A 283,144-nucleotide genomic window follows, 5' to 3' on the forward strand; every position below is an offset into this window, starting at 1 on the left:
AAGGACTAAGGAAGGACATGCGTTTTGTGCGTGTATGTACAGGTTTCAGACGTGATGTAAATTTCTATTGAATGCTGAATGGGCAGAAAAAATATTTTTAATGGTCTTTTGGCCAGCCAAAGCGATACAAAGGACTCCAACCAGGTCCAGGCCGCCGCCCCCTATAACCGTGGCTTTGATGGGGCGGATGGACCCCAAAACGATTCAACATATGCTTGTATTTTTGTGGAATAATAAGCAGAAAAGGTTACCCATAAAAACAACAACATTTTGGTATGTTAATGCAATTACATGAAAGGCCAATTGGAGGTATTGTTTTTGGTACCAACAAAATGTAAAAACTAAACAGAAGTTTATTTATTTCTTTGAAAAGAATGGATTGTTGTATGTGTGCATTGAAAGTCTAAGAAACTTATTGAAATTTACTTATAAAAATATATAAATATTGTAGGGAGATCGGTGGCAGGGTAGAATATCTTTTGAACCAAAGAAAATTAGGATCCATAGGATCCATCCACCATATTGAATGCAGTCCAAAAAAAATCCCATCCCCTCAGAGGCACACACACACACACACAAGGAAGCCAATCAATTGATACGATTTGCATACTCTTTCCATCATTCAAAAAACACTTTAAACCGTTTTACGTTTTGTCATAATTGCAAATGCCGTTATCAGATCATCACACACACACACACACACACACACACACACACTCGAACCAAATCATGACCTTTATCAAATCAAACTTAATTCCCATGAAATTCCCATCAACTGCGTGCAACAACGATGACCTTGTTCCCACTTTCAGCAACAAAAAAAAAAAAAAAACAAATACAAATTTCCAACAGCAAAAATAAATCAACAGAGAAAAAGAGAAAAGGAGAGGGTGAAGGGTGGTGGAGGAGCTGCAAAAACAGCGTGACATGTCATTATTGGTCTTTGACAGGCAAATTCCAAAATTCAAATATTCCAAATCGATTACAGTCGGTCGTAGAATGGCATCATGGCAGCGGCGTCGGCATCGGTGTATTTATGGATGGAACTCTGTTGAAAATATTTCAATATGTACGAGTTCGAGTGGTATTGTATTTTTGCATAATTTGGCATGTAAAACATTTACAACAATGCAAAGCCAAATGGAAAACGTGTTGTGTGGGTGTCGTGGGGTGTGGGTGGGGTTGCAGGAAAATTATGGAAATATTGCATCATGCCAGATGCCAGGGAAATTGTGCGGCTTTTCTATTTTGATTGCAGTTGATTGTTGTCCTTGTTGCTGTTACGTATACGCATACCCTGGCCGAGGGGTGTACTCGATTTCCAGGCGAACTAGAATTAGATTTGTGTGCCGTTTGTGATCCATTCAATTGGTCGTATCGAGCGAGGAAGAGAGAGCGTTTAATGTGATTTTGGAAACTAATTTATTTGTAATTCTGTGGCGGAAAAGGGTACCCTAATGGGTGCCAACCAAGTCTGGTCTCCTGCTCTGCGCCAGCCGCTGTAATCCATATGTTGTGTTATTCTAGAATGTCAGAGAAGCGAAAAGCTTTGCACGTACTTAGACACCTCCTGTTGACGGCTGTGGCTGCATTATAATTATGTACACATCCATATATGTATGCATGTAAAATCCGAAATATCAAATATAAATTGCACACCCACACGGGCACACAAGACCATTATATGTGGGGGGGGGGGGGGGGGAGTTATTTTTTACCTGGTGCCGCCGTTGGTGGAGCGTTGGTTGTTTATGTTTTGGTGTCAGGGAGCAAAGTGCAGTCGGTTCGTTATGCAAATAGCCGTATGCCAAGTTTAGAATGCGATTTCGTGGAGTTTACAGTGCAGCGCATAACTGTAAGCATTCATCAACCATCGAAGCATTCAAATCTCCCATCATACACCCATGAAACGCACTGCATTTGCCTTTACTTCTGGCCGTTTTTGTTGCCATTTATCTTTCGTTGTCATATTTATTTATCAACAGGCAACAGAATGCGAAAAACTTCTTTGGCGTCGCCTCAAAATGGCACAACAAAATAATTCTGTTGTTCCCAGAAATTTATGTTTTCTCCCTGGAATGGAATACACACAAAAACCCAAGTGGGATGCCCATGTAATCCCACTCCCCCCCAGTAGGTTGTCTTTTCAAGGTTAAAGTTATCTGCAGGCTTTTGTTTATTTCAATAAAAAAGCAATTTATAAAGCCAGCATCCTTCTGTTGGCCTACCTGCGCTGGAGTTATGCAAATATCTATGGAGTCTGTCATGTGGGCCATAAAAGAGCACTTTTTATTGCTCATTTGACAATATGGCTGGTGCGGAAAATCTAAATAATTTGGCAATTTCGTGCTGATTTTTATTACAAGCCACAAAACGGGACGCATTAAAAAATACAAAATAAAACACAGAGAACAAGACAGAGAGGAATTCCTCAGAGGCCTGAGTGTGTCGATAAGGTTTGATTAAAATTTCTCTGCCTGTCATACGTGGCGTATGTGCAACACAGAAAAGAAAACATTGTGGAAATTTGTTTAATTAAGCTCCAGTCTCTGTCAGGGGGCAAAAGAAGCGAAGATTAAGTGGGTGAATGTTCTTTGGAAACTTTTTTCCCCAGGCCAAATTTCTTTATACTCTGCCGGAAGAGTTGTGTCTCTCAAGGAGGACTTCTGTGAGGCAAAGGAGGCTCATTTTATCTTCTTCCAAAACCTACCTTGGTATTATTAATTTCCAACTAAATGTTGTAGAAAACCTGTGTATATTTAGGCCACCAATAGAGCATTCAAACTCTTAAATGGCCCGATTCCCAACGAATTCTTTTGCTTTAAAACTTCTTCTTGCTAGTCGGCTGATTAAACTTTCTTCCCAACTGCACTGCTCTGAGGTTGACGTCATTTTGCGTCATAAATTTGTGCTTTTGGTCTGGGAGGGGGAAAGTCAACTTCTTTTCCACCTGGAGCCCGGAGGACAAGTGTAATTGTAGTATTTCCCCACAGAAACTTTTCCCTTACTTGCCAACTATCTTTCTCTTACTGTCTCTCTTTTTTTAATTATAAAATAACTTTCGGTTGTGTGCTCTTTATTGTACCTTTTTTTGGCCAAAAGCCTGCCTGAATATGGCCAAAACATCGAGTGCAATTGTTAGCCTCTGGTCCCTCTGTCTGGTCACAATTGATGCCCCGGCAATGCCGTGTAATTAGCCACAAATTGTTTAGGCCTAGTTGAACGCACACGCAAAGAGAGGAAAAGCCAGATGGAGTGTTCGGCCGAGAGGGGTGAGGCGGGGAGGGGGGCGTAGAGGTGGACACACCATGAGTGGTCCGAAAAGCCAAAATTTGTGTGCACAAAACCAAAAGATGACACAATTTTGTGTTCCACTAAAGTGCTGTATCCTGTCTATGTATTTGAACTGGTTCCCCCCTCTGTCTGTACCCCTTATTTCCCCTCTATCTGTACCCCTCATTCCCCCCCCACCGCACTCATATAAGCCAGGTCTCTCTTCATACTCCCTCTACGAACCCAATTAAGTAGGCTGCTCATGTCCACGAAAATTAAAATAAAATTTCTCTTCCATTTGTATACCCTTGCAGGGGGTACTATGTGTTTGTTGACTCGGAGAATTTAATTCAATAGCATTCTCGAGGGTCGTGAAAGAACGATTTTCTTACTGGTGGATGTGGTAAACCTCACATTTTCACAACTAAGTTGGCTTTTAAGAGAGGCTTTGAGGAAAACTGGTATCGGGAATCAATCAAGAAATATTTCTTATGGCAGAAATAAGTAAAGGAAAACAGTACTTTAAAAATACTGAAAAAATACCGAAAAATACTAAGAAATGCCGAAAATTAAAAGAAACTTTGAGGAAAAACTGGTTTCAGGAATCAATCAAGAAATATTTCTGATATCAGATGTAAATAAAGGAAAAAAGTACTTTACTTTAAAAATACCGAAAAATATCGAAAAAAAAAAAAAAAAAAAAAAAAATTAAGAACACTGAGTAAAAACTAGTATCTGGCATCAATCAAGAAAGATTTCTTATAGCAGAAGTGAGTCAGAGAAAACAGTACAATAAAAACACAAAAAAATACCGAAAAAATACCGCAAAAAACGAAATTTTGCATATAAATATAAATTTTTCAAATCAAAGTTAATGAAATTATATTAATATTATATATACATATGTATACTATATTAACTGAGTTTCAATCAATTTAGAAAATAATATAGGGACAAAAGGACATGAAAATGTTTCTTCGGTTGACATTGCGACGGAAATACCCCTATATGACTCTTGATCAGTTTCAGGTCTCGAACTATAAGTCGAAAAAATGCCTACTCTGGCATCTGATTTTATCTCTTCAGATTTAACGAGGGGGAACGTTGTGAGTTGCAGCGGACACCGCAACTCTACAGTTATACCCGATACTAAGTCATAATGGCTCTCCTCCGGCAGACGCCGCTAATATTGAACGACACGACAAAGAGTGCGTGCGAGAGAGACAGAAAATCAGTCTGAGCGTGACGTCGGGGGCTGCGTAGCCAGTGCAAATTGATTTGTTCCTTTTGGCTATAAAAATGATCTGATCTGATCCAGATTCAGCAATCTGATAGATATGGTCATTATCTATGATTCTGCGTTTTTAGTTTTCTCGAATGTGCAATATTGTGGATGCAACAGATTTTCGTTCTTTGTGGGGGCGGAAGGGGGTGGGGCGAAATTCTGAGATATACGTTTTATAGTGAGATCTAACAGAAGTGCGGATACCAAATTTGGTTACTCTAGCCTTAATAGTCTCTGAGATTTGTGGATGCCCCAGTTTTTCGTCCTTTGCGGGGGTGGAAGGGGTGTGGCGAAATTTGGACACGAAACGGTCAAGGTCCGATATCACAGGAGTGTGGATACCAAATTTGGTTGCTCTGGCTCTTATAGGTTCTGAGATCCTTGAACTCATATTTTGCAATTGACAAAACCGACCATGAAACCTGTGTGTTAGAGAGAGACAGAGCGAGAAAGAATGAAATTGTTTTCTTGATTCTGGCTATAATCATTATACGCTCTGGTTCAGATTTTGCACTGTAGAAGATATGGTCATCCTCACCGATTCTGCGTTTTTGGTTTTATCGTATGTTTAAAATGTGGATGCCACAGATTTTCGTCCTTTGTGGGGCGGAAGTGGGCGGGGCGAAGTTTTGAAATATTTTTGTAGCAGTGACATATCACAGAAGTCTGGATCCAAAACATCGTTGCTCTAGCTCTTATAGTCTTTGAGCACTAGGCGCTGAAGGGACGACGACGGACAGACGGACAGACAGACAGGGCTCAATCGACTCGGCTATTGATGCTGATCAAGAATATATATACTTTATGGGGTCGGAAACGATTCCTTCTGGACGTTACACACATCCACTTTTACCACAATCGGTGAGGATGACCATATCTTCTACAGTGCAAAATCTGAACCAGATCGTATAATGATTATAGCCAGAATCAAGAAAACAATTTCATTCTTTCTCGCTCTGTCTCTCTCTAACACACAGGTTTCATGGTCGGTTTTGTCAATTGCAAAATATGAGTTCAAGGATCTCAGAACCTATAAGAGCCAGAGCAACCAAATTTGGTATCCACACTCCTGTGATATCGGACCTTGACCGTTTCGTGTCCAAATTTCGCCACACCCCTTCCACCCCCGCAAAGGACGAAAAACTGGGGCATCCACAAATCTCAGAGACTATTAAGGCTAGAGTAACCAAATTTGGTATCCGCACTTCTGTTAGATCTCACTATAAAACGTATATCTCAGAATTTCGCCCCACCCCCTTCCGCCCCCACAAAGAACGAAAATCTGTTGCATCCACAATATTGCACATTCGAGAAAACTAAAAACGCAGAATCATAGATAATGACCATATCTATCAGATTGCTGAATCTGGATCAGATCAGATAATTTTTATAGCCAAAAGGAACAAATCAATTTGCAGTGGCTACGCAGCGCCCGACGTCACGCTCAGACTGACTTTCTGTCTCTCTCGCACGCACTCTTTGTCGTGTCGTTCAATATTAGCGGCGTCTGCCGGAGGAGAGCCGTACTGACTTAGTATCGGGTATAACTGTAGAGTTGCGGTGTCCGCAGCAACTCACAACGTTCCCCCTCGTTTTTCTTTTCGGTCGGTTTTGGGTTGGTTTTCGGTTCTTTCTGGCTTAGTCAGGCCAACAAAATTATTTGTGTGGCTACGCTTGCAACTTGTCGCCGCAAAATGAATTGAACTTTTATGGCTAATGACGTTGTGTGCCTCACGTTGCATGCGGCATGCTGCTGCACGTGTCGTATACGCAATTACATAACATTTGCCGGGCCCTTTTCGAGCATGTTCAACTTGTAATGCAGCACTTGGCTAGAGAGGAGGCGGCGGAGGACTGGGAATGGAGTGGAATGGATAAAGTGGTAGCGATTCTCGGAGCTTGTAAAATTGTATTGATTTAGGCGGTGCGCGATGGCGAGACTGGAGTGGACCGTGTTATGCGGGAGGCTTGGTTAAATAAATAAATGCTCTGGTAAAGGATATTTCGTAGCAGCTATGGAAAGCAATTTTCAATACAGAAAGAGCAAAACAAAACGAAGTGGATAAAGTAAAGTATTATAAAGTAAATATGTACTATAATAAAATACATTTATACGGGCATTTCCGACTTGTCATAGCCTGAGAATGACACTAAGGACGAGTTCCTCTCTGCCAACTTGCAGAAGATTGCACAGCCGACAAGATCATGTACCAAAGTAGAAGAAAGAAATCAGAAATGGGTCGGAAAGGCTTCCTTCTGAATCTGAATCACTGTACTGTTTGAGTAAAAAGAACACGGATATGTGGATCCATGTCGACGCACTACAGAGCTTATCGAAGATACTCCCCTTGTACTACTATCAGTTCATTGAGCCATACATAGTCCAGGCTCTTTTCCAATCATTTTGGATGCCATGAAGCCGGTGATGGAGTGCGGAGTTGAACGTGTACAATAAGAAGATACAGCTGGCCATCAAGAGGCCATCAAGAAAGCCACGGATTTCCAGGACGATCGGGTAACGTAACTGTCGAGGGATGGGAGGCGTTGCTTCATTCCTCAACTGTTACCCGGTGACGCAGTGAAACCAGGCAGTTAGATCAGGCTGAGAGCCAGGTCCTCAATATGTAGCCTCTGTCAGTCCCTCCTCTGCCGAAGAAACATGAAACATGCAATTTGTATATTTTCGGACATAAATTTTAAAGTATAACGAGAACAAGTTTAGGTTGTTATCTAATTTAGTTATTATTCAATTTATTCTTTGTTTAATTCCGCACTATCTGGAATACTGCCCAGTCGCCCTGTCGGTGTGTAAATCACTCGTGTTTATGGCCAAATCTTCAGAAAGAAATATCATTTCGATGGCACATTTACTCAATTGGCGGGGAGAACAAGTACAATAAGACCAGCAAGGCTAAGATAAGTCCTCATAATAAAACTAGCTTTAATGCCCTTCAAGTCTAGATTACTAGTTGAATATTGCCTGGTTCCAGCGCTAAATAAAATGGGTTCTACTTTCCAAATTATATCCACAAAAATCCGCCTAAGGCACTCCTTTCTTATACCCCCTAATTTTCTCCCCTGGTCTCTATTATTTTATACCTTTTTCTACCATAGATAGATATTTCTCTGCCAAATTATGTTCCAAAAATATTTTAAAATATATATAGGCCTTGTTTACAGCCCTTTGGGAGGACGATGAAGAGCAAACAGGGTCGAGAAAGAGTGAAAGAGTGAGGACGGCGAAGCCAGAGGAAAACTACTAATAAATTGCATTGAAATGTTGCGCATACGCAACGTGAAACTAGTCGAAGACAACCAAAAAGGCAAACACAAGTTTTGTTACTATCTCCCTTTCTCTTTCTCTGTCTAGATGTTTTTGCTCTTTCTTTCTCGCTGCAAGTAACAGGTGCAGTGGCAGAAGGAGTTGCTCGTAGCTGCTGCTCGTAGCTGCTGCCACAACTCAATTTATTTCAACATGTACTTTTGCAACAATGAATTTCACTTTAGTTGCTAATGGATTTCGCATAGAAGGCAGTCAGGCAGCAGTGCAGCAGCAGTGGCAGCAGCATCAGGAGTGGTAGTACCAGTACCAGACCCGGCAGTGGCTGCAGAATCTCTGGGTGGTTTCAGTAGCAGTTTGTCTGCCTGTCTGTCTGTTTAAGGTTTGAGGTTTTTTTCGGGTCAACTCCTGCCAAGGAACTGCATCGAGTCCTTGTCCTGTCTGGTGTCTCCTTGGCCCTTTTGCCGTCTCGTGTCTCTGCGGTAATGCATTTTGTTTGCTTGGTTGAAACAACGCACCCACAATGACAAATGAAAGTTGACGCGTTGCCTTATTGAGACAAACGAGGGGGACGGGTAGAGGCAGTGTCGCCTCCTGGGCTTTTGGTTATAATCATGCAAATGACCTCTAGAACCGAGCACAGGACAGGACCGGCTCTCAGACCGATGCAATTAGAAATGCACTGAAAGGACTATACAAAAAAAAGAAAAAACAAGAAAGAAACTATTGCCAGGGGCTTTCAGCTTTCCTTTTTAGCCTCGGCCACTTTTCCCATCAAAGCTCCCCCCGCCCCAACTTCTGAACTTGCTCCTCCCCCAATCTCTGGGCTCTTCGGGATACTTAATTAATTTTCTTTTGAATTACATTTGCCTGGACACTTGTATCAACATTGTCCGCTCATTGTTCTCGTCCTCCGCTCGGCCGAGATGCTCATTTCGAATCTGCTCGTAGTCCGGCATTCAATTCCATTGTGGACTCAATAGAGCCGGTGCTTCTTCTACTGCTGCTGTTATTGCTGACTTGCTGCTTTCGGAACTCCTGTTCCATTCAATTTGCATGTCCACAGGACACTGCCCCTGAGTCCTTGTTTTTGGCAAGAGACTTTGGGCCATATTGTAAGTTATTTGACTCTGAATCGGTTAACAATTGTGTACTACAAGATTGTCCAATTCGATTGGAAGGGTCCTTTGAAATGGGGGGCGGGGGCGACAATGGGCTGCAGAAATGTTTCTTGAGAACCTGGACTCCCAGATGGTTGTTTTTTGCATGAATTCTTAGAGTATGTATTGCTTAATACGAGGTCCAATGGCCTGCCAAATAAGGCTTCTTTCCGCCTTAAATTATGCCCCCGACTGCCACTTTCCATGCTCCTTTTTCGCCATTTAAAGCTCCTATAGATTGCCATTCAATTTGCAGTTGGATCACTGGCAAAACCGGCATCTGCTAGTGCAGAGTGTAGTAGTATCTCTACAGGATATTCATCAGACCGCAGTTTCCGCTTGTTGCTCCACGGCTGCGCTTCCCCACCGCCCCACCGATTGCTCTGTTGCTCCGTTGTTGGTGGCGGGGCGACTCCTCTTAGTTACACATGACATGTGTCAGGTGCAATCAAATACGCTTTCAAAGCTTAAACGCTTTTGGCGCAATGCGTGAGAATTTCAAACGGTTCTGCTGTTGCCACAGCAGCAGAAACAGCAGCAGCAGCAACAGGAAGAACAACCTGCCATGCCATGCCATGCCTCACGTGGCACAGATTGTAGGCCCATGCCGGCAGCCTTCGGTTTGGAGCCTTTGCTTTTGTGGCATTGCTTACTAATTGAATTTATGTACAGAATTTTGAAACAAAAGTTTCTTCGAAGGCGCCAACATAGAGCAGGAGAGTGCCGAAAGGAGGGGCGACACATGTGTGTGATTGTAATCAGTTGTGGCAGACCCCTTTTGGCGTTCCTCTAAACCCTTCTCTGTCTTTGGGTACCCATTACTTTTGGAGAAGAGAGTGATATATGGTTTTGGGAAGCAGAAGAATCGATCTATGGCTGGAGGTTCCGCAAAGAAACGAAACGAAACCATTGTTGGCCTTGAAGAACAGTCGAAAAAGGATACTTAATCGGATATACTCCTCCTCCCTTTAGGGAGTATCCCATAGTCCACATATCCTCTACATCCCACACGCTTCCCCCTGTAGCTCTTTTCCTCGTGGCGGAAATTCGAAAACAATTTGTTCGCCTAATGCCGAAACATGTAAAGTTTTTTAATTGTCTACAAATTGGCAACATTTTCTCAGATGCCACTGCCGAACTGGCGGCAGGGTGGTGGGAGAGGAGACACTGAAAAGTCGACGCCAAAGTTGGAAAACGGCGCGGCCTGGCGTCACATGTTGCTGCTGCTGCTGCTGCACTTCTCGGGGCCCCCCAAGGACCATAATTACTTCTAATTGAAATGCGAAACCTGCTAGGAAATTGAACCGTAATGCCAGACTCTGCCGTACTGTGAAGTTTCCCATTTATTTTCGGGCATACTCGTACGTTTCGCCCTGAGAGTGTGTTAATGGGAATTTATGTGGGAGCTCAGCAACCGAAAGAAAGAAAAAAAAAAACTAATTTGAGAAATGGCAAGGCCAACCGCAGAGCTGTGGGGCCAGTGGGGACAGGTCCTTGACTGGAAATGGGATTTTTATGCAACACCAAGTTGACCGCAAGATGCAACAGAGGCCCAGACACAGACCATTATGCGGTTGCGACACTTGGGGACATTTTATTGCCTCAGTTTTTGGGGTTCATTACGGGATGGAGGAATTGGTCCTGGAAAACTGCAGCCCAACGCTTAATTAATGCTCGGCTTACAACATGCGTCATCAGGCATCAAAAACATTAGTTTTGCAGCTGACATTGTTATTGCCACTTGGGTCGTGTGCCACTCCCAGCCACGCCCAGTCACTCCTAGCCCTTCTGTTTGTTTTAAGCCATTACCAATTGCAAACACACACAGTCAAGAGTCAACTTCTGTGGCTTGACGGCACTCTCTCTCTCTCTGTGTGTGTGTGTGTGTGTGTGTGTGTGTGTGTGAAGATTAAGCAGCCGCACGGTTGGCTAAACCTGAGAAAAGAGCAAAACAAATGCGAAGCCTTGAGCAGCCTCTCGAATAGTTCCCAAGTTGCAAATAAATTAGCATTACCAAGAACAAGTCAATAAGGAGCACATATATACCTATACATATGTATCCCCAAAGCAAACAAAAGAACACGTGATGGAGGGATTAACCAAGGGAGAGTAGAAGCCACTTTCATCGAAAGAAAACTGCATTTGATATGTTGGAAATGTATAGAAATAATATACAAATAATCTGGCAACATATCTCCCACACTATCGCTTCAAGAACTATCGATAAGGCCCTGCCCAACAGCTAGGCCTGTCATCGGCAGAGGCCTTAAATTGATTGCTTACAGGGGGATTAGTCGCGTAATTAGTTACTCCAGGGGCGGCCATCACCTCATCGAATATTCGAATACAATTCCTAATCGTAATAACTAAACGTCCTGCCATCCAAGGAGACATGACCACACACAGCAGTGCACTCCAGCTCCTCGCTGGAGGAGCGGATGAGTGAGTGTGGCCTTGCAGTGGCCTGACGTTGACTTGGACTTGACTGCGGTGGCTCGATGGGCGCCTGGGCACACTTGCACTTAGTGGAGTCGTCTTGTGGCCTCGGCACGGAAACCCCTGGGGGCTGAAGGCCTGGCCCCCTCTGGTAAGTGTGTCATTGAGGCCAGGATGGGGTTAAGTTGTTGAGGCATGCCCTTGCCTTGACATCAACTTTTAATTTACAACTGCGTCAACTCTTCCTCTGTTTATGCCTCTTCATCTCTTTTACTCTCCCTCTCCCCCTCTCTGGCATTCTTTTTGTTGATTTAATTTATTATGCAAACGTGAGTGCAAGCAAGACAAAAACAGCTTCCACGTTGCCTTTTTTCCTCATATCATTATTTGAAGAAAAGCCAAGAAAACCGAGAAAGCAAGGGCTTTTCTTTGGCGAAGCTGGAAATACTCTTTGAAATTAATTTTAAATAAATTAACACACTAAGATTTATCCACAAAAAGCCATAAAAAACGAGAAAGCAAGGTTTTTCATTGTTGAAGCTTGAAATACTTTTTGAAATAAATTTTAAATAAATTAAAACAACAAGATTTGCCACAAAAATGGTTTTCCGATTTGTGGGAATTTTTTATGAATTTTCTGGGCTTATGTAAGCCCTTTTTTTCCAACCAAAGGACTAATTTTAAAGTCTCAAATTCTTTAGAGGAAACTAAAACACCCTCTGGTAAAGGGTATAGAGAGAGAGAGAGGGTTGGTGCCTAAGTGAGCGCCACAACAAATGACGGAAATGTCAAAATTTTCTCACCTCGATTTTTCATCTCATTTAGAGCCAGACACATCGTGTGTGTGTGTGTGTGTGTGTCTGTGTGTGTGTTTGCGTGTGGGCTTGGGGCTTATCAGTCACATAATGCCAGCATGCTGACATCATAACTTATAACTTGATAAATAACTATATGTGTTATCCCTTATCCTTATCCCTTATCCCTATCCTTTTGCCGGAGCAGACAAATGACTCGACTTGAAGCGGTACGGACGGACCCCCAAGTGAGGGGAGTGTAATGGGGCCTGTCCAGGGTTGGTGCCGTCTTTCGAGCGGCTTCAACACCCTCTGCCTTTGTCTGGCCTTGTCTTTTGTTGTCTGCACTTCAAGTCACGCTGTGCCAACATTTTTTACGCCCATTTGTTGCTTCGTTCAGCTTGATATCTGTCGGGGTCTTAATTTAATATATATACGAGTATGTTCCCTGATAATATTTACCGACTAACTGGCAAAAGTTTACCCTTCATGCACTCATCGATGCGTGGTCGCCAGTTCATACGGACTTCAGCAGACAACGTGACGTATGATCGTTGGCAGGAATGAACTCAGCCCCAGCACCATCCCCCCCCCCCCCCCCACCGTTCTCTGCACGGCTCTGTTGCACATGCCACGAATGTGAATAAAGTTTGCAAAAATATATTTTACACATCAGCTTTGGACACTGGCGGGCTGCTGAAAGCAGGTTGAACATGTAGTTAAAGCCTCTCATGCATCCTTCAAACAAAACGCACACACACACACACATAGACACGTACACATGGCTGCTTGCAGCTGTGTGAGTGGCAATCCTGTGCATGATGTGTGTTTAAGCCACAGCATGATATAGGGGAATAACCGTATTTGGAATACTAACTTGTTGGGGGGAAATTATCATTTGAAAGTTTTTTTTTATCAGGGAAAATTATATTTGAAAAATGCTGTAAATATATAAGAATTATGATATGATATACATATTTATTTTATTTATTTATTTAACTAACAATTATATGCTAATAATGGAAGGAAAGGAGGAAAGAAGAGAATTTAAAAGTTTGTTAAATTTAGGTGATTATAAATATTACATGCTGTATTAGCTTAAGGAGTATTTCAGGGGATAAGCTATGAGAGAAGGAGATATAGCTGTGGCATATAACCCTAAAAGGTTCATGTTGGGCATAATTATTATAATTTACATCTTAGATCTTTTTATTTGTACATTTTTTGTATGAAAATTAGAGAAAATCGAGCTCTCCTTGCTCATGCTGTAGAATCAGTGCAGAGTGGCATATACCTCCTTTTGGAACTGAATCAGGAACACCCTTAATGCAATCCAGCAGCAGTCGGTCCAGCGCTCATTGGATCTCCTCGGCAGCCGCCTTGTCACTCCCGTGGCTGTGGTGTCTAAATAAAATTACTAAAAATATTTGTTATTTAGAATCGCATCTGGAGTTGCAAATCCCACAGTTCATATGTGTCAAAAAAATAGTTTTATAGTTTGTGGGGACTCCACGCCCACATAAATATTGTCTCGACCTGCAGCCTGCATGCTCTGGCTTATATATCGCTCATCTGGGGACAAGTGAAAGTCCTGTTTGAGGTCTGGCAGGGAAGTTTTAATGAGGCAAGGGCCTGTCCGGAACCCTGACCTGACCAACTTTAAGTCCACCTAATGCGCTGCACCCGAGCAGAAAGTACTAAACAACACTGCACTGCACTGCACTACACAACACTGCACAGCTCTGAAAATGTTTTTTACTACTTTCGAGTGGGGGGGGGGGGGGGGCTGTGGCTGTCTGGATGCGGCGAAACTAATGAAATGAGTTAGTAATGTTCGGGGAGAATGCTTTTTCTGGCATTTTTCATAATTGCCGGGCTCAAAAGGCAATGGAAATGGCCAAACAACAGGAAAGTTTTCCGTTAACCCCATCTAAAATACTCTCTCTCTCTCTCTCGCCAGATATTGCGATACTTTCAATGGGAGTGGGGGGAGTGGCAGTGGGAGTGGGGGGGGGTGGCTAAATAAACAGTATTAAAAAGTTTCCTTTCTCTTTCACAGTGAAATCCACTTAAATGTGTTTTTCCAATTAAAAAACTTTTTTCCTACACTTGAAAATTTTCGAGCATGTGCGAAAATCTTTTATGCGAATTGCATTCAGCAAAAGGCAACAGTCACAGCACAGAGAAAGAGAGATATAGAAAGAGAGAGAGAGAGAGAGGGACAAGCAAGCATCGAGAGTGGGTACAGTCACCCACAGAAACCTAATGAAAAGTGATTACAAACATGATAGATAAATGCTGACTGCTGGCTGCCTCCCCCCCTCTGCACACAGACACTGCGGAACCCCCTAGTTTCCAGTGCCATCCTTGCTTCCTTTCTTGAGTAAAACATCTTTCGGTTTGACTCTCGAACGGACTGGAGCCCGAGCTCCAGTTCGACTTTGGGCATTTGCCCACTAAATGGTCAAATAAACTTTTTGGCACTGCTCTGCTATCGCCGTAATGAACTTCTTAAGAGCTTTTCCATTCTCCATTCTCCCCCCTATCATTGTGTGCACTCCTCTACACACTATCTTGCTTTAAACTTAATGAAAATCCATTAAAAAGTCCAACATTGTTGTGTGGTATAGGGCCCCCGGAATTATCTCACTTTCGTGACTTTACTCTTCCTGTCTCTCTCTCTCTGTGTTTTTGGCTTGTCGCGCACGTGTTCATCGTGATGTATGCGTAATGTGCTTCTGCCTGACTTAAGCTGCCTTGGAGCGGGCAATTTGCCAGACATCAACCGAAAAAATAGCAAGCCAAATATGCCAAATGGTTGAACAGGTTCAAGGGAAAAACCGAGTAAAATATACAAATTACATGTGGGATGATGTAACATGCACAAGATCAAGGAAGCCAATTCAATGGAGGAGACCAGAGGGGGGGGGGGGGGAAACGAAACCAAAACGAGACTCGAAGGTCACACAAAAAGATGTAAGAGAAAGCCATAGGGAAGGCAAGAACATCGTGTGTGGGAGCTCAGAGAACAAAGATTGGATCCCCAGATCTGAATAAATGGATTTCTGAAAGAAAGAATTAGAAGAACTACTTACTCTAGTACTTCCTTGAAGTACCTTCCTTCAATATGGAGAATCATTGTAGATGTCTTGCTTGATTAAAAGGAGTAGCACTTTGAGTAGCATTCTTCTTACGAGCCCCAGTGGTCCAAGAATCTATTACCACCTCTAGATCAAAGGAAAGCCAAGTACAAGAGAGCATTAAAGGATGAATATGAATGCTAGAATGAAGGTGACTCCAACTGCAGTCAGAGACAGAAAGACCGCAAGGAAGAACCCCTACCAATGCTCTAGACCCAGGGATTAATCGAGTTTTTAGTTTAGATTCCTTCAAGAAATGGTTTGAGATGCTGGTCAAATATTTGAATATTTATTGGAAAATTTAATAAAAAAATATTTGTTAAAAAAAACTGGGGTCCCCCTGTGCTGCAGAGCATTCTAAAAATATATTTTAATTCCCAGCTCTGTATGGACCAATTTTTTAGCATCTACCACTCTATTGCGCTCCCTTCTCATATAATATTGCCTACAAAAAATGTTAAGCAAACAGGAAACTCAAACAAAAGCCAAGCAAATTTATGTCCAAGTGCTTGAAAAACAATACGAACCGTTTTTTCACGCACCATATCTTGTGTAGAGCCTTCTCTCTCTCTCTCTCTCCCACAGAGGAGAACATTTTGCATACACCTTCTACAGGGGACAGGGGACAGGGCACAGGTTCAAGGATCAAAAACAAAAGCCAAGAAATTCTGTTTGAAGCTGCTGAAGGAGCCAGAAGTGTCCTTGTGCGCTGGCCATTTCGGGGGCTCAAAAGCATGTGCGAAGCCAACAAATCAATGGGACACACATAAAACCAATAAAAAAAGAAAACCTTAAAGACCTAAAAACGTCAAATACATTTGCTTTTTCACATTTGAAATATGAAATTGTTTTCACTGCCAGCAAAAAGAGCAAAACAAGGAAATCGTTAACTAAAAAAAGGGACAGGAAAAAGTTTTCCATCTCCCATTGATATTGGTCAAGGACTCATTTTGAACTTTCAAAGATACTCCAAATAAATATGAAATATTTGTAAGGTTAATATTGACCCTGAGATCTGTACAGTGCGCGCCAGCAGCGTTTTCCAACAGCGTTTTCGCTGAAGTCCTTTGAGTGCCCTACAAATTGAACAAGGACTTGAGTGGAGTGGAGTGGAAAACTTTTGTGTTCCTATTTTTGCTGTTGCTGTAGCGAAAACTGTCAAATCTGTATTTTAATAATTCAATTCATTATTTGAAAAGTTCGAATCGAAGCAGTCGAAGGTGCATCTATCAAAATCTGGCAAGCATTCGAAAGGGTAAGAATATTTGTAGCTCAACAAAAAAACCAACTTAAATTGTGCTATTTTCGGTGCGGTACAGACCTGAGCCATGGACGAAGAATATAGTTTCGAGGAGTGGCAGCAGGACGACCCCCCTTTGGCGGTCGCTGACGAGTGTGGGTTGTGCAAGCGTTCGATGAAGGATCCGGTGAGCGCCAACTGCGGCCACGTCTTCTGCTGGCAGTGCATCAACGACTACGTGAAGTCCCTTACTGCAGAGGCCATGATGTGCTGTCCCGTATGCTTCCTAGACATTGAAGAGTACACTCTGATGCTATAGTAAACCTAAGAACGAAACCCCATAGCTGCTGATATGACTAAAAACTGTTATCATAGGATAAACCCAAAGCCTTGGCGTATTTATTTATTCCCCTATAAATTCTTTGGAAATCGGAAATACCCAGGTACCCAAAAGCCCTCTGGTTGAGCGCCCAATCTCATTTCTCTGCCCTCTTTGTGTCAATATTGATGCTGATGCATTGCCAAATTCCTCTGAAGATGCCGCTAAACTGTTGCACCAACGGAGAGGGGGGAATCGAGTGGAATGCGACACAAGCGGAAATGACAAACAGGGCAGCACAACTGTACCGAGATGTCATCAAAGTAAACGTCTCACACATGCATACATGTGCCAGCAAGGATTTATCTTACATTTTCTCTAGGGTAGGGAAATACCTACGAATTTAAAGCAAACATAGCCTTCAGGCAAATCTGAAAACATATCAGGAATACCTTCAACGTTATTTTGTTTGACCCCCAGGGCACCCCTCCTCTATGCCTGAACCGCAGAGACTGTTCTTCTTTGGCTAACCCGATACGGGCACACCCACACAGAGAGAGAGTGGGAGAGTGGGAGCTGCGGCTGAAGAGTTTCAGGTAAATTTACTTTAATCACTGTTAAGTGCAGAGAGCGAGAGAGAGGCAGGGTGCGCTTTCGCTGCTGGGTGGTCGACAGCAAAGCGAGCAAGACACTTCAAAGAGCGGAACGCTTCTGACTTCTGCCTTCTGCCTCGTGCCTTTTGTGTTATGTTAATTACTGGTGTCACAGCAACAGCAGCTGCAAGTATGGGCTACAAAAAAAAAAAATGTAACAACTTTGAGTGCGCACTCATATATCCTTTGAGCAGCGGCTCTGCTGCCACCACCCGGTCCAGAACGGACCCCCCCCCCCCCCACGCCACCCTCCTGTGGCCACCACGGAACCACTTTAAGTTGAAATTAAAAACCAACAGTGGCCAAGGCCCAGCAGTCTCAGTGCCTGCTTAACCTACAATAACAAGCAAAGTCCTGTTGACATTTTCCCCATAATTACCCCGTGCCCAAAAGTGAAGCAAAATTGTTGATTTTATTTTGCATTATGCTAGACTTATTTCCACTCTCCTTTCTCCCTCTTTTGAATTATGAGCAACGAGAAGAAAACGAGCGAAAAAAAAAACCTCCGGCTTACTGCACTTCTTCGATAGCAAAAGATGTTAAGGTCTCATTTATTCTCTTTGCAGGGCACTGCCTTAACAGTTCGCTGTCCGGGCTAACAGAGACTGGAAGCTTGCCCCTGAAAAGCGTTCATTCTGTGGGAAGGCAAGTACCATAACAGAATATGTTAACTTTCGGCTGAAAGCTCTGTGTGGGTGGGTTTTAGCTGTGGTGTTAACAGCCGACTGTTAAATGGGACTGCTGCCCTTGACATTTAACGCGCACTGTAAACGCTGCCTTTTAAATGTCGAATGGTGCTGGCTCTGTTTATATTAAGGGGTGCTGTTACCCCATAGAGGTTTCTGTTAGACTTTTCAGAAATATGTTTGTGGAATTTTGACTTCTTTTAGAAGCTTAGGGTCTTTCTAATGTTTCGGTAGATCAACAGAAATTATTTAGGAACATAAATACATTACAAACAGAATCTTTTTCGTTCATTCTACATAAATATTTAAGCATCAATCTCCATTCTTGTGGCCTTTTTAATTAGAATTAAATAATGCTTTCTCTTCATGCTGTTGCTGTTACTACTACCCCTTGCCTGCTGTTGCCTGATCAAACATGTTAGCTGTTTGCTGTATTTTTCCTTTAAGGGACCCCCTGTTAACCTCCTGCCTGGCATCATATCCCCTGTTAAGCCTTCTTCATAGCTTATCTTTGTTTAAGCTAGAACTAAACTCTACACAGCCCCCCACTCGGTGTCCCCCCCACCATGCAGAAGCAACACTGATATAAGTTTATAAGCCAATTTCAGTTGCGGCCGACGACTCTTGACGCTTGCGGAAATGCATTTAAAAATTATGCGAAAACTCGGCAACAAATGAAAGTATGTGTAGCCCTCCCACACGCTACACGCCCCCACCCTCTTGGAATGGGCTCGAGCAGGAGGCAGGAAGCAGGAGGCAGTAGGCAGGAGGTAGACCAACTGCTGCCGTATGCATATTTGCATAATGGCTCCACTGTTTCAAAAACTTGCTAAACACTCTTGATAGACAAGATAAAACACTGTGCTCGGTATTTTTGCGCATAATTTATGTTTGAGACCCCCCCCCCCTAGGCAGGACACGGAGGGAGCCCCAACCAGAACGGGAGCCAGAGCCAAGCGCCAAGGCAGAGGAAACGCACCGCATTCATGGTGCGCATATTTTCACCTGCTCTGTGGTGGTATTTTTGCTTTGTGTGTGCTTTAGTCTTCCAACGGGCTGACACCTAATGATTTTAATTATTTTAATTAGTCATGCATTTTTCACGGTGAGATTTTAGCGGTTTACACTAAGAACCTGCTCTACTTGATGGAATGTTTAGCAATTTTGTAAAAGAGTTAGCGAGATAATTAAAATTCAGGGCATACAAAACGAGGATTCCACTGAGGCATGAATTTTGGCAGGGGATATAGGCAAATTTATTTAATTTAATATCTTTCAAAGGCTTTGAGATGCATTTAACTTTCCTTTTATTAGTTTTTATTGCCCGAAATATTCGATTTTCCATTGCCTTCAAGTTTATCTTGATTTTTCCTGCTTTTCCTATTTCTATTTCATGGCATTTTCGATTCATTTTCCTGCTTTTGTCAAGTTCACAGTCAAGTTTTCCCATTCGGCTGAAATGGGCGGGAAAAAACGGTGAACAAAAGGCGAGAAAATATTTATTTTGATTGAAAAATAAATTGAATTGATGAATTTATTATGAAAACATAAACGGGAAGGCGACACAATGGCCCGCCCACTGGCAGGAGTCCCCCCAATTTTTGTGCACTGAAAATGTACCATCCCCATTTTTGACACTTGCCCCAAAAGCAAACTTGAAATTTGATGATTTCTCTCCATTGTTGGTCCTTTGCTCTTTGCTATTCAGGCTTAAGCACTCGTAAGGCCAATGAATATTTACTTTAAGCCTCATGTAGGATCATTTTTATATGCAGATTTGTGTTTACTCCCCCTCCGCCCCGCCCTATGGGTGGCCCGCCCCATAAACTTCCGACTTGTACAACACGTGTAATGCCATCGAGTTTATTTGCCTAATCACAAATTCAATATGGCAAAGTGTATTGGAACAAATGTCGAGTACTTAACGTATTTTTTCAGCGACAATTTCTTCTTCTTAGCGGTTGAAATTTTATGATTATTATAGCCTTTTTTTCCTTTGTGTTTGGGCCAAATGGGCTCGAATTTTAGAGAATATTTTCTTTTGGCAGAGGTAGAGGTCCATACTTATTTCAAATTAAATTCAACGAGGTGGAACGTTGTGAGTTGCTGCGGACACCGCAACTCTACAGTTATACCCGATACTAAGTCAGTATTGCTCTCCTCCGGCAGAACCACACGACAAAGAGTGCGTGCGAGAGAGACAGAAAATCAGTCTGAGCGTGACGTCGGGCGCTGCGTAGCCACTGAAAATTGATTTGTTCCTTTTGGCTATAAAAATGATCTGATCTGGTCCAGATTCAGCAATCTGATAGATATGGTCATTATCTATGATTCTGCGTTTTTAGTTTTCTCGAATGTGCAATATTGTGGATGCAACAGAGTTTGGGGGCGGTGCGAAGTTTTGAAATATTTTTGTAGCAGTGACATATCACAGAAGTCTGGATCCAATACATCGTTGCTCTAGCTCTTATAGTCTTTGAGCACTAGGCGCTGAAGGGGACGGACGGACGGACAGACAGACAGGGCTCAATCGACTCGGCTATTGTTGCTGATCAAGAATATATATACTTTATGGGGTCGGAAACGATTCCTTCTGGACGTTACACACATCCACTTTTACCACAAATCTAATATACCCCAATACTCATTTTGAGTATCGGGACAAAGCTGCTGGATACTCTTCCACAGACATTGTTGCTCTGCGGGTAATACAAAAATTGTGGAAAAATTATATGATTATTGGGTTTTATTTTTATACGTTTACTTTGATGACATCTCGGTACAGTTGTGCTGACCTGTTTGTCATTTCCGCTTGTGTCGCATTCCACTCGATTCCCCCCTCTCCGTTGGTGCAACAGTTTAGCGGCATCTTCAGAGGAATTTGGCAATGCATCAGCATCAATATTGACACAAAGAGGGCAGAGAAATGAGGTTGGGCGCTCAACCAGAGGGCTTTTGGGTACCTGGGTATTTCCGATTTCCAAAGAATTTATAGGGGAATAAATAAATACGCCAAGGCTTTGGGTTTATCCTATGATAACAGTTTTTAGTCATATCAGCAGCTATGGGGTTTCGTTCTTAGGTTTACTATAGCATCAGAGTGTACTCTTCAATGTCTAGGAAGCATACGGGACAGCACATCATGGCCTCTGCAGTAAGGGACTTCACGTAGTCGTTGATGCACTGCCAGCAGAAGACGTGGCCGCAGTTGGCGCTCACCGGATCCTTCATCGAACGCTTGCACAACCCACACTCGTCAGCGACCGCCAAAGGGGGGTCGTCCTGCTGCCACTCCTCGAAACTATATTCTTCGTCCATGGCTCAGGTCTGTACCGTACCGAAAATAGCACAATTTAAGTTGGTTTTTTTGTTGAGCTACAAATATTCTTACCCTTTCGAATGCTTGCCAGATTTTAAAAGATGCACCTTCGACTGCTTCGATTCGAACTTTTCAAATAATGAATTGAATTATTGAAATACAGATTTGACAGTTTTCGCTACAGCAACAGCAAAAATTGGAACACAAAAGTTTTCCACTCCACTCAAGTCCTTGTTCAATTTGTAGGGCACTCAAAGGACTTCAGCGAAAACGCTGTTGGAAAACGCTGCTGGCGCGCACTGTACAGATCTCAGGGTCAATATTAACCTTACAAATATTTCATATTTATTTGGAGTATCTTTGAAAGTTCAAAATGAGTCCTTGACCAATATCAATGGGAGATGGAAAACTTTTTCCTGTCCCATTTTTTAGTTTACGATTTCTTTGTTTTGCTCTTTTTGCTGGCAGTGAAAACAATTTCATATTTTAAATGTGAAAAAGCAAATGTATTTGACGTTTTAAGGTCTTTAAGGTTTTCTTTTTTTATTGGTTTTATGTGTGTCCCATTGATTTGTTGGCTTCGCACATGCTTTTGAGCCCCCGAAATGGCCAGCGCACAAGGACACTTCTGGCTCCTTCAGCAGCTTCAAACAGAATTTCTTGGCTTTTGTTTTTGATCCTTGAACCTGTGCCCTGTCCCCTGTCCCCTGTAGAAGGTGTATGCAAAATGTTCTCCTCTGTGGGAGAGAGAGAGAGAGAAGGCTCTACACAAGAAATGGTGCGTGAAAAAACGGTTCGTATTGTTTTTCAAGCACTTGGACATAAATTTGCTTGGCTTTTGTTTGAGTTTCCTGTTTGCTTAACATATTTTGTAGGCAATATTATATGAGAAGGGAGCGCAATAGAGTGGTAGATGCTAAAAAATGTGTGTGTCCATACAGATCAGGGAATTAAAATATATTTATACCCGATACTCAAAATGAGTATTGGGGTATATTAGATTTGTGGTAAAAGTGGATGTGTGTAACGTCCAGAAGGAATCGTTTCCGACCCCATAAAGTATATATATTCTTGATCAGCATCAATAGCCGAGTCGATTGAGCCCTGTCTGTCTGTCCGTCTGTCCGTCCGTCCGTCCGTCCGTCCGTCCGTCCGTCCGTCCGTCCCCTTCAGCGCCTAGTGTTCAAAGACTATAAGAGCTAGAGCAACGATGTTTTGGATCCAGACTTCAGTGATATGTCACTGCTACAAAAATATTTCAAAACTTCGCCCCGCCCACATCCGCCCCCACAAAGGACGAAAATCTGTGGCATCCACATTTTTAAACATACGATAAAACCAAAAACGCAGAATCGGTGAGGATGACCATATCTTCTACAGTGCAAAATCTGAACCAGATCGTATAATGATTATAGCCAGAATCAAGAAAACAATTTCATTCTTTCTCGCTCTGTCTCTCTCTAACACACAGGTTTCATGGTCGGTTTTGTCAATTGCAAAATATGAGTTCAAGGATCTCAGAACCTATAAGAGCCAGAGCAACCAAATTTGGTATCCACACTCCTGTGATATCGGACCTTGACCACACCCCCTTCCGCCCCCGCAAAGGACGAAAATCTGGGGCATCCACAAATCTCAGAGACTATTAAGGCTAGAGTAACCAAATTTGGTATCCGCACTTCTGTTAGATCTCACTATAAATCGTATATCTCAGAATTTCGCCCTACCCCCTTCCGCCCCCACAAAAGACGAAAATCTGTTGCATCCACAATATTGCAGATTCGAGAAAACTAAAAACGCAGAATCATAGATAATGACCATATCTATCAGATTGCTGAATCTGGATCAGATTGGATCATTTTTGTAGCCAAAAGCAAAAAATCAATTTTCAGTGGCTACGCAGCGCCCGACGTCACGCTCAGACTGATTTTCTGTCTCTCTCGCACGCACTCTTTGTCGTGTGGTTCTGCCGGAGGAGAGCCATACTGACTTAGTATCGGGTATAACTGTAGAGTTGCGGTGTCCGCAGCAACTCACAACGTTCCACCTCGTTAATGTTGGATTTATTCCAACAAATGTTTTGGGCGTCGCCCTCTACTGAAATCTTGAATTATATTCATTCTCATTCCAAATAAATTGTACAAATTAGCTTCATTGTCTCCCATGGCAACAATAAACTTGCTTTGTTTTGATTTTACAGAATTTTCAACCTGATATTCTGCATTCCTGAACTTCTAAGTGGCCCTTCCATTGACCTGCAGCAAGAGAACAACAACAACTGCATCAAGTGCTGGAACAGAGCAAGAGCATGCTGTTGACATTCTATTTGGGACATATATAATAAACAAGAAGCAAAATGGCCCATACCCACACACACACACACACACACACACACACAGAGTACAGAAGAATAGATGAAATTGAATTGTAATTGTGGACCAAAAACTTCAATGAAAGGCCAAAAAATTTACCCAAGGGCACACAAAAGGCATAAATGCATTGTACTTGTACTTTTCATTTATTAGAGGAGCCTGAAAATATTTTGCAGCATCTAAAAAGGGCAATACGAGAGGAAGTTTCCAGCAATTTTTGGTGGTTTTTTATTTGCACTGCGGTTGGCTTATTGCTTTTCTCAGTACTTGCCTTATTGAGAAATTTGATGATATAGAAGTCACATTTGTGGCTTTAATTTTAGGTTAAAACATGGATATTTTTAGCTTAGTAGGCATTTAATTTTGTTTCAATTTGAAAGACGAAAAATATAGTCAGTTTTTGTCTAGAATTTGAAAAGGGTAAGCATATTTGTGCACAAACATTAAAAAGGAATGCAAAATCCTGTCTTTTTCGCAGTGGTTTAAAGAGCACTCTTCTATGGACGATCGAAAGGATCCAAAATCCGAGCCAAAGATGCGCCGAAAGAAACGCTATGGCTCAGGCGATGTTTGCACTATTTGCTTACTTCCCAAGAAGGAGGCAGTGGCCACCAAGTGCGGTCACTCGTTCTGCAAAAAATGCATCTCCCTGTACTTGCACTACATTAGCGACAAGGATGTGCTCTGCTGTCCAGTCTGCCGCACTGATGTTGAATCGTACAGCGATGAGGAGTAGAGGACACTGCACATCGGAGAGCTTCCCCTAAGCTTTCACAACTGAGCTTTCGCCAAAGAATTGTGTGTTTTATGTCATTTCAATACACCATAGTGTACATCATTTCCAGCACTTTTTTGAAACGAATGGTTCCTCGAATTCTTAGAGTCAAACGGGACATGGCTGTCCGAGGAATCCGGAATTGATTGATAGTCTAAAATAAGTATGTAAAATAGGTCGGTATCTCCACAGCGACATCCCTTGGAATGCCCCCAGCTGTGTTCTTTCTCCCATCGGCCTCTGTTTCATCTCTCCTGATGCGATCAGCCTCTGCCTTCTTTCTGGCTTCTCTCTCCGAATGCTTCCTCTTCAGCCTCTTGGACCTTGGCTCGATCTGCTGCAGCACAAAACCCTTCGGAGTCGCTGTCAATCTCTCGATTTTCCTCTAATAATCGCTGTAGCTCCCCCACTTTCTCATCTGCCTTTTGTAAAGCAAATAATTTGTTGAGGTTGAGTCAAATCCAAATGGCCAAGGCATTTATCCTGTTTACAGTTGCATCGAAATATTTGAAAAAGGTTTTTATTCTGGCTATGGCTATGGTTGGTTAACTTTCAGCCTTGAACTATGTGGAGTTACAATCAAAGAAATACTTTTTTGTTTTATTAACATTTGTTCTTCCTCTTTGGCGCCGTGGACAAAGCTGTGGCGACAGACAGACCAACAGACAGGCAGACAGAGAGACAGCTTTTCTTGTGGATTTTCTTGTTCCTTTTGTTGTTGTAGCCTTTTCTTGTTGCTGTTGAATTTTGCAAGCAAAATGCGCTTAAAATCTTTACTTATGGTTTCCCAACGCAAACACAGAGACGGGGGAGGGGATGGGCGTGGGAGAGGGAGTGAAAATCTCTGCCGGAACACTGAGGAGAAGGAAGAGGAGTAGGGGGTGCGGGTGCGGGTGTGGGTGGTAAGCAAACATATTGCGCATATGCCATGTTAACCAAAAGCTTGGCTCCTCCATTGTCAACAGCTGTTTGCTGTCTTAGTCCTGGTCATGGCTGGCCCCCTGATCCTCTGGCTGTCTCTTTCTGTCCAAGTTTTTAATGACAAATGACATGGGCTGCTGTCCTCCAGTCATCCTTCTTGCTAGTTCTATGTTTCTATTCCACTGCCTCCTGGCTTTGCTCTTTTCCTGGTTCCGTATGCATAGATGAATACCCCCAAGTCCCCCCCCTCCACCCCTCAAAAAAAGCGTAATGAAACATAAGAGACTGCAGCAACAAAAGTTTTGAAGATGCCTTGTCCTGCAGCCCGCATCCTGCATCCTGCATCCTGCGTCCTGCGTCTTGCATGTGTAATGCGTATCTGTGTGTCTGTGTCTGTGTTTGTGTGTGTGTCCTGTGGCCGTATGCATAAATTGTCTAGGGGCAGACAGATGAGATTGATTTGCAGGCGACAGTTGCTGGTTGTTGTTGCTGTTGCTAATGTTGATGTTGTCCTAAATGTTGCTGCTGTTACCGCAGTTGTTGCTGTGAATATACCCTGTAATGGTGGGGGAAAAAAAACGGGTAGAATGGGAGTAAAGTTTGAGACAAAGTTTACCTGAAGAAAGCCGAAGAAAGTCCTGTAAAGTCCTGCAATCAATCTGCAGCTCTCCTGGAATCCTTGGTATCTTGTAGGGTATCCAGTAGTCGTAATCCCCCCTTTTTGTAGGTTGATTCTGCTGTTGTTTCCATCTCTTTTTCAAGTCCTTTACTGATGCTGTTGTTCTTGACCAACAGAAATTAGAAAATTCAAATTCAAATATTTTTTGTGGCCCCCGTAAATGTTTTCATTTCATTTTATTCATTTTCCTCACAAGTTATTTTAAACAGCATGCAGCACAAAAATCCACAAAAAAAAGAAACGAAAATTTGCATTTGCCGAACAATTTGAATGGAATTTTACTCAGACAAGACACAGCAAAAAAATAGGGAATAAAATTGATTAAATTGTTTGCAGTTTTTCAAGTAAATTCAATAGACGCCTCAACCCAGCCCCGGCCATACCCGAGCCCCTTTAACTGCCGGGGAAATTATTAAAAAACGATTTTGCGGCCAGAACAGCGGAACGTAGACGGGGGGGGATGGAGGGAAATAGGGCTTTTGCCACATCGTTGGTTTTTATGGTTTCGCGCACGCACAAAACTTTGCCCAACAGCAGCAGCCCAAACAAGAGGCAGTAACAACAACAACAACAAGGTGCAACATCAGCAAAAGAGCTCCATCCGAAAATGTTCATTCTCATTTGGTTTTAGCCCCCGACTTGGGCTTGGTGTTCTTGCTGCACCTGCAACAGCAGCAACATTGGAACAACAGGAACCTCTGAAGCAACAGCAACATCATTAGAAGATGCAGAAACATTGCCAGCAAAGGATAGCTTCGAGCCCAGACAAACCTTTGGATGCCCTTGCAAGTACTGGAAGAACATGCTGCTGAAACTGATATTCAGATCTTCCAAAATGCCTAAATTCTTAATCCAAAAAAAACATAGTTTGTGTCCATAAAACTCCCTCGAACTTTGGATACGAAACCTCAGTATAATACCTCCATCTTTGTGCTGCACACAACACCCCTGAACAGACCCATAAATCCCTTTGCAAGAGTATCAAAACCGTTGCGGCAACAGTACACCGAAACAGTGCCTTTTTGTGGCTGCCCCAGTGTTTGAAACAGAAACCGAAAACTTTGGTACCAGCTCAAAAAGTGAGGCTTCCCCAATCAAATTGGTGGTTAAAGCTTGCATAATCAAAAACCAAAAGCCAAAATTTATGCAAGCCAAATCAGAAAATGAGAATGACTTCAATTACCAGAAAGAGGCAGAAACAGAGACCCAGGGCCGGCCAGGGCGAGTGCAACATTAAGTGGCACATAATTGCTTAATCTCTGCGGCTCTTACACGACATTGTAATAATTTATTTGACAGCCCCCCGGCCCCCCCAGAGCCGAACCAGCGCCCCACTCAAATCGGGTCCGGCCCGTTCCAGAGACATGAAAATTAAAACGAAAATTTTTCAGACAAGAGTCGGGAGACAAGAGACAACGACGACAACGTCAAGGCAAATTATGCAGTCAGCATGTCGCTGGGACAGGACAGGACAGGCCAGAAGGGGGTTAACAATACAGCCCCGTTTTCTGTTTTTGTGGGTCAGTAAAGGATTTATGGTTAGGCCAGGAGCCAGGACCCAGGAGCCGCTGCTAGTCCGAATGAATCAAAATGGTCCTGTGGGGCAGGTCTCCCGGCCGCCAAAGAGAACGGAGCTGTTTATTCACTTGGAGTAAAACTTTAAACGAAATAACAGGTTTCGAGTAACGTTGCTTAATTAAAATTATGGATAAAATAGATAAATGACTCAATGGCTCTGGTGGTGTCTCAATTTTAGGTAGTAGAACTTGTCCCAGTGCGAAACGCATAACATCTGAGTCATGTTTGAATTTGAGCGCATGAAAATGTACACATTCTTTGTCCATAGCACCAATCAGCACTTTCGGATGAGCGGGATATTCATTATCTGGCTCCTACTCGAATGCGAGGCGAAGGAACGAAGCGCAAGGGATGCAAGGGATTTCCTACAATCCATATTCGTATTAATAATAAACCATCCACAAATATTTCCAAAACGCTGTCTGTGCCAAATGCTACGTCCTTTTCAGCAAGACATCCAAATTGATAATTCATTTTCTGTATAAATTTCACATTTTCAGACAAATCAAGTTCTCAACCTCAAGTTGGGTGTCAATTCTTGTCACTTGCACTAATTATGCACACTCACACATGCACAAGGGTATACCCTTGAAACACCTATCCATATACACATCGCGATGCAACGGAGTGAATAAATTTACACCTAATCAATGCAATATGGAAATTAAGTTGACACATATCCAGGGAAGGGAAGGAAAGGGCCACATTCCTTCATCCGAAATATCTTCAGCCTTCAGTCTCTTGTACATACAATGTGTGTGCATGTGTGTGTATGTGTGTACCTCAAATATATATTGCCTGATTATGGGCGCATTCGTGAAGATTAATGGATTTTAATTAGAAACTGAGCAAATAGCCGAGCGGAATTTTCATTTCGGTATTTTCGTCTATAAATCCTCGGAGCTTAATGATTGATTGATATAGTAGTGTGCCCACATCATAAAGCCGAATTAATGGTATATGTGGTTTATGGGTGAAATGAGGGGAAATACTCCTACTTTAAATTTAAGTGGGTTCGGACTGGGCGTGGACTTCGATTGGGTTTGAGTTAAAGTTGCGTTGGGCGGCTGTCCTGTTTCGCCTCCGCATGTCCATCATTCTTGCTTTTTAACGGATTTTAATTACAAAATCAAAAGCTGTCAGCACTGAAACAATACACATACCTACTAGGTACAGTTGCGGTCAGAAAAATAGTGAAACCATAAACATAAATTTCCTCAGAAAAATGAACGTTTCTAAGACTAAGAAAAGACTCTAGAATGTTCCAATAAAAAGACAAAGAAATACCTATCTGAGCCTGCATACATTATGGGAGTGCCACTATTATTTTGACCGCAACTGTACACCCACACACACACACACAGTCTTCCAGGAGCCAACCCGCAATATCCTTTTAAACGCATTTTCCGGTGCTCTGCGTGTGACAGGCGACCGCCTAAGGCGTTTATCTGTGTAACATGATGATATCGCGCTTTTTTCCTCCGCCGTTTGCCTTTTATCGTGGGCGTGGCACCCACACACACACACACACACACTCAGCCACAGACACTCGCGGACAGGAGCATAAAATATGCAACCATCTCCATGGTTGCACTTTTGATATATCGGTTTACCTCCGTGTGTGTGTCAGAGTGTGTGTGCTGTCGTATTTATTTACCGAAACCGAACCCCCAACGGAGCCAGAACCAGAGCCAGAGCCCCCCCTCCCACTCACATTCTCACACCCAGCAAAAAACACGAGCAGGGAAAATGTAAAAAAAAAAGAGGAAAGACTTGTGTTCATATTTTCAATATGATGTCGTGTCAATAACAGTTATATTGCCCACTCTTTACAGTTTTCTTCCGCACTCCTTCCTCCTTCTGGTGGCTGCATGTGCATACCTGAGAGGTATCATCATCATCATCATCATCCTGTGTGGAGGAAGAGCATGGAGCATGGAGAATGGGCTCCCAGGAGTATTACCACAGCCTGTGTCTGCTGCAATGCGCTGCCAATTGACAGATTTTCAGCTGCTAACTAGCTGGATTTATACGTTTACCAGGTAGATTTTATGCTTATATATTTTATAGATTATGAGAAGATTCCATTAGAAGAAGGAGCCACATTGGGAGGTTCTAATCTCATACCTGAAAAGGCTAACATCTGTCTGGATAATTAGCATTCCCACACCCACGAAACCAACCATCTTCCTATAGAGTCTTTCCGCTGACAACGAGCAACAATCGCAGATGGTTTGGTTTCCGTGAGTACTTCCAGTACTATTTCCGCAATGTCAGAGATCCCTACCCCCCACAACCAGACAGGCTCTGGTTTTCCCCAAAGGAAAAAAACGCTGCCAGCGTCAAATATTTCATAGAAAATTACAAAAAACAAACAAGCACCGAGAATGAGGTGACGAAGGAGGCACTGTTCTTGGCCCGATAGTTGTATGTCTGTTTATTTGCAGCGTCTAAACAGTTTGCACCAGGAAAAAACCCAGCAAGAAGGCTTGCTTTTTTGGATACCAGCCAAAAGAAAGGCACAACACAAATACGGGGACGCATATCAAATTTCTCGCCAGCTCAAAGCAGACACAAGTGAGAGAGAAAGTGTACAAAAGCAGAGCAGAGCAACAAGCAACAAGGCAAGAAAGAATGAATAACTCCAGTGGCCGAAGCTTTAGATACCCTTGGAGAGTGAGCGAGAAAGATAAACGAAATTTTCGGATCTGACACACGATACCCTTACTGGATCGCAGATCCTTTAGTTCTCCTTGTGGCAACCACCATCTTGGAGCACCAATATCCTCTGAGAGTGTATTAAAATATACCAACGGTATTCAAATATCTGTGAGTGAGTGCGAGTGCGAGTGCGAGTGTGTGTGTGTCGCACTCAAAGAGACTTTTGACTTTGCGTGCAACTGAGCATATGAGCGTGATTTCTGCATTTGAGCTTTTGCCTGGGCATAAATGGAAGTCCAGGGACGAGTGGAGTGGAGTGGAGTGGAGGACTGGGCCCAGGGCTTGCGATTGTCCAGTTTGGATACACTTCACTCTCGCTCGCACTCACACTAGCCGTCTCCCTCTGTCGCCCTTCCAGAGACTGTACAAAAAGCCTGCTGAAATTTCAAGCACTTTTGACACTTTTACACACACACAGAGAGAGAGAAAGATAGCTCGTGGGCGGCATACACCTTCCCACAGAGGATGAGAGAAGGATAGCTGGAGGAGGGGGCTGGCGGGCTGGTGGGCTGGTGGGCTGGTGGGACGACCTCTCTGATCCCAGGGCCAGAGCGTTTGGCATAGTCTTACACAAAGATTTACGTACAAAATGTTGACATAAAGTGCGCAAAAGTGGAATTGCATTTCGTATGTAACTTGAGTATGCTCTTTTGTTAACACGATGATGACAACGACGACTGCCACTGCGACGACGATGATGATGTTGGGCCACGCCCAGGCATTTCAACTTGTCAGAGGCTACGAACCCAAAAAAAAAAAGGAAAACAAACTTCCCCATCCGCCCCACTCTCACACTCTTTGGGCATTTTTAACAAGGCATAACTGTGCACACTCTGCCACAGTCCACAGAAGTGGGTCGTCTGATACTCAAAATACTGTTGATTGTTGCATTGGTCCTCGTAAATATCAAAGGACATTTTTATACACGCTTAAAGTGCAAAATGATAAAATAAAATAAAAAATAAAATATATGAATTCCATTTGTACCGCTGCCAGGAGCAGCATACCCTTTCCTGGGCAGTAGAAAACTATGAAAGGAATTTTTAACTTGTCCTGAGGAATGCAGAAATCTATTTTCTGGCAAATATTTTAAAAGGGTTTGTCGGGCAAAGATATATTGGAATTTGCATCAGATATTTGTGGAAATTTTGTCTCTATTTACAATTGACAATCAATCAGGAAAAATGTATTTTCCTACATAGAGGAAATCATCATCAAAGGCAGAGCCTAAGTTTTGTAGCCTTCTTCGGCTTCTCGACCTCGTCTCTGCATCTGCGGCAGAAAACACGATATTAGTGAATGAATATAGTAGTAAATGTAGTCGGATAACAATTTATAATCCGTGACTAAACTTTATTGATTCACTGTACACCGTACGTTTTGCGAACACACGAAGAAGGAATTGTTCTTTGATTTTCTTTCTTTTCTTTTATTTTTACCTCTTCACCTTCATCGGCATCGAACTCTGCGCCGTGCGCCCCATCGCTGTCCACCAAATCTGCGCCGTGCACCCAATCTCCGTATCCTCGATATGCGCCGTATACTCTAACTGCGCCGGCAGTCACTTCCGCCACATCTCCGCCGTATCTATCTACTCCATCAGCTCCACCGCCAATATTCAAACGGGCGAAGACGGTGTCGATTGTTGGCTTGGTGGAGCTGATTATAAATGTAGACGGGATTTTATTGACCAAGTAGATTGAGGAGAAATGGTTTGCAGGGAATGGCTTTCCGGAGATTTACAACAACTTCAGTAAAAGGAAGCAGCGGAAGCGCAGACAGACTGTTTCCTCTACAATCCGACCTGCTAAACGGCTTTCTGAAAGCTGCGATGGGGAGATGAAGAAATGTGGTTGCTGCGATGCAGAATCTTGCGAGAAATGCGGCAAATTTTGCGCAAAGTGCAACACATTAACATGCTATAAATGCACGACCCATACCATCTTGTCGCGGTCAAGGTCTTCGTAATGGAACAGAGCAGCTCTATCTCCATCTCCTCCATCTCTTTCTAATCGACCTCCATCTCTACCCGAAATTAGACGAAACAGAGAAGTGCTTTATCTCCATCTCTTTCTTTCACCAATAAATAAATGCCTCTGGCCACATGGACCGATTAACGATACAATTAATAGCACCCGGTCACACTTACTTAGGCATCATGGATAAAATGAGCGAAGTCCATAAACCGAACAAACCGATCCCAAAGGAACCCGTGGCGGACCTGGACATTTGCCAGATTTGAAAGCGTGCCAAGATGAAAAAAGTGACATCAACATGTACTTGCTGACCGAATGCTCCAACAACATGCGCCGCTGTCCAGTGTGTGAATTTGACTTGGATCTTGATGATGCCGAATACGGAAAATCAGGGAAACTTCTGTGCGAGCTGCTGTTCTTTTTGCCAGAATCCAAATAAGGAAGTGGCCGCCAAACAATGCGTACCAACTTTCCACTAACGTAACGGAGGTTGAAAGACCGCGGTCACTCTCATGCAAATTATATATTCTATAAACGTGTCTATACAGGCTATGTCTTAACAGGCACTCCAGCAATCCTGGTTTTCGGCATTAACCCTTTGGTTCTCACATCAGCCACTCAAACAATATGTGTTTCAACAACAATGCTCGAGGATAGTCTAGAGTCTAGACTATCCTCTAAAACGTAAGCCCACTCACTCCACACTCTGCCCCTTCAGCAGCAGCAGACTTGTTTGTGCATTAACCCGTAGACTTAGCATACGACTCGCTTGGACACCTTGAAAGTTTTCTTCTCCCGGGCTGCTGCAAAGGCGACGTAATTACACCAAGCTGACAGCAGCAGGAGGCATCCTTCCACCCACATTTTTCAGCACTTAAGTGGCCTTTAACACCTGCTGATGCAGATGCTGCTGCTGCTGCGTGTTGCAGGTACAACCCTCGTGTTGCTTTCTGCTGTCGTGTTTGTTGCAGCCATTAGGGTAAAATCTAAAGAAAAACATAAACCTGCTACGTGACCATAAATAAAATTGACAAATGTGGTTTCAGTTTTTTCTCGGAATTTCCTTCGGGGCCAAATGGCAAATTAGGTTTGCTGAAGGAAAAAGAAACCTGTTATGCAAATGGCTCTACAAAATATTGGAGCAAATTATATATTCTACATATACAGCGATTTCCGTTGAGAACTGCCCTCAGGGCCAGTGAATTAGTTGAAATGCAAATCGAAAGAACGTGGTTTGGGAAGGGGCACCAGAGATTTTGCCATAATGATTGGCTTATCATTTTCATTATCGTTTAGAAAATGGGGGAGTGAGTGGAATTTTTGATTTTGGTGGCAGGCAAGTACATTCGGTAAGCGTATTACACACTTAACTACTCCATCGATTGGGTCTGGCTTTGTTATACCCTCGATTAGAGACCAGCCAAACAACCATCTGTCGATTCTATTGTTCTCCTCAATTAAAAGACAAATCTATTGTTTATCAACACAAAATTCGTCCGAATTCCAATAAAATCGAATTCTGCCAACAGGGTATCAAGATCTTCGCTCCCCAAACAGTCCTCTCTCTGTGCTGTTCTGAAGCTTATGTACATAACAGTTAATTTGATTGCTGCATACGCTCAGACGCTCAAATGGCCATGAAAACATATTGAGCAGGGCAGAGGCAGGACAAAGGCAGCGCAGCAGCAGCCCATAAAAGGCTGTTTTATTAACTTCAATACAAATACAGTTGAGAGTGGAAGTGGGAGTGGGACCTCAGGCAACACAACGAACGACAGCGATAGCTGCGGATACGGAAACAGAGAGTGGCCTAAAAGCACAAAAGAAAACACCAGTAAAGCTTGAAAGGAAGCAGCGACAGGCGACCAAAGTGTCAGCGTTGATTTGAGCATTAGAAAAAGAGCAATCCATGGCATTTGGCCCAGCATTCACATTTATTTATCTATGAGCCATCATTTCTTAATGGCAAAATCAGATTCAATACTGACGTGGCACTTGGGGCAGCGACGTATCTTGGTGTGTTTGTTGAAGAACAAGTACTCCTTGAGGCACTCCAAGCAAAAGGAGTGTCCGCAAAGTGTGTCCACCGGATCCTTCTTGGGAAGCACGCAAATGAAACAGTCGCCATTGATGTCATCCTCCATGGTATAATTACGGAGCACACGATCATCCGTCTTCAGTTTTTCTCCGTAACCGGCAACATGAGCCTCCATGTCGACGGCACACACTGGACAGCGGCGCTTGTGTTTGGAGCGAGTGGCCAGCAAATACTCGTTGATGCACACCCAGCAGAACGAGTGGCCGCAGTGAGCGGACACTGGATCAGTCTTGACAAGCTTGCAAATCGAGCATTTTTCATCGGGCTTGAGGGACATCTTCTTCTGTTTATATTCGGCCATTCGATTGTTAAGGGCCTGGTGTAGAGCAAAACTAAAAAATTAGTAACGAACAGCAGGTCGACTCGTTAATATCTCACCTTTTTTCCGCTTCTTTTTAGACGTAACTTTTTGTAGAAATTGTTTCCTGTATAAAGTTATATTTTTGGAAATATTCTTACTATTCGAATGTGTGACAACAATCTGATTGAGTGAATGATCTGTGATTATTTTTGTGTTGGGCTTGCCATACAATCTCGTCCAACTTGTGCACCTTTAATCCAAAAGAAAACCCTATTCCAACTTTTGTCGACTGTACAATTACCCAATCGAATGGACTCCAATGAGATACACACTCCAGCAGAGACAGCGATGGGTATAAGCACATACTCGTACAATTCAATTTCCTCAAAATGTTGTATTTATTATTTCCTCATTGCATTTGGCAATGCCGGCGCTGACGATGCTGCTGGAGTTAGTCCTTAAATCGGTACTGTTAAACCATCTGCAAGGGATGGGTGGGTGCGTGGGGTTAGGGGAGCCCACGCACAGACAAAGACAGAGGCACACACATGAAGTTTGACAATATTGTTGGCACACAAAAGGCAACATCCGCCCAGGTTGGGGAAGGGCAGAGTGAATGAGGGAGGGACACAGACAAAACAACGCACAGTGGGCTGAAACAGGGTCCTCAAAAATATTCCACTTTCGAGTTGGATATGGTATAAATTTTATTGAATATCTTTGAGCATATTTTGACGAATGAAATTGGTACTCAAAATTGCCGAGATATATTTAAGAAACAAATTCAGAACAATTCTTCCGAATATGGTAATACCACCAAGAGCGGATTATTTCAAGGCCGCAGATTTTTAAATGGCAGTAGTTTATAGAATTCGTTATGGTTATCCGTTTAACCAATTCAAGATTTACATTTCACGCTGGCTCAACGAGAACGTTTCCATACGGAGTGGGAACCTCGAGCAGTTGAGAAACAACGCTCGAGGCTTAATCATCATCCAAACAGTCGTCTCACCCATTGTCGGTTGTACCAAACAATGAATTGGGTATTGGTACTTCTGGTTTTATCTATTCTTGGAGGTGCAGCAGCGAACTGCTGCCGTGCGCACAACGGAAGATGCGGAGACGGACGGAAAGTCCATGGTCATGGTAATTGGTATTGCGGTGTCGGCCCATGCAACATAGCGGGTTGCAACTGCGATGGCGGGTGCAGGGGTTAAAGGTTTAAAGAACCGTTTTCACCTATAAAATGTTAATAAAACTTGGTTCGCAACGACAGAAATTGCGTTTATTTGGGAAAAATTCGGCAAAAACCCAATCGATTCTCTAGAGACAGTCCTACATATGAAAAGTATACATTTTTTTGAGACTTGTTTCGCTCCAAGGAGCCACTGTGCGGCGCGACAGCAGCAGGTAGCGAGGCAGAGCTGAGGTGGCATGCTGGAGGCTGCAGTGCTTTCATGCTTTAAACAATGCGATAAAACGGTATTAGTCACGTTAAATTGAATTTATTTAAGCGCGCGTTTAGGCCACATACCGTAGCAAGGCACTCTCTTAAGCTCTCTTCTTTGCCATGTTATGACATTAATGGTATCCTGGGAAGAGACTTGAAACTGAAAGAGTGTCGCGCAGTGTCCTACCATCTAGAGAAATTGCTGCTTATAAAATACAGGGTTTTTGTTAGATTTTGTGTGTTCAGCTTAATATTTATAATTATTTTAATATATATTAAAAGCACGGCTAAATCCTCTTCAGGAATACCTTTATTGTGTATGCGAGAATGTATTTTTGTTTGTGTGCGAGAGCTAAGTCTCGTTGTCAGCATATCCTTTGAGTGTTTTATGCCACAGTCGCAGCCGGGGCAGAGCTTTCTGGCTTCAATTGCTACCTGAGCAGCTAAGCCTCTGCCTTCTCGCTCATCTCTGCCCCGCCGCCACACTTTCCGCTTGCCATCTATTAAATAGGAAAATTATGCAAATCATGCGGTACTTATTAGATTTATTTGTGGCAGTCTGGAATATGTGTGTAGCATTATTTCTGGTTGTTTTGCGTACCCCTGGCAGTGGGTATAATGATTCTAGGCATTGCTTGGAAATCTTTTGACTCAAATGTATATGAGTAGCGGGTATCTTTTAGTCGGAATGTCCACCAAAGCGCTTTCAGATGGCTTTTAAGTAACTCCCACAGAGAGAGAGAGAGAGAGAGCGAGGAAGAGCTCTAAGGAGTGGGAAATGGTGAGTGTTTGTTGGGTATTGTATAGCCAGGGAATGATTTACGCGCTTTGACTGTGGCCAACATCGCTTATGAGACAGTGAATTATGGCTGCCGGTAGCGGTGACATTTGGACGGAGGCGTGGCAAGTATTGGGATGAGGCGAAACTCAGGGAAGGAGTGGCACAGGGTGGGGTTCATAAAGAAGTAGACAAAAGAGTGTGTCCCTTAAACCGATCTGGATCGGGGAAACACTAGCAATACTTACGAACATTGGGGCTAGTTCTGACACAGCTCCCTTTTTAGGCAACTCTCCCGATTTGGAGGACACCGCCGCTTTGGAGGCAAATAAGTGGACTTTGAATTAAAATATTGAATATGCCGCTCATCCGAAAGTGCTGATTGGTCCTACAGGCAAAGAATGTTCCATTTTTATGCGCTCAAATTTAAATAAAAGTCTATTGAGACACCAGCAGAACCATAATAGGGCTTACTCATCGGGATATATGCATACTGAAGAACCTTTGCTCTGTAGAACCACTCCTGGAGAATATTCCGCCTTAACGTGGCCTGCAATGCGTTGGAGTCCCACCCAAAGTGGGACCCATCTAACCCACACATCTAAAATCAAATATTCCAATGTTCGTCTTAAATGCTGTTTTTAGACGAGATGCAAATTTCACCACTCAAAGATATTCGTATGAAAATGGTACTGTTTTTGGGACGATGACATTTATTTAGTGCATAAAAAATATATTTTTCTAGAAGGCTGATCCAGATGCTTTAGAAAAGCATATCATTTCACACCCAAATCTAAAAACTCGACATACATTTCAGTATCCAAAAGTTGAGAGCTTGAAAGCACCAATCATACTCTAATCTATTCGCGGGCGACGGCTATGCTATAGAAGCTATCCTACGCAACGATAAAACATCAAGCTCACGGAGGATGTTTCGTCAAATCAATAGTGGCTGTATGTGCATGGCCATGCGTTCCTTGACTCGCAGTGAGTATTTCCATGTTAGTGGGTGAGAGTCCTGGCAATAATGGCGATGGGTTGCTGAAACCTAAAGGTGTGTCCGTGGGGCCACTCCGCTGGAACCAAAAGGATCCCAAGGAGAAGACCGACACCACAAAAGAGGCCTCAGCCCTCGTGGTCCTCAACGATGAGCAGAAGAAACGGAGGCTGAACCGCCGTGACCATTTGCGACTGATGTACACGGAGAGCCGGACAAACCCCAAAGTGAAGGAACAGGTCGTTCATATGCAAGGTTACTCAACAGATCAACAGATCAAGATCAACAGGAAGCCGCTTGATCCTGCACGATTGGAACTTGTGAATCTGAAGTGGAAGGAGAGCCAGCAAGAGATTGAAATCCGAATGCACAAGGCAGACAAAAAGAAGAAGTACGTCTCCCGATTCGAGATGCACGCGGGCCGGAAGGAGAAGATCAAATAATCGACCCCTCCCCCTAGCTAGATCTCTCCCACTGACTTGTGCATTCAACCGTTGAGTACCAGGCTCTTAAACACGTAATTGTTAATTATAAAAATTCTTGTTATCATCCAGCAAAGATCAAAAGTACACCAGTTGGCGCTTCTATTGTGGCTGTTTTCATCTTTTTTATGCATAAACATTGGATATTTTAGCTTAGAGTGCCTCCCATCTAGTCTTAATATATTGGACGTTGGTATGCAATGACTGCATCTTAAAAGTGGCAATGCAGTTACTGCACCATCAAGTGGCAAACGCAGCCCTCCTCCCGCCCCACGGACCGTGGAGAATAATACTTTCGGCAGGCCTTCTCTGGCTAATGTGACCGACTTGTCTTGTCTGATGTTTGACGGAAACGGAACGATTTCTGGCTATCGCTATTCATAAATCGGAGAACCGCTACCAACCGCTACGATCGTGGTCCCTTTGGGGCTGGTCTAACGTTGGCGGGCCACACCTCTACCAGGTTATGCCATGGGCCATTGTCATCAAATGCATAGCCAGTACGCATTCCTAGATAGCACGCTACTACATGGAGGGCCAGCAGAACCCTTGTAGGTTCTCCATTGGAGAACTTGTGCTCTGTAGAAAAACTCCTGCTTTTAGGTAATTCGCGGACCGATGGCCAACGAGAAGAACCTCAAGATACAAGTGGAAGTCAGGGGCAAGGACCTGGAAAGATATTTCAAGGTATTCCTCAAGGGCAAACCGCTTGGGAGACCCTGTCGAAGAGCAGAAAAGGACGAGCTCTTAGGCCGAGGATCAAGTTCTCATGTTTATTCCTCAGAAGCAACATAATATTACGACGGAAATTTTTGTTCTTGAAAAAAATATTGTGGGAATATTCCAAATTCAAAGTAGGGAGGATGTGATCTACTCATCGGGGCCTACGACCTAATTTTTGTCTGAGGCAAAGTACATTTAAAAGTTTTCTTTATTCATTAATCGTGTAGAACCTCTTTGTCAATACTTGTTGACGTAGCTCCTGGCTTGGCATGACATACAACTGACGAACTCCTCTATCTCCGACCAAGCAGGGTAGACATACATACATTTTTAAGGGAGTCCAAAGAGTAACGTTTATTGTACAATAATATAGAAATTTTACAGTTCAGATAAAAACTTTGTAATTTTATGCTCATCAGCTGCTTTTTAACGGATGGGAGATAACGGGCTTTCAAATCTGTCAAAAAATCCCACCGTTCTCCCGGGGTGTGCTCAGTGTGCAGAGCATATAACATCAAGGTTTCCTTAGACGAACCTTCTTAGATGTATAATTTGAAAGTTCTCCCTCCCGCAGACTTATGTACCCCGGAACAGGTTGTCATTGCTGCCGGAGAGCTCAAAATGTACTCATCCTTATAATCCTTAACCTTGCACTAAAACTCAAAAGATGAACTTATTACCTTTAAAGTAAATCTTATGGTTCCGTGTTTAAAAGTCTGACCAAAGCCTTCAAAAATTCGAATATAGATCTTTGCTCGGCTTTTCAAAAGGCAAATTTATGCAAGGCCATAAAATGAAAACTCCACAGAAGAAATGTTGATCAAGTGAAAATGCCCAGCACAGCCACTAAACCATGCCGGCGCATGCATATGTATGGGTGTGGAAAAGCGGAAAATGCAATTGAAATGGGCGAAAAACGGAAACAACAGTAAAAAAGGATTAAGCCATGTTGTAATTGTTTTGGTCTGGCCGGACTTTTGTCCCCCTCAACCGCCCTCTACGTATCCCTCGCTTGGGGTCTGTGTCTGTCGTTGCCGTTGCTGTTACTCTTGCATAAATATTTAAAATTTAATTGAAATTGCGTTTGTAGAGAGCTATCGAGTGGAGTGTCAGGTGGGGCATGGTTGAGGGAGGCTTGGATTCTGGGATGGGGAGTTCGGAGTTCCGGTTTCGTTGGAGATCAAAAGACAAGCGTTTGGCAGCTGTGGAAATCAACGCCCGAGAGCATGCAATACAATGAGGGGGGGTGAGGGGTTTCATGCCCCCTCTGTCCTGCGGGAGAACCGGACCAAGGGGATCAGGTCGCTCTATCGCTCACTTGGGGTCCGGCTCTAGCTAGCAGCGTTCCGTGCTTGTTTACTGTTGTCCGGCTTTGCCCAAACGATGGCGAACAAAATGAGCATGAGACTGGCGTACAGTAAATGCTCTCTTTGATGGAAAGTCTTGTCTATCCTTAACCCATGTATTGGCTGAACAGAACCTTGGGCGTTGCCTTTCACAGGGATATTGATAAGTGATTCTTGGGACCCCTCCCAAACACATAGGTACCCACCCGTAACGAGTGTCCGCTCAAGAGAGCTCTCACTGTCGGCGGAGAGTGGTGTTCGGATTCGGGGGCACGCCCAAATGCGCTTCCTTTTAGCACACGGCAAAGACAAACTGCTGCTGCGGCTCTGCCTCTACCTCTGCCTCTGCCTCTGCTGTTGCATGCTGCATGCTGCGTGCTGCATGCTGTTTTGCTCTATCCTCCTTCTCCTGTCGTATCTTGTCCCGGGCGACACACAGTGCGTATGCGTTATATGGCTTGTTATTTATCTTTAGCTCATTGCTCCCGGGGTCTGGCCATCGTTGCCCTCATCCTCATCCTCCTTGTCCCTGGCACTGGCACTGGCACTGGCACTGGCATGCCAATAAACTGAACCAAAGTAGACAGAGACAAGAGGCACAGAGAATGGATGCACCAGGAGCAAGAGCAGGTCGGATAGAGGCGTAGCAGGCGTTGCTGTGGCGGCACTCAAGGGCGTTTAATTGAATGTACGTGACACGACACGGGTCCGAGTCCGGGTCCGGGGCCCGGTCAGGTAAGGTCCGGCCCGGAATGGATCGGAATGCAGGCCCAGACCCACCTTGACATCGCTGCATTGTTGCACAGTTTCAGTTGCAGTTGCAGTTGCCGTGGCCGTGGCCGTGGCTGTTGCAAGTTGCTCTTCGCTGGCGGCTCCTCCTACCGGCCATAAATCAATGCAAATTACAGTCCATTCTGCCGCTTCCATCTCCGTTTGTGTCCTTTGCTATATCTGGGATTGTGACATCGCTTAAAGCTTAACACATGTTTCAGCAGGCAGCAGGTTGCACGAGGGAAACCGAGGGACCTGAACGATAGGGAAACTTGGTAAAGATCATGAGACTTAGTCGCTCCATTTTAAGAAGCTTAAGGAGGGCTCTTATGTGGCAGCTAGATTCTCCACACAATGATTGTTTATCTTTCTTTATTCGATGGTTAATAAATTGGAATACACCATCTTTTCTGTAGGAAAATCTCGTCGACTTTCTTGACAAAAAAATGAGAGAAAAGAAACTCTTAATAATGCTAAATACAATTATAATTGACTTCAACTTTGAATAATGATCCATGAGGGTATTCATCATACATTTAAATGCGCTGCTGCGAGGTCTGAAGACGCGGCTCGACCCGAAGAGACCCGAAGAGCTCTGGAAACTCTCGTGTCTACTGTACTTGAAAATTAATGTGAAATAAACTTATATTTGTTTGAATTCCCCTTGGATTCTGAATTAACTTTTAGAATTCTCCTTGAAAGTTTCTCCACATGCCCTCCCATCCAATGCCAAATGTAATTACAAAAAAAAAAAAAACGGGAAAATTTTGTTATTTTTCTCCATGCATTATGCGAGGAGCAAACATGCACTCGTTCAATCCGCAAATCCTCGGGGATCTACATAAGCAATCTATCTATCTATCTATCCATCAGGAAATTCGATATTTACTCAACTAAATTGCATTTTCCATTTGACTTGAGCACGGAACGGACTGGGGAGGGGGGGAAGATGCAGACAGTCGTAGAGAGCGGCGGCAGCAGCCATGACGATTAATTAGAAGATGAACTAATTGAATTAGAATAACTTAAATTAGGTAAACAGACAGAGTAGGTCGGTCGCTCCATGCGGTGACGAGAGGGGGCAGCGCTAGCAATGCTAATGTTGTTGACAAACTTCAATAAAAGGAAAAAGAAATATATGTATACCCTTATAGAGGGTTTGAAGACTTCCAAAGCCATAAAGGATATCCGTACATTTCTAAAAGACGGAATAATGCAATATAAATACTGCCAGAGTATATGAGGCTTCGGCTTCTGCAGCGAGTCTTTCTTTCTTGTTCAAATCCAATTTGAAAAAGCAAATGGCATCGCTCTCTGACTCTGTTACCCTTGCCCTCTCTCTCTCTCTCTCTCTATCTCTCTAACCAGACGCAGTGGGAATTAATTAAGTGCATTAAAACTTATTGAACTGCATAATGGTTGTGGGCAGAATGGGCGGGAGGGGTGGCATGCCACATGTTACCACACCACTCTTTCCTCACTTCCTTTAGACACTATCTATCACTCCTTCCAAGTTTTAGATGTATGTACATATAATATAGATATATCTCCCTATGTTGTATACATACATATATATATTTACCAGATTATGCAGTCCTCGTGCTGGTCACCAATTTACACATTTGTTTCTTTCTTTCAAGCATATATCCAAATGCATATATTATTGTGTTTACCAAAAAATTCTCGTACTCGTTTTTTCCCCTGACCTTCAGAATTTTTTTTGTCTGTGGAGCTGTTTGAATATCTCTGGTGCGAAATAAAAAGGCAGCGGAGTGGAAACAACTAAACCTACTGTACCTACTGGAAAAATCATGAATATATACATATGTATCTCTGAATGTTTACCCATTCGATAGTTTTTTTTTATCGATTTTCCTATTTACCGGTCCGTCGAGGCTCTGTTTCTATATATGGAAGGAGTGGAGAACACTTCCTCGCTTTTGTGAGACTCCACCGCGGTGCACCGGAGCCGTTTGTTGAGCATTTGTCTCTTGGGAACTAAAAGTCGGCCTATGAGTCATAGGAAATACTATGGAATAAGCCAAATCCTAGATTTCAAAGTTAGACGGCCAGTAACGACAACTACAAACGCGTTCTAGATGTATGTGCCCTACTTAAAAGATAAAATAAAATATTCTACGGAATGGTTACGCCTCCAGCAACGTCAGAAGACAATGATCTTGCCTTCAGCGAATGGCATAAGACAGAAAAAGAAGCAGAGAGAGTGTGAGAGAGAGAAAGCAGTGCCGATCAGCTGAGAATAAACGAGACAGTTGGTACCGGCATGGCTATTCCTTCGCATTAATTTCGTTTTGAAAAATACATTTGAATGCTGAAAACTATGATTACAACACACACTCGCACTGAAATTCATATAAACTAAATTCATTGTGTGCGTGGCACTCATTCAATTCATTTCAACTCGAATGCATTCTATTGGACTTATGTTTTGAATGGAGTCATGCAGATCTCTAATGTGTATGACCCGCTACTTCCTGATTGTGTGCTCGTCGTTTATTTCTGCTTTTGTGTTACTGTACTTCCAGGTCATGGAGGATAGATGGTAATGACAGCAGCGTGGATACCAACCGGCGGATGGTGGAGCAGAGCAATCATCATTAGATCAGTGCTGAAAATATAACTATCTACATGGGTACGTACAGGACTCCCGAGAGATCCTTTCATTTCATTTGATGTATGCTTCTAGAATGTATAATTATTTTGATGGATTTACCTTTACCAAATCCCCGCTAAATCCTGCAACATTTGCACTCTGCCCGGCACTCTTCTTCTACCACTCCTGCTGTTCTCTTGCACCTTCCTTCAAGCTATCTTTATCGTCCTTCAAATCATGCTCCGCTGATTCGCCTAGTCGCTGTCTCTCCCGTTTGCCACAGAGCAATCGAAGGGGAAGTTGTGGCCTCACCCCATAGTAATATACCTTTCCTATGCTTTTCTGCTGATTCCACTGCTCTTTCGCGCTTATTTCCGCTTCCTCTATGCGCCGCTTGTATCTCCCTCCGCATCGCCCTCTGTCATTGCTTGGATCACATCTCTCTCCCTCACGTATGCGGCGAATAACGGAACGTGCATGTCCACCAGAGACCCACACACACCCATACCCATACCCATATCCACACCGATACTGCCAATGCATGCCATGTGTGTCTGATTGTGTGTGTATGTGTGTGTGTGTGGTTGTGTGGAATGCCTGATGGAAGAAAAGTTGCTGCTGGCGCGTGATTCCAATCGAGTTATTACAGAAATTAATCATGTTGAACATGCATGGGAATTGCACTCATACATATGCACAGCCGCAGCATATTTGCATCAGCATCTGCACACACATGTGCAAGCACTCATGCCCACACAGGCACACACATGCATTCATATGCATACATTGATAAAGAGCAATACCCAATACGGTAAATGCAAGGAGCACCGGGACGGGACCCGGGACCCGGGCCCCAAAAGATTACATCATTGTGAGCATTCTTTGAGTGAGTGATTAAAATGCAAAATTGTGCGAGTCGTATTGATAAATTGTCGCAAAATGAGAGGGTGGACTGAGAACTTCAGGAGTTCTCTTACCCATAAATCACAACAGAGTTAGACTAAAACTGTGGATGATCTGTCTGCTATCTATCAGTCTCTATACCTACATATATTCATCTATCTTTATCGCCATAGGTATCTATAAATACCTGTACCTCTATAACAAAAGCTAATCTTAGTTTTTACTTTTACGGAAATGGAACTAATTCTTATATGGAATGAATAGAACCACTAAGCAAATTTTTAGTGAAAAAATGTTGCACTCGGTTTTATTTTTAAAGAATATAATTCTTTTATTTGGCGGAAAATATGGTCTTGCTATATGGGAGATCTATATTTTTCAGTGTAAATTAATACAATTTTTTGGCTTCGTGCCTGTTTTCTACGCATAAGCACAAATAAAGATTTTCAGGCAGAAGAAACAGCAAAAAGCCCAAAATATGTGTTTTTCTCTCGATCTCTCTCTCAGAAAATCACACCGAGAGTAAGCGAAAAAAAAACACGAAATTTTGGGATCCAATACATTAAAAATAACTTTAAATGGAAACATTTATGGAATAAAAAAGATGAGACGCAGAACGAATGAATCGAATACCGTATTCCACTGAATCGAGGCCATACAAAAAAGAAATTTTCAATATATGGAATAAATATGGAGAAGGTTAAATGCGGGAAAAATAATTGTTTAATTAATAGTACACCTCCCTCAGCTCTACGGGCACTCTTTATTAAAGGCAGCATAATTTCACATATTTTTAATACATTTTTTAAGGGATATTTTTAAAATATTCATATTCTTGGTTGGGTCGAACCGCTCATCACTCTATGTGTCCTTTCTCTGTACTATATTGGACTGTTTTGTTTACGGGATCGCCTGTGTCCGTTTCTGTTCCTGGGTAAAAGTACAATCATATAAATTAAGAATTTGTTAAAATGCAGTGCACATTTTGTCTATAAATGTCATGTATTAATGTCAACTTTGTTGTAAGATTCAAATTATGTTTACCAGTGAACATTTCATGGTAAATTGAGGTCCTTAACATGTTCTTGAATAGAAGAACCACTGTCAAAGGGATGATTATCCCTATGAGGAAAAAATATTGACTCTGCCTCGGAAAAGTATGACCATCGCTGTATAAGTCGACTGCACAGTCAAAAGCTAACCGTATCTGTATCTATTATTTAAATACATAACACTTTTGACACCTCAAACCATATGAATACCCGATAAAACGCTCAACATATACTCTTATTAATTGATGAACCCTTTCAACCATCTCCAAAGAAGGCTGCTCCATCAACTTGAAAACTTTCTGCCACTAAAGGTAGAAATTTAATATTTGCCTGTCGTTGCTTGTTTGATGGTGAGACAGGGACTAAAGACAGAGAAGCAGACAGATGCAGAGAGAGAGGGAGAGAGAGAATCGAAATCGCATCGCGCAATTCAATTCCCGAAGCGCTCGTCTCCGGCTTTGGTTAAATGAAAAGCAAAGTCAGTCTCAACTGAAAGTACAAATTGCAGGCGAAGCGCTTATTTGTCATAGGATTTGGCAGCAGCAGCAGCGGAGAGGCAGAGACTGAGCATCAGCCAAAGCAACAGTACAAACAATAAAGTACACAGAGGAGCGTCTGGGGCCGATGCCATGATACCACATCGGGTCCATTCAACACACCTTACAAAAACCAGCAAAACTTATAGAAAATTGATTCCTTGATTGGAGAAAATAATTTTTTGTTTAAAAAACCAACTGGAAAATCGCTTAAACTGAAGAGTTATTTCTGTGTATGGTAATAAAAGGAGACCAATTCTCTCTGTGTTTCAAAGCCATAATACCCGCTGCTAGGGTATAACAAGCACATTGACAGCCGCTCAGAAAGAAGACACGCAAAAAAAAAAACAGTGCAGTGGGCAGGGGGGGGCACTGGGAATGGGAGTGGCAATGGGTGGGAAAAGGATATGCTGCCCTGGCCACAGCGGTTAGCACTGGCGATGACTTAACGGATTTTCAATCTCAGTCTCTGGCCACTGCAGAACCTGCCCCACCAGTCCGACGGCTTCGGCGAGTGCAGCTGAGGGGGATAAGGGATAAGAGACTCTTTCGCTTGGATTGGAAAGAATTACTATTTCCGGAGGTGTAGATAGATGCATACATAGCTCTTTGTTCGGTAAAGGTAGGGACTTAATGTATCATCATCGTAGGGATGATATGTCTATGGATTAAAAGCCTTGAAAGGATTTGCCGGCATGTCATACACAACTGAAAGATCTTTGAAAAAATGGTCATCATTTGTAGGCCACAAATCCAGCATCGCATAGGTGCATATCTAAACTTCCAGCAGGTGAAAATACATAAAATAAAATTTTTTTTATTCAATTTTACTTTATTTTTTTAGAAATTTTCTTACTATATCCTCCCTCCTCTATTCTCTGCTCTACCTTTGCCTGAAATTTGTCCCGTTTTTTTCTCTAGGATATCACAAGGTTCCAGCCAAAATAAAAAGCTGGCAGAGAGCTCTCTTAGCCGCGCTGCTGCCGTAACGGTTACAGTTACAGGCCACTTTGCAGCCGATATTTATATTTATTTTATTTTCCATTTCCCTTTGCCCTACAGCTGCCCCGCCATACTCTTATCCTCCTCCATTTTTGTTGTTGTGGTTTTTTGTTCAATGGACAAGCGACTGTTTGTTTGTTTGTTTGTCTGCTCGTCTGTCGCTTTCTCTGTTTGCTGGCAACTTTAACTACAGATGGGGGCAGGGTCACCCAGTGAGAAAGAGCGGGAGAGAGAGAGAGAGAGACGGGTGTTACATCCGCAATGCATTTCCTTGCGGAGTTAAAATAAATTGCGAATAGTAAAAACCACCAATAAATTGTCATTTCCGTAAGAGGGATATTACATTTTTTAAATTTATGAGCTTGTGTGGACTTTTAACAGCAACAACAACAACAAAAAGAACCGAAAACCAAAAAAAAAAAAAATAACCGAATGCTGAACAAAAATGTGACCAGTGTCCAGAGCTTTCTGTGGCTCGAAAGTTAAATCGAAACGGATGTTGGGGGAAAAAAATATTGGTGCAATAATTTTGCACCGTTTTCCGACCAAACTTCAATCCCGAGGAAAAAGCGTCAATCCTCCCGAAAATTCTAATTAACTGATAAACAAAAAGTTGGTACCCACCCACTCGCACTCCTCCCCCTCCCCCCCAAAAATGAAATATTATTCAGATGCTTTGACATTGTGAAAATTGCCAAAAATTGCTGCAGCAGACAGGTCGGGGTCAGACGTTGAAAAAAGTTACCACCAGACAAAATGGCGTACGCGCTATACGGATACACACAAACACAGCCGAAAGTACCGAAAGCAAATGCAACCATAACAAATTATAATAAAGTTTATCGATTAATGTGTAAAACATGGCACAACCATCTCCCATTCCCCAGCATTCTCCCCCAATGGCCCATGGCCGATGGCCCATGGTCCATGGTCCTGTTTCATGTTTCAATATGCTACCTCGTCCAGCATTTCCCTTGCCCTGATTTAACACCTCCCTCAACTCACTTTTGGCTCGATCCGTTTTCATGGAATATTTATGTTCGACCAGCTATAATTTTTTTCCTGTTGGTTTCATACTTACAAAAGCTGTAAATGTTATTCGATTTTGGTGTTGGTTGAGGTCATTTCTTCTGGTGAAAATGCGAGTGCTCGTACACCTTGTGGCTTCTTAAACCCGTATCCAAAAGCAGCCCAAGAGGTATCATTCGTTCAAAGAAAAGAAAAAATATTTAAAAGTTTTTGAACATTTGCAAAAATCATGGAATTTTAAATTAACTTAAGGGAAAATATAAATATTTAAAGAGAAATATAGATAAATATTAGTGAAATTAATTCCCGAATCAAAGAATATTAAATAGAAGATGGAATAGATATTTATATACGATAGTAAGATTTTTTGTTGATCTAAAGGAACCGAGTATTCCTTGATATTGGATATTTTCAATATTACTAAAGCATAGGAATACATAGGAATATTCTTATTAATATAAGAAAAACCTATTTTCGCTACAATAGAGCTAAAAGATTTGACTTGTGTAATGTTTACTTTAAATCTACGATATACGAACTAAAGACTATTAAATCTTGTTAGAGATTATTTGGAATACTTGCATTCATTACACATTTACACAATTATACATGCCATTAATTTGTTTTCAATGTATTTTATTGAAATTATTTGTTAAAATGCATTTTAAATGTGGAATTACAGATTGTTCGATAGATTATAAAGTTAAAGATTATACATGTTTTACTGTGATCCCTATCGGAAGATTAACCAACCCTTGTGCCCCTAGATCATTTAGTTTACACAGTCCCTAGTCCTCTCACTTGACTGCATCGTTCTTCTGTAGTATTTTGTGCGGTTTCTACAGCAATTTTCGTTTTGACGTCTCTTTTGCTCGCCACCCTTTCACACCGTCTCCCTCTATCGGTGGAATTTTTTTGCCCTGGAATACTCGTAGATTATTATTTGTACATTTACCAATGCACTCGCCTGTTTGGGGGTGCGTGTGGGTGCGGGTGTGGGTGTGTGCAGAGGTTATTTGCATGCACTGTACTTGTTGTTGCGGGTTGGCAATTTGCATGTGGTTATGCGCAAATTTCATTGTTAAGCGCCGAAGCCAGAGAGCTATGCCAAAGGTAACTGCAGCGACAGCGACGGCAGCTCAGTGCAGGTGTCCGTTCGCCAAACAAACAAACAAACAACAACCATGAGAACTCACAACAACAACAACAACAACAGCACGACCAAATACGAGAAGAGACCAGAGGCAGACGGTTAGGAGACCGAAATTTAGAATACCCTTGGATCGTGTCCAATGCAGCAATTCCAATGAAGTAGGGGAAATATGTGTGGTATCAAGAGGTTAATAAAATATTGAAATATTTAAGTATTTAATAATAATAATAAATATATTTAAATATCAACCCTCAAACTTGTTTTGGGGGGTTTATCTCAGAAAATAGATATGTTCTTTAAGGAAAAATTGTTCCCAGTAAAACTAGGACTCTGCTAAAAACTTTCAGCTATATAGAAATTTTTAAAATTCTCTAACAAACCAATAATATTCTTTAACGTTCATGGGATCCAAAATCTTTGACAAAACTCTCATCAAAATCGTGTAACCCCTTACCAATGGGGGTGTAAACAAATGGGGGGGTTAAAAATTCTGCATGCAGATTTGTATTTTGTGCCAAACACCGGCAACAAAAAACCCAACGAAACCAACAAAAACTACAAAAACGAGCGAAAGGATATGGAAAATAATGAAAAACTACCGGCTTTCATTTGCAATAAGCTGCGGCGATGGCTGCGGCTTCAGCCATTCTACATAGATATATATACATATCTCCTGACCCCCTCCGCCGCCACCTGATCGGATGATGGTTATGAAGTTTCTGGCGTAGTATCAGCTCTGGGCCACTCGCTGGCCCCCGCACTCCATTCTCCACTCTAAATATGAATATTCATTCTGTAATTTGTGCATTAGTCCTTGTAATTGTTGAACAGTGAATGCTCCCTAATTGGAAATATACGATAAAAGAAATACATGGAAACTAAACAAATCTCGGGTCGAAAGTTAATAAAACATTCATTAAAAAATCTTACAATTTATGACCTTTTAAAACAGAGTTTTTCGGGAATTTCCTTAATCCCTTGCGCCCTTTTACCGACTGTTCACTGTACTTCATAATGCTGTTGTTATTATGGCTGCTGTGGTAATTAGGTGCGAATGTCTGTGTATCTGTTCGGGAGAGGGAGATACTCGCGAGCGGGTTGGAGGTTCGGTGGGGTGTGCATGTAATTGGATGCGTCAGATTGCAAGCTAATTATAGGCATTGCAAATACAAGCAAACCGCTAAAGCCATTCAGTCCCTGTCCTAGTCCTTCCCTGTCCGCTGCAGCTCTCATAGCTTGAAGGCTTTTTTGGATTTTTTAGAGGTGCTTCTTTCTCTTTCTTTGGATGTCTGAGTGTATGTGTGTATAAATATTTATATCCAAACTAATAGCCGGTTATAAATCTGGGGAGACATCCGCCTTAAGCCAACGAACAAAAGCATAAAAGTTTTCACGATAAATTTCACAAACAAACACCTGAGATACATCATTAGATTAAACACAAAAGATACAAAGATACTATGAAGACAAACAGTTGGTTGGGGGACAGAGAGGGAGTCCACATTTCACAGAACGCGTGCCAGGCGACGGGGGACGAGGAGCTCAAGGACCGTGGAACCAGAACAGGGTATAGAAAAATAATATGTTAATTGAGGAACTGGCAGAAAAAAATAAAGAAAAAGTGTTGTATAAAAAATTGTTAAATTAAAAAATAAAAAAAAATTGTTATAAGTCTAAAGAATGGCTTGCATTTGAGCTTGCTTAAGCAACAATAAAAAATACCATCGATGGACCGCGTTTTATCAAAAATTTTCGTACAGAAACCATTTGGCGGTCCGAAATGGTTCGACTTTTGAGTAAAATATTGGGCGAACTCGACATAAAAATATTTTATATAATAGAGAGATATGTCTTTAGAGATATTTGAGAGAAATTACATCACAAGTACTCCATATATCCGTTTTAAAAATTCCCCTTCGTGCTACATAGATGTTTGATATGTTCTTTGGGACTTTAAAGGACCTCCAATTGAAGAAAATCTACGCCACCCCTAAGATATCTTATCTCTTTTATTACCAGAGATACACTACCTCATTCTGCCCTCAAATAGTTCTCTACCAACCACTGTGGCCACAGTAATGTACCCATCCCCTTGCCTGTCTTCCCAGCCATTCGTTCCATATTCGTTCCACCTTCCACCGGCACCTGGGAAGCTCATTAGTGAAAAATTACTTTTGCGGTGACTTATGTCATTTTGCATGAATTTGTATTTCTGCTTTTGCTTTTGCTTTCGCCTTTGTTTCTCTTTCGTTGGCTTTTGCTCCTCTCCGCTCCGCTGTTGTTGCTTTTTACGGTGGCTTTAGCTGCTTTGAATTTTGTGGCTTGCGGTTGGTCTTACCTAAGAAATCGCTGGCCATGAATCATCATCTGCATCATTTGGCAAAATACACAGACACACAAAGGGACACAGGGACAAAGACAAAGACAAAGACACACAGATACAGCTACCGAGTGAGAGTAAGATGACAGTTGACAATGTTGATGGAAAAATCCTTTTTACCCGCTTTAAGTGAAGCCAATTTTCCCCTGCTGCCATTACGTGCTGCAATTGCGGACACGTCAAACCAAGTTTCCCGGGTTTCTGGCATGCAAATCATTAAACGGAATGTCAAGCACTCAAAGATTGCTCAACAATGCTGCTGCACACGCTCTCCAGCTGTACGTCCGCGCACTTTTGCACGCTGAGTAGCCCGCAAAATGCCCGTTTAATGAAGCCCGTTAAACACGCACAGACATGCTGGCTTCGTGCAGACACTGAATATATATACGAGTATATGTGGCTGCTATGGCACGTTGAGACATCCACCGATGCATTTCCTTCCATCTAAAATCGAATGAATATTCCATAGGGTTTTGCCATCGGATTTATTCCTCTATATTCTCTGAGATAATAGCGACACAGGATTGTGCTTCGGTGAAATACCTTTCGTGTAGCAGCAGCTTTATGCTGCTGTGCTCTCCCACTGCCTTTGCGGTTGGTAATTAAAAAATTGCTCATACGTCACGTGGGACGTTCGTTTTTTTTATGTTTTCGTTTTTCATAAATGTTACGCATACGCCGCGGGTGGCTGAAGTCAGCACTCAAATGTCAACAGTAAACGTTCAAATTTAATGCAAAAAAAAACAAAGAAAGACGGAGCAGCATGATAAATTAAAAATTAAAAAATACAACAGCAGCAGCAGGCAGAAATATTGTGCATTACTTTTATATTTCATCAGGTATTTAAGCTGGCTGGCTACTTACGCTTTATGGCGGGATCCTGTTAATGAACCGGGACTTTGGGGTAGTCTTCAAGAGGGATTAAAGTCTTAAGCACTAAGGGGAAAATGGTAAAGCACACATAAAGAAAAAAAAGCATATAGAATAGAATAGAATATAGAATATGCATTGAAAAATTTCGAGAAGAGCGATAGAAGATAGAATCAAAAGTTTTCAGACAAATATAGAAAATCAACGTTTCGAGTTGCTGCGGCGATCGCAACTCTACATTTATACCCGATACTTAGTCAGTATGGCTCTCCTCCACCAGACGGCGCTAACATTGCACGACACGACAAAAAATGCGTGCGAGAGAGACAGAAAATCAGTCTGAGCGTGTCGTCGGGCGCTGCGTAGCGACTGATTTCTTGATTTTTATTGTATAATTATTATTTTTGATTTTTATTGTATAATTATTTTTTTTTTTTTTTTTTTTTTTTTTTTTTTTTTTTTTTTTTTTTTTTTTTTTTTTTTTTTGATTTTTATTGTATAATTATTATTTTTGATTTTTATTGAATAATAATTATTTTTTTTTTTTTTTTTTTTTTTTTTTGATTTTTATTGAATAATATATTATTTTTGATTTTTATTGTATAATTATTATTTTTGATTTTTATTAATATTATTATAATTATTATTTTTGATTTTTATTGATAATTATTATTTTTGATTTTTTTTTTTTTTTTTTTTTTTTTTGATTTTTATTGAATAATTATTATCATAATTATTATTTTTGATTTTTATTGAATAATTATTATGATAATTATTATTTTTGATTTTTATGGTATAATTATTATTCTTGATTTTTATTGAATTATTATTATTTTTTGATCAAAACATTTATAATATAATTTTGTTTCTAAAAAATCTAATCTAATATACCCCTATACTCATTTTGAGTATCTGGTATAATTACATAAATACTGCCAAAAAGAGAGAGGGTCTGAGTGGAATAAAGCAAAAAGGAAGAAAAAAAACCTATGGAATTATGGTAAAATATAGGAGCGTATATCGAAAAAATGGAACATGCAGATACAGAAAGATACATTTAAAGAAGCCGCACCTATATATTGAATGATATATCAAGTACAATTGTACCCACTTACTCGTATATAGAAGAATCCATAATTCCCAGCCGTACCCATCACCACCTGCCCCGTTGATGGCCACATAAACCGAATTAAATTGTTAAATATTTTTCCCTAAAGCCAATTTCTGCACATGACATATTCACATTTGTGAACGGGTTAAATAAATTAAATTGTTACAAGATAATCGTCCAAAATAATACAGAGAGAGCGAAAGAGAGAGAGCGAGAGAAAATAACGATGGGCGAAGCAGAGTGTTCCATCAATGAAGAAGAATTTCTGTGTGCAAATTAAATTAAAATGCCAGCGCTCCAAAATGTTGGGAAAAGAAATACATTTTCTTTCTATTTTTGCTGTTATTTGTGTGATATTTTTGCGGCTGTGTGCGTGTGTCTGTGTGTGTGTGTGGTTAGAGCTTTGGCCAGAATCACCAGTAGAAAGAGCAGTAGAAGTACACTTGGAAAAATTATACGTTCTAAAAGGATTTTTTGATGAACTGCAGACCCGAAATAAAATGTATGTCGAAGTTGCAATTTTTTCTCTGAGTATAAAGGTGGGAAAATAATTTATCTTTTAAATTTCTTTAGTTTAAAAATATTCCACATTAAGATCCTTAAAGGAAAAAATATCATAAATCTAAGATGCCCAATTATGATTGTAAAACTTTTGTTTGATGCTGTTGAGTGAGACCTTCCATTCGTGAATTCTTCTAACAGAAAAGACTACGTACCTTTAGACATACACGTCCTGACTGTTAAAGATATATTGCTGTATTTTCTCTAAGTGTAGCGTGTAACTGTGGCAGTAACAGCAATAGAAGCCTCAGCACGCTTCATATTGCTCACGCGTTTCGCTTCTGTTCAAGCCGCATGCAAAGGACGAAGAATGTTTCTTTCCCTTCACCACTTTTACTCCGTCTCCCTCTCTCTCCCCCCCTCTCTCCCTGTGTATATGTGTGGGGCATTTTCATCAGCGTTGCCACACCGCGTTGTCATTTATCAAAAAAGCTAAAAGAATATATTTGCATTCTGAAATATGGCATTTTTATGCATTGGTGTGTTGCATTTTGCAAAACTGCAACAACATCCTCTCTACACCCGCCCCTCCCGTTTGCCCCCCTGTTATGGCAAAAAATTTCATATGAAATACGTATTCATAAGGCGAGAAATATGTTTCCATGTGTATGCTTGCGGTGTGCGTTGTGTATACGCCACGTTGGTCGCAATTTATGCAGACATTCACTTACATATAACCACATAAACACACACACACACAAGCACACACACACACACACCTTTGCATTTTTGCTTAATACCCGTCGAAAAGAAAGTTTTGTCGTAAGTGCATTGGCCAGTCCTCGTCAGACTGATGGATGGCATGACAGAGTGCCATTGAGGGAGAGAGATGGGCAATTACTGGGGAACTCTGACTGGAAACGGGTTTTAGTGGCCAGATGATGTACTCAATATCTGGTGGCACGGATCTACAGTGCATCCTCGTATCGTTATGTGCCCTAAAAACAGGGAAATGCTCCATTCAACTATGGAAACGAGCATTGAGAGCTCCTTTCCAAGCGGAATCCTTGAAATCCTTGAGTAGATAAATTTATAGTGTGATTAACTAATACAATATTTTTCCTGGAATTTTTGTGTTCTTCTATGGTCCCAAGACCCCAAAGGGATACCAATATACCACAAATTAACGTTTTCGTAAAACAACTATTTCAATATTAGTGTAGATGAAGTTCTGGCACCCCCCCGTCCTGTGCCCCAGTGGGAGAGAAAGAGAGAGCACAAATGGCTGGCATAAAATACAATGCTTAATGCTTTAATAAAATGCCTCCAGGGGAAGGCTCTTACGGACACACATGGATGTTATTCAATTGCCTCAAGGAGAGCGGAGACTGGGTCCCACACCAACAAATTAAGCATTGACTACAGTGTCCCTGCCAGGGCTGGCAAAAGTGGGAAGACTCAGAACTTGCCCCCTGGCCCAAGGAATGTGCACTGAAAACAAAGAGAACAACTGAAATAAAAGTTACAGTTTACAAAGGCATATTACTCGTAGTTTATTCTAAAAAAATGTGCAAGTGGTCAACAAATAATGCCTGTTATTTCCCAGTGTACAACAGCACTTTAAGCACTGTTCCAGCTTAACACCCGTCGTCTCTTCCGGGCTCCGCCTGGCCCTCAGCCCTCAGCCACCTGCCAATGTTACACTTTGCTTTGGCAACAGTTTCTGAAGCTGTACCCAGCAGCTGAAAGGTTGTTTAGGTGAAGAGTTGTTTGATAAATGCGTATAAGCAAAACAGTATGCTATACAATTTCTATAGATTTTACAGTTGACCTTTTAACTGGTTTTGAAACCATTGAAAAAGGTTTTAAGCCAGGAAAGTTTTTACTTTATTTCTAAGATTTATTTTTTAATACCAAGAATGTCTAGTTTCAAGTCGATAGTTTTAATGCTTATTCAAGCGGAAATCAAGCCGATAAAAGATACTAGTATGTAGATTTTATATTATTTTCAATATAATGGGTAATGGGTACCACGTAGATGCTATCATTCACTTACCTTTGATCGATAAAACCGATAGGAACCGAGGTATTAAAATATAAACATTTTAGTAGACACATCTGTGGATAAAATGAATGATAAATATTCAAATTTTGAATCAGTTTTTAGGTGCTTAAGCTTTTAGCACACCACAGCACATTGTTGCCGCACTGCTTGCCACTCGTAAGGGGTACTCCCACGTTGGAACTCCCGACTGCGATACAAGGGTTTCTATGTTGTGTTACTCCCCTTTTTGTATTTTATGCCTGTTCGTTTTGCTCTCTACTTTATTCCTCTCATCTGCTTTGTGCTCTCCGCCTGCTTTTTTTTGCGATGTTTACTAATTAACCGAAACATCATGGGCTTCTTGTAGTTACGCCTTACTTTGCCACTTCCCTTTGTTCTACACACACACACACGCGCGCACATGTCTTTGAGTATTAGTGCGTGAGGCGCACTATGTGTGTGCCTGGCATTGATAAAAGACCCAGACCCAGACCCAAAACTCTGACTCCGACTCTGGCTTTGTGTGTATTATTTTGCAATTAAGACTCTAGGCCTCAAAGCAACGCCCACACACTTTTGCTTCTACGAAAAAGGAAATCCCAAAACGTGTATTGGCTTTAACACTTTTTGCGTGGCATATGCATTTGGCGTCAGCATTTTTCACCCATTTTTCACGGCCACATTGCGCATACCGCCCTGTGTGTCCGCTGTTAATGAGCTGATAATGAATTTATTAAATTTACTACTCGTTTGCATTTTACAGTCCCCTCCCAGGGCCAGTTCATCCCATAGATAAATTAACTCTTCGCATATACCAGTGGTTTTTTTTGTTTACTATTATTTTTGTAATGAGCCAGCGAAATTATTTATTTATTATTTATGCAGAGACGAGCCATGTAAATTGATCAGAATGTTGTTGCACATCGGGCCACTCCTGTGCCGCTCCTCCTCCTCCTTTTTTTATGGTTAATTTATGCACTTTGTTTAATAACTTTAATGGCGGCCACCAAGGGGGCTGGGGACGAGTGGCTGGGCTGTAATAAATCAGCATTTACATGAACGAACTAACCGTCACAGTCGCTGCAAGAGAAACAGAAAACAAATTAAAAATTATATAAAAAAAAACAAAAACCGAAGCCGTAAATGCCCTTATTTTATACCAAATGGCACTCATTGGAACATCTAAGGCTAGGCCTTTATGTATTAGAAAACCAATTAGGCAGAACATTTGGCATAAACTTTAGCCCTAATATACCATAGACGAATGATTATTTCATTCTATTCAAGTTTTTATATTCGGATTTGGGCTACTTTTTTTTTAGCAAGTTGCTCGTAAATTAATTTGCGGTTCGATGTACATAAATAAAATGAAAACAAAGCGTTAAATAAAACACAAATTAGGTAAATTATGTGGATTTATATTGGCCCTCTGACCATCCGACCCTCTGGACTCCATTGATTGCCCTCTATTAGGCCACAATACAGTACATACATAAGCATTTAGGGCTAATTAAATTTAAATGCAATTAACTCGAGTGCTTGATTTGATATCCACTAAAACGTTGGACATTTTTTAGACTTAAATAAATAGAAATAAAAACATGTATCATTTAGCCGAACGTTTTGTTAGGCCAAACACACAACATTGTAATTATCTGTGTGATGTGCATAGGAATGCGTTTCCTGGTAATTGAGATGTCGATTTAATTAGTTCATTGAACTTTCGGATACATTTTGTGGTCAAATTTGTTGGTAATAGATTTAATAGAACTATTAGTAGAAGGGGAGTATAAAAAAAAGGCCCAAATGATGGATTACACTAGACGATTATAAAATATAATGTCTTTATATTTTATAGAGGCTTTGTAATGTTCTCTATGTATTAATGGTTTATTTTTAAGGTATAAAATGCCTTTAATTCTCCCTGGATTATATTTTATATTCCCCAAGACGAGACTAAAACAAAATTATATATTACAGCTCCGATGGATGGTTTATACATAGAATCTTGGTTGTTTAGGAGTCGGGAAAAATTAAAATAAACAGCAATTAGAAGGGCTCTGCCTTTGGCCCAAATAAAGTGCCTTTTAAACATACTAGTACTCGGAAAATTGTCTTTAATTTATGGTTTGCTGCCTGAAAATTCTATTGTAGTTTGCGTCATTGATTTGCGATTAGTTGTGGCCCTCACTCTCCAGGCCATACAATTGTTGAAGAGCCACGCCCACACCAGCCCCAGCTCCATTGTTTCGCGGCGAGAGCAGACAATGGGGAAATCCTCTTATTCGAGGTACATATCAGCATTTTCTACAGCATAATAAGCCGGGGAACTGTTCCCTTTGCTTTCCGTTTCATTCCCATGCCATTTCCTACCACGTTTATTATTTATTTATTTAAAAATTGCTGCCTACCCCCCACGCCCCGACTGTTGCTACGTTTCTGGCCCACTCTCTCGCGTTCAGTGGCTCTCTTTCTGTTGATTTCTTTTTCTGTGTTGGCCAACCTTTTTAGCCACTTTCGTTTTAATGTAATCAAATGAACGTGCTTCGCATTATACTGTTGCCAATAAATTTCATGAGGCAAATAGATGAGGATTGGATCTGGACCACCGCCCCCCCGGCTGTGGGCTACTACTTTCGGGACTCACCGCCTCCCAGCGGTGCCCTGCCCCCTACCCCCCACTCCAGTCACCCGTCCCCCGACACTCACGACTCCCTCTAACAATAGTAATGAGCTAACGCCACCTCGGTGGCTTCGATTCGGCGGTTCTTGTTCTGGTTGTTGCCAAGGCAGCGCCTTTTTCTTTTGGGCAACGTGTAAAATTGAAAAATTCACTCCATAAGGAAAAACAAGCGACAAAGAAGCCGAATATTGATACACTCTGGCAGAGGGATATTAAACCGATTTCAATTGGGTTTGGGAACTATGTGTAGAGCCATATTTAACAGAAGTTTGTGAAGCCTAGGATGTTGATTTTTGTTAAAGAATAATAACATTTTTACACAAAGATTTCATAGGATTATGTTGCGATTTGGTAGGAGTATTTAATCAAGGCCCTAAATGTTCTATGAGGCACCAAAATGCTTTCTCTCTTCACCTGTCATTTGTCTCTTCGTCAAAGCCTTCTGCAGCTGAGTCGGTCCCAACAATCCAACAACAATACACGCACTCTTTGGCAAAGGGCAGGTTTTATTGATAACATTTAAATATAACTTTCTAGAAATGTTTATTCTTTCAACTTTATAAAAATTGGGAACTGTTCCGGACAAAAATAAATAAATAAATGCTTTCTCCATGCATTTACAAAATTCCAGCCATAAAAGTAATGCCCACTGCAAAGGGAATAAAAACCGCAGAGTCCTTGAGGAAAATAGGGACTGGTGGGGGTGTGGGGGTGTGGGGTGGTGACCTCTCATATAATTGAAAGGGACAACACGTCGAGTCGAGGCTATTAGGTTCAGGGCTGCCTGGCTGCTCCCGCTGTTGCTCTGCTATCATTGCTCTTGAGACTCCCGCGAGCAGCAGCAGCTAATGGATTTCAGTTCGCCCAGCCACCCAATCCGCACAGCCACATAGATGCAGACATATAGATGTATGTATGTATATTTTGTAATATTTATGTATTTATTTTCACTTACAGTCCAAAGTACTTGAAAAGCAGAGTAAACAATGCAGAACAACATTTCACTTCACATATGTATCCCGAAAAGCGGTTCAACGGCTTCCCCCAACATCGGGGGCCTTCCCATCTCTCACCTATTCGAAAACTGAAGATGGAAGTGGCACTGGAACTGGACAGGGCACGGCCGTGGAGTATGCAAAATAGCTGTGAGTAAAATATTTTCTATTATTTATTTACTCACACTCTCTATTTGCATTCGTCTGTCCCCCAGCACAAAAGGCAGAAGGAGGGCGGGTTGGGCAAGGGCACAATGGAGCGTGCGGAATGTGTTTAGAGAGAGTTTTCCTTTTTCTTTTTCTTTTTTTTGTGTGTTTTTCAGTGATTTTTGTTGTTGCTGTTCAGTGTTGTATATTTTTCATATTTTACACTTGGAGTCCACAAGAGTCCAGAGACAGGATCAAGCTGTGTCCCTTTTGCGACCCACTCAATGCGCTGTAACCAGTTTGATGCAGCATATAGAACTTTAGAGGTCTCGATTGGGATACTACCGGGAGAAAATTTTGAAGAACAATCCCATAGCTTGGATATAGCACAAAAAAAGAAAAGCATTCTGCTTTCATTTGTACCTTTAAATAAATCCTAAGAAAATCCTTGCAAAATCTAAATTTGAAACGCAACAAAGTGTGGCACAGAAACTCAAATGCCTCTTAAAATGCCACACACAAAAGAGGAAGCCAACGAGGAGGCAACATTGTAGCGCAGCCTCCCATTTTTGTGTTTAGAACTCTCAATTGAATCTTGATGCACGTGCCCTGGCACAGAGCCCAAATATAATTCTGAAGCGGACATTGCGATGGCATCGCCAACCAAGGCATCCCCAGTTCCCAAAGGGTGCTGGGGCACTCCACACCACACCACTCCACACCACAATCACACCCTCCCCATGCTACGCATCTCAATTTATTGGGCGGAACCAGAGACCTCTATGGGGGGGGGGGGAGTGGCAGTAGCCCAATGGGTTTTTCTTGTTCTTGTATCATTCATAATAATTTTTATTATGGGTCATCGGCCATTTGTTTGACGCTATCCACACGCCCTCACCCTCGCCCTCACCCCCGCCCTCGCCCTTACATTCCGTAGATGCAAAGTGAGAGCAGAGCCTAGGGGTTTGGTCCCATTTCGTTCAGTCCATCTATTAGACCAAATGTATCCTGCTCCGGCTCCGGTCCCCAATCTTGATCCTTTTTCCAGCCTGTCCGTTTCTGGCCCTCCCTGCTCCTCGATACTCGTCCTTATTATTATATTCTTTATTTTGCATATTTTCGTATTATTTGTTTTATTTATGGTTCCATGACTCTGATAAATGGCCGCAACATCATCCTTCGCTCTGCCCACCTATCAACGTGTTGATGTGATTTCTTTTTCCCCCTAAATACCCATTGAAGTTTGCCAAGTGGATTGGACACTGGGGAAAGTTACGGAAAGAATTGTGAATGAAATTTGCAAAGCTATTACCCGCCATTTCCTCTGGCAATTATTCAGTGTTTCGGCTTACTGCCTGTAGTTCTTCTGTTCGTTTTCCTTTAGATAATTCTCTATCTACCAAGTATCTACTAGTCGTCCCTCTTGCAACGCGCATTCTCTTCACATTTTATCCATTTTTTCCAACAAATAATTTAAATTTCTTATGCAGGCTCTCGTTCAGTGGGTGATGCCATGGGCTGTGGGATGAGAGATATGTGGGTATGCAGCAAATTGATAGATGTCCTGTCCGTTCGAGGACCCAAAAGTGGCAGCTGCTCGTTGTCTACACAAGAATTATGATGCCTAATAACAGGTCTAAGTGGTTCCGCCCGGCACTTCGTGGGTGTTTCATCAAAAATCATATTCGGACAGCTGCTAACCAAAAAATGCAATTGATTCAACAGTCTGCGAAGGGGAATGGGAATGGTAAGGGGTAATGGGACTGGACTGCTTGGGTAGTACGTATACGGAATGATAAATCTATGGAAGGTTGGTGCTTTCGAATATAGAATGATGATTTATCATGTTCGAGTTTTTGACTATACACATTTTTGGCGTAGATTAGTTTTGGTAAAACACAATTAAATTGAGCTTGATGCTACATCAGCCTGTGGCTCTATTTGATGCTGATTGTTCTGTATGCAGATGTCATGGAATGGGATGCGATGAGATCTGACCCTGGCCCCATCTCTCAATCCTTGTCGTGGCGGTGCTCGCTCCCCTTCCATGCCTCATCACGCTCGGCTACGTTTTCATTTTGGTTCAGTGTGCAGCGAAAAAGTTTTCCCTATGACAAAGTTTGTATCTGTGGCTCGTGCTCCACGTCCTCGTCGTACATAGCAGGCAATCCCCAGCCCAATCCCCCGCTCGTTGGGAGTGTTTTATTTAATTTCCAGCACGCGGCCATTCGCAATTGCAATTCAAATTCGCATTGCAGAGGAATTTTCTCTGGGTTGGGGCAATGGGTCCGCTCTGGCTTACTTGCTCGCAGTCGGACTCCCTTGCTGGCCAGCAAAGCCATTTGTCGGATCTGGAATTGAATAACCGTCTTTAAAATACTCCCAGTTTTTGCCTAACCATAGACTACACTTCATCTATTGATTGAGTTGAGGCCAGGAAGTCGCAGAATTAGAGGCTTGCAAATTACATATACATAAGCGAGTGTGTAGTTTAATGTATCTGACAGATTTATTATCTAAAACTATGCCCATGGATGAGTCAAATCGGAGCCGCAAAACATGGCGTTCATCGTAAGGGTGCCACTGAAGAGGCGAACGTGGAGGAAATGAAGGAAGCAGTGTAGTGCATGGAATCGTGGCCCAGCGAGAGCAGTGATCAGTCCGAGCTGATGAGCTCTAGGCCGCGGGGAAAACGACGACAGCGACCGAGGCAACTGCGTTTGCCTTTAATAATTGGGTCAGCCGCTGTCTCCGTCCTCCCGTTCAACCGTTCGGACTGATCAGTTGCCTCGCTTAGCGCTGATTCCTTGGACCCTGCATCCTGCACCTCCTCCTCGACCGCCATCGCAGCGGCACACTTATGATGAACGCTGTTTTGGGGTTCCGTTGTAACCCATCCAGCGCCCGATGGATGATGGAGGAGTTCAGCTGCGAGTTCATCCTTTAGCTAAGAAGTACTCTTCAACGATCGTCTTTTTCTCAGCCAGCTCAAAGACTTGTCTGCTGGCCGGAAGTTCGGAAAGGCCGGTGGCTCTAAAGGCGATCGGGGCTCTGTCCAAGCATGCTGGTGGCTGGTAAAGGGACGATTCCCAAAGACGCTAAGCAGAGCCTCGTAGGCATCGCCAAGATAATTGGTTTTTCCAGGATCACACCTCTTGAAGAAGGAGCGACGTGCGCGTGAAACGCCAGAACAACCTCCAGCACCTGCATGGCTTGCATAGGTTTATCGTAAGTCCCATCTATAACATGGCTGCAAAGATGGGATATTGCCTTGGTTTTAACTCTTTCACTGCTCACACAAAACCTCTTTCAGCATCACTCACCTGTTCAGCTCAGCTCATGTCGACGTCCAGATCCTTCGTCTCCTTCATTTGAAGAGTGTAAATCAGAGTACGACCTGGAGAGCAGAAAGCAATGTTCAGAGCAACAGCTTGAATTGCCGCTGGATAGGAAAAATATTACTTACCGTCAGCGTCACTTCCGCGCCTTCTCCGCCGTGTAGCACGAGGCCCATGAGTTGGGGGGGAGATGGAGAGGAGTTTGGGACTGGGAGCCTCCTTGGCGTTGCTAATTGTGGCCCTGAGGACGCTGTTGATCGCCGTCCTGTCCTCGCTCGCAGGCGGCGCACAAGGTCGGCCCTCGGACGCTTTGCTGCCACCGCCGGAATGGCCAAGTGCGACCAGTTGATGAAGGATCACGAGCACGAAGTCAGTCCGTAGAATCACCAGCTTTTGTAGATTCGCGAGTGGAAGAAAGATCTATCAAGAATTGACGTGCATAAACTATTTGGCTATAGACTACTATAAACTATCCGTGTAGCACGGAAACAATCGAGTATGCCTTTGAATAAAATGTCAAAATTTGCCAACTTGTTTCTGCTAAATTCGGCCGAGTACGATACACGAGTACCAGCCTCGAAGAGGTACTTTTTCTTCTGCATTCGAAACCTTTCATCTAGGGGTACATGAATCGCGATGTTTGGAGCACAGGCCCGTACCGAATTTCTTGCAAATGTCCCCCAAAAGCCACAGAACAATACTTCACTTGCCTTTCACTCGATGCAGGTGTAGGATCTTAACGGGCTGTGGCTTTCCGACCTCCCTCCCGACTTCCTGCTTGGACGTTTGCTTTTTGTTCTGATCGGAATAAATTTATTTTCTATTTTATGCTATTATTTTTGCATTTCACTTTTCAACTTTTTTCTTTTCACTTTTCACATTTCACATTTTAAATTTTGTTTTGTTTTAGATCTAATGCTAGACCTTTTACTGAGAACAAGTTTGACGTAAAACACTGTGCTGTGTGATCGATTCTAGGAACCTTGTAGTCGAGTCTGTTGGTAAGTGATTCATTTTCATCACGTGTGCAGGTTTTTATTTCTCAAATGCCAGGTATTCGAAGCGTTTAGGGATACGTGGGCATGGACTGTGTGGGGGGGTTCTGTTCTCAATATCTCCACCTCTATTCAAAGGATTTTCAAAAGACCGATGTCCATCGATTGTTCTTTTTACTGTTTCTCACCGCCGCGCCGAGCAGAGCCAAATATTGAGACACCAACTGGCGTGGCCACAATCAAGTGCCACAATCGATGTTGATGCCACCAGCTACAGAGGCAAGTCTTGTAGCGGATATTGAGACACCCACTGAAAAGTGGCTTCCAGTCCGAATGCATTGAAGAGCAGTCCTTGGGTCCTTACCGGAACAAGTGCTGATTCCTCCCGTTCTTGGTGTTGTGTATTCTTGTGTGCTTTTAATTTCGAGAGGTTAGGGCCGACTTCCGTTCCGACAGAAGACTAAAATTTCCATCCGACTACTTTATAGCTGCCATCGGAACGATATGTCAAAAACAAACTGCTTGGACTGTAAAATACAGACAATCATCCGAATAGTCTGGCGTTTTCTTTCAAATAACTCTGTCAGAAGTTATTTTTGTGAACTCGTTGAACAAGCGAGGAGAGGAGCAACCAAAAATAATATCAGCATCAAATATTTCTCGACATTATTAAATTACGGTCATTAATCCATTTCGTCGCGTTGCGAACAATTTTGGAATTTTCATTGTAATTTGCTAAAAATACAAAGCTAACAACTGGAAATGTCGGGAATATCGCAGACATTTGAGAACTTTGTGGCAGAGCCCATGGGCGACAAGGCTGTCACAGAGTTGCCTGGAATTGGACCGACGCTGGGTGATCGCTTGATCGAATGTGGATTCGAAAAGGTGCGTTGTGTTCGCCATGTGCGGCAATATTCAAATATTTCCAAGGTATCAGCAAACACACATATAACGATTAAATACCCCCAGGCATACCAGGTGCTCGGCCAATTCTTGATATTGGCAAAAGATGGCGATATGTTCGTTATGTGGCTGATGGAAAGTTTCCAAGCCAGTTTTGGGCAAGCTATCGACTGCTACGATTGCCTCTACCTATGGTGCGATTTGTTCTTGTAAGCGACTTCTCAGTCGGCTCAGACGGGTCCTTTCTGAAAAGAAAACGAAAGCAGATCGGCAGCAGACAAAAAGTAGAGCAACAGCAGACAAACAGCAGACAAACAGAAGAGCAACAGCGGTAACAGCAGATTAACAGCAGAGTAACAGCAGACAAAGACCAGACCCACAGCAGATCAACAGCGGTAACAGCAGATTAACAGCAGAGTAACAGCAGAACGAGATGTACAGCAGAAAAGCAGCAACGACACAAGGAGAGCAGAGCACTGCAGTGCACTGCAGAGAACAGAGGAACAGCAGAAGAAATCGTAAAAGAAGCAGCAGCCAGACGTAATTCTCAGCAGCAGCAGCAGCAGCAGCAGCAGCAGCAGAATTCAACCGAATAAATGTATGAATTAAATGAATTAAATGTAGCACAGGCCCGTACCGAATTTCTTGCAAATGTCCCCCAAAAGCCACAGAACAATCCTTCACTTGCCTTTCACTCGATGCAGGTGTAGGATCTTAACGGGCTGTGGCTTTCCGACCTCCCGACTTCCTGCTTGGACGTTTGCTTTTTGTTCTGATCGGAATAAATTTATTTTATATTTTATGCTATTATGTTTGCATTTCACTTTTCAACTTTTTTCTTTTCACTTTTCACATTGCACTTTTTAAATTTTATTTTGTTTTAGATCTAATCCCGACGACTGAATTGATTCGAATGACTGAAATATTTATTTCCCGTTGGCTAATGCTAGACCTTTTACTGAGAACAAGTTTGACGTCAAACACTGTGCTGTGTGATCGATTCTAGGAACCTTGTTGTCGAGTCTGTTGGTAAGTGATTCATTTTCATCACGTGTGCAGGTTTTTATTTCTCAAATGCCAGGTATTCGAAGCGTTTAGGGATACGTGGGCATGGACTGTGTGGGTGGGTTCTGTTCTCAATATCTCCACCTCTATTCAAAGGATTTTCAAAAGACCGATGTCCATCGATTGTTCTTTTTACTGTTTCTCACCGCCGAAGCTTTGATTTCTTCTGTTCCTCCCCGAGGCACTTGGTGTCTCAGCATTTGGCTCTGAAGCTGGTGCCTTTGCCCCTCAAAGTTGAGCTTTCGTAGATTCAAGCGCAAAAGGTTCTAGAGCATAGCGTACCAGACGAAAGAGAGCGCTCTCTCTGAGCTGCGCTCGCACGGGCACGGCTCGCCGTACTCCCGAGAAATGGGCTTTCATGGCTAAAAGCTTCATCCGATCTATGCGGCGCAGAGCAGAGCCAAATATTGAGACACCAACTGGCGTGGCCACAATCAAGTGCCACAATCGATGTTGATGCCACCAGCTACAGAGGCAAGTCTTGTAGCGGATATTGAGACACCCACTGAAAAGTGGCTTCCAGTCCGAATGCATTGAAGAGCAGTCCTTGGGTCCTTACCTGAACAAGTGCTGATTCTTCCCGTTCTTGGTGTTGTGTATTCTTGTGTGCTTTTCATTTCGAGAGGTTAGGGCCGACTTCCGTTCTGACAGAACACTAAATCTCCATCCGACTACTTTATAGCTGCCATCGGAACGATATGTCAAAAACAAACTGCTTGGACTGTAAAATACAGACAATCATCCGAATAGTCTAGCGTTTTCTTTCAAATATCGCAGTATCGATACCAAAAATAATATCAACAACAAATATTTATCGACATAGTACGCTTATTTGGTCCATTTGGTCACTCTACGAACAATTTGGTAATTTTTTTGCATTGTAATTTGCTAAAAAAAAAAACAAAGCTACAACTGGAAATGTCGGGAATTTCGAAGAAATGTAGGATCTTTGTGTCAGAGCCCATTGGCGACAAGGCTGTCACAGAGTTGGCTGGAATTGGACCGACGCTGGGCGGACGCTTGACCGAAGCTGGATTCAAAAAGGTGCGTTGTGTTCGCCATGTGCGGCAATATACAAATATTTCGAAGGTATCAGCAAACAAATAACGATTAAATACCCCCAGGCATACCAGGTGCTCGGCCAATTCTTGATCTTGAAGAAAGATAAGGTACTGTTCATTCACTGGATGAGGGAATTGTGCCGCGCCAGCTCTAAGCAAGCTTCCGACTGCTACGATTGCCTCAACGATTGGTGCGAGGAGTTCTTGTAAGGGACTTCTTAGACTTTGGCTTCAGTCGGCTCAGACTGGAAAGAAAACGAAATCTCATTAACAAATAAGAACTAGTCATAGTCCATAAATAGCAATGAACAAATACATGTACTTACAAAGAGGCCATCGGTGGCTTGCGGTAGCCTGAAATAAAGAACATTCAGTTTTCAAGATTACAAATCGAGAAGATTCCACCTATGTTTTCATAATTTGTAAAATAATTTATATATTATATATTTATTTATATTTTATTTTATATATATTTAATATATATAATATAATTTAATTGTTCATTCGGAATAAAGAAATTCTATTCTGAACATATCAATTATCCTCCACGGCTAATTTCCACCCATGCCATCTCGTTGAAGTTGTCGAAGTCAAGGTCAAGGTCTTGGCAGCTGCATCTCTTTCTTTCCCCCGAATCGGACCATGAAACAGAGCAGCGGTCTATCTCCGTCTATTTCTTTCAACTGGCCATGAAAGTCTTGCAAAAAATAACCTTAAAACCAGCTCTAAAAGCTTCACAGCATCCAGCTTTAATAGTTTATAGCAGAAAGCTCTACAAGTACCTTAGCCACCAGCTCTAATAGTTGCATAGCTGCCAGCTCGAGTAGCTTTAATTTAATATCCGAAGCATTTTCTGCTGCTGTTGCGAATCGAATACATATATTTATGTAAAATAATGTGTGTTCTATTAACCCCTTGTCTAACATTTCACGACGCCAATTTGCATTTGTCTAGTTTGACGACAGGCACCAATTAAACTCGACTGAGCCCCCGGCAAGATTCAGCAAGAAAGTTGTCAGCACTTTGAAGTGCCCAAGTCTTGATCTATGTTACACGGTACTCGTAGAGTGCAAGGGTACCTTGCCTGTCTGCCTGCCTGGATTCAAATTTGGTGTAAAAGCCGTTTTAATATACAATGTGCACAATAACAGAATACTTATTTGGAATACTGATAAACGAAGACTATTACTATTATTATCCTTGCCTTCTTTGAGATAAGCTGGTATGATTTCAATATCAGTGGGGGGTATCTTATGGTCGTAATACTCGACTGCTCATAGTGTTCTTGTCTACTTAGTTTCTCTGTCAGCTTCCAGCTCTGTATGCAGTTCCAATGTCCCATGAATGTCCGCAGTCAACCCACAAGTCCCTCGCTCTTTCTGAAACTCCCTTTTTTACCCTCTATTCATCTATATATGTGTGTTGGTGTTGGTTATTATGCCTCGCGTCTGTTTGCTCTTGTTGCTCTTTAATTTATGCCATCCAGGATCCAGAATCCAGCAGCAGCAGCAGCAGCACAAACAGTTACTGCGGATGGTCTCTGCTCTTTTCATTCCTCCCTCTCTCTCTCTCTCTCAACCCCTCTCCTGCATCTGTTTGGTGAAGCAAAACCTATTTTCTTTGCAGTTGATTGCATTTTATAGCATTGCAACCTGTCAGGCTAACAGCTTCAAATTCTCAACTCCTTTTCCAGGGGAAAATGCACGAGCTACTCTTCTACTCTTCTACCCCTCAACACTCGCGCTCTACAGCTCCCTCTGTCCCTATGAATTTTTCAGGACATTTCGCGTGCCGCGTTCGTTTTGGGCGAAAGAGAGGGGGAGAGAGAGCTCTGTGCCAGCAAAAGAATAAAAACAATAGTCAAGTGCCTCGATATTGAGATACCTGGTACTCCGCAGATCTCTGCAGATATGACAAAAGTATGAAAAGCATGCAACCAGGTGTTCAAAGAAACGTTCAGGGCTTTCAGTTAATGGACCAAAGCGCATTGTTTGCTTGATTCCAATATACCCCTATGCTCTATGAGTAGCGGGGTATAATACAAATTTATTTAGTAGAAAGCCTTCAGTTTCGGTGCTTTGACTCGCTCCGTGCCTTTTGTGTATTTGTTTACCTGCTCTTTGGTTGGCTTCCAATTTATTGACGCAAATCATCCGACAATAAGCATGGAAATGTTCTGCCTTTGGCCATATTTCGGACGCCTAACCCCCGTTTAGAGCCCCGCGGCCATTTTCTCTGACACCAATTTCTATTTGTTTGCACTTCCTCTACGCTCTACGCTCTCCACTCTCTCTTCCCTCCTCCCTCCCCCACGCCCACAACGCCACCCACTGACTCTGTTTGTGTGCCAAGTGCCGTTATGCGATTCAAGTTGCGTTTAATAGTTAATGCAAAGCTTTTAAGCACCCAACAAAAGTTCAGCAGCAACAGCAATTGCAACTGCAACAAGAATGACGACAACGGCAGCGGGACTAAACGTCGCAAATAAAATAAAGAAAAGAAAAAGAAAAAAAAAAGAAAACTCTGGGAAAGCGCGGGTGAAAGAAATGCAAAAGTTAGAGTGAGGATACTCACTCGCATCTGATACCCTGTACCGCAACGAAGGTCTGTTCACTGATATACCATTCAGAGCAACAGCAGGTTTCCGCCTGCGAACATGATAACATGCTGTTAACGCTAGGAGTAACGGGTCGCTGTTAACGCTCGGTGTAACGGATCACTGTTAACGCTCGCTGGTAGCGCCGGAAGAGTGGCTCCACACGGCTCTCATAGCATTTAGCATGTAGCATGTTCGTCTACTAATCGTTGGATGTAAAAATCATCTGCTATAGATACGGCAAATGATAAGACAAAGATACATCTTTAAACCTATATTTAAGCTTCTTAAACCCATTGTTGATTCTCTTTTAAGCCTTCGCTCATTCCTTTTCTTACTCCTTTTGTTATTTATTGTCACCTCTTGACAGTACACTACCTTACTCGCAGCCTAAAACACCCTTACTACCACCTTCTCACCGCTCAACGGTTTCTAACTGTTGAATTAAATTTTTAGTATTTTTCGAGAGAATGAGAATGGGAAATACTTTGCCCTGCAACAGGGCGAAACAAGTGCCGCATGTAATTACATTAGCTTTTATTTCTATTATGCGCTCATAACATATTTTTTATTAATGCAGTATTCCATTAAAGGAATTAATGGCATAAAAAAGAACGAACGACTGCAGGGAGGAGCAGACGAGCGGAGGAGCGGAGGCGAACCGGTCGGGCGGGTAATTAAAAATGATCGGAGAGTTGAGCCAACGTAATGATGTGCTTAGTGCAGGTCGAGAGCTGCACGGTGCTCGGTGTACGGTGCACGGTGCTCGGAGCACGGTCCTCGGTACCCGGTACTCAATGTCCAGGCTCCGAGTGTCCACTACGCAGTACGTAACACTTTTTGCCCGTTGGCTGGAAGCGATGACCCAACAAGTTGTTGAGTGCTCAAGGGCCTGTGCCAATATCTAGGTCAACGAGTTGGAACACACTCAAAGAGTGCGTATGAGGAGAGAGACACGGACATAGAGCGTGTAGTGAAGATAGGCACACACATATATATACCACATACATATATATTTACATATATGGTAAGTAATTATGTGAAAGTACGGATTTTGTTGGGGGTAAACATGTTTGGTATTTCTAGGGATGGGAATTTAAGGTATTTTCATTAGAATTGCATAATTTATGGCTCATACTGTTCTGTTTTGTTTTGCAAAAGCTTAATTATAATTTCCACCAAAAATTCTTGTGATTTTCCAGAACATATGTTGGTCAAAATTAATTATTTCTGGGTGCAATAACACAGCATATACACTAGTATAACCATTTCGTGGTCTGCTGTCTGGCCATCATTCTCCTCGAAAAATCAAATAAGTAAACCTCTTTATCCCTTGAAAGGGTGAAATCTCTTCCATCTCAAAATGCAACCAAAATAACAATTGATTTATCATAGAAATTTTATTTTCATATATTTTTTATAACACACACACAATATTAAAATGAAAAAAAAGAGAGGTGATCCCTTCAAGTCGCAAACAAAAACCAGCGCGTGAAATGCACAAAAGAATATTTTAGCATTTCAAATCCCCAACTGCAACGGACCAACTAAAATTACAGTCAAAAAATGCAATTTCTTTTTATATGCCCTTCCCTGCATTGATGGCCAGAGATTTTTGATGAACTTGCCAAAGTTTTTTTAAAAAAAAAGTACAAACAGGAAAAGGGACTCGCTCTGAGTGTCGTCCGTTAGCCGGCTAATATTTTATTCATTTCATTTTGAAAGAAAGCAAAGAATGTGTGTGAAAATATGATTGAATGGAATTGAATGGAATTGCTCAGTTTTTAGTTATTGTATGCGATCGGCCAAGTGCGAAAATGATTTTCGCTTGACTTTCGAGTTTTATTGAAATTTTCGTTATGAAACCACAGAGTCAGAAAGAAAGAGATATGAAAACTTTCAGACTTTTTCTTTTGCTTGAATTTTTGGAGAACCAATAATGAAAGTGAAACAGGCGAAATAAGAAATGACTATGTAGTAAAGTAACAAGTTATAAGAATATATATATGTAAGATTAATAATAAGGTATCGTTTATTAATAGTGTTTTTCGAAAAAGAGTACAAAGTGTATGATTTAAGATGTGCAATTAATGAGTCTGTTCTTCCGACTTTTTGTTCAACTTTCTGCTTCTACTTCCAACAACCGACTCCCGTATCGATAACCCCTTATCGGTTAGGTCTTTTAAACATCGGTTAAGTCTGGTTATATCGGTTAGGTCTTATCGATGGTATCTTAAGTTCAAATGTTAATTTAGATGGGATAGTGCTAACTGCTTGATAGATACACTGTCCTTTACATATATATTTTGGAATTTATTCTAGTTCACAATTGCTTAAAACATAAATTGTGGGTGGAAAAGAAATCATAAAATGGAAACAAATTCGAATGAAAACGAAAAAACATAACTATTTAAGGGGCAAAATACACATACATATATGTAAATACAAGTTGACCCGGCAAACCAAATTGTTCTTTCAGAACTATTTCTTTTGCTCCAAACGATGTCATTGAGAAGTAGGAATCGAATGTGCGAATGGACTTCAGGAACAGGTTGAGGTCTGGATCCGTGCCGATAAGCAAGCCATCCAATGGTTCTGGTGATGTCTCAATTTCTGGCAGTTGCACTTTTCCTGATGAGTCACACCAGCGCCTGAAACTCTTTGATCATAGCACCAATCAGCACTTTCGGCTGAGCGGCATATTCCATATTTGGCTCGTACTCGAATGCGAGACGTAGGAACGAAGCGTATGGCGTTTTCTGCAATTTCTCTGTGAGTGTACCGGCCTTATGCCTCTTGTAATTGAGATTCACGAAATTGCAACATGCTCACACGCAAATTTTCGTTATTTTCTTGGATTCGTTCGTCTGTGCTTTCTCCTCTACTCCTGCTGAATTGTATATCTAATTGGATCCTTGTATAGGTATCTCCGATGGCTTACCCTTGACTCTATCCTTCTTATTTTTCAGCTTATCAGAACTGTTAATTCGGCAACGCGCACGTCAGAGAACACCCCCTAGAAAAACGTCAAAGGTCTTGAGCTTCTGTAGCTGGCAGCTTGCAACTTGGCCTGTGGCAAGATGCCTGTCAGAAGTTTTTAGGCATGGCATGGCATCAATGCTATCGTCATTTGGCTTTCACTGCGCACATGATTATTACACACGCTCGCACAGATACACCCACACAGCCAAGAGCACCAACAGATCCACCTATACACTCACGCACACCCACTGACAGACAGATATACAGACATACGCATGGAAGGAAACTTTGAACCGAAAAACTTGCCGCAAAAACTTTTTAAGTAAACGCGCAGCCAAAAAAGCCAGAAGGCGCGGGTAGGGGAGCAAAGGGTAAGCAAAAAATTAAACTAAAAACCAAACTTTAACTTAATGAAAATGCAATATTTGCCGGCGCGCGGCGGGCAAAACTTTTCCCCCACAGCCTGCCTCAAATTTATGCATCAACGTAGGCCAACTCAAGGAAATCAAAAACCTAGGCCAGATTTAAATCATTCATTCACCGATTCAGTCATTCCCAAAACGAAATCAGTGTGATATAGTGTGTAGAATATTTTCTAAATTATTTTTTAACAATGGCAAACGCACGTAAAGGCGCCAAGCCCCGTAAGCCCCGTAGCTCAGTGGCTGCACGCCGTGTTAAGAAACCCAACCCAGTACGTCTTCGTAGTCTGGGGGATCTGAAAGCGTCGGAGATGATTAAAGTGGAGTCCGCTCTACATGCAGCAACCAATTTGGCATCGAAGGAGGCAAATTTGAAGGAGAACTTGAACTTGATATTACCCGACGAAGACTACCTGCCAGACGATATAGAGTCGGTACAATCGGAGAGCAAAGACAAAATTCAAAATCGTGTGGACATCGCCACGAAGCTGTTGGGTTTCGTTGAGAGCGAGGACACAACACCTCTTTCTCTGTCAGAGTTTCTTGCCCGATGCGCCAATCGCAGTGCTACCAAGAGCCCTGACCAGGAAAAAACTGATGATGGCGACATATGTCAAATCTGTGAACTTCCCAAAAAGTAGAAGAACTGTTGCTGTACAAACCCCAAGAATTTGTTCAATTTATTGTGGTATGTATATATTTATAAATGTCAATTGTTATAATTGTATCCTTGATAACAATAATTTCCTTGGTTTTCAGGTGGTGCTGAAGCTTTGCGTGATTAATTAATTGTTCAGAATAGAAGTAAAATATACTAACGTTGATACATATGGTTTTTTATTTTTTTTTATTATTCGTGTGTACTCAACCTTGGATTACTCCTTCTACAACTCATAAATCCGCCCTCCTACAAACAGTATTCTTTGACAGTTGATAAATGACTCCATTATCATCCATTATATTACGCGCGTCCAATCCCGTCCAACCGACCGAGGTGCGCTATAGCATGACGCGCGACGAGGATAATATTCGAGGAAAATTGGAACTAAACTTACTAAAATTACAAATACATATACTAATTACGGGACAGGTATGCTAGTATTAGTAATTTAAGAAAAGGAAGGAAATAATTAGTAGATATAATATGGTAGAGGCAATCAAACAATAAACAGTTCAGGCAAGGAATAAGTGGATCTCCAAAGCGAAAGGGACAATGGTATATAGTTTTTGTTGGACCACATAGGAATCATTAATAAAAATCACACCTAGAATTTTTCCACGATTAACAAAGGATGAAATGTTTTTGAATCTTTCTCTCCTGTCTTCCACCTCAATGCCACATTAATTCGTTGCACGAGTACTCCTACGCCATCTTCGAGTGCAAGTCCCCCATCATTTTAGGCACCCCAAAACACACACTTTTATGCCAGACTTTGCACACCCCACACCCCACACACACTCAGACAGACACAGACGCACACTCAGATTTTTTATGCGTCTCGTAGTAACCCATTTTTTTTATCCAAGTGATGCAGGGATATATGTTTCTGGTTGCCGACAAAAACGGGGTGCAGAGATAATCCAAATCTCATTACGCCAAGTCGTACTTAAGATTAAAAATAATTATTTCAATTTCTGTGCCGTGCCATCGTCACGTAGTCCTACCTGGCCGAAGGGCGGAAGCGGGGGATGGAGATCGGGGCTTCGGCTGGGCGGCTGGCAGAGGAAAAAAGTGAAAATTCAATTAGAATGCGCCAACTCCATGTGAACAGGCAACCAGGCGAGTCTAACTGTCTGGCTGTGGCTCTGGCCACGGTCGGCTCCGGCTCCGGCCGTGGCTCTGGCTCTGGCTCCAGCCTGTCTGTGCTCCCAAAATGCAATGCCGGCAGTGTTATATAGCAGGTGGAAAAAGGCAAAGACATGGGCGTACACGGCACGTTTTCCACCGTCCTTTTTACCGAAAAGTGCACCTGCATATGTCTCTTACTGATGCAAATATTATCCAATATATGTATGTATGAAAACACTTGCGAATATTTAGTTATGAATATCATGTGAATGTATCATTGGCAAACGTATCGTGTAAGAGGACCATTCGGAAATGGAATGCTCCCACGGCAGCCGCCATCGCGTAATCCTTTTGCCAGCCTGCGAGCAACCACAATAATTTGATTTTACTTTGCTTTAACTTCATGAAAAAGTTTCAAGTTTTTTCACACACACACACACACACCTTACACCTCTCCTATCCCCCCCTGTGTGTTGACTGCTTCTGATAAAGTTTTTAATTTTGCAGCTGAAACTCATTTAGAGGAACGAAAGTGCGAAGCCACAGAACCAGCAGCAGCAGCGGCAGCGGCAGCATCCGAGGATGATACGTGTTTTAGGAGCGTCTGCTGCATATTTAATGGAGCTGCCAGCCTCAAAGGCTGCCAGAAGAACAACTTAAAGAGGAAGAGATCTATGGAGCTTGTTATACATACATGAAAGTGTATATAGATACCAGTGTATATATAAATATCCATTTCGCTTGGCATTACATGGCCTACGGCATAATGAAACCCGAAAAATCAACTTGGCTGTAACTTTGGCCAAACAGACAGAGATTCTGGCAAGAAATTGTTATACGAACTGGAAAAATACACAATCTACAAAAATTCATCTTCATTATGGTGGACGACGCGCGGCTCGGCGGAGGAGCAAATGCATTCAAATGAGGCCTTGCCATGGATAGCCCTTAGGGATCAAGGAGAGGGTGGTGGTGGTGGTCGGGGCCAAATTAAATTAAAATTTTCATACATTTTTGGTTAGAATAACATTTAAGAATTGCTGATTTTTGGCGTGGGAGGGGGTGGAGAAAGAACCGTGGGGCATCAAATTAAAATATTTCTTCACTCTTTTTCCATATCTAACCATTATTTTTATTCATTCTTATGAAAATAGTACTCATTATGTAAATAAATTCGTCCCCTATATGGTTCCATCAAACAAACTCTGAAAACAGCTAAAATTGGTAATTGAATGACTCGTTTTGTGTCCATAATTTCCGTAATTCCACTCAAAGAATTCCGAATGTTTTAAATCAATTTCTTCCCGCACTGGGTCTGAGAAAGCAACTAGTAAAATCGAAGTCAAACACTCAAAAACTCAAAAAGTCATTCACGAAAAATTCTGTCGCACTGATTGAGTTTTCGGTTTGGCTTTTTGATTGCATCAGGTGCCCAGTCGGGGTCCGTGTCCATTCCCTATCCAAGTAATGTGGCTCGTCCTTCTGGCTGAACTGGACCGAAAGAAATCGCTTTGGAGAACACAAAAGCCAATTCGGATTCGCAGCACAGCGCAGCAGCGTTCGCTCCAGGAATGGTAACGGACAAAAATATTTTCTGAGTGAAAAACAATGCAATTCAATCTTTCTTTTTTTTTTTTGTTGGCAAACAAAAAGCACAGCCCCAAGTCCCTTTGGCTGGCAAACACGCCATCACATCCCTTCATCATCCGTTGCCATTTTCTCTCAGAAAGCAATTCTATTTGATGGGGTAAAAGTGTTTGAATTTGAATTTGAATTAATAGGATTAGAATGAAATGACTTTCAATGGGGGTAAATAAATTAAAGTGCTTTTTACCATCAAATTGAATGCAAATGTTGGTTCTGTTTCGCTTGCACAAAGGGACTACAGGGACACGCAGGCGCCCATACCCGCATACCTAGTGGAGAGCTGGCAGAGAGTTGATATAGGAACAATCAGATTAGTTGGTTAACAAATATATCCGCATATAGCAGAGACAGCAGCAGTAGCAGCAGCAAAGGCATTTTAATTATCGCTATTCCCCAGGGCGCAGTTGAAATAATTGCCGTGCCCTGAGGGGGTTCCTGGGATGGGCTGGGATGGAACTATGGCCCTGCCAAGAAGGCCTGCCGTACGCACTTTTGGCCTTATCAGTGGCCTCAAAATGGCACAAAAACTGTTTGGCTCGAAGGGCGGATAGGCAGGCCTCTATATACTCGTTTGGTAGCACAAAAAATAATAAAACAAACCACAACGGAAGAGGCCATAGAAGAAGTACAACGCGCGTGTCGTGCTGGCCTGAGGAAAAAATTAGGCATTCCGTGCGAAATGTAGATACGAGATAATCATTTTAATAAATTTCACAGTGACAAATTGCTCTCCCTATATCTCCCGTTTTTGTCCTGTGTCCCCAGTCCTGGCTGTAGGCGTGAATTAGTAATAAGTGATGGCTGCGCGGTGTCTTGACTAATTGATGAGTGAGACTTCTGACTAACTTACTGTTACTGTGGCTCAGGCAATAACTTGTTCTTTTTTCCCCATTCTTTATACAATAGGGGTACTCGTGAGACAGCCACTACAGTGGCTCGTATTTAGAAATTATCAAAGATCGGGCACTTCAAGTGAGATTTCTGGGAGTATTCCTATATTCCCAAACATTAATGTACGGTTTTGTGTTTTGTGATTGCCATAAAGGATTACTATTATAGTCTGGTCGTTCAATTAAATAGTTCTTATTTCCCACACACTTCGGCAGCTGCTATACGGCGTACTGCAGGATGTCTCGGGTGTTTTTAATTTTCGCTTGAACAATTTTCATTCCGCTTCCGGCACAGCCCCATCCAGTCAATTGTTTGCTTGGCGCATTATGCAAATTATGAAACTACAAGAGAAAACTTTAAGCTATTTTTTTTGGCCATATTTTGTTGAGTCACAGCTGTTGACATTTTGTTTGCCAATTTTTCTTGAGCAGGCTCAGGCGGTAATGGGTGACAGATGAACGGGCGGGCTGGGAGGCAGAGGACTGGAAGAGCTGCCGAAAAGCAAAAATTTATACTTAAAGGGAAATAATATATGTATATAGATAGAAATCCGAAGTAAAATATCGAAATCATTTTGATATCCATATAGAATTTCTAACAAACAAACATTCCCATCGTTTGGGTAGTTATTAACAAATATTAACAAATACACTATCCCAATATATTCCAAAAAATGTATACATGTCCTAGATAACTCTCCCAACTAGTCATGAACAGTTTAAACCGAAACAGGTCTTTTGAATTTCTGCCAAAAATAAAGGCACCAGAAATGTGAAAACTCTGGGATCTTAGTAGGCCTGCTGTCACCGTTATTTTAGCTTAGTTTTGTATAGGTTTTTGGCAGTCAGTTCTCATAAGTGTTTGTGACTTCGTCCCGTTCACATCTATTGTTTCCTACGAAATTTATTTTACTTAACAACAAAATTTCCAAACCAAACGCTCTGAGATGCCTCTTAAGTGCATAATCGAGTGCGTCCATAAGATAGCACACAACCTAATCGTAGCCCGGCCTGCGGTGCCGATTACATGCGGAGTAAGTTTTGATGTGCGGTCTGATTCGATCGAATCTTCATGATCTGATCTGTTTTGCAGGGCTGCCGTGTGCCCGCCAAAGATGGCCCCTTAACCAATATAATCTTCTTCACGGCAATCTTTTGGCCTCTGTACGTGTGCCTCTTGAAGGATGCCATCATCCTGCTGAAGGACATGGTCAAGAAGATGATGCGCGAATAGTTGAAGCGACATTTATACAGTGATCATAGCTCATAAATCAAACAAGTCCATATAACACATTCGAAAACACGGCTCGTTCTATCGACCAACTAATACTCAACATGTTTGGACCATACTCGTGCCTGGACCAGTTAGGAATTCCAGCATCTACGTTTTTTTCCTCCACATTTTCGGGGCGTTGCTGTGGGAATTCCTCTGGCTTCCAAAAAACGAGCTATTTTACTACACAGACAAAATATTCGTACAAATGTAAACCAAAACATCAAATACACAAATAAACTGTTGGCATCGTCTGAGTTGTGGTTTTGTTCTGGTACTCCTCTTGCCTACGATTTTCGTGTAGAACTTCCTGGCATTCAAGGACAGAAAAAGCACCATTTCTGTAAGTCTGAAATGCAAAATTTGTAATTCCCCATTGACACATTGACCCAGTGACTAGTTACTCTGACTACTAGCTGTCAACTTAGTTGAATTTATATCACAAAGGTTTGTGCAAACGAAATAAATACAATTACTAGTCTCAAAAGAAAACAAGCCTTTCCAGCACTTTATAAAACCACTCCCATCTGAACAGTATTGCCAATTGGCTGATGATGTAGTCTTTGCCAAGCCGCAGTCCTTGCGCAAGTGGTAGTACAACAGCACTAAAGTGAACAGGAACGGGAAGATGAAAATATCAAGCCCTTTTCATGTAGTTCTTGGTACTGCTGTAACCACTTCTCCACTGCAGGGCGTGGCAGTGAGGGTTTTTGGACCAGAAGAACATTTCGCTTTACAATCTGTTTGACAGAATCATCAACCAAGCGACTGAGTTACATACTCGCATCCTCCGAGTCGCAATTCAAAATTAATTTATGTACTATTTAACGTCAAATACAGATACTGATTTACAAATCCAAATACAAATGCAATATAAAAAGCATTCAGTAGTTTCCGTCCATTGCTGCAGAGCGAATGTCGTGAGGTCGTTGTACCGGAAAAATGGATGCTGTGCGCGATTGGCTATTGGCCTTTCCTATTGGGCTACAGATGTAACTAATTCTAGTAATAAGTTATTACATTACGTCTTGTGTTGTGTTAGCGCAATATTTAATTCTTTTAGTTCGCTTTTTAATACATATTAGAGTGGTAAGGCGTAGTGTAGTGTGAATTTTATTCAAATTAAATGCGCAGCCGCATGATGGTAGAAGATGTGAGGAGAATAAATGACGATGTTTTAAGGGGAAAATGCTTGATCTTGATCAGAGACTGAAGGTTGCAGGTGTCGGAGGCCCACTGTTTAGCTGAAGGTATTGATCTGAAATGGGAGATATCAAACGATGAGAGTTGATTTTGTAGAGAGCAAATGAAGTACTTACAATATCATCAATCTTCAAGATGGAGCGAATAGTCTCCGTGGCCAAGGTGATGGCCGAAACACTGACCAGCAGCGGCTGAACCACATTCTCCGCATAGATATCTGTGATGGCGCCCTTGCGCACATTGATGCCGGCATTCTTCTCGCCCTGGGCATGACGATTGCGCAGCTCTGTGACTGTGGCAATGGGATTGAGGCCGGCATTCTCGGCCAGCGTCGAGGGAATGACCTCCAGGGCATCGGCAAATGCGCGGAAGCAATACGCATCCACACCCTCCACCGTCTGGGCGACGGCTGCCAGTTGCAGTGACATCTCGATCTCGGGTGCACCACCGCCCACAATCTGGAAGGGCTTCTTCACCAGACAACGCACCACACAGAGAGCGTCGTGCAGGGAACGGGCTGCCTCCTCCAGCACCAGTTTGTTGGATCCGCGGCAAATGATCGACACAGTGCGTCCCTGGTTCTGGATGCCAGTGATCTTCACGAATTTGTTGGTGCCACTGGCAACCTCCTCCACGAGTTCGGCGCTGACCAGATTCTCGGCGGAGAAGTGATCCAGCGATGCAATTGGACGGCAATGCAGGGTCTTGCAGACAAACTCAATGTCCTCACGCTCCACATCCTTGACCACCATGCACTTGATCTTGTCCAGGAAATGCTGGGCCAGATCCGAAACAGCATCACTGTACGAAAATTCAAGATTGAGTCTTGCATAAAAGATGGCTCAATACTCTCAACTTACCGCAGGATAGACTTTTGAACCAGCAGCACATTGCAGCCGGCCTTCTTGACCTGCTTGACAATGTTGAGAATGTAGGAACGTTCCTCCTTCAGCACGCGATCCATGGCAGCGTAGTCCGAAACAATCACGCTGTGATCCATCTGTAAAGGAGATCACATATGGAAACCTGAACCACTGCTGGAAGTTTTCCCCTACTCACATCGGTTTTTGGTGCTGAAATACAGAATTGGATGAGACCAATCTTGGCCTTCTCGATGCGCTTGGGGGCATTGGTGCCGGCCGAGCGGCTGGTGAAGACCAAGCCTTCAATCAGCTCAGTATCCTCCACGGTACCGCCCAGACTGGAGATGACCTTAATGTTCTTGAGATCCACAGCGATCTCCTTGCCCGGCTCGGTGACCTTCAGCACGGCGTCCACGGCGATGGGGGCCAAAAGGCTGCTCTGCTGCGAGACCACCTTGGAGTTGAGCGAAGTGGAGGCGCTCTTGATCAGCGTCTCACGATCCGTCAGCTCGATGGGGGTGGCCATCTGTGTGAGAATCTCCACAGCCTTGTTGGAGCAGCGCTGGAAGGCGTCCGAAATGGCCGTGGGATGTAAGCCCTTCTGCAGCAGTTTCTCGCAGGCCTCCAGCAAGGCACCGGCAATGACCACGACCGAGGTTGTGCCGTCACCGGCCTCGACATCCTGGGCACGAGACAGCTCGACCAACATCTTGGCGGCAGGGTGGAGCACGTTCATCTGCTTCAAGATGGTGGCGCCATCGTTGGTGATGGAAACCTCACCGTTGCCGGCCTGAATCATCTTGTCCATGCCGCGGGGACCCAAGCTAGTGCGGATGGCATCGGAGACAGCTGTAAGCAATCACACATTTCTTTTAGTTTTCTTCAACTTTACAAATAAAAGCTAGAATTGGCCAGAAAAATGCTATATCGACAGAACCGTTCGTCACATGAGTAATGCGCTGCTCTTCTTCTTCTCTAAGAAATTTCCAGAAGCAGCCGGCGTCCAACTGCGTTTTTTCAAAGGCATTATCCATGGAAATTTACCATAAAACAACTTCCCACACTAATAAAGGTCTTATATGCAGCACAAATAACAATTTTGCGTGGATTTTGTGTGATGTTTCGGTTTTATTTCTGGTTATTTGGGCATTTCTTACCTTTGGCCGCCTGTATGTTCGACATACGAACATCCGTGGGCTTCGACTTGTCTTTGAAGTTCTGAGACTTCGGTTTAATACCAACTGTTCTAGCCTTAGGCGCCATTGTAGTGTTTATAATACAATTTTTAACAAGATGCAATTATTATCAACGATTTTAACAGCGATTAACACAGATTAAAATATGTCCAATTTTTATGTTTTGAGGCGGCCCGTGCTGTGACTAGCGATGGTGTCAATATATCGATATATATAGGTGATATTTTTTGGACTGGCGAAACTATGAATATGGATATTTTAGTGAGATGGAACTACTTCTATAAATTCTAGCCGATTAACACTATTTTTCTATTGTTTCACATCTTATTATCATGAACCCGCGACTTTTAATTCTACTTATCGATGCACAGGGTTGCTGCAAACAAAATGCCGATATACTTGTACGATAAATGAAAGTTTGCCCTTATTCTTTTCAGCCGCCTTTAATGATTCGACTTTTTTTGTTATTTGTGATATTTGTAAAATTTAAAGTCTCGAAATAATGCCGCATGGACATTCCCACGATCACGGTGGCTGTGGCCACGAGGCAACCGATGTGGACCATGCCTTGGAAATGGGCATCGAATACAGTTTGTACACAAAAATTGATGCCGAGAACCTCGAGTGTCTGAACGAGGAGACGGAGGGCAGCGGTAAAACTGTCTTCAAGCCGTACGAATCGCGTCAAGATATGAGCAAATTTGTCCAGAGCGATGCCGATGAGGAGCTGCTCTTCAATATACCCTTTACCGGCAACATCAAACTCAAGGGCATCATCATCTGTGGCGCCAACGATGACTCGCATCCGAATAAGGTTAAAATGTGAGTGTACTCTGGCGGGAAACATTGTTTGAATCTATATTTAATTGGACATGTGTGTTGTTACAGCTTCAAGAATCGACCAAAGATGACGTTCGATGATGCCAAGGTCAAGGTGGACCAGGAGTTTGAGTTAACACGCGACCCTCGCGGCGAAATAGAATACTCACCCAAAGTGGTCAACTTCTCCTCGGTCCACCATCTGACCCTGTACTTCCCCAGCAATTTCGGTGATGACAACACACGCATCTACTATATTGGTAGGTTTGGGGATAGAAAACATGTATATTGCGACTAAACTGCCGCCTTTATTGCAGGTCTTCGTGGAGAGTTTAGCGAGGCTCACTATCATGGCGTAACCATTTGCAATTATGAAGCCCGTGCCAATGCCGCTGATCATAAAGACAAGGTCTTTGATGGTGTCGGACGCGCCATACAATAAATCAGAGGATCTGTCTTCATTTCGGTTATAGAGTGCTGTATTTCTGAGTTTCTCTCTAAATTATATTTTGTGATCAATTGAATTATCAAATGAAATATTTATATGTATAACGTAACTAATTGAAGCATAATTAAGCATTTATTGCACTATTCTTGTACTTTTGATTCGTTCTCAAGCATGCTGCGCAGCTGGTGGCACCACATCAGGTCCGATCTTCACTCCAATATTGGGGGCCTTATCAGAATGGATCTCTGCCGACACATCGGTAAACAGTTTGTCCCACTGCCAGATCTCATCTACCTCATTGAGGGTCTCCTGGGGCAGCAGGCAATCGGTCAATACGGACAGATTAAAATTATCAACTGCATTGAAAGCGTGCTGTGAAAGCAAATCCGTGCTGATCTCCTTGAGAACCGCCAAACGATTAAAGCTGGCACTGAAGGCAGATAAGTTTTGAACTAAATATTTACTAAATTATTAAACTTAAATTCTGAACTTACGTAGGCGGTTCAACTATTTCGTTGAGCATGATTTCATCCTTGAAGTCGTCCACATCGGGTATAACAGGTATATCATCAGTGGGAACGGATGTTGCTGATTTTGTCTGTTGAAAACGCTCGCTTAAAGGATGCAAATATGAATTAATTATGTCTAAAAGATCTCCATGACTACAACTTACTCATCAAATGAATTCTTCTTGGATCTGTGGAAGGTATGACATAATTATTCAACGATTTATGGAAGCGTTTAGCGACACTCACTTTAAACCCTTAAAGCCAGCATCCGCCCAACCTCCAGATATGCGTCGGATGGGCGGCCGGTGTGATTCGAATTCATTGTTGTATGTGGTCGAGGTGGCCTCCGTTGTCGTGGGACTTCCCTGCGCCTGCACATTCAGAGTGATATCTATGGATATGTCCTTAACAGGCTGCGATGATTCCTCCTTCAAGACATCGCGACTCTTGGAGCGACGCCCCTTTCGGGCCGTTGTCTAAGCGAATATAATTGTATTTTTATAATCAAAATCGGCCATTATGTTATAGTTTACCTTTCTTATGGTCATTTTTAGCTCCTCGGCCCAATCCATAGCTAATTTGTTTATTTTTTCCGCGTTACCAAGGCAACAAGTGTTCATCGGGCCTATTGAAATATACCGTAATATACTGAAAAATGTATCAAATCACTAACCATACATATATATGTATATGGTGAGAGCTTCAACTAAATTTCGACGTCAAAAAATACCGAAAAGTATATAATATACCGCAGACGATACAATCGATGTCACTATCGATCAACAACAAAACAGGCTGGCAGCACCTCATGTTAGTTTAAAGGAATTCAATTTGCCAATTTCAATTTTGATGGCATGGCTAAATGTTCTATATAGCTAGTAATATTCGTCGGAATATGTAAAATAGAACTTGAATTCGTCAGTATATTTACGGTATCTTTTGAAAATGAGGGGGTATGTTTCGGTATATTTCTGATGGTCGGACGGTATATTTGATCGATAAATCCGCGGTCACATTGCATGTCAGTTTAAAGGAATTCAATTTGCCAAAAATTAAGCACTAGAAAATATATTTTTAATCAAGGAAGATGCTGACAGACACCGACGATGACTTCTTCTTCGAGGAGGATAAAATGTGAGTAGCCTTTGTGTGGAATATTTACCCAAAAATTGTCTGCATAGATCTTTCGTTTATTGGCAAAAGAAAAAAACAAACTGTTGCGATGCGATGCGTAAGTTTCTGTTATAAATCAATAATTGTACAAAATCGAACCATATTGTTAGACCCGGGCCAGTTCCCTTACTCATCCAGTTAGATGGGGATGCCTTGAAGAGTTCTCCACGCGAAAAGGATGTTCTCGAGGAGGAGCCGAGGAACCATCACTCCTCCTCATCCCCCTCCTCGATCAACGAGACAACTGTTGTCCTGTGCTCGGGCTTCGGCTCCGACAGGTTTGGCAGCGAGTCGTCCACTAGGCAGAAAAATGAGTTAGATCGTTTGTAAGTCCACTCCAGCGTTTGACCCAAGAATCATTTGATATAATGGTATATGTATTTATATTTGTACTAATCCCCCCTAAAAATAAATTACCCGACAGACTCCTAGAACTAACGGTATACTTTTTTGTTTTAAGCAGAATTAAGGAAAATTATGATTTTCGTTTGTGTGTAGATGTCTAGATGCTTATACTCCACTAACTCGAATTTAGAGCTAGGCTTAGAACTATATACTATACAAAAGGAACGAGTATTCTTTGAATTTTGTTGTTAAGAGGTTCCCTTTGGCCCCTCTTGGGGCACGGTGGTGGCACGATAGTATCATGATGCCTTAGCTTAAACTGTCCCCATCAACAGCCGTAGGTAACTTTGTTATTATCCAATGGCCTTGCTAGAACAGGTAACATGGCTATTTAGAAAACTGCACCCATCTACTATGTGAGTACACCATAAGGCTGGTATATACATACATGCATACACCCATTCACACCTATTCAACTAGTAATAATATATCGTATAGAGCACGCTTCAGTCTAGCAATTAAAATCTGTATATTTTTTTAATTAAAATTAGTTTCTTTCGGATTTTATCAGGGGTATGACGGTCACCACTAATGCCGTCGTCATCACTAAGGATCAGAGCAACTTGATTGGCATCAGCATTGGCGGTGGAGCACCCATGTGTCCCTGTCTATATATTGTACAGGTATGTCTGTTTGTTATAGCCAAAATCAACTGATAAAAGTGGAAAGAATGGGAAACCAGTAAAGTAATACCCAAAGATACATCACTGATGGCTGATTGCATCAGTACATCACTGATGGCTGATTGCATCAGTGATTGCCTTTGTGCGTTTCCAGGGATTAGGCGTAGCCTTGAATACTGTCTTCAGGCGCTGCTTCAAGTACTCCTCCTCCTCTCGTTTGACCCATTCCATGGCCTCTTTTTGACTGCGCTCTGTCATCTTCCGATTGATTTGCTGATCGAACTGTTTCCGACGTTTGCCCCGCTCCTCGCTGCGTAAATTGAAGGGCTTGACCTGGATAGTGGACGACTCGATGCGGGGAATAAAGGGCTGTCGGTACAGGTTGGGCAACGGATACCGATTGATTTTTGGAATGAACTTAGGTTTCGTCTTCTTCTTTAGTTCCTTTATTTCACGCTTACGCCTCAACTCAGCCTGCATGGACATGACCAGAGTATGGGGCGTGCGTGGTTTGGTCAGGACTTGACCAGATCCCAAGCTACTTCTCATCTTCTCCAGGCGCTTGTGTAAGCGGTTAAAATTGGGCATTGGAGTGCTGTGAAACTGGTTCTCGATTCGTGTGGCCCTGTCCCACCGCTCGCAGAGGTCCTTCCTGCGATTCTCGTAAATTTTCTGAAATTCGTAGACACTGGGCGTCAGTTTCTCGAGCTTAGGTTTTTTCGGCTTTCGCTTTTGGCTGTCCACGCCGGCTTGTTTGCGACTAAACCCCAGCATATTGGCGCTCTGCTCCAGTAGGATGGCCCTTATTTTGCCGTCCAACTGATCGCAGCGAGGAATAGTCTCTGGCTTTTTGCTTAGCCTACGTGGAGTGCTGTTGAAGTCCACATCGATCCACTTGTACCAGTTGTTGATGGTCATAATTTTTGAATTTTTGTTTAATTTTTTTGTGGTTACCGATCAACTGCTAGAACTGAAAGGAAATTTCGAATGTTAACTCCCAGAATACATATTCGAATGTGATTCAAAGTTTCCAACATTTTACCCACAGATTTTCGATGGGACGCCCGCCGCACGTGAGGGATCCCTCCAGTCGGGTGACGAGCTGCTGGCCGTGAATTCTGTCAGTGTGAAGGGCAAGACGAAAGTGGAGGTGGCCAAGATGATACAAACGGCCACCGATGAGGTGATCGTACACTATAACAAACTCCACGCGGATCCGGAACAGGGTAAAACTCTGGACATCATTCTCAAAAAACTGAAGCATCGGATCGTGGACAACATGTCGAGCAATACGGCGGATACTTTGGGACTGTCACGTGCCATATTGTGCAACGATTCGCTGGTCAAGCGACTGGAGGAGCTGGAGGGCACCGAACTGATGTACAAGGGACTGGTCGAGCATGCCCGCCGTATGCTGAAGGCCTACTATGACCTGTTGCAGACGTACAAGTCGTTTGGCGACTGCTTCACTCAGATCTCAGCGCACGAGCCGCAACAACGGGCGTCGGAGGCCTTTCGCACCTTTGGCGAGTTCCATCGGACGCTGGAGAAGGACGGCTTGGGCATTATCAAACAGATCAAGCCAGTCCTGGCTGATCTTGGGACATATCTAAACAAGGCGATACCGGATACAAAGCTTACGGTGCGTCGCTATGCGGATGCCAAATTCACATACCTCTCCTACTGCCTGAAGGTCAAAGAGATGGACGATGAGGAGCATGGCTTCGCCTCGCTCCAGGAGCCGCTCTACCGCGTCGAGACAGGCAACTATGAGTACCGTCTGATCCTGCGCTGTCGCATGGACGCGCGCAGTAAGTTTGCCAAATTGCGCACAGATGTTCTCGAGAAAATGGAGTTGCTAGAGTGCAAGCATGCCATGGATCTGAACAAACAGCTGCGAAGCCTTCTCGAGAGTCTGGCTGAGCTGCATCGAAGCCTGGTGGAGCGCCTGGAATCTCTGCCGCCGCTCTTCCCCATCGAGGTGGATTTCAAGGAAACCGACTTTCAGTACAAGTCCAGCACTCTGAAGCCCCAAGAGCTGGATGATGATGAGATCGAAGCCAATGCCAATCCCAATGCGCGTCCTCCCAATATTGATTGTGGCCTCGAGGCTGTCGAGCAGCCGGCGGCCATCATTAATGTGGAAATCAAGGAATCCGCGGAGTCCACTGCTGCGCCAGAATCAAATAGCACGGAAAATGAAACGCTGCTTAAGGAACTGGGTCTCTACGATGTGGACCTGCTGTCCAATCCGCAAACCATTAGCAACCAAAAAGATTCCATTTCGGCCCAAAACGATGGCTACGACTTTGATCTGTTTCTGAATCAGGCCAATGCAGCCTCCACCAGTCTGGAGCGCGATTTGATGTCATCGAATGCCGAAGAGATGGATCTGCTGTTGCAATAAGATCTGTGTATAGTACAATTGTGTGTTTAATAAATGTGTTTACAAAAAAGCCCCAGCTCAAATTTGTATGCAGCTGATAGTCGCCAAGTGTCTCATATCTGGGAAAAACTGCAAATAATTTGTCAAGATCGGGAGCGATCATAAAATATAAATTATTAAAATTCATAAAATATGTTTTAATAGTTATCACAGAATTACTTAATTGTAATCAACATATTTAATATATTTTTTTGCAAGGTTTAAATCAAATCCAATATATTGGCAATAAGAAAACTTACATAAATACGCATTCAATGGAATTGCTAGGGCATATAAAATTCGGTGCGCTGATGAATGACGATTTTATACAAAACATTGATAATTTATAGCGTAATACCACTAACCATACAGTAGATGTGCCAGCTCATACACCGAACATGGCGCAAACGAACTTTCTGGATTAGATCCCACGGTTTTCAGCTCTGGCGTACGTCTACTGCCGCGTCAACACAAGCAGTCAGCCCAGCCATTACCGACATCGCCTTCCCTATTGAATCATGCTTTACCTCATCGGCTCTGACCGGTAAGTTTTCCTTGTTTTCCCCTGTTTATCTTTTTCATTTCATTTTTCATTTCAGGCCGCAAACACCTAAGCCTCCTTTTACCCCGCCAGGTAAAGTTATTAGGTTCTTATTTATACATTTACTTTATGTCATTCTTGCTTTCATTTTGGCAGGTCGGCCTGTCCGGTGGACAGAAATACCTTTGGTCTTATGAGCGAGTTCATATGAGCGAGTGTGCACTCGATGACGGCTACTGACTCGGGACACGATTCCTGTCGCGATTGGCTGGGCGACCTTTGAGTCCGGCCACTGCCATGGTCCTCTGCCTTGCGTCCCACGCTGTTTTCTCCGCGGGTGATTCCGCCGTAGCTCCTCGTCCTGTCTGGAAGTCCAAGGGATGTGCTCCTGGCTGGACCGTGGCAAACACCGGCTGTCCTGCTGAGTCGAGCGTCCCGTCCACTGCAGCAGAGACCAGTGATCGACGGCGGAATTGTTGGTTCACGCCCACGGGAAATAATGTCAACCATCCCGACATTGATACGCCGCCGACTCAAGCACTGGGCTTCAGCTTCGCGACGTGTAAGTGAATATAATTGTGGATATATTTTAAAATACATATATCTTCCTTCACAGATGACTTATGTACTCTACGCTTTGGCAGAAACCGAGTCGTATCCGATTTCCCACCGCCAGACGGAGCCCTGTCCAGCATTATCGTGGCCTATTCGACACAGACAGAGTCCGATCCCAGCCAGACAGAATCGTACCCCAGCAGGATAGAAGCGCACCTCTTGCAAGATCCGACAAGATCAAGTCATCGTCATCCTTGGAAATGGCCATCAAGGACTTTGACAGTGGCAACTAAGGAAGCGGCTACGCGGGCTACTAGATTCTAGATAGATCTTATCGTTGTTAGGTTTAAGGATATACAAAGCTATACATTTATATAGTAGATATTGAAGCTGTGCACTTGTTTATTTATTTATACTATTTATACTTAAGTTATGATGAATAAAAATATTGAAAAATCATCCTTGCTGTATCCTGTATCGGAGAAATGATCCCGACTGCAAAAAGGAGTGGCACGCCCAGATCGGTTCACAAATAGAGGAGAAAACTTAATATTTTTGATTGGGGAAAATGTCCTTGATCCTTGAAAAGGACTCTACCAAATCAGGGACATTTTTCGGATCACAGGACGCCGTCTCACGTTCCGATCGGGTCCCAAATAGCCGAGAAAACTGAATATGTATGGTTGAGGTCGTTGGAGTCCTTACCGAAGGATCAAGGACTTTTCTGATCTCGGGGTGCCATGGCACGCCCCGATCAGGCCACAAATAAGGGAGAAAACCAGTTATATATTTCCGGAGAAAATATCCTTGACCATTGGTCCTGGATAAGGACTCCACCAGATTAAGGATGTTATTTCGAACACAGGAAGCCGTCGCACGTTCCGATCGAGCCACAAAAAGCCGAGAAAACTAAATATGCATAGTTCGGGTCGTTGGAGTCCTTACCGAAGGACCAAGGACATTTTTCTGATCACGGGGGGCCATGGCACGCCCCGATCGGGTCACAAATAAGAGAGAAAACAAGATATATATGTCTGGTGTAAAAATCCTTGATCCTTGGTCCTTGATAAGGACTCCAAAAAATAAGGGACATTTTTTCGATCACAGGAAGCCGTCGCACGCACAGATCGGCCCATAAATAAGGAGAAAACAACGGGTTTGTAATTTGTTATTTTTGAAAATGTAGTTCAAGAAATCACCGATAGGGGCGCCACCGTACATAACAAAAAACTCGCGTCAAATGGCCAAAATCTGGATGGGATACCAGGCGAACAGAAATCAGCAGCAAGCAACTGTAGCAAATGCAAAAAAAAATGTGGTGCATACTTTTGGGGGACAATAAATTTAAAAAAAAAATTCAGTTACCTTCTGCTGATTTCTGTTCGCCTGGTATCCCATCCAGATTTTGGCCATTTGACGCGAGTTTTTTGTTATGTACGGTGGCGCCCCTATCGGTGATTTCTTGAACTACATTTTCAAAAATAACAAATTACAAACCCGTTGTTTTCTCCTTATTTATGGGCCGATCTGTGCGTGCGACGGCTTCCTGTGATCGAAAAAATGTCCCTTATTTTTTGGAGTCCTTATCAAGGACCAAGGATCAAGGATTTTTACACCAGACATATATACCTTGTTTTCTCTCTTATTTGTGACCCGATCGGGGCGTGCCATGGCCCCCCGTGATCAGAAAAATGTCCTTGGTCCTTCGGTAAGGACTCCAACGACCCGAACTATGCATATTTAGTTTTCTCGGCTTTTTGTGGCTCGATCGGAACGTGCGACGGCTTCCTGTGTTCGAAATAACATCCTTAATCTGGTGGAGTCCTTATCCAGGACCAATGGTCAAGGATATTTTCTCCGGAAATATATAACTGGTTTTCTCCCTTATTTGTGGCCTGATCGGGGCGTGCCATGGCACCCCGAGATCAGAAAAGTCCTTGATCCTTCGGTAAGGACTCCAACGACCTCAACCATACATATTCAGTTTTCTCGGCTATTTGGGACCCGATCGGAACGTGAGACGGCGTCCTGTGATCCGAAAAATGTCCCTGATTTGGTAGAGTCCTTTTCAAGGATCAAGGACATTTTCCCCAATCAAAAATATTAAGTTTTCTCCTCTATTTGTGAACCGATCTGGGCGTGCCACTCCTTTTTGCAGTCGGGATCATTTCTCCGATACAGGATACAGCAAGGATGATTTTTCAATATTTTTATTCATCATAACTTAAGTATAAATAGTATAAATAAATAAACAAGTGCACAGCATCAATATCTACTATATAAATGTATAGCTTTGTATATCCTTAAACCTAACAACGATAAGATCTATCTAGAATCTAAAAGCCCGCGTAGCCGCTTCCTTAGTTGCCACTGTCAAAGTCCTTGATGGCCATTTCCAAGGATGACGATGACTTGATCTTGTCGGATCTTGCAAGAGGTGCGCTTCTATCCTGCTGGGGTACGATTCTGTCTGGCTGGGATCGGACTCTGTCTGTGTCGAATAGGCCACGATAATGCTGGACAGGGCTCCGTCTGGCGGTGGGAAATCGGATACGACTCGGTTTCTGCCAAAGCGTAGAGTACATAAGTAATCTGTGAAGGAAGATATATGTATTTTAAAATATATCCACAATTATATTCACTTACACGTCGCGAAGCTGAAGCCTAGTGCTTGAGTCGGCGGCGTATCAATGTCGGGATGGTTGACATTATTTCCCGTGGGCGTGAACCAACAATTCCGCCGTCGATCACTGGTCTCTGCTGCAGTGGACGGGACGCTCGACTCAGCAACATAGACGCGGCATCATGGCACGCAGAAGGACAGCCGGTGTGTGCCACGGTCCAGCCAGGAGCACATTCCTTGAACTTCCAGACAGGACGACGAGTTACGGCAGAATCACCCGCGACGAAAACAGAGTGGGACGCAAGGCAGAGTGCCATGGCAGTGGCCGGACTCAAAAGTCGCACAGGCCAATGGAGCTGGAAGGAATACAGAAAAAACAAGAGAATTAAAAAAAAGTCAATGAAGAAGTTAAATAGGGGGGAAGCAAGGAAAACTTACCCGGTCAAAGCCAATGAGGTAAAGCATGGTGCAGGAGGGAAGACGATGTCGGTAGCACGTACGGCGAAGCACGTACGTCGTAAAAAGTGCAGGTAAATAAATAATGCACCAGCTGCTGGCGCGATGCATGCGATCGTAGATGCAGTACCGATCCGGCAAAATCCAAAATTTTCGGAAATAAAGTTCTCCTAAAAAGTAGAAAAAGCGTGGAATTTTAACAGCTGGTGAGTGTAAAGACTAGTCTAGTAGTCCGACTATTGGGAAGTCAACTTTAACATTTATGTCGAATTATCTTTTGTATAGAAATGGATCAAAAGTTCAAGTTTTCCCCAAGCGTCTTTGGTTCTTCGGGAACTGTGGAGCAATCGTCGTATGCATTGAAGGCAGTTTCCAAAGGCAGCACCTCAGTGGGCATCGTCGCATCAGAAGGCGTCGTCATTGGCACCGCAACGCGGAAGACTTCGGAACTGATGGAGCCGCGCGGCATGCAGCACGTGGCCCCAATAAACACTATGATAGGAATGGCCTATTCTGGACTGAGTGGCGACTTTCGAATTCTCAAAAAGCATGCCCAGAGATGTTCTATCCAGAATAAGTAATTGTCTCGTTTAGATTTTCGTTGATTATTGTTGATGATTACAATTACTCCCCCATAGCCTGAGCAATGGCTCTGCGGTCAAAGTGAAGGAAGTGGCGCATTGCATGGCCATCCTCATGCAGGAATACACACAAATGGCGAGCGCGCGACCCTTCGGAGTATCTCTACTGATCGCCGGCTGTGACAAGGGGGTGCCGCAACTGTACGATTGTAGTGCCAACGGTACCCACTCCACCAGAAAGGCCATTGCCCTGGGCCGTAATGCAGGCATATGTACAAGCTTCTTGGAGAGCCGGTTAACTGAGAATCTCAAGATAGAAGATGCCATTGACACTGCACTGCTGGCTTTAAAGAAAGGATATGAGGAGACGGAGGCGGAGCTGAAGGAGGGTGACGGTGATGACGAAGAGGAGGATCCCATGCCTACCGAAGTCATCCAAATTGGCATTGCATATCCGGAAGGTTTCGAGTGTATGGACTCTAATACTGTCGATGAGTTCTATGCCACCTCTACCTACCTTGACTAACAATACTTCATTTTTGCTTTCTTTGAAATACAACATTACAACAATAAATAAATAACATCTACCCGACTTGCTTTTCGTACTTCTCTTAATATATATATTGTTTTTTTCCAACAAATCAAAATACTCCTTCAAAACGTAAAATGTTCTTTAACATTTATGGAAATTCGCACTCGCGTAACTTACATAGTCTAGTCTGACGGACGGACACAGTCTCACACAACGTATGTGTCTTTTATAGAAATATGCTGCCAAAACCACGATTTTATGTTGAAAATGTCCCGATTTTTTACAAAATTATATTCGAAAACTATTTAAAGTACTAAATTTATAGCCTTAATACCACTATATCATACTTTTTGGCAATAAATGAAGGAAAGAATTAATCCAGGAACTATTATTGATGGACTTCCATTTACTCCACTTTACTGCAAAGCGCACGTATTTTTGCAATGAGAATCCAGAGTCCAAAGATTCCCCCCAAGCAGAGGAAATAACCTCCGTTGACTAGATACTGATCTCGCAGGCCCAAGCCAAAGCCTGGATCCGGTTCCACCACGACAATGGTGAGGATCGTCTGCAACATGAGTCCCACCAAAGTGTTGATGCCGAAGACGAGGCCAAAGCTGTCCTCCACCAGATTCTCGGCCACAATGGCTCCTGCCACAGTTATGATGAAGAAGAATATGGCACAAAAGAGCACATAATTGACGTAGGCCACCCAGAGTACAGTGGTTTGTGAGGCATATAGCAACAGACCGCCCAGAACAGCAGCGCAAATGGAATTGCTGAGCATATAGGAGCTGCGTCGCTTGTTCGAGTTGAGCATACCCGCCACAATGGCTCCTACGGCGCCCAGAAGGGTGGCCAATGCCTCCACACCGCCATTGTAGACGCTCTGATGTTCGGGCGCCACCTCCTTCCACAGGAACTGAATATACGATATCACCTATTAGAACAAAAATCTCATTATAGGAGGACCAAAAATAATGATATTCATGTGAAGATTACCTGAATCTGACCACAGGTGGCCAGGGCCCACCACACACTCCATTGCAGGACAATGCGGTTCGAATATGAAGACACCAGGTGGTACCACAGCAGGCGACAGGCCTTTTTGAGTGAGAATTGTGGGACCTTCTCCTCGCCGCCAGGCGTCGGACTCGGACTGGCATCATTCGCATAGAAATACAGACTGCGTGGCACGCTGGGAAGAACCAGGGACACACCCAACGATATGATCTGTGTGGTCAGCGATATGTAGTACAGCTCCCCGTAGTCCATGCTGTCGGTGGACACCAGAATCTGGGCCACCAGTCCGCCCAGAAACTTTCCGCTCAAGATCGCCGCACGCGTGTGTCCGGTGACGATCTGATAGCGCTCCTTGTCCACCTTGGCATAGATGTACGTGTAGTAGGCCACCTCGGCGGCCGTGAAGAAGCCATAGAAGAGCTGGGCAACCTGTAGCATTCCCAGGGTATCGCACCATATCTGCATGGCGAACAGCACGATCCCAGCGACGGCGGACAGAACGATCACCGGCTTGTACCGCACCAGATCCGTGATGAGGAACACAATCACCAATTGCGCTAGCACCGAGTACGTGCCAAAGGGATAGACTTTCTGGTATACCTGCTCGGAGGTCAGATTGCCATAGTCTCCGGCCAGATATTCGGTCACATACGGCTCCGATGGCCGCAGCTCGCGAAGGAAGCCGAAAGTGCAAAGCAGCAGCGAGATCTTCAGCCAGTACTCCATATTCTGTGGATCGTTCAGCGAGTGCTAAAGAATGCAGCGCGTGTTCCCTGTGTCGTAACCAAAGCCCAAAACGACGCGACGCACTGAACGACGAACCGGCGACTGATTGGACCGATCGGGCGGGCCCGCCAAGTGCTGAGGCTTTCTCTGCCTTATACGTTTAACTATTCCTATACATAGATCTGAGAGAACCCCAACTTGTGCTCTCCCGCTCATCGAACATTCTCTCAAAAATCGTATAGAGCAGCATCGTGTCAACATATGTGCTAGACTTGTTCACTCTTCAACAAGTTCTCATTAACAGACGAGCTTTTTACAACTACAAATGAGTTTTTTAAACTTAATAACTCGAATTAGTAGGCCATTAACTTCCCAAAATAAAGCACAGTGCCTAAACAGATGGAAAAAACATGTTACGAAACTGGCTTAGCTACTGGTTGGTTAATTGACACTATTTCATAAAAAATTTCATCGATATCAATTGTTTAAATTCCTTACATAATTGATTCAAAAAAATCTTCAATATATTTTTATAAGGTATGGATTACGTAGGAAATTTGCAATAAATTCACATTGTTAAGATCCCTACAAATATTTTCGAAAGGTCTTATAATTTATTAGTTCGATTCTGTGGTTGAATCTTTTGATACCCTACAATATGTATAGGACATAAGTTGGTCAAGTTTTCAGAATACCCAAACAATTGACTTTTTGATTTTTACTTTTTAAATTCTGGGAGTTGTATAAATACATACAGATATCTGTCAACACCTTTGCTTTTGAATAAGAATACATATCGATCCTCCTATCTACACGGGAACCTCTTGCTGTGCTAGAATTTTTGGTCTTAAATAGATATAAATATATTTATAATGGCTGGAGACCATTGCAAGGGTATACGAACATCGAATTCGACTAATCTGACAGACAGAAAACATTTGCATGACCTTGGCCATGACCGCAAGTGTACATACATATGTACAACCATTTGCTTTTTATTCGTAATACCATAACTCGAATGCCAGTTCTTATAAAAACCTCTGTGCTGCTGAGCGTGACCCTCTGTATTGCGGTGATTTAAATATATAATTTCATCATCAATGCGTTCCACTGTATCAATCAGAAGCGGTCGCTCTGCTCTCGTCTCTGTTTGTGGGACATGGGCCCGACCCATTTGTTTTAGCGATTTGCACGCCAAGCGAAATAATCAGACGCTCTCTCTTTCTCAGTATGAAAACACGAGACACTTGAATTCTTCTTTCGATTCACTTCAATTGATTGTGACATTAATTTTTGGTTATTCTTTATCGTTGCCGTCGATAGCTGGCTTCAAAGGCGTCGATTCCAGATAGTGGTGAGTATTTCCAAATCAAGTGTCGATCTTTGATTTAGTAAAACCCAAACTGAGGGTTTTTTAATGCAGTCCAAGTCTAATGCAATCTTATCTATTTAGCCTAATCTGTGGACCTTAAATTTCGTATCTCATGTCGGAGATTATAGTCGTATATAGTAAATATAATTTCGTATATCAAATGATTTTTATTGCTCTTTGAGAGGCACTCTTTGAGCGTACTTCGAGGGTACTCTTTAAGCGGCAGAACTTTACTCTCAGATCACTTCCTTTTCAAGTAGTCCTCGTAGAGTTTTAAAAGTTCTGGACTGGTACGAGGCTGTACTGCCGCCAGGGCATGCTCAAAGTGCGACCAATCCACCTGCTCCGCGTCGAAGCTTTGCTCGAGGGCACGCATAGCTGCCTCATGGCAGACGGCCTGAATTTCGGCCCCCGAATAGCCGTCTGTTAGCTCCACCAGCTTGTCCACCTCCACATCCTTGGACAGCGGCATGGGGCGCAGTTTTATGCGTAAGATTTCGCTTCGAGCATCGGCTTTTGGAAGGCCCACGTAGAGAATGCGATCGATGCGTCCGGGACGGAGTAAAGCTTTGTCTATCAGATCAGGCCGATTGGTTGCCGCCACAATGGTGACATTCTGCAACGCCTCTACGCCGTCCAGTTCGGTGAGGAGTTGGGTGAGTACACGCTCTTTGACGGACGAACCCGAGCCGGAGCCCGAGCCCTCGCCTTCTGCTCTTTCGCCGCCAATGGCATCGATCTCATCGAAGAAGACAATCGAGGGTGCCACCTGGCGAGCCTTGCGGAACACCTCGCGCACCGCCCGCTCCGACTCACCCACCCACATAGAGAAGAGCTCCGGTCCCTTTATCGAAAGGAAGTTCAGCTTGCTCTCGGTGGCCAGGGCCTTGGCAATCATCGTCTTGGAGCAGCCGGGCGGCCCAAACATGAGAATGCCACGCGGTGGCTTAATGCCAAGACGCTGGAACTTCTCCGCATGAAGCAGTGGCCATTCGATAGCCTGTTGCATGGCCAGACGTAGTTCGGACTGGCCGCCAATGTCCGACCACTGGACATTGGGACACTCGATGAGAACTTCGCGCATGGCCGATGGCTTGACGCTGATGAGAGCTTCTTGCAAGTGCCTGAGCTGAAGAGCTTGTGGCTGGGCCTGGAGTATTGCTGTATATACCAGATTCGCCAGATCGGCACCCACATAGCCATGGCTAATGGTGGCAATCTGTCCCACATCTTCGCTAGTCAGTTGGTGCTCCACCGATTGAATCAGACATTCGATGATGGCCTGACGTGCCTGCGGACTGGGTACACCCAACTCCAGTTCACTGTCCAGGCGTCCGGCTCTCCGTATACTCGGATGCAGGGCATCAATTTGCGAACTGGTGGCCAGCAGGAAGGTTCGACTGCCTCGCAGCTGTCTGGGACTGCTCAGTTGGTCGAGCAGCGCGAGAAACGCCAGGGAGACACGCTTGACCATATCATTGCTCTCCTGCTTGGGACACAGGTTATGCACATCCTCGATAAGCAGCAGCGTCGGTTGCGGATAATGGGCGTAGGCCCGCTCGAAGATTGCTGCTAGATTTTGTTCTGTTTCGCCAAGGAATTTGCTGTACACCTCGCCGCTATTGATGCGAATGATTTGAACGTTCCTGTGGCTGCGATCATCAGCCACGGCGGTCATGGCCTCCAAGACCATGGACTTGCCGCAGCCAGTGGCGCCATACAAAAGCATGCCTCGAGACACCTTTAGACCTGGGGCACCACAGGGAATATTTTAAGGTCCAGAAAAATATAGGGATTTACTTACCGGCAGGCAATGTCCTAAGGCCTAGAGCATACTCCATGCTCTCCTCCACTAGCTGCAATTGCTTATCCAGTCCTCCAATTTGACATTTTGTAATGCGAAGAGGTCTGGTCTGTTCCTCCAGTTGCTCCTCCTCCTCCTGGGGTATCAATTGCAATCTGGTAACATTGGTCACCTGAACGAATTGCCGTGGCTTGGCCTCCAGGCTGAGACCAGCTAGTGCGTCCTCCACTGCCCCCTGCCAACTCTCCAGGCGAAATGTCAGCGACTTGTTGAAGAAATTGAAATGAATTTTAGTTCCCTGGCAGTAGATTTGGTTGACCATTGCCCGCTGGAGCAAGGCGGTGGCATCCTTAAGCTGTGCAGACTTCAGACGCGTTTCACTAATCTGCCTCAGGGAGATGCTGCCGGCGGCTGTTAGGCATTTGGTGTCCAATGCACTGATCTTCAGCAGCTTGCCACGCATTTTCGTCCAATTCGATTTGTAATCTAAAAGAATGAAGCGATAAATGCACTGCTATTGTACAATCCTAGACTTCGGATTCCTACCGCTGTCTGTCACAAACACCGTGGTGAGGAACTGCTCCGATACGGGCCACACGATCCGCACCAGCGGCTCTTGTGCCGTTGATTCAATAACCACGTGCTGGCCAATGTGGAGCTGGGAGAGCCGCATGGCACCCTCCGATACGAACACCAGCATGTTTGCGTACTTGGCAGGCAAATCCTTCAAGGATTCTACTTCAAAATTGCGCTGCTGCAGGCTCCTCGTGTATAGAGTTCCATTCCGCACATACTCCTCGTCGGAGTCCGCATCTATATTACTTTCACCGGATATGGGACAGCTGCCATCGTGATTGTCGCGTGCCTTGGACGTAATGTGCACTCCACAGGTCTCGCAGTGGTACCAACTGGCCTGGTTTTTCTTGCTACTCGATTTCGGCGGCATTCTGCTTTTGTTTTGTTTTGTTTTTCCTCCCACACACGCGCGCGTGAATTAGACTTATCGATAAAATATATCGTCTGACTAATAATGAAATACATATCCCGAAAAATACCGCGGAGTGCGACCACTGGGATTTACATGCATGGCTTGTGACTCACGCAGACTTTGAAAAGAAGTGCAAGGCACAGAGCGAGTTGCAAAACATCCAATGAGTAGCGAAGCCTCATCACTGCAGATGGACCAGACGCAGGCAGCCAGCATGCCAGTAGCTGGACCCAGCCTGGCCCCGCCCGTCACACTGGCGGCGCCTTTGACGAATACAGACTTCTACATAGGAGTGGGCCTGGCTATTTCGTCCTGCTTCTTCATCGGCTCCAGCTTCATTATCAAGAAGAAAGCCCTCATTCGACTGAGTAGGTTTGGAGAGGTGCGGGCATCGGCTGGCGGATTTGGCTACTTACGCGAGTGGATCTGGTGGGCGGGGCTGCTGACAAGTGAGTAGAGACAAACACATTTGCTTATCACAGAATTCCATTGTCATTTGTCATCATTGTCTTTGCAGTGGGCCTGGGTGAGGCGGCTAACTTTGCCGCCTACGCCTTTGCGCCCGCTTCCCTGGTGACCCCCCTGGGGGCACTGAGTGTGATTATTTCGTCGGTGATGGCCTCCAGGTTTCTCAACGAGAAACTGAATCTGCTGGGGAAAATTGGCTGCTTTCTATGCATACTCGGGTCTACCATCATAGTGATACACTCGCCCAAGGAGAAGGAGGTGGAGGACCTGCAACTACTCTTCGACATGCTGCAGGATCCAGTGTTCATTTTGTATGTGATCTGCATCATTGGCTCCACTGCCTTTGTGGCCTGCTTTATCGCCCCACGACATGGCCATACGAACGTTGTGGTTTACATATTTTTGTGCTCGGGCATTGGCTCGTTGACCGTCATGTCCTGCAAGGCTCTCGGTCTGGCCATTCGACAGACCCTGGACAACGATGGCAATGTCTTTCTCACCTGGATGCCGTGGTTCCTGATTGTCATCACCGTCACCTTCATTGCCATTCAGATGAACTATCTGAACAAGGCGCTGGACATTTTCAATACCAGCATCGTGACGCCTGTCTATTATGTGATGTTCACGACTCTGGTGATAACCGCCTCGGCAATACTTTTCAAGGAGTTTACCAACATGCGGTTCGACGACATCCTCGGCGATGTGTGCGGCTTTCTCATAGTCATTACCGCCGTATTCCTGCTGAACGCCTTCAGGGATATCGATATAACGTTTAACGATGTGCGGGGCTTGATGCGACCCAAGATGCAGAGAGTTTCCCAGTACGACGACGAGGTTTTGGTAACGACCAGCATTAAGGAGCGGCGCCTCTCATACGGATCCGGTGATGTCTTCCGCAAGGCATGACATAAGCAACGTTATCAGGTTTAGTTTTATCCCACGCAGCGGACAACCTGAAGAAAATCCAAAGTTGTAGACGAAGCTTTGCCCAAAAAAAATTACGCATATCACTTGCCCATCATCACACCACACACACATCCCACATACATATATTGTTCCTTTGTCCTTGTTATCCCCACAATCCAAACGATAGAGTAAGAACTAGTTTAGGCATATAACTTAATTAAAACGTTTTAATCTCCCAAACTCACTGTGTATTCTCTTAAATTTTTCTTAGGATTTTGTGTCGGATACAAATCAAGACTTTTAAATTTAATCGGTATCGATAGGCTTTTGTTTCCCTGTGAATAGCAGAATTGCCATTTCTTTTTTTGAAAACTTAAATGTGCAAAAATACTTTTGTTTCTTAACGTTTCGTTGAATAATTTGGTTGAAAAATGAGTCTCTTGCGCTTGAAGCTGTTGCGCAACATCCAAACATACGCGATTGGACCGCACTGGAGAGATTTTCTTAAGGCTTCCTCCGCTGTGAATGTCAACTTTACCATAGCGCCGGCCGCCATTAGAACAGCCACAACATTTGCCGAAAAAGAATATCGTCTGCGTATCGTCGGTCATTTGTCTTCTGCATTTAATTTACGCAAGTATTCGTGTGGATCGATAGGAAAAACCATGGAAGAGAACTGCGTGGTACCCGATGTCATTGCCAAGGCACCAAAGGCCACTGCAACTGTGCAATATCCGTGCGACATTGTCGTAAAGCCCGGCATGGTGCTGACGCCCACACAGGTGAAGGATCAGCCGTGCGTGAAGTGGGATGCCGTTGCCAGCAAGCTGTACACCTTGTGCATGACCGACCCGGACGCACCCAGCCGCAAGGATCCCAAGTTCCGCGAGTGGCACCACTGGCTGGTGGGCAACATTCCCGGCGGCGACATTGCCAAGGGCGAGGTCCTGTCCGCCTACGTTGGCTCGGGACCCCCGCCAGACACTGGCTTGCATCGCTACGTGTTCCTCATCTACGAGCAGAAGTGCAAGCTCGACTTCGACGAGAAGCGTTTGCCCAACACCAGCGGCGATGGACGCGGCGGCTTCAAGATTGCCAAATTCGCCGAGAAGTACAATCTCGGCGACCCGGTGGCCGGCAATCTGTACCAGGCCGAGTACGATGACTATGTGCCCATTCTGTACAAGCAGTTGGGTGCCTAAATCCACAAAACTATGTCTGCGAATCAAGTAAAAATACATATACATATATGAGAATTATATAATTGAAGTAGTCGTACATTTGGATACATTACACAAATTGAAAATTTCCTGTACGTAATCCCTTAAAAGACACACATATTGTGAATATAATACCATGTAAAACCTTGTGGCTGGCAATAAAATTGTTAAATACATCGACTGCTAATTTGAACAGCGTTTCAGGGGAGATTAAAACGGTTTTTATATCCGAAGAATTTGGCAAGAATTAACATTAGAAAATAGCTAGCGGTCGCGGTTTCACTCTTATGTTTTTCCGGTAAGGACCGTGGCTCACAACGTTCCCGCTTGTTTTTTCTACTATCGGGGGCATTCTCTTTTGTATTATTCACTTGTGAATCTCGAACCAAGCATACATTTGCCGCGTCTTGGAGCTATTAGGAGCATAGGGCTCATAAGACCAAGATAATTGTGGGTCGGTATTTTATTTGTTCAATCAATCTGATCTAATTAAAATCTAACGCCTATTGGTACATAGGATTTTCATCAATACATGTGTGTAAATTTGTTTCGTACAATCTGAATGCAGGCAAGCAAGGATCTGCTGCTAAGTTAAATGGGAGGATTGGGGATTTAGTAGAATGTTGAGGCGAAAAAAGGAGCCGTGATGTGAGGATTGGATCGGATTACTCTAGTTTTGGAAAGAGTGTAGCATGATCCTTCCACTCGGCAGCGCTAATAGACTGCAAAGAATGAAAAAAGCTACCATTAGAATCCGAGTAAGTGTTAAATGAAATTTCATTGAATGCGTACCACAAGTTCATCAAAGGCCTGCTTGGCCACCCAATGGAAGCCGGGACTCTTCCATTCACGGGCCGTGGCCTGCTGCAGACGGCTATGCTCCTCCTTGGCCTCGGCATCTGTGGCCGTGGAAGGCTCCGCGACTTGCTTATATTTGGCCCACAGATTGATCATGCTGCGCATCTTGTGTACCCAAAGAGCATTGGGTATGTTGCGTATTATATTCTGGATTTCCTCTTTGTTCGCATCCGTCAGGTTCTCCAAAAACGTTAGATTCATCAGCGTGAAAATTGTCTTCATGGTATCGAACGGCACATCCACATTCTTCTCCAATCCAAAGTGCGCCGACTTGATGACAGCTTCGATCACCTGTTCAGTGGTTAGCTTCGGGAAATTGGGCAAGAAGCTGTGTTCGAGATTGAGATTGCCACAGGCCTTCAACTGTTTGTCAATCTCCTCCCCAAGGGTCTTGTACTCTTTCCACCAACTGGGCCAGTCCATGGTGCTGGTCGACTGATGAACGACCACCAAATCGGTGCGCAGACGTTTCCTGGTACGCCTGTGGATCTTACGCGCAGCCTTGACCGCTTCGTCATCCGAATCCTCATTGATAACGACAGCTGCCTCGGTGAACTCCTCCTCACCGGCGTATGGGTTTGTACTGTAAATGAAGGTCTGCTCAAAGAAGGCCACCGCATACGATTCGTCCTCAAACTGCGGAAGTTTCTTCGGATCCCCATTGAGGAGATATGGCAGCTTAAAGCCGCCCATAAGGAAACCACGCTTACGGGCCACCTTTAGCCACTTTCTCTCAGACTTTGAAAGCGGCGAGCTGACAGCTGCTGGTGCTGCAACTGCTGCTGGGGCAGGACGCTTTTGTCCTGTCCATGAAAAAAATAGTGTTAGTAGGGATACTGCAGTTGAAAAGGAAGGGCTTACCAGGTCGTGGTGCTGCACCAGCGACGGTCTGACCCTTTGGTTGGGCATTGTTGACCACTGGGGGCCTGGGTTTGCCAGCGTTCCTGGCTCTGACTCGACGCGGATTCCTACTGGCATTGACAGCGTTCTGTGGCCGGCCTTGATTCGGCCCGACATTGTTTGGCTTCCTTTGATTGGGTCCGACGTTCTTTACCTTCATTTGATTGCCCACAACATTGCTCAGGGTCTGCAAGGTTCCAACAATGCGTGCGACGGCATTGCGTGCATTGAGGCCGGGACCCAGAGCGTTCCTTGGGTTGGGTCCGGGACCGCCGGCATTCCGTGGATTGGCTCCAGGTCCGCCGGCGATGCGTGCATTGCCACCGGCACCGACAGCATTCCGTACTGCTGGATTTCTAGTCGCATTGGACGTGATCAAGGCCACCGTTTTTGGATTTGCTCGAATACCTTGAATATTTTGTATTGCTGGTGCCGGGACCGGTTTGCGGACAACGCCGCCGTTGTTTAGGTTCTTTTTGGGTGGATTCTGATTCCGCTTCGAGTTGTAGGCTCGCTGGCTGGCCTCCCAGGCAGACAGATTGCCATTGCCGTTGCCGTTTCCATTGCCATTGCCGTTGCCAGCTGACTGATATCCAGAGTCTTGCAATGAAGACGATTGCTGCGTATTGGAGTTGTTCCAAGAGTTATTCCGGGCGTTGCCATCGTTGAAGTTGCGCCGATCGTTCTGGGCAAAGTTTCGGCTGTTGTTGTTGCCAAAATTGCCACCAGATGGACCGACATTATTCATGCCAATATTGTTGTTAAAGCCGCCAGGAGGTCCAAAGTCGTTGGAGCCAGAGTTTCCGTAATTATTGCCACGGAAATTGTCATTAAAATTGCCGCCGCCTCCGGCACCGCCATAAGAGTCGGCATTATTAAAGTTGGAGGAGCGCTGATCCCCAAAGTTTTGCGACCTGGGGCCACCGCGATAATTGTCAATAAAGTTGGCCACATCGTCGGAGGGGCCACCAACGTTATTGGAACGACTCTGGTTCCGTGGGGCATCATTGAAGTAACGCCCATTGTTGTCGCCAAAGTTGGTGTTCGACTGTGGGCCACGATAGTTGTTGTCGAAGTTACGGAAATCGGAATTGAAATTAGAACTCACCGAATTCCGGTTGCCAAAACTTGGGGAATCATTGTTGTCGGTACGACCAAAGTTCCCAAAATTGCTCGGCAGGTCCCGGGAAATGCCCAAATTTCCCGATGAGCCGCCACCACGGAAATTGTCGTCAAAGTCTCGTCGCTGCTGGCTATCGCCAAAGCTATCATTGGAATTGATATAGCGCTGATTCTGGTTGTTGTTATTGTTGTTGGAATTGAAGTTGGAGCGGTTTTCTAGGCCCCGCAAATAGCTATTCGAGGCGGCATCTCGCGAGATCATCTCCAAGTCCCGCTGGCGATTGTTGTCGTTGTAGGAAAAATTGTTGTCGTTTGTGGAACGATTACGATTAAAGTTTCCCCCCATATCTGGGCTCGAGTTCCTGTTACCAAATCCTTGATTATGGCCGCGGTCCAGCTGCATGTTGTTGGTGTTGCTGTTGTTGTAGCTGAAGCCACCACCATCGTTGCCGAAGTTTGGCGCATAAAATGCGGCACCCAATCCAGAGCCAGAGCCGATTGAGTTACCAATTCCCAAACGACGCTGGCCGATGCCATAAACGTCATTCTTGTTGCGAAAGTCCATTGCGCCACGAGTTTTCTTTAGCCAGAGAACACTTTGATGCTACCAATTGTTTAATATACGAGTTAATTCTTTTAATTGTTTGGCCTCAAAGAACTTTTCACCAAATTTTTCACAATCGTCTGCCAGGGATGCAATACCGGCAATACAAGCAATACATCCAGAATCAAAATGGACTATCTGGTATTTTATAGATGTGAGTTCTAGTATTTTCCGATGGAAATTCAACTGAGACATTTGGCATTTTTACACTAGGGCTGCAAAACCATCTATTGTCGATATATCGTAATGCATAATAGAGTGTATATAATATATGAGTACTTTTTGCATTTTCGTTTTTTTTTTCTCTAACAAAATTGTAAAAATTGTTCTGTGGTTTTGTGGTTGGAGGTTTCTAATAATTAATATGTTTTTAATAATTTTGTATACATTTTTTGTCTGAAACTATATATTGACGGTCGAAAACAGCCTCGATCAATCGTACAGCTTCCAACACCAAATATTACTTCAAAATAAACAAATATACAAGCCGATGCAATCGCAACTAGCAGGATACAGATCCACTCAAATACGTGTAGGCAGATAGGTAATATGTTTTTTTGTATTACCTTATGTTCGATGGAAATGTTGATATATCGACCGTCGATGGTTTTCATTTCCATTAGAAAATGGAAACGTCGGAAAATACTAGAGCTCCATAAAATACCAGATAGGCCATTTTGACTGTGTTGTGTGTGTGTGTACCAATTAACCACCAACACAAATTTGTTGCTGTTCTGTTTTTCAGATTAGATTTGTATTAAAGTGTAGTGGCCTACGACCACTGCTTCATTGATGATTTGTGTTTAAGAATGCAGATCAAAAATAAGTAATTTTGTAGGCAAATTTATAAATTTATATTAATTTACTATGATTTATTGCGCGTTATAAGTTAATATGGAGTGGAGCAATAATTAAACAATGCTACTACTGCATCGTATATTCAGCCTAGTAATAATACACGAAAAAAATTTCGCTGGCGAAAAAAGGGATGATTTTGGGATGATGGGAAACGATTAAAAATTATACATGCTTTTCGTCCGCGAAATTCGTAGCCTGGCGAATTCTTGCGACTTAGTACTCAGAAAAGATAAATCGCACCAGTGTACATACATATAAACATTTGTCATATTTACAAATTATAAACTGTGCAAATTTGTTAGGTGTATTTGCACATATTTTTATCTGAATAATAATAAGCACGTCGTTACCAAATCGACCCGTATTGTGTCTTGACGGCTCTTTCCTCGTTCATCTTTGACCTTCCCGGGGGAAATTAAGACCTCAGAAAGTTCCATGGGAATAACCATATTTAATGGCGCGATCTTTTTGTGCTCCTTTGTTAACATCAACTATTTTTCTCTAATTTCGATCAACTGTTTCAAAACTACTGGTAAAGTGACACATGTTTTTTAATGATATTTAGTCATTATATCAGTAAAATAATAGCTATAATTTATGTATTTAAAAAACTATATTTAGAGGAGCTTGTTCCGAAATATATACCAAAAAGGTTTAACAGCTAGTTACATTTTCGAAATGAAACAATTTATTTATTAAAATTATGAATATATAAGACGAACATGAGTTTTCTATGGTTTATTTTTGACTGTAAACAGGAATGCGGACTTGTAGCATCTGAAAGATAGTTACACTTTAGATTATATAAAGCAGTTTTTCGGTATAACTTGGAAATCATGTCTATTCACCTTGCTTGTCTTGTCGAACAGGCCACGGGCACGATCCTGTTGCAGACGATAATTGACAAATTTGTCAAAGACATAGCCGTGTTTTCGGGACTCGACCATGATGCGATCCTCACCAACATCCAGGTTGATCTCGTGCGAGGAGACCTTTCGAATCGAAGAGATTTATCGTCAATATACATCATCATACAATATTATATGGTAAAAAGCTACATACACAATTTGGTAGGTAGATCTCGGCTTGGATTTCATGAACAGCATCATCGCGGAGCTGGGCACGTAGCTTGTACTGCAGCTCCGCCGTCTGGCGGATCTTCCTGATTGCAGCCGCATACTTGTCATCGATCTCCTGCACCAATTTCGAAGACGCCTTCTGATCCTTGCCGGCTTCAATAGCGGCCGGTTTACCGGACAGGGATTGGACATGTTTCACATCAGCGTTGCGCACTCGATGCGAGACCAGGGTGCCCACAAACTTGCGATTGTTCAGGGTGATGATCTTTTCCATGGATATCTGTACGTTGTACTTCTCGCTGAGTGCCTCGGCGGCCAGCTGCTGAAAGAAGTTCTTGAAAAGCTGCGATTTCTGTATCTTGACCAAAAACTCTGGATTGATGGCAATGTCGCAGACATCGACGGTCTTGTCTGACCGATCCTTGGTGTGTCGCGGATCGGAGATGCTCATGGGCACACGAAACGAGCCCGGTGTCGGTGATTCCAGTATGGCAATCAGCTCCTCCTCGGTGACATCTTCGGGTGCTGGCACCTCCGAGGCCTGGCACACATTGATGAAGAACTTCTCAGTGCTGTTCACCTTGAAGCTCTTCATACAGAATCCTGACGAAAGCAAGATGGACATTAGTGGTTTAATCGAAGGTGATATTACAGATATTAGAGATATTATCTATTGGTTATTGGTTATTTGGTATGCACACTGCACATGAGTCAAGGTGGAGGGGAATTTTTATTCTGCTCTAATTCAATTTACAAATCGATACTACGAGTATATAAAAATCTATGTGCATTTTAAAGGATAGGGGTATCTGCCATATCGTTTATTTCTTCGTTGGCTTCTTTATGCCCGGATAGAGACGATTGTGATCCGGCCAAGAGATTTCACTGATTGCCTGTGGGGTACATCAATAGAAAATAAATATCAGTTTGATTGGGGAATACTTTTTACTTTTTGGAACATACGTGGAGCTCATCAAAGGCCTGCTTGGCCAGCCAGTGGAACATGGGTGTCTTCCATTTTCTGGCATATGCATTGTGTGTTGCTTTTCTTAAAGTTTTTGGAGGGTCCTTCAAGATTTGATGATATTTCGACCACATATAGACCATGCTACGGAGCTTGTACAGCCACAAATGGTTGGGCACACGCCGTATCAAGTTCTCCAGCTGCTCAATATTCTCCATCTTGAGATTTTTGAGGAAAGTATTGTCCATCAGCAAGAAAATGGCCCGCATGTTGCGCTGCACATTGAATGTGTTCTTCTCCAGTGCCACGTGTCCCAATTTTAAGACCGTATTGACCACTTGCTCGGTGGTGTAACTTTTGTAGATTGGTATGAAGCGATGCTGCAGATTCCGGTTCTCGAATTTCTCCAGCACTTTGTTGATCTCGCTCCCACACCACTTGTAATCCGTCCACCAGCAGTCCCAGTCTTTGTAGCTCTTCGTACGATACAAAGCGGTCCATTCCTTGCGCATCCGATTGATTTTTTGTTTTTTACCATATTGCCTGCCACCGCCCCTTGTGTTTTCGGGCAACTCCAGTGAATCGGTGTCCGAGCTATCATCGTCCTCGTGGCCCTGCACAACTTTGCCATCCTCGTTGGCATAGACGTTCGTGTTGTAGTTGGGTGTTTGCTCGAAGAAGGTCACAGCATAGGACTCCGCCTCCTCCTGCGGCAACACTTGATCGAATGCGATATAGGGCAGCTTTCTGCCGCCGATAAGGAAACGCTTACCCTTGATGACTTTGCGTCGCTTGACCTCGCCACCAACGGGCAGCGCTTCCTCAGCGGCGCGCTTTTGTCCTGTAAAATGATGGGAAATACCTGGTGTTATATTCTGTAGACATATTCTCCACGAGGCGGAGGATGCAAGTCGGTTCGGTTCGTATCAGGGATAATCCGAGTGGATTGGCAATAGGGAATTACTCCCTTGAAGAGCAGCATCATATCCATTCAGCAGCTTTTTAACCCTTTAGGCGATTTAAGCGATTGAAGAATTGAGCGAATGAATGTCCCTTAAAGAGACAGCAATATAAAAATAATTGTGCTCTCTTGAAAAGTTTTTTAACCAATTTGATTGTCTTCGAACCGTTTAAGGATTGAGTTGAGCTACAGCTCAAGGCTCCCCTAAACCGGACTGCATCCCTGCCGCACCCATTAATCATGCATTCTCGCATCATTCATCCCCAGTAAAAGTTTCAAGAGATACTCAACATTTACTGGCGATATCTGAAACGATTCTAGCTTTGGTTTTTTAACCTTACCAGCACGAGGGTTTGCCTCTGGCGGCTTGCCCGGCAATTTCCTGGCCCCTGGAGTGGCGGCGGCTGCTGGCTTCGGGACACCACCAGGATTGGCCAGATTCCTGGCTGTCGTGGCCTCCTGGTTTGGGCCAGCCGAAGTGTTCTTGCCCACAGGGTTTCCACCTTTGACTGGTATGGTTGATTGATTTGGTTTTTTCTGATTCTGATTTGGATTTGGACCAGCGGTTGGCTTGCCACCTCTGGCTACAGGGTTTCCACCTTTGACTGGTATGGTTGATTGATTTGGTTTTTTCTGATTCTGATTTGGATTTGGACCAACGGTTGGCTTGCCACCTCTGGCTACAGGGTTTGGATTTCTTGGTGCCTTTGCGGCACGATCTGCGGATGAATTTGTTCGGTTTTCATGGGAACTGCCAACATTGGCATTCCGTGGAGCCTCTCGTGGTTGATTGGAACGGTTTGCATTCCTGCCTGTGTTGCGTTCTTGATAGTGATCATTTGGGTTGCGGTAACCACTGCCAGAGCGATCATTACGACGATCCATAGGACGACGTTGGTCTCCTCTGTCTTGATAGTCGATATCAACATTTACTTGATAATGATTTGGTTGGAAATCGTCACGGAAACTGTCAAGCTCTCGCTGTGGAAAGCGTTGGTTGTTCGACTGAATGAAATCGCCATCCAACTGGCGCTGCTGCTGATCGAAGTCGCCATCGTTCTCAAAGCGGTGATCGCCACCGAACTGACTTTGATTGGATTGAAAGGGTCCAGGTCCAGAGTCATTAAACATCATCTGATCACGACAATTGTCGTCGTCAACGAAGCGATCATTACGATCGATACGATCGTGTCCATATGCATTACGATCATCGTTGTTCAAGTTGAAACGGAGCTCTCTGTTGTTCGGATCGTTGTTCAAATTGAAACGCAGATCTCTGTTGTTCGGATCGTTGCGCTCTAAGCTGCGATCAAAGTGATGAGAGCGCTCCGGCTCGCTGTTGTAGAAACGCCAATTTTCGTTCCGCTGTTCCTGTGGACGTCCAAAATTCCCCGCCTGCTGCTGTCCACGAATTCGTTCTTCATCCATAAACTGCCGGCCATCTCTGTCATCGTTGAAACGTGGAGCATCCCCATGATCACGACAGTTGCCCTCAAAGTGGCGATCATTCGGACCAAAGTTATCTGGACTACGATCGCCAAAGTTGCCATCGAAATTGCGTTCGTTGTGATCGACCAAATCCGTACGTAGAATCGTTACTTGATCGTTGTGGATAAAACGCTGGTAGTTGTTCCCAATTTGGGGGCGTCCCCCAATGTGTCTTGACTGCTGTTGCTGTCCCCCAAAGTTGGGCTCAGAATCGCAAAATTCTGTGTTTGGATTGCCCATAAAAATGGGTGGCCCCTGTGGACGATCAGAGCCATGCTGCTGGCGCTGAAAGTCGTCGTCGCGATCGATGTTCTGACGTTGGTTGACCAAAAAGGCATCAGGGCCAGGTCCACGATTGGCGTCGTTGAAGCGTGGATCATTAAAATCCGGCTGGCCGCAAAACTCTGCATCCATGCCACGATTGTTGATCTCAAAATTCTCATTAAGATTGTTCGGAAAGCGATCTGGGTGATTATTCGGATAGGAATCATTGCGACCGCCGTCGAAGTGGGGAGGAGTGCACTCATGGCTGGACATCTCCGTCAGATCTATACGTTCGACAAATCCTTGACTGTTGTCCCGACGACCGGGTTGGTCTGGCTGCCTGCGACCTGGAGGCCCATGTGCCAGGCGACCTGTGACAGGCTCTACGCGACCGGGTGGGCTTGCACTATTGTTCCTGCGATCGGGTGGATTAGGCTTTCCGCCAGTTGGGGGACCTGCAGGTTTTCCGCGACTTGAAGGGCCGCGACCTGCGACAGGCTCTACGCGTCCGGGTGGGCAGGTTTTCCGCGCACTGGTGGCAGTACCGCACTGGGACCTTGTGGACCAACCTGCTTCCGTCCTACTTGTGGGACAGGGTCAATGCGAACTGGCGGAACGGTCTTTATGGGACCTGCTGCAGCAATCGGCTGGCCACGAGGAGGCATTGAGTCCATGGGAACTGTTGGGATTGCCGCGCCGGGACCTGGTGGTGCTCTGCGCCCCGATGGTACATTCTCTCTGGCACCAGAAATAACAGTATTTCTGCGTCCTTGTGGAACAGCATTCCGGCGTGTTGGTGGTACAATATCTCTGGGAGCAGGTGGAACAGCGTCGCTGCGATTATTCCTGCGTGCTGCTGGAACATTGTCTCTGGGCCCCTTAGGAGCAGCATCTCTGCGACCTTGTGGAACATTCTCTCTGGGAACGGGTTGAATATGATTTCTGGGACCAGAAGGAGCAGCCTCTCTGCGTCCTGGTTGGGCTTCATTCCGGCGTACTATTGGTACATTTGCAGATGGAATAGCATCTCTGTGACCACCCCTGCGAGCTGGTGAAATATTGTCGATAGGACCAAAAGGAACAGCATCTCTGCGTCCTGGTGATACATCATTCCTGCGACCTTGGGGAACGTTTATTCTTGGAGCAGGTTGACAATCATTCCTGCGACCATGTGGAACCGGTGGACTATCATTCCTGCGTCCTTGTGGAACAACATCTCTGCGTCCTGGCGGGAAATTGTCATCCCGGCGGCCTGCCGGTGGCACATCATTCCTGCGTCCTGGGGGTGGGCCAGCGTCTATTGGGCCTGATGGAAGGATCTCCCTGAGACCTGGTGCGCCCCTGGGACGGCCCCGAATATTATCATCGACATCTCGTGTGCGTGGACGTGATCGTTCAATCTGCTGCGGCGATATGTCGCGATTGTTGTGCCAGTTGATGTTGCGCGGCGGCGACGGTGTGCGTGGACGTGGACGACTCTGAATACGATTCTGTTCGGACTTCTCCACCAGAGTGCCGATAGACTGAAGCACAACGGCATCAATTTCGGGCTGCGACTGTCGGTCGCCCAGTTCGACGGTCAAGCGATAGCGGCGCCGCTGGAAGTGGCGCAGATCGAAATTGGGCACCTCGAGGGTGCGCATGGCCAGGGCGTGTGCCACTGCCGGACTGGCGCCCAACTGGCGCAGGAACTGGCGACGACTGTCCAGCTCATGGCCGTCTATGTAAAAGTGTAGAGGGAGGGAAGGAAGAACTCTGGTTAAGACTAGGCACTGGGGTTCCGGTCTACTCATTCAACGTTTCAATTAATAATTCAATTCAAATAAAATATAGTAAGCTAAAACACTACAAAACAAGCAATTACAAATACACCACATATACCCACTAAATCCGCCAATTTTGGGCGGCTGCCGCCCCACACAACCCTCTTTGAAGTTGATTTGTTTGTGGTTTTTAAGAGTCGGCAGCTCTTTCGGGCCTAAACTATTTCATCACATCTGGAAGTGTCTATTTGTGTGTATGTATGCTGTTCATTCAATTCGAGAGGGAATGATTTATATTAAGAGATGCAGAGAGAAGAGAGAGCGTAGCCGGGCCGGCGTTATCTCTTGCCCATCGGCAAGTTAATCTCGGGTTTGCAGTGTGACCAGCTCTCACGCTTTTAACTGTACTTTCAAGCCGAGTTTTACATCTTTTAATTGATCAAAGTCTGAGAGAGTGCGACGAGCAAGCCGCTCCCTCTGTCTCTCTTGGCACCCGATATCTATCGCTGGGTTTTGTCTTCGGTTTCGTTTTTGTTTTACCCATATCTCTGCTCTCTCTTTATGGGGTTTATCTCTCTCTCGCGCTATAGGGTAGGTAGTATATCAGCGCTCTCCTTTGCGTGTGCTTTCGTACATTGAAATGCCAAACAAATAAGTTTGTCCGCAACGTTTGGCTGGCATTCAGTTAACTTTTCAGCTGGTTGCGAGCCGGTTCAGTTTCTGTTCATTGTGTGCCCCGCCTTTCAAACTATTCGATTCTTCTCCCCCGCCGTATACGCAGAGGTAATTATAAGTGACATTTTGGTCGCATCGCATTGATTCTCTTGTACGTCCGTCCGTCCGCGAGGCGTAACAAGTGTGTGCGCGGTTTTTGTCGGCTGGTGCGTGAGTTTCGTTTCTACAAATTGTGAAATTATTTAAAACGTTTTCCCGCGCTCAAACATTTCTCCCGTTTTGGGGCCACAGCGGGTGAATCACGTACCAAATTGTTTGATAACAACAATTAGTGTTTGGTCATGCTTCAGGCGCAATTGTTTAATTGATACAAAAAAATTTTAAAAATAATTAAATTGGTATCGGCGAGGTTATTCGAATGAAATTACATATGTACAAATGGAGAACATTTAATAGCTATGGCTAGATTTTTTGTAATTCGTGGTTGACGTCATGGGCAAACGCGTTTTTCACAGGCCTTGGAACCGATGGTATCTTTAGTAGCTTCGACAGATTCTGCTAGAGGCCGTGATAATCGGAATGGAAATTATATTGTTGTTGTTGTTCGTAGAAGAAAAACAACAAACTAGAGCAAGTGTGAAGGCGATAAGAAACACGACAAGGATTATAAAGTGCAATTCAAAACTAAAGAGAGAGAGAGAGAGAGAGAGACTCTCTGTTCGTGTGAAGTGTGCTCCCAAAGAAGCATCGAGTATAAAAGCGCGATAAGAAGCCATTTCGTGACCAAAAGCATATATAGATAGCGGGGAAACTGGTAAAAACAGTGAGCAATCGGGAAGAGGACTTCTTGAGGGCCAGGAAGATACTGCGATCCGCTTATCGCTTCGATCACAGACAAACACCGTCAAGTGTCCATAAATATTGTATATCAAGTAGCGTTGTTGAGTAAAAAAGATGATGCAAGTGTACCTGTAAACAATATATCATATTCACCGGCTGAAAAGCAAACAAAATCAATACACAGCACAAAAATTGAGTTGAAATTTGCATTAAACAAGGAAGAGCCAGTCCTTTTATCAGACGACTCTTCGCGGGGGAGGTCAACCCAGAATCTCATCATGACAGTGCACAATTTCGTTAGATAAATTTCTTTAGGGAAAGCGAAAACATATGAATTGTAAATGTTTATCAAAAGAAGGGCAACAAAATGTATTTTGCTTATAAAATTATATAATTGCCTGTTGGAGAGGGGGAACAGGTTTTCGCTGCTAATTATATTAAAAATCTAATACTCGTTTTCAGCGGCTAGAATTTTATCTAAAGCCGAATGCTTAAAACACGCGTCGACGCGGCAAACAAGTTTTTAGCGCCCATAAAATGTTACTAGCTCGCACACAGCCGCCTTAGACACCTTAAACTTCTCCTCCGGGGGTTTCGTGTGGTGGTCGCTCCAAGATTAGCCATTGTGTCTTGGGGAAAAACTAGTTTTTTGTTGCATATTCGTCATTGACAGTGACATAAAAAACTGTCGGCAACAGTGGAGTGGGAGGTGAGACCTTCAGGCCGGATTTCCCATTCCATTATCAAAAAAAAAAGAAGATTACAAGATTATACCAAGTGGTGCGGTTCTTAACTAAACAGCCACTAAAGTGGACACATTTGGCCTGGGCTTTGTACAACTTAGCGCGCATTCACTGTTCTATTGTTAGGGGTACCGCGCGCGCAATCGATAGCGACATGAGGGTGGAAGATGTCTATCTGAGAGACATGATTTCGCACTCGTAGAGATTAGCCCCACGGCCAGGTGTTAGATAAAGACAACTGATAAAGAGTAATTGTTCCCAATTAAACTGGTGTCATGCCTGGCCGGCAAGAATTTCGCACATTCTTGGGCTTCCACCGCCGGAAGGGAACTCTCCGCCCGGCAAGTCGGTCGGGCCGGGTCGGCCACTCACCTGGTGTGGGTTGCACAATCAAAGCGTCCCGCGGTGGCGCCTGCTGCTGCTGCTGTTTATTGTAAGATGGGTTGGCGCCCCCAAAGAACTGGTTAACATTATCCTCAAACTCATTCTGTGGGCAAAGAAAGCCGAGAGCTGAACTATTTTTTGCACGAAAAAAAACCTTGTCTTCTTCTTCGCTGCGGTGTTTGTGGCTTACCCGAACAAAACGTAGATTCTGCTCGCGAAAACTGTCGCTGCCATCAATAAAATTAGTGCGGCGTGCCATTATTTTATTTTACTGAGCTCGCTCGCTTAAATTACAATCTAAATAAAGCGTAAAGTAACTTTGATTGTTTTCTACATGCACAATTTTTCTGAATTTAGAGCAGAGCTGGCAACTTGTCACAATTAAAGAAAAAGTGACCGTATGTGAATATGGTAATAATACCATATGTTGCCATCACTGTTGCCAAATTAGAGATTTTTTAGCTAGTTCTGTATATTATAATTCGGGCTATCTGAAATACATAAATATTTAGCTATGTTGTGGGATTTATAAAACAAAACTCTGCCCAACTGTGTGCGTGGAAATATACAAAAATACCCCGATACTTAGCTGTGCACATGCCGTGCATCGATACTCTTCAATTTGCGGGAAACTGCCACAACTATAAATGCTGCCACAACTATAAGGTGCTCTTAAAGGATTGTTTCTTAAAATTGCTGCAATGCGTTATATGAAATAGTTGTAAATATATGAGAAAGATACTTTTTAAAATTAGCTATTTGTTCTTCTTAAAATTTGGCAGCCCTGGTTACCATAGAAAATAATATACCAGCCGAAAAATACCAACAGCTAATTGTTGTTGTGCCGCTTGAGAACGGAACAGCTGGCTAAATTTTTTTTTTTCTTCTATTATAGTTACGTCCTTAATCCCAAAAATTCTCACAAGAGGTGCACGTGGTGTAGGCACTAGACACGATCAGAAGCCATGGCGGAGGATATAGGTTCGCCGATGGACAGGTTCTGTGGATCCACATTCTGGGTGCGTCATAGATCTACCGATCAAATTCCAAGAATCAATTAACTATTTCTTAATTGGTGTTGTGTGGTTTTGTAGAACTCCACAGAGACCTGGTATACAAACAATCCGGACTTTACGCCCTGCTTCGAACAGACGGCCCTCGTGTGGATGCCCTGCGCCTTCTACTGGGCGTTTGTGGTCTTTGATTTCTATTATCTGAAGGCCAGCCTCGACAGAAATATACCATGGAACAAGCTGAGTGTGAGCAAGATGCTGGTGAATCTCGGACTGTTGGTGATCACAGCCCTCGACCTGATCATGGCCCTGGTGAAGAAGGGCGGCGACTCGGAGCTGCCTCTGTACGACCTTGATGTGTGGGGCCCCATCATCAAGTTTGCCACCTTCCTGCTGATCTTCATCTTCATACCGCTGAATCGGAAGTACGGCGTGCAGACGTCAGGCTGCCAGTTCATTTTCTGGTTCCTTTTGACCGTTCTCTCTATACCGCGCTGCCGCACGGAGGTGCGCGCCGCAGCGGATCGCAGCAAGATCGACGACTCGCAGCAGCCATCCGAATCGGACTTCTCCTGGGAGGAGTACATGTACGTGAGCTTCTTTGTGTCGTTCACGCTCTACTGCTGTATGCTGCTGATCAATTGCTTCGCCGACGGCCAGCCCACTCAGACCAAGTACCAGCGAGGCGAGAACGAGATACCCGAACTGTCGGCCAGTTTCCTGTCGCGGATCACGTACCAGTGGTTCGATAAGATGGCCCTCAAGGGCTACCGCAATCCGCTGGAGGAGAAGCATCTGTGGGATCTGCGTCCTCAGGACAGCTGCTCCGAGGTGATGCCCATCTTTGCCTATCACTGGAACCAGAATGTGCGCAAAAACTACAAGGGTCGCTCCAAGGCGGAGCCCAAGGCGCAGTTCAGTAATGGCAATGTGACGTTCGAGAATCCGCATGGAGAGAAGACTGGACGCAAGAAGGGCATGGCCAGCATTATGCCGCCAATTTACAGGTCCTTTGGAGGCGTCTTCCTGTTCGGAGCCCTCATGAAGCTCATCACCGACACCCTGACCTTTGCCCAGCCGCAGGTGCTTAGTCTGATCATTGGCTTTGTGGAGGACCAGAGGACCGATCCCCAGCCCGAATGGAAGGGCATCCTGTTCTCCGTTACGCTCTTCGTCCTGGCTGCTGCCCAGACCTTCATTCTTGGCCAATACTTCCATCGCATGTTCATTGTGGGACTGCGCATTCGCACGGCTCTCATCAATGCCATCTATCGCAAGGCCCTGCGCATCTCCAATGCCACCAAAAAGGAGTCCACTGTCGGCGAGATTGTCAACCTGATGGCCGTGGATGCTCAGCGTTTCATGGAGTTGACTACGTACCTGAACATGATCTGGTCGGCGCCCCTTCAAATCGGTTTGGCTCTGTATTTCCTGTGGCAGCAATTGGGCCCGTCTGTGCTCGCCGGCCTGGCTGTGATGATCATACTCATTCCGGTGAATGGCGTGATTGCCAGTCGCATCAAGACCTATCAGATACGTCAAATGAAATACAAGGACGAGCGCGTCAAGCTGATGAATGAGGTTTTGAGTGGCATTAAGGTGAGTCCGAGTCCCAGTGCTATATACAGATATTTCTCTAACGTTGTGTATTCCTGAATGAAGGTCCTCAAGCTGTATGCCTGGGAGCCGAGCTTTGAGAAGCAAGTGCTGGACATACGTGACAAGGAGATAGCCACTCTACGATCGACGGCCTATCTGAATGCTAGCACATCCTTCCTCTGGTCATGTGCCCCCTTCCTGGTAAGATATGCGCCCCGTACCCGACGGGCCACACTTTGAAATCTCGTTACAGCAGCAGCCAGTGCGCCGCCGATCAATTGTTGGAGTTGGACTAATCTTGGAACTATCCGAATGTGTCTATATACAATATCTAAAAAACAAAAGGTTTCCCTGGTCACATTTGCCACTTACGTGTTGACCAGCGAGGCGAATCAGCTGAGCGTCGAAAAAGTGTTTGTCAGTCTCGCATTATTCGACATCATGAAAATCCCGCTGACCGTCTTGCCTATGCTGACTGTTGACATAGCCGAGGTAAAGGCTATGATGATGATATGATGATGAAGGAAGCGGCACGAACATCTTTTCCTAATCTTCGGCTATGGTGCATACAATCGACTCCAAATCCATACCAAAAAAACCAACCAACCAAAATCAAAACTTATGAATTCAAATGCAAATCCTTTAAACAATCTCGTGTATTATCTTTTAGGTTTCATTAGTCACATTTGCCACTTACGTTCTAATCGATGAAAATAATGTGCTTGATGCCACCAAAACCTTTGTCTCATTATCATTATTCAACATTCTTCGTTTTCCGCTAACAATGTTGCCCATGCTGATCACCAACCTGGTGCAAGTAAGTTTAATCCCAATTGCAATATCGCCAAATCCGATCACAGCGGTGGCCCCCATGGATGGGATGGGTTTCCACAACACTTTGATCTCCCTCCCCGGGCCACCATTGTGATCGGTTCGACTACTGTGCCGTTCTTGTGATTGTGATTTATGTTTATTTTACTGAATTTGATTTCTTTTTTTAGCCGAAAACAAATTTACATACCCCAACGTACACTCCTCTCACCACTGATCCGATCCTGAGATCCCTAGATCCTCAAACCATTTTCTAAAGTTTCTATTTAATCTCATTCATCCTCTGGGATTCACAATTGTCCGAAGCAATCCAATTCCGATTTTCCAAATACTTTTTCTGGTTGTGGGTCTCTGCCTTTTTCATTGGAATTTGAATTTTAGGGATTTTTTTCTGATATCTCTTGCAGGTTGTGGGTAGTATTTCTAGGGGGAAGGGAATATTTGATCAGGCATGATTTGTCCGTAATTTTATTCTATTAAATCCTATGTGAAATTTTATTTCCCATTATCGAAAAGGAAAAAACTGGGAAGCAGGGAAACAACAAAAACAGAAAACCCCTATCAGCGAAACTCGAGTCTAGCATAAGTTTTGTCACGTCATGTACACGACATGCATGTTGTTTTTAAATTCTGTCGCATTCGCTTGTACCTGTCGAATCAAGCATAATTGTGCTGTGTCGTTCACACGCAATGTATTTTGTTTTTCTTTCTATTCTCGGGCATTATCTTTTGCAGTTTTCGCTTGTGCGTCTCGAGTCGAGCATCAATTTTTCGCTTGAAATGATATTAAAAGATCTAATTTAGATTAATTTAGTGGAGATTTCCTATTTTTCTTCGAATTTAAAGCCCCCATTCCTTATCCCTTAAATACTCGTCGTTCTGCAGAGGGTATATAATTACCTCGGCAGATGTCGGGGATACCACGCATTCATTAAATTCTGCACTGGGGCATTTCCTTCCCAACTCTCCCCCTCTACAAACCGCCCATCTACTAACCCCCTTCCGTGTGAAAACTTCTGTGTATTGTGGCAGCATTTCTAATCGATTTCCTTTTCCATGTGTGGATCGATAGACGCAAGTTTCTGTGAAGCGTATAAACAAGTTCCTGAACAGTGAAGAACTTGACCCCAACAGCGTGCTCCATGATTCCTCCAAACGTAAGTGAATGTAAAATACCCAAGGATTATATATAAAGGGTTTTCTTGAATTCCAGCCCATCCAATGAGCATTGAGAATGGCGAGTTTTCGTGGGGCGATGAGATTACGCTTAGAAACATCAACATTGAGGTGCGTAAGAGCAATCTGGTGGCCCTGGTGGGCACCGTCGGCTCCGGTAAGTCCTCGGTGGTGCAGGCCTTCCTCGGCGAAATGGAGAAGCTTGCGGGCGTTGTCAACACGGTGGGCAAGATGGCCTATGTGCCCCAGCAGGCGTGGATTCAGAATGCGACGGTCCGTGACAACATCCTCTTTGGGCAGCAGTACGACCGGAAGCGCTACAACAAGGTGATCGATGCCTGCGCCCTGCGTGCCGATATCGACATTCTGTCGGCCGGAGATCTCACGGAAATCGGTGAGAAGGGCATTAATCTCTCAGGTGGCCAAAAGCAGCGCATCTCCCTGGCCAGAGCGGTGTACTGCGACGCAGATCTCTATCTGCTGGACGATCCCTTGAGTGCCGTCGACTCGCACGTAGGCAAACACATCTTCGAAGAAGTGATCGGACCGAAGGGACTCTTGGCACGCAAATCTCGCATTTTGGTCACGCACGGTGTCACCTTCCTGCCGCAGGTGGACAGCATATATGTGTTGAAAATGGGCGAGATCAGTGAGAGTGGCACGTTCGATCAGCTCGTGAAGAACAAGGGCGCCTTTGCCGACTTCATTATCCAGCATCTGCAAGACGGCAATGCCGAGGAGGAAGAGCTCAATCAGATTAAACGCCAAATCTCTAGCACCGGTGATGTCCCTGAATTGCTTGGAAGTGTCGAGAAGGCCATTAAGCTGGCGCGCACTGAAAGCCTGTCGGATTCCATGTGAGTACATTGGACCTTTTGTCGAGCCATGGCATTCGTAATCCTAATGTTTTTGTTTGTTTGTCTGTAGTTCGGTTACCTCTGCCGACAGTCTGATGGGCACTGGCAGCGGCGGCAGTCTGCGACGTCGCACCAGGCGCCAGAACTCGCACGATTCCGTTGCCTCGGCCGCTTCGCTCAAGAAGAAGCAGGAGGTCGAGGGCAAGCTCATCGAGACGGAAAAGTCCCAGACTGGGGGCGTCGACTTTGCCGTCTACAAGCACTACATCAAGAGCGTTGGCATCTTCCTGTCGGTGGCCACGCTCGTGCTGAACTTCGTATTCCAAGCATTCCAAATCGGCTCCAATCTGTGGCTAACCAAGTGGGCCAACGATGAGAATGTTGGCAACGATACGGGACTCAGGGACATGTACCTCGGTGTCTATGGCGCATTCGGTTTCGGTCAAGGTGAGTCCATTGTGATTCGATCACTGTTTATATATTGAAAAACGTATTTGTTTCATGTTCGTTTGTCCATTTTGTGGTTTATTTTTGCTTAAGTTTATGTCCTAGTTGTGCTTCCTTTTTGGTTTATGTTTGTTTTCGTTTATTTTGTACATTTTATGTTTGGTGTTTGGGTTTTTTCGTTTATGTTTTGATGCTTCTTTTTATTATTGCTTCTTACTTTGGCGCCGAGAGAACACATGCTGCTCAGCTACCTTCTAGACAGCCTCCTACCCCCACTGTCCTCTTTCCTTAAACAATTAACCCCCACCACACTTTGGCTTGAAACAACACAAAACACAGAACACGCTAAGAACACTCCAACACAAGATTATTGCGAATGCGCTGCACGGCTTTCACACACTAGGCTTTCAGTATATGATAATTATCCCTATCCATATAATGGATATATAACACTAATTTTTCTGCACTCAAATGTTCTGAATTGCGGTACAGGATCCAATCGATTAATCGTAACCTGTTATCGTATCTCAGAACATTCACCCAAACTAACGGTTTTCCTTTTGTGTGTGTGTGTGTGTGTGAGCGTACAAATAATTTATCCGATATTCTCCCTCCCCCGCTTCCTACCGACACCAACAACAAAATTATCGACAACAACAACAACAAACAATCGAACACACAATCGTAGTGTCAGTGAATTTCTTCTCATCGTTGGCCATTTCATTGGGTTGTCTCGAGTGCTCACGGTCCTTGCATACAACGCTCTTGTACTACAACTTACGCTGGCCGATGGAACTGTTCGACACCACGCCGCTGGGACGCATTGTTAATCGATTCTCGAAAGATATCGATACCATCGATAATGTATTGCCATTCAACATACGTGTCGTCTTGGGCCAGGGCTTCATGGTAAATGATGATGATGATGATACGATGCCACTCAAAATGGCACTCGATACTAAGAATTAATCCTTGCACGACACCAAACAACAACAGAGGGATAGCCTTACTATCAATCATCGATCATGGTTCGGCCTGCTCATCATGCATTATCCAACACGAATACTACCACAAATACTACTAATCATCGTCGTTGGGCAATCGTTTTGTCGGGGTTTACCTGTTTGGGTCACTAATGGATCTAATGTCTGTCAATCTTCCACTTCCAAAAGTTATAACCGGATATTTCTCCACCCTGATACTGTCGCTGGGCTGTGTGTACAGTGCCCGGTATATGCACAGTATCCTAATCCATGCCACGTTGCGTTGGCCCATGGAGATGTTCGATATCACGCCTCTGGGCCGAATTGTTAATCGATTTTCCAAGGATATCGATACCATTGACAATACCCTGCCCCTCAACTTGCGCGTCGCCGTGATGCAAGTGTTTTTGGTAATTATCTGTAGGGAGCTCCGATCCCATCTTCCCCCATCCGAATGTTCTCTTCAAATAGCTGAGTAGGTCAGGTCCCCTCCGTAGCGTAGCAAAAGTTCTCATGCCCTGTGTCTGCGTCCGCTGAAAATGCTTCCAATTAATCCTTCGATTAGCCTAAAAATTGATTATTATTTTCCAGTTATTACGTACTTTTTCTGCTCACTCACGCTGGCCCTTGGCTGCATATTGTGCTCCAAGGAGCTGCACGAGCGACTGCTGCATTTTGTGTTCCGCTGGCCCATGGAACTGTTCGATACCACGCCCCTTGGGCGCATTGTCAATCGATTCTCGAAAGATGTCGATACCGTTGACAATGCCCTGCCCATGCTGTGGCGCATGGTCTTAAGTCAAGCCTTTGCGGTAAATGTCCAACCAATAAGCAGTGCGTTTCAAAACTATAAGGCAGCCAAGAGGCAACGATAGTCAATTATTAATCGAACCGATTTTGTATCGAGTAAATTTTTCAATCTTTCAACTGTCTCATGGCTATGAAACGCATTGTACTCTCCACATTCCTTCCCAACAATCATCATCGAAGAATCTGAATCTCAGAGGAACAAAGTTCCTCAAACGTATTCGAATTTTGGCCAAAAAAGTTAAGCAAACAGGGAGCTCTTGTACATACATGTATATATCGTAGCTAGTGACTAGACTGTACCTAAAATATCTTGCCGAGACTGTACATACACTAAAAAAATACTATTTCAATTGGAATTCCTGGCACTGCAACCAAAACCCCAGCATCCCCACGTATAAGACCACTGCACGTTTCGCGAAGTAACAGCAAATTTGACACTAACTCCAATCCTATCAATGTGATCACTAACTTTCCGGGAGCTTACACCTACTATCCGGCGTACACTTGTAGCAAAAAAAAAAGAGACAAACATGAGCATGAACAACAGAGTTGTATTACGATAAGTATTGTGGCTAAAACGTTTTTACGATTCATGCAGTGGTAGCTAAATATTTTTCGGGACTGGCCCTGGCAATGGGCGGCCTGCACTGTTCAGCGGAGATCTTCAGCAGTCTGCTGAACAGAGGCCTCAAATGGCCGATGGAACTGTTCGATACGACGCCAATAGGTCGCATAATCAGTCGCTACTCCAAGGATATCGACACGGTGGACAGTGCGCTGCCATCGTTGTTCGCCATGTTGTTGAACACATGTTTCGGGGTAAAGAATGAACCTTACAAATTGCTCAAAAATACCAACGCACACCCCCAAACCGATGGCGCATTGGCCCGCAACGTAACACCCAGCTGTACAAACAAAATACTAAACCAAACAAAATTCTGCAATCTAATATACAACCACCTAACATGCATCCTTCCTACTTCAGTTTCAGCTTCACTTTCCGCTTCATCCATATACTAAACAAAAACAAAACCAAAAAATCAATCTCATTTGGAACTCGAAAACGCCTTTACTTGATGTGAGAGAGAGTGTCATGTGTGAGCAAGCCCTAAAGGGAACTGATCATTAATTAAGCATAATCCAAGCCTTAACCAGGGGTTATGGTCTCCTAAACACACTCTGAAGATCGCCCTAGTCTCAGAGCCCTTAATTTGTAAGCCTTTTAGGTGACAGAGAGCTAATGCTGTAGGAGATCGATCGCCTCATCCAGATAGCCATTTAGAAACCCGAACGATACCCAAGTCATTCACAATCCTTTCCGATTCAATCCAATCCATCCAATCCGATCCGTTCCTCGGTTCGAATCGCAGGTGTGTTAGCCTACGCTGCGGTCGTGGTCGTCTACATGGGCGGCTTCAAGGCGGCCAAGGTGATACATAATGAGCTCCTGTATGTGATCATACGGGGCTCCGTGTGCCGCTTCTTCGATGTGACTCCGCTGGGACGTCTCTTGAATAGTTTCAGCGGTGACATGGAAATCGTCGACGAAGAGTTGCCCGCCACCCTGGACTCCTTTATGACCTTCATTTGGATGGTATTTGCACATATACTTTTACCTTACCTTACCTTTTTCCAGTTCTCTCCGTTCTCCCAGTTATTATTCTTATAAAGAATATGTTTTTCTTTGGTTTGTAGCGAATTATTATGAGTTATGGTTTGTACTGGCACAAGTTTTCGATCTAAGACTTATACATTATGAACTCAACTCTCTCTTCCATGAACACTCTACTATCTACTATATCTTTGAATCAAAAACAAATCAATTCGAATCATTCAACGAAAGTCAGGTCTCTGCAATTACGGCGCCGCCATAACACTCTTCACATGCACCCTACATGCCTCATCCAGAGTATTCCATCGACTGTTTAACAATCTCATGCACTGTCCGTCAGAGTTTTTTGATATAACGCCCAAGGGTCGCATATTGGATCGCTGCTCGAACGATATCCACTGTTTGGACCTGGTAATGCCGATCAATATACGAATGGTCCTGAGCACAGGGTTTCAGGTAACCCCCACCGAAAGTATCGTTTGCCTTCGTTACTCTTCAGTTCAAAACGTTAAAGAAATCCGACTATAAATATTGTTTCCGTTCCTTACACTAACCCAAGTATTGGTCCTTTAACACCCAAATGAGTGTCCTGATTTGGTCCTAAACTTACAAAAATATTTCGTACAAGTTCTGTCCAACACAAATTTCTAAACACTATCCCTCGATATCCGCAGTCGTTGCCTATATAGGTTGTGTAGTTCTCGTTTACCTTGGCGGCCTGGCTGCCGCCCAGAAATTGTTTGCCCATCTATTCGGTCGTATACTGCATGCCCCGCAATCATTTTTCGACATCCAGCCGCGGGCCCGAATACTCGATCGCCTGGCAAACGATATATACAAACTGGACTTGGTATTGCCAGAACTAACACGCGTCTTTAACTCGCAAGCGTTTCGGGTATGTTCTCCGTGACTAACATACACACTAATCTAAGACCAACCCAACTAACAAACTAAATGATACCCATCATACTCGTAGCAATTTGAGGCTTTCTCCGGTACTCTATACCCCTAGAAAGTTGCTTGTATATATACAACATAAGATAGTTTGACTGGAGCGGGAGCATGTTTTCTACTCGTTCAAAACTCATCTCTTAACTTAAGACTCTATACCTTTTTTCCTGTGGCTGTCGCTCTCTCTCTCTCTCTCTTAATGGTGACCCCGACTGAGCCCTCATTCGGGGTTGGATCGTTGTCCGACTCGCAGAGACCTTCTCGAGCACTGAACTTTGTTGTCTGGATTGCGAAGCAATCGAAATCAGAGTCTAAACCAGAATTTTAATCAACCATCCATCCCGAATTGACAAATCGCAGGTATAACGTCATTCTTTTCGGACCTGGCCCCGGCCCTGGGCACATTGCACGCGGCCAGTGTGCTCCATACGATGCTCCTGGGTAACGTAATGCGTGCACCCATGAATATGTTCGATACGACGCCGGTGGGTCGCATTCTGTCCCGATTCTCGAAAGACGTTGAATCGGTTGACCAGAAAATGCCCCAGGTCATAAATGATTGTATCTGGTGTGCGTTTGAGGTAATTGTTGCGTCCCAACTCGGCACTGCATAGTCTTCAAATTGCTACAAAAAGAACTTCCACAATTTAACCCATTCAAAAATTCACAAGAAAATAACAACAAAAAAACCCACCCATTGGCGGCGCCCTACAAAGACTCTCCCCCCAAAAAAAAAACCTCTCCCATCAAGTATTGGCATTCGATCCCAATATGTATTCCATCATCTCGATCTTCCAACTAACCCTCAGCACCTCTCCGCACACTCGACCGACACTTACTGCCCGAATTTCGTATATTAATATCGTTTTGCTGTGTTGTGTTGTTTTGGATAGGTTCTGGCTACCATTGTCGTTATTAGCATGTCCACGCCCATTTTCCTGGCCGTGATCGTGCCCATCGCCCTGCTGTACTACTTCGCCCAGCGCTTCTACGTGGCCACCTCCCGACAGCTGATGCGTCTGGAGTCCGTCTCCCGTTCCCCGATATACTCGCATTTCGGCGAGACCGTGACTGGAGCCCCCACCATTCGAGCCTACAACGTCGGCGATCGGTGAGAGTCTTTAGAATGAAAATGGAGGTAGATTTGAATTTAATATTCGATATTTTCACAGTTTCATTGAGGAGTCCGATGCCAAGGTGGACAAGAACCAGGTGTGCAAGTATCCCTCGGTGATAGCCAATCGTTGGCTGGCCATCCGCCTGGAAATGGTCGGCAATCTGATCATCCTGTTTGCCTCGCTCTTCGCCGTGTTGGGCGGACAGACCGATCCCGGACTAGTGGGTCTTTCGGTGTCGTATGCCCTGCAGGTGACACAGACCCTCAACTGGCTGGTGCGCATGAGCTCGGACATTGAGACGAACATTGTGTCCGTGGAGCGCATCAAGGAGTACGGAGAGACCAAGCAGGAGGCTGCCTGGGAGCTGGAGCAGGACAAGGACAAGCCCAAGCACTGGCCCGAGGAGGGACGCGTCGAGTTCCAGAACTTCCAGGTGCGCTATCGCGAGGGCCTGGACCTGGTGCTGCGTGGCGTCAGCTTCAACATCACCGGCGGCGAGAAGGTCGGCATTGTGGGACGCACTGGTGCCGGTAAATCCAGTCTGACGCTGGCATTGTTCAGGTAAGATCCACATCTAATTATAGCCAGCGACTCTGTCTAATCTTCTTTGTGGCTTGCAGAATCATTGAGTCTGCCGGCGGGCGCATCATGATCGATGGCGTTGACATCGCTGGCATGGGTCTGCACATGCTGCGCTCTCGCCTGACCATCATTCCCCAGGACCCTGTCCTCTTCTCTGGCTCGCTGCGCATCAATCTCGATCCCTTCGAGATCAAAACCGATGACGAGATCTGGAAGGCCCTGGAGCTGTCCCACTTGAAGTCGTTTGTCAAGAGTCTGACTGCGGGTCTCAATCATGAGATTGCCGAGGGCGGCGAGAATCTCTCGGTGGGTCAACGGCAGCTGGTGTGCCTGGCGCGTGCCCTGCTGCGCAAGACGAAGCTCCTGGTTTTGGATGAAGCCACAGCTGCAGTGGATCTGGAAACAGATGATTTGATTCAGGTAAAGACCTGGGCCCACTAAAATGGGAATTCCTAGTAACATTCGTGTATTTATAGAAAACAATTCGCACGGAGTTCAAGGAGTGCACTGTCCTGACGATTGCCCATCGATTGAACACCATTCTGGACTCGGACAAGGTGATTGTGCTGGACAAGGGCCAGATCACCGAGTTCGCCTCGCCCACAGAGCTGCTGGACAATCCCAAGTCGGCCTTCTACAGCATGGCCAAGGACGCCAATCTAGTTTAAGGATCTACGAATGTCAAAACGTCCAACCACGAAACTCATTTGAAGGTGTCTGCCCCCTGAATTAATCAAACCCCAAGCAAAAAGAACCCTAGCAATAGACGTAGTAGATGTACTAACTAATTCATTGAACGGTAGCTTTAAATCAATCAATTGGCAATTGGCAAATGGCAACTGGCTCTACCTCATGGCTAAAAATGTAGCGGCAGCAACTAGAAACAAAGCAAACGGAAACAAAAATGAAACAGAAACCAGAAAGAGATGAAAACCAAGAGATAAGCAAATACCAACTAATGTTCATAGCTTAAGCGAAAAACCCCCCCACATTCAAAAAGGAAAACCAGTTGTGTCTTCGTCGGTTACTTAATAATTCTTATGTGCGTCCTTTTTTTATTTGTATTTAATGTAACAGTATGTATGTATTTACATAGTCGAGTCGCGTATTTTTGTATTGTCTACTGTACTTAGTTTTCTTAAACAACAACCCAACCGATGGAAACTTGTGGAAAGTTCAAGGATAACTCTTATGTATGCCACGTATTTATGTACTTAAAATAACTGCAAGTGAAACGAAACTCTCACTCAAGAATTTTCTGCCTTCAACTGATGCAATCAGTTAGTTAACGGTCAAAGTAGTTAAAACAATCTTGAAACTTTTGTAAAATGTATACTTAAATAATCTAATAAACTAATGGGTTGACAAATGAAACCCAGCCAAAATCCCACTGAAAAATGATGGTAATTTGGTATTTTGGTTGGGTCACAGCGGAATATACAGTCGAACTTCCATATAGCGTATATCAGAGACCAAAAAAGTACGTTATACGGAACTTCTTGGTAGGTAAATTCGACTGTAGATTGCTTATTTAAATGGGTACCCTTAATACCCTCTTAAAATACTCAGATACCTGAAATACCTTAAAATATCTGAAAATACTTAGAATAGTCCCCCATTAAATGGGATACCTTAATACCCTCTTAACGGAACCCGTTTAATGGGAGATTATTTTGAGTTCTAAGAAGCCTAGATGGAAATTTCTACAATTTAGAAATCACATCCTTGTTTCCTAATGACACACAATTGGGGGAGCAAAAATATGTTATATATTTCCTATAAAGAATAGAAAATTGTGTTTTTATGAGTATTCTCCATTCAAAGACTATCTAAACTACGTATAAATATACCCATTTGCCAAACAAACCTTTCTTCTTACGCGTATTTCTACTTATTCATTTTATTTCAATCATATTTTAATGACTGCTTTCTTAAAAATTCCACTATTATTTCCAAAGGAATACATTTGGAATACTTTATGGATTTTTAAGTAAACTTTAAAGCAGAAAGGTGTTCCTTAAATTTGTTAAAATAACGGCTTATACTCAAAAAAGGTGTCTTGTACAACACTTAAAACATGCTTTGGCGGGGCTGCCAACACGCTGCGATTTTTCGATAGGACACCAAAACTATTGCTCTAGGAATTGGCGCCAAGAAAGGAATTTAAACCAGGAAGAGCAACAGCGATAGAGCTGACTCTTGTAGAATGAATTTATATGAATAAAGGATGTATTTTCTGTCCAAATGGGGATATAATAAATAATAAAATGGGAATAAATTAATGGGAATATTCAAACAGGTTATATATTAAATAAAAATAATATTTCGACGTCTTTTGGAGAGCAGAGGCTCTGACACGAGGCTCTGACAACTATATCCTATCTAGTCCTATCTTGTCCTGTTTTTGATAACTAGGCAAGTGTGGATTTTTAAGATAGAATTAAACAAATAATAATATTGTGGGTTCTGTTTTAAAGCAAGGCCTCTAATACGGTGCGAAGCAGTGTTTACCTCTATCCTATCTTGTCCTATCTTGCCCTGCCTTTCATACCTAGACAAATATGATAACTTTATTACATGTCTTTGTTGAAATTTGTTTAGTTTTGTGAATCAAACAACAAACTCATTTAATCTAATATTAGAAAAGTGCATTTTGTAAACCTTAATCACTTTAGCAATCCACCCACGTTTATTCGGGTATCAAAGGGCACTGCCAATTATAAATTGAAATTATATAAGTGAAAATCCGACAACAGCCTACGGCCCAGCTGCGGGATTTGTTTGAGCTCAAAAACTTAATGAAACCAGACAGTCAAAGGATTAATAATATTACAGAAAATAGTCTTGTTGTCATCTCAGCAATCCTGCCAATCGACTGCGAGAGCCAAAGCCTTTGACAGTTTAAAGATTTTCTCTCATATTTCCATTGACTAATGTGTGGCCGGGACCGAGCCATAAATAATGTTTATAAACCACCCAAAAAGCAGTGTCCAAGCATTATTACCCATCCAGTGACACACATACTCGCAATAGGGTGTGGAGTGCGTACAATATATATTTATTTCCGATATTTGCCGGGCACCACCCCCTGGAAATGAGCATTCCATTTGTCTTTATTTGGCCACAGACACAAAATGGTTGCTCGGAGGCTGCATTTATTGACAATAAACAGGTCATAAATTACACATTGAATGGTCTGAGGAGTAGGCCCGACAATGTTTTTGTTCAAAAATAAAAGTCCTCTAAACTTCAAGGCGCACACAAATGTTTTCGAAGAAGAGTCCTTGTTACACTCCTAAGAGAAGACGAATTTTGTACAAAATACATACATATATCCTTGATTATGCCTTTCCCCAGTTTGTTGATTCCATGGTGGCATTAGCACGATCTCGATTTGGAAGAGCATCCATGGCTTTGTCAAAGAAAAAAAAAATCTAACCTTCTCTAAGCTTTAGTTGTGCCTGAAAGGAACTTCAAAGTGGAAGTTGCAAGGCCTTCAAGGCCTTTGTTGTTGCTCTCGTTTTTTTTGGTGAGGGGGGGCGTGTGTGCGGCTGCTGGGCGTGGCCCGAAAGTGCACTTGAAAACAAAAAGCGTAAAGTTATTAAAGGTTTTTATGCGCTTTGTGTGCCCGCTTTCATGTCACTTACACTTTTTGGCCATGTTTCAAAGCCCAAGCGTCGTCCCATCCAGTCCACCCTCATAGTCTGTGTGTGGCTGCGTGTGTGTGTGCCTCCTGGTCTTTCTCTGGGTAATCTTGGCAACGCAGCGCCTTTTGCATACATTCATCCGAGGCGGGGCGGGGACAAAACTTCAAGCGTGCGGCAAATTCAATTTGAAATTTTCAAATGTTTTTCTTATTTTTTTTGGTGGGTTCTTCTGTTTGGAAATTACATTTTTTATGAGGGGTGCTGGCTGTTTGGGGGCTGTTTGGCTTCTGTCGAGTGTCACAGCCCTTGCCCCCGGACCGTGAATGGGGTAGGCGTGGCCCAGGCCCAGGACCCGGCCCGGCTTGAACTCCTTTGAAAGTTGCATTCAAAAAAAAACCAAAATGAATATTTTATTGCCCGCGCATCAACCGGGAAACGAAAGTGACTGAAGGATTCCTGATGTATAGCTGCTACCCAAACAAAAATTGGCCACCCGTTGTGCAGCAGAAGCTCTCGCAGGAGGTGGTTCCAGGACGAAGCAATGGGAGGTTCCCCAAGAAAGAAGCTCCAGCTCGTGTCTCCAGGCGAGGGCAGATCAAGGAGAGGGCTCCGGGAGATGCCCTTGGGCGGCGGCACCATAGAAAAACAACAATTTTCGGGCGGCCTCCTCTATGGTGGCTCTGGGATTGTGCGTGGCACGCAACTAAAGAGCACAAATCTTTTCCCGAATGTTTCCCATCGATGAGGCTGCTCCTGCTGCAGGGAGGTCCTTCAGCGGATCGCTACGCACGCATCAAAGGAGGCGATGTCATGCGGCGCGTTCCGTTGCGTTGCCACAAAATGTGGAATCAAAAAGGAAAATATAAATGTTTTCACATTTTTATTTATTTTTTCGCAACTGAAAAGTGTGACTTGCGGTGAGAGAAAAGGAGAGGAAAAGTGAGAGTTGGGCGAGTGAAAGTGCGTGCTCGACAAGGTTGAAAGCTAGTTGGGGAATTTTCTCAACTTTTTTCATTTGAACAAAAGTTGAAATTTAATTTAAATGGGAATTTAATTCGCAACTGTTTCAGGTACATTAATTCCGAGTTACAATTGTGGAACATTCGAAAACTTTTGCAAAATATAAACAGCTCACGTTCTAAAATAAATAAAAAATGTTCTAGTTTCTGTGCAGAAATTAATTTCACAAACGATGCTTGCATATTCTGTGCTCTGATGAAGCGAAAAGATGTAGGAAGGAAGCTTCTTCTGCTGTTAACGCCACGAGTAACGGCTCTGTTAACAGCCAGGGTTAACAGTGAGCCAGTGACTGCTTCCGCTTACAGCGCACTGTTAATGATCCCTGATAGCGCACTGCTTCCGCTCCATGGCAGCACTTTGTTACCGATCTCTGACAGCGCACTGTTACCGATCTCTGACAACGCACTGTTACCGATCTCTGACACTGTTACACTGTTATCGCTCTCTGACAGCGTGCTTTTACCGCTCTCTTATAGCGCATTCTTACCGCTCCCTGACCCGACCAGAAAAGCCGTGAAAATATACTATATACTGAAATTTAAAGTGAATATCGTTGGATTACTCCTTCTTCAACCAAGCGGCAAGGGCCGCGACTCTACTTTCATCGTATGATTCATTAGAACAACACAATATATGGTATATATTGATGGAAACGCTACCTTCCGGTTCTTAAACACATCCAAATCAACCCAAAACGGGTATTCGGGTAACGGGTATAATTACACGCTTTGTAATGAAGTCTCCTCTATCCTCACTTCATCCATGCATTAAATTCCACTTGATAGTGATTATAGTTTCCCGTTTTACGATATTGTTATACCTATCCATCTTTCATTATCCATGAAATCTCTAATAGACTGCTAAATACACACCGGTTTGTGCAACAAACTTTCATATAATCTCTTTCTAATGATAATTAGGCATCAGGAACACCAGTTCCCACTCCCGCAGATTAACGCCGAAGGCACAAGTGTATTAAACTCCGGCGGAAGGACCAGAAGAACTTCGCACTCGCATCAGAATCATTTTCAGTTTGTCAGGTGAGTGCTGGGCAAAAATCCAGCCAAACGAACAACCGCAAATTATCCAAAAACCGAATCACTGCCGTTGGGAAAGTCCCCAAAAATGGTTTTCATTTGGTTTTCATGTCCTGTCTATGATGCAAGACATATGTGTGTGTGTGTGTGTGTCTTTGAATGGAAAACGACAGCACACACACACACACACACACAGACACGCGCGCAGAGATTCTCTGGCAGAGGTGACAGTGAACATACGGATTTTATAGCATACTTTTTCGCGCCGCCTTCTATGCGGCTGTCGCTTTCGCTGTCTCTCCTCCTCCACCTCCTGCTGTCTTTGTCTCTGTCCCTGTCTATGTCTCTTTCTATTCCCTCTGACAGCTGACTGTCTAGGTGCGTGTGTGTGTGTGCGTGTGCGTCCCCGTGTGTGTGCGCGCATGTTAAAATTCATTTGTCAAAAGGATTACCATGGTAATAGGGTTTTAAGCATATCCTGGCAAACATTGGCAGCATTTTTTTTTGTGTCCTCGTTTTTTGGTTTGTTTGCTTTTTTGCTTGTGGTGGCCACAGGTGGCGGCTAATTAAAAAATGGGATTAAGCAATTATGACAGGCATTTGTACATCACACTCCGAAGGGAGGAGTCCCCTCCCCCGAATCCTTTGGCTCGCTCACCTTTGGCAAACAGATTTCTCTTTGTGGTGGCCTGGGCACCAGCTGCTAATAAATTGACTGCAATCAAAGTTGTCATAAGTTGAGCAGGACAAAGCTCACGCCCACGTCCAGGCGCAGGTACAGGCCTAGGCCGGGTGCCCAGAGACTGATAACTGAGGTCACGTCTATGAAGGTCCAGAAGCGTAGTTTGAAGAGGGATCGTGGCTATGGAGTATACAAGTCATACAAATGGCATAGGCTTTCATCTATTGCTCTTAGGCGCTTGAGGATTCCCCCCTCTGGACACCACCCCTGCCTGGGACAGACCACACCTACCCGCAGCCAAATGACAACTTAATCGCCCAAAAAATCAAGCCAAGCGTAGACATTGTCCTACCCACAGGCCTCACGAATCCTGCTGGCTGCCATGTGTCGCCTTCAGAGCCCCTCATCGCCGTCTCAAGACTCATCTCCAACGAGGCGAAAATGTACAAATTGTTGTGATTTATTTTAACAGATTTTTTGTTAACCCAAAAGAGAAGTAGAACAGAAGGAGCTAGGGAAGTGGAAGCATTTGCTACTCTATTGATGAATATGCTGGTGGGTCACTCATATGATAGAGAGGGTGCCAGGGCGGGGAGGGAGACCGGTTAGAGAGTGGAGGCTGGCGCGTGACAATGCGCCAATGTGTGGTCAAGTGCGCACGACTGAGCTGCTGGCTTCGGGAGCTACAGAGGAGGCTCCATCAATTTGTCCCCAGTCACAGTGAGAAATGGGGTGGAGCGGGAGGGGGTACGGGGGGGAGGTATATGGCAAAAGTTAACGTTAACAGGTTTAACCAGGCTAAGGACAAGTGTGGAGACAGTGTAACCGAGGGTGTAGCTGATGATGATGTGGATGAGGCTGGCGATGGTGATGGGCATGAGGAGGCACCCTCATCATTAGTGAGAAATGCTTGAGTTTTAACTGAAAGATTTAGATGAACATGTCCCCTGTCCCCTGTCCCCGGTGCCCTGCCCATGCGAGTGTGCATTCATGGTTACCATAGAGATTCCCAAGGAGAGATTTCCCACAGCCCAGACCTTACTGAAAGGGCTTCCAGCTTAATCCGCATAATATTGTGGAAAATGTTTAGCACATCTGATATATTTGCCTTTGTTTCTGGAGGACGCCAAAGGGTGTTCTATGAGGGGGCTAAGAAAGGATTTCTCATGCATGAAATGCTTTACTTTTTGAGGAGGATTTCGCGTGGAGACGAAAATGAAGTCTTAAATGGGGAGACTCTTTAGGGGTAGAAAAGGTGGATATATGTTCTTCCTGATTCTAGAATTCTAGATTCTTTTACGAAATCCCATCAAAGGCAATTATGGGGGTGGAAAAATATAAATTTAGCTGCCAATTAGCGGGTCCTGGTCTGGTCTCCCTGCTGACCATTTATCCCCACTCCCACCTTCTCCTTCCTTGGCTACAATTGGTCTTGGTGGTCCCTGTTTGGGGCTAAACAAACGATGCCCTGGGATTAGGTTCCATTCTTGGGTATCTATGTCAGCATTAGCTAATTCTATAAAGCTGCTACCCCCTCCCCCCAACCCCAACCACCAACAGCACTCCAACGACTTTATGAAATATGGCGGTACGCTTTATTTTTTGCCAGGAGAGGTACAGTGGAAAGTGGGAAGTGGAGGGTTGGGGGGTGTCAGCTCTGGCTTTGATGGAGCTGATGGCCGCATCCGGCTGCACATCGATGGTGGCACGTACTTTGGTTAGCATTTCAGCTCAGCTGCGGAGAGAGAGACAAGGCGACAATTTAATTTATTTGGTCGCTTTGCAGAACGGTGCCCAGGTCCTGCCCCACCGCCCCACCGCTCCAAAGTCAGCGAATTTACGATTGACATTTGCGTTTAACCTACTTATGCTGATTTGATGGCAGCTCATAAATAAAATTTAAACCAATTGCTGGACCCAAGCCCTAGACCTATATAGTACTACGCGCCCCCCCCCCAGAGGAGGGGCAAGGGGGAGGGGGGTGGTCTCATCAATCGCAGCTGCTATCAATGTGGGCCATCATCATCATCTGGGCCATCATCACGCCCATTCTTGCGCCCATCCGGCTATGGAGCTTCTCCGTAATTGAACTCTTAGTGAGCCAAGCAATTTGCCGATTTTTAGTGCGAGTGCCGACAAGGCAAATATTTGAAATCTCTCTCGAATGCATACTAGGTCCAACCCCCCCCTTCCACCCACTCATAGAGCATGCTCGAGTCGTCGGTGTCAAATGACGCAGAAAGTCGCAGCCGAAGCGCCTAGAAATTAAAACGTGAAATGAGTCGTAAGAAAAACAATGAAAAACTCCCTGGAAATGGAACGAGAAGCGGGGAAATTCGACTGAAAGTTTTCCGATTGTCTTGGGAGAGCCCCCCCCCCCCCCCTCCCCCTCTCTGGATAATGTTTGAACAGGGATGCAGGGCGGTGGGGGGGTTGCAAGGTTAGGTTAGGAGTTCGGGCTAAATGTGTCACTGGGGTGCAATTTGAAAATGAAATTTTCGGTACGGTTTTTTTGCTCTCTTTTTTTTTAACATTTTATTTTTATTTTACTTTTCCATTGCCGGCATATGACCTTGACAGGGAGGGGGGGATGCTGGGGACTAGCCAGAGTGTGTGCCAGAGATAGTTTCTCAACTTTGGAACTTTTTTTTGTATGTATATGCCGAGTCAGAGTCAACTAATTTGATTTTTTCCAATAAGCGCGCAAGGAAAAACTATGTTTGTGCCCCAGAGAGCGACAGTGCGTTTCAGGGATATAGCACTCAAGGTTCGAAGCTCAGGTTTTGGCCAGAGTTTTTCATTGGTTTTGATATTTTTATTAATAACGCATATATTCATGTATAGGTATTTTTTCCTGGTTAAAGTTTTGTTGTAAAAGACATGAAGTTTCAGAATCTGCCTGCCATTTTGTCGAGAGATCAGCAGTGGCTATAACCAAAAGAAATCTATTAAAATTATATATTATCTGTGTATTTTTAATCAGTATTTTTGTATATTGATTAGGATTAAAATGCGCAGGTATTTTAAGAGTCATGTGTGGTATAATAGAAAAATAAACACATCTATATTTACACTAAATAATTGCCGTTTATATACACACGGACTGAAAGTAAATAAAAGTAATAATAATCTAAATATAAAACACTTCAAAATACATATCAAGTGTATATTAATTTGTTAGTAAATATATTTAAATGGTATATAAATATATCTCGTCAGAGTTACTTGTATTCGATGTTCTGGGATTGTCTCTGGGTGTATATATGGCTTATAAAGATTGAAAGAAGCAGATTTATCAGAAATCATTCAGTTTTTGAATAGCGAAAGGTATTATTAATTTTATGAGTTCTTATTCCACTAAAACCACATAACCATTCAGGGGAATAACAGAGGTGTAACAGGGCAACCGCGCTGTTAGCAATCCAGGTTAACAGCATGTTATTGCACTCAGTTAACAGACAGGCACAGCGCTCTTTAACAGCGCACTGAGAGGGGGATTGCTCTGTTAACAGCCCGTTTTCGCTCCCAGTTAACAGAGAGAGGGCTCGTTCTGTTATCGCGATCCACACGGCTCCCGGCCGGCCTTAGCTTGTAAGCGAGAGCTCACATAATGCTTGTTATATTCCCACGAATCACAGAAATATACGAAATATGCATATGCATTTATAGGCACCACCTGCATTGCTTATTGCGACGACTACTCAGAGTTATTCTACAAGCCCGTGGTCTTCGTTGTATAACTACGTCTAGATCCTACCTACTACCTACATAACTTATATTGAAGAAAGTGCTTATTCCTAAAATTAGTCGCATTTCGTTAGTCGCAATCGAATTTTAAAAAATATACACAAATTGCATTCATTAAGTAGCAAACCTTAAAGACTCCATTATAAATAATAAAGTACCGCATTAAAGCTGCTATAAAATAAAGTCAGTTATGATTTCAATCAGTTAACAGATTGATAAGCAATCCACATTTATTTTTTTATGTTGCCCCAATTAAGACCAGGATCATCATTCATTTATAAAAAATTAAATTAAAATTGCAATCAACTTAGTAATAAGTACACATGAGTACATGTGTGTAAGGCTGAACTCGTATGCGACCCAACGCGCCCCGAGGCAATCCTTTGAATATTTAAAAGTACCCGTTTGATAGCCATATCTTCCCGTAACATAATCCCTTCATATACGAGTATATAATATTTATTAAATTTTCGACTGGCAAACACTGGAGGGGCCCTGACCTTGGGCCCGGCCGAAAAACCCCCCAAAGACGCTTTAAAATCATCAAATGGCAACACACTTGCTTTTTTGTGTGTGTCTCCCCCCCTCCGCCCCCCCTGCTTTATGCACTGGCCGAGTCCAGTAAATGGTTTGAAATTTGACATACTTATGCCCAAACAATTCAAATAAAGACCGCTGGAACAGGGCCCGAACAAAAGAGCAACAAAAGCCGAAGTGGGGGAAAAGGTTGAGTAGAGATTTTCGTTTCTTTTCGGGGGTGTCAGTATCCCCAGGGCTGGGATTGGGCTTGGGTTGGATATGGGGGGGGGGGGGGGCAAAAGGTCGGCAACCCGCTCACGACTAAAGCTCAATTCAATAACTCTCGCAGACACACATACTACTCCCAGACCATCAAAGCAGACTGGGAGACGGTCTGTCTTGGGGAACTGGATCTGTGGGTCTGAATCTGGTTCGGGGTCGGGCTCTGGCTCTGTCTCTGGGCCTTGGAGCTTTTGGCTTAATGTTCATGCCGAGAACTGATGCAAACAAATATTTATAAATGCGCAAATAGAACAGATAACTGTATTTTTATATGCACACACTCAAACCTCCATCACCCACACACACAACCACACACACACACACACACACACACACACACGTTCACTTTGCCGGGTAGCAAAAGAATTTCGAGATTCGATTCGATTCGATTCCGCATCTCGTGTAGTCGACTCGGCGATGGGTCGACGCTTCCATTCATTCATTCAACGGTACTCCTGGAGCAGCAGCAGTAGCACCAACAACCAGTAACATTTTTATTGCTTGGCATGGAGCATATGAAAGCCGCTCGAACGAACCCGCTCCACCCACAGGGAACGCCCCACCAACCCTTTGATACACGCTTCAAGAGGGTAACATTATTTGTATATGAAACATGCCACTGAATGATTAATCAAGGCAATTATTTGTGTTTTATATGTACATATTTTGTGCGGAATAAAGGCCCCCAACATCGGCTCCATGAGAGAGTCTCGTGCCTGCCAAACCATAGCGAAAGGTAGCCCAATCTGGGAGCTTGAGAGAATAGCTTTCGGTAAAGGCGGAAGAACATGTTCTATGTTAGAAGAAAAGGATCCTGGGGAGTGTAACTATCTATGGATGGTGCTCAGACACACTGAAATCCGTAAACTACGGGGATCTCCTGCATGGTATCCTATACAAAAGGGATCTCCTGCTTATTAGCCCATACAAAAGGGATCTCCTGCTTAGTATCCTCTACAAAGATGATCTCCTGCATAGTATCCTCTACAAAAAGGATCTCCTGCATAGTATCCTACAAAAAAAGGGATCTCCTGCTTAGTATCCTATAAAAAAGGGATCTCCTGCATAATATCCTATACAAAAAATCCAAATATTGTATCTTATTATCAGTATACCAGAAGTAATAGATCTTCCACTTAGGAGCAGTTGAGTGCCACAATATTATCTTATTTTTTGACGGTTCCAGTCAAAGGCGTAAGACACTTCCAAGACACATAATTCCCTCAAAAAGAGTCTGGTCTTACGATGATTTGCAATGCCAAAAACTCTGACAGAAAGGCCAGGACCGCCTGGGTTTGGATACTTATATTTGTCCAGCATTTGGGTCGCATTCCTCCAACCAAAATACGTGTAATAGTAATAATTGTCGAAGGGCATACAAACATCGTTCATTGCCCGTTGGCCATACTTGCTCTTCCTGCTTATTTCGTTTTTTATTCGTGCTGCCAACCCAAACGAAAAGAGCGCAAAGGATGCACGAAAAAAAGAGGCTACGGCTGAGGTTGGGGGTTGGGGCCACCATGAGAATGAAAGGAAAAAGGGATTGCTTGCTTGCGCGCAGGAAAGAAATATATATTTTTCCGATATTTTAACATGAATTTTGCATATTGTTAATTTTGCCTTTCAACTGAAAACGTAGCGCAAACAGACAGAAGGGCGGCCAGCAGGGGGAAGCAGGGGGCAAAAACGAAGTGCAGGGAATCGCTTTTATAGCATTTAGCTTCCGCTTTTCCATGTGTGTAACTGTGACTGAGAGTCCCTGTGTGTGTGTCCAATATTTATTGGACAAGCGCATTGAGTTTGATTTGTGCGTATTAGTATGCCAAGGAGGGGGCACCTGGGGGGGGGGGGGGGGGGAGGGCATTGAATTGAAAAGTGAAGAGTGGAAAGTGGAAAGTCATTTTCCACTTGTTGGTGCCTCGACGATAGGGCTGTCTACGATGGTCACATCCTTGAAATTGCATTCCTTTTCGGATATCTATTTATTGGGGAATCCCAGGTCCTTTAGCAATGGATTTGTAAGTTTTTTAGAGGGTATCACAGGCTTCGTCCCCAGCTTTCGCATCACAAACAAGTAATACGAGTATTTTCAGTGCACTTTTCTGCTCTCGACAACTCATTAATATTGTAAATATCAAATAAATTTTATTAATATTCCCGGGGGGCGACTACCAATTTAATATTTAAGGAAAGTAAAAAAAAATAATTCCTCTTTCAAATGAAAATATTCCATTTGGCCTTGCAGCGGGCCACCAACACCCTTCGGGGCTGCTGTGATGCGTTTCTTTCCATCAATTGCAAGAGCTGCCAGAGCGTGAATAACATAACTTTATGCTCGAGTGTGTACTACTACTGTATGTCAGGATCCAACCGACCTGATATAAAATGTTAATTGCCAGTGCCAGTCTGCCCTCAAGCAGCCGCATAACTTGAACAGTTCGCTCGAAGTTAAGTGAACAATTCTGCTCGCGGGGGCTGGTTTGGGTGGGGTGGTTTGGTGGTTTGGTGGTGGGGAGGTGCACAGATTTATGATAAGCATATATACATTTAATTGGGTCGAATGTGCAGCTCTGGCAGATGCACACTTCTGGGCGAGTTCTGAGTGTTCAACCGCCAGAAGAGCTCTGTCAAAAGTTCAAAAGGTTTTCAAAAGAACTCAACAAGTTTTAAGGGTCTTTTTCTTTCAGCCTGTGCATGTGTATCTAAGATATATTATATATTATTTAAGATGTAATATATTACTTTATTGATTGATTGCTTGATTTCGGCTGAATTCTGCTGCTGCTGCTGCTGCTGAGAATTACGTCTGGCTGCTGCTTCTTTTACGATTTCTTCTGTTCCTCTGTTCTCTGCAGTGCACTGCAGTGCTCTGCTCTCCTCGTGTCGTTGCTGCTTTTCTGCTGTACATCTCGTTCTGCTGTTACTCTGCTGTTACTCTGCTGTTACTCTGCTGTTAACCTGCTGTTACCGCTGTTGATCTGCTGTGGCTCTGGTCTTTGTCTGCTGTTACTCTGCTGTTAATCTGCTGTTACCGCTGTTGCTCTTCTGTTTGTCTGCTGTTTGTCTGCTGTTTGTCTGCTGTTCGTCTGCTGTTCGTCTGCTGTTTTTCTGCTGTTGCTCTACTTTTTGTCTGCTGCCGATCTGCTTTCGTTTTCTTTTCAGAAAGCAGTCTGAGCCGACAAGAACAAATCGCACCATCGGTAGAGGCAATCGTAGCAGTCGATAGCTTGCCCAAAACTGGCTTGGAAACTTTCCATCAGCCACATAACGAACATATCGTCATCTTTTGCAAAAAGCAAGAATATGCCGAGCACCTGGTATGCCTGGGGGTATTTAATCGTTATATGTGTGTTTGCTGATACCTTGGAAATATTTGCATATTGCCGCACATGGCGAACACAACGCACCTTTTCGAATCCACATTCGATCAAGCGATCACCCAGCGTCGGTCCAATTCCAGGCAACTCTGTGACAGCCTTGTCGCCCATGGGCTCTGCCACAAAGTTCTCAAATGTCTGCGATATTCCCGACATTTCCAGTTGTTAGCTTTGTATTTTTAGCAAATTACAATGAAAAATTCCAAAATTGTTCGCAACGCGACGAAATGGATTAATGACCGTAATTTAATAATGTCGAGAAACATTTGATGCTGATATTATTTTTGGTTGCTCCTCTCCTCGCTTGTTCAACGAGTTCACAAAAATAACTTCTGACAGAGTTATTTGAAAGAAAACGCCAGACTATTCGGATGATTGTCTGTATTTTACAGTCCAAGCAGTTTGTTTTTGACATATCGTTCCGATGGCAGCTATAAAGTAGTCGGATGGAGATTTAGTGTTCTGTCAGAACGGAAGTCGGCCCTAACCTCTCGAAATGAAAAGCACACAAGAATACACAACACCAAGAACGGGAGGAATCAGCACTTGTTCAGGTAAGGACCCAAGGACTGCTCTTCAATGCATTCGGACTGGAAGCCACTTTTCAGTGGGTGTCTCAATATCCGCTACAAGACTTGCCTCTGTAGCTGGTGGCATCAACATCGATTGTGGCACTTGATTGTGGCCACGCCAGTTGGTGTCTCAATATTTGGCTCTGCTCGGCGCGGCGGTGAGAAACAGTAAAAAGAACAATCGATGGACATCGGTCTTTTGAAAATCCTTTGAATAGAGGTGGAGATATTGAGAACAGAACCCACCCACACAGTCCATGCCCACGTATCCCTAAACGCTTCGAATACCTGGCATTTGAGAAATAAAAACCTGCACACGTGATGAAAATGAATCACTTACCAACAGACTCGACTACAAGGTTCCTAGAATCGATCACACAGCACAGTGTTTTACGTCAAACTTGTCTCAGTAAAAGGTCTAGCATTAGCCAACGGGAAATAAATATTTAAGTCATTCGAATCAATTCAGTCGTCGGGATTAGATCTAAAACAAAACAAAATTTAACGAGGGGGAACGTTGTGAGTTGCTGCGGAGACCGCAACTCTACGGTTATACCCGATACTAAGTCAGTATGGCTCTCCTCCGGCAGACGCCGCTAATATTGAACCACACGACAAAGAGTGCGTGCGAGAGAGACAGAAAATCAGTCTGAGCGTGACGTCGGGCGCTGCGTAGCCACTGAAAATTGATTTCTTGCTTTTGGCTACAAAAATGATCCGATCTGATCCAGATTCAGCAATCTGATAGATATGGTCATTATCTATGATTCTGCGTTTTTAGTTTTCTCGAATGTGCAATATTGTGGATGCGACAGATTTTCGTCTTTTGTGGGGCGGAAGGGGTGGGCGAAATTCTGAGATATACGATTTATAGTGAGATCTAACAGAAGTGCGGATACAAATTTGTTACTCTAGCCTTAATAGTCTCTGAGATTTGTGATGCCAGATTTTCGTCATTTGCGGGGGCGGAAGGGGTGTGGCGAAATTTGGACACGAAACGTCAAGGTCGATATCAAGGAGTGTGGATACAAATTTGGTTGCTCTGGCTCTAATAGGTTCTGAGATCTTGAACTCATATTTTGCAATTGACAAACCGACATGAAACTGTGTGTTAGAGAGAGACAGAGCGAGAAAGAATGAAATTGTTTTCTTGATTCTGGCTATAATCATTATACGATCTGGTTCAGATTTTGCACTGTAGAAGATATGGTCATCCTCACCGATTCTGCGTTTTTGGTTTTATCGTATGTTTAAAATGTGGATGCACAGATTTTCGTCTTTGTGGGGCGGAAGTGGGCGGGCGAAGTTTTGAAATATTTTTGTAGCAGTGACATATCACAGAAGTCTGGATCCAAAACATCGTTGCTCTAGCTCTTATAGTCTTTGAGCACTAGGCGCTGAAGGGGACGGACGGACGGACGGACGGACGGACGGACGGACGGACGGACAGACGGACAGACAGACAGGGCTCAATCGACTCGGCTATTGATGCTGATCAAGAATATATATACTTTATGGGGTCGGAAACGATTCCTTCTGGACGTTACACACATCCACTTTTACCACAAATCTAATATACCCCAATACTCATTTTGAGTATCGGGTATAAAAAGTGAAAAGAAAAAAGTTGAAAAGTGAAATGCAAAAATAATAGCATAAAATAGAAAATAAATTTATTCCGATCAGAACAAAAAGCAAACGTCCAAGCAGGAAGTCGGGAGGTCGGAAAGCCACAGCCCGTTAAGATCCTACACCTGCATCGAGTGAAAGGCAAGTGAAGGATTGTTCTGTGGCTTTTGGGGGACATTTGCAAGAAATTCGGTACGGGCCTGTGCTCCAAACATCGCGATTCATGTACCCCTAGATGAAAGGTTTCGAATGCAGAAGAAAAAGTACCTCTTCGAGGCTGGTACTCGTGTATCGTACTCGGCCGAATTTAGCAGAAACAAGTTGGCAAATTTTGACATTTTATTCAAAGGCATACTCGATTGTTTCCGTGCTACACGAATAGTTTATAGTAGTTTATAGCCAAATAGTTTATGCACGTCAATTCTTGATAGATCTTTCTTCCACTCGCGAATCTACGTGCTCGTGATCCTTCATCAACTGGTCGCACTTGGCCATTCCGGCGGTGGCAGCAAAGCGTCCGAGGGCCGACCTTGTGCGCCGCCTGCGAGCGAGGACAGGACGGCGATCAACAGCGTCCTCAGAGCCACAATTAGCAACGCCAAGGAGGCTCCCAGTCCCAAACTCCTCTCCATCTCCCCCCCAACTCATGGGCCTCGTGCTACACGGCGGAGAAGGCGCGGAAGTGACGCTGACGGTAAGTAATATTTTTCCTATCCAGCGGCAATTCAAGCTGTTGCTCTGAACATTGCTTTCTGCTCTCCAGGTCGTACTCTGATTTACACTCTTCAAATGAAGGAGACGAAGGATCTGGACGTCGACATGAGCTGAGCTGAACAGGTGAGTGATGCTGAAAGAGGTTTTGTGTGAGCAGTGAAAGAGTTAAAACCAAGGCAATATCCCATCTTTGCAGCCATGTTATAGATGGGACTTACGATAAACCTATGCGAGCCATGCAGGTGCTGGAGGTTGTTCTGGCGTTTCACGCGCACGTCGCTCCTTCTTCAAGAGGTGTGATCCTGGAAAAACCAATTATCTTGGCGATGCCTACGAGGCTCTGCTTAGCGTCTTTGGGAATCGTCCCTTTACGAGCCACCAGCATGCTTGGACAGAGCCCCGATCGCCTTTAGAGCCATCGGCCTTTCAGAACTTCCGGCCAGCAGACAAGTCTTTGAGCTGGCTGAGAAAAAGACGATCGTTGAAGAGTACTTCTTAGCTAAAGGATGAACTCGCAGCTGAACTCCTCCATCATCCATCGGGCGCTGGATGGGTTACAACGGAACCCCAAAACAGCGTTCATCATAAGTGTGCCGCTGCGATGGTGGTCGAGGAGGAGGTGCAGGATGCAGGGTCCAAGGAATCAGCGCTAAGCGAGGCAACTGATCAGTCCGAACGGGTGAACGGGAGGACGGAGACAGCGGCTGACCCAATTATTAAAGGCAAACGCAGTTGCCTCGGTCGCTGTCGTCGTTTTCCCCGCGGCTTAGAGCTCATCAGCTCGGACTGATCACTGCTCTCGCTGGGCCACGATTCCATGCACTACACTGCTTCCTTCATTTCCTCCACGTTCGCCTCTTCAGTGGCACCCTTACGATGAACGCCATGTTTTGCGGCTCCGATTTGGCTCATCCATGGGCTTCGTTTTAGATAATAAATCTATCAGATACATTAAACTGCACACTCGCATATGGATTGCAGGCGATGCGATATTATGGTGCCACATCGACCAGTGAGAGGAGATCCAAGATCATACTTCATGCACAATTTGGAACCAACCATCGCTAACCATCACGGCATTCGCTTGGAGAAGGTAGCATGGGAGGCGGGTAGCAGATCATAGCGGATGGACTGTTTCTCGACGATCTGGAGCAAAGGGTCTCATCTCATCCGGTGACAGTAAAGTCATCAGCGCCGGAGTTCTAACAGGTGGACTATATTGCTTCAGACAGTTACAGTTCTTGTATCGCGCAGGTTACACTCGAGATTGGACTTGGCCTAGTCACTATGTCGGACCTCTCGTGCTTGGAGACATTATCCAAGAACCAACTGGACAAGGACGAGGAACTTGGCCTGCCCTGCATCCGGGTGACCGATAGCACTCATACTGTCATCATTCGAAGTTGGCGCCCAGCGATTTTGGCCTCGCCCCAGAAGAAACGCACGGCTGCTGCTTCAGCTGGGCCGAGCACAAAATGGCTGCGCGCAAACTACGAATAATGAGAGCGTGAGTGCTGTCGGTTACCGGGACGGAGGGCAGGGCAAGTTCCTCCTTGTTGTCCAGCAGGTTCTTGGTTAATGTCTCCAAGTAAGAGAGCTTCGACATGTTTGCACCAGTTGTGAAACAAAAATACAAATTAAAATAGAGAGATGACGACGACAAGGCATCGTTCGTTGGGGGTGCAGCAGTGCAGTGTCAGTGTCTCAGCCCCCATCCATCAGGGAGTCAAAGTTGAAGTATCCCCTGTATCTGCGTGAGAGCCTAGCCGCTCACACTCATCTGGCCGCCGAAGGGACGTTGAAAGGCCAGCGTGTTGGGCCGCTCCTTGGGCATCTGATACCTCAAACAGCCGCATAACTTGAACAGTTCGCTCGAAGTTAAGTGAACAATTCTGCTCGCGGGGGCTGGTTTGGGTGGGGTGGTTTGGTGGTGGGGAGGTGCACAGATTTATGATAAGCATACATACATTTAATTGGGTCGAATGTGCAGCTCTGGCAGATGCACACTTCTGGGCGAGTTCTGAGTGTTCAACCGCCAGAAGAGCTCTGTCAAAAGTTCAAAAGGTTTTCAAAAGAACTCAACAAGTTTTAAGGGTCTTTTTCTTTCAGCCTGTGCATGTGTATCTAAGATATATTATATATTATTTAAGATGTAATATATTACTTTATTGATTGATTGCTTGATTTCGGCTGAATTCTGCTGCTGCTGCTGCTGCTGAGAATTACGTCTGGCTGCTGCTTCTTTTACGATTTCTTCTGCTGTTCCTCTGTTCTCTGCAGTGCACTGCAGTGCTCTGCTCTCCTCGTGTCGTTGCTGCTTTTCTGCTGTACATCTCGTTCTGCTGTTACTCTGCTGTTAATCTGCTGGTACCGCTGTTGATCTGCTGTTGCTATTCTGTTTGTCTGCTGTTTGTCTGCTGTTGATCTGCTGTTACCGCTGTGGATCTGCTGTGGCTCTGGTCTTTGTCTGCTGTTACTCTGCTGTTAATCTGCTGTTACCGCTGTTGCTCTTCTGTTTGTCTGCTGTTTGTCTGCTGTTTGTCTGCTGTTGCTCTACTTTTTGTCTGCTGCCGATCTGCTTTCGTTTTCTTTTCAGAAAGGACCCGTCTGAGCCGACTGAGAAGTCGCTTACAAGAACAAATCGCACCATCGGTAGAGGCAATCGTAGCATTTGATAGCTTGCCCAAAACTGGCTTGGAAATATTCCATCATCCACAAAACGAAAAAATCGTCATCTTTTGCCAATAACAAGAATTGGCCGAGCACATGGTATGCCTGGGGGTATTTAATCGTTATATGTGTGTTTGCTGATACCTTGGAAATATTTGCATATTGCCGCACATGGCGAACACAACGCACCTTATCGAATCCACATTCGATCAAGCGATCACCCAGCGTCGGTCCAATTCCAGGCAACTCTGTGACAGCCTTGTCGCCCATGGGCTCTGCCACAAAGTTCTCAAATTTCTGCGACATTCCCGACATTTCCAGTTGTTAGCTTTGTATTTTTAGCAAATTACAATGAAAAATTCCAAAATTGTTCGCAACGCGACGAAATGGATTAATGACCGTAATTTAATAATGTCGAGAAATATTTGATGCTGATATTATTTTTGGTTGCTCCTCTCCTCGCTTGTTCAACGAGTTCACAAAAATAACTTCTGACAGAGTTATTTGAAAGAAAACGCCAGACTATTCGGATGATTGTCTGTATTTTACAGTCCAAGCAGTTTGTTTTTGACAGATCGTTCCGATGGCACCTAAAAAGTAGTCGGATGGAGATTTAGTGTTCTGTCAAAACGGAAGTCGGCCCTAACCTCTCGAAATGAAAAGCACACAAGAATACACAACACCAAGAACGGGAGGAATCAGCACTTGTTCAGGTAAGGACCCAAGGACTGCTCTTCAATGCATTCGGACTGGAAGCCATATTTCAGTGGGTGTCTCAATATCCGCTACAAGACTTGCCTCTGTAGCTGGTGGCATCAACATCGATTGTGGCACTTGATTGTGGCCACGCCAGTTGGTGTCTCAATATTTGGCTCTGCTCTGCGCCGCATAGATCGGATGAAGCTTTTAGCCATGAAAGCCCATCTCTCGGGAGTACGGCGAGCCGTGCCCGTGCGAGCGCAGCTCAGAGAGAGCGCTCTCTTTCGTCTGGTACGCTATGCTCTAGAACCTTTTGCGCTTGAATCTACGAAAGCTCAACTTTGAGGGGCAAAGGCACCAGCTTCAGAGCCAAATGCTGAGACACCAAGTGCCTCGGGGAGGAACAGAAGAAATCAAAGCTTCGGCGGTGAGAAACAGTAAAAAGAACAAGGCTTGAGGTCAAATACCGAGAGACACCACAAGCAGCTGCATCATTGCATAATTGAATTACTGGAACCCGCTTGTTGCGTTTGGGTGTTTTTTTTTTTCCGTGGATACGCCACGGCGGGTGAGAATCTCTAAGAGACGCGACCGGCCCGTACCAGTCAACGAACTGGACTACCCCTTCGGGGCTTCCCAGCTAAACTCACCACCACGCACAGCTGCACACCTCATTCCCCGCGGGATCACCGCAAAGTATTACTTCGCGGGGATGGGTTGCCTACGTTAGGCACTCTCCTCTACGCGTCGCTCCCTTTCGCATCTTCTCAGATCGCTCTGGATGGCTATTAGGGTGTTGCTAACGCGCTGCCAGTTCTCGTCGGACTCCGTCATGAACGCCATTAGCTCCTCTGGTCGTGGGAAATACTCTGCACTTGAGCGGTACCTCGTGCAGTGGTAGATCACATGCTCCGGATCCTCGCTCTCATTCGAACACTCAGGACACTCGGGAGTATCCTCGTGTTTGAACCTATGTAGATACTTCCTGTATCCTCCGTGACCCGTCAGGAATTGGGTGAGGTGGTAGTTCATCTCTCCGCTTCTCCGCCCTATCCATGACTCAATGTCCGGGATTAGTCTATGGGTCCACCGTCCATTTGTGGCCGTGTCCCATCTTGCCTGCCATTTTTCTATCGACGCCCGCCTTTCCGACGCACGGATGGTCTCTAGCGATGCATTAGTTCGCATCCCTGCGCGCGCTTCATATACATGCGTCATCTCGAGCGCTAGTATATCCACCGGTATCATGGCCGCGAGGACCAGGGCTGCGTTATCCGACACCGTCCTATATCCAGACACTACTCGAAGAGCGCAGAGCCGATATGGCACTGACATCTTTCTTCTTAGACTCATGTTGCCGGATAGGGTTGAAGACCACACCGGCGCAGCGTACAGTAGGATCGAGGCCACTACTCTCGCCAGGAGTATGCGACGACCTGCCTTGGGTCCACCAATATTGGGGAGCATCCTTGCGAGTGCTGCCTGCATCCGGGAGGCTTTTTGACTCACGTACTCGATGTGGGCCCGGTAGTTCAATCGGTTATCCAGCATCACGCCTAGGTACCGGATTGACTCCTGCGACTTAATAGTCGCATTACCCACGCGAAACGTCGCGTACTCCACCTTCTTCCGACTCGTGATGAGTACAGCCTCCGTTTTGTGGCCAGCCAGGTCCAATCCCGCGTTTTCCATCCAGTTGGATACGATCCGGATTGCCTCGTTGGCCGTCGCCTCGACATCTCGGAGCTCTTTGGCTACCACGACCAGGGCGAGATCGTCAGCGAAACCGACAAGCGTGCATCCCTGCGGGAGCTGGAGTCTCAGGACGTCGTCGTACATTATGTTCCACAGTAGTGGTCCTAAGACTGATCCCTGTGGAACTCCGGCTGTCACCCTGTAGAGCTTTCGTCCCTCCTCCGTCTCGTACCTCAGTACCCTACCCGACAGGTAGCTGGCTATTATTCGAAGGAGGTAGGTGGGAACTCCAATTCTCCCGAGCGCCTCGTTTATCCGAGAGCAGTTCGCTGAGTTAAACGCTTTACGGATATCCAGGGTCACCACCGCGCAGTACTCCTTTGTGCCAAATCTCCATCTTATTCCCTCGATCGCTCTGGATGCAATGTCGGTGACTGCCTTGATGGCGTCGACCGTTGATTTGGCCTTCCGGAATCCGTACTGGGACTCCGATAAGGCCTCCTTCTCCTGGATCACAACTTGCAGTCGGTTGTAGACGATTCTCTCCAGGGTTTTGCCGACCGTATCCAGCAAACATATTGGGCGGTATCCTGATGGTTCCTCCGGGGACTTATTTCCTTTGGGTAGAAGTATTAGCCGCTGCACTTTCCACTGCTCTGGAAACACTCCTTCCCGTAGGCATTTGTTGAACGTGTCAACAAATACTTCTGGTCTGGTGGTTGCTCCAAGCTTCAATGCCTTGTTTGGGATACCGTCCGGTCCTGGTGCCTTTTTATCCCCAATTCTCCTGGTAGCCGCTATCACCTCCTCAACAGAAATCTGTTGCCAAAGCTCGGAGTCTTGGCTCGAGACGCTCTCCTCCCTATACGGGTGCTGTGGGAATAGGGAATAGGAATAGGGAAATGCTACGAAGCAGGATCGGGCAGGTCACTTCCGGTGTTGACTGGCTCCTTATCCTCTTGGTGACGACCATATATGCCGTCCCCCAAGGGTTGACGTCCGCCTCCTCGCATATCTGCCTGAAGAAGGCTGACTTGCTATCCTTTATGGCACGTTTAAGGGCTCTTTTCGCTGATCGGAGTTCCTCTCCCCTGGTTTCGAACTCAGGCCGACCTCGTGCTCTCTGGTAGCACCGGCTACCAGGCAGGCTTTCCTTAGCTGGTTAACCTCCGCATTCCACCAGTAGCAGGGCGCTCCTCTTTTGCAAGGCTTCCTTCTTGGCATTGCCACCATGAGCTTCGCCAGTTTCTGAGCCAGGCCCTCTGCCGTTTCTCGCGCAGGAGCCCTGCGTTGGAGCCAGCTGGCGTTGCGCAGATATTCCGTGAAGGTTTCCACATCCAGGTGGTCGCCCTTCCATTTAGGTCCGGTAATTTTGGCTAGCTGTCTTTTCGTTGCTGCTCCGCATTCGAAGTGGATCGCCTGGTGGTCGCTGAACGTAAACTCCTCGCTTACTCTCCACGTAGCTCCCCTATGGAGTGAGACGCTCATGAAGGTTAGGTCGATAATGGACCCTCGGCCCGCCTTGAAGTAGGTTAGCTTCCTGCCATCGTTTGCGAGTATTACGTCCAAGGACGCAAATTCCTCGAGCAGACACGTGCCTCTGGCGTTGGTTTCCTTACTGCCCCACTCTACGGACCACGCATTAAAGTCTCCCGCTATTACTACGGGGGCTCTTCCGCGCGCGTCTTCCGCTATATGCGCTAGCATACTTTGGAAGCGCGCTAGGTCCCAGCTCGGCGGGGCATAGCAGCTATAGAAGGTTACCTCTCTAAGCCTCGCTCTAACAAATCCTTCGTTGGCTGCGCATATCTCCTGGGGTTGGATTTGTACGGCCCAGATGGCCGCCTTGCCGCAACTGCTGCTGGTCCAACCGCTTCCTGGTATCGCCGTGAATGGCTCGCAGATGAGCACGACTTCGGTCTTCCTCTCCCTGACTGCTTGTCTCAGGAGAGACTGAGCAGCTTCGCAATGGTTTAAGTTCAGCTGAGTACACCTCATGCTGATCTTTTAGTCAGGGCGTTCCTAAACTGGGGGCATCTACCGCTGCCGGCCACGTGCTTCCAGTCTGCGCTCGTTCCCTTGCAGAGCATGCACTGTGGTTCCAGGCTACAGTCCTTTGCCAGGTGGTTCTCCTTTCCACATCTTCTACACAGCTTGGACCTATCTACTTTGCTACTGCACTGTCGTGCCATATGCCCAAGCTCGAGACATCTGAAGCATTTGGTGACGCTGATTCGCTCACGCAGTCTGCATCTTACCCAGCCTACTTTTAGGACTCCTATTTTCCGCGAGCGCTCCAGTCGGCTTTTGCGGCCTCTTCCTTCTGCGCCGGTTGGTCACCGTCGGAAATGGGGTCTCCTCCGGCTCCTTTCTCTCCCTTTCAGCGTGGGCGTTCTTTTCAACTGCTACTCCTGGTGTGGTCTGGACCTCGACCGCTGCCTTGGTTTTTTTTGTCCGGGGTGTTGGTGCACCTGCAGCCTGTTTCCTCTTAGGCTCCGGGAGAGGTCTGAAAATCGGTGACGTCTGAGAGGACTGGTGGGTCCTGATCACCGCCTTAGCTCCTTCGTCGTGCAGCTGGATAGCAACCAGCTCATACAGCACCCTTATGCTCTCGATCGAGTCCCGCATGGGTTGGTGTATGGATCGCCTCTTGCCATCCTCGAGCATCTCCACTAGCTGCGTGATCTCTCGTCCTAGATCGCGCAGCGCTGTGCTGCCCTGAGCTTTTTGGTGCTGCTCCGGGCCAGGGAGGGCCGGCAGCGGGGCGTCGGTCCGCTCACCAGTTGGCGTTCTCGCCATTTTTTTGCTTTTATTGAAGCCTTCTGAGTCGTTCGTCGTTATGGGTGTAATACTTTTGCTCATTTTGTTGGGTCCCAACTCGTAAGCCGTTGTCCTTGTCTGTTGTACAGTCGCGTTATGATCCCATGGTTGTCTATGCAAGCAGGGAGGCCATGCGAGGGTTGACTCCCGCCCTTATGGGGTCGGGAGTTCAGAGCCGGATCCGCGCTAGTCAGGAGTGACTCAACTGAGCCTGTACGTCCAATTTAATGGCTACGGAACAAGAAGCGTGCTTAGAGATTTGCCAATTTTTCACGGGACGGGGGCAGAAGCAGCATTAACCTAGCAGCCATTTCGGCGGGGTTTCATTCCGCGTACTAAAGTGCTAGAATGCTGGCTTCCGTCAGCCCTGGGGTCATCAATCCAAAAAAAGGGGGGTCCAGTTCCTATCCTAAGACTTTACTGGTCTCCGTCTTAGTCGCCTTCTCGTATTAGCTAGGTGTTTCACAAGTGTGTTAGACCTATCCGGGGGATACCTGGCTTGTGCCGGCGGTTACGAGTTGCTTTAGTGCTCTTTAGAGGGAGCAGAACATCCCCGTGTCTTCTTCGCCTCATACGACAAGCTGTGACATGCTGTGGTGGTATTCTACCGCCCGCTCACCACACGGTGTACACTGTGTGTGTGTGTGTGTGTGTGTGTGGTGTTTTGGCCAGATCGCTGGCATATGGACAAACACATGTTCGGGCTTGTTGGCGATTGAATTCATCCGTATATCTTTTGTGCATTTGTGTGTGCAATCTATTAGATGTTTGAATATGAAATTTGTCAGCCTGCCTTTTGGCCTGCTGCACATTTGACAAAACACTTAACTTTAACCTTGACCTTAGCTGTATTCCTTGGAAGACTTGGGCATATTTCATGTGCGGCTGCTGCACAGCAACAACAACAACAACTGCTACCAAATTGACTAATGGCCTTGACTGAAGGTGGGGCTTACGAGCTCCGGAGCGGGGCTGGCCTGGGCTTAGGCCGTGGGGAAGGATGAAAGATGGAAGTACCACCAGCAGCAACAGCAACAGCAACAGCAGCAGCAGCAGCAGCAGCTGCATGGCCTGATAAACATTTGTTTAACATGACCATTAAGACAAGTCAAACTGCACACGCACACGCACACGCATGCACACAGGGATACACAGGACCTCATAGATACACTCATCCATGCAAATGCCGCAATATGGCATAGAACATGCAATATGCCACACACGGACCGCACACACACGCACACAGACGAGCACACACACGCACACACTAATAAGTAACAAACAACAGACACGATTACAACCAAATGACACAGAAAATCACTCCTGGGCGTTATGTAGATGCTCATTGCATTCGGTTTTGGAACAACTCCGACCCGCCCCACCCTGCCCCATGCCTACACCGCCCTCGCTTCGGTTCGGGTCTGTGCGGTTCAGTTCATATGAAAGTAAATTAGCTTAGTGCCCATCGATGCACTGGCAAAACAGAATATGTCCTTGTTACAAGCGGAACTCCAGGTAGAGGACTGGGATGTAAATGTATTTCTTATAACTATTTTCCCATATATTAGATGTTCTCAAATATGTTAACGCATAGCCAAAAACTCATCGCCCAACTTAAATGTAAAGCTAACGGACCACTCAACGATCTTTCATTCACTCTCATCGAATACACAAACCATGTTAAACAGAACTAGCAGGCTCTGCAGAGCTCAGATCAATAATCATCAAATACACAAACCATGCTAAACTAAACTCGCGTTAACATAACAACAATTTGAGGGTCTGCAGAGCTCAGATCAATAATCTTCAATAATCATCAAATACACGAACCATGTTAAACTGAACATCGCTTTAACATGACATATAACATTCAGGATCTGCAGAGCTTAAATCAAAAATCTTGAAGAATCATCAAATACACGAACAATGTTAAGCTTAACATCGCTTTAACTTAACATAGAACTTTCAGGGTCTGCAGAGCCCTCGATCCAATAATCTTCAACTCAGTCCTGGAAGCACCTTTACTCAATACAATAAAAAAATCAAAAAATTAAATATTAAATGTGTGTTTTTTATAGTTAATTAAAATCCAGTTATATAAACCTTCTCTATCGGATAATTATTAAATCCAGACCAAGGCCAAACACTTTCCATCTTATGGTCGTCCTCCGCTATTCTCTATTTTCTTTTGGGAAAAGATCTTTCTCTTTCTTACGATTTTTTTCTATGTATATTTTATACTAAATGTTCACAGGTGGAAACTTTTTAAGTAAACACCGAAAAATGATGCTATTTGAAAATTCTCCCTGTAGACAGATCCTTCCTCTTGGCTTACCAAAAACAATTATTGCCATATCTTTCACCAGTTCGGCGTTAAAATTCTTCAAGCTTCAAACCATTGGCCCCTAAAAATTTTGCCTAGCCCTTCGGCAAGACACTGAAAATTCTCTCAGTGAACCCGGCTGACTTCTGGCAGCTATTTATGTGCAATCTGCTTCCCCTTCCATCAGGGGGGCCCCCGTGCATGTTCCATAGGCCGGTGCGTGTCTGCAGTCCACAAAATACGCCGTGCCAGAGTTCCATTGCCGGACGGACAGAAGGAGAGCCCAGGCGACTGACTTAGTGACTCTCCCTCTCTCTCTATCTGCCGCCCCGACCATCGTTCCAGCCAATAGGGCTTAAATCGACATAAATGCGGTCATTGGGGGGCCCGCAGGACCAAGGGCGAGCATTTCGCTTTCGATTTGTTTATAGCTGCGTTTAATAAATTACAAATGAACTTGGATCTTGGCCTCATCTTCCGGCCTCCTTCCGGAATTGAGTTAGCATTGAGCTCATGGACAAAGCAGTCTCATTCTTAGCTTCTTCTCCTTCGAGTCGATAATCTATGGGAAGTAACAGCATTTGCATTAGTTCTGGGATGGGGCGGGAAGCCCTGGGTCTCTGGGCAATCAGGGGACGATATATAGTTACCTTTTGTACAGGAAAATACCCAACACATCTACTGAAAGTATCTTCAAATATAGCTCTCCTGGAACTTACGACGGGTATTAGTACTTCTTCCACGGCAATCATCCAATGACCAATTGTTGACATTACAATACCATTTTCTTGCCATTAGCCTTCAAGGACTACCCTCTCTCTCCCCCTCTCTCTTTGTAATTACAATCCCAGGGTAAGGCTTTCTTTCATATTCCCTTTACAAAAACTTATTGAGGGTAGATTTTTGTTTCTGTATTTGTTCTTCGCTTTTCCAATGTTTATTTGGTTTGGCTTCGATGTTTTCTCTATTAGTTTCTGTGAGTGTTTGTCGGAGTTCTAAGAAATATGAGTGCCCCGTGGCTGGTCCAGTTTCCAGCTTCCATCCACACGGCTCCCAGCTGATGGTGATGCCTGCCCCCGCAGTGACTCATAAAAATAGTGCAAAATAGCAAATGCTGCAAACGCCAACGAACCAAAAATGAAATGGCTTAAGCTTTCCAAAAGCGTCGTACTCCCATCCTTTGGTCCTTTCTCCCTCTTTCTCTCTCTCTTTCTCTGCTGCTGTTCAAATATAAATGCATTTGCGCCCGACCACAAAATGTGTTCAGCCGGAAATTGTACGTGGAAAGGGTGCACTGAGAGAAATGTTGCATTAAATTCATGACAGATTATCCGCACTATCCACAGAAATCTGCTTTTATGTCACTGTTCATAATTAACGGTAGTACGACTTCATAGTGAAACGCAAAGGTATTGAAGAAAAAAACACGGACTGTTCAAAGCAACAGCTGTAACAGAGCAACAGCGATGTTAACAGCCCGCGTTAGTTGCCCGTTAACAGTCGTTAACAGCTCCAGTGAACAGGCCCTGTAAAAAGCCTGTTAACAGCCTCGGTAACAGCCTCAAAGATAGCTTTTTCCCTTAACAGTCTTTTAACAGGCCTGGTAACAGACTCACGGGTGCCGCTTTCCCTTAACAGTCTGCAACCGTTCTACAGCGCAGAGCACTGTAATCGCTCTAACGATCCACACGGATTTCGAGAGGTATTATTTATAGTTTTTTATCACCATTATTGGGGTTTCTATTGAACAATATTTTCCACTACAATTCAACAATCTTCGTCATTTTTTGGATACTTGTTCTAAGCGATTCAAACTAAGGACTTCTGTCGATGTGGCTGACGGAGGTGGCGGTGTGTTTGAGGGTCTTTTCTCCAGTGTCCTGTTATGTTGTGGTTGTATGGTCTTCCAGCAACTCTACTGCAAGGGATTCCAAATCTTGCACTTCCTCAGCGGCTCATTGGATCGCTCGCAGATCGTCAGTTTGGACAGATTGGCGGTTGTTTGCGGCAACATCGAAGGCTGCCAGGGCGCCGGCATCCCGACGTCGCTGGGTGGCGCGGCCATGGGTGCTGGAGCGGCAGCACGATCGGCAGCTGGAGCAGAACGGCTAACGGATGATGGGTGACTGGCTGCACGTCCATCTCGGCGTATCATTTCGCTTGATTCGGTTGTGATAATTGATTTGAAATTTGAAATGTTCTTTCACGAAAAATTTTTGACTGGGAGACTCCAATCGACAAGAAACTTCGTCCTGCTTTTCGGAACACACTAAATGCGACTTTTATGGATATGCTTTTGTAAAAATCGTTGGCTCAATCGGAGTCGAATGCTTTTCTCAGTGCACAAAAGAACAGAAAAGGGGGGGGCCATTGGAGGCTCCTTCACTGGGATGAGGCGGGGAGAGGGCCTTGTGTGGGTTGTGCCGGGGTCCCCTTGGCTCTGGTCTGGCTGCCATATGTTCCATTAGCATTTTTTTAAGAGCCTATTTCCATCGCTACCATTTTAACAGATTTTTCACCCCCCAGTAGAAGAAGCGGACTTCTACGGAATATTGCGGTTAAACTTTTCACTAAACAAAAACATGGCACAAAAATATGGAAACAGTAACTGAGAAAAAGGGTAAGAAAAGCTGTGGGCAGCGCTGTTAACCGTCTGTTAAGAGTGCCGTGTACCACGCTCAGTTAACAGGCTGTTACCGAACAGTGTAACGGCTCGCTGTTACTGCAAGAAGAAGATGGGCCCCTATCCCTCTGCCTTTTTTTCGTTTGTCTACTCAATTTTAACCTCCGAAAAACAATAATTTTACTGAAAAAAGGCAATACCAAAGATTCTTCAGAATGTAACCAGAAATCCTTACCAAAAATACTGCTCTTCCCAATGAATCGTAGATAAATAAGCACAGGAACTGCTTCTTAACTCATATAAAAAATATGTATATACTTTTAGTTTTGATTTTCCTGTTTGTTGATCAGATTTTTGTCTCTAATGCAAGTTTGGTGGAGCAGGAGACGACATGGGTCGACCTTGGGAAGCTTCGAAATTGCAAAGATCGAGAGCACAAGTCCGCAAACAGATTGCGTGGAAAATTCTGGGTATTGGAGAACTTTGTGCGGGCGGATCATGGACGGATAAGTTGCTGCTCGAACGTGACGTATACAACCCATGCGGACTATAGGTATTTGGACAATTTGGTGCCGCTGCTGGAGCGCTGGAGATCGCCTTTGAGTCTGGCTCTGTACGCACCCGGCACGGACTGGGAGCCGACCATCGAGAGCATCCTGTGGCTGCTGCAGTGCGATGCTGGTCGGGACCTGGTGCGCGGTCTGACCAGCTTCCACATCTACTTTCAAGTGGGACACACGCCCAGGGTTGTGCTCAGGGCAGAGACGATTCTCGCATGGAAGTTGGACTGCAGTGGACGGCCACCCTATGAGGGAATCGTCGGAAAGCGGACCTACCGCTCGCAGAAGGACCTCGACTATCCCGTCAACACTGGCCGGAACATAGCCCGGGAGGCAGCGCTCACCCACTTCGTTCTGGCCTCGGACATCGAGCTGTATCCCACGCCGGGTCTGGTGTCCAAGTTTTTCAATATGCTCGGACGCTACAGCGACGGGTTCGCAGCGAAGCACCTGCCGGTGCCGGTGGTCTATGTGCTGCGTATCTTTGAGGTGGAGTCCAATGCTACGATGCCAAGCGACAAGCTGCAGTTGCAGGACATGCTGTGGAGCTCTCAGGCGGTGCCCTTCCACATGAACATCTGCCCCCACTGCCACAAGGGACCCAAGCTGGAGGAGTGGATCAATGCCAGCGTCTCGGATGAGCTGAATGTCTTTCACAAGGGCATACGGATGGGCAGGGAGAACCGCTGGGAGCCGATTTTCATTGGCTCCACCACGGATCCGCCGTACGACGAGCGCCTGAGCTGGGAGGCGATGAGCGACAAGATGACCCAGGCCTATGCTATGTGTGCTCTGGGCTATGAGTTTCACATCCTGGACAATGCCTTTCTGGTGCACAAGCCCGGCATCAAGCCCGGCCTCGACAACCCCGAACGTCACGATCTGGCTCTCCGAACGGAGTCCGTTATTCGCTCAAGATTCTTTCGGGAAATGCGCATCATCTACGGCAGTCGTGACGGTTGTTTGCCTTAAGAATCGTATAAAGTATATGCCCTGAGACACCACGTCTACCCTGTACGTGCGACTTTTGGCGGATTGAACTTCAAAACGGAGCCATAGCTCTCTCTCTCTCTCTCTCTCTCTCTGCCTTTTGCCTATTTGCAACGATTGGGTTCGGGTGTCTGCCACACAATGGGGAGCGTAGGACCAGTGCTGTTTTGTGGACTCGTTAACATCGTCATTGCCATCAGTGGCACCTGGCAGCCAGCACTTGCACCTGGCTGACGCTGCAGTTTCGTCCTCTGCCACACGCCACACCAGGGCCGGGGCATGTCGTGTCATGCCAGCATGCCAGAGAACGCGTCAAAGTGCAAATGAGCTCAACGATGTCTGCATTTGGTGTGATGCGATTCCCGCCCCTCCCCCTTTCGGATGCGAATGGAAGGATGGCGTTGGGCAAACACAATAAATGCATTCATGCAATATGCAGCAGGTAATCTCGTTGCTTTTAATCGCTGTTTGACATCAAAATTACAATTTTCTTAAGATGCTTTCTCGACACCAACGGCAGCGTCCCCATCCATCTTCTATCTTCTATCCAGCATCTGCCATCTTCCATCTTCCAACTGCATTTGAATAAAAAGGATATTCATTCATTGTGGCATGTTTGCTTAAGCTCTGCTTTTGATGGCCTGAAGGGGGCCCGGGGCCCCCGTCCCCAGCCGGGTCCTGGCAACATCTCAAGAAAGTTTCTATAACGATTTCTATGGCATAAAAGAGACTTCTCTGGCCCTCGCATCTTTGCATAGTCAAATTGAAAATTGATGCCGCAAATGGTTCCGACGAGGGGCTGGGGGTGGGGTGCCTTGCTCCACAGTTTGTCCATCATCAGAACTATGTGCTATGTGGACTTCCTGATTGCGGCCGGGTCTAATTTTTGCACTCCATGGGAGCTCCCCTGCAGTTTTTGACCATTTTTCAGCTGCAGTTTGGGGAATTAGCCCCCTTGTTCTGGTGCCCACTTGGATTTGTCCCCACTGGCTCTCCCTTTCTCCCTCTATTGATGCCCCGACACGTTCCAACAATCGCTCACTTTGACGGCTGCCCATTGTTTGAAGTTTTTTCTCCTTTTTTTCCTGCTCTGTGTTTTTTTTTTGTGTGTAGTGTTTTCTGCTACTTTTGTGTTTTCTCCTGTTTTTCTTGTTTCGTTTTCTATATTTTTTTTGTAGTTTTTCATACTCTCGAACAAAGGAGGTGGCTGAGAAAATGAGAGGTTTCAGTGGGCAGGACTTTATTGAACGGCTCCTGGTTTCCTGGGCTCTCGGCTCTTGGCTCTCGACTCCATTGTGGTCAGTGCTAAAGGCCGCTGATGGGGCATCTTGGGTCGAGCAGCCCTTTCGAGTCCTTTCAGTGACCGCTAAAGTGCTTTAGTTGTAAGGTAATAAACAGTACAATGCGTTTGCAGTCTTTAAAGACGTGCAGTTTTTAAGCATTTCAAGGATTTCCGGATAAGAAGATGAGCATCTATAAGACTTACATAGATTAAAAGGATTTATGTACAATATGCAAGACTCACTCATTGAGCGACACAATGCCGAACTATCATCAAAATCTGCAAAGATACAAAAATTAAACTTTTTTTTTTGATACAATTTTTTTTTTTAAATTTTTAGATAAATTGCATCTGCAACGATAAAACAATAATGTTATTTTTTTGTTTTAATTTGTTTAATTTTTAAGATAAAATGCATCTGCAAAGATTAAAAAAATTAAAGTTTTTTTCTAAAATTAATTTATTTAAGTTGTTTAATTTTTAAAATTGTATTTTATCTGAAACAATACAAATAATTATATATTTTTTCTTAGATTTCACTTTTAAGATTTTTAAATAAAATACATCTGCAAAAATACAAAAAATTCAATACAACGATACATCTGCAACGATAAAAAGAACTAAATTTTTTTTTGGATTTCAGCTTTTTCTTTGCGATTTTCAAATGAAAAATCAATTTTTTCCCATAAAATAAGATTTCTATAAGATTTTCTAATTTGTATAAGCCTAGTTTTATTGCATTATTTTCTACAATTTTTTAAACGAATAATGGTCCAAATAGACTTCGTTAATATCTGAATTGTATTTAGGTTTATGTTTAAAAAAAGTTGTATATCTTTTTTTTTAATTTTTTATTATTATTAGATAAAAAACATACACGTACATACATATGTTAGGAGAGCAATAACTTCGCAGTTTACTCTTGTTTTAAGAGCCTTTCTTTTGCAATTTTCAAAGGAAATATTAATTTTTTTCCTATAAAATAATCAATTTAATTTGTATTATTATTATTAATTTTATTCCCATAAAACAATCAATTTTGTAAAAGATTATCTAATTTTTCTAAGCCTAATGTTATAGCCCTATTTTGTAGAATTTTTTCTAACGAAAAATGGTCTAAAATTTGTCACTAATACACGTTTTAATGAGCCTTGAACGAGTGGCATCACCTTCCCCGATAGCCACACGATTTTCCAGTGTTTAGGCGAGACAAACAGCAAAGAACAGACCACCAGCGACCGCCCAAACAAGGTACATCCATTGTCGACTCCTGGCCATAAGCACTGCCGTTCTGTCGGTCCACAAAATACCACTCTCTGACCAGTTTCTTGTTTATGTTTCTGGCATTGTCTTATTGTCCAGAAGACTGGGGGTGTGTGCTGGGCAGCTGGTACTGTGCCTCGTGCATTCAGGTGAAACAGTTTTGCAATTTCACGCGGCCCCAAGCTCTCCCTCCCCTGGGGCGCAACTCCAACTCCCCTTCTCCCTCGCACACCCAGTCGAGACCTAATCGCATTGGCCGTCTCTTTCTGGAAGACAAATGGAAGGCTTTCGCTTGCTTGGGCTACTGGTGGCAGCAATTAAAAGATTTTCATGCTGCTTCAGCTGCTTTCGTTTTCAGTTACTCCTTCATCCATCTATCCAGCCATCCATCCATCCACTCCATCCACTCTCCATGCCACTTCTAGATCTCCTCCTTCCGCCATGAGTGCACACAAATTTTTTGCTCTTGTCTCCATTTAGTCACTGTTAGTTTCAACTTTAAGGGTCATTTGTCTTTTTTGCAGAAACTTTCGTCTCACTTTGTTTCGCCAAGTTGCCATGTCATTCGGACGGAAAAGGGTGGGGGCTACTAGCCTGTCTGGTCAGTTTTTATGGCTTGGTATATGGGATATATTCATGTGTTTCATAAGGATTCCTTCCTACTTTATAGTGCTCGAAAAGTCTCTGGAATACAGGATAAAACAGGGAAGCCTTTGAAGAAGTAGTGGTAGTTTTTTGATAGTAAAATAATCACAATAAATCCCCAAATCACATTGATCTTTCGCCGCCCTCTACAGGGTATTGAGAGCTCCATTCGGGGGCCCTCGTTATCACCGCAAATATGGCGTGCAGTGAGCCGCAAAATGGCGCTTGACCCCGCCAAACTATTGCCCAGTAAATACATAAAATACATATGTATATGTATATGGAGTGGTGTGGTGTGTGTGTGTGTGTGTGTGTGTGTCTGCAGGAACCGCAATAAACAATATGAATTTATATGCGCTCGGAAACATTTTAATTAATCACTAGAGGGCATCAATTGCATTTTGTATGCTAATAATTTGCGCTATAAATATTCCATAAACTTCTGCCCAGCCCCCAGACCCCCACCGGAATCCTCGGAAATCATAGAGGCCTCAGAGCTCTGTTAGTTTTCCTTTCTGCGAGCATGGGACCGACCTCTCCACCCGTTTATTGCGCGCGTTTTAAAATGAATTGATATTCAATTAAGCTAAAAATGCTCCCCCCCCCCACCAGCGGGGGGACCGGACGGACAAATAATAAATATTTATTTAGGTTTGCAGTTCATATTTTATGTGGCACTATTGATGTGGATTGCTGTTGCACAGAAAAAGTTCAACAAACATTGACGGATGCGGGAAACGACTCTGCCCCGAGGCTCCACGAATGCTAAATGGTCTACGAGAGAGGATTTCACGGACCCTAAATGGGTTTGGGAGAACGAAGTGGAAGGTACCGTGGGGGATGTTAGTGGAGGACTGATCCTGTACAGATTTATGTCGTTCGAAGAATGAGTGCGGGGAAAATGCAGATTAAGATCTGATTCTACAAAGGACCGTCATTTTGTAGGTAGATCCAGTCCTTGGCAACTGGGCGGACAGACAGATCGGCATGGTGCTTCTCCAACAGCTCCTTGGAGGCCTTCAGGAACTTCAGGGCGACCAATTTGAAGCCCTTCTGCTCGAAGCGCTCAATGATCTGGCCGACGAGTCCACGCTGACCTCCACCGGGCTCCTTGTTGGAAAAATTCAGAACAATTTTGTCACAAATATTAGCAGAACTTTATGGTTTACAGAGTGGCGTATCATTCTTAGCGAACACATACTAAATTTAGTCGAGTGTATGCCCAAACGTATTCAGAATGTGATGAAAGGTCCTTTGAACAAAAAATTAAAAAAAAATTATTTTTTTTTAAATAATTCCCAAGTGGATATTGAAAATAATTAAAACTCTTGAAGAAGCCAATCTCTTTTACTTAAATTATTGTTTTGTTTCATTTTTATATAATTAAAGAATATATAAAAATAACGAGGTGGAACGTTGTGAGTTGCTGCGGACACCGCAACTCTACGGTTATACCCGATACTAAGTCAGTATGGCTCTCCTCCGGCAGACGCCGCTAATATTGAACCACACGACAAAGAGTGCGTGCGAGAGAGACAGAAAATCAGTCTGAGCGTGACGTCGGGCGCTGCGTAGCCAGTGCAAATTGATTTGTTCCTTTTGGCTGTAAAAATGATCTGATCTGATCCAGATTCAGCAATCTGATAGATATGGTCATTATCTATGATTCTGCGTTTTTAGTTTTCTCGAATCTGCAATATTGTGGATGCAACAGATTTTCGTCTTTTGTGGGGGCGGAAGGGGGTGGGGCGAAATTCTGAGATATACGTTTTATAGTGAGATCTAACAGAAGTGCGGATACCAAATTTGGTTACTCTAGCCTTAATAGTCTCTGAGATTTGTGGATGCCCCAGATTTTCGTCCTTTGCGGGGGCGGAAGGGGGTGTGGCGAAATTTGGACACGAAACGGTCAAGGTCCGATATCACAGGAGTGTGGATACCAAATTTGGTTGCTCTGGCTCTTATAGGTTCTGAGATCCTTGAACTCATATTTTGCAATTGACAAAACCGACCATGAAACCTGTGTGTTAGAGAGAGACAGAGCGAGAAAGAATGAAATTGTTTTCTTGATTCTGGCTATAATGATTATACGATCTGGTTCAGATTTCGCACTGTAGAAGATATGGTCATCCTCACCGATTCTGCGTTTTTGGTTTTATCGTATGTTTAAAAATGTGGATGCCACAGATTTTCGTCCTTTGTGGGGGCGGAAGTGGGCGGGGCGAAGTTTTGAAATATTTTTGTAGCAGTGACATATCACAGAAGTCTGGATCCAAAACATCGTTGCTCTAGCTCTTATAGTCTTTGAGCACTAGGCGCTGAAGGGGACGGACGGACGGACGGACGGACGGACGGACGGACGGACAGACGGACAGACAGACAGGGCTCAATCGACTCGGCTATTGATGCTGATCAAGAATATATATACTTTATGGGGTCGGAAACGATTCCTTCTGGACGTTACACACATCCACTTTTACCACAAAATCCACTAATATACCCCAATACTCATTTTGAGTATCAGGTATAAAAATACCAAGAATTTATTAATTTTTGAAGATTTTACAAGCGTTTAAAGTGAAAAGACCATGCCTGCCGCCACTATATATTTATTTATGGGCATCATTTGGCTTTAAATAAGGAATGGAATTCCATTTCGAACAGTAGGGAATAGTCTAGGACAAGGGATTCCGATCTTCAAAACACACAAGGCATAGGCTTGAGTCATCTTGTCGCAGGTTAAGTGCTCATCGGAGCTGGATTTCTGAATCTAATGAGGTATCACTGTGTACGTCCGTCCAGGGCCTTCCGTAATCCTCTCAGACGCCAGCAAAGATCCACTACTGCACTTTCGATGCCTTGTTGTTGTGTTCCACCTCTTATATCCACTAAATGTTTGAGGTTTATGTTAAAGGATTACCAGAATCACTCTGTAGAGATCACGGAATGTTTTCAAGCTTTGGTTAAAGGCCAGTATACAGAGACAGACAAGAAGTGGCCTTCAATGATCTACCAGCGGCACCACATTACGAATCCAAGTACGAGTACCATACGACAAAAGCCATCCTGAAAAAATCGCGTACCATAGAAATGTGTGGGCGTTACTATTTTTATGGTCTTTGCTTTCGAGTTGGTTGTGTTTATCCCCCTTTTGCTGAGCGGCTCAAGAGTCCATGGTCCACCTTGCTATACGCGTAGTTCCTTGAAACCCAGTGTTTCGAGGAGGTACTACTTTGCACCCCACTTCGGGCCTTAAATTCCAAATTTTGACCAACAAATGAGAGCCTTTTGACTGCAGAATTGCTTTACTTTTCGACTAGCACAATAGTCCTACTTCAAAATAGTTCCATGTGTCTTGAAAGTCGTGACTTTTGGGAATGCTACACACTTTTTGGAATGCGTTTCAATTGCCCCCAAACTGCCTCAGTTTAGGGCTTCTTTCACTCCCCGACGGAGCCTTGCCTCAAACCTCAAAGACCGAAAAAATAATCCATTTCGAATGTGGCTTAATGGGAGAGGAGTATTGATTAGCAGACATTTTAATATGCGGCCAGAGCAAATAAACAATTAATGCGGAAAATTAATGTACATTGTGCATTGTTATTCATTCCCCCCAGACCCAACGCCCAACGCCCACACCCTACCCCTCCGTCCCTGCACCTGTCTGCGTGGACAAGAAATTTTAATTATGCGCCAGGCGCCGAGATTTCGATGGTTCGGGCATCCAGATTTGTATATAGATTCCGTATATTGAAATATTAGTAATTATGAGTTGAAAATTCATGAAAATACAATTTGCGATTATTGTTATTAGTGTCAGGCAGAGCAAAGGCAACGGCAACGCAACAGGCAGGGCAGACCTTCTCCAAAGGGGAACTCCAAAAACTTTTTGGCAAATGGCGGTAAAAGTTTTACGTGTGCGGCGAGGATGGCGACAGCAGCTGAAAAATTTATAAATTCAATAGCACCTAATTAAAATTAAATCTGAAAGCTTGTTGTATCGATGGAGGAGGGCTTAGAGTCAGAGCCAGAGCCAGAGCCGGCAACGACGACAGGAACAGAGGCAACAGAGGCAAAAGCTGGCCAAGGATGCCGGGGAAAAGCAGCCAGGATATGCACGGTAAATGCTGTAGCCGGAAATGAACACGTGCTGACGTGTGCGAGCGTGTGCGGCAGGTAAAACTTTACCAACTGAAACGCTCTCTCTGTGTTTATTTATGAGGCGGGGTCCCTCCACCCCCGCCCCCCGTTCCACTTCCTTCTGTTGTGTTCTGCTCGGTGGCTGTGTTCCATATTAATTATTGAAAGATTTGATATCGGCTTAAAGTTACTCGGCGCCGGGCCAACTCCTTCGTCTGTTGCTCTTATTGTTTCCTGCTGCTGCACTGCTCCTGGGGAAGCCCTCCTTCTGGAAATTTAACTCACTTGTCGCATGCATCATCATCAAGACGGAGCAGAGCAGAGCCATGCCAAATCTAATTTACTTTGTCTACCTTTGGCACCCTGCCACAGCCAGTGGCACCTATCTATACCCTGCTACTCGTACCTGCACTTAGTCCTTCACACAGGCGCCTGGAAATGAACCAATAAATCAGTTTATAATGGCAAAGGCAAAGAACGAGAGAGAGAGAGAAAAAAAATAACTACAACCTCCCAAGTGAGTTTGAACTTTTGACGCTTTCTGCATGCGGCTGGAAGGGAGATCAATGGACTCCACAAAACTTGAAAGCGTCTTTTTTCCCCCAAAGAAAATTATATTTACCTGTGAGTAAAGGGAAAGGGCGGGAGAGGGCGATAGAGTGCAAAAATGAAATAGAAATAAAGACATATATCGGAGATGGGGTTATTGATGAGAAAACCCAGGCCAAAAACATCGCCTGTTCCTGGTTGACAAGCGAATAATGTATCGTTTCGAGGGCCTTCTACTCAGATCTAGAAAAGGCAAGCAAGGCGAGATAATTGCCTTGGATAAGCTGAATCAATGAGTGATGAGGGATATTTTGAGGCTGGAAAAGTAAGGAATTCATAGAAATATCCATATGGAATATGCACAAGCCTCAAAAGGTTTTTAGTTCTATGTTAAGGAACAGTGGACCCAAGAATAGAGAGAAACCTGTACTAGAAAGAGAGCGAAACATTTGGCTTTTTGTGAGATCAGATATTTGTAGATTGTAGATATTTATATATTTATATTTGTAGATATTTGTCAGATATTTATAATAATTAATTAAGAAGAATTATTAATGGTTTAGTAAAGAGAAACGAGTTTTTAAGTGCAAAAATTGTGAAATTAAATAGAACTCACTTTAATTTGATTTGATTAATGTATTTGAAAGTCTTCTTAATACGGTCCATATTTAATCTAAATAGAAAATTAAAAATAAAATAATAAAATATTAATTTAAAATAAATAATATACATATAACATCATTATAATATAACAAAAAAAAAAGAATACAAAAATTGAATATAAAACAATAAAATATATAATATATATTATAATAATAATAATAATTATTATCATTATTATATCATTGGAATTTTTTTTTATTGTTCAGTTTTTTTTTTTTTTTTTTTACAGTTGATTGTTGTATTTTTAATAATACATATTGTTGTTTGCCATTAGTTTTGTCAACAGTCTGGAAAAATTATGATTTAAAAACAAATAAATTTAAAAAAATGCGTGTTATTAAGGTCGAAGAATTTGGAGGGGATATTATTTGGTTCAAATATGTGTCCTCTGAGATCATTTGAATATTTTTATATTATATTTTATATTATGTGTACATTATTTATTTTATTGTTTTATTTTTAATTTTTTATTTATTTTTTGTTTATTATATTATTATGATGATTCTATTACATACATTATAATATAAGACACAAATACCAATAATATAAAATCTAAAATTAGTTTTAAATACATTTAATTAAAATATAACAAAAGATGTATTTTAAATATAAAAAATATTTATTTTAAACATGAAACATATTTACTGCAAATATTTGCAATTTATTGTTAACGACTCGGATAAATCGAAGTATAAATATTCGATTTTTTTCTCCGGGTGAATGTAAATCCTGAACCATTTATTTATTTCATCTGAAATTCCAGCCTTCCATCAAGACCGCGCAAATATTTCACAGCGAAGTGTTTATGATTCTTTGATTGGAATTTACGTTACGATATACAGGACTTAATACTTGCATATGTATATTTGCAGACCAATTAAGGGAATATTCAACTGTGTGTGTGTGTGTGTGTGTGTGTGTGTGTGTAACACCTTCAAGACCATTCATTTCCAAGCCTTGTTCACATTTCGGACTCCAATTGAATCCATTCAAGCAAACAGAACCGTTCTGTTCTCTCTCTTCGAATGTAAATTTAAATTTTCCAAGTGAAATGCCTTCTGTGGGAGAGCACACACGCACGCACACACACGCACACACATGCACTTACATTCTAAACATAGTTCATAATTTAATTTCAGTGTTCGCATTTATCTTTCAAGTGAGTTGATTGTTTTTGTGTGTTTGAAACCAGCTCAGTCCTGGCTCCGGCTCCGGCTCTGAGCCGATTCTCTCTTCTGCCCTTCTCTGGCAATCTTCGAAGCCAGAAAACAACAACAAAATTCAAATGCAGATGGCTCTTGGAGTTGGAGTAGCGTTTCAAGTGCTTTGGTATTTGTATTTTGTATTTTATTTTAAATCGAGAAATAGAAATTTCTGGCATTTTGCAGATGACATTTAATGTGGCCTGTTGCTGCCTGCCGTCCTGCCTCCCCGCCTAGATGCCTGTCGACACCAGCCAACATCCACAACATCATCCATGGCAGTGGCAGTGGCAGCGGCAGTGGCAATGGCAGCGGCAGTGGCAATACAAAGCAAATGGAGTCAAGAGTCAGAGGCACGCTGCATATTTTAACATTTCCGGTTTGATTTCAGATTCCAAACAAAATGGCCGGCAGACGTGCTTCCGCCATCAGCCATACGCACCTGGACGCAGCCATATGCACACAGCCCCACCCACCCACAGCATACACTGGCAGAAATTGGTGGGGATATTTTTAAACGTTTTATGGAAGGAGAAACTTTAGAACTGTAGAAACCCGAGATGAAATGTTAGATGGGAATTTTTATATTCAAAATAGGGGTTTTTTAGATTTGTTATGAGTATTTTTATTTTTACTCTCAAAACATTTTCCTGCAGCCTGTATCTATCAATCTTCGAAGATTTTACGGCGTTTCTGGTGTATTTTAATAATCCATAAATGTACGGCCACACGAATATACGGTCACTGAAAAAGGAAGGTACATCGACGCTGGATCATTCTGAATGGCGCTTCGAGAAGTTTTCCCAAGAAAGTCGGAAGAATAAAGAACTAAAGACACCTCGTTTCACTCCCACATATCTTACACCTCCAAAAATATACCATTTCTTCGTTACAACAGCCTTTACCATAGCCCTATGATTAGATCCTTACTTTGAGGGCACATTTCTAAACCATTTTTATATATAAAACGTTCTGGAAATGTGCTATGTAAAGTTTTTGGCTCTATCTGTGTCTTTTAAAGTCTTGGTAAGCCTCTTTTCCCCATCACATTCCCTGAAACAAATCTTATCTACACTTTGATTTGCCCGTAAACCAAAATAAATGGCTATATCTTATCTCCCCCCCCTAAGACGTATTGCCTGTTTTTTGGCCTCACTGTTCATAGATTTCTAACAATAACAAAACTCTTTAGAGATTAGCTCTAGATTCAGTTTAAAACGATTTTTATATGGAAATATACATATTTTAAGTCTTTTAAGCAGTCGATTTCCCGCAGTGTCAGCCCCTGTACTGAGGCGTGGCTCAATCGACAAATGTATTGTTAGCCAATTGATTAGATCACATGTCCTTCTCATCATAACTGGCTTATGAGTGGAAAGAGAGCTGCAACGAGTGATAGAGGCAGGACGATACATGGGAATGGGAAGTACGCGAGGGCAGGGCGATATAGAAAAGGGTAGTAAGAGATACAGATACAGGGAGATACAGGAGATACAGCACTGGAAAGAGTAAGAGATACGAGCCCCTATAGCCGTACCCATAATCAAGGCGAAATGTATAGTTTCAGGCTCGATTCCGAGTCTCCATGGGGTCTAACATTTAACTCTTTAATCTTTTTGATGGAGGAGTTGGGCCCCTGGCGCCCTTCGCCTGTCCTGCTGGAGGGGGGGGGGACATAAAAAATTTACCAGTTGATTTTATGCTGGATTAAGCTTAAACTTTATACTAAAAGGAACTAAGCAAGCGTAAATGGAGTTTTTTTTTGTGCCAGCTCCGGCTCCAGCTTCAGGTCCTTCTTCGTCTGCCTGCTGCCGGCTGCCTGCTGCCTCCTGCTGTTGTTTCCAGTCCCTTTCCTTGTTAAAATAGCTTTAGTGCGGTCTTTTGCCTTCATCTGGCGGTGGTCCCAGCTCCTGCCTGGAGACCTTTTTCCCCCCTTTTCCTGCACACGCGCGTGTGTGTTGGGGCCGCTCTTAAGCCACGTCTGACTGATTCCGGCACATTTCGGATGGGATGTCGAAAAGTATTTGCTGTGACAGTTTTTGGGTTCTCGACTCCTTTTTTTTTGGGTATTTTCTGGTCCTCCTAGAGAGAGGGTTGTGCGGACCAGCCCATAATTCGCATCGAAAACCCATCAAACAAAATTTTGAATTGTGGTCGAGGGTCTCGGAGCCCTGACGAAGGCAATTTTGTGTCCAGGTAATAGCTCTATTATATAATTATTGTACATTATTGTCTGCGGTCTGGTCTGCCGCACACGCACTGTTTGAGACACCGTCCTGCAGCGAGTGCTTTGACCCGATGTACGGTCCTCGAGGTGGCATGTAAATGTATATATTCTCGCATGTAGTCCACGCTGAAGCGTTGAAAAGGTAATACACGTTTGTGTCATTCAACTGCGATGACAACGATGAATCGAACTGACCTGCCGCACGGCCCCCCTGCCGGCCCACTCGATCCCAGAGCAATTCATCCCCGCTCTAGCGATATGCGCCTTGACAGAATCCAATTCCATTTCAATTGACCAGCCAATGCATATATAATACTCTGTATATATGATTTGCCACCCACCAACGTGGACACCGGGCGGAGGGGGGGGAGCATCGGACTGGAAATCAAACTCCCAGCCGTAAGTGTTGACATTATTTATTATGTAGCCATTGGATATGATTGGCTTGTTGGATTTTTGTATTCCTGTTTTCCTTTATTTTCCATATGCACATTATACAGGGGACCCATGTGCGATGTTCGATGCTCGAGCACATAAATACTTATAAATTACTTTTTACGGAGACATAATAATATTCCTCCGATGAACCTGGTTGAATCTCCGATCACAAGAAGGTATATACTATATATTCTGGTTATTAAAGAACGGCTATGCCAGAGAAAAGTTTTGAGGGACGACTTTTGTGTCTTTATAGATCTTTCCATGGAACCCAAGAAAGGCAGTTCATGGTGTCGTAAGTCTGTGATCTATGAAGCCCAACATAACGATCTGTTAGGGTAACTAAGCTTCAATCCACTACACTTTATTTGGGTATAGCTATATACGACACAGAAATCAATAGTACATTTTTTATAGTAATTCCTTGGGGGATAGGAGGGATGGTAGGGATGTTCTAGGTCTCAATATAAAACAAATTAATGATCCAATAGTATCGTATCTCAAAATATATACCTGCCTCTTCTGGGTCCAGATACACAGATTTAGGCAAAATCTGACTTTGAGACAGATTTTAATTCTATTTAAAACCAACCAAACGTTCAATTTTTAGTGGTGGAGTGCTCTTATGATATTTTTTATCGAAAGAGAAACAAACCAAATCTTCAGGCTTTTTAGCGAGGAACTGCTTGATGAATCAAACCTTCAGGTCTTGTTGATGAACTGCTTGCAGGATACATCCATTGAAAAATGAACCAAGCTTTCAGGTTTTGGGCATTGCACTGCTTGATATCTTGCTTGTGACGCCAAAATGGATCAAACCATCAGGTCTTGTTGAGGAACTGCTTGCAAAAGAACGAAACAAGCCATCCCTCCAGCTTTGCACTGCTTCATCAATTGCTTGTGAAGCCAAACGTTCAGGTTTTCTTGATGAACTGTTTTTAGGTTCAGGTTTGGGCACTGCACTGCTTGATCTCTTGCCTGTGGAGTCACAATGGATTCAACCTTCAGGTTTTGTTGATGAACTGCTTGCAAACAAAGGAAACAACCCAACTCTTCAGGTTTCAGCTTTGATCAAGATCTGGCCTTGTTGGCGCACTGCTTGCATTCAAAAACGCTGGCTGTTTGAGCATTGCACTGCCTGTGCATGGAAAAAATGGATACGCTCAGATTTTGTTTATGAATAGCTTTTTGGTTCAGGTTTGGGCCTTGCACTGCTTGATCTCTTCCTTGTAAAGACAAAATGGATCCAACCTTCAGATTTAAGCAGTCTATAATCTATCCAAAATATATATATCCAGTCCACTCAAATATTTTATACCTATTTTAAGCGCACATTTATTTATACATATTTATGTATATTTTTTATACCCATTTTAAGCGCTGGAAAACCCAATATCTTCGTTGAGGCTTTATGGATCTTAATGGAAAGTCCATCTTTCGAATTTAAACCATTTTATAAATATTTCTTAAAACTTTCCAATGGAATGCCATTCATTAAAAATACCTGAAATATATTCATTTCCTTTTCAAGTTTCCTCAATAAAAGATGTGAATCTAGTAATTTTTGCAGAGAATTTTCCGACAAATTTAACTGAAATTTCGAAATTTTCTCGCCCATTAATCTCAATAATCAATGGCACACATCTGTCTGTAAATGTTGAATAATAATTGTTAAGAGATGCTCTTTTTTGCGTTTATTATAAAAATGATCTACCAGGCGGGAGGGGCGGGGCGGGGGGTTGCTGGGAGTTGTGGGCGAGTAATGAAACCATTGCAAATAAATCAATAATTTGTACTCTTTTGTGCAGTGCCCGCGGCTACTTTGTGTGCTGTCCCTGTCCCTCTCCCTCTCCGTATATATATTAAAAAAAAAAGTGCAGAACCAAAGGAAGACGAGCGAACACATTTTATTTGGCTTGTTGTGGTTTTTGGCTCCCGAGTTGGGTCTTCAATGGACGCCCGCTGGGCCTATTTGTAGTTGTGGTTTTCATCCTTTTTGGCCAGCGAGAGAGGGAGTGGGAGAGGGAGAGGGAGACTGTTCCATCCTTTAACTGAAAATGTGACGAAAGCATTGAATTTATTTTTACAACACATGTGTCCTGGGAGACCCTCGGCCATGTTCTGCTCTTCTTTCTTTCATTATTTTGCCTCGTTTCTTGTAGTGGCCGCATAAATTGGTTGGCAAACTAATTGAAAATGGTTCTTCAGCTTGCGGGCTGTCCCCCCCGCCTACACTCGGCGAAAGCAGTGCTTGTCTACTACTTTCTCGAAATAGAAACACTGGCTCTCAAGGCGGCCTAGAAGTCGCACAAGTTGTGGCTTCCCCCCTCAAGGGGGCACACTGTAATGAGCCTAGACTGGTATTTTAATAGGCAAATAATTGTGCAGCTACGCCTCTAAGGAAGGAGCTCTTCCTCGCTTTGGTTTGGGGCTTATTCTATCCCTTTTTCTCTCAGTGCATGTACATATTCAATAAGCTCTGCATGTTTGTACGTGTGTGTGTACAATCTAAACGCTAATTAAATGATTCAATGATTCCCCTTGCCACTACCCCCCATCCACCCCCTCTGGAGTTTGCTCTTCGGCCCCTCGTTTTCTACTTTACCTTAATTTCTTTTTATTGTTTTTCGCATGTTCTTTCAATTGCTTTTATGTGTTAGTATGTGTGTGTCCAAGTAACTCCTTCAAGTGAGCTGACAAGTGCTACAGCAGGGGGTGGGTTGGGGGGTGGGGGGCAAACACCCTCCATGTGTGTGTGTGTTTGCGGGTTAATTGAATTTTATGTGTTGGTCGCCAATCCTTAAGATTGTGTCTCTCACACCCCCTCATTGGAGTACCCTAACAGGGGTTATAACGATATTTAGAAGAGGTTTGCCACATCACACCCCCACCCTGTTTCACTGGCCCACAAACGTCCCTTCGTTCCTTCCTCCGATCCTTAAGGGTATCAAAAAAATCGACTCTAAGGCTACGATTTGCGGTCTTGTCTTTCATTGGTTTCGCTTCTGGTCTTGGGAAATTAATTTCCTTATATTGACTTTTTTCCCCCCTTTAGAATTTCTTGGGAATCTTCTTCCTGTTTTTTTTTTTTTTTTCGGGTGGGATTTATTGCTTTTGTGGTATATAGAAATTCTTTTGGCGCGACTAATGAGAAAATTATAAGCAGGCTTGCCTCCATCATTTTCAGGCCTCCAGCTCCACCTCCACCTCCACCTCCAGATCCCCCTCCTCCAGGAAAAGCATGTTGTACTCCGTCTAATGCTTCACTTGATGTTAATGGATTCGCACTTGCAATGAACCACAAACATATGCAAATGTCTCGAGCACCTGCTAACAACATTAACTAGCAGAGTCCTTGCCTCTCGCACTCCCCCACTCTCCCTCTCTGCGACTACTCATCATTTTCAGGCCTGCTCTAACACTCGCACTCCATCAATAATTATATGCTGCATACATTTAGGCGCCGTGGCACCTTACCCACCCCCCTCGCCCTGGCACGCTTCGTTTCACTCGGCAAATGTTTGTGCAGCACTCGAAATGTGTGCTGCAGACGCAATGCAGCAGCAGAGGAGGAGCAGAGGAGCAGCAGAGGAGGAGTAGCAGAGGAGCACCAAGAGGAGGAGGAGCGCAGAGGAGGCAAGCAGCGACGCCAGCGACAGCCTCGTCATCATCAGCGTGGCAAAAATAAGACGGTTAACATTTTTGAGTGCGTGGTGGAATTGGGGTTGGGGGGTTTCCATTTTGGTGGGCAAAAGAACATGCACTGAGAAAAAAAGAAATGGCAGAAAATCCAAACCTCCGCTGATCGTCAGCTGTTTCTTCCGGTGTGGCATGGAGGAATGCCACATGGTGGAAGCAGATTGGGCTGGTATGTGCCGCGGCATGGATGTGGGATGTGGGATGTTAGGGTCTGGGTTCTGGTGTTGGGTGGGTGTTTTTTGGGTGTATGTTTTGAGGCTTTGCTTTGCTCTTTGCCGGCTGCACTTAAATATTTTGCATATGCGTAAAGTGGAGCATCAGCGACGGAGACGACGACAGCAAACACTTTGTTGCAGTCAAGCCGCAACCGGTCCCCCAAGCTCCTAGCGGATTTCTTTGCCCCTCTCTCTGTTGACGCTCCTTATACCAATTTGTAGTGCTAAAAACGGAGCTCTAAGATTGCCTCAGAGCGTGACTGTACTTTGCTAGTTAGCAGCTGATGATGCGGGATAATTGCCGGTGTATTTTCACAAATTGTTTGTTCAAGATTGGGGCACGTGCAGCGCACGGGGCACATATCAGATTTAATCAATCACTTAAACTAAGCTTAAGAGATCTTCTATGGAAAAAGGTAGGTAGGGGAATAGGATATATGAAAAGAAGTCCTTCTCGTAGACTCCTTTTACCCCTTGTGTACCCGCCCCGCCACCCTCCGGCAAACCCAGACCCCAACTAATTACCAAATTGAAAGTCAAATAATTCAATCAATGGCAGGACTTATTGATCTAATGAGGTCCCAGCACAATGAAGCAATTAAGTTTAGAGTCTTCATATCTTTTTTTACACGAAAAAGATGGAGCCCCACCCAACGAAATGTTGTGCTGTATGTGGCTTCTGTTTTGGTCAATTGCAGCCATCCCCCAACCCCCAACTCTCGTATCGATCCGAGGAAGGGCCTGAGTTCTCGGCAAGTAATTAATTTAATGTTCGGTAGGACTTTAATGGCCCTGGAGGAGGATGCCATGCTAATCAACGGGAGAGAATTTCGTACAATAATTTATTATAGTTTTCCAACCGCTAACCACCGAGCAGCCAAGACACACAACAATGTCCTTGTCCGGAGCTCTCCTGCCCGCCCCTCACTGGAAATCCCTTTTTGAATGTTGGGGGCAAAAATTAATTGAATTTTTGTACCACAAATTCTTGAGCATTTTCTGGCCTGGCATTTTCTGTTTAATTGCTGTCATCAGCGTAGCGGTTGAATTTTGGAACCATACACCGAGAGTGAGACGGGTAGACACGGTTAGAAAGGGAGAGGGATATCAGCAGGGCAACCGAGGCCCCCCTGTGTCGTGCAGCTCTGTCTACGGCATTTCATATTTAAAACGCATCTCTGCTATCAGTATTCGACCTCCTCCCCCTCCCTTCCACCACCTCTCATCCTTATCATAGTTGCGGTCGATGATGGGGGCGATGGGTGGGCGTGGAACTGTGCTGCGGTTAGTGCCGTCGACAATCAAAGCAATTGCTCCTTAGGCCTCGCTTTTTGTCTAATAAAATAATTGAATTGCGGCCATGTGGTAACATCCCCCCCGCCCCCGACATCAAAGCCAATGAGGCAAATGCAATTAACCGACGGCAAGAGTATCATCTCCATCAATTGACGCAACTTTAACATTAAATATGCACGGTTTTAATACAAATTAAGGACTTACTGTTTCATTCATTGTTTCACATCCTCAGGCAAGTTTTGGAATTCAGATCAAACCTGTGGGTAACATTTTTTTGAACATTTCTCAACAATTCTAAAGGAAAAGAGCATACCTTTCTTCTCTCTCACTCATGCCTCACCCTGCCACGAACGTCACTTGGAACGAGAGCACTCAATCCCTTTTGATTCTCTTCTTCGCTGCCGACCGCTACTCCCAGTAAGGGGTGGGGGAAAGGGACAAAACTAAACGAATTTTCAAGCACGCTCACACACACACACACATTGCTGGAACTCACGTGATCAAACGAAAAAAATGAACGGGACAACGGAAAATAACACATTTTTAATTTTTACACATAAAAAAAAAACGAAATTCTAAAAAAATAATATGTTTATATGCATATATATCAATTATAACACAAATTGCCGCACTTTTCTTTCGTTGAGCTGCACTTTTTTCGCCATTCTGCCTCTTATTGCGCCCCCGCCCTTGACCAAACACACTATCTTGCACTAAAACCCTTTTTATGTACATTTATCACCGCATCACTACATTTCACTTCATACGACATTTTTTCCGATGGATTTTTCACCATTTTCAGCATTTTCACGGGTAGAAACGCGGAGCCGACGTCCGAACGCGCGCTTTTACCGACGGAAAAAATTAAAGTGAGAGCGGTGCAAATGCGTTGATTCTATGCTCTCCTTCTCCTCTTTATATTTGCTCTCACTCCCATGCTCTCTCGGATATTTTTGCTTATGCTTAACTCTACTGCTTTCAATTAATTTAATAAAATTAGGTAATCTCATAAAAAGAGATAAATTATTTCAATTATATTACATAATTTTACAAGGAGCGATCAATTAATTGAAATATATTGAGTAATTTTACCAAGCGCTGCGCCTACACCGCGCACTGTAACTCTCTCACCAGTCACTCCATCTCACTCTCACTCCCACTCCAACACTCTTTTGATCTATCTTTGCAGTAACAGAGGAAGAAGACAAGGAGCATGACGAAATTATACAAGGCGCTAATTTCATCATAGCCGCGCTTAGTTCCTCTCAGCAAAGGTGCGCTCTTAACTATTCGCCCCCGCTTTAGGTCAATGCTCAGACAACACGTGAAGCAAGAAGAGAGGATTAACTGGAATAGGAATAATCTTGAAAGCTTAAAATATCATGCATGCACTCCCCACCTCCCCATACCACCCCCACAGAGCATAAACCATGAAAATTAGACGATAGAACCAACAACAAACGCACATTGCAAAAGCAATGACGCTGTATACTTTTTTCTCAGCTTCGAATCATTGCACTGTTAAAAAATGAGAAGAGAGGAAACGCGATGGAGTATATTGCACATACTCTCAGCGACGGTGCGATATTACAAGACGTTATTAGCTATTAGCGACCCCTCCCCCCCGCTCTACAAGTCTTCAAATTAATTTACCTTTTCGTTACTGATGATCTCATCAATGCACTGTCCATCTCCCCCCACCACCCGTCTAGAGCATAAGCTAAAGCAACTCCACACACAAACACACTTTGCAAAAGCAAAAAGAGAGCCCTAATGCTCTCACCTATTACGTTTCGTTCACCTACAAACGACCGAATGCTCTGTCAAATTGGAGTGGGAGAGTGAGCAAATAGGCAGAAGAGCATGAGATCAAAGAACAAATGCACTTGCACCGCTCTCACTTTCATTTTTTCAGCCGGTAAAAGCGCGCGTTCGGAAGTCAGCTCCGCGTTATTGTCCCTGAAAATGCGGAAAATGGTGAAAAATCCATCGGGAAAAATGTCGAGCAGGTGTGGGAAGTGAAGTGCAGTGTATCGATGCAATGATCAGACATAAATGTGCAAAAAAAAGTGTCTTAAATCAAGAAAATGTGTGGAATAAAGGGCGGGGGCGCAATAAGAGGCAAAATGGCCGCCATGGCTGCATAAATGCAGTTCGACGAAGGAAAAGTGCGGCCATTTGTGATATATCTGTATATATTTAATATGTATGCAGATAAACATATTTTTTTTTGCATACAAATTCTTTTTTTTCATGTGTGAAAACATAAATGGTTTTATTTTTCCGTTGTCGGGCTTTTTTCCGTTTCGTTTTCGAAAAATTAGCTGAAGAGAGCGTGGGAGAGAGAGCAAATAGGAACAGAAGCAGGAGATCAAAGAATGAACGCATTTGCAACGCTCTCACTTTCATTTTTTCACCCGGCCAAAGCGCGCGTTCGGAAGTCGGCTCCACGTTTCTACCCGTGAAAATTCGGAAAATGGTGAAAATCCATCGGGAAAAATGTCGCGCAGGTGTTGGAAGTGTAGATTAGTGTATTGATGCAGTAAATAAATATAAATGGCGACAAAAGTGCAGCTCAACAAAGGAAAAGTGCGGCAATTTGTGATATAATTGATACATATGTATGCATATAAACATATTATTTTTTTATAATTTCGTTTTTTTTTATGTGTAAAAACTAAAAATGTGTTATTTTCCGTTGTCCCGTTTATTTTTTTCATTTGATCACGTGAGTTCCAGCAATGTGTGTGTGTGTGTGTGCGTGCTTAAAAATTCGTCAAGAAGAGAATCAAAAGGGAATGAGTGCTCTCGCTCCAAGGGAAGTTCGTGGCAGGATGAGGCATTCCCAATAGTGCTAATTTGACTTTCTCCTGTTTCTTGTGTTCACCCGAACTTCCGCCCTCTGGTGCCTTACCCTGAATATATATGCCTAAAATATGTGCTAACGGAAGAAGATTATTGGTAAGTCATAAAAGAGACGAGAGAAATTATGTTGTTTTTTACAGCTTATACTTTTATTTTGTTTCTATTTATTTTGTTTCGGCTTATCCCAGGCTCTCCTTTTTCTCCTCTAATCTAAATGCAAAAGAGTTGTTCGAATATTTCGGTTCCTCTACTGCAAAAATCAAGAGCGAACGTTTGTTGTTGTGGCCACCTGGGGGTGTGAGTGGAATGGAGAGGATGTTGAGTGGTAGAGAAGCGCTCAAGTCCGGGGTGCAGGCTCAAGTAAACAGATCGAGTTGTGTCATGTAAAATGTATTAGAAGTAGCAGTCCATGTAAAATGCATAGAAAATTCACTACTTTAGTAGTATATCAACAAAAATCAATGAATAATGAATATTCTAAAAATTAAATTCACACCAGATCGAAAACACCATTAAAGAACAGATTTTTCAATGGTTTCTTTTAACAGTTTTTAACAAGATTTATTTAGATCGAAGAAAAGCAATTTTCAATTTACTTGAGAGTATCGTATCGTATTGCGGGCAAGGAAATTGCCGAGTGCTAGTATAATTTATTTGATTTGTGGGCAATATTGACGGCAATTAAGATAGCAAAAGGCGAATAGAAAAATTCTAAACGAATTTAAATTGAACTTTTATTATGCTTTTCTTTTGGCTCCTATTTTTTCTTCTTTTTTATCTATTCTCTGAGGTAGACACCAATAAATTCTGATAAATAAGTGTGTGAGGGCGGCATACAAATAAAAATTAAGCAGCGAGAAGGAGACAAAGATGGCGAGGCAGAGGGAGAGAGAGAGAGTGAGAGAGAGAATTTCCTTGGCGGTCGAGTCAGCAAAGCTTATATTGCCTACGCAGGCAGGCAGGCAGGCGGATGGGAGGGTTCGACCCTGGTGGTGGGGGGAAGCTGCTTTCCCGTCGGCAGAGTGTGGGCGATTGGAACCTATTTACCATTAAAACAAACACACGCATAAAAAATGTGCATAGCAGAGAGAGAGACGGCTATAGGGAGTGAGTGCGAAACGAGCGAGGCATTGCCAAATTCTTTTGACACTTATCCCTTGCCTCGCCCTCGATTTTAACCGTCTACACAGAGAGAAAAGAGGTAAACAAATTGAGGAGGAAAATAGATATGTTTTGCTTGGGAATTAGCAAAGGAGGAGAGAATATTTATTAATTTATGAAAAAATGGCAAAACATTTACATATATTGAAATATTGCAGTCACAATAATTTCCAATAAACCCAAGTCTTACCTGTCCTTATAGATTTTGGTACCGCCCTCAGTTTTGAAGGTTTGCAAGCAGCTCTTTCTCTCTCTTTTTATCATCCACTAACTTCTCTTTTCTTTCAGTGCATGCAAATGTCTATGTGTGACGTCTCTGCTGGTAGTGGGAGCGTGAGTCTGGTCTAGGCCCCTTGTCACCTGTCTCTCTTTTACACACAGATATCTCTGGGGGGGTGGGAAGCGTCATTATTATTATTATTATTTTTATTTTGTTTTATATTTCGGGAGGTGGGGGGGTATTCCTGGGTTGGGCTTGTGTTTCCTTCTTGATTTTTATTGTGGAAATGCGAACGTCGGCCGTTTTTTTAAAGCCACCACAGGACACACACACACACACACACACACACACACACACGAACTCTAGCAAGGATTCTAAGATTCATATGTGTGTGCGCGAGAGTGTATCTGTGAGTGTTTTGTTTGTACGTGTGTTGGCCAACACTTACACGAAAATGATGAATGATTTTATGGTTTGCTTGACCTGAATTTTATAGTATGCATGCATGCCCCAACCCATCGCCCCCACTCCGCACTCCGCACCAGAGGGGAGGCCATCGCCAAGCAGCACCACCAGAGCCCATTGCGAGTGGAAAATTTTATGTTTGCATAAGAAATTGGATTTTTGCATTAGTTATGGAAATGAGAAAACTTCAACTTGATTTGTTTTTCACTGGTTCACTCGTTCTTCTTGGCTCGCTCGCTCTCTCTCTCTCTCTCTCTCTCCCACTCTCTCTCTCTCTAAAATTTTCACTGCTAGTACGTGTGTGTGTGTGTGTGTGTGTGTGTGTTTGCTGGTCAGAAGAAAACGGTTTTGGCAACTCTCGGAAAAACTGTTTGAATTTCCTTCATTCATTTCGGTTTCTCTCTGTATGTGTGTGTTTTTTTTTGTTGTTTTTGGTTCCTTATTCTTTCATTGGTTTTTGGTTTTGTGCATTTGCTCTTTGGGCTTTTGTGGTCCATGGACCCTATGGTCGCCTGCCAGGGGAGTGGAGAGCAGTGCAGAGGATGATATAGAGACAGACGCTGCCTAATGCTTATTAGATTTGGCTCATGAATCAACCCAATTGCAATGGGACTGTCAGGAATGGAAATGGGAATGGGTATGGATCGAACCTGCAGTTTCTTTACCTGTGTGCGTGTGTGCGTGTGTGTGTGTGTGTGTCTGTTTGAGTTGCAGTTGCATATTAAGCATTCGCCAAGTGGTCGGAAAGATGAAGGCCGCCTCAACACAGTTGCAACACTGCCACAACGTTGCTTGTGCAAATATTGCGCAATATGCCAAAACAATCGTCGATGTATATCTTCACCCACATAAGCAAATATACACACTATTGAAATGATTGAAGTAGAACCATAATGAAGTGCGGAATACTCTGGTGGTATTACACAAAAAAAAAAACCCAAAAAGGAGTTTCTTGTAGTCCCCAAATTATTCTTAGCTATCGAACATTTTCCAATTAAAAAAGGGAATATTTTTAAAAATTCCCCACAAAATCCCTAAGAATCCAGCAGTTGCCATTCGAAAAAGGGTATTACATCAAATACCGAACATATCTCATATTGTTTTATACGTACATATTTACTGAGAGGGACCGAGAGAGAGAGAGAGAGAGAGAGCGAGAGAGAGATATTGAGTTTTATAGAAAAACTTCAGCTTCAGAGAAGCAATAAAGCAGTTGAAAGCTTTTCCCGCATGTGTTTGAGTGCTGTGCGGGCGAGGGGGGGGGCGGAAGGGGGGGGGCGGAAGGGGGGGGGATCAGACCGTGCTGGGACTACGGCAGCGACTGAGCTGGGATTGGGTTTGGGATTGGGATTGGAACTGAAACTGGGATACGGTTGGACACACAGACACTTCGCTGCGGGCGTTAAGAGGGTGGCAGGGGAAGACAGTTGATGTCCCTGACCGCAGCAATTGACCGATTATAACACCAAGCACACGAATTGCTCGGACCAAGAATAACAGATACAAGTTCTTTGAAAGGTTTTTAAAGGCCAAAAGACTGGCGGATACCTTGCGAAAAAGAACACAGGCCACAAACCATAGAGAATACGAAAAAAGGGTTTAGAATTTGTGTATAATGTTCGAATAATATTGGTGAGTTTGAGGATCAACAAATGCGAGACTTAAACGGACAAAACGCTCGCATTTGGACCCGTAAATGATGGAAATTTGATAGATATGTGTGTGTGTGTTGTTCACTTTGTGTCAGTGAAACTATCATTTATAATAGTCCCGCAAAAAGCCCTCAAACGAGCTGGCAAGCGAGCAAAAGTCTCGCAAGCAATCAAAAGTCTCGCAAGCGATCAAAAGTCTCGCAAGCGATCAAAAGCCTCGCTAGCGAGCAAAAGTCTCGCAAGCGATCAAAAGTCTCGCATGCGATCAAAAGTTTCGCAAGCAATCCGTTGACGGGCTTTTTGCGCGACTCTCCCAAAAAGGCAGATTTGTTGGTTTTCTGGGATATCCAGTTTCATATAAAAGCGAAAAAAATGTCATATACGAGCACATTCATTCGGGACATATGTACATCCCCGTATGTAGGAATATTAATTAATACATTGCTTATTGGTATTTAGTGTAAAAGAATCACAATAGTTCTGGGGTGGTTTTTAATGATAATTAAAGGCTACAGCTTTTGCGACGGACAACTGCTGAGACAACTGATAAAGCCGACGGCTGACCACTGAGCACTGAGAGTCCTCTCTCGGGCGTCGGCCGACTCTCTGTGACGAACGCTCTCGCGCTCTCGCGCTCTCGGGATCCGATCTCTGCTCTCGCTATGCGCTTTCTGCTATCGTGATGCGCTTTCTGCTCTCGCGATGCGCTTTCTGCTCTCTCGCTAGCGGGATAAGCGACGCGAGCTTACAGAAAGCACAGCCTTCTTACACATACATACAAATGTATGTATATGTAGGTGGTGCGCATACCTGTGACTATGTAATATCAATATAAAGACACCATAAAGACTCTATTTCGATTCCTCAAAGTATTTTTGTCATTTCCTTCAACGAAAGGAAGCTCTTTGTAAGTAAAATTCCCACTGCCCATTAAGGGTTCCTCAGCAAAAGCATTTAAAGCACACTCAGCCCTACGATGCCTCCATCTGGAACGCTTGGGGCTCTGTTGGTTCTGGAGGGTCTCCTCAGTGTGTGACTCCGTTTTAATATTGGCAACTTTTTTAATTATTTGCTTGAAACGCTTGTCGATTTGTACGCTGTTGCCCGTTGATTTGTCGATGGCTGTGGCTGCTGTTGTTGCTGTTGTTGGTGGCATGCCACCCGTTGCCCTGATGGTGCCAAACTATGGCGGCAATATGTGCCAACAGTTGAATAATCTGTCAATAAGCTTTTGTCATCGTTCGGGTTTGCTGAATTCTCGAAGGCGGAGGACAACTGCTGCTCCTGCTGCTCCTGACGGCAGCCGCAAACAAACATTTTTTCTATTGGTTTGCCAGCAGCACCCCGAGGGGTCACCCACCAGATATGTGTGTGGTGGGGGGGAGGGGTGTGCAGGAGAGTTAGTGGAAGTTTTCTACCATATATATTGCGTCTTGCGGGCCGCTTTGCCATCTCTCTTTATACCCTTAGATAGGGTACTCTTAGATAGACATAAGAGATGAAAGATTATTATTATTATTATCCGATCCATCGAAAAACTATTCAAGTACAAAAATATTGTATTTTTCTGGTATTTCTGGATCTTTAAGGGCATTAAATATTTCGGCTTTCAGGGTAAAAATTTTTGACTAGTTTTTTGTGAGGTTTTTGGCAGAAAAAAAAAAACTTTTTAATAAAGGTCGATTGCTGCATGTCAATTCGTTGCCCCTTAACCCGCCCAACGGGGGGAGGGAGGTGTGTGTGTTTTTTCTTCTTCTCTTAGACCGTCACGTTGCGATTAGCTTTGGCAATAGTTCTGCCACTGCATGCGCATCCGGAATGGGCGTGCCACGGCCTCCAAGCTCCAACCTCCAACCTCCAACTGGTTCTTTGTTCTTCTGTGTACCCCATCTGCGTCTCCGACTTGGCCTTTGTCTTTCCGTTTTATCACTTATTACTTCCGTTACGACACAGTGCGCCACAAGGTGCTCCTGGGTCCAGGCGCTGGTCCTTGAGCTTAATTCCATGTCACCGTTTGAATTTTAATTTATTTCGTTCTTCGTTCGTAATGAGCTGCCACTACGAGGGGGCGTGGCCCCAAAAAACCGGGGAGCTTAAATTGCAATTGCAATTTGGCCAAAAAGTATTCGCTTTTCCTTCTTTTTTTTTTTTGGGAGAAATTAGCATTTATATGAGCAACTTTTCATTCATCTAATTGCCAGGCTAGGATGGCCAAAATAAATCTTAGACCTGGCCAAAACTACTCAAACAAGCCTCGAGTGCGTGCTGCGGTGTGGCGTGGTGCGGCATGGTGTGGCACGGTGGGTGGGGCGATAAAATATACATAAATAACCTTTATTACACATGCTGACGACGCTCAAGTGCTCGAACTTTTTCAAGTCCACTTTGCCCAGTTGTTTCTCGAGTAGTTTTTCGGTGTTGCCTTTGTCGGTGGCAGTCGGTTACCGAAGGCACTAGCCGTGGCAGTAGCTACCAGTAAGCCACGTGCAACACAATTGCAACAAAAAAAAAAAATTGAAAAAAAAACCCTAGCTCCCTGTTTTTATTACGGGCCAAAGCGCCAAAGGCGGTATAGAAGCTTATGGATTGTGGGCCAAGACAGGGGCTTTAAAGAGGTTAAAGCAATTACGTTTTTGTGGAGCTTTTTTACAGGTTTTTGGAATATCTTTAAGGGGGTTAGGGGCTCTCCAATGTACATGGAAAATATTAAAAAAATATTAATTTATGAATGTGAAAAATTCCAAAGTGGGTTTTGAAAATACTAGAAAATCTTAAAGAAGCCATGTTTTATTTCTATATAATAATATTTACATACCAAATATTTAAATACAAATTATTAATGTATAAAATTCCAAAGTGGGTTTAAAAAAAAATACTAAAAACTCTTAAAGAAGCCCTGTTTTATTTCTATATAATAATATTTGCATACAAAATATTTAAAACAAAATTTTTAGTGTAAAAATTTCCAAAGTGGGTTTTGAAAATGCTAAAAACTCTATATAATAATAATAATATAGTAATAATAATAAGCCTAATAATTATAATTATAATATTATCAAATTACTCAAAAATAATAATATCAGTGAAGAAAAACGTAAAAATTGAAATATAATCTTTACCAAGTAATTTTTTGTATTATATAACTTAGAATGATTACGGTCCCTGAAATAAATAAATATTAAAAAATAAAAAATAGAAAAATAAAAAAAAAATTTATAAATAAATAAATGAAAAATAATGAATAAATAAATTAATAATAAATTACAATAAAAATTATAAATAAATAAAAATAAAAAACCCAAGGATCGGTTCATTTTTAAAGTCTTTAAAGGCGTCTAAACTGAGCGCTGGCCACTGTATGGTTGAATATATTATATATCCCCCCCTTGAGCCCCAGGTTGGGGCATCCAATCATCTTATTAAAGTAACTGCTTGCACACCATAATCTGCCCACGTCTTGGGCCACCAGTTAACCCCATATATCCCCTGATGAGGAAACGGAAATAGATTTCGGCCAGGACAGGCTGCAGGGCTGTTTTGGGCGTATTTGCAGTCCGTGCCACCAATTTGAGTTAATTAAACCACGCAAATCCTAATGTGACCTAATTGGGTTTAGTTAGACCGGCTCCTAGAGATGGCCAGATGTCCCTGGAGAAGGAGCATAGAGACACCGAACCGAAGGAGAGATGGAGATGGAGCGAGCCTAAACACTTCGTTTGCACTTTAAGGGCTCCTCCTCCTTCATTTACACTCATTTGGAGCATTCATTCTGCTCGGTCCGAGGGCTTTGTGGCTCTTGTTCGCTTTTGGCATACCCTTCCAAGGGGTCTGGCAAGTATCTGAAGGATATGAGGTAGGGATACCTCTAAAAGGGTATCCAAAGCCTCGCTCTTTCTTTTCTTGTTTCCTTTTCTCTGGACTCTCGTTTTTTTTTTTTTCCTTTTTTGCCAGCGCTTTTCCTTTGCTTTTCCAGCGCTTTTCCTTTGCTTAGTTATGACCCTTTTGCTTGCTTGTTGCATGCTCTCAGTCCTGGCCCCGGCTTCAGCCTTCGCCGATTTTGAGTCGTGCCCTCTGCCACGACTGTCTCGTGTTCATCCTCATTTGGCGTTCTCCTTTTCGCCGCGCCCTAATCCTACAAGCAACTATAAGCCTTGGTAATTATCTGCAAAGTGACCATTAGGCGATTAGTTGATGCTGCCTCGCTGCCTCGCTCTGCTTTGCTGCCACCTCTGCACGATATCTGTCTATTTCTCTATCTGTATATGTCCGAGCTTCATGTGAAAGGCGAAATAATCGCTTTACATTGATGCCGCCAAGCCAGCAGCAAGATTTGGGGACCCCAGAGCTGGACACAAGTCAATCGATGGGCGAGGTCGAGGAAATGCGATCAAATTCCAGTAGCACTGTAAAACCTTAACCATCTACCAGGTATTCCCTTTTGAATTATCTCCCATCAAATCTGTAATTAGATATGAAAATACTTTTTGTAGAATTTCCTAATTAAAATTGCAAATAAATAAATATATATTTATATCTAATAAACAGATAGATATTACTGGATGTGGCCTATAATGAATCTGGTGGCCGATAACTTGGTTATTAGACGCAATTAGCAGTTCATTTCAGTTGTCAGCGAGGGTCAGTGAGCCCGTGTTGGTTGCTGCCAGCCACTAATTAGGGCCAAAAACTAAAATATCAATTTTGCCTAACCCAAATTAGGAACACGGACACGGACGCTCACCAGGACATGCAATTTTCGCTTAAATCAGTGCCAGGGAATTCGATTTCATTTACCATTTGCCAACATTTTCCATTTTTCGTTTTGAGTTTCAGGCCGAATATTCTTGTGCGAGACAATCATTTACATAATAGCTGGATTTGTTTGGGGATTCGTGGTTAAGGAATTCTTGCGAATGATTGAAAATTCGAATTTTAATTTATACAAATTTTAATCATAGATCAAGTATATTTTGAAGTGTGTGGTTCAAGTGGTTCGAATTTACTTTTAAAACCAAATAAAATGATTTATATTATTTTTATTAAAAAAAATCAAAAATAACTTTTTTTTTCAATTTTATTGAAAAAATCTGAAACAAGTGGTATTTTTCATAAAATAAAATATTTAAAAATATGCATGATTATGCATTTGAATTTCTCATTCAAAAGTAAGTGGTATATTTCATTTTAATTGACAGAATCAGATATAAATGTTATTTTTATTAAAAAAAATATAACAAAAATCTATATTTAATTTTTATTATTGATTTTTTTAATACAAATTTTTTATAATTTTAAATTTGTATTGAAAGAGTCTTTTATTATTTATTATTATGTATTAGGTATTAATTATTACTATGGATTTTTTTAATACAAATTTTAAAATTTAAATTTGATTTTTTGTATTAAAAACAACTATAATAATAATTAAATAAATTGATTTTTTTAATTAAAATTGGGATACTATTGAAATTTGTATCTAGTATCGCTTTGTTCTTCTTTTTTTTAAATAAGATTTTTAATTTTAATTTTTAATTTTCAGGGAAATATTTTAAGATTTAGTAATTAATCTATTTTTTTTTAATTTGTATATATTAAATAAACATATATTTAATTATACAATTATTTTTAAAAAATTTTTAAGATTTATAAAAAAAAAAATTAATTATATAGTTTTTAATTTATTATATATGCAGGGAAAAAAACACTATAGCGACTAAAAAATGTATTCCCGTAACATACCATATTTTTTCTTCGCATTGATTTAATTTGTTAAAATTCACATTCAAAACTTTTATTTGCGGTCTTTTAGATATCTTCATTTGAGTAATTGGAGAATCTCGGAATTTACCTTCCTCTAGCGCGTATCCTGTCTAATGCTATCCCATAACTTGAGTGTTCCGTGGCTTCAGTATGGAAAACTTTTCCACTCTTCCATTCAACGGCATTTCTTTGTCTCATTTTCATCTAATTTGCATTTCCTCTACCCCTCCGTTGCTTTGCATTTGTGGAGTTCGTGGTGAAAATTATGATGAGTTTTCTTCGGATGAGGGGGGCTCCACGTTTTTCGATCCCCATTTTGCATTTTGCTTTATGAACTGCTGCATAGAGGGAAATGTTCTGCTGTCTTCTGTGTCCCTCTGTGGCGTCCTTCTGCGGCGTCTAAGTAGCTGACTTAGTATGTGATAATTTCGCTGGCCGATAGTTACATTTTCATGTTTTTCTCATAAACGTGGCCGAGAATATTGCGACAAAAAAAGCACAAAAAAAAATAGACGAAACGGATTTCCATAAGCAGAGGGTTTTCCTCGACCACGATATGGTGGAGGGGGTGGAGGGGGAGGAGGAGGAGGAGGAGGTGGTGTGCGTCTATGGGGAAATGGCAGTCGAAGCACATGCGAAGCATTGAAAATTATTTACGATAACGATCGCATAATCATAATAATAATCACATTATAATAATTCTTGGCTTTATGTGGTCCGTTCTGGACGACCACGACGTGGCCTGCTCCAGCCCCTGCCCCCGCCCTGAGGCCTCCCTCGGGGAGGTGTAATAGTTGGTAATAAAATGCAATGCCCATCGACAACGCAGCGCACAAAAAACTTGTGGGGGGGAAAGATTGTAAATTTCGCTGGGAGCCAGGGGTGGTTGGGGGTCAAAAAAATGGCAACTGCATTGATGTTATTACCTGAGCCGACAACTATACGCCAAAGTCAATAAACCAAAATGACAGACAGCCACTGGGACAACGACGGCACACACACGTCCACTCCAGCCCCCCACGCCACTGCATTGAGGGGAGGGTATCATCAGCTACAGAGAGACCTTTTTAAGCCTTCACCCGCCGAGGGTATCAAATGATTCGGTGCCCGGGGCCTGGCCTGGCCTGGCCGTTGCTTCCCTCATTTCTTGGTCGTTTTTTTCTCTTTCTCTTCTGCAAACAAATTATTGTTATGCTTTTGGCTTTTGCGCATAATTCTGCAGTTTTCTGTTCTTGTTTGTTGTTGGGGAAGCTATTTGGAGTATGTTACTCATACGCCACGTTGCCAGCCCTGCCCTCTGTGCGCGGTGCGGTGTGGCAGGAACTTTGGCATGCACTTTTAAATGAGCCATAGCCATAGACATGGCACCAATTTCTACCCACTTCCTTCTTACTCCACTCCACTCCACTCCACTCCCGACTCGTACTCGTATTTGCCTTTGCCTTTGCTTTGTTCACCCATTTTCAATTTGTTTTTTCGCCAAAGGGGGTGGTGGTGGTGGAGCTAGAGCTGTCACCGTTCTTGTCGACGGGTTTTTCACTATTTTTTAAGCCAATTTTCCCCCCTTTTTTTTTGTTGTTGTTGCCATGAAAATGTGAGGGCATCGCTTGGCATTGCTGTGGCAGATGCGGGCGGATGATCGGAGGGCGGGGGAGGGCGGGGGTGGGATAGATAATGCTATCAAATTTAATGGGGCATCGTGAATGGTTTCATCTTGTAATATTCTTTAAGGTCCTCTAGATCCAATTTGCTTTCATATTTTCTTAAAGGAAATTTTTCGTTTGTTTCAGTTGCTATACACTGTGAAAAAAATGTATATCAAAATATTTTAAACTTGATTTTTGATGTCTATAATTTTGCTATAATTAATATAAATATAATTTAAATAAATTCTGAAATAATATATCGAAAAAAGGAATGTACAATTATTACAATATTAATAGTATTATAAATAAATAAATAATAATAATATAATAAAATAATTATAAATAAATAAAATAATTAGAAATAAATAAAATGAATTTAAATAAATTAAATAATTATAAACAAATAAAATAATTATTTTATTACATCATTATTATTTATTTATTGTTATTTATTTGATTATATTATTATTTTTAATTTATTGGTATTTATTTGATTATATTATTATTATTATTTATTAAATTTTATTATTTTGTTATATGTATTATTATTTTATTGCATTATAATGATTTTATTGCATTATTATTATTTTATTATATTATTATTTTTATATTTAATTATTAATATTTTATTATATTACTATTATTTTATTATATTACTATTATTATTATTTATTTATTCATAATTATTGTATTATATTGTTATTATTATTTATTTATATATTATTATTTATTTATATATTATTACTTATTTATATATTATTATTTATTTTATTATGCCAACGATTAACCTGCTATTCTTATCAATATTATCAAACCAATATTCGCCTCTTAAAAATCCATAAACTTCGCCTAGAAAATATCAATATCAATATCAAAATATATCAATATTTAATCAACTAACGGATTTTCGAACATGACATGTAATTTTGACAAATGGGGCTTCAATCACTAGCACAAAAATATTTACGTATGTCGAAAATCTTTAAATATTAAATTTAGTCCCTGATTTAAATGATGTATGGGAATAGTTGAAGATCCTAGTCCACACGAGGACGCTTTGGTTCAGGAGGATGGAGGGATGTCGTGGAGTCGTCGGAATCGCCATCAAATTCCTCGCTTCGCTTCCGGTTTACCGGTAGTTCCAAGTCCTGGTCTAATGGCGGAAGATGTTGGATGGATACGAGTACATGGATGTGTCGAAATAATTACCAACAATGCTCGTAAGCGAGGGGTATGGGGTAGGTGGTCTCCGCCGTTGGATAGCCTGGTCTAGTGGTGGAAGTGGTCGCTTAGCCGACGATTGTTGGGTGGAATGGATCTGTCCAAACACTCACCAGAAATACCATCCACCATGGGTTCTTCCTGAGTTATGTTCTCTGCACTGGCAGATGTCTGGGCCAATATCTGCTGCACTAGCTTCTGCACTGTCAGCCCCGGAACTCGCGTCTTTGCCGAGTTCTTGGCCAGATCGTTGTACTTGCGCTTTGTCTCGTCCGACATGCTGCGCCACAGAGAGCTGGCTTTCTTGATCAGCCGCCTGTTCTGTCTGAGGGTTAAGCGCACTTTCCCCGCCTCCTTCAGGGCGGCCAGATGCAGTTCGTTTCTCAAATTTTGCCAGGGACGCGGCGATGCCACTTGACTCAGCGAACGGTCTCTCTCCAGCTGAAAGTCCCCCCGGTGTGACTCTTTGGGTTGGAAGAACCGGAGAAATATTTCACGATCTTCCACAAAAAACTCATTTTAACAGACGAAAAACTATTATTGTGCTCGTGTGTGTGTTTTTAGAGGAATGTGAATGTCTATATTATTTTATTTAAAACTCAATGTGTGCTTGGGTCTTTAATTATTTCAAAAGTTGGGACTACCGATATAGGCTTTTCTCTTTCTAGATCAGGGTTGTATAAAACCTGAAATCTAATTGGAAATCGATTAGACCAGGGCCTGGGAAAGGATGTGATATGCCAGCAGTAGGGGAACCAGGGCCAGTGGACCTTTTGGAATTTTTGTAGTTTGTCTGATTCGATCACGTTTTTTTTATGTTGAATATTTTTGAATACTTAAAAATAAATGATTACAGTAGAACTTCCATATAGCGAATCTCAAGAAGACCAAAAATAAAAATTCGTTATACAGAAAATTCTTTATAAATATATAATTCGTAAAAAGATCACTTTTCCTTTTCAACAAAAGGTTTTCAAAGACGTTAAAGGAAGCATTGAATTTTCAGGCACATTATTTCTCATCTCCATCTTATCGATTGTTAACGTCCGTCCCATTAATAGTTCGGAACTCCCCCAAATATGTTTTTTTTGGTAGTAAACCACAATTAAAATAATTTAAGAATATTTATATATTCCTTATAGCGATATCCAAAGCGCAGGAGCATTCGAGTTAGGGGCTTAGAAAAAATTGTAAGTTTTAAGGAAATAAATTCGATTTACGTATATTATTATATTATTATACGTATATTATTATGTTATTATACGTATATTATAATATTATTATACGTATATTATAATATTATTATACGTATATTATTATGTTATTATACGTATAATTAACTTTCAAGAAAGAGGAAGAAATAATGGATATATTCCTTATATATTCATTATTGAGAAGTTCCACTGTAAATCCATTATTACTGAATTTGTTCTGTATTTTAATTAATCCATTAAAAAAAAATTAAAAATTTTGGACTATTTTTGCGAAGAGTTGAAAACAAATTACAAAGTTTCGATATATTATTTTATCATTATTTGTATATTATATTATATAATATTTTATTATATTATTTGTATTATTATTATTTGTATTATTACAATTTTTGTTTTATTATATTACATATGTATATATTTATATAAATATTAAAGTGCGCAATCAAACAAATAAACAAATCACATTCGCGCGGAATAATTTTAATTTTCCTCACTTGAAGTGATATTCCCCAGCTAATGAATTAAGGCACTAATTTCTAACAATTGCTCACATTAAAAAATCGACTCTATTATGATAAAGATATTGCTCGGATATCCCGGGGGTGCTGTTCCGCACAACAAGAGTATTCAAATGTCCTGTCCAGCCATCAGGCAGGGCTGCGGTTGGAAACTAGTAAAAACTCGGCAAAAAAAACTCACAAAAAAACTAAAAAAAAAAGGGGAAACCGAAAAATGTTGGAAAAAATCGACTGAAACGATGATGGAATGTGAGTGGGGGGGGCTTGGGGGTTGGGGATGGGGACAGACTATGGCAAGTTTATTTATGCTTTGCGTGTCTGTCGTGAATTAGTGCCAAATTTGATTATCTATGGTTGCACACACACACACACACACACACATATCCATAGATCCATCCATAGATAGTTTCAGGGGGAGGAAGGGGGACAGGGACAGGACCCACATAACACGCCTGGCAGTAAGTCACGATGACTCTGGGAACAGTGCTGACAGACAGAGAGAGCACTCCGGTACGTTCCTCTTTCCGGGTTTGCTCCGCCCAGCCCTCGCCCCGCCCTCTCACAAATTGATTTCTCTAATCAATTTTGAGAATTTATGGATTTTTTGAGTGCCATTTGAGGGGGGAGGGGGGGAAAGGAAATGTAAACCAAAGTTGGAATATAATTTATAATTTCACCTGAACTTTTCATTTCAAACATTCGAAAACATCGAACGAACGGGTTGTGCGGCCACGCCCCCTCTCTAACCCATAGATTTTAATGTCATGAGCCACATGCCAAGCCGTAATTAGCCAACTTTCCTTTCCCTTTCCTTTTCCCCTTCCACCTCCCCCTCCCCCTCCCCCCTGATGATGATGATGACGGTTTGGCCGGCTTTAAAGGTGTCCGTCCGCCCGCCCACCCGCCCGCTTTAAACGTAGCGACGGCAGAAGAGCTGGCTTATTGCGGAAAGTTGTAATGAAAAGTTTAACTAGTTTTTAATTAAAATAAAACTTAATGTTCGGTAATCATGTTTAACGTTTCAGCCCTGCATTGAAGTGGCGCCTGGCAGACAATCTTTGCACATAATTTAATTAAAAATTGCCACGCTAAGGACAGTCTCTCTCAAAGAGTTTATTTGTCAAAAATATCTGTATATTTGCGCGACTGATCAATGAACTGAACGCTCGGCCGCCCAAAGGCACAAATGTTGAATGTTAATTAAACACAGCATCTTCGTTTGTGTGAGTGTGTGTGTGAGGGCCCGAAAATTGTACAAAAAATAAATGTAATCAAAAAAAAGTAAATAAATATTAAATGAATAATAAATAAATAAATAAATAATAAATGAATAATAAATAATAAATGAATAATTAATAAATAAATAAATAATAAATAAATAATTAATAAATAAAAAATAATAAATGAAAAATAAATTAATTATATATAACCAATCAATAAATGAATAATAAATAAATACAAACGAAAATAATAGGGATTAAATAATAAATGAATAATTAATGAATCATAAATTAATGATAAATCAATAATAAATGCATAATAAATGAATAATAAATAAATTAATTTTATATAAAGAAAAAAAAAATATAAATTAATAATAAATAAATAAATGTTTAATAAATAAATAAGAACAAAAAATAATAAATAAATTAATAAATAATAAATGAATAAAGAATACATAAATAATATAATAAATACAACAATAAATACGACCACTCAATCACCACTATTTTTCGATTCGTTTTCCAAAACTATTCTGACATCTCTTTACAAAGTTTTTTTTGTCCTGAAAATTACAGTATACAGTATATTACAGGTTCTTCTGGGTCAGTAACATTTTTCCAGATTTTTCGCGGGTCACGAACGTACGTTCGTACGAATTTACCATGTGGATTTTTTACTTTCTCCCATAAATCACTTCATTTTAAATTAACAAACAACTTAGTTGGCTTTTAAGCGAGATTTTGAGAAAAAACTTTTATCAAGAATTATCTTGCTTAAAGATGAAAAAGGTAAAAGAAAATATGACTATAAAAATACCAAAATGGTGATCTATCTTTTGCTTATTTTAAAAGCTTTTCAGATCAAAGTTCATGAAGTTATAATAATAGATAATTCAATTTCCAAAGTAATATCGGGTAAAATTATACAGAAAATATATGTTTTCATTGAGTTTTTAATTGGTTGGCCTCGGTTGACATTTCCACAGAAATGCGCATATTTCATTATCCTCCTACTACCCTACTCTCTGGTAACTGGCTTTAAAGAGCTCTTTAATCATTCTCTTGCACTAGCTTGAATGCTTGGCATTTGTGGGGCTTAAGCACTGGAAACTATCGGCGGAATAAACGAGTCTCTGTGTGTATTTATGTGAATAGAGTACCATACGAGTATCAATTGTGTTGATTCCTTATGATATGCATTAAACAGATCTCTGCTGTTTCACTTTATGGCCCATCCACCCCTCCACCCACCCGTCCAGCCATCCACAATTCCATTGAATCTTGGATTGTGTGCTCGTATTGTGTGCTGGGCAGCCCAGGTCTATCCACGGGCCAACAACAATGAGACCACAGGCTCACAATGTCTAAATCTTTATTAATTCTACTATTTCCGCCTTCCCTCCCCCTCCGTATGGCCATATGTCCATTTTGTTGGGGCAAAGCAACTCAACAAATAAATTAATAGCTATCAATCAGTAAATCTGCCAAAGGACCTTTTTCCTTTGAATGGAAAAGTTCGTTTTTTCCCTCTCCCATATGTGTGGGTGGGTGACCGTGTTGTGTGTGTGTTTGTGAATGAAGCGGACAAAAGCGCGCTATAAACGCACTCAATGAATGGCTAATATGACGAGTGCACGCGCTCTGAGTATTTGGTGTGTGGAGGGGGGGGCGAAAAGGGGGCCCGGAAAAACAAGGACCCATAGGAGTGGTAATTATACTAAAACATTGGGAAATTCAAAGGAAAATCTTACGATATTGTTGTATTTATTTAAATATAATTTAAATCCCGAAATCTTTGGAATCATGTAATTACACTGCTGGTCAATAGTTTAGACGCACCCATTCTTGCTTTAAAAATTTAATTATAGTTATTTATTTTTAAAGAATTAACAAAAATTTGATATGCAGAAACATTGTTCATTTTATGATTCTCCCAGTATTTTATTCGAAAAAGTAGAGATTTTTAGCAAAATAATGTTTTTTAAACCATTTTTTTCCTTTTTTTTTCTTGGTCATTGGAATAGACGCACTAAAACTGATGAATTTTTTGAAGAAAAAGTTATTTATATTAAAATTTAATTTTTAGAAAAAAGAAAAAAAAAATAATTTCCCTTTGCCGACGAAAATGTTTATGCCTGATCTCGGCTTAGATCCCACTCTTCTCCTCCGCTCTCTCTCTCTCTCTCTCTCCCTCTCTGACAGTTGAAGAAATTACTGGGATTGCCTTATGCCTGCCATGGGTGTCCCGAATTTGTGACAGTTCCATTTTATCAGCGAGTGCGATGCCGCCACAGAAGACGGTGTAGAGGGCAGCGGTAGGTGGCGTCAGGAAGGGCAAGCGACTCATAAATCATTCGCGACATCGACGTCGACGTCGACTATGATGACGACTGGCAATCGCAGCATCTGATTGACTACTGTCAAACGAGGGAGAGAGGGAGTCGGGGAGGGAGAGGGAGGGAGAGAGGGCTGGCAAACAAACGAATGGGAAAAAGGAACCTACATGGATGCCGCTGCTGCTGCTGGAATAGAGCAAATATATACATATATGTATGTATGGATATCCCTGTGCTCGGATAAATGTACGGCTGTTGCTTATGCCGCATGTTGTACGTAGCACGTTGTACGTACAATCACATATCGAATGATGATGTAGTACTCTGTGTCTCTGTGTCGCCTGCATTTATTGTAAACGAGACTCGGAGATGGCTTCATCTGACAACGGTGAGGCGCATTGGGCTTGGGGTTCGGTCGGGGTTTGGGGTTAGGCGACAGGCGACTCGTCATGTCGAAAGCTCAATGGAAATGTTGCGGCATTCGCAGTCACCAGGGGAACAGTGGTACGTACTTTGGGAACACTTGCATATGGAAATGCCATCGAAAAATCGGAGAAAATTATAGCGACTAAAGGAAAGGTGTATCCACAAGATACAATCCACTTTTGGAGCCCAAGTTCCCGGTAAGCATTGGAGCTCCAAGTGTTCTCTCGATTAATCTATCCACAATTTTCTTTATTTCTAACTTGATTTGGGAATTGGGGCTTCAATAAATCTAGTTTTGCATATACAGTCTTTAATTTATATGTATTTTATATTTATTTAGGCGGAAATTTTATATAAAGATTTTATATTTATTTTGTATTAATTTTGTATTTTGTTTTAATATTTATTTTATACTTATTTGATATTTATTTTATATTTAATTTCTATTTATTTTATATTTATTTTGTATTTATTTTATATTTATTTTGTATTTATTTTGTATTTAATTTATATATATTTTATATTTTTTTTATATATATTTTACATTTATTTTATATTTATTTGATGTTTGTTTTATATTTATTTTACATTTATTTTACATTTATTTTATATGTATTTTATATGTATATAATATTTATTCTATTATATTCTTACTCCCAAAAATCACGACTTTGAAGCCCTAAGAATATCCTGCTTTTGGCCAAGTCGAGAAATCCGATTTCTTGGAATTAAAATTGCGATTTAAATGGCCCAAGTGGGGTGCAGAATAGTGCCTCCCCCAAACCTTTTTATATACAGATACTGTCCTCTATTTAGACCCTTCGGAATCCTTAGGCATGTGCTATATCCCTGCCCCCCAACAAATTCGAAAGACCTTTTCCCATGTGAACCACTGTGCAGTGTCGCATTTGGCATCACAGTCGTTAGAGCGTTACAAATGAAATGTGACACATTATGCGACGAGGCGTATAACTGTCTTTCCTATCCCCTCACCGCACCGCCCCATCCCTGCCCCTGCGAGAGGGGGGGTGTGCATTAAATCAAATCGAAATGACTTTCGTACTCTATCAAATGCCCAAATTATGCAATAACTTGAATTGATTACGCGTGCGTGAGTAATCTGGTGGCCCGCCAACAAACTGCATGCGAAAATGCTCAAATATACACATAATATTATACATTTCTTAAAGAATCTCTGCGGAGAATCGGGGGTGCCAGGAAAACGTTTAAAGTTGGGTCTGGTGCTGGAGTGCCTCTTTTTTTTGGCTCCTCCCTGCGTTTATTATTATTTGTTGCTGCTGCTGTTCTGCTGTTGTGATGTTTACTTTGACAAGCCACTTTAACCAGAAGAAACGAGGGGGTGCTACCCCACCTGTGAGTGCCAGTCTGGTCCCCAAGCAAACTGCACACGCATCGACAGGTGAAGCGAGCAAAAAAGTAAAAGAACTTCGACTAGGGGATGCCCTTTACCGAGAATTGTGGAAAAGGGAAGGGCCACCATCTCTATAGAGGGGCCCCATGAGGGAAATTGGACCCGCAAAAGATATGGATTTGTAGACAAAAGATAGTTGATCTTCGGGCAGGTTTAAGGGCTCGGATTTTTCTCTTTTCATTCCACTTGATTCATGAATAGCCACCCTTAACAGCACTATTTTGTAGTGTTCCACAACGAATTAAATCGAATTAAAAAATCGCGAAAATCTCCAGCATGAGGCTTACTTTTCGAAGCAGCCCCAAAGAATTCCATATACCCCTTCATTCTAGACATACAGGATGTACAAAAAACCCACCAAAGAATGTTGGCAGCATGTTAGAGACTCCCCCTCCCTCTCTACCTCTCTAAAGGGTGAAAGGGGGTGCGTTCAGGAGTCGGGTAAAACCCCTTCAAGTTGTTATCTGCCTGCTTAGAGCTATTGCTTCTGTTTGGGCCTTGGTATTTGCCTCGTACACGGTCTCCCATGTTGTCATTGTGTTTGTGCAGGCCCCCACATATCCAGTTAAAAGGATAATGGAGCACAACAATTTTTACACGCATATATTTTGCAAATATTTGCATTTTTGCCTGCCTCCACAAGTGAACGTCGCGGAAAGATGGTGGATGGATGGATGGATGGGGCTACGCGAATGTCACATAACTTTGGGGTACCTTTTGCATTGCTTTTGCCTCAGCTTTTTACCCCTTTTTGCCCCGATCGAATTACGTGCCTCTAATGGCCATAAGATACAGATTGGTTGAGTCCTAAAGTATTCTTTTTGTACCGAAATTTGTGTATTTCGAGTCTCTGACATCTGTCCTGCGGCCGCCACAAATTGAATTCAATCTGCATAAAAGCTCTTCTGTCGGATGCAATTAAAGGAATCGCACAACTAGTTCTGGCAGCAATCCGACAGACACTTATTGTATTTATTTTTTCCAGCTATTTATGCAATATTTACGAGTATTTGTGTATTCCGTACAACCGAAAATGTCATCACGTATTATTGTTATGCCGATAGAGGGGGAGGGATAGCGGTGGGGGAGCAGTGCATTCGTTCAGCCATTAACAATCACATTTAAAATAATGAAGAATTATGAATTGAGTGGCTCCGAGCGGGCTCTATTTTTATCCTTTTTTCCTTTTTCCTTTTTACTTAGCAATTTATTTGTTGTTTTTTTTCTTCTTTGCATATGCAAATATATGTATACCCGCATGTGTGCAGAAGGTACGTTTCGGAAATATTAAAGCATTTGCATTTATTTTTAGAATTTATTACGGAAAAATTGCACTGCAATTTTTGGTTTATTTTTCCATTTTCAACACATTTATTTTTTATTTTATTTTTCGATGAAATTATTAGAAAAAGTCAATATTTCTAAACTTTAGTTCTTAAGTGGTAATTAATTATTATAATTATAATACAAAATAATTTGTATGACTATTGACTCAAGTCTTCTAAAAATTATTTTATTAAAATTAAAAAATATTATGTTACTAAAATTATAATTATTATTTTATTAAAATTATAAATATTATTTTATTATAATTAATTAATTAATAACCACTTTAGGACTTAAGTTTAAAAATATTGCTTTTAATGATTTCATTGAAAAATAAAATAAAAAATAAATGTACTGAAAATCGAAAAAAAACACCAAATTTTAGTATAATTTTTTCGTAACAAATTCTAAAAATAAATAAATAATATTTTAATTAATTACCACTTAAGAACTAAATTAAAAATAACGTCTAAAATAATAAATACATTTTTTCCTGGGTCTGTTGTATAAATTGCTCCAAGAGTAACAGCAAACAAAAAATTGTATTATCATTTTATAATCAAAAACAAGAAAGCTTTAGTATTTAAAAAAAATGAAAAAAAGTATAATAATAATAACAATTAAAACTACCAAAAATATTTTTAAACAAATATAAAACTTGCATTAAATAGGAAATTAGAAATTAAACATTAAAAATGGTAGAAAACATCAGCTTTGGGTAGCTGTATCTTCAGGTAAGGCCCATGTATCTACACGAATAAAATTTCTGTGCAAGGCCGTACAATTCCCTTTTTTATTTTCATCAATTTTTGTGGATATTCGCGGTTTTTTAAATTAAAAAAAAAGATTTTTGGGGGTATATTCGAAATTCTAGGGGCGATAAAGTGTTCTACAAACGAAGATTTCTCGCGTGCAAAGTGCAAAATGAGCAGAGAACAGGCTAAGTTGTAAGTAATCAATATCTAATGGATTTGCCCGGTGTGTCTATGTATCTGATGGATCGAGTATTTCGCCTCGTGCCGCACTGTACCGTGTGCCATGTAAAGTGACCGTAATGTGGTTATGGAATATTTAATTGCCGTGTGTTCGTCTGTCTATTATCTCCGGAGCGAGTGACTGGCTTTAATTAGCTTGTATCTCGCCATGCCACATGCCCCCCATGCCCCGCATGCCCCTCATGCCCCGCTTGGGCCTGGGCTAAGGTCAATGTGCAATGCACTTGTGAAGTGTGAAACCCGAGGATATGGGTCAACTGGGTTCCATATCTCTCACTCTCTGTCCCTCTGTCCCTCTATCCCTTTATCCTTTATCTGGCTCTAGTTTTTTTCTTTTTTCTAATCCATCTTTCTCTCTCGGTTTTGCTGTATCTTTTGCATAAAAAATGATGTGCGTGCCGCCGTGAAGGAGATGATGACTGGGGAGCCTTAGCCGGAGCCGTAGCCGGAGACCAGAGCCGGAGACCAGGTCAGGTCAGGTCGGGATGGGCTTAAAGCTGCCACGTTTCAGCCTTTGTTCTTTCCACTAGGAATGCCCTCTCCTCCCCCCCGTCTGTTCCTGCTTTACTCCTTGTTATCTGGCGACGTGCGGCATACTGTCAGCGTCGTCCTTGTAAAAAATTGTTGGCCTAGCGGCTGCGTGCAAGGCAAGTGGCGCCAGTTTGTATTGTCATCCTTTTTTGCTGTATTCTTTACTCGTTTTTCCCTGCTTTTTAATACACTTTCCAGGGGGTACAAGGATTTTGAATCTCCATAGAATTTTCTCTCATTTAAGAGATAGAAACAGCCCCTCTTTAAGGCGGTACAGAAGAACCTTTTGGGGCTTCCTTTAGACCTCGACAAAGGGCATATCAAACGTCGGCAAGCCTTTCCTTCCCTTCTTTTTAGTCCGAGCTTGAGTTCTGTATGTCTCCCTCCATCTCTCTGCTTGTATCTGTATCTGTGCCTCTCTCTCCCTCCATCTCTCTGTTTGTATCTGTATCTGTGCCTCTGTGTCTCTGTCTCCATCTCTGGCCGTGTCCGTCTCCATGCCCCGGTGTTTGTGTGTGCGACGAAGCGCTTTTTCTTTCCTATTATTGTCTCACTTACAAGTGTACCCGATGTATTATGCATATCCTGTAACACTCCACTTTTGTTGTGCATTAGTCAAATGTGCGACAGTTGGAAAATGGCACAGCCAGAAGAAGCCAGAAAACATTGAGGACACGGCCCGGGACTCTGTCCGGAGATCCATTTAACGTGCACACACAATTGGCCAAGAACAGAAGGGCCGAAGAAGGTCTTTGTTTCTTCGTTTCGAAAGGTAGAAAATTAAGAAATTAAAATGCCAGATTAATAAGCACCTCGGCACGGTCCTGGCTTTGGGGCTGGTCCTGGCTTTGGGGCTGGGACTGCCTCTAGAGCTCCCTAATTGGTAAGCATTTGGCTGTTGGATTTCGGAGACTCCTCTATTTATATTTATATCAAACTGTAAGCCCTGCTGCTCCTCCTTCAGGTGCGACGGTGGCAATTATCACAGTCCTCTGCCGTCCATAAAAGTGCCACTTAAACTGTTTTAGTTTTTCCGTTCTTTGTTTCTACTCAAAGGTGGCAATGGCCCGGGCTAATTGGTAAGACGTTTGCTGCCCCCACATGGGACACAGAAGGGTATTAAAGGTTGCCGTTTTTTCCTCCAGGATTTCCACACTTTAAGAACATTTCCTGCACTTGATTGCCTATCGATTGTTGACGGTCCCTGAGAACCGTAAAGCTGGCCTATAGCGACGGGGAGGGAGGGGGATTGCCAATTGCCAATTTAAGTTTGGAATTTCTTGGAAATAATTATACATTTTAAATGGATTTCCTTGCGAGGCAGGGAAAACCAGCAGATGATATTGATTTTATTCGAAAAAGGGACTCAATATTAGGGATAGATTCACAGCCTGGTTGAGGTACTGTTGTGGCTTTCAGCCTTTGCACCTGCTCCTGTCCCGAGTGCCAATTACGGGACGTGTTTAATTGCTCGATTAGCGAGCATTTTGTTTGGGCCACGCCCCCACCGTCGCACAAATGAAAAGCGCTTCGTCCTTGGGACCGCCTTTCCTTGAATTCCCAGAGCCACAATCTGGGGGGGATGCCAGTGGGGCTGCCTCTGGATGCTTTCCAACTAAATCTCGTTTTCAATTTCATTTCCACTCGAGCAACACTTGAAAACAGTCGCCGAATTAAATTATTCAAAATGTCAAACAATTATTCAAACGCCGAAAACGCACCAAAGAGGAAGTTTCCTCCCCATCCCCCAGGCACTCCTCCCCCCGCCCCCAGGACGAATGACCTTCCCCGAAATTTGACTTTGACTTTGACTCCGATTTGAGGGGGGACGGGGGGGGCGGCGTGCGGAAGGACGAGTATATAAGCCAACTTATGATTTAAAAAGATATTAGACTTGTTCACAGTTTGCCGCTCCCTTTGTTGTTGCCTTTTGTCCTTTATGCTAAACAGACGTCGGCCTCGACTGCAGCGGCGGCGGCCGCGACGCCGGCGGTGAACAAAAGCTGGAGACCAGCTCCAAAAAAATCAGGGAAAAAGCTAAAAAATAAAGTAAAAAAAAGTAGCACAAGCTTCGGCAAATTATGTTGGCAATGGAATATAAATATGTGTGTGTACACACTGGAGGTCATCCGAATAGAACTGATGTGGAATGCTGGGATTTAGCCGAGATCTATAGGGATTTTGATTCGAAATATTAATAGCTTATTTATTTTTGTTGTGTTAGTATTTATTCATTATTATTTAATTATTTATTATTATTTAATTATTCATTGTTATTGAATTATTTAATAATTATTTACAAATTTATTTTTATTTAAATATGTGTTTTTATTTCATTATTTATTATTATTTAATTATTTATTATTATTTAATTATTTATTATTATTTAATTATTTATTATTATTTAATTATTATTTAATTATTTATTATTATTTAAATATGTATTATTATTTAAATATGTATTTTTATTTAATTATTTATTATTATTTAAATATGTATTTTTATTCAATTATTTATTATTATTTAATTTTTTTATTTATTTATTTACTATTTTTTTGTATTTAATGTGTTTTATTTATTTGTAGTATTCATTTATTTGTTATTTATATATTTTTTTATTTTGTATTATTATTTATGTATTATTAGATTAAAATTTCAATGTTAATATAATAATATTGGAGTGTTTAGAGATACATAAAAACATTCATTCGCTGTTTCCGAAAACTCTTGAAAATTTGCTACAAAAAAAATATTAAAAACAAGCCAGAAACCTCTTTAAATATAATCATTTACTTTAGATTCCATTACAAAAGAGACTCCATTATCAGAACCAAGGGAGTAACGAGGTCTTCACAAAGGTAGGGTAGATTTTTGTCCATTTCTGATTTGTACACTATAATGTACGATAATGTTATATATATTTAGAAGGATTGATACGGAAAATCATATCAAATAAATTGAGGAATAATTTAAGGAACATTTTACATATGCAGCGAAAATTAAGTGAAAATTTGCTCAAGGGGTAGGCTCCTTTCTTTGATTTCTTCGCATGAACACAAAATGATTAGAGTGTTTTTGTGGTTCTTCCAAACTGTATAAAGTCGAAGTTTTCTATAGCGAACTTACGTACAACGAGGTTTTCTATATTAACGAATTTATTCCAAGAAACCGATTAATATTTTTTCGAATTTTATGTAGAAAGAATTTCCCTTGAAATTCGCTTTATGGAATTTCGACTGTAATAAAACCTAAAATATAAATTCCATTTGTTGTCATTCTTTTCGTTTCCTTTTGTTGTTCAAAAATGCCTGTGGTGTATCTATTGTTGTGGGCAGAGCTGTTTGTGGATAGAGAAAAAATTTCATTATATCTAAAGTCGAGGGCAGGTTTATGGATGAGTTCTACGCATAAACTTTTATTAACTGTGTGCGTATTTTGCAATTTGGAAAAGTTTTCTTTTGCCCGCACCCGCACCCTGCCCCCTCCCCCTCCCCCTCGGCCATTGAGAGCATTTTGATGGCTTTTAAAGCACCGCAAAGTGTGGAATGGGCTGCCGCTCTCCCTCCCCCTCTCACCTTCTGAGGGTCCCGTTTTCACTCCTGTTGTGGGCGTCTGTCCGACTGGCGGCTGCTTAAAGCGTAATGTGCGCGCATCACGCAATTATGCAACTTGTTTCTATCAATCAAAGGTTCTGGCCGCAAAAGCCGCATCATCCCCAGCCACATCCAGCCCCAGGCCCCCACCAAGGCCCCAAACCCCATGGAACATTTCCAGGAATAAATTTAATGGAAAATGTGGTTTTTATTTTAATTTGCACCCGAAACGAGAACTGATCAAAGGCCTAAATACCGAAAACTAAAATTCTGTCTCTTTGGCGGAGGCCCCTTCCCCCCTTTCCCACCCTTCCCCTTTTCACCTTTCTCTGGATTGACTTTTTCCCGCTGTATGCGGCTTGAATCTGTAAATATTCGACTACGAGTGTGAGTGCGAGTGTGAGTGTATTCATTCGGCCTTAATGAGTTCGAATTTGTTTTGGTTTTTGAATCAGTGCTCGACTGTCGGCTGTGGAGCTTAAAAAGTTGCACCAACCTGGCTAATGAGTTGGCTAAAGCTGATTCGGGGGCTGATTCAAATGGGGCATGAATGACAACTTTATTTGGACAGCGAGTCCTAATTATGTTTCCTTCAGCTGTTTTATTCACACGCCCCAGCAATCGAACACTCAAAGCGAGTGGCAATAACAAATGAGAGTTCGAAGTGTCATAAATCCATAACAAAAATGTAACGCCATTAGCCGTGGTCCGAGGGGGAGTTGGGGCTTAAAGCAGGGCCAGGGCTAGGGCCAGAGGCAGGGCCAGGGACTGGGGGGGGACGTGGCAAGTTTTGCAATGTCTTTCAATTACACTTGACGCTCATAAGTATTCCATGATTAATGTAAAAGGTACACACTCGAATGGGGGGGGCGACCCCTCCACATCCTTCGGTTTCGAACCTTCATCGGACCAGGCACAATTTTCATTTGTTTTAGCCGCACTTTTGGCTTTTCCAAGCCATCTCTAGCCAAATGAAGCCATTTGTTTGGGGCCTGGAGGCGGATGATTGACACTAATTGATGTTAATTATACGTTGCAGAAGATTCCCTGATGGATGGATCGAGAACAAGGGGTATCTATGGGTTATTTGTGTGGGTTTTGAGCTCATCTTACCTTTCGAAAGCAATTTGTCAGGGGGTTAAAAATGGAAACAGGAAAACAGAAAACAGCAAAGAACTCCATCGAGAGCAAAGTTAAAGCGACGCAAATCGAATCGCAAAGCGGGCCAACGAGTTGGTATTAAGTTGGATTGGGATTGGGGCTGGGAAGGAGACCCAAATGGAGGGAGCGGGTAACCTCCTTACAGCAACGACACTTGCGGGAAAACGTTGGCAATTTCTGAATTTATTTTTATCCGTGTCGACTGTCGACTGTCGACTGCCGCGGAAATCCTTTCAGCAATGTTGACGCGTTGCCAGGGATCTGGTGGGGGGATGCAATGCCGTAATCAGAAGCAGACTTGGCCCTGCAAAACAATCACTCAATGTTTGACTTGAGTTAATCGCCGTTGGCCTTCGACAACCACCTCGAAACGACTTGGACTCCCCACTCCCCCCTCAGCAGCAGCAGCATCCACACGTATCGAGCTCCGGGGGTAAACAGAATTGATTGCGTGTATTTTCATTTTGCGGGCATTTCATTTTCGGCTTGCCAGATGAAGAGTTTGCTTTCTCTCCGCCAGAGAGAAACATTTGAAGTGTCCACCAGGGCTCCAGAGCTCCACAGAGACGGGGGAAAAAGATCTACAATTAATGAAGCCGCAGCAGGGGAAAGCCTTGGCCTATAGTTTAGGCCTGGTTCTCGTATTAGTTTCTGGCCTTTGATTAAAAATCGCTGCATTTTCCAGCAGCCCTGACACGCACTCGTACGCCCAATGTTTGTTTGTGTGTGTTTGTGTTTGCATTAGTGTGTGTGCGTGTCCTTTTGGCTTAACTTGCAATTTACTCTGCTCCTTGGTGTGTGTGTGTGTGTGTGTGTGTGCCTCCTGTGGCAGGCACTGCTGTCATTTGTTGGCGTTTCCTTCGACCTGCTTGCCTCCTGCTTGCCTCCCTGCTTGCTGGCTTGCAACTTATGCGTGACTCGAGTGCATACTCGAGGGCTCAGCGCTCGCTCGGGCTAAAAGTGTACGCAGCTAAAACTTTTGCCACTTGAAATAGTTTTGCTGCAAGCAACCCACTTTCCATTTCCCCCCCGCTCCCCCTCTGTCAATTGCTGTCTCCTTCGTTGGGGGAGGGGGTTGGGGGCCCGGTGCTGGGTTGACTTTATGCAAATAAATGTTTTTACTCATTTTAATACACATTTTTATGGCACTTTTGCTGGTAATGCGCCGCCTCTCATCGCTGCCAAACCCATTCGCATTTTATTCCTGGCTTTGCCCTCCAACCCCCCACCCCACGCTCATCTTTCATCTCGTTAGTGCGTTGTATTTATACAGAAATTGGCTCAATTTGCCCTCGATTTATGCAGAAGATGCTTGAGATCCTCCGCGTAGCTCTGCTGCGATTTTGCGATTGTTTGCACTGAAGCTCAAGCCCGAAGCCCCAAGCGAAACCCCAACCGAAAGCGAAGCAGACCATTTGATACTTAATTGACTTGCATTTTTGCCCAGCCCAACAGCGTATTGCCCCTTAATGATGGCCATTAGGGATGAGTGCGTGAGTGAATGCCGAATTGAATGCCAAAGCAAACAACTCAAGGATTGCTCGAGCACTCAATGCGGTGGAGTGGAGGAGCGAAGGACTGCACTGCCATCTGCCATCTGGCCATATTCTTGACAAATGCAATTATTTATCATATTACGGGAGTACTCGCTATTTTACATTTAAATCTAAATCAATTATAGGTAATTGGATGTTACTTTGGGTGGCAATGCACAAAAGTCAAAGGTCAAAGGTGGCCATAAGTGTAGGATTCAAAGGGAATAAACGTCGGGTTGTGGGGCTTTGCTGATTTTATAGAACAAAATAAAAATAAATAAATAATAAAAATAATGGTAAATAAATAATAGTAAATAATCAGATAATAATAAATATTAAAATATTAACATAATAATAAAGAAATAAAAATAAAATAAATAAAAAATAGTAACACAAAATAATAATAAATAAATAAAAATAAAAAAAAAGGTCAAATAATAATAAATAAATAATAGAATAAATAGAAAAATATTAAGATAATAAATTCTAAAATAATAATAAATAAATAATAAAAAATAAGAAAATACAAATATATAAATAACAATAAATAATAAAACTATAATACAAATAATAATAAATAATAAAACTATAATACAAATAATAATAAATAATAATTAAATAAATATTTTCAATATATTCAATAAGGAAAATAATATATGTACTTTATTCATTTATTTATATAATTGTAAAAAAGAAAATCTATATTTATTTAGTGTCTATATAAAATTTCATATAAAATTATTGAAAAGTTTTTTGGTTTTCATAGGTAAAACTGTATCTCACAGACGCGTTAATTCTTGAAATTGTTGGCTGCTTTTGAAACTGTTATTCGCGTAATTTTATTAGATTTTACTAGCATTTGAGAAATGATAGTTTCTGCTCGTAAATTCTTGGTAAATAAAATTTTAGTAAATAGTAATAATAAATAAATAATAATAAAATAAAATAAATAAATAATAATAAAGTAAAATAAATAAATAAAGATATATAAATAATAATAAATAAAAAAAATAATATATTTAAATTTCCATCGAGTGACGGTAAATTTTTGATAAATTAAATTTTAAATAAATAAATAAATATTAAATTTAAATTTCCATTAGGATATTTTTTGTTTGTTGCTTGGGGGCTTGCCCCCTCGTTTTAATATATTTTAATAATTCCTTTCGGGTATTTATTAAATTTCCCTAAAGTAATCCCACAAAATTCATAGAATATTTCCCCTATCGCTTACCATGACCATCGCTTACGATATCTAACGATATAGCGGGCTGTTGCCAACTATCGCCTCGCATTGCCATCTCCCTTGATGTCTGATGATGTCCGCTGAGTGCATCAATACCTCCGCCCCTTCAAGCACTTCCAGTACATATATATAGCAGTACATAGACATATGTATATGTCTATGTATATTTATATGTATATGTATATTTATATGCGATATTAGTCCTCGTCGCTGGGCCACAATGTTGCCGTTTTATTGTGCAATTGCGAAAAGGGCGCGACAATGCGAGTGCTTCGTGGCACAGGGACACGGGTAAGGGTAGGGGGGGAAGGGGGGACTGCGGGTCTGGGGTTACTATTGGTAAACCTTTCTGGCTCTTGCCGGCATAGTAAGCGATTTCCGGCCCAGGTCCTAAGGTGGCGCTTTACCAATTGAATTGCAAATGCTGCGAGGGGCACGGGGCACGGGTCATGGGGTTACTTCCCTGCCTGGAACGGAAGCGAGGCCATCAGAGGCAGCCATTGAATGGCTTACTGGAGGCGACTCATGATTCCTGATGCCTCCCGGTGCCTCCTGGCGCCGCTGTTTGGACTGCGGTTTCCCTAACGCGTTTGTTTGCTTTGCGGCTCCCCTCCGACTCCGATTTGGACTCCTCCTCCGCCTCCGCCTCCGCCTCCTTTTGATTGTTTGTTTGCTTTGGCGGCATATTTATTTCAAATGAGCCTGCACTTAGCGCTTCAGCAGGGATCTGGCGGGAGGGGAGGGTCCTGTGGACTAATGCAAAATTCAAACGAAAAACGCTGCAAATGAGAAAACCAGAGGCTGCAAAGAGAGAGCGAGAGAGAGAGAGTGAGTGTGAGTGAAATGGTTTCCGGTACGAAAGCGGAAGTCAAAACACGGACGCGGCCATTGACTCGGTTTGCCTTATTTATGCTTTCTCTGGCTCCCCACCCCCGCCCCCGCCCCTGCCCTAGCCCAAAGGATTGCCTAATTTAATTAGTTGTCCAACAGAAGAAAAAACACAAAAAAAGGAAGGAAGGAAGAGAAATTAAGAACCATCTTCGTACGCATGGCCGCACCGAATGATTTACTCAGTGCAACTGGAAGCTGGCTAACAGGCTCCTGGAGACGGGTCTGCTGCGGGTCTGGCGGCAGTTGGCAGTTGCCGGCTTGACGTCGACATTGCCTGTCATGTTTGTGACACACACTTCAGTTCTCGGCCGTCTTCAGTCAGGTGGCAGGTCGGGCAGCCAGCCCCCGGACCCCCTGGACCCCCTGGACCCCCTGGACCCCCCTGGACCCCCGGCCAGTCGTGGTTTTGCTTTCGCTTCTTTCTTTTCAAAATATTTTATACTCTGGGTTTTTTTTCGTGCTGCATGCAAGCTGCAGAGCATCAGGAGCAAGTCCATAGCCTGACTAGCTGGCGTGTCCTTGTCAGACAGGCTTTTGCCGCTGTCAACGTGCCGCATACCCTGTAGAGGTGGAGATGGTGAAGGGGTTGCTATGACGGATGGAACTCAGAGGAGACTATAGGATTTTTAAGCTGATTGGATAGGGGGAATACTTGTAATCACAGTCAAAAAAGTAGTAAATAATATGTTGGAGATATTTTAAATTTTTCCAAATAATTACAAAATAATTCCTAATGATTCCAAATATTTCCAAATAATTCCTAAAAATTCCAAAACAATTCGAAAAATCCCAAATATTTCCAAATTAATTCCAAATAATTTAAAATAATTCGCAAAAAATTTCAAAAATTTCCAAATAATTACTAACAAGTAAAATACAAATCCCAAATATATCGAAATAATTCGCGAAAAATTCCAAATATTACCAAATAATTGAAATAATTCGAAATAATTACAAATAATTCGAAATAAATCCAAATATTCAAAATATTTCCGAATAACTCCAAATAATTAGAAATATTTTCAATAATTTCCAAAAAATTTAAAATAATTCACAAAAATTTCCAAATAATTACTAATAATTACAAATAATTTTTAAATAATTCCAAATAATTATAAAAAACTTGAAATATAGTTCAAGTAATTTCAAAAAAATTGCAAAAAATTCCAAATATCTACAAATAATTTCAAATAAATCCAAATAATTCCAGATAATTCTGAATAATTAAAAATAATTGCAAATAATTACGAATAATTCCAAATATTTCAAATTATTTTAAATAGCTCCAAATTATTCCAAATAATGCCAAATAACCAAAATAATTTTATATAGTTCCAAATAATTTCCAATAATTTCAAATAATTCCAAATATTTCCAAATAATATCAATTAATTCCAAATAATTCCAATTAATTTCAAATAATTCCAAATATGTCCAAACAATTCCAAATTTTTCCAAATAATTCTAATAGCTCTAATTAATTCCAATTAAATCCAAATAGTTTTAAATAATTCCAAATAATTCCTAAAAATCTCCTATTAAATTAAATATAACGAATAAAAAGGATATATACTGGTAAAAAGATATCCTGTTGAAGTTCAGGCTTAAGGCTTCTCTTTATCGAGCTTAAAAGATAAAGTTTCATCAGAGATATAGCCAAAGTATCTTCGAAGGCTAAATATACTCGTATCTTGAGAGGAAACAGCAAAGCAACTATTTAAACGAAAAGGGCTATAGATAAATCTGAGAGTAAACCCAGATCCAGATGTAAGAATGCACCTGGAAGTCTGGGTTAATTTTTGTTTCTTAAAATGGATTTTTATAGCCCTCCTTTTAGTGCATTTCCCACAAGAAACATCTGAGGAAAGACAAAGGCGGCAGACAGTTTAATTATTTAAAGATCTTTTACCCTATCAATCCCCAACTATACGGTTTTATATATTTTAAAAATATATCTACATTTTCTGGGTATTTATTAGTCAATCACTGGCGGCTCTGAGGTGCTTTTCCTGCCTTTTTCTGCTTCTATATTTTATCAAGCACTGCATGAAAAGCTGAAGCTGTCAAAGAGGCGAGCCCAAGGCTGGGGCAGGGGTGAGGGGCAGGGGCAGAGGTGAGGTGAGGTTAAAATGCGCGTCGTTGCCACGACGATAAAAATCCTTTTGATTAGAGCGAGGGAGAGAGACGGAGAGAGAGAGAGAGCGAGCGAGAGCCCAACTTGAGAAATTAAATTGTGCTCACCTGGCAGCTTGGCCTCTTTACCCCCCTCAGTCACCGCCCCCTTTGGAGGCACGCCCTCCCCCTCTCCTGTTGCACTTCTGCTGCGTCTGGGCTTTTGGCTTCGGCTTCGGCTGCTGATAAATTTCCTTATTTCATGCTTCGTTTTTTAATTTATTTTTGTATTTTCCCTCCCCCTCACCACCTCACCCGCTCACTTGCGACTTATTCTTTTTACCGCTCGCGGCATTTCCGTCGAGCCAGACGCAGTGCCAGGATGCCGGGAACACACTCAACCAGGAAGCGGTGGGAGGATGGGGGAACGGGGGGGGTTCTGGAGTTGTGTACTCTTGTAATTACAGTTATGTCTCTGGGGTAATAGAGTGGCGGGCGGCGGTAGAAAGTGCGTGGAGAGGCAGGGATTTCGCTCTGATCTGAATTCTCCCTCGCAAATGAGTAAAAACATTTCTCAACATTATTTTATTTTTGATTTTCATTTATTTGAATAACCCACAAACAGGACACGATTTTTTGGCAAAGGATAACTGCCAGAATCCTTTATTTTGCGCCACAGAATGCCACTCTTTCGGGTTTAATATTATCTATGGCATAAATTACGTCCTATATTCCACTTTCCCTACAATCTTTGGCCAATAAACTTGCCATATTCTCGAGAATTCTCCCATTTATTGCCCCAAAGGTGTCCAAGGCCTTTGCCTTTCGATTTGTGGCCATAATTTGTTGGCCTTAAAGCTGATTGTGGAGCCTGCAAGACGTAGAATCTGTTTTGGTATATCTATGGTTTATATTTTCTTAAATTTGTGCCCGTTTAAGGGGGGAGGGGGAGTGGAGCCGAGCCGTGATTGCAACAGATTCTGTTTTGGGGCAACGTCTGGGATTTGCTCAGGATTTGCAGGGTCTCATCCTGCCAGAATGTGTGTCTGTGTGCGGGTGAGTCCTTATCGGGCTTAGCGATTGTCGTTGCTGCTGTCGGCTGTCTCCCACACACACACACACACACACACACACACACACACACACACACACACACACACAGACATATCTTGCCTGCTGCAAAACCGGTGATATGCTCTTTGATAATGACAACCGGGGATTTCTTTACTCTGCTTTTATTCTCTCTTTGATTTGGTGGCTGAATGCTGCAAGGATTCCATGGGGAGGGGGAGGGGTTTTCCCCCTGCTCATCGGCTGCTGAGAGTTGCAGTCAAGGGGGAGTTCGCTCTCTCTCTCTCTCTCTCTCTCTCTCTCAATTATTCAGATTGAAATATAATCGTTTCAATTGTATAAAGAAAGTCTGTGTCTGTTTATTAGAGGGAATCGGGTCTTCTGTGGGCCATTAAGGCGGCACTCGGACAATGGCCATTAATTAAAAGGCTATTAATTTACCTGTAATCTTGGTTATTGATTTCGAATGGGTTTTGCGTTTGATTTGGTTCAATTTAAAGCCACTAAATGTTTACCAGAAAGGCTTGAGCTGAAATCTAAATAATTAATAATATTTAAAGATATTTAAAGGCAACAAAAACAGAGAAATTTCATAGATTTCAAATTTTATCCTCATTTATTAAATATATATTAATATGTACAGTGCCGGAGCTGATTTAAGACCTTTTTCCAGCGGGATTTCCATTAGAAAAATAATTGTAAACGTTAGATCTATCAATTTTCTATGAGATAGGCTAATTTTTATAAGCCTGAATTTATTTTAATATTTTTTAAAATTTCTTTAAACCAAAAATGGTCTAAAATTTAAAAACTATTCGCAGATTTGAATATTTGTTTGCTCACTCATTCCGTTGCAGAGTTTTAGTTGTGTGTGGGTTTTCCTTTGAGCCTCGGGGAGGAATCTGTAAATTTCTGAAGCACAGTTCATTGACCTGGCCTAAGAATGGTCCTGCCACAATTTGCCTACACCCACATGTGCCACATAATGCCAGATAAATGCCTGCCTGTTGTTTACTGATTAACAGAGTTAATTTCAAAGCGAAAAACTACAAAAACACAAAGGAAAATGTTTGATCTAAAAACAAACCCCCCCCCCAAAAAAAAACACCGACTTAATTGTGGGGCACTTTTCGTCCTGACTTGACAATATTCAAGGCCGGCAGTTTTCCTGGTAATATTATTTCAATGCCCTGCCAGAGGGTATGCGTATTTTGGCCACATCTTTGGGTAGATCTCAAAAGATGGAACCTCTAAGAGTAACCAGAAATATCCTAACTCTTCTTTTTTCAATTTTTCATTATTTTTTTTTATTTTTTTAGGGAAAAGCAGTTGCTGTGGCTGTCGCTGTCGCTCAGTTGAGTGGCTCGCCCTGGGGCTAGATGTTGTCGTGGGGCCCGACATTGCGATGGTTGTTGGGGCTGCCCGCTTTTCCCCACTTTTTTCCCGCTCATCGTTAGCCACCTTAGTGTCCAATATGCCATGGCACCCAGGGCTCTGCCCAACTTTTGCTCTTTTTTATTATTATGACAGCGAAAACAACAGGAGCAAGAGTGAAAAAAAACAACAAAAAAAGGGAGAAAATTTAATAATGCCATCAACAATAAATCTATTTGCTGTTATTGTTCCTAGACAAGAGCCAAACATCTGGCTGGGAGGGGGTTGTCCTGGAGGGGGTGGGGGCTGTCCTGGGATCCCGTTCATTTCGTCGTTTAATGGGTTTTCGGCCGAGGGTTTCCGCTCTTTCGGGGCTTAAATAAATCTGTGGCTATTTTCATTTTTACCTACTTTTTTAATTGCATTTTGATGACGTCTTAATTTTTATTTCGGCTGCCGTTGCTGGACCCCAAATCCAATTTTCCCTGCCTCTGCCTGCCCCCCCTCTGCTCACTGTGTTCCGTTTGGAGTTCCATTTTTATGCGCTTAATCTGCTGTTGCCATTTTTCAAGGTTTTCCTCCCCAGCCACACCCCTTTTTGCCACTGCTCCCTTGTTTTGCCATCTCTATCTCTGTCTCTCCCTCTCTCTCTCTCTCTCTCTCTGACACTGGCAGTACATTAAAACTCTGTGGCCGTTACAATTTCATTCTTTTTTCCCCCCCTCCGGCACCACCCGTTTTGGCCACCGTTTTGGCTGTATTGTTTTTGTTTGCGGCAATTTTTGGCATTTGCTGCGGGCAGTAAGCAACCAAACAACGACTAAAGTCACTCGCAACATTGTTCTCGTACTGCCTTTAGTGCTCTGATGGTCGTTGGTGGTGGCGATGGTGGCGATGCCCTATGAGGAGGGTATTACGATCTCTACATAACGGAGAAGCAAGCACATCGAAAAAGCGAGGAAAAGCCACTTTTATTTGCTATAAATAAAAAAATACATAAATAATTCATAAAAAAAGATATAATATAAAAAGAAAATAAAAAAAATAATAAGTAAATAAATAATGAATAAATAAATACAAATAAATAATAAAATAAAATACAAAAATAATAAATAAATAATAAAAAAATAGTAAAAAATAAGTAAATACTACAACGAAAATAAATAAATAATACAACAGAAATAAATAAATAATAAGAAAAGTAAATAACCATTAAAAAAAATATATTAAAAAAAATATATGCACAACAAAAAAAAACAAAATAGTTAAATAATAAAAAAAATTATTTAAAAAATGAATAAATAATATAAAATAAATAAATAAGTATTAAAAAAAAGGTTAGGTTAGGTTAACCCGGACGGCCCAAAGTAAATAAATTAATTAAATAAATAAATAAAAAAAAACAAATAAATAATACAAAAATAGGTATAATTAAAAGAATCTGGAACAATAAAGCTAAACAAAAATAAAGTTTTGTTTAAGGTTTCTAATTCAATAAACATTTTTTTTGGAAATATAATTAAACACACCTCTGTTGATCCCATTCAAAATCCACCAGAAAAAACCTTTAACATAAATCAGTAAATATTTCATACAGCTGTCACAGAAAAAAGTGGTCTTTAAAACAGTATTTATTAGAAAAATATTTAAATAAATTCCTCTTTCAAGTGTGTTTTCCAGGACTCAGGCAAAACCCTGGAAACTGGAACTCTCTAGGGTATCAAAGGCTGCGGCGAGCTATGTCCAAATTTCGTGTTGTTTCTGTGGTTTTTGTTATTTTAATGTCGCGTGATAAGCGATTTATGGCGAAGCTCTCTTGAATTGGTACTTCAGTTTTTGGCAGTGCGCTTGACTGACTGCCACTGTATGGCGGAGGAGCAAGGGAGCAGGGGAAAGCAGTGGAAAGAGTACAGGAAGAAGGCATAAAGATGGGAGAGAGAGTACAGGAAGAAGGCATAAAGAGTGTGGGGAGGGGAGCGGGGTCAGAGAGTACAGGAAGAGCTGGAAATGGAGCTGGAGCTGGGGACAGACTTAATTCTATTTAATGGCATGCCATGGTTATAAACTGTAAATGGTTTAATTGTTAGGCACCAAGCAACAACAGCAACAAAAGTATTGCCAATAAAATGTGACTTTTACCCATTTCTCCCACTCGCAAAGAAAAAAAAAAAACAGAAACAAAGAAAGAGAAACATTAATAAAGATAGATAAAGTTTAAGGTTTTTCCGATGTAGAGGCAGGAGTTACCGACTGGCACCTGCAGCGGCGTCTTTCAATGGAAAGCTCCTCGAGAGACATGCAATCCAATGGCTTGGTGGCTAAAAAAGAAATGGGAGGGGGAGGGGGAAGCAAGGTGGAGAATATGGATTATTTTTGGTGATAAATTGGTAAAAGATGATCGCGTTTTTTGTTTTATTACGGAAAGAATGAATTTACATATGACAATATTCATAAAATTCAATACTTCAATCGATTAATATAGAGAATATTCATTGCATTTCCGTTAAAACTTGTTTTGTTATTTTATTTCGATTATTGTGGGATTTTCCAACCCGCCATTAGTCAAAAAATGCCTTAAATAATAGCCAGGGAAGCAGAGAATCTGCAATACACGGCCCCCTGCACCAAATCATTGCTTTACCTCATATGCATGTACATACATACATACATACATACATAAATATGCATGCTTACGCGCAGCAGCGACCGTTCTTTCGCCTCTTTATCCCAACCCTCTTCGTTCCAGCAGCTCTATCGCGCTCTATTTATAGATCTGCTCTCGGCTTAGCTGCAGCCCGGTCCTGCTCTAGCGCTCTTCTTCAATCGCTCTTATGCGTTCTCTCAATTTTCCCGCTAGCTGCAGCTATACAAGCTCTCTAGCGGGCGCTTTGACGTCATGCTTAATGAGACAGAAAAACGAAGAGAAGACCCGCTCTGGCGCTCACACTTTTTCGTTCTCTAACTTTACTCGTTTCTGCGCTGGCCCTCGCTTTGACTTGAGCTGATCTTGCCAGCAGAACGAAGAGAAGACCCGCTCTGGCGCTCACACTTTTTCGTTCTCTAACTTTACTCGTTTCTGCGCTGGCCCTCGCTTTGACTTGAGCTGATGTTGCCAGCAGAACGAAGAGAAGACCCGCTCTGGCGCTTACACTTTTTCGATCTCTAACTTTACTCGTTTCTGCGCTGGCCCTCGCTTTGACTTGAGCTGATCTTGCCAGCAGAAACGCGTGGTTCACACACACACATTCGCTTTCGCTTTCGTCTGCCATACGCCTACGCGTCGCTCTTAAAACCGCTCGAGTTTTTATTTAATGCAAAGCCTGTAATATGTTTCCAGCTTCAAGCAACTGTGAAATTGATTCTTTTCTTAAAGTTAAAGTAAAGCAAAGGAGTCCATGACCCATCACTGACGTTTAACGGATACTCAGGCGGCCCTTAAGCACGCCGTGAGTGAATGTTTTCTTAAAGGCCCCCCCCCCCAAAGCACCCAGGGCCGCCCGCTACAGGCGTTGTCTTGCACCTTTTCGTGCACTTAATTAAGTTACCAAAGTATCTTATCGTCGTAAATGCACTCAATGTTGTCAGAGCTCCACCAAGCCCTCCCCCACACACACACACACACACACATACACTCAACTCCCCTTTTTGTGTGCTTGGCCGAAAATGGAAAACTTTAATGGAGCATCGAAACATTTGAGCCGCTTAAAAAGAAAAAGGAAAAAGGTAAAGGAAAATTTCCAGATGATGGCCCTCGGATGTCCAAAAATAAAACAACAACGAATCGAAAACACTCATTCATATTGTATACGCATACAAAAACAAATACGGAGTACGTACGGAGTACGAGTATATGCAATAAATAATTCGAATGCGAATTTTCCTTGAGCCGAGGCAAATCATAAAAATTGCCGTCGTCCTTGTCGTCGTCGTCGTCGCCGGCATCATCAACGGCCGCCTTCTGTCCGTGTCCGTGTCCGTGTCCGTGTCCGGTGGCATGTCCGTGTCCGTGTCCAGTCCGGTGTTTCGTGTTTACTGTTGCCATGGGCTCTGGTCAGACGCTTTATTTTTGGTGTATAATTAATAGTTTTTCCTGCTTACCTGACATTTTCGCTCGACCCCGTTATTGTGGCTTTAAGCCGATTCCCAGGCCAATAATGGAATGGAATTTGCCTTTAAGTTGAGACCAGTACAGACCGTCTTTCAACCTCCCCCTCCCCCGCACCGATGTCTCGACATGAAAGCAAAAGTTTTCTCAAATGTTTCGCAGAACTTGTTGAGACGCTCCACTTTCAGGAGGCATTGATGAAGGCTTATAATAAGTTTGCCACACCCCCCGCACCCGCGGCACGGTGTAGATTACGCCTTAAAGTTGCCAATTAAAAGTTTGAGGCATCTCTGGGTGTTTCGGCCACGCCTTGATTATGTTTTGCATCGGATTGCAATTGATATATCTTTAATTAAAGAAGGCAACCGAATTTGTCATTGACCCTCGCACACACACACACACACAAGGGTTGTGTCCTTGTCCCAAAGATTTCCCAAGGATGGGCGGTCCTGGGGGCCAGTCGCCAGTCGCCAGTCGCGTGTGCGGGTTGTTATTGAATTTTTAAGATTTATCGATTTTCATGCGGTGCCTGTACCTGTGCAGAGCTTTGAACTCCCCCATCGACAGCAGCTGGCAGCATATCGCACCGTGTTATAGACCGTGTAAAACACAGACCATAAAAAAAAGGGGAGACAGAAAGTAACCAACTGACTAGCGGGGCCATCATAAATTAAGGGCCTTAATAATGATGAATGGAAAGGAATGTGGTCGCCGTTCGGGGTTGGGGTCGACGTCTGGGTGGCACTCAATGCCATCAAGTGCTTTAAAGGCTGAATGATTTGTCGGGCATGCCCATAGGTGGACCCATCCATAGGAGTTTTTTTGGCCAGCCCTGCGTATACGCAATATTATGGATTAATTTCTGGGTTTTTTCCACCGTTTTAATTATTATTTACTATGAATTTGAAAACTTGTAATTACACGTTAGGCGGAAAAAGAAGTGGAGGTTTTTCGCCCAGAAAAAGGCATTCAAAGGGTATTTTCTAATGGAAATTTAGCTCCAAATACCCTTCCGCAGGACTTGGAGTTATATTTCTATAAGAACATACATTTTGACTGCCTTTAAATAAGTGTTTTTGTTGGTTTTTCCAACTAAAATGCTCTTCAACTTTTTTTGAAAAAATAAAAAACTTTTAGCTTTTAAAAACCAGTTTCTAGAGCCAAAAACAGCTAAAATTGAACAAATTTAGGTGTTAATTAATTTTTTAAAATATGTTTAGGCATGTTTCAAATATCAATTTCAATTTCTTTTGCTTTTCATTGATGGCACATCACACCCATGGCCATATGTGTGGCACTTTGTCATATAATTACCATTCAATTTTCCGCATTATGAGCCATCAGTCTCGATTAATCAGCTCGCCGCCAGTTGCACTTTCCATTCACCGATTCACCATTCACAAAATTTCCATTTTCCACTCACAATTTTCCCGCAGCAGCAGCACCGCCCACCGCCCACCGCTCATCACGCCCACCGATGCACACTGTTCTCGCGGGTTCTCCGCGTGTTCATTAACACGTATTTGTCAAAGAGACGAACATTTTTCGTGATGTATGAAGATAATTATGGACGATATTGTCGGACAGATATACCCATTCGACTGAATGCGGAGACAGGAGGCAGGCCAGACCGAACCACAGGCAGTGGCACGCACATGAGGCACGTTGATGAGGGGTGACAGATGGTAGGCACAAGTGAAAATGAAAGTTTTTTTCCTTGTGCATTGCACAATATGAATTATTAACCCCTTAAGGGTATGAGGGGGGGGGTACAGGGGGGTGTGGCCCCCACCTATCTTTGTATCTCGCACTCGTGCACATTTCATTGCCGTGCTTTTTGACAAATTGACTAAATATTTGAGCTGGCGTTGGTTTAATGTATGGCAATCGATAAGTCATAAATGTCTCTCTCTCCCAGGCACTCCCAGACACGCAAAGGGGGGGCGGCGGCTCGAAGCCCTCACTGGGTTGATTATTATTTAATCCGACGCTGACAACCTGGGCGTCGAAGGTGGCAATGAACTTACCCTCAACTATCCGCGGCCTCAGCACTCAATGAATCAATAGGCAACCCCCCAATAAGGGGGACCCGAGACACGTGCCTAATTATCTATCAGGGCCCAACGTTTCCCTTAAAGACAAGATTAAAGCCAAATTGCAAATTGTTTTTATAATTTTTCCATGTGTAGCGGCTTCTCCCCCTCTCTGCCTCTCTGTCTCCCCATTTTATAACAATTTGATTTGCATGGAAATGTAATTGTTGTTGCCGTTTCGGGCCCCAAAAGAGAATGAACCAACAATGCATTCGCAATATATTTTCTATTGAATTTTTAATGAGTTCGACAGCAACGGCAGGGCACGACAGAGATGAGGCCCAGCCCAGATCTTGATATTCCTGTGGCCTTGTGTTTCGGCCTTGTTATTGTTGCTTCTCCCTGAAATTTCCCTTGAATGGGGCCAGAAAGAGATGGTGAGAGACGCAGAGCGCGTCTAGTGCTGTTTCCCGGAAATCTGTAAAATGTCAAAATGGAATGTAAGCACATCTGCAAATTTAGATAATTGCGGCAAAATGGATAACAACAAATGGAAAGCCAACAAATTTGACAGTAAAAGCGAGGCGCTAGAAGGGGGAAATTCTATATTTTATATGAAATAAATATAGTGGAATAAATAGTGGCTAAGGTTCAACCAATATCAAACATTCAGCGTAAACCGCACGTGGAAGCCGCAACAAAATCTGAAAAATTCAGTAGAATGGAAAATTATGGGTTTTATGGGTTATGCATTTTTGATAGATCTACGAATGAAATAAAGTGAAATAAATGAATATAAATAATAAATAATAAGTGAATAAATAATTAATAATAATAATTAATAATTAATAATAATAATAAATAATTAATAATTATAAATAAATAATAATTATAATTAAATCAATAATAATTAATAAATAATATTAATAAATAAATAATTATAAGTAAATAATAAAAATAAATACAGTACAAAATAAATAAATAAAAATAATAAATACAATACCAAATAAATAAATAATAATAAATAAGTAATATTAATAAATACAATACAAAATAAATAAATAATTAATAATCAAAAATTAATTATTAAAAAATAAAAATAATAAATAAATAAATAATAAATAAATATCTAATAAATAGTAAATAAATAGCTAATAAATAAATAAATAATATAAAAAGTAATGTATTAAAAAAAAATTGGAGCTGCACTTTCTTTTCAAAACGCCTAAATGCCTTTGAATTTGAAGTCCAACCTGCCCAAAAATACAGAAGACACGTTTAAGGATACTGTTTAAGGATAATACTAATACCCACGCAATAAATCAACTATCAATTAAAGCTTTATCGGATTATATTTGTTTTTATGATGAAACAAATTTTATAGCGCACTTTTAAGGAATTTGTCAATGTTTTTTTTTTTACACAGAAAATTCCGAACAAATATTTTCAATTGAGAAAATACAATAAAATTAAAATAATTGTTACTATTAATTACTAATTACAAAAACCTTTAAAATCTTTTTTTATTGCCCTTTTTGCATTCCTTGATACATACCGCAGATATCCTTTGGCCTATAGACCGTTCCCCCTGGCTGGCTCTCCCATACATGGTTCAAGCAAATAAATACCCATTAAAAGGCCATCAAACATTTATAAAAATATACATGAACGTTTACCTTTTCAGTGGGCTTCTGATATGCCGCAAATCCATCTAAATCTGTATTTTACAATATTTCAATGGCTACCCCGCTGGATGGCTTCCCTGGATTTGAAGTCCCCCCCCCCTCTAGAAAATCTCGGATATTTTTTTTTTCTTTTCCGTTGAACACTTTTCAGAGCCCTCCGCCCGGGTGGCTTTTGTTGCTGTTCCATAAAACAAATATCGATAAAAAGCAACAGACACAGAAAGATACAAATACAAAATTGTGATTTGCATAATGTGGCTCACACACGCACACACACACACACACACACGTGAAGCCTGGGCCAAGGCTAGGGCTAGGGCTAGGCCTCCGCCGCCGCCTCCTCCTCCCCCCCAACGGCCCACGTAACATACAATATAATTTACATTAAATTGCTGATCAATATAAATGTATCTATCTATCTGGGCATTAGCTTAATTTGTATCTGTATTTGCTCTGCGTATCTGTCTATCTGTGTATCTGTGGGTATGTTTTATGTACGAGTATATCTGTTTGGGATTAAATTGTTTACCTACGACCAGAATTTCCGAATATTTCGGACTGACCGCCGCCCGCGGGTGCGAAATAATTTTGCATAATTTCTGGTACTGATTTGCCGGCGTTATTCTGGTTTTTACGCTTTGTGCTCCATAAATTATGCTACAAAATTGACAAAAAAATATGTACACTGAGAAAAATGAACAACACATGCTTTGGTGGGGCTTTAGGTGATGAAAAATAGGGTGAGAGTGTCACGAAAAACGAAGAAAAATCCTCTTAAGATGATTTAGAATGCAGTTCTTATATTTAATAAAATATAACAAATTAGTAATGAAATAAAATATAAAAAATAAAATAAAAGATAATACAAATGTAATAAAAAAAAAACTATAATATGAATTTAATAAAATAAAATATAATGCAAATATTAATAATTTTTCTAAACTGATAAAGTAATACAAAAAAATATAATAAATAATACATAAAAAATATAATAAATAGTTAATGAAAAAAAATATAATACATTTTTGTTGTATTATTTTTATATGTTTTTTATTTTTTATATTTTTATTTTTTAAATATAAGATATAATTAATGAAAAAAATATAACAAATAATTAATAAAATAAAATATAATAAAATAAAATAGAATAAAAATGGACTAAAATAAAACATAATATACACTTAATAAAATAAAATAAAAATATTAACAATTTTTCTAAACTGATAAATAATAAATAACTAATAAAATAAAATATAATAAATAATTCATACAAAAATATAATAAATAGTTAATGAAAACAAATATAATACATTTTTCTTGCATCATTTTTATTTTTTAAATATACGAAATAATTAATGAAAACAAATATAATAAAAAAAATATAAAAAAATAAAATCGTATACCAATTGAATAAAATAAAATATGATGAACAATTAATAAAACAAGCTAAAAATATTAACAATTTTTCTAACTGATAGATAATTAATATTTAATAAAATAAAATATCAATAAATAAATATCATAAATAATTAATAAAATATAAGAAATAATTAAAAAAATAAAATAAAATGTAAGTAATAAAATTTTTCCCAAACTAAAGATCCCCGAATCCCCAATGAGTGGGGTTTCTGCCAGTGTGTGCCCAGCATATGCATATTTGTACATATATTTATCCCCAAACCCGAAAGCACAAAGTAATTTGGCTCACGGATATGCAGCTGGGCACTGCCACAGCGCCACAGCGCCACGCAGCCATGCAGCACGTCTATTTCTGGTCGAGGCGTCAAATTTTTGCCCGGGATCACAGGGAAATTATCATTTGGCCAGCGATTCGTGGGGGGTACCCGCGCAGGCATTTGCATTTTGGCTGGTGATTAATGTTTGATGTGCAGTAATTAAATAGAGAGAGACGCACGCATGCAGCACTTTGTTGCATGCAAATTTTTTGTCATTGCGTGGCAGTGAGCGGGGGTGGAGTGGGGTTTGGTGCCTTTGTTTGTTTATTGGGGCATGCGTCAGTTAGTCGGCAGTCATTCAGTCAGTGTCCTGTGTCCTGTGTCTATTTGGTTTAGGTTTATGCAATTTCAATTTTTGGGCGCGCGCCATAAAAACGATTTGTTTTAATTACTTACGCACATGGCATTTAATTATTTTTATTGATTAAATAAAACAATTAAGCTTATGGTAATGAACGACGTCGAGTCGGGGAGTCGGGTAGTCAATCCAGGAGTCACTCAGAGCCGAGCCAGAGGGTGGGGGGGGGGGGGGGGGGGGGGGAGCTGTCTTTGAGTGAGGGCGTGGCATGTGGCAAGGGCTGCGGCAAAGTCAAGTTAATGGAATAGCTGAGCAGCAGGGCAGGCAAGTAAAATAATTTAAGGCCGAGCATACAAAATTAATGAGGCCATTAAATCCTGAAGACGCTAAAGACACACACATCCTGGACTCCTGTGCATGTGTGTGCGAGTGTGTGTGTTTGACAGTCAAAGGACAACTCTTTGTTGAGTCTCTGTTTATGACTCTCCAGCATGTACCCACCTGTGTGTGTGGGGGGGGGGGGGGGCCTGCTTGAGTGTGTGAGAGCCTCATTTATACACTATTCAAGGCCCCAATGCCTGTCCAGGATACGTGTGTGCGCCTTTCGGGGGTGGTGCCAGCTCTTGATAATTATCAAAAATATTTGAAACCCATTTTTGGGGCATTGTCCTTTAGTTGAATAGAAACTTGATGGACACAGAAAAAAAAAGGAAAAAAATATCAAATTTCAGGAAAATATTCAATTACAGAATTTCATACAAAAGGAGATTTTTTAAGGTGCCAGGAAAAGTGTGGCACACCCATACGAATATGAATATCCTTCATTTTGAAAGCTTGGATCCAAAAGAGACCCAGAGGCCACCCATAGAGTATTGCCCCAGTCGGTGTCCGTTTCGGGCGGTTTTAGCCCATAACTTGGCCAGATATTCCTGCTCGTTGGCTTCTTATTTAACTTGGGCCCACACACACGCACACACACACGCATACACACACGGGCCAAACAGCAAACAAAACGGTACAAAAATATCCTTTAGCATTATGCTCTCGTGCACCTTCAAGCAGCTGTCTCTTTGTTGCCTCTGCCTCTGCTCACATCCATCAGCGGTTACCGAAGGTCCGCCGGCGGGGGGGGGGGGGGGGGGGGGGGGGGGGGGGGTGGCCTGGGTCCTCGATTGAATGATGATGGGGCGACGGGAGGACTACCCCAAAAATAAACTGCCGTTTTCCACAATATTTACGGCCCGTTGTCTGTTAGCTTAGGCATATCCTCCTTTGATACCCTTCGCTGGGTGTCTGCTATAGCCAGGATTGTGATCCACACACAGAGATCGTTGAAGGAAGGCAAGGAAAATGCCCAACTGCTGCTTTTCCAGGGTATCCCGGGCTCCCTTCCTTCCTGTTCTGCTATTTTTGTTTTCTTTTTATAAATTTCGCATGCCCCAATGGTTGATGGAGGGCGGGGGCTGTGGCGAGGGCCTGAGGCATATGTTGGGCAAAGTCGTTAAACAGAGAGGGCGCCGCCGATGTATGCAACATAAAAGTGCGACGAGGCCACAATGGCGGAGGCTTCATTAGAGATCACCTGTGGGCGTAACACAGGAAGGACAGGTGAGGGGGGGGGGGGGGGGGGGGAGCGGGGAGCGTTACACGTTTTGCATTTTTGGTTATTTGCACAGGCGGCACAACGGCACGTATACGTAATAAAGTTGAACAAATAAAATTCACTTTCCTTTTGCCGCGGAGCAAAAGTTCTAATTTTTTTTTCTCTCTCTCCCTTGTTTTTGTTTAGCTTTTGTTGGGCTTCAGTTGCAACCTAAATTTCATTTGAGGCACAAAACTTGTTTAGTTGGCAAACTTTGCGCGTCGTCAATAAGGCTTTTGCGGGTATGCGCGGGGGATAGCAGAGGGGCGCTTGGAGGCGGCCCAAGGGTCTGGGGAGTGGTTCAGCAGACAGTTTTGGCATAGCCGCACGCCATGATATAATCTCGTACTGTGCCCGCCGTATTTATTACGCGCTACCCAACAACTCCCACCCACAGACACCCCCCTCCTCCCAACCCTGACGCCACACACAACAAAACTTTGACCCCACACACAGACAGAGAGACAGACAGACATAAATACGGGGATTGAGTAGGTATCCTAGTGGTTTTTTGGGCAATCGGCATCCACAATTTGCCATGAAATATGTTCCAGCAAATGAGTAGCAGGCAAAGGCAAAGGCGAAGGCGAAGTCGAAGCCTCCGCCACAGCAGAAGCCCGTGCAAGTCTCGTAGATGGGTTTGTGGATCCGCGAAGCCTGCAGTTTGGAAAAGTTCAGGGCTCTCAAAAGCGATGGAAATCCAGCGTTTACCTGCGAAAATCTTTAATGAAAATAGAGGTTTTTTTTAGGCAATTTAAGAGCTTAAAAACAATTACTTACGTGTAACAAAATATAATATATAATATATAAAACATATAAATATAATAATACAAATAATACTAATACAAAAATTAATAATAATGAAAAGAATAATAATACAAATAATATTAATAAATGGTATATGATAATTAAAATACAAATAATAAAAATAATAGTAATAAATAGTGTATGATAATGAAAATAATAATACTAAAAGTTATAATACTAAAACTAATAATACAAAAATAATAATACAACAATAATGAAAATAATAATAGTAAAAATAACAAAAATGTAATACAAAAATAATAAAAAATTATAATAAAAAAATAATAAAAATAATAACAAACAATACAAATCATAAGATAAAAATAAAAAAAAAAAATAAATAAAATAAAATGACAAAAATAATATCAATACAAATAATAATAATAAAAAATATTAATACTAATAAAATCAGTAAAAATAATAATAATAAAAATAATAGAAATACAAAATAATATAATTTGAAAAAAATAGAAATAAAAATAATTAAAAAAAATATAAATAAAAAACAATTACCAAAAAAATAAAACAAATAATAATAACAATAACAATAACAATAATAATAAAAGTACAAAAAAGAATAAAAAAAAAAATTATACAAATAATACAACAATTTAATATAAAAACTATTTAATGGTACTTTAAAATATCTACAAAAATCGATGAAATTCAGAAAATTATTGGTTTATTTGTGGACCAATTTTGTCCCATGGAGCGTGTAGTCCCAGGAGATTCTTCTTGAGATAATTATTACTATTATTATTTGGTTCTAGTTAAGGGTTCCCCTCTCCACTTGTGTGCAAATCCGAAAAAAAGGATTCACCGCCGATGATAGAATGGCTTTCTGTTGAAATCTGCCAAGTTTAAATGCTTTTAGGGTATATCCGCTTCGTGTTAAAGACCAGCTCCGTCCCTCCGGCGATTACCCGTATCGATTCGCGGGCTTAGGCCACAGTTTGTGTGTTTGGCCGTGTGTGGTGTGGCTACCTCCGTTTCAATGTGTTTTGCAGTGGGGCAGGGCTCGGCGTTGGGGGGTTCGGGGTTCAAATGCATAATTGGCGATTAGACGATTGGCCCTAATATGCCAAAGCATTGCAGGCGAATAACAAGAGAAGCGCAGCAGCTTTTGGCCTCAGCACTGGCTTTGGACAGCATTCGAATGGCCAACTAATTGGGTCAGGCCCCGGCAGGCCCCCTTTGGAATGTTACCTACCTTTGGGGGGGGGGGGGGGGGGGGGGCGGGTTATACCTATCTGTGGGCAAGAGGCAACCATTTGGGGCTCCAAGTAATGACAATGGTTTATGTTTTTTTTTTTGTTTTTTTTTTTTTTTTTTTTCGTTTATATATAGATATATATAATGTTTTATATATTTCCTTTTTGCTTTGTTCATGCATTCAATGCTCGCCTTTTGTCTGCGGGCTCTATCTCTCTCTCGCTCTGCCGTTCTCCTGCCTTCTCTTTTGCTCATTCGGTTGATAAGTGTACACATCTATAGACTATATATATATGTATATGTATGTATATGTACTATATGTAGGTATATATTATACAATACATAATACATAAGTTCAACTTAAATGCTATGTGGTTTTCCTTGCTTTTTTCTTTTGCCTCTCCTTCAAGAGATTATGTGTGTGTGTGTTTCTACTGGAGAGTCCTTTGAAGACTCCCTCCCTTATTTTTAGATGCAAAGAAAAAAGTCTTTGGTTTACCTTAAAAATATCATTTCTTTTTTTTTTGTGGGGGGGGGGGGGGGCAATTAATATATATGTGTATGTATCTTTTGGATACGCTTTAAACTGCTGCATGTCTGTGTACATGTCCGTGTTGTGGGTGTCTGTCTGTCTGTCTGCGTGTGTATCTGTATCTGTATCTGTATCTGTGATATGTGTCACCTGCACTTTGAGTACAATTTGCAAATGCTTATTTACGTATGAATCTGTCGATGAATGAATGAATACTCTCTCCACCATTTCTCTCTCCTTCATTTCCTTTTTGTTTTCTTTTTCTGATTCGATTTTGCAATTGTTCTAAGCTTACATTGAAATTTACACAAAAATTCTGTTTGTATTATTTTTAGATTTTTCTTTATTTTTTCTTGTTTTTTTCTGATTTTTTTCTTGTTGCTGGGACAGCAGTAAATCAACTTTTTGTCGGCTGGAATTTCTCTTTGCAATTACTGTTTAAATCGTCCTAATTTGATTACGGGCTGTGACTGGGGGGGCTGGGGGGTTGAAAATGGGTCAAGCTTTTCTTCTCGGCACATTCAAATTTTCATTTAGTCCTTGGGTCGAGCAAATTGGAATCCTGTCAAGCTGTCAGCCAGTGTCGGAGCAAGGGCTACACACAAATTTTCTGGATTTTGCAAAAAGATTTTCAGCAAGATTTTTAGGGGGAAAGGCTTTCCCAATGGATTGGGGAATATTTGGTTTTTAGCTGGGTGAAATATTAGACTTTTTTAATTTTGAAACTTGGATTTTTTGATTTTTAATTATAAGTTAACTTTTTTATTTTTTGTGATTTACAGAAACTGTTTTTGGATGGGCTTTGGGCTCAGATCTTTGATATGGTGAGTTTTTTCAATAAATTTTTGATTTTTAATTTAAATTTACAGAAACTTTTTTTTTTTAGAAGCTTAAGGGTTGGCTTTGGAATCAGATCATTGATAAGGGGAATTTTTTAATTTATTCTTTGATTTTTTTGTCTTTTAATTTATATTTATTTTTTGGGTTTACGGAAACGGTTTGTTGATGGTCTTTGGGGTTTAGATCCTTTATAAGGGGAATTTTTAACTTTAATTTATTTTTTTTATTTTATTTTTTTGTTTTCTAGCTCACAGACACTATTTTTTATGTGATTTTGTTATGCTTTTGGGTTCAGATCTTTGATATGGGAAAATTTTTCATTAAATCTTCGATTTTTTATTTAAATTTATAGAAACTATTTTATTTTTTTGTGAGTTTTGTGGTTGGATTTGGAAGCAGATCTTTGTTAAGGAGAATTGTGACATTTAATCAATTATTTTTAAAATTTAAATTTCATTATTTTAATCATTTTTGGGCTAACAGAAACTGTTGTTAATGGGCCTTGGGCTTGAATTTGGGATCAGATCTTTGATAAAGGGAATTTTTGTAATTTAATCTTTGATTTTTATTTAAATTTAATTATTTTTATCCCTGTGGGGATTTAAAATTGAATTTGGTTTCAGATCTTTAATAAGGGGAATTTTTTCATTCAATCTTTAATTTTTTATTAAAATTTTTATTTTTTTTTTGACTTCACAGAAAATATTTTTCTTGTGATTTTTTAATTTTTTATTTAAATTTCATCATTTTAATCCTTTTTTGCTTTATTGTTGATGGGTTTTGGGATTGGACTTGGGTTCAGATTTTTGATGGGGAAATTTTCGTCATTTAATCTTTGATTTTTTATTTAAATAATATTTATTTATTTTCTTTTGGGATTTACACAAACTGTTTTTTTTTTATGGGTTTTGGGATTAAATTTGGGATCAGATATGTGATTTGATCTTTGATAAAGGGCAAGCTCTTTTTTTTAGAATTTTTTGGAATGCGCTGAAGGTTTTTTGAAATATAAAATAAAAAGGGATTGTGGATTGAGACAGTTCCCGGGGATACGAATTTTCTGTGTTTTATTTTCTCTCTTTTTTTTTCAGCCAATAAATAAATAAATTCCCCAAAACTTGTTTCCTATCGAACAATTATTGATTTACTGCTCTCCCTGGGGTAGATCTAGGGTTGGGCTTTGCTTTGCTTCAGTTTTCGTTCTTAAGCTTATCCTTGCTAACAGAAGTACACAGATTTTTAAGCATATTTGGATCCAGTAATTGGCTTTCTTTTGCTGTCTATGGGCATTTCTAATATTTACATTTAGTGGATGATTTATACGTTTAAATATGATATATTTTACAAATGTTTCGCTCTCTCTTTTTTTTTTGGGGTGAAAGCGGAGTGGCTTTTATATTTTTTGTTTCTAGCTGGAAACTTACACACAGACATATACACATACACATACGCATATACCTATATATTTTGGGTTACAAATCGGATTTTTGACATTTAAATTGATTTATGTTTAATTTTATTTGTTTTTTATTTTCGAGGGGGGGTTGGGGGGTTCTGCTGGTATGTACATGTCGCTTAAGTTTAGTTACAATATTAGTTAGTTAGTTTAGTTTAGTTAGTTAGTTACTCGCCTAGGAAAGTATACGTTAGTTAGTGTCGTAGTGCCTTCGCCTCCTCCTCCTCTTCCTCCTCCTCCGCCTCTTCTCTGGTTTGCTTTCGCCAATTATTATCTTCATTCGCATTTGATATCTTTTGTTGTCAGACACTATCACAAACATCGTTTCATTCATCGCCTCGCCTAGGATCAGAGCTAAGTATCTATCGGATGTACGACGAGTATATGTAGAGCTATATCTGTATCTGTATCTGTATCTGTATCTGGTTTTCTGTTAAGTTTAGTCAGTTCTTGGTGTCCGTCCTTCGAGCGGGGGAGGCGCTGGGAGGCGGCCTAAACATCGGTGCCGCATCCCTCCTGGTAGCCCTCGTCCGGGCTGTTGCGACTGCTGCTGATGAGGGCCCGCTTCAGAGCCGTCACCGGGGGCAGCACCGGCACCCCCCCCTTCTGCCACACCCGTATCGTCTTGGCATTGATGGGCTGCCCGTTGGGCAGAATTGAGCAGGAACTGGAGCCGGGCACCGGTGTGGGGGAGGAGCGCGAACTGTTGCCCCCCCATCGTGCAGGCGTGGCAGAGTGCGGCTGCTGAAGTGGGGACTGCTGCCCGCCGAGCCGCCGGCACTGCCCCCGCCACCGCCCGCTCCGTGCTGGTGGTTCAGGGTGGAGGTCAACTGCTGCTGGAGCTGCTGCAGCGGATGCATCTGCAGCTGGTGGTTGTGCTGGTGTTCCGCTCCCGGCACCAGCGGCAGGCCGTAGTCATTCGGATAGCCGGACGAGGAGCCACCCGAAAGGTTTGTCGTGGCCGTGGATGTGGTCGATACGGCTCCGGCTCCTCCTCCTCCTGTGCCCCCGCCCCCGCTTGCGCCCGCGCCCTGTTGCAGATGGGACCGGGGGAAGGTCTTGCTGAAGTAATCCGTGGCCGCCGAGCGCTCGTGCAGGTCGTACAGCTGGCCGGAGTCGATGATGGGCGTCTTGTCCGTGTAGCGCTTCATGAAGAGATCGTCCGCCGAGCTGGTGCCCGCCGGAGCGGCGTGCTCCCACAGTCCGGAGGGGTAGAGGGAGTCGCAGCCATTGGCCCGACTGTATTCCCCACTGCCACCGCCGCCCACCAATCCGCCCACTCCGCCCACTCCCCCCACAATGGGGATCTTGAGGTCGGCAAACTCGTCGCTGCCGAAGCGCTGTGTGTCGTTGATCAGATCGGGATTGTTGCCCCCATTGCCGGAGCCCGTGGGCGAGATGAAGCACGAGGCCGTGGAGAGGACGCTGCCGGCATTGTCGTATCCCTGCGTGGAGTAGGGCAGATCCGTGAGTCGCGGCGGCTTCTGGACGGGATTGGCGCTGCGCTCGTGTCCGGCCGCATGCGAGCCCCGGCCGCTGCTCTTCCGCTCCAGCGTTCCGGCCTGATTGAGGGCCCCGTCGATGCAGTTGGCCACCGCGCCGTTGGCTATGACCACGCCGCCGATGCTGCCGTTTCCGGTCACCGGCTGCGTCTTGTTCGTGATGGAGTTCTGGTGGTTGACCGAGGTGATCACCTCCATGTGGTTGGGCGTCTTGCTGTCGACATACGGCTGCCGCTTCACGCGCAGCAACAGGCACATGATCACGCCCAGGGCGAACACAATGAGCGCCACCAGGGCGGCACTGAGGCCCACGATCTGGCCGCTGCCCAGGGAGGCCATACCGGCGGCCCGCATGCTCACGTGGAGCGTGAAGTTTGCCTCGGCGCTGCCGGCCCTGTTCTCCGCCACGCAGTAGAACTCGCTGGAGTCCGTCTCCTGGGCGTTGGTGAGCACCAGCCGGGATCTCTTCTCGAAGCCGCCGCCGCCCTCCAGCTGCTCGAACATGTGGATGCGCTGGTAGGCCGTGAAGGCGCTGTTGTTGGCCAGCAGGCGTCCGTTCCAGTACCAGTTGATGTTGGCCGCCGGCACGGCCCTGGCCCGGCACGTGATCGATGCATTGTCCCCCATGGAGGCCTCCACGTAGTGCGAGATGGGCAGCATCTCCGGGCGGCAGGCGAACTCGTCCACGTTCAGGTCGGCAAAGCTCCGGTCGATGATCCGCTCGGGTCCGCCGGAGCACACCGGCGCCACCGGATAGGGGATGTTGCGCTGCATCAGCCAGAGCTTGGTGTCCCGCAGGCGGCAGTCGCAGAGCCACGGGTTGTCGTGCAGCTCGATGCCGTGGAGGCGGCTCAGCGTCTCGATGGTCTTGGGCAGCAGCTCGCTCAGCTTGTTGCCGTTCAGCCGGAGCAGCGTGAGGCCCTGGAGGCCGCTGAAGGCCTGCGCGGAGATCGTCTGTATGTCGCAGTGGGAGAGATCCAGCTTGTGCAGCGACGGCGTGTTCCCGAAGGCCTGGCCCTCGATCTTGTGGATGTGATTGGAGGCCAGCGTCAGCTCCCGCAGCGAGGAGATGTACCCCAGAGCCAGGCTGGGCACCGTCACCAGCAGGTTGTGCGAGAGGTCCAGCTCCACCAGATTGGTCAGCCCCTTGAAGGTCTCCCGCTCGATCTCCCCGATCTTGCAGTTGCGCAGATACAGCTTCTGCAGATTCAGGAGATTGGCCCGCACGAACTGCTCGTTGGAGAGCGTCTGCAGCTTGTTGCCGGACATGTCCAGCACCTGGGTGTTCGTGTCGATGTGCTCGGGTATCTGGATGAGGTGTCTATCGATGCACTCCACCGTCTGCTTGCCGCCCTTCCACTTGCAGGCGCACACCGTCTGGCAGGTGCTCTGGGCGGGATTCGTATCGAGATCCGGGAGCGATTGGTGCGGGAAATGCTGATTCGTTGGCATATAGCCATCCTCTGTCATGGGCTGGCTGTCCGCCACGGAGTAGACCTCGTTCTGCTGGGCCGAAGTGGAGGTCCTGTAGGTGCCAGTCCCCGCTGCCGATGGGGCTCCACCTCCGCCTGCCCCTCCTCCATTGGCGTACAAGTGCAGCTGATTGTAGCGATTGCCTAGGATGATCGAGGGCAGCACTAGCATCAGCAATCCCCGGATAAGCATTGTACGGGCTTCTCTAGTGATCCTTGAGCCTCACGTTAAAGTCTTTGGTTCGTCTTTGGAGCGTTTCTAGGCACAGGCCCAGTCTACAAACAGCTCTGATATCATTGGTGGTGGTCGAGGGGGGGGGATATACGTTTTCACTGGATATGTCTGCTTTTCTTCAGTTTTTTTTTTAAGTTTTATTCTTTAATTATGTTATGGATATATTCTTCCTTATTGGTCAAGCGGAAAATTGATTAATTACCCATGCTCGGGCCTGTGTTTTAGTTTTTGCGTAGATTTTCATGTTTTTCCGTAATTAACGGCCACCGGCCCTAGACGCCCACACACACACTAACACACGCACACACCAACAGACGCACACACACACACAACACTCCTCTTGCTGTTGCGGATGATAATCGTATTTTTTTTTTTGCCACTGAATTTCTTATTTCTCCTACGCAACTTTTGCGCACTCCCTCTCTGCTTTTTTTTTTGTTTTCCTTGAGGATTTTTTCCCACAAAATTTGTATTTCTTTTATTTCCTTTTTTTTTTTGTTGGCTGCTTTCTGCTTTCTGCTTGGGTTAGCGTTTTTTGCCACGCAAAGCTTTAATTCGGAGTCGCGTTACGACCGCACCGCACCGCACCGAACAGTAGTCGTGGTCCCGTTACGACGAACCTCGGTCCAAATTCAAATTTACACACGAGTCCCTGCTAATCGCGTGGACATTACACACAGCAGGCGGTGGCGGGGAGGGTGGGTTGCGAGGGTCGCGTGATGAGTTTTCCCAGCATTGATTTGCACACACACACTCTCTCGGGCACTCTCTTTGAACCGTTTTCACTGCACAATTATTAACTTCATTATTGGCTGCTTCATCATCATCGTGGCGATGGCACACATCAGCGTGTAACGGCAATTCGGCTTTCAGCGAGACACGCGGCGCAACAACCCAACCGCTCGGCAGCGTTCGTCGACTTGAACTGAGCACTTGCTGGTGGCTCTGGAGCTCGCTGAAAGTCGCGTCGTCGTTTCAGGCATGGCCGTTCGGCCAAGCCGACGACTCTCCGTCGGGCGGCTTGGGTTCGTGCCTGCGTGGACGGAAGCGTAGGACAAAAGCGGGGGGTGGTTGTGCTGCTGAAGGGCAGGCTTCGGGGAGAGAGAACAAGAACATGTTGGCTTGAGAGAGCGCTGCGCTTCGTTCACAGATTTGTTGCTTTAACCGTTTCGGCGGCCTGGCAACATTACTGCCTGCAACATGTGGCCGGAATCAGAAAAAGGATTGTGTTTCCTGCATGTGTGCCTGGCAAAGCCGAAAATTTTACAAGTAAAGCTTTTCGCTGATATAAATAAACCCTTTATCGTGGGTTTATGCGTGGGCAGATCCCCTGACATCATTCTAATTAGCCTAATTGGGTGCGCACCAGAACGAATGCCTAGAAAGAGTTCTATTTCGGTACAAGGATGCGCTGTAAGGCAATCTCTGCATAATTTCCTGAGCCTTTGGCCTGGGCATTGGGAGATTGTCTCAATTTACTTCGAATGTGGATAATTTCTATTTGATGGGCGACACTTTGAACATTTCAAAGAAATAAGGAATACAAAGGTATTTTTTCTCTTTCTTCGTAACAACATGGAAATTAACAGAAAAATACAGAAATAATACAGAAATTCCAACAAAAAAATTAGCATTTCTTAGATATAAGGCAAAGACAATATGAATATTTTCTTTTATTTATTATTTAGTACCTATAAAATTTAAATTTATGAAATAGTTTATTTTTCATAAAAAAAAAAAATTTCATTTTTTCCTAATTCCATAAAATTACATACAAATAAAAATTAAACTAAAAAAAATAAATAAATAATAAAATAAAAATATATAATAGAGAAATATTTCTATTGCCTTTGTCCTAATATTTATATATAAAAAATAATTATATTGTAATTATGTATTTAAATACTTAACAATAATTATTTATTATTATTATATAAAGCTAATAAATAATTACAGCTAGGTATTAATAAATTATGGGACTATAACTACTAAAGCCTTAAGCTCGATAATTATTTACATTGTCTTTATATTGCGTTTAAAAATATTTTCTTTAAATTATTAAATTGTTTTTTTATGACTTGTTATATAAAATGTAAATTTAAATTAAAGTTGTATTTAAATTGATTAAATATTTGATCTTATATCTAAAAACTAATAATAATAGAGAGATATTTCAATTGCCTTTGTCATTAAGGCCCAAATATTTAAAAGTAAAATGTTTATATTGTATTTAAATACTTAATAACAACAATATTTACATTGTCTTTGCTTTGGAAATATTTCCATCTCAGATAGAGTCATTCGCCAGCCATTCTTCGTTCTACAATCCCACAATTCTTTGGGCCTCTCCACTTCTCTGTATCTCTCCATCGCAGGCCCGAGACAATCAACGATCCAACCTACTCAGGCATGAAGCAGCAACAACAAAACAACGAAAAAAATAAACAAATAATGAAAATAAAAACACCAAAAACTGGAAAAGAAGAAAGAGAATTGCTGGGCTTGCAGCCGGCCCGGCACGGCACAGAAATAGCTTCGAGAATCCATGCCAGTCCGCGACGCAATTTTAGCTTTGAGTCCGAATGAGTCACATCCGCCAGATACACAAGCCCCAAGTCAAAGGCAAAGCCAAAGCGGACTGAATGGGAATCTGAAATCTGAAATCTGGAAATGTGAATGAATTCGCTGCAGCGTGTGCAGAAATTTCACAATTTGATGATTTTATGGCTCTGAAGATCGGCTCCACATATGGTTTCCTCTGCTTAAAGAGTTTTCTTAGATGTGGCACAACAAAAAAAATACACACACTGGCGGGCTTTTAATGATTCCTTGGGTCTGGTGGCAAGGTGAGCGCTAAACTAATTACCTGGGGGCATCATCATCAAGAAGTTGAAGAAGAAATACGCGTATAAGTTACTTCACCTGCGGACCACTCGAGGGCAGGTAGTTGTTAGTTGGCTTGGATCCACAGCCACAGCCAGAGCCACATCCACAGCCACATCCACATCCACAGCCACTCGTCGTGGTCGTTGGACGGTACATGATACCTCTCTCCATGTCATTTGGCCAGACAGGAAATGCTCTCTGTGTAAAATGTTTCCCTGCCCCCTCCACGTCTACCCTTTCCATCTCTGTTTATTATTTGTACTCTTTCAAGGGGTATTATTATTATTTTTACTCCAATCAAAGACTTTTTTTATTGTCTTTGGATGAGCTTCCTGAGCTATCAGGGATAGCCCTATCTCTGAAATAATGTATCTGTAAATAGTGTATCTTATGCCTCGGCTTGTGGTGTTCCCTGCCCGTCTTCTTGTTGCATATGAATGAAATTGCATCGCTTCTTCCAGCTGCCGCTCGTCCAGATTTAGATTGCCTGAGAAGTTTTCGCAGCAAAACTTGTTTACAGACGAGAGGGAGAGAAGGGGGGGAGAGCGGGAAAGACGAGTGGAGGGAGAAGAGTATAAAGTTGCCTTTGTTGTTGTTCTCTGTCCTCTTTCGAGTGAAAGAAACGCGATTGCATATGCTTGTTACACACCCACAGACGGCTGAAGATACATAGATACAAAGATAGAGAGCCCCCAATATCATAGACATTGATTAAGGTCAGTTTTGAGTGTGTTTTCTTTTGTGTTTTGTTTGTCTTTTTCTAAGCTCCACCGAAAAAAAAAACAAAAGTGAAAACTCTTCGGACGCAACGAAGCATTAAGCCCTGAGATTAAGGCTTCTGGCCTGGCAATAAGCGAACAATAAGTTGAGATATTCTAAGTGCTAGTTCGGTGTAACGTAGCTCCACTGTAGCTCTTCCTCCGAAACTGTATACCGATCCCCCAGCTCTCTGTGTGGACACGCTTGACCGTCTTTGATGATCTTTTTGCCTCGCTCAGCGAAAGTAGAACTCGGCCACTATGCAAATTTGTACCTTTTGGCAGCGGAAGTTGTCCAGAAAAACGCTGATCGGTGGCATATGATCAACCATTACTTTTCGGTTTCTTTTTTCTTTTTATTTCTGTAATTTATGATATTTTCTTTCGCCCCCACTCGCCGCGTTTCGCCTTCTTGCAGTTACAATTTGTTGACTTTCACATTTATCGTATGGGAGCGGTACAGGGGACTGGGGGGGGAGGGGGCACTCTTTGTACGCAACAATTAGCCGCAGGTAATTGGCCAAAAACGCTGTTTGCGTTACGCTTTCTGCACTTGTCTGGGGCCCTGCCGACAATCTTTGGCTCGAACCACTTCCGCCTCGCGGCGAAACTGTACTTTTTACAGTGTAAAATCTTAAGTGTGCAATTAAAAATCGCACACGGCACAGAGCACAGAGCACAGAGAAAAATCAGCTCAAGATGACTTTGACTTGTCTGCGGCCAGGAATTTGCTTTCATAATTGGAAAAATCACCTGAAAACCAGGGCCTGGTGGGGGGTGGGGTGGGTTTAACCTTTGTGCCTGTAATGCTGCTCCTAATTGCCCTTAATTTGTTTCACTTCAAGCCCAGACTGGGCCCCAGACTGGGATTCAGGCTCCGCCCCCGCGTCAAGGGTTCGCTGCGTGTCCTTTTGGGTCACTTGGGACGTGGCCGGGCAGGTCTTCTCCAGTTTTGAGGCAAGTGTCCGTCGGCCCAGCAACGTCATCGGTTGAGCTTCAGCTTCAGCTAAAAATGCCAAGGGTATTTGCAATTTGTCATGATCTTAGCCACGATTAAGGCTTCCAAACTGCTGGAAAATGATTCATTTTTGGGGGAGTTTTATCCATTAATTGCAGTTTTATGGGATTTTAATGGGGAGCACCCGAAATGGGTAGAAAAACATGGTCTATTCATATGAGACTTTGGATTCAAAACAATTTAAGATGTAGGTAAACTACTGAGAAGCTACACCCAGAGAAAATATATGTGCGCCTGGAAAGGATTTTGTAAGAAAAATATATTGAATCTATGAATATTGAATAGAAAATATTATTATAGCATTATATTATTGAGAAACTTATACAATACTCACAGCAAAATTACGATGATTAAAAAAAATATATATATATAAAAAAATATTTCATATTTAAATTAAATATTCTTACACTCAGATAATATTTATATTTGGAACAAATTTAATATTTCATATTTATTTTTAAGTGTTTTAGATAGATTTGTGGATTTAGATATATTTTTGGGAAAAAATTACTTTTTGTTTAAATTAAAATTAAATTTGTTATATATTTATATATTTTATTATTTTTATTATGAATTAATTTATTTAGTATTTATTAATTTATTCTATTCATCTAAATTTTTTTGTTCTTTAAATTAAATATAATATTTATTAAATTTATATATATTTTAATTTTGATTTTTTGATTATTAATTTTTATTTATTTTTTATTAATTTGATCTATTTATTTAGAATTTTTTCTGTACCTATTCAATATTTATATTTTTAATTTAGTTTATTTATTATTTATTAATTTATTCTATTCATTTAAATTTGTTTTTTCTTTAAATTAAATATAATATAAATTACATATATTGAATATTTATATATTTTAATTTTAATTATTTATAATTTTATTAATTAATTTATTCGATTCATTTAAAATTTTTCTTGTAATTTAAATTAAATATAATATAAATTAAATTGATTAAAAATTGATATATTTTAAGTTTTATTCTAAATTATTTTATGAATCATTAATTAAATAATTCTATTTATTTAAAATTTGTTCGTACTTTTAAAGCTGAATTTTTTATATATTAGATTATTTCTTTTACTGTGCCATTTATCTGAGAGTACGAGTGTATCTCTTGAATGCTTATCTTTGGATGCAGTTATTTCCCAAACATATTACTTTCATATTTGGAATATTGTTGATATTACTGTTAAAGCCACGCTATTTTTTTTAAATTGCTAAAAATTGTTAACAAATTCCCGGCAGATGCACTACCAACTTTCTGCCTACGAAAAACTAACAAATATCAAAGCGGATGATATTTCATTTCCATGCTCGTAAGAGAAGAAAGTCCCCGCCTTTCTCCCGCCCCTGCCCACACATTTAACACATTTCAAAGGGTATTCCATGTGCCTCCAAGTGGTTATGTCTGGATCTTCATTCCATCTCCATTTCTCTCTCTCTCTCTCTCTCCGTGGCTGTCGTCGCCTTTCAACGCATCTCTGAGCTCTCGTCGAGAGATGCTTTACTCGTGGACGGCAGGGCTAGGGAGGGGGGAGGGCTCCCTAAACGCTCTAATTATTTTCGAACTGTTTGGATTTAAATGTCTCTCAGGCGTGGTGCAGCGGCGGCAACAACAACAGTATCAACAGTGAAAATCACTTTATCTTCATTTTGGGGGGCACTAAGCCGCTTAGTGCAGTCGTTGTCCTGGCACGGGACTCCTCCTTCGGACTCTCTTTCTAGGACCGTTTCCATACAAACAGATTTCGTTGGCAAGGCTTTTTGGGGCGGTGGAGCGCGAGGGGGGGGGGGCGGGGGCTTTTGGGTCCTGGGCAATTATTCACTGCGTCCAAATTAGGTAATTGCCCTTTAAAGAATCATTCTAATTATTTATGTTTATGTGTGGCCCGCATTTGCTCTTTGGCTCCATCCCATCCCCCCGCTCTGTCCCCACGGCCCCAACTTGCATTGCATTTCACTGGCATTGTCATCGGTCTGCCCCACTTGAGACCCTCCCCCCGCCCGGTCTTTGCTGCGGGACGGCCGGGCGGGTGCCACGCTTGTTTGCGGCCTTGATTAATGGAGTCGTCCTGCGGCCGTCGCTCGGAGCAACCCAAAAACAATACCAACAATAAAGGATAGCCACTCGTGCCTTCCAGGCAGCGAGTATTTCAATACTCTATCCGGGTGGATGGAGGGCTTGCCTTAGACCGAATTTTCTATAAGATGTGATATGGGGTGATGATTAAATATTGTAGGAATATGGATCATATTTGTGGCATTCCGAATTTGTGGTTTAGTTTATTTAAATAAGTTACGCAGTAAATTTTAAAATAATAATCAAAAATAATAAATTTTTTTAATTTTTATGAATAAAATAAAAGTGAGTGTTAATTTAAAATTTTGTTTGAAAATAAATTTATTAAATTTTATGAAAAAAATTAGAATTAAATTAAAATATTAAATTAAAATTAAAAAATTATAATAAATACACAAAAAAGTATTATTTTTGATTATTATTTTAAAATTTATTCCGTAACTTATTTAAGTAAACTAATCCACAAATCTAAACGCCACAATAATTATTATTATGCATTTTTTTCTTCATTAAAAATTCAACATAAGTGTGTTTTTTTTATTTAGTGAAAAACATATATTAAATATTTGTTACATTCATTTTTTGTAATAATAAAAATTTAAAAATAAACTTTTTTCTGATATTTTTATTAAAAATGAAAATTAACACACACTTTTTTTATTAAAAATAAAAAATTTAAAAATAAAAATAGGTGTTTTTGATTTTTATTGAAAAAATATATTTAATTAGTATCATGCACTCTTTTTAATAAAAATTAAAAAAAGGTGTGATTTTAGCTTTTTCCATTTAAATTGGAAAATATTTGTTAGATTGCAATTTTTATTTTATTTATTTAGCTGAAATTTTATAAATATTTTGCATATTAAGACACGTTCAAGGAGCTGCAAATGTTCCAAAATTGTATGTTTATATTTATAAAACTAGCATTTAAAATTAAAGAAAATTATAATAATTAATTTCGTGAGATTCCCAGCTTCTTGTAGAATTACGCATGCCCTCTTAAAGGGTATTTCACCGAGGGCAACAACAACAGCTCAACAGGCGTGCTCCGACTACGGACTTTGGCTCTCCGGCTGCTTGACTTGTTTTGTTTAGATTTATGTCAAATGGCTGGGGCCATGCGCGAGACGCAGCCAACAACGCAGCGCAACGCAGCGAAATCCGGGGAATGGGTCCCGGAGATACGCCGAGGAGATGGGCCGGCAGCTGGGTGCTCGAGAGAGGGGGCGGGGCCTTCCTACGCTTTTAAGCTTTTCAATCAAATCGCGTTTAAGTGGTTTCCAGTTTTCGGCCCATGGCCGGGCGGTGGGTCCGCCGCCGCCACCATAATTGGGCGAAATTAATTGTTTGTCTAATCAGTTCATTGCATGCCGCGTCGTCGTCGTCGTCGTTGTCGTCGGCGGCTACCCTGAGGGACGGGACGACAGTTTGGGCGGCGGACCATTGAACCGTGCGGCTGAAAGTCATCGAACATGCCCCAAAATCGATGTCCGTTCCAGATATCGATGGCGACAGCCTCTAAATGGATGGAAGTGGTTTCCCGGCCTGGAAGTCATGAGTTGTTTTTAACGTATTAAAACCCTTTATTAATTATTAATTTATTTTTAAGAAGTGCCTTAAACGGCGATCTCATTTCGTTTGGTTTTAATTATAGTAAATTCAATTAATCAACGTTAAACGGCTTAAAGGCTTAAGCCTTCTTTGTATTGGGCCTTGTTTTGTCGAGCTGTTAATCCCTTTTCAGTCAGCTTTTTTCTTTCATTTAATTACGATTAATGTTTTCATTAAATTCTTACGAATTCGGGGCTTTGCCGGCAAAGAAAAGATTTAAAAAGATTTTATATGTTGCCTAAAATTTCTTGGGAAGCAGAAATAAAATTTATTTGAAGAACCTTTATATAATTATTTATTATTATTTTTTATTTTATTTTTATTATTATTATTTTGTTTTTATTATTCATAGTTTTATATTATTATTATTATATTATTATTTATTATAATTTTTAAAATTTATTTTATTAGTATTATTTTTTTTATTATTTTATTTATTTGTATTATTTTATTAGTATTATTATTTTATATTTATTTATTATTATTTTATATTTATTTATTATTATTTTATATTTGTTATTGCCATTTTATTATTATTAATTATTTATTTTTATTTATTTTTATTATTATTTCATTATTTACTATTTATTTTTTACATTTGTTTTTTAATTATAAATAATTGTATAAATTATTGGTCAGAAATTTCTTATCATCAATTAATTAATTAATTCAATAAGAGATGAAAATGTTGATAAATCTAAGATATCGGCTTCTATTTGTTCGATAATTCCCATAATTTTCCTCCCAATTCTGCACATTTTTAAAAGGCTTTAAATCCAATTGAAAGTACTTTTCGCTGAAATCATTCGCTTTATTTCATTAACGCTCAGAATCCGCTGCGCAAGCCAAAGCCCTTATCAAGTTTTCATCGAGATGGCACCTGACAGTTTCAATCATTCGTTAAAATGGGTTATAAGCCAATTAGAATCACATTTATGCTGACAGTTGCCACACACACACACAGATACACACACACACATACCAATCGATTCAGTGCGGCAAATCCCTTAATCAATGCCCGGGGCCTTTATCCCATTTAGCAATCACAATTTATCTGTCTGCAACTGCAACAAAATCGGGTCCGCATTCATAGATGTGTCGTCATTAATTACTTGAACGGAAGTTACATTCCATCCGTTCGCTTCGGTCCGCTCATCCATTCATTCGGGCCTTTTAATATTCTATGATTTATGCGTAATTTGGCTTCGAATCGAGGCGAGACCTGCTTGTCCGTTTAAGTGACTTCCCCTGTTGCCTGTCCGCAGAAAACGGGCCAGACATGTGCACCTGTGTCGGCCACATCCTGTGCACACAACACCAACAAATAAACTTGAACAAAAATCGCAAAAAAAAAAAAAAACGACGAGAGGAAAGGAAATGGGCAACGACTGAGGGGATGGCCTGTAAAATGATGCCTGCAGAAGCCTGGCATAAATCTAGACAAATACAGCATACCCTCTGGGCTTTAATGGGTAGCAAAATTCAGGTTTAACTAGACTTCAGCTCTCTACAGTCGCCAAAAGACCCTTGAGGCGGGAACGCAGCGGGAGACCAGGTCTCAGGACGCACTCGGAAGACACCTGAGAGGGTGCCCCTGCCTCTGCCCCTGCCCCTGCCCCTGCCTCTGCTCAGTGTGTATTTAGAGCGTCCAGGCTTTGAGTCCCCGGCCTGGACTCCTATTAAATGTCAATGGACTTTTGCATGAATGAGTTGTGTGACTTCTGCTTTTGGCCCCGGCCACGTCTGGGGACTGTTTTCTGTTTTCTGTTCCACTTAGCATTTCGTTTTCTGCCTTTTGAGAGCACCCCCCACACCCCCAACCCCCACATAGTTTCATTTAAATTTCAATTGCCAAAAATTATTCTCCCTGGTGCTGTTTTTGGTCTCTGGGAATTCAGGGAATAATTTTATTTATAGAACTTATTGAAATCTCCAATGCTGGAGACTCGCATTCATGTGTCCAGGCGGGAGCAGTTTCTTTTTGGCCTTAATTAAAATGTACAGCCGCAAGTTCAGCTCCGAGAGTACGTGTCCATATTCTAGTGCCTCGAAGGAGCCAAAGATGAAACCTTAAACCCCCCAGGACTCATTATGTAATACAGGCAGCACATTCGGAGGCTTATCGGCGGTGGTCTGGCAAGTGGCAGAGCGGCGAACGTGAGGCCTAGAGAGGGAAGATTTTTGGTTGAAAAATTGGGGAATATTTGGAGGGAATAAATAGTTATAACAGAAGACTGAATGTCCCTGCCATTTGGAGACAAGGAAAAGGTACTAAAGGCGTTCTGTGATACAAGAAAAATACTCGGTTGGGGCGCCTCACGTTGCCATCTCCATCGCCAGCTTCCACCTTCTGCTGCCGCTGTTTTGTTGGCCATTTAGTGGCTGCATTAAATCTTCAACTAAATATTAAACGATGTCTCCTCCCCTCCCCTCGCCGCCGCCGCTGCCGCACCGACATAATAAAAGGTTGTGGCTTCAGTTTTATGGGGGGCTGCACCGCCCCACCGCCCCCCCGTGTGGTGGGTGGTGCTTGAGATTTTGAAGGCTTGTCGAGTAATAAACGGGTAGCCTCCCTAATCCCCGACCGCACAGTTGGAAATATTTTTCATTAGCATTAAGAGGCAATAGAAAAAATGTATCCAAAGTGGAGAGGGGGGAGGGGGGGGCCCACGTGTCGGTCGGGTAAATCTTGGAGCTCTCGAGTTGATAAGGTTTCCTTTTTCCTAGTTTTTCCCCCAGTCTTATCTGCACGTCGGATAACTGCTCCACACATAAGTTTCCCTCCCCCCCCCCCCCACTGTGTTTGGCGAACGGAAATGGCCATATATTATATGGGGGGGGGAAGGGAAGGGGGCTCCTTCTGTGATTTATACACCGCTGTTTAAGGCCCCAACGACACTCATTAGAAACAATTGCCAGAAGTTTTAATTAAACATCGCTGCCCCCACTACCCCGCTGCCCTCCCCCTTCTAGATGTTGTGGCCAGATCTTGGGAAAAATTAGTCGTAATTATACTTTTTTTTTCACGCTCCAATTGCTCACTTCCGTTGGATTTTGGGGCTACGCCTTTCTGTTGTAAGATTATTTCATAGCTGGCGTCTAGATCTGGCTGTGAAGTTGAGCGGAACGCAGTGCTTACTCAATGGAACCATTGAAGGGTTTTTCAGTCGATGAATGAATCAATGGTTTGCCTTGAATGAGTCAGGGGTATAGATGGAATGCTTCGATCAGTCATAGATCTTTGTGGCTAGACTTTACCCCAAGTAATGCCCGTTCCAGACACTCCTCCACGAGTGCCTCTTAAAGCCCTCTCAACTGTTTGTGACAAGTTTTCGGTGTAAACTCCATGCGAACAATATGGCAAACATATTATGGCCATTTGTACGACCCTCTCTGGCTTGGCCTTCCCCTGTGGAGAGAAATAAACTCCGCTGGGCAGGGATAACAAGAGCAGTGCACAGAGCCCCCCCCGTTTCCAGGACACCCAGCACTCGGGCATCCTCTTTGTGGACACAGCGTTGGGGAGGACTGTGGTCAGAGAGCCAAGAGGCAGGAGGCAGGGTCCTCCCTCTCTCTGTTTAAGCTGCCGCGATACTTTTGACTTCCTGCGGCAAAAACCGAGCAGCAACAACCAGAACATGAAGTAGGCTTTGGCTTCCAACTGCGAGAATTTTGCACTGGCAAGAGCTGAGCGTCGGGATTGGGGTTGGGATTGGGGATTGGGATTGGGGCTGGGCGCTGGGTCTCGGGTCCCACACGCTGCACGAAATTGCGGCTTTTTGCTGTGCAACAATGAGATACTTCAGAAAGAATTAGTTGCACTAAAAATTGCCAAAGTCGCACTGGACCCCGGCAAGACTTTCACTCTCACAGGAAGTTTACGCCCCACAGGAAGCGAGGACTGTTTTAGCGGTTTTTTGGCTGGACAGTTTTGTCTTCTCTTCCCTTCTCTCTCATTCTCTCGGAGTCTCTCTCTATACCCCCTAGTCGGAGGGGCTTATAGTTTGGCCGAAAAGTTGGCAGAGCCCAGGCGAAAGTTTTGCTCCCAATATATTAAGTATGTATTTCGTTGATCACCTGCTGGAGAGTTCTTGTTGAATGTAGTTGAGTGTAGAGGGTCCTTACCGTGTGCCTGGTCGTAGGACAATGCCAAAAGAACGGGCTTCCATTGAATACGGGGGCCACAATAGGGGGATGGAAGGTGGATATTGGGCTTTAATTATTATTTATTATTTATTATTATTTTGTATTATTATTATTTATTATTATTATACATCATTATTATTTATAATTATTTATTATTATTTGTTTATATCATAATTATTTTTTATTTTTTATTATTATTTAGTTTTAATATGTATCATTATTATTTGATATCATTATTCATTGAACACGGGGACCAAAATCGGAGGATTGAGGAGGTGTATATTGGGTTTTAATTATTATTGATATTTATTATTATTTTATGTCATTTTTACTTATTATTATTATACATACTATAATTTGTTTTATAATTATTTTATTTTTTATTATTATTTAGTGTTAAGATACATTTATCATTATTATTTATTATTTTTGATTATTACTGTACATCATTATTATGTATCTATTTATTATTATTATCCACCATTATTATTTATATTTTTTTTCTGTTATTATTTATTATTATAAATCACTTTTATGTATTATTATAATAGTTCTTTATTATTATTATCATAATTATTTATGATTATTATATATCATTATTATTTATTATTATTTGTTATTATTATAAAGCATTATTCGGAATTATTATTTATTTATCATTAAATATCATTGTCAGCTATTATTATTTTTATTTTTTATCATTATTAGACAAAGCTAATAAATAGTTAAAACTAGGCATTAAAAAAGTATAGGCTATAGCTACTGAGGCCTTAAGCTCACGTATTATTTATTATTATTGATTATTATGTATCATTAGTATTTTTTATAATCATTATATAGAATTTTTATTTTTTATTGTTACTGCTGATCATTATTATTTTTTATTAGTATTTATCATCATTATTTATTATCATTTATTATTATTTATTATTATTTATTATTTTTATATATCATTATAGTTTATTATTTTTATAAATCATTATTATTTTTTATATTTTTTATTATTTATTTATTTTTTTTATATGTTTATTATTTTTTTTACATTTTTTTTATTATATTATTTTTATTAAATATTATTATTATTTTGTATTATTATTTATTATTATTATAAATTTCTATGAGATTTAGATTTTCGTATAAATATACATAGTCTTTGTTTATCTCTATCTCCAAGCAGGGAATAGTTCCATTCATGATGGGAGACTCTAATCAAATTAAAACCATATAGAATCGATCACAGTCTAGCAGAAACACAAAATAAATACAAGCTCTGTTCCTTTCCAAAAATAGGAATCGAATCACCGAGGGATATTGCTCTTTTTCCATTTTGAAAAATCCTACACGTGCTCAGAAATAAAACTACGAGTCCGATTTGGATGAAATTTTGACAGGAGCCGTCTAAAAGTATAAACTACACAATAGTAACTCTCTTTTGAGGCCAAGTACTTATCAGACCACCCTCATAGGTAGTATGATGATGAGTAACGCCCAAAGATTTGGTTGGTCAGCATGGATTTTAAAAGTGGATTCAGGCTCCCTCTGAAATTTCTGTTGAAAAGCCAGCCGCTCTCTTGACTGCATTTTGTTACGATAATCCCTTTTCCATGACTAGTTTTGGTACAGTAAAATTCTTGATAATTCTTTTCGACCATTTCCTGGGTATCTAAATCTTCGACTCATTGATGTTGGCGACTCTCTTTCGTGCTTTTTGCGGATATTCTTCATATTCTTTGGAGCATGAAGTGGCATTAGAATAAAGGGCGACGTTTTTACGGTTGTCGCTCCGTAACCTCCGCTCACAGCGACTCTACTCGCTTTCGCTTCTCTAGGCTCAACGTTTTCCTACTCTTTTTGCCCTTCGACCTCTATGCTGTCGCTCTGTTTCCCCCCTCCAAAGCCCTTCTTCTCTGTCTCTCCTTCTCCCAGTGAAATTGTCGCTTTACATGGTCGTTTAGTTGTGGGTCCGGGCCCCCCAAAAAACTTGCACTTGTCCGCAGTTTCTCTCTCTCTCTCTCTCTCTCTCTGTCCTCTTCGTTGTCTCTTTTTTTGTCTACTATTTTGGATTCTACTTCATCTTGTTTTCTGTGTTTTTCTGAAGGCCAACATGCAATAGTTGTTGCAAGAGTTGTGGTTGGAGTTGTTGTTGTTTTTGTTGGAGTTGTTGTTGAAGTTTTTGTTGCTGTTGTTATCTAACATGTTTAATTCAAGGCGCGTCGCTTGGAATTAACAAGAAATTGTCTTTTGGCCAACCATAACCGCGTGGGGGGGGGGGGGGGGTGGTCATGCACCAAGCCGTTGCATGCCGCAAACAGCAAATTTACCGTGAAATTTTACTTCATTTTAGCTTCTCTTTTCTCTGTCTCTATTTTTTTTTTTTTTGGTTGTTTTGATTTCTGTTTGACGAAATAACTGTGATTACACTCTGCCTTTCCGCGCAGCTTTCTTTCTCCATCTTCCTCCATCTGCTCTCTGCTCTCTGCTCTGTTTCACTGGGAAATCGCTGTCATTGGGTCTTTGCTTACATAAAACATATCGCTTTGATTGCCGTAAACTGATACAACCTAATTATGGGGCCAGGCCAAGCCGAACCCCTCGCCCCAAACCCCCCACCGATGCAGACCTTTTGTGGCAAAAACTGAAAATTTTTGATAACTACCCAAATATTGTGAAGGAAAACAAAGACGAAGCTTCGAATACTCTTCAGGAAATAGCAAGAGATGAAGAACAATCAGGAAGGAGCCAGGAGAACGTCTGGGATGGGCTAGGAATCGGCCAGGAGCACTTTAAAGAATCGGAAATGACTGTAATAGATACCTAATAGATGTTCTTTTAGTTATAGCTGGGAATATCTTGTCATATGCTGGACGTTGGCTGCACCATCACGGGGCAGTATCAAATGCAGCCTCAAGGGGCCCAAAGGACACCAAGCCGCAGCCTGTTAGGCGCGGATTCCAGGCTGTAACACAGACCGACCGAGAGGTGCTGCCGCATGACGTGCGAGGCGTTAAACGCGTGCTTTATAATCAAGAAGCTCCCCATTCCAAATACAACAAATAACCAATAGAAAAATCAAAGATCCATGGAACAAAGAGCTCCCAATCGAAAAATCAAAGGAGCATTGCCCCGAGCTACAGAGAGACATGTCTAAACTTGATCCCTGAATAATATGAGCCCTGCCATGATATATCTACAATTCAAATCATCTACATGTGGGGATCCTCAAGGATCTCTCTAAAAGAGAGTGGTAATCCGCTCCAGATAAAGGTTAAAGGTCTGCTTCCAGAAATGGCAACAAAAACCCATTCGAATAAAGATCTTTAATCGGTGCCAGCACGACTACAGCTGTCTTTCTAGGGACAATTATAGCAGCCCCTGTGGAAAAGGGTATGGCAACAGTTTAAACGCCCTCACGCCCCCGAGAGTAACACCAAATCTGTTGGGGTCAGTCGGTGGCTGGGCTGGAGGTCTGTATGTCAACCATTGTTGACAGACACAATCAAGCAATCAGAACCTAAAAACTTTAGCCCATTGATAGGCAATGTGTGTGTGGGGGGTGTAGAGGGTATGGTGTGTGTCTACCCGCTAGGCATAATCAAACACAGAAGTCTCTCGTACTAATGCAGTTAACAAACTTGCGGAAGCCCCCACAAACCCCCCACACCCACACACAGAGAGAGCCATGCGTGTGTGAGAGAGTCTTAAGTGCTACACACACACACACACACACACACACACAGAGAGAGTCTCTCTCTACCAATGATGATGATGTATTGTGTGAGATGTGAATGTGATTAAATTTCCATAGCAGCTCGTCTTTCATGCCAATTTTCCATTAGTCCTCCCAGCATCTGTATGTGCGTGAGATGTGCGCCCCCACCAACACCTCCATCATCCCCATCGACCCTCTATCACACACACACACTTAAAAGCACATCAAGGGGAAGGAAGGGACAGGGACCGAGGCAGGGCCATATGCTACTCTCTTACTCTGTGATGTTTGCTGCTGTGCCGCGTCAAAAAGTGATGATGAATAGTTTGTTTGATGTTACTTTGACCATTTCCATGATCAGCACAAAATAAACTCCATCTCTGGGTAAGTCCTGGCTCTTGGCTCTTGGGGAGCCCCTGATGAATGGGCCTGCCGGCTCTAAAGGGTTGACTTGAGAAATAGGCTAGTTAGGGGTGTGGTGCGGGGTGCGGGGTGCGGGGGGCTCTTGGGGGAGGCATTTCCGAGATTGCTGAACTGCTTTTGCGAGAGGAAGTGACTTGGCAACAAAGTAACCCAAAATATTACTTGTTTTGCCTGATGAATACATCGGAAGTGTTCTAATGTGTCAGGGAACCTATGAATGTAGGCTCGTGGGGGGGAGAATGGATTGGGTTTGGAATTTAATGAATGAAAAGTTGTGTATTTGGTAGTGGTTTGGTGGCCCAGGCCGCTCAGGGGCCGTCAGGGAGCGTTAACAGTAAGCTGTAGCCGGGAATTGTCTATTAACAGTGGCTGTTAAGGGGGAGAAGTGGTAACAGCAGCGGTGAAAGTAACAGAAGAGGTTACAGAAGCGGGAACAGAAGCGAGAGCAGAAGCGATAGCTGAAGCAGTAACAGCAGCCGCAATAGAAGCGGGAACAGAATCAGGACAGAAGCGGCAACAGCAGCGGTAACAGCAACGAAAACAGAAGAGATAAGAGGATCGGTAACAGAAGAGGTAACAGAACGGGGACAGCAGCGGTAACAGCAGCAATAAGGGGATCGGTAACAGAAGCGGGAATAGACACGATTACAGAAGGAATAACAGAAGCGGGAACAGCGGTAAAAGCAGCAGTAACATAAGCGAGAACAGCAGTGGTAGCTAAAGCGGGAACAGAAACGAGAACAGAAGAGGGACAGAATCGGCAACAGCAGCGGTAGCCGAAGCGGGAACAGAAGCGATGGCAGAAGCGGTAGCTGAAGCGATAAGGGGACGCGATTACAGAAGCGCTAACAGAAGGAATAACAGAAGGAATAACAGAAGCGGTCACAGGATGTGACCAGCACAGCTTTTGCTCTGTATCTCCCGTATCTTCCGTAATTTTCAACAGATTAGTGGCTACAAAAATTGACCAGTGAAATATATATTTTTTAAATTATTTCAAGCAAAATATTTGCCAAAAATTCAACTATTTTCTACACAGTTTATCAAGAAAAGGAAACCCCATTAAATAAACTATTTTTATCTATTGTTTTTTCACCATTTAATGCTACCAAAAATCCACAACACCGCAGACGCATGATACAGCAGCCTCTTCGCTGCAGGCCACATGAAACCATTTTAAACCATTAATTGATAAGAAGCCAAAAATGAGCCATGGCGCCAAGCGCCACTAGAGGACACCCCCAACCCATCATCGATCTCCTAGAAGCCCTGGCAGGACTGGCAGCTCCTCGAAACAATTAAATGCTTAGCTCGACAAAAGTCTGCGGTTCGCATTAAATCATCAGTCTGCTGTTGACTTTGGATCCCATCCCGTCTGTCCCCAAGCGAAGCGCTGAATAATTTACATAAGCAGCGACCACAGACTGCAGCTCCAGACCCAAGCCCAAACCCAGTCGGAAGACCGACCTGAGATCCTTGCTGCTGGCGACAAAAGAGGATGCCAAATTAAAGCCAAAAACCCATGCAGGCAAATCCCTCAACCAGACCTCATCCCCCCCTCACCACCCCTCACCTCCGAAAAATAAAGCCAACCCAACAAATATCCCTCTTAGGATTCTTTGTTTTTCGCTGCGGTTCTTCTTCACTTTTTTCTGTCGCTTCGGATTTTTGTTGTTGTTGTTGTTCCTCCTTTTGTGTTTTGTGTTTGCCGTTGCTCAGATGTTTTGTTTGGATTTTCGTGCATTCACTTGTGGAATTTTTGTGCTGTTGACTCGGCAACGCATATGAATGTATGTCTCCCGGAGAGCCATACTCTCCGTACTCCCCATGCCATACCATGCCATACCATCCCATCCCCCCACCCACCGTTCTGGTACACCCTTTTTGCATTTGCGGGTTCTGTGCATATGTGTTGGCGCATACATAAACTATGGCAAGCCACCGACCGACCGACCAACCCACGAAGGCATAACAATGACAAAAGAACGCATACCTCCCTCCCTCCCCCCCAAAAAAAACTCATCTACCCATCAGATACACCCCCCCGCTCTATCTCGGTGGCAGGGCTCCCTGTTCTGTTCTGGTCCTGTTCCTGGCTGGTTTATTATGCAAAAGTTATGCAAAGATAAGCAAAACTATGAGCAACGACAGCAGCTCGCTGGCCAACAACAAGAACCAGCCCAGCCTTGGAGTCGATAAAGCGACTAAAAAAATACCTAATTCTAGAGGTTTTTGGCACTCAAAATTAATAGAAAAACCTGAAACGGTATTGGAATGATAGACCAAGATTTTATCAGCCTTGTTTCTGGAATTATTTGGGTATTAATTCATTATAATGAATAATATCATATAATTTTGTATGTCTTAATATTATATAATATTATTCATTATAATGAATTAATACCCAAATCCAGGCCGCAATAATAATTATTATTCACTTTTACAAACCAAACCCTGTCTCTAAATTTAGGTGGGGAAATTCCTTAAAAGTGTGATCTGTGAACCTGTCAAGAAGTACGAAAACAAGGCAAAAGTGGAGAAACACCTACCCAAAATAGACCCAAAATATCACTTACGAGTACTCAGGCACCCCAACGTCCACCGGTAGAAACGATGGTTGTATCCCTGCCGTGGGTCTATTAATACACCCACATCTAGACCCTGTGGATAATAATAGAACACAAAATTGTATCCCTTGGATGCCTCATTGTTGAATCATTTAGAAGATTTGGTTCAATCTCAGAAATATCTAGACTTTTCTCTGAAGCTTTTAAGACCATTCTTAATTTTAATAGAAATTTCTACCCACGAAATTCTTACAATTTAGAGAGTTATCTTTTAGAAATACTTTTTGGGATGTTTTACTTCTCCGAATACGACTTTTTTCCCCTGATGTGCGTCGAGCATCGATCTGCATACTTTTCATGTGGTCATAACTTTGGTATTTTCCTAAAATTGCCGTTCATTTATGGATCATTATTCTGGGATTAATTTACACTAATTAGCTATGGATCCTGGCGGATATAAGTTTTAATGGGGTTGCCGTACTGACTGATAGAGGTTATCCTACCACAAAACTGTTGGTTTTTTCCCCTTTAAACATTTTCTTTGAGCGCAAATGAGTTATATCTATGGGAGACACTGTAATTTGTACATTTTTGGTGCTGTAGATTGCTGAAGATTCCAGTGTTTCAAGGTTGAGGTCTTTACATGAAGAATATGATATATTTATTAAAGAGAATGAAGATTAAGTGGGCTGACAATTGTCCTCATATCCATTCTCGGCTCGAAAATATTTTATTTTTTTATGTATTTTTGTTGTATTACTATTTTTTTTTTATTTTATATACATTTATTTTTATTTTTTTTATTTACATTTTTTTCTATTAACATATTTTTTTATGTATATTTTTTTTTATTTTAAATTCTTTTAAATTTAAATTAATTTTTTTTTATTTAATTTTTTAAAAATTTTTTTTATTTATGTTTTATTAATTTTTTAATTATATATCAAATCTCTCTTTACAAGAAAAATACTCTCTGTTTTTATATGCTCAACCCGCAAGATACGAACGCTGTTTCAACGTAAAAATATATATGTAAAATAAATAGTAAAGTTTTGAATTTTATTATAATTAGTATTGTATTTTGTATATTTGATTATAAAATAATATCACTGATACAATTAATGTTGTTTGCTGTTACCATAAAATACATATGAATATTTATGTAGTCATACCTCACCACAAAACTAATACACCCATTGAGATTCCAGCCCGATTAGCGGGTACAAATACTACCCATACTGCCAGCCATAGCCCCCCCCCCTATACACAGGCTCTTCCATAGTCAAAAGACAAACGGGTTTGGGTTCTTTTTGTTGTTGTTTCTCCTTTTTTTGGGGCTATATTTTTTTTTTCATTCAGTTGGTAGTTGTTGTTGTTGTTGTTGATTTGGTGGGAAGTCGGGCAGCTGTTATGGGACACCCACCAAGTCATTCAAGTTAATTGTGCGGCCAAATGCAAAAATCAACTTTTTTCCAAGTTCAACGGCAGGGGGGAAAGGGGAGGGGCAGGCTCGTCGGCACCTCGTGAACGAAATGGACACTTAAACTCTAATCGAAAAACTTTTACCCATATACAAGTCACTTTAAAATGCGCTTAATTTGATCAGCGTGAGGCGATTGTCGACAGAGAGTTGAGTATCCTTGCCTTCCTCCCTTTCGTAGATTACCATAATGAGCTTCGAGAGGACCCACGGACCCCCGGACAGTTATAAACTTGTTACTGCCATTCGACTACAATTTGTTTGAGTGTTTGGCTTCCATTCTCGTGCTTTTTCAAAAATGGGCCCCAATGGTGCGGAAATTGTGATAACGGACGGGCAGGAGGGGATCTCTTGGGCTTCGATTCAAAAAGGGGAATGTGTTAAAGTTTATTAATTGCAAGGTACCCGTATCCTCTATCCCCCTCAACCCCTGCACAATCCCATATCCCATCTGCTGTTTGTGACAACATCAAGTGTTTCATTCGGGTTTTTTGCTTGGGGAGTGAGAGTGCGAGTCAAGTACACACTTCTGGCTCGCTCGCTCGCCCACACATCCGTCCTTTTGGTCGGTGACAACATTTTGTGGCAGAGCACTTGACGCAAAGCCAGAGCCAGTGCCAGAGGCCTGCAACTGCCTCGACTCGTTCAATTGAAAAATTAAGCAGCCACTTTGTCAAAATGTTGTTTCAATGGGCAGGGCCCCCTCCTTTGGGTCAAACCCAATCGCTGTAGCTGTCTCTCTTTGGGGGCTTTAATTGTCGGCATCTGTGCCTGACATGTAAATGCAAAAGGTTCTTCAAAAAGCTGGTAGCCGGCTGCAGCGCTTGATGGAGCATACTCGTTTGGCACTTATTACATTGGCATCTGCGTATGGTTTTGGCGTTTATTGATGCAGATTTCCCCCCAAATGCTGATCTCTAGCCTGTGACTCCTGTGATTCCTGTGGTGGAGGGATACCCCCAGCCCAATCGACGTCTAACGTCGAACACAAGTGCGCCGAGCGCTGATTAGGGTTGGTCCTTGTCTCCGAGCCAATTCCGAGCCAATTCCGAGCCAATTCCGACCCTGTTCCTGTCATTGCCACCGTTGTCAGAAAACCGGCGAAACCTTTTTTTCTTTTTTTTTGGTGCCCCTTCCCCCTCGGAAGCTTATGGCCATGGCAACAGCATTTTTTAATCGTCTTATTTTTGTGTGCAGTTTTTTTTTTTTTGTATTCGATTTGAGTTGACATTAATGGGCACTTGGAGGTGTCGTCGCTGGCAGCAATTGGCAAACACTCGTCGGCCTCGTTTAGCATATTAAATGATTTTTTTATACCCAAATAAATCAAGAGGATTGATTTTTTTCAATTGAAAATTATACAAGAAATTATTTAAAAATATTTTAAATTAAATTTAATGTTTTCAGGCAGTTTTTAAAGGCTGGAAATTTGTCTATGGTTCGGGGACTGGCTTTTAAAGGAATAACTGGTGAGTAATTTGTATTTGAATAATTTATTTATATATATTATATTATATTATATTATTTATAATTTATATTTATGTTTATATTTATTATAATTTATATTTATATTTCTTTAATATTTATATTATATTTATTATAATTTATTTCAAGTTTATAATTATATTTATTTATATTATAATATTTATATATATTATTATTTACTTAGAATTTATAATTGAATTTATTTATATTATGGTATTTATACATATTATATTGTATTATATTATATTATTTATAATTTATTTACAATTTTTAAAAGAATTTATTTTCCAAGAATTTACTAATATTTTTTCGAATAGATACAAGTCCCCAGAAGATGTGTATCTAAAGCCCTGATTGATGTGAGGAAATGTTGTGCTCTGCTCATAATTATGTGGGTGTACCCCATCTCCCTCCCCTCCCCCTCCACCTCCTCCTCCCCCTCTCTGTGTGTGCCCCTGCTCTAGCCCACTCATCCTGGACGATCATCCACATCCACGTTTGTGGGCGTCTTTTGGCATTCCATGTTCATGTGATCTACTTGGCGAGATTTTCAGCAACTGACATCCAGTGCTCGTGGGTGTGGGCGTACCCCAGGCATTCCTCCTTTCCTTTTTTTTGGGCCGCGCCCTGGTGCACTCCACAGCGTGGCAGTCGCTGGTTGTTGCTTCATTGCAATTCCGTTTGCTGTCGCTTTATTTTTATTTAATTAACTTCATTGGATTGCCATGTCAGGCAACGAGGCAACGAGGCAGGCAGGCAGGCAGGTAGGTAGATAGTTTGGTGGGTAAACCTGCTTGGAACTGTGCGCTGCCCGGCTCTGGCTCTGGGTCTGGGTCTGGGTCTGGGTCTGCCCACATGCAAAAGCTCTTGCATCTCTCGTCGCTCGTCTGTCTGTCGTTGTCGTTTTCAGCACCTTGACAATGACTTATTGTCGCTATTCAGGAGAAGAACAGAGCCAGAGCCAGAGCCAGGGCCCAGAGTGCACACAGGGCGTAGGGAGAGGGGGGAGGTTGTCAGGGGCAGGACCCGCACCCGAGCTCCTCTCAGTTCATTGGCAATTCTTTGGCTAAAGTGGCCTTTCTTGTTGAGCGTGGGCTCAACTCCTTTTGGCCTGGGCTGATGTGGGGACCTGCCCGGATGTAAATCAATTTATTTCGCTCAACTTGAATTCGAGATTGAGCCTGAGCCTGAGCCCGAGCCCGAGTCGAGCCTCGGGCTGAAGGTGAAGCTGTACATTTTTTCGAGTACTTCCTGCCAGACGCTGCAGAGAGTGCCGAAATGCACATCCTGCGGCGATTTAATTCATGACGCTGCAACCATTTAAGTGTATCCCAGGGAGCAGTAATTATAATAACCCAAAACCCAAACCCAACGCCAAACCCAAACCCAAGACCAAGCAGACCCACAGCACCGAACATCCTCCCATCAGCATTTCAGGGCCGAGAGCCCAAAACCACCATCGGCCCATAACCCAGACAGAGTCTCAGCGCTGGTCTCCATTTCAGTTTCAGTTGGTTCTATTTCGACCCGGGCCCCACTCACAATGGAAACCGCAAAGTCATCTCCGGTTTATTTACTGGCTAGCAGAAAATAAACCAGAAAGCGAAGATGAGACCAAAGGAATCAACTACAAAACGAACAAAAAAAAACAACAACAACACAGAGCCAGCTAAAGATGCGCCAAACTGGGCCCAAGACGAAGGGTTGGATACTCTCTGCGAACCAGAAGGGAGATCATAAGAAGGTATGGCTACGAAATCCAAGGACTCTTTGGGTGGTTTATGCAGGAATATAGCAAGAAACACGGAAAAAAGTAACGAAAATGTGCGTGTGAGCATATCGCAATGGAAATAATATTATAATACTGCGTCAAATGGCTTGCAGGGTCAGAAGTTGTAAAGTTTTAAAGTCATAAGAGGAGAACAAAGGCATGGACGTATAATAGGTATTATTTCAGACCAAAAACAGCTCTAGCCCCCATTTTTCATCTGTTTTTTAATGCTTAATAGAGAGAAAAGTAACGAAAATGTGAGCAAGTCGCAATAGAAATAAATCATACTACTGCATCAAATAGTTTGCCAGATTGCAGTTTGTAAAGTTTTAAAGTCATAAAAGGAAACCGAAAGCATAGAAATATACTAGATATTATTCTAGTTCGACAAAACTCCAACTTTTCCATCTAGCCTTCATTATTCTTCTGTTACTTAATGCTTAATAGAGAGAAAAGTAACGAAAATGTGCGTGTGAGCAAGTCGCCACCGAAATAGCTCAAAATACTGCCGCAAATGGTTTGCCGGGTCAAAATTATTAAAGTTTTAAAACCATAAGAGCAGACCGAAAGCCTAGAAATATAATAGGCATTATTGCAGACCAAAAATAGTTTGAAAAAAACAAAAAACTTTTCCATCTAGCCCTCAACTTTCATCCGTTTGTTGGCTGAAAGTATTCATACCCGGAATCAGGCAGAGTGCATAAATAACTGAAGCCGCATGAATTTTCAGTTGGCAAAGAAGCAAAAAACAAAAGCCCAGAGTCAAGCTGGATCTCTCACTCTCCCTCTGGCCCTTGTCCAGGGCGATACATCGAATTTAATTTCCTGCAAAAATCGACAAAGGAGGAGGTACAGCAAAATGTTTTGCCTTTTGCGGTGTGGGCCCAGTCGAGCGTTAAGAATTCGCCTTCGCTTCGGTTACTAAAACTTAATTTTGCGGCTTGCATTTCAGGGAATCCACTCCACACTCCACACTCCACTCCGATGAATGAAATTTCTTCACACAATTAGCTGGAGAGAGATAAGATCCTCCACTGGCACGTGATCGAAACAATAAACCGGCAACCGGCAACCGACGGCCATGACTGACGACAGTTGTCGGGAAAGTTGTGGAACATGTGGCGCCGTCCGGTTCGGTCCTGGCCATAATTCAGGACCAACTGACGCTTCCTTTTGCGATTATTGGCATTGAAAAAATCGTAAAAATAAATGGCAAACGATTTGAAGTTTTCGAAGCAACATGTGTAATTAATAGACCCCCCAAAAAGGACCCCAAAGCGTATGATGAATGCCCTGTAAAGCCAAAACCAAAACCTGGAGCGGACTCTAGGTGTCTATTGTATTATTTACGGCTGCACCACCTACACCCCCTCTGAAAGTCCTTCTTTCTGCTCACTGCTTCCTCCTCCTCACTGCTCACTGCTTCCTCCTCCTCACTGCTTCCCTCTCCTCACTGGTCCCTGCTTCCTCCTTCCACGCTACCCATTCGAACCCCATAAAATGGACTTCATATGGTGTCTCGCTAGCCATGTATCCATGTAGAAGTGTCACACATGTCCTTGTGCGGCTTTGACTTTGGCCCCAGCCGAAAATAGCCAGCACGATGGTGGCCTCCCCATTGCCACTGTGTGTGTGTGCTGCAAGTGTGTCACTGTCACACACTTGACGATTTTTTGGAACGGCAATAGGCACTACATGTGCCACAACAACAGTCACGGAAGAAGAGCGAACGAGTCCAGGGAGGAGTCGAAGATGGCAATACCCTGCAGGCAGAACTGCGGGAAGGAGGATCTTGGCGCGATAGACGAGTGAATATCTTGGCCAAAACTTCCTCGACTTTAACAGGGTATCTAAAGAGGGAGAGGGAGAGGGAGGGAGGGGGCGAGAGGCACTGTGGAAGTGCGAGTGGGCCTCTGTTCTCTGGCGCTGCTCAAGTGTTTGTTATCTGGCGCCACCCCCCACCCCCCGCCCCCCCACTGTCCATGCACTGCCTCGGCAAGGACATTGTTCTGCTGGCGACTGTTGGCGAGGGACGGGGCGGGGCGGGGCGGGGTGTGGGGGGGCAGCCACTGGCAGCTGCGTTCACGCAAATAGAAAAGATACTCAAGGCACTCATTCGAATGTGGGCGGTGGGCGGTTGGTTGAGGGGAAAACTGTTACGTGATGAGTGCGCCTCATGCGGGTCCAGGAGCCGCAACCAGGCCCAAACCACAGGGAAAATCAGGCATCAATGGGCGTTTAAGCCAACTCGCTTGATGTCCGCAATGAGACTTAAATAGAATCAAATTAGTGTGCCACGCCCCTTGCATGGGGGGGGGGGGGGGGCATTGTTTGCTTTGGCAGCTTAAAGCGTTTGCCCAAAAACATAAATCCCATGTAAATACAAAGGATGTGGCAGGGCACTCGATGACGTTACGTTTTGCCTTTGTCAATGGTTTTTGCTTACTTCAACTGTAGTCTACCCCCTGTACAGCCTCCCCCTGTAGTCCTCCCCTGTACAACCGCCTGTAGACCCCCCGCCTGTACTCCACTCCCTCCTCCCTAACCCAGGTGCCTTTCTAGTCAGGTGCACAAACACAAACACAAACAAGGGCATCAGGAGACGGACAGCCCGCCAGACAGCAGGGGAATCGAGACATCGAGACATCGACATCCGCCATGGGTTCCATGTAAATCCGACTCCGGCCCAAGCATTGACAGTTTGAGCTTAAAAATCCAATTAGTCTTTGATTTGCATACAAACATGGACAAAAAAACAAAAAAAAAAGAAAACAAGTCGCTGGGATTTTTGGGGGCTGGACCAGCCAAAGGTTTATCCAATGATCTATGAGGATTTAAAGGGAAAGCCATAGAAAACTCTCCAGGATATACCCTGGGTGCCCAACAATTACAGGGTAGCGAGAGAGAGTCGCAGAATATCTTGCTAAATATTTGAAGACCTTTCAACGAATGTGAACGAAGCGAATTTGTGTTTTGGCTTTGATTTTCGGGTTCTACGCTTTAAGCATCTTCGTCTCTGCGTCTCTGCGTCCCTCCCCCCACCCTTTCTGGGCCATTTCCACAGGAGCACCACAATAGACAATTGGATTTTTGCGGTTTCTAATCCAATTTATTTCGTCTTAAATACAAAAACTTGAAGCTACGTCCTTTTTAGCCTTGGCTACAAAGTCTCCAGCAGAACCCACACGTGTGTGTGTGTGTGTGTGTCCTCTGTGTCCTGGGTGCGGTTCAATGTAATTTAATGGATGGCCAACACACACACACACACACACACACACACACATAGCCGTATAGCTAAGCCCTGAAAAGCGAACAAAGTTGTGGAGGAGGAGGCTTCACCTGCTCGCTCAAAATCAACGAGGACAGGCTCTCAACAAACTAATTTAAATATTTCAACAATTAAAGAGTCCAGGCAATTAAAATAAACCAACACCCAGTCGTCCCACCCCCCACCCAGCAGGGAGGGGGGGGATTATCCCAGCCACCGGAAAGTCGAAATTCGTATGCACTATCATGGCAGCAGAGCAGGGAGGGGGGTGGAGCGGGGGTGGAGCCGGACGGCCTACATTTAAGCCACTTCGGACACACAATTTTCGGAGACAACCAATTGTTGATCATCGGCCAGCAGCCTTTGAGATGATTCCAAGTTAAATTGGGTATTGAATGAATGATGCATTGGGTCTCTCTCTCTCTCTCTCTCTGGGTCTTTGGGGGGATAGGAATTTGCAGGGAGGCAAGACAGTAGCGGGACCTAAGGAGTGTCCTGGTGGTAGCCCCTTGAAAGCCTCAAAGATCGAACAAGTAGGAGAAGATTGTGTGGAGCCCCCCTGAGTGGCCCCTGATTGATTCCGCACTACCGTGCCCCATCAGCCGTCAATGATACCCCAATGATGGCCTAGAGTAGAACAATCAACACCGGCCATTGCAAGCTTTTATTTCCTGTTCTTTGCTATCCCTGGACCCTGGGACCCAGGCCCCCCACCCACACCTTCGTCCTGGATGGACAACGTTCAATCAATGTCAGGCCCGGCCCAGCCCAGGCTGATCCTCCAGAATCCCTGCCATCCTGGCAGCCGAATCTAAACCAATACCACAATGATTCTTGGCCATTTGCGTGCCATAATTTGGAGCTTTGAGCATACTGCTCCCAGCTGGACTGGGAATGATTTCAAAAGGTGGAATCGTGCTGGGTCCAGGCGCCTGTCAATATCACACGCCGTGGCTGGACACATGAGCGACACAATGACACATGGCGAACAAAGGTAAGGACACACACACACATCCTTCCTGTGCTGTGTGCGTCGATGTATTAAGTGGAAACACCTTGTAAAATGGCTGACAGGTGTTAGAAGACTTTGCAAGATTTATGCGCTGACATTAACATGAATATGTATGTGTCTGGCCGTGCAATTGTGTGTTTGTGCGAGTCGCCCAAGCAGTTAAAGGATAACAGCGCATTAACTTAAGCATTACATTTACAGCAGGAGCCACACCGCCCCTTCGCCCCTCCGCCGGCACCCAGAAGGGCGACGGCATATATGAACAGGTGCCAGGACACGCTGTGGTTGCAACAATTAAAGTTTATTTGCTCCCACACACACACACACACACACACACACACACACACACACACACACACACGGAGACACACGGAGACACAGAGACACAAACCAAAGACAGTGCCAGCCAGCCATGGGGCAGGAGTATATGTGTATTTATAGTCCTTGCCACCTTGCCACAAAATTAAATAAAAGCAAAAGTCAACAAGGAACATAGATTTGCTTGGCAGCTTTACTTGCTTTGCTTTTGGTCAACTAAACAACAAATACTCGAGCGCCGGCAATATGAGCCAACATGTTGGCCATCATCGTTATAACGGTCGACAGGACACACGGACACAACAGAGCGGCGGAGGCGACACCGTGAGTCACGATGGGAGATACACGGGCTTAAACTGGAGACGATTTGGGGTAGATCTGGGACTCGTAGATACAGATACAAGGGCTCAAACTAGAAACGATTCGGGGTAGATCTAGGAGCCATAGATACAGATACACGGGCTCAAACTAGAGACGATTAAGAGCAGATCTAGGAACCATAGATACAGATACACGGTCTAGGAGCCATAGATACAGATACTCGGTCTAGGAGCCATAGATACAGATACACGGGCTCAAACTAGAGCCGATTCGGGGTAGATCTGGGAGCCATAGATACAGATACACGGTCTAGGAGCCATAGATACAGATACTCGGTCTAGGAGCCATAGATACAGATACTCGGTCTAGGAGCCATAGATACAGATACACGGGCTCAAACTAGAGCCGATTCGGGGTAGATCTGGGAGCCATAGATACAGATACACGGTCTAGGAGCCATAGATACAGATACTCGGTCTAGGAGCCATAGATACAGATACACGGGCTCAAACTAGAGCCGATTCGGGGTAGATATAGGACTCGTAGATACAGATACAGGGGCCAAAACTAGAGACGATTCGGGGACTCATAGAAACAGATACTTGTACCCAATCTAGAGACGATTCGGGGTAGATCTAGGAGCCATAGATACAGATATTCGTGCCCAAGCCAGAGCCGATTCGGAGCCCATTCAGGACCCCTCTATCCTCTCTTCTAGCCCTCGATTTAGAGCTTGTTTGGATCCCCAAAACGTACGCACGTTTTTCCCTGCTGGAGGCCCGACCTGTTGCCCATCTCTAGCTGGGTTTCGGTGTCACTGTCCTGCAGTCAGGCCTGCCTTTGCTGCTGTCAGCCATTTTAGTATTTGTTGCCGTTGCCGTTGCCGTTGCCGTCGCCTCATTATGATTGTCAAAGTGACGGACGGACTGGTCATGCAAAGGTAAACACGAAATGTGTAAATACAATGAGACCCCGGACATGCCAAGGGATGCCTGTCCTCCCCCTGTACCCCTCCCCGCAGTCTCTCCGGCTGACTCTCAGTATCCGCCGTGTTGGTATTGTAATTATCATTGCGACACTATTTGCTGTTGGCTTAAGTGCTCCATATGACCAGCCAAGCAAATCAATAAGCTCGGATCCCTGCACACTTGATGGCTTTAAGGCGCCTAGGAAATTGGTTTCTTATGCGCCTTTAAGTAGGCAAAACGCTTCATTTTTATGTCATTTTGCACAGGGGTCCTGGGTCCTTGGTCCTGATCCTGGGTCCTGTCCATTTTCCTGCTCCTTCCGCACTTCCGTTCGTCATTCATTATTTGCACTTTTTTTTTTTGATTGTTTTTGTTTGAGCTTCTTTCCGCTCATGAATTTTTTATTACATTTTACCACCTCCAAAACCCCTCCCCCTCCCCCACCGCCCCCACCTGCCTTGCCTTTTGGCACCTTCGAGTCGTCCTTTTGTTGTTTCATTTTTAAATTATTAAATTTTATTGGCGTATCACTTTTTATGTGCGCGACCGCCACCAGAAACATTATATTTCGATTAGCACCTGTTTGCTACCCTCCCAACACCCCCCCTCCCCCTGGAAAACCTGGAAGCGAGTGGTGGGGGGGGCTTTGTTTCAATTGCAGTCAATTGTTGGGGTTTTACGGGGCTCGTAAATGGGTAATCAAGGGGTATATAGAGCCTTAGGGACTGTCTATCTGCGATGAGGATCTTCTTCAACGATCACCCATCTTGGAGGGGAATTTTCCAGGTTTTTGGGTATATATTTGGTAAATATTTAGTCGGGTTAAAGGTCTGGATGATATCAGAGCATTATAGGCATCAAAAATCATTAATAAGGGGAGATTCTTTCACTCCACTGGGATTTTAGGGGTTTTTTGGGCTCGTAACTGGGTAATCAAGGGGTATATAGAGCCTTATATATGCCAAAGATCCAAAAGAGGATCTTCTATACCAATCATCCATTTTTGAGGAGAATTTTCTCTGTTTTTGGGCATGTCTTTGGTTAATATTTAGTAGAGCTAAAGGTCTGGATGATATCAGAGCATTATAGCCATCAGAAATCATCAGTTTTAGGGGTTTTTTGTGCTCGTAACTGGGTAATCAAGGGGTATATAGAGCCTTAGAGTCTGTCTATTTGTGAAGAGATATATTTCAAAGATCCAAAAAAGGATCTTCTTCAACGATCACCGATCTTTGAGAGGAATTTTCCAGATTTTTGGCATATATTCGGGTACTATTTAGTAGCAAAAGGTCTAGATAATATCAAAGTATTATAAGCATAATAAATCATAGATGAATCCCCCCCTTTCACTCTACTGAGACAGTCTAATTGCCGAGAGATCGAAAAGGTGGATCTTCTATACCGTTTAACGATCTTTCAAGGGAATTTTCCCCGTTTTTGGGTACACATTTGGTTAGTATTTAATCGAATTACAGATTAGAGCTTTGTAGCCTTAATAAATCCCAAATAAATCCCCCTTTCCCACCCCTCCAACCCAAGGTAGAGGTATCCCCGTGGTCGTAACGCCTTTCACTTGCTATTCCCGGCCTCTTGGCTTGTTGTTGGTGGAGACAACAGGTGCGACCTGTTCTATTTCCCATTTATTTGTATTTTGCATGGCAATTTGTGTCTTCTTTTGATTTCCAGTAAATTAAATGCGATTCGTAGTCGGCTTGGAAATCAACGAAGCGAAAGGCGCGTGTCCTCTGCCAGACGCTAAGCCCAGGAGCCCAAGGGGGGGGGGAGGGGGTGTGGGGGAAATCGATGCAGATTCTATTTTAGGGCCTAGTATTTAAGAAGAGTTCAAGGGAAGAGGCCTTCCCCTTCGATTGGAGGGCAAACAAAATTTAATTGAAATTTTCTTCATAGGCGTTGACCACTGTTTAAAGAGTGGCCGTGTCCGTGCCTGGGCGGGCCGGCCCCCCCACATTGAGGGGAAAAGAAAAAAGTTGGTACGATGCAATTGTCATCCTTGTTGGCCGTTGTTTTCTTCTTGGCTTTTTCCCAGGGGGTAAACTCAATGCCAACTAATTAATGTGCCCAGTTAATGGGCAATACGGAAACCGAGAAATCTCCACCACAGCACAGCACTCCCCCTCCCCCTCCTCGATTGGCCCCTCTGGTGGCTCACTCCCCCCCCTCCTCGATTGGCCCGGCTAGTGGCCTGGTGGCTGTCAAGAATGTTTCGTGCTCGGTCAGTTAATAAACTGTCAACGTGTTGGTGTCGATGGCATTTATATTCAAACACACACACAGACACATCCTATAGATACTTGTGTACATGGAGCTGTGCGTCGCTTGTGGTTGAAAGGCGTTGAATGCATACGTTGAAATTGATTTTGGTGGTGCCATCAATGAGCCTGACAGGCAGGCGGTTGAGGAGCTCCCAGCACAGCTCTGTCATCCGTGCCGGAGCCCCCGATTGTCAGCCCATCGCCTCGTGCGTATTTTAATTGAATAAACATCCCGCCGCATTTCGAAACGACTCCAAAAAGCAGCAAAAAAAACAAGAAAAAACAAGAAAAAACCAAAGACTGGCGATGACCAAAGCTTTGGATACCCTAGCAGATCGATTCCTTTGCTTCCTTTTCTGCCTGGCACAAACAACTCTGAAAAATCGTTATACCTTTTGGGAGAGTTTTTCTTATTTTTTTTGCAAATTAAATATCCTCCACGACGACTCTTGTTGCCGTTTCTGCTGTTGCAATCGAGCCGAAGACAAACAACAGTCAATGCCAATTAAATGCGAATTTTAATTAGCGTAAGTTGCGCGGCATGACGTCACATCGTTGGGAGTGGCGGTGGTGCAAGTGCAGGTGCAGGTGCAAGTGCCATTCAATGAAAAATAATAATAAACGTATCAATAAGTTTCGTTATGCAAAGGAGGAACGGAACGTGATTCCGTTCAAGGGTCAAAGATAAACACCGGAGAGAGGAGAACACTTGAAATACGTTATTATATATTATCTTTGAGGGGAAACGAAGCGTAATCTTAAGCATCCCAGTACATCCCTGAGAGAATTGTAGCTGCTTTTCATATGGGAATGCTCTTAAGGCATTTCGTTGGGTTACACAGTTCGATATTCTCTTTAGTTCAGGGATTGCTGCCAGCAGTGGAGTAAAATCATTTTATTGGTTGTTGTTTTGTGTTATCTACATACACACACACACACACACGCATACATATGCTATTGCACAGCAAAAGTCTATGCAGCAGCCGTTCTCTCGCTTCTTTCTTTCCTTAGCCTTCGCTCTCCCTATCGCTCTCTCGTTCTGACGCGCACTGGATGTGGCGTGCATTTGGTCTAGCGCTCTCTTGATCTGTCGCTCTATCGTTTCGTTGCTCTCTTAATCGGCCGCGCATTCGATCTGTCGCGCCTTCGGTCTGTCGCTCTCCTGATATGACGGCGCACTCGAGATGTCGCTCTCTTGATCTGTAGCGCATTCGGTCTAGCGCTCTCTTGATCTCTTGATATGCCGGCGCATTCGGTCTGCCGCTCTCTTTATCTGTCGGGCATTCGGTCTAGCGCTCTCTTCATCTGTCGGGCATTCGGTCTAGCGGTTTCTTGATCTGCCGCGCTTTCGAGCGCTCTCTTTATCTGTAGCTTTATCGAGCCAACGCTTTCTTGATATGGCACTCTTTTGCACTAGGGCACGGGCTATTCGGCCGCCTGCCTTTTCAATTAAGTCTTGCTCTAGCACTCTCTTCTTGCACTTCGTCTATGTTATTAGAGTAGATCTTTAATCGGACACCATCTTGAATCGAATACACCGCGTTTTCATTCAACACCGTCTTGAATCGATTTAATCTCGATACCTATTAATCAGCCCACCTTTAGCCATTAAACCTCTATCGCTATCAATCCGGAAACCTTTGGCTTTTGTTCGATATGCTATAAACCACAGAAACAAACCGAATAATCGTCGCCATTTAAATAAATAGATCGCAAAATAATGAAAATATAATAATAATATAATAGAAATAATAATAAATAAATCAAAAATAAATATATAGGCTGGTAAATAGGAAACGATGAATAATACGCTGCCGAAAAAACCTCAAAAAGTAGATCAAAATATATGATTGTTTTATTTAAAGGATTCATTTGAACCAAGATACAATTATTTTCAATAATTGTTCAAATTTCTTACATAAGATATCCAAAAAGTCAGCTTTAATTTCAATAAATATGAAATATATTCCTACCTAGAAAAAACCGAATATTAAAGTAACGAAAATTTTTGGGGATTTTTTTGTTTAATTATATTTTTTCTTTTAATTTAAAACATAATCATTAATATATGCACCTCTCTGAAAAGGTAATACATACGGCAAGCTTTATTCTACCATTTAATTTTTTTATTTTAGTTCATTTATTTTTATTTTTTTGTAGTTTTATGCATTTTGTTCGCGTTTAAAGTTGAGAAAAAAACCCCAAATATCAAAGAGACTATCCCTACCTTATCTACCCAAGATCCCTTGATATCCCGTGAGCCATATTTAATTTGTACTAAATATTCCATTGTAGTATATCTGCCTTTATGTCTCTTATTAGTTTTTAGACTCTTGTAAATGTTTTGTCCGCCTGTTCTTTGGGGGATTCGTGGGGCATTAAATTCGCGCTCGATGCCATAATAAAATCTAATCAAATAACAATTAAAACTCACACTCTGGCACTCTGGCACTCCCGCATCGAGTGTACATTTATTTCAAATATTTACCAACTCAATTCGATTTGACCCAATATAAAATATATATCCAGCCCATCTGTTGGGGGGGTGGGGGAAGGGGGATGGAATAAAAATGCACATTCAATTCGATTTGGCAGACACTTTTAACAATTCCGAATGGGGCTCTTCATTTGTTTAAGCAGCAACGTTTTTTGTTGGGATTATGGCAGAAAAAAAACCCCCACAATTTCCATAGTTTTCCGCTCGTGTATTGCCACTCAATCGGAGAGTAAATAAATAAAAAATTTCAAATTCAAATTCAAATTTTTGCAGATTGGCCAGAGTTGAGTTGAGTTCCCTGGCGACAGGACAGGAAAGGACAGGAAAGGACACTGCACTAGTTAGTCGTTCATCAAACAAGGCCAGAGTATGTCGCTCCACACACACACACACACACACATGCACCACTCTATTGCCTGTGTGTATGTGTGTGTGTGTGTCTGCTTTGGGGCCTCTGATGTGCTGTCTGATGGCTCTGTCTCTGGTTCTGTCTCTGTTTCTGCTTCCGTTTCTGTTTGATTTCATTACATCATTTGACGTCTGACTATTTGCCGGCCGTTTGGTCTGGCTCTGGTTCTGGGTCTTCTCTATGGGATTTTGGAATCGGTTTTGGGTTTCGGTTGGGTTTTGAGGGGGTTTCGGGGGGGGTTTCGGGGTTTCGGCGATTCTGGGTGACAATTCCCTGCTGCATTTGCCGTGTGAAAATTGTGCGCTATGATTTTTGTAATTTGATTTGCAGATTTTTGTCCTGTCCACGGCTCTCACGGCCACTCCAGGGACCCAGGACTCCCCTTTCCTTCTTCTTTACTCCCTGCTGGGTCTGAAACCACTTTTTATGATGATATTCGTTCGTTGTATTTGATCAATTTGTATTCTTCTGTTACATAGTTGATTTTGCCTTCATGCATTTCAATTTGAATGCCTCCCCAAGGCCCCCCACCCCCCCCCGCATCCTTGTCATGTGTCAATTGCAATGTTGCCAGGCTTTGGCGAAGGAATTAAAATGCAATTCTGTTTTCATATGCACAAAACGGAAATTGAAAAATACTCTGAAGAGATGTAAGAGAAGAGTAAGGCAGCGAAAGCAGCTAAAGAGTGGAGAGAAAACTTGTCGTTGATGGCTTTACCTTCGGTTTGGGGGGGAGCTCCTTGAGTTGGCTGGAAAAATGTCATCGAACTATTCAGAAAACTGCCACACAGTCTTCCCTTTGACAGTCACCGACAGAGCATTATTAAACCCACTGACAGATCTCTCTGCCAGCACTCCCCCCTAGAGAGGGGGGGGCCTCTCGCTGGCTATTAAGTCAAGCTCCTCGATGAGACATTGTCTCAATCCGAGTTCCCAAAGATAAACTGGAACTGCTTATAAATTCCTTTGTCCTCGACTGCAGCTGTCATCTGCAGCATCTTTAATCTTTCGATCCGCAGCGATCCGCAGAGATCCTCTGCCCCGTTTCTGCCTCGATTTATATGCAGGAATGCTGGCTCGACTGCCTCTCCCCAACTGGTTTTCTCTGGTCCGGCAGCTGGACGCGTGTTAACGCATTGCCGGTACTTAGGGCCCAGGGCCCAGGGCCTGACGATGAACAATGCAAAAACTTTGATTTGCTGTGACTCGATGGCATTGTTTATCAATTTATACAATTTAAAATCTTTTTATTTTAAGCCTTTGCTGAAGGGTTTTCGAAATGAGACAGTTCCAGGATAAGGGTAAAGGTTTAGGAAAGCGTCTTGGATCTTGAATTTGTTGAGTTCGAAGACCAGAAGATGTGCACAGAGGACACTTCTATAGTTCCTAGAGTCTTAAGGTCTTCGAAATGAGACAGTTCCAGGATAAGGGCTAAGAGATGTGGCCCAAAAGGTTGAGGAAAGGGTCTTGGATCTTGAATTTTTGGACTTTAAAGACCAGAGGATGTGTAGAGATGACTCTTCTATAGTTCCTAGAGTCTTAAGGACTTCGAAAGGAGACAGTGCCAGAATAAGGGCTAAGAGATGTGGCCCAAAAGGTTGAGGAAAGCGTCTTGGATCTTGAATTTGTTGAGTTTGAAGCCTGTAAAAGGTACAGCGATGACTCTTCTATAGTTCCTAGAGTCGTAATGCCCTCCAAATGAGATAAGAAATGGGATAAGGGCTAAGGGATGTGGCCCAAAGGTTTAGCGGGATTTGTTGTTGGATTTTAAGCCTGGAAGAGGTACAAAGATGACTCTTTTATAGCCAAAAATTAAGAGTTTCTAGGGGACATTGCTCTAACATTTATAATATCATTGTAGGATACCATTTAGCGGTATCTTTTGGCAAGAATATTGCCTGTAAATTTCTCAGTTCTTTTCTTGGTAATATTCCATCGGAAATTGTTCCTCCACCTCTTTCAGGTGAGTCTTTCTTGGTTTTTCCTGGAAGGGAGCTCTCCTCCATTATTTTATGATGGCTATGCGTCTATTAGCCGGGACCTCCCCAGAGGGGGGCAGAGATAGAGGCAGAGTGGGTTACCCGAGATTGCATGGATCGCTGGGTCTTGGAGGGGCCTCTGATGCCCTACCAAAATGAGCCATAAGTGGAACAAAGCTAGGGAACGTGACCAAATCAAATTTAATGGGTATTTCCATCAGTGCGAGGGAGACGGAAGAACAGGAGCGTCGGAGGGTGGGTGATAGAGGAACGGAGGGGGGGGTCCCTTGCCTGAGTGGGAGACAAATGAAAGCGAAAACGAAAGCCTGTCAAAGAAAAAAAGAAAAAGGGAACACCACAAAAGCGAAAAGCAGATGAAAGAAGGATGAAGAAAGTGCTCCCCAAGAAAGAACAAGAAAATGAAACAAGTCTAACGGTATCTTATGGGATGTTGTTGTAATTGGCTGTTGTTCCTCCCGATGCTCCCAGATTGTTTCGAGAAAATGATTTATGCCTGTCTGCAGGGGTCCCCCGTCCCCCCGTACCCCCCTCCGCCGTGTAGTGGGGGCGCAAATCAGTTTGGATTCGCATTTGAAATATCCATATAAATATTTAAAGAGCACGTGGCCATTGTAAATGGTATGTCATGTTAGATGGCAAACAATTAATCAAAGATTTGTATTTCCCTAACTCCCAAACTCCACTCTCCCCCCCCTCCATCTCTCTCTCTCTCTTTCGCGCTATGCCCCAAGGAGTAACAGCGCTTAAATTGCTGGCAACATTCGGCAACATTCTGTAGTGGAGGCTGGGCAACATTCTTTAGTAGAGGCTTGGAAACATTCCCCAGTGAAGGCTTGGCAACATTCTCCAATGAAGGCTTTGCAACATTATCCAATGAAGACTTTGCTACATTTTCTAGTAGGGGCTTGGCAACATTAACCAGTGAAGACTTTGCAACATTCTCCGGTGAAGGCTTGGAAACATTGCCCAGTAGACTCTTGGCAACATTAACCAGTGAAGGCTTGGCAACAATCTCTAGTAGATTCCTGGGAACATTCTTTATTGAAGGCTTTGCAGCATTGAAGCAGCACCCGAAGTTGGCAACATTGAACCCCCTCTAGAAGCTGGCAACATTTACCGCTAACCGTTTACGCTCGCTCCTTATTCAGCAACTCATGCGGCTGCGGCTCTCTCGCTGTCGTTTCTCTCACTCTCTCTTTGGTTTGCTCTCTTGCTCTCTGAGTGGTATACATAGAAAACGAAGGCAGGCTCACGAATCGACGCATGTCCATGCCAAAGCCTTGACAGGGTGCCCCATGTCCATCGTTAAACAGCCACAGACCCCATGTCAAGTACGTTTCATCATAATTTGGCCATTAATACACACACACACACCCCAACACATGTGTATCCTTGGCAGGAGCCGTACGCCAAATGTTGAAGGTGTTTCCTTTTCACCTACTGGATTTTGGATCACGCATTGTTAAATATTTAATCAACAAAATTTAATGCGTGGCTTTTTTCATTCACCTTTTTCCTCTTCCTCTGTAGTGGGGCTTCCTTCAAAACGTTACTTTCCCGCCGCTTTCGTCATTGATAAATATTGTAAGAGTCGCACGTGTCTGGTTTGAAGGTGTCAAGATTTTTCGGCGTGTCAGGAGGCATTTCCTTTTGTTAAATTCAAGATTATTCACTGACATTTGTGTGGGGTGTCCGCATAAGAAATCCATAAAGTACCGTAATCTATATAGAAAAGAGAACAGGCATAAAAATAGCTTTCATATAGGACACACATTTAAATTGGCTTTTACGGATGGCGGCACTAGAAAATATATCTACATACGAGTATAATTAAAGTCTCTCGGAAAAGATTAATTTCGAATACACAACACAATGGCCTTGGGACAGGGATTTTGTATTTTGGGCAAAGGTCAGGTCACTGGGGTGAACGCCCACGCATCGGGGCAGATGTCGCAAGCAGAAAATTCTTTGATGGATTGGGATTACAAAATAATGGGGCGTGATGGAGCTGTCACTACTACGAAACCCGTCAATGTGTGTGTGAATCCATAACTGAATCATTTAAGGATTTTTATTTCATTTTTGTATTATTTTTTTAAATTATTATTATTTTTATTTTTTTTTATTATATATTTATTATTGTTATTAATATTTGCTATATTCTTATTTATTTTATTTTTTTTATTATTTTTTTAAACTATAATTAATTTTAATTTTAATTATAATTATTTTTGTACTTATTATTTGTATTATTATTATTATTATTTGAATTATTATTATTTTGATTTATTATTATTATTATTTTTGTATTTATTATTATTACTTTTGTATTTATTATTTGTACTATTTTTATTTATTATTTTATTATTATTATTATGTTTTTTGATTTATTATTATTTTTTTTGTATTTATTATTATTATTATTTTTTTTTAAGAATTTATATCTACCTAGAATTTCATATATTTTTTTTTAAAGATTTGTGTCTAAAAATTTATTTATAAATCAGGCAAAAAAACGCCCTGGAACAGTCATTTTTGCGGCTTACCAATTTTTGTACTGGAACGTTAAACATTTGCTAATAAATTATGCTAATACTGTGGATTCAGCTCATTAAATTCCTGCCACCATTTTTTTCCGCTTTATTGGCTTAATACAATTTGGAATTACATAATAAATTTACACTTTTCCTGCCCCACTTTTTGGTGGCACAATGCAAATCGAATACCAATTCCCAGACTTTTTCCTGCACCCAATCTGGGCCTGCATTTCATACATTTTTGATGACCCACAGAGCCCATCTTCTGCCGAAATATCTTCACTTGAGGTGAGAACTTTCAAGAATATAATAAAAAAAAAAAAAATAAAACCCAACAAACAGACGGCGAAAAGAAAAGTAAACTATAACGTTTTTTATGCAATTATTTTTAATTTTTGTCGAGGTCTGTTTTTGTTTGAGCAGCCGAAACTTTGAAGTGGCAACAGAGCCGCCAGCTCCTCCTCTGGGAGGGCCATGGAGTAGCACGGCGTGGAGTGGAGGGCTATCTGCTTGGTTCAATCAAAGAGCCAACAAAACGTGGCACAACAGAAATGCTGTATGCAAATAAAAAACTCGTAAACTGTCCAAGAAGGGGCGCCAAAAATATTGAGGGGGAACAGGAAATATCTGGCCCTGCGGTCAGTTATATTTCTTATTTAATTTTACACTTTCTTGCCAGTACTCCCTCACTCTCCCCCTCTCTCTCTCTCTCTACCTCTGTCTCTTTCCAAATTCAAGTAGATTTTTTTTTCCTGCTTTTTCTGGCTTTTAGGGGGTTCAGGGCTTTACCGCCCATTTGGAACTGCGAAACTTTAAGGGTTGGAATATATTATTGTAAATGGAATAATTATATAATATTTAAACCAATAAAACCAACGAAATATTTTGTAATATATGGTTTAAAAAATAAAGCTAGAAAAAAGAGTGCTTTTCCACTTATTTGGAAGCCTGAAACTTTAAGAGCTGGAATATATTATTGTAAATGGAATATTTATAATATTTAATTTTTATTTATTTAATATTTAAATCGATTAACCCACGAAATATTTTGTTATATTAAAAAATGAATCCATAAAATATAGAAATAAACCAATTTCTTCTATATTTATGCGTCCTTCATTGCCTGCGTGATCCTTGGATAATTCTCTCATATTTCTCCTAAAAAAACATACCCTGTAGTCGAGCCCAGTGCCTGTAGGCGCCACCCGCCCCCCGCCGCCACCCCTTCTTGTTGTATTTGCATACATTGTGGGGGGTCCAGCTTGAAGACTGGAATTCCTGCCTCCTCTAGGACTTGGTCACGTTTTGTCAAATATTTTGTGTGTCCTGGCGGGTCTATTTCTGTATTTTTTTTTTTTGTGGCTCTTGTTAAATATTTTAGTTTTGCTGGCGCTGCTGGGGGTTTCACTTTTTTGGGGTCTGAGCAATTTAGTGAAATATTTTGATTGCCAAACGGGCACCATGGCGCTTTCATATGAATAACCGACTGCACTTAGCACACTCACAGATACAGCTGTAGTGTGTGTGTGTGTGTGTGTGTGTGTGTGTGTGTGTGTGTGTCTAAACGGAAGTGGCAACATTGGCGCCACAAGCAAAAGTTTTTGTCGCTGACAGGAAGTTGCAATTTTGTTTGCAATTTCCTTCAGCGCACATTTCGGTGCAGAAACCGAAAGAGGAAGAGCGAGGAGGGGGCTGTACAGAAAAGAACAACAACTCGGCAGGGTAGCCATGCCTTCTTCTGCCTGCTGACGGTAGGGTAGCCCTGCCTTCTGCTGCCTTCTGCCTGCTGTCAGCATGTTTAGTTAACTAAGTTGCGGTTATTACAAGTGAGAGGTGCTAGCGCTGCCCTCGCAGGGTGCACAGGGGTGCACGGGGTGCCAGAGTTGCCATCAAATTGGGTTGGAAAGAGGATGCGGTTTTCAGGAGGTGGTGCACGTGCGTTCTGCCGCCTCGCTGTCACTGATTCTGCCACTGCGTCAGCCATATTTTCCAGAGTCAACTTTGGTGGCAAATTAATTTGCAACAAAAGTTGCACAGCGCATTACACAAATTGAAATATGCAGAACACGCATTTCGCTCTTTTAATCTATTTTCCCTCTCGCTCCATCTCTCTCTTTCGCTCTCTTTCGCTCTCCCTATTTTTTGGCTCTTAGTTTTTGCGAGTTTTTAATTTTATTCGCCTGTAATTTGTGGATTAATACGGAATTATGGCAATGACAATGTAAGCTGAAGCGCGTTGCGCGATACGAAACCCTTTTTGGCCCTCGAAAGCTGCAGAACAGCCACCCGTTTCAATTAGTTTTCTGGTAGTCATAATGAGCTTTAATTTCATATATAATTCAAATTATTGTTGCAACACTTTCGCTAATCGTGCCTGTGACAGCTCAATTAACGCTTTCGTAGCCTGGCAACCCTGTCAACCCGTCTCCCGGTCGGAGCAGCTGCTATGGCAACTAGTTGGGGACTGGCGGCATGGGACTCTATGAGGAAGGCAAGGAATGGCAATGAGAGAGAGAGTGAGAGAGAGAGACAGAGTTATTGGTGTGACACCCATGAAAGTGTCAGCTAAAAGTGGAGTGGTATGACAATTACGAGTGAGAGAGTACATTTCTATCTAGTATATGAACATCTCGTGTTACGGTGACGAATGAATTCAAAAAGTTAACGAAAATGTGCGTGTGAGCAGGTCGCAATTGCAGGTAACTCATTCACAAGAGGCACGAGGTGAATAACATCAACAAAGACAATTAAAGTGGAGGCAGATCATCGATCCACTACTTTTCTTTGTCTTGCATTCGAGTTGGAGGTAAATATTGCATATTCCGCTCATCCGAAAGTGTTTAAAAATTACATCGCTTGGAGGAAGAGAAGGAAAAATATGAATATGAACAATAAATATAAAAAGTTAACGAAAATGTGCGTGTGAGCATGTCGTAAGTGCGTGTAACTCAATCAAAAGAGGCACGAGGAGACAGAAAAAGCCAACTAGTAGATCGATCATTTACTTCCACTTGTTTTCTGGGTTCTGCACTCGATTACGAGTCAAATATTGAACTTCCCGCTCATCCGAAAGTGATTAAAAATTACATCGTTTGGAGGAACAGAAGTATTACACGATAGTCATATAAATTCGGATATGTACAGGCAAGGAATGGCCATAAAAGGCTGATTGTTGGAAAAGACAAAGATTCCACATGTAAATTAGATCGCTATGGGATGCCCCAATGCTACAATTTACATGCAAAATGCAGTCCTGAATGAAATATATCTATGATTTCTACTTGAGTGGATAGCTCAGTCATTATTTGTCCTAACTAAGGGTACTCATAGGAAGAAGTGTCATACAGCAGCCCATTAATGGTCTTAACTCTGGCAGATCAAGCCCCATCCTAGAACCAGTCAACAGCCAAAGTCTAAAGTTGATTGCCGTGACATTTATCCTAAAATCCGCGGCTGTAAATGCCACACGAAATATCCTGTTGCCATTTACGCTACAACCGGCATATCCACGGGTCATTGGCCCCTGTAAACGCTGACCAATTAAAGGCCACTCTGAGGCATTTTTCTCCCCCAGTTGTTCCCCAATTAGTTGGGCCTTAAAGTTCCTCTCCCCCCCCACACAGAGCACCGCGTACAGGTAAATCCCCCATCGACAATGTTTTTTCATACACAAATAAATTAATGCCAACGTTGAAAAATATTTTTCTAAAATGTTTTTCTTTTTTGTGTTTTTGTTTTTTTTTTTCAAATAATTTTCTGTTTTGTTTACAAACTTTTCAGTTGACGGCATTTGCTGCCATGGACAGCGACAGCGACAGGATCTCAGGCAGAGAGTCAGCTGGGGACGGCTCAAAGGTCAGTGGAAAAATAATATATATATATAAACCGACCCGTCGCGACCCGAACCGTATATATATACATGAATTCTCCTCTGACATAATTTGCTCAATCATTTGCATAATTTTTAACAGTCCAGCAGCCCCCGGCACGCTCGCCGTTTGCATTTCTCACTGATTTATTTTATTTTTTATTCATATATATATATATATATATGTGTATATATTTTTTGGTGTGTTGCGCATCTCGTTAACAGGACGAAGCAGAGAAATATTCAACACCAAAGCAAACAAACAGCAGAAGAAAATAATAAAAACAAGACAGAAAAGAAGGGTCTCGACAAGGGGGATACCTGGTAAACAGGACTGCCTATTGGTCTGTAATAATTCTCCGAAAAGAGCTACATTCTGGGGTGTTTAAGTGGGGAAGTACCTGGTAATATACCTGGTAAACAGACCTACCTATTGGTGTCTCATAATTCTCCAAAAAAGCTAGATTCTAGGATCTTTAAAATGGGGAAATACCAGACGTTTAATGGCTTCATTTCGAGTGAGGAAAACCTTCCCCAGGGGGCTCTATGCGTCTATATACCCCCTGAATACCCCGTTGATTGGTGTCCTCTTTTTTTTTTGTGGCTGTATATCGCTCTCACATCCAGTGATAAGAGCACATTTTTGGGAAGCCGACGAAAAAATGCGACACGTGTTGCGGCAGCAGTTGAAAAATTGCCACCACCCGTTCCATCCGTTTCCAGAATTTTCCCCAGAATTTTTCCAGTTGCCATTTGCCACATTTTGCACATAAAAATAATTGTGTTTACTTTGTTTAATGCGATCAATGCGACAGAGGCTCCTCCAATGCCAATGCCAATGCCAGACGAGGCCAGTGTTTGATGTAAGCGTATCTGAAAGATACACATCCCAAATGAGTCGGTATCCGAGTATCTGCGTGTGCTGGGATGCTGGGAAATGCCAAAATGTGTCAGAAATCGATTGCCGCCACCGCCCCCGCCCTCCTCTTTCGATTCCAACAGGTCTCTGGGGGGGGGGACGAGGGCTGGAGTCTTGTTGATTCGATCTAAACAGGCAAGTGGTTGAGAATTTTAATTGAAACTCTCTGCTGATTGCACAATGTCTTTGAATTTTGATTGAAGATTGCGTGATTGAAATAAAAAAGGGGATCGAAATGTGACTTTCAGGGGGCGTTGAGGAGAACTGAGAAGTTTTTACCCCTTCACCTGCAAAAGAGTTGCTCCACATCCTAATTGGACACCTTCCAGGCACTCAACCCTCGCCCATTTAGTCGCCAGACAGCCATAACTCTTTCTGCCTTCAGGCCTGGCTGGCTAATGGCTGAAAAACAAAACAGAAATCTACCAAAATTGAAGCTGGAAATGGACATGATGCCTTCAACTATTGACGGGTGTTGCTGTCACGGCCACAGGATGACAAGTGTTGTTGGATTCTCCAAACAAGAAAAGAGAAATTGTAAATCCTAAGGTGCACACGTACCCCGGCTGGACATTTCAATCAGAGCAGGTATTTTCCCTGCGAAATCCCTGCACACGATTTCCCCTTGACTCCGGCCAACTATTCCTCTTCCCTGGCCGGCCAACTATTCCTCTTCCCTGTCCGGCCAACTATTCCTCTTCCCTGTCCGTTACTCTTTTGGAAATCGGTTGCAAATTCGACTTTTTGTTGGCCATTTCAATGCAGATGTGGCCCCCCTTCCCCCCTGTTTTGGGGCAGAGTATATTTTGCTTGCTGTTTGCATCAATATTTAAACAGCCGGAAATTTGTGAATTTTTTTGGCCTTTTGGCGCCCACTCGAGTCATTTTGTATGCAAACTTAATTACAATTTCATTGGCTTTGTTATATAATATGTACTCCACTCGTACTGCCATGTTTTTGGAATAGTTTTAGCCAGTTTTTTGCCAACTAATTCACTTTGGTCCCTAAATATTTAAGAGTCTCTGTGGAGGGATGTACAGCTTTAAGTGCCTTTGGAGTGTGGGGAGTGTGGGGCGGGGCGGGGGGCTGCTATTTTGCAAATTAAGTTGTCACTTATTTGGCTTCAAATCAAATTGTAATTTATTACAACAAAATGATTATTTAATAACAATGGGAAGCTGCAGAAACCAACCCGAAAGACTTGACAAGAACTCGGTGCACTTTTCATAAATATGCATAAGACATAAGCGAAAGAGAGGGATGGAGAGACAGAGAGAGAGAAAGAGTGTGAAAGAGTGTATCTCAGTCTCGGTCTCGTTCTCGACATGATTTGTGGCATTTTCCGACTCTTGCCTGATGTTCCCATTTTCCCGAACAGTAATTGTAACTGTCATGTCGTGTGTGTGTGTGTGTGTGTGTGTCTGTGTGTGTGTGTCTGAGAGTTAGAAATTGAAATTTATTTGCATTTTTGATTTGTCAGTCGTCATAAATATGCAAGGACCCCGGACAGGAGGCGGGAAACAAGGAGAGAGAGCGGCAGAAAGTGGCATTTTGCTTTTCTGATGAGATTTTTTAATGAACTTCACTCTGAGCCAGAACCCATACACGGCCAATACCCCAGCCCTTGCCAACCCCTAACCACTTAACATACCCTGGAAGGGGCATAGAAGAAGGGTATATTGAGTGGGAGAGTGCTGCGGAGAGTCTTGGTTGGAAATGGGCTGGGAATAGAGTAATTTTCTAGCGTTTATAGACCAGAAGTAGGAAGATTTAAGATTGTGGAGGGCATAAATAGATCAAGGAGTGGTCTATAAGGCTAGTAGTGGCTGTCAGAGAATCAAAGACCTGCTGGGAAGCCCGTAGAATCCTTTCCATGCCCTCATACCTTTGCCAAAGGCCTTTTCCCTCAATTAAGGGATAAACCCTAGTCGCGCCACTGCCTTGCCCTCAGTCTGTACCGCAGGAAGCCACAAAAAGTGGCATTAATTGTTCTGATCTTTGCTTTGCCGCTTACAGTGGCAAGTTCAAAGCTAATGATGAGAGAAGCCCTTGCCATACGCTCCACGGCCTACGGCCCACGCTCCACGTCCCACGCAACATTCAACGATTTTTGCTTTGATTGAAACTGAAACCGAAACCGAAACCGAAAAAGGATTGCACTTCAGACTTCTGACTGGGCTTAAAAGTTCAATGCATCTAGGCTTACCTCGGAAAAGGGGGTGGGGGGAGGCCCAAAGGAGGAGCCCTTGCCTGGCACAGGGCTAAAGCCAGCCCCCCATCCCCTCCCCCTGGGCACACGGCACCCTGCTTGCATCATATTTCTGCCAACCTTTTGTTTCTATTTATCTTATCCCGTTATCCGGTTATCCGGTTATCCTGTGCTCCCTGCAGACAATCGAATGGTTTCATTTCCAGCACAGCACACATGGCCACAAAAAACTTGCACGTCACTAAACATCATTTGTTTCGCCCCCTCCCCTTCCTAGGGGGGGAAATGCCACCCCCGGCTATCACCCCTGTCTCTGTCCCTGTCCCGTGCTGCTTGGAAATCATAAATTACCCCAAAAAGTATGCAACATAATGCCAGAAATTTGTGTAAGCGCATTCTCTCTCCCCCTCTGGGGGGGGAGGAAGTGCCCTGCACTCGGCATGACCCCCCCGCACACACACACACACAGCTGTCAGGATTCGCAGGTCCTGAACCTGAGCTTCTTTCACCCTCCAGAAAAAAAAGGTTAACTAACGTTTGCTCGCAATTTTATAAATAAATAAATAAATAGAAAAATGGGAATGAGAAGAAAAGATAGTTTTTGAGGGGACGGCATGGCAGTTCTTGAGGAATATAGAGTAAAATATATTGAAATTAATCCCTCAAGGGCCAGATGTGGATTCTATAAACCTTATATTTTTCTGCTCTAAAAAAAATCAAAATACTCTTCAAAAATGCGCTTTTAGCCACATGTACAGAATACAAAATAATAATAATAAAAAAATAATAAATACAAAAATACAAAAAAAAAAATAATATTAAAATAATAAATACAAAAATAAGTACAAAAATATTTTTTAATATATAGCAAGAAAAAGAAGACTCAAAGAGAGCCTTCCATCTACCTACAAGACTCCTCTAGCAATATTCAATTAATTTCTGTAAATAATATACATAATATAGTCCCTTAAAGGTGTAGAGTCTTCGGAAAAATACATTTTATTTTTTTAGGACTAGTATTAGAATTTTTAATCGATTTTGAGTCGTGTTTTTTAGATGCCGCTCGCAGAACAGACTGCCAGGCGGTCTCGGAAGTGGCAATTTTGGTTAGGTTTTGTGTGTTTTTGCCATAATTTAACCCAGTTTTTTTTTAAATAACTCAGAACACACAAAGTTAGCAATTTTCCCACTTATTTTCATTATTGATGGACCTACTTCCTTCAAGGCTTTTATTGTCGATTTTTCGTCCTTTGAAAAGGTCTTACCACAACCCAAATTTGTTTCTCGGAATAAGGACACTCTAATTGATTTTTGAGAATTTTTTCAATGTCCGGTCGCGACCACTTGCAAAATAAAAAATTTTT

General features: G+C 42.6%; 27 protein-coding genes and 1 long non-coding RNA gene across 50 annotated transcripts; 15 read left to right on the forward strand and 13 right to left on the reverse strand.

Annotated features, from left to right (window-relative positions):
- The first annotated feature begins 16,516 nt into the window (after positions 1–16,516).
- LOC108161653 (tripartite motif-containing protein 40-like) lies at positions 16,517–16,995 on the forward strand. Its single transcript, XM_017295955.2, has 2 exons — positions 16,517–16,623; positions 16,688–16,995. Exon 2 carries the CDS (start codon positions 16,697–16,699, stop codon positions 16,925–16,927), a length of 231 nt encoding a protein of 76 aa, XP_017151444.1. The 5' UTR covers positions 16,517–16,623; positions 16,688–16,696; the 3' UTR covers positions 16,928–16,995.
- Positions 16,996–21,285: 4,290 nt separating this feature from the next.
- On the reverse strand, positions 21,286–21,746 carry LOC117188986 (tripartite motif-containing protein 40-like). The gene is made up of 2 exons (XM_033393784.1): positions 21,658–21,746; positions 21,286–21,593 (listed from the first exon to the last, which is right to left on the reverse strand). Exon 2 carries the CDS (start codon positions 21,582–21,584, stop codon positions 21,354–21,356), a length of 231 nt encoding a protein of 76 aa, XP_033249675.1. The 5' UTR covers positions 21,585–21,593; positions 21,658–21,746; the 3' UTR covers positions 21,286–21,353.
- A 2,524-nt stretch (positions 21,747–24,270) lies between these two features.
- LOC108161657 (tripartite motif-containing protein 40-like) lies at positions 24,271–24,795 on the forward strand. The gene is made up of 2 exons (XM_017295957.2): positions 24,271–24,377; positions 24,436–24,795. The coding sequence occupies exon 2, from the start codon at positions 24,457–24,459 to the stop codon at positions 24,691–24,693; it is 237 nt and encodes a 78-aa protein (XP_017151446.2). The 5' UTR covers positions 24,271–24,377; positions 24,436–24,456; the 3' UTR covers positions 24,694–24,795.
- Positions 24,796–29,786: 4,991 nt separating this feature from the next.
- On the forward strand, positions 29,787–68,337 carry LOC108163873 (barrier-to-autointegration factor-like). Its single transcript, XM_033393500.1, has 7 exons — positions 29,787–29,952; positions 44,100–44,206; positions 60,389–60,576; positions 64,822–64,912; positions 66,697–66,841; positions 67,560–67,921; positions 68,002–68,337. Exons 6-7 carry the CDS (start codon positions 67,796–67,798, stop codon positions 68,146–68,148), a joined length of 273 nt encoding a protein of 90 aa, XP_033249391.1. The 5' UTR covers positions 29,787–29,952; positions 44,100–44,206; positions 60,389–60,576; positions 64,822–64,912; positions 66,697–66,841; positions 67,560–67,795; the 3' UTR covers positions 68,149–68,337.
- Positions 34,523–35,831, reverse strand: LOC108163866 (potential E3 ubiquitin-protein ligase ariadne-1-like). Its single transcript, XM_017299382.2, has 2 exons — positions 35,084–35,831; positions 34,523–35,021 (listed from the first exon to the last, which is right to left on the reverse strand). Exon 2 carries the CDS (start codon positions 35,004–35,006, stop codon positions 34,560–34,562), a length of 447 nt encoding a protein of 148 aa, XP_017154871.1. The 5' UTR covers positions 35,007–35,021; positions 35,084–35,831; the 3' UTR covers positions 34,523–34,559.
- LOC108163868 lies at positions 37,994–38,818 on the forward strand. Its single transcript, XM_017299384.2, has 2 exons — positions 37,994–38,221; positions 38,289–38,818. The coding sequence occupies exons 1-2, from the start codon at positions 38,164–38,166 to the stop codon at positions 38,672–38,674; spliced, it is 444 nt and encodes a 147-aa protein (XP_017154873.1). The 5' UTR covers positions 37,994–38,163; the 3' UTR covers positions 38,675–38,818.
- LOC117188918 lies at positions 63,029–64,604 on the reverse strand. Of its 2 annotated transcripts, none has more exons than XR_004472973.1 (3): positions 64,040–64,604; positions 63,897–63,970; positions 63,029–63,843 (listed from the first exon to the last, which is right to left on the reverse strand). It is a non-coding gene; the product is annotated as an uncharacterized LOC117188918 (long non-coding RNA). The 2 variants fall into 2 exon arrangements; XR_004472972.1 differs by having other exon boundaries at positions 63,038–63,823.
- On the forward strand, positions 64,905–66,376 carry LOC108163870 (barrier-to-autointegration factor-like). The gene is made up of 2 exons (XM_017299386.2): positions 64,905–65,794; positions 65,879–66,376. Exons 1-2 carry the CDS (start codon positions 65,669–65,671, stop codon positions 66,023–66,025), a joined length of 273 nt encoding a protein of 90 aa, XP_017154875.1. The 5' UTR covers positions 64,905–65,668; the 3' UTR covers positions 66,026–66,376.
- Positions 68,338–74,043: 5,706 nt separating the features above from the next.
- On the forward strand, positions 74,044–74,768 carry LOC108163865. Its single transcript, XM_017299381.2, has 2 exons — positions 74,044–74,626; positions 74,698–74,768. The coding sequence occupies exon 1, from the start codon at positions 74,130–74,132 to the stop codon at positions 74,577–74,579; it is 450 nt and encodes a 149-aa protein (XP_017154870.2). The 5' UTR covers positions 74,044–74,129; the 3' UTR covers positions 74,580–74,626; positions 74,698–74,768.
- Positions 74,769–79,106: 4,338 nt separating this feature from the next.
- Positions 79,107–79,791, forward strand: LOC117188759. Its single transcript, XM_033393096.1, has 2 exons — positions 79,107–79,298; positions 79,358–79,791. The coding sequence occupies exons 1-2, from the start codon at positions 79,212–79,214 to the stop codon at positions 79,496–79,498; spliced, it is 228 nt and encodes a 75-aa protein (XP_033248987.1). The 5' UTR covers positions 79,107–79,211; the 3' UTR covers positions 79,499–79,791.
- A 774-nt stretch (positions 79,792–80,565) lies between these two features.
- Positions 80,566–83,003, reverse strand: LOC108163371 (T-complex protein 1 subunit delta). Its single transcript, XM_017298623.2, has 5 exons — positions 82,761–83,003; positions 81,800–82,452; positions 81,601–81,740; positions 80,857–81,541; positions 80,566–80,795 (listed from the first exon to the last, which is right to left on the reverse strand). The coding sequence occupies exons 1-5, from the start codon at positions 82,864–82,866 to the stop codon at positions 80,778–80,780; spliced, it is 1,602 nt and encodes a 533-aa protein (XP_017154112.1). The 5' UTR covers positions 82,867–83,003; the 3' UTR covers positions 80,566–80,777.
- Positions 83,004–83,190: 187 nt separating this feature from the next.
- LOC108163373 (PITH domain-containing protein GA19395) lies at positions 83,191–84,190 on the forward strand. The gene is made up of 3 exons (XM_017298625.2): positions 83,191–83,621; positions 83,688–83,878; positions 83,936–84,190. Exons 1-3 carry the CDS (start codon positions 83,302–83,304, stop codon positions 84,058–84,060), a joined length of 636 nt encoding a protein of 211 aa, XP_017154114.1. The 5' UTR covers positions 83,191–83,301; the 3' UTR covers positions 84,061–84,190.
- Positions 84,080–85,231, reverse strand: LOC108163372 (intraflagellar transport protein 43 homolog). Its single transcript, XM_017298624.2, has 5 exons — positions 85,109–85,231; positions 84,822–85,051; positions 84,740–84,763; positions 84,561–84,680; positions 84,080–84,496 (listed from the first exon to the last, which is right to left on the reverse strand). Exons 1-5 carry the CDS (start codon positions 85,193–85,195, stop codon positions 84,232–84,234), a joined length of 726 nt encoding a protein of 241 aa, XP_017154113.2. The 5' UTR covers positions 85,196–85,231; the 3' UTR covers positions 84,080–84,231.
- Positions 85,232–85,584: 353 nt separating this feature from the next.
- On the forward strand, positions 85,585–90,708 carry LOC108163904 (PRKCA-binding protein). 3 transcript variants are annotated; one of them, XM_017299430.2, is made up of 7 exons: positions 85,585–85,709; positions 85,859–86,074; positions 86,665–86,776; positions 87,825–89,745; positions 89,801–89,835; positions 89,899–90,304; positions 90,359–90,708. In XM_017299430.2, the coding sequence occupies exons 1-4, from the start codon at positions 85,663–85,665 to the stop codon at positions 89,181–89,183; spliced, it is 1,734 nt and encodes a 577-aa protein (XP_017154919.2). In that variant the 5' UTR covers positions 85,585–85,662; the 3' UTR covers positions 89,184–89,745; positions 89,801–89,835; positions 89,899–90,304; positions 90,359–90,708. The 3 variants fall into 3 exon arrangements, with proteins under 3 accessions (XP_017154919.2, XP_017154920.2, XP_033249428.1); XM_017299431.2 differs by lacking the exon at positions 85,859–86,074 and having other exon boundaries at positions 85,587–85,709; XM_033393537.1 differs by lacking the exons at positions 85,585–85,709; positions 85,859–86,074 and adding an exon at positions 86,153–86,509.
- Positions 90,709–92,545: 1,837 nt separating this feature from the next.
- On the reverse strand, positions 92,546–100,456 carry LOC108161570 (ATPase family protein 2 homolog). Of its 2 annotated transcripts, XM_033392722.1 has the most exons (5): positions 99,961–100,456; positions 99,415–99,900; positions 93,359–93,546; positions 92,944–93,276; positions 92,546–92,889 (listed from the first exon to the last, which is right to left on the reverse strand). In XM_033392722.1, exons 1-4 carry the CDS (start codon positions 100,358–100,360, stop codon positions 92,962–92,964), a joined length of 1,389 nt encoding a protein of 462 aa, XP_033248613.1. In that variant the 5' UTR covers positions 100,361–100,456; the 3' UTR covers positions 92,546–92,889; positions 92,944–92,961. The 2 variants fall into 2 exon arrangements, with proteins under 2 accessions (XP_033248613.1, XP_033248612.1); XM_033392721.1 differs by lacking the exons at positions 92,546–92,889; positions 92,944–93,276; positions 93,359–93,546 and adding an exon at positions 97,172–99,359.
- On the forward strand, positions 93,635–94,541 carry LOC108161568 (proteasome subunit alpha type-2-like). Its single transcript, XM_017295857.2, has 2 exons — positions 93,635–93,953; positions 94,015–94,541. The coding sequence occupies exons 1-2, from the start codon at positions 93,664–93,666 to the stop codon at positions 94,481–94,483; spliced, it is 759 nt and encodes a 252-aa protein (XP_017151346.2). The 5' UTR covers positions 93,635–93,663; the 3' UTR covers positions 94,484–94,541.
- Positions 94,620–96,691, reverse strand: LOC108161565 (thiamine transporter 1). The gene is made up of 2 exons (XM_017295853.2): positions 95,492–96,691; positions 94,620–95,429 (listed from the first exon to the last, which is right to left on the reverse strand). Exons 1-2 carry the CDS (start codon positions 96,236–96,238, stop codon positions 94,896–94,898), a joined length of 1,281 nt encoding a protein of 426 aa, XP_017151342.2. The 5' UTR covers positions 96,239–96,691; the 3' UTR covers positions 94,620–94,895.
- A 17-nt stretch (positions 100,457–100,473) lies between the features above and the next one.
- LOC108161566 (magnesium transporter NIPA2) lies at positions 100,474–102,016 on the forward strand. The gene is made up of 2 exons (XM_017295855.2): positions 100,474–100,851; positions 100,920–102,016. Exons 1-2 carry the CDS (start codon positions 100,566–100,568, stop codon positions 101,774–101,776), a joined length of 1,143 nt encoding a protein of 380 aa, XP_017151344.2. The 5' UTR covers positions 100,474–100,565; the 3' UTR covers positions 101,777–102,016.
- Positions 102,017–102,103: 87 nt separating this feature from the next.
- On the forward strand, positions 102,104–103,183 carry LOC108161567 (phosphatidylethanolamine-binding protein homolog F40A3.3). The gene has a single exon (XM_017295856.2). The coding sequence runs from the start codon at positions 102,208–102,210 to the stop codon at positions 102,976–102,978; it is 771 nt and encodes a 256-aa protein (XP_017151345.2). The 5' UTR covers positions 102,104–102,207; the 3' UTR covers positions 102,979–103,183.
- Positions 103,184–103,443: 260 nt separating this feature from the next.
- On the reverse strand, positions 103,444–106,595 carry LOC108161564 (probable cyclin-dependent serine/threonine-protein kinase DDB_G0292550). 2 transcript variants are annotated; one of them, XM_017295852.2, is made up of 4 exons: positions 105,863–106,595; positions 104,716–105,802; positions 103,789–104,657; positions 103,444–103,718 (listed from the first exon to the last, which is right to left on the reverse strand). In XM_017295852.2, the coding sequence occupies exons 1-4, from the start codon at positions 106,439–106,441 to the stop codon at positions 103,662–103,664; spliced, it is 2,592 nt and encodes an 863-aa protein (XP_017151341.1). In that variant the 5' UTR covers positions 106,442–106,595; the 3' UTR covers positions 103,444–103,661. The 2 variants fall into 2 exon arrangements, with proteins under 2 accessions (XP_017151341.1, XP_017151340.1); XM_017295851.2 differs by having other exon boundaries at positions 104,716–106,595.
- Positions 106,596–107,991: 1,396 nt separating this feature from the next.
- Positions 107,992–116,908, reverse strand: LOC108161563 (PIH1 domain-containing protein 1). Of its 3 annotated transcripts, none has more exons than XM_017295849.2 (5): positions 116,690–116,896; positions 116,488–116,602; positions 108,401–109,020; positions 108,187–108,330; positions 107,992–108,131 (listed from the first exon to the last, which is right to left on the reverse strand). In XM_017295849.2, the coding sequence occupies exons 1-5, from the start codon at positions 116,756–116,758 to the stop codon at positions 108,027–108,029; spliced, it is 1,053 nt and encodes a 350-aa protein (XP_017151338.1). In that variant the 5' UTR covers positions 116,759–116,896; the 3' UTR covers positions 107,992–108,026. The 3 variants fall into 3 exon arrangements, with proteins under 3 accessions (XP_017151338.1, XP_017151339.1, XP_033248614.1); XM_017295850.2 differs by having other exon boundaries at positions 107,992–108,115; positions 116,690–116,895; XM_033392723.1 differs by lacking the exons at positions 107,992–108,131; positions 108,187–108,330; positions 108,401–109,020 and adding an exon at positions 112,534–113,814 and having other exon boundaries at positions 116,690–116,908.
- On the forward strand, positions 114,499–129,876 carry LOC108161569 (multidrug resistance-associated protein 1). Of its 15 annotated transcripts, none has more exons than XM_033392717.1 (13): positions 114,499–114,640; positions 117,395–117,518; positions 117,594–119,111; positions 119,175–119,312; positions 119,457–119,603; positions 121,015–121,099; positions 121,156–121,975; positions 122,046–122,422; positions 123,111–123,331; positions 127,672–127,889; positions 127,951–128,457; positions 128,517–128,898; positions 128,955–129,876. In XM_033392717.1, exons 2-13 carry the CDS (start codon positions 117,465–117,467, stop codon positions 129,144–129,146), a joined length of 4,659 nt encoding a protein of 1,552 aa, XP_033248608.1. In that variant the 5' UTR covers positions 114,499–114,640; positions 117,395–117,464; the 3' UTR covers positions 129,147–129,876. The 15 variants fall into 15 exon arrangements, with proteins under 15 accessions (XP_033248608.1, XP_033248607.1, XP_033248605.1 ...); XM_033392716.1 differs by lacking the exon at positions 123,111–123,331 and adding an exon at positions 123,595–123,815; XM_033392714.1 differs by lacking the exon at positions 123,111–123,331 and adding an exon at positions 123,997–124,217.
- Positions 129,877–142,370: 12,494 nt separating this feature from the next.
- Positions 142,371–143,687, reverse strand: LOC108161178 (barrier-to-autointegration factor-like). Its single transcript, XM_033393377.1, has 2 exons — positions 142,820–143,687; positions 142,371–142,735 (listed from the first exon to the last, which is right to left on the reverse strand). Exons 1-2 carry the CDS (start codon positions 142,943–142,945, stop codon positions 142,571–142,573), a joined length of 291 nt encoding a protein of 96 aa, XP_033249268.1. The 5' UTR covers positions 142,946–143,687; the 3' UTR covers positions 142,371–142,570.
- A 1,552-nt stretch (positions 143,688–145,239) lies between these two features.
- On the forward strand, positions 145,240–146,765 carry LOC108163872. The gene is made up of 4 exons (XM_033392964.1): positions 145,240–145,283; positions 145,422–145,684; positions 145,754–145,827; positions 145,901–146,765. Exons 1-3 carry the CDS (start codon positions 145,240–145,242, stop codon positions 145,816–145,818), a joined length of 372 nt encoding a protein of 123 aa, XP_033248855.1. The 3' UTR covers positions 145,819–145,827; positions 145,901–146,765.
- Positions 146,766–147,802: 1,037 nt separating this feature from the next.
- On the reverse strand, positions 147,803–148,941 carry LOC108163871 (barrier-to-autointegration factor-like). The gene is made up of 2 exons (XM_033393379.1): positions 148,564–148,941; positions 147,803–148,479 (listed from the first exon to the last, which is right to left on the reverse strand). Exons 1-2 carry the CDS (start codon positions 148,687–148,689, stop codon positions 148,333–148,335), a joined length of 273 nt encoding a protein of 90 aa, XP_033249270.1. The 5' UTR covers positions 148,690–148,941; the 3' UTR covers positions 147,803–148,332.
- Positions 148,942–148,985: 44 nt separating this feature from the next.
- Positions 148,986–160,164, forward strand: LOC108161457 (beta-1,4-glucuronyltransferase 1). Its single transcript, XM_017295720.2, has 2 exons — positions 148,986–149,087; positions 158,441–160,164. Exon 2 carries the CDS (start codon positions 158,843–158,845, stop codon positions 160,064–160,066), a length of 1,224 nt encoding a protein of 407 aa, XP_017151209.2. The 5' UTR covers positions 148,986–149,087; positions 158,441–158,842; the 3' UTR covers positions 160,067–160,164.
- A 32,173-nt stretch (positions 160,165–192,337) lies between these two features.
- Positions 192,338–193,282, reverse strand: LOC108161561. 2 transcript variants are annotated; one of them, XM_017295844.2, is made up of 3 exons: positions 192,807–193,278; positions 192,682–192,741; positions 192,338–192,625 (listed from the first exon to the last, which is right to left on the reverse strand). In XM_017295844.2, the coding sequence occupies exons 1-3, from the start codon at positions 192,970–192,972 to the stop codon at positions 192,510–192,512; spliced, it is 342 nt and encodes a 113-aa protein (XP_017151333.1). In that variant the 5' UTR covers positions 192,973–193,278; the 3' UTR covers positions 192,338–192,509. The 2 variants fall into 2 exon arrangements, with proteins under 2 accessions (XP_017151333.1, XP_017151334.1); XM_017295845.2 differs by having other exon boundaries at positions 192,533–192,625; positions 192,686–192,741; positions 192,807–193,282.
- A 36,447-nt stretch (positions 193,283–229,729) lies between these two features.
- Positions 229,730–236,171, reverse strand: LOC108163981. Its single transcript, XM_017299542.2, is given in 2 exon segments — positions 229,730–232,739; positions 232,742–236,171. Coding segments are annotated over 2 exon segments (2,673 nt in total). The 5' UTR covers positions 235,191–236,171; the 3' UTR covers positions 229,730–232,515.
- Positions 236,172–283,144: the final 46,973 nt, after the last annotated feature.

Source organism: Drosophila miranda, chromosome 4 (genome assembly GCF_003369915.1).
Source record: "Drosophila miranda strain MSH22 chromosome 4, D.miranda_PacBio2.1, whole genome shotgun sequence".
Taxonomy (NCBI): Eukaryota; Metazoa; Arthropoda; class Insecta; order Diptera; family Drosophilidae; genus Drosophila; species Drosophila miranda.

Bases quoted from the DNA above. Each gene is read 5' to 3' on its own strand.
- LOC108163871 (XM_033393379.1), bottom strand. From the start codon at position 148,689: ATGTCGGGAATGTCGCAGAAATTTGAGAACTTTGTGGCAGAGCCCATG. The intron at 148,480-148,563 runs GTGCGTTGTGTT...AAATACCCCCAG, and splicing joins TCGAATGTGGATTCGATAAG to GCATACCATGTGCTCGGCCA.
- LOC117188986 (XM_033393784.1), bottom strand. From the start codon at position 21,584: ATGGACGAAGAATATAGTTTCGAGGAGTGGCAGCAGGACGACCCCCCT.
- LOC108161568 (XM_017295857.2), top strand. From the start codon at position 93,664: ATGGATCAAAAGTTCAAGTTTTCCCCAAGCGTCTTTGGTTCTTCGGGA. The intron at 93,954-94,014 runs GTAATTGTCTCG...ACTCCCCCATAG, and splicing joins AGATGTTCTATCCAGAATAA to CCTGAGCAATGGCTCTGCGG.
- LOC108161569 (XM_033392705.1), top strand. From the start codon at position 117,465: ATGGCGGAGGATATAGGTTCGCCGATGGACAGGTTCTGTGGATCCACA. The intron at 117,519-117,593 runs GTGCGTCATAGA...GTGGTTTTGTAG, and splicing joins TCTGTGGATCCACATTCTGG to AACTCCACAGAGACCTGGTA. The intron at 128,899-128,954 runs GTAAAGACCTGG...GTGTATTTATAG, and splicing joins AAACAGATGATTTGATTCAG to AAAACAATTCGCACGGAGTT.
- LOC108161657 (XM_017295957.2), top strand. From the start codon at position 24,457: ATGGACGATCGAAAGGATCCAAAATCCGAGCCAAAGATGCGCCGAAAG.
- LOC108163371 (XM_017298623.2), bottom strand. From the start codon at position 82,866: ATGGCGCCTAAGGCTAGAACAGTTGGTATTAAACCGAAGTCTCAGAAC. The intron at 82,453-82,760 runs GTAAGAAATGCC...GATTGCTTACAG, and splicing joins GAACATACAGGCGGCCAAAG to CTGTCTCCGATGCCATCCGC. The intron at 81,542-81,600 runs GTAAGTTGAGAG...ATTTTCGTACAG, and splicing joins GTTCAAAAGTCTATCCTGCG to TGATGCTGTTTCGGATCTGG.
- LOC108161457 (XM_017295720.2), top strand. From the start codon at position 158,843: ATGTATATACTTTTAGTTTTGATTTTCCTGTTTGTTGATCAGATTTTT.
- LOC108163872 (XM_033392964.1), top strand. From the start codon at position 145,240: ATGCAGAAGAAAAAGTACCTCTTCGAGGCTGGTACTCGTGTATC. The intron at 145,284-145,421 runs GTACTCGGCCGA...AATTCTTGATAG, and splicing joins GAGGCTGGTACTCGTGTATC to ATCTTTCTTCCACTCGCGAA. The intron at 145,685-145,753 runs GTAAGTAATATT...TCTGCTCTCCAG, and splicing joins GCGCGGAAGTGACGCTGACG to GTCGTACTCTGATTTACACT.
- LOC108163870 (XM_017299386.2), top strand. From the start codon at position 65,669: ATGTCGGGAATATCGCAGACATTTGAGAACTTTGTGGCAGAGCCCATG. The intron at 65,795-65,878 runs GTGCGTTGTGTT...AAATACCCCCAG, and splicing joins TCGAATGTGGATTCGAAAAG to GCATACCAGGTGCTCGGCCA.
- LOC108163904 (XM_017299430.2), top strand. From the start codon at position 85,663: ATGCTGACAGACACCGACGATGACTTCTTCTTCGAGGAGGATAAAAT. The intron at 86,075-86,664 runs GTAAGTCCACTC...GGATTTTATCAG, and splicing joins AAAAATGAGTTAGATCGTTT to GGGTATGACGGTCACCACTA. The intron at 86,777-87,824 runs GTATGTCTGTTT...TTTTACCCACAG, and splicing joins CCTGTCTATATATTGTACAG to ATTTTCGATGGGACGCCCGC.
- LOC108161178 (XM_033393377.1), bottom strand. From the start codon at position 142,945: ATGTCGGGAATATCGCAGACATTTGAGAACTTTGTGGCAGAGCCCATG. The intron at 142,736-142,819 runs GTGCGTTGTGTT...AAATACCCCCAG, and splicing joins TCGAATGTGGATTCGAAAAG to GCATACCAGGTGCTCGGCAT.
- LOC108161570 (XM_033392721.1), bottom strand. From the start codon at position 100,360: ATGCCGCCGAAATCGAGTAGCAAGAAAAACCAGGCCAGTTGGTACCAC. The intron at 99,901-99,960 runs GTAGGAATCCGA...TCATTCTTTTAG, and splicing joins GGTGTTTGTGACAGACAGCG to ATTACAAATCGAATTGGACG. The intron at 99,360-99,414 runs GTAAGTAAATCC...GTGGTGCCCCAG, and splicing joins CCTTAGGACATTGCCTGCCG to GTCTAAAGGTGTCTCGAGGC.
- LOC108163868 (XM_017299384.2), top strand. From the start codon at position 38,164: ATGTTTCGTCAAATCAATAGTGGCTGTATGTGCATGGCCATGCGTTCC. The intron at 38,222-38,288 runs GTGAGTATTTCC...TGAAACCTAAAG, and splicing joins CATGCGTTCCTTGACTCGCA to GTGTGTCCGTGGGGCCACTC.
- LOC108161653 (XM_017295955.2), top strand. From the start codon at position 16,697: ATGGACGAAGAATATAGTTTCGAGGAGTGGCAGCAGGACGACCCCCCT.
- LOC108163873 (XM_033393500.1), top strand. From the start codon at position 67,796: ATGTCGGGAATTTCGAAGAAATGTAGGATCTTTGTGTCAGAGCCCATT. The intron at 67,922-68,001 runs GTGCGTTGTGTT...AAATACCCCCAG, and splicing joins CCGAAGCTGGATTCAAAAAG to GCATACCAGGTGCTCGGCCA.
- LOC108161565 (XM_017295853.2), bottom strand. From the start codon at position 96,238: ATGGAGTACTGGCTGAAGATCTCGCTGCTGCTTTGCACTTTCGGCTTC. The intron at 95,430-95,491 runs GTAATCTTCACA...TTGTTCTAATAG, and splicing joins CCACCTGTGGTCAGATTCAG to GTGATATCGTATATTCAGTT.
- LOC108163373 (XM_017298625.2), top strand. From the start codon at position 83,302: ATGCCGCATGGACATTCCCACGATCACGGTGGCTGTGGCCACGAGGCA. The intron at 83,622-83,687 runs GTGAGTGTACTC...GTGTTGTTACAG, and splicing joins CATCCGAATAAGGTTAAAAT to CTTCAAGAATCGACCAAAGA. The intron at 83,879-83,935 runs GTAGGTTTGGGG...CCTTTATTGCAG, and splicing joins CACACGCATCTACTATATTG to GTCTTCGTGGAGAGTTTAGC.
- LOC108161564 (XM_017295851.2), bottom strand. From the start codon at position 106,441: ATGGACTTTCGCAACAAGAATGACGTTTATGGCATCGGCCAGCGTCGT. The intron at 104,658-104,715 runs GTAAGCCCTTCC...TTTCATGGACAG, and splicing joins TGGTGCAGCACCACGACCTG to GACAAAAGCGTCCTGCCCCA. The intron at 103,719-103,788 runs GTACGCATTCAA...CATTCTTTGCAG, and splicing joins AGGCCTTTGATGAACTTGTG to TCTATTAGCGCTGCCGAGTG.
- LOC108161563 (XM_033392723.1), bottom strand. From the start codon at position 116,758: ATGGCACGCCGCACTAATTTTATTGATGGCAGCGACAGTTTTCGCGAG. The intron at 116,603-116,689 runs GTAAGCCACAAA...CTTTGCCCACAG, and splicing joins AGAATCTACGTTTTGTTCGG to AATGAGTTTGAGGATAATGT. The intron at 113,815-116,487 runs GTGAGTGGCCGA...ACTTTTACATAG, and splicing joins GATTGTGCAACCCACACCAG to ACGGCCATGAGCTGGACAGT.
- LOC108163865 (XM_017299381.2), top strand. From the start codon at position 74,130: ATGGCAAACGCACGTAAAGGCGCCAAGCCCCGTAAGCCCCGTAGCTCA.
- LOC117188759 (XM_033393096.1), top strand. From the start codon at position 79,212: ATGCCTCTTAAGTGCATAATCGAGTGCGTCCATAAGATAGCACACAAC. The intron at 79,299-79,357 runs GTAAGTTTTGAT...TCTGTTTTGCAG, and splicing joins CGGTGCCGATTACATGCGGA to GGCTGCCGTGTGCCCGCCAA.
- LOC108163866 (XM_017299382.2), bottom strand. From the start codon at position 35,006: ATGGCCGAATATAAACAGAAGAAGATGTCCCTCAAGCCCGATGAAAAA.
- LOC108161567 (XM_017295856.2), top strand. From the start codon at position 102,208: ATGAGTCTCTTGCGCTTGAAGCTGTTGCGCAACATCCAAACATACGCG.
- LOC108161561 (XM_017295844.2), bottom strand. From the start codon at position 192,972: ATGTCGGACGAGACAAAGCGCAAGTACAACGATCTGGCCAAGAACTCG. The intron at 192,742-192,806 runs GTGAGTGTTTGG...TTCCACCACTAG, and splicing joins CATGGTGGATGGTATTTCTG to ACCAGGCTATCCAACGGCGG. The intron at 192,626-192,681 runs GTAATTATTTCG...TTCCGCCATTAG, and splicing joins CTCGCTTACGAGCATTGTTG to ACCAGGACTTGGAACTACCG.
- LOC108161566 (XM_017295855.2), top strand. From the start codon at position 100,566: ATGAGTAGCGAAGCCTCATCACTGCAGATGGACCAGACGCAGGCAGCC. The intron at 100,852-100,919 runs GTGAGTAGAGAC...TTGTCTTTGCAG, and splicing joins GTGGGCGGGGCTGCTGACAA to TGGGCCTGGGTGAGGCGGCT.
- LOC108163372 (XM_017298624.2), bottom strand. From the start codon at position 85,195: ATGAACACTTGTTGCCTTGGTAACGCGGAAAAAATAAACAAATTAGCT. The intron at 84,764-84,821 runs GTGAGTGTCGCT...TACCTTCCACAG, and splicing joins GCTGGCTTTAAGGGTTTAAA to ATCCAAGAAGAATTCATTTG. The intron at 84,681-84,739 runs GTAAGTTGTAGT...GCATCCTTTAAG, and splicing joins AAGAAGAATTCATTTGATGA to CGAGCGTTTTCAACAGACAA.